The sequence below is a fragment of the Balearica regulorum genome, chromosome 2 (genome assembly GCF_011004875.1).
Source record: "Balearica regulorum gibbericeps isolate bBalReg1 chromosome 2, bBalReg1.pri, whole genome shotgun sequence".
Taxonomy (NCBI): domain Eukaryota; kingdom Metazoa; phylum Chordata; class Aves; order Gruiformes; family Gruidae; genus Balearica; species Balearica regulorum.
Window position 1 is genome coordinate 49,633,961 of NC_046185.1, and position 288,358 is coordinate 49,922,318.

The 288,358-nt window shown below is 41.1% G+C and overlaps 1 protein-coding gene across 1 annotated transcript; it reads left to right on the top strand.

Annotated features, from left to right (window-relative positions):
- The first annotated feature begins 51,734 nt into the window (after nucleotides 1-51,734).
- On the top strand, nucleotides 51,735-175,049 carry CDH2 (cadherin 2). Its single transcript, XM_075744197.1, has 16 exons — nucleotides 51,735-52,605; nucleotides 63,426-63,537; nucleotides 132,401-132,627; nucleotides 134,485-134,631; nucleotides 135,753-135,908; nucleotides 137,675-137,819; nucleotides 138,869-139,041; nucleotides 146,151-146,288; nucleotides 146,650-146,835; nucleotides 149,099-149,355; nucleotides 150,804-150,946; nucleotides 152,176-152,409; nucleotides 152,733-152,966; nucleotides 154,698-154,837; nucleotides 166,122-166,286; nucleotides 173,638-175,049. Exons 1-16 carry the CDS (start codon nucleotides 52,531-52,533, stop codon nucleotides 173,842-173,844), a joined length of 2,739 nt encoding a protein of 912 aa, XP_075600312.1. The 5' UTR covers nucleotides 51,735-52,530; the 3' UTR covers nucleotides 173,845-175,049.
- The last annotated feature ends 113,309 nt before the right edge of the window (nucleotides 175,050-288,358 follow it).

Consider the following 288,358-nt stretch of genomic DNA (forward strand, 5'->3'; position numbering starts at 1 on the left):
AAATGTTTTAACCCTGAAGTTTACAGCTGGGTTTCTGTTGTTTTTCTTCTTTGGATGGAAAAATATAAATGCCTAAAGAGAATATTTACCATTGTTTTTCAAAACAGTTGAGAGTTGTACATGAAAAGTGTACATTGGAAAGTGTACAATGAAAAGCATACATTGTGAACAATGATTTATATTCACCATTACACCAGGGTAAAAACAATTTTGACCGTGTTGAGTAGTCCGCAGAGAGCTTTATTAACTTCAACGGGACTAAAAATGGTGTCGGATTACTTCCCCAAATGACAATGTGAGAATTTAGTTGTAGTAAGTGAAACATACTATTAAGAATTGTACATTTGCAAATACACTCCAAGGCTGGGAACAATACTGAAAAATTCATGCATGTGGTTTCATAGTGACTGTATCTATTTTGGAATCCAAAGTTTATTGGAGTCCATAACGTCATAAGTCACTGTATCCTTGGTAAAATCTTGTGGCTGAAGTTCTCTTGTAAAATAATAAAGGCATTTCAAATAGGTTTCTCACAGAAGCTGTCATGACATTCATTTAGTGCAGATCAATCTGTCCTCATTATCTCTATTCACACATTCCAACCACCTCCATTGTGAGAGGTAAAAAAGCAAAGCCCAGAAAACATATAAACAAATAAATAAATCCCTTTTCCTGTGCTTTGACAAAAGCAGAACTATTTCCTTCCATAGAAGCCGCAGAGAAGTAGGTGGCTAATGGAAGAAGTCTATGTCAGCCAGGAGTCTCAAGGGTAACAAGGGTGACAAGTCGCTTCCTCAGAGGCAGGCAAAGCTATAATCCTGAAAATATCAGTGTCTCTAAAATGAGCATTTCTTCTATGCTTTCATCTGGGGGGGAGTGTTTTGCACAGAGACCCCCCTGGGTGCCCCAAGCCATCTCTCATTGAGCTCTGCCTAGGAAAGCAGCCCTCGGCTGTATTCTCTCTTGGCTGTTGCTCCTGGGTGTTCAGGTCCGTGCAAAAACATCCGCCCTGCAGCTCACAGCGTCACCGTGTCTATGCACCATGACTGGTTAGAGAGGAGGCCATTGTCAGCTGCCTCATGTTGTCAGGGCTGAGGCAGGCCAGAGGTTTACAACTCCTCACGTCTCCTGTTTCCTTGAATATTTGTCTCATCTCTCAGACGGGGCAATAGCATACTGAGAAATAAACCTCTTTACTCTGCCATATCCCTGTAAATGAGATATCCTTATTAGCGACTGCATGAGCCAGTCAGTCAAAGTTTTCCCAAATGCTTCTTAGCATCAGCTAAGTCGCATAATATTAATACCACCGGTGTCTGCTACATCTCTATGGGATTTTAGTAAAGAGCGAATGTTATTATAAGAGATAGTGTGGCTTTCCCTTCATTTGTTCTTACACTATACTCGTTAAACAAGCAGCAGTTCTTCAAGTCATGCCAATCAAGCACAGCTATCTAGGACCTAATGTTCACCATGAGATGCAGAAACCCAGTCCCTAAAAAGCCAGCTGGGTGCCTGAGGGTGGTGTAATGGTACCAGGAACCTTTCCAGGTCATCAGTTCCAAACCAGCCCTGGCTGGCGCTGGCCAAAAACGGTACTGTTGCCTCTATTAACTGAGTTGGCACTTTCTCTCCACTGTCCACAGCAGAAAAATCATTATCCCTGCTGGCACTCATTAGAGCCATTATTGCCCTCCTCATTGCGAAGTCCCAGGTTGTCCAGGTCCCATAAGACCCATACACTTCTCCAGAATGCCCTAGCTTCATTGGTGCAACCGGAGGGGATTTTTGGGTGGGAGAGGGGAAGCACAAAATAAGGCAACTCATCTCTGCATGAAAATAAATTTATTCCATTGCACGGGCAGGAGCGAGCTGACTCAAAGCTGCACGAGCAAAAGCCGAAGACTCCTCTAAGCTCCCTGTACTCCTCTACCTCCAACAGGATACAAAGTGATAATTTATCCAAACATTGAGACAGAGTCCCTGGGCTAGCGTAAACAGGAGTTTACCCATTGGCTCTGGCCCTCCTGAGAACAAACTCCCATTGACTGATAAGTGATCCTGAGGATAAGGCACTATTGTTGGGCTGTTTCTAAGAGCTGGCCTTCATAAACTAATCCTTTCATGGGTGCCATAGGCACCACATTCTAAAGCACTAAATTCACTTGAGAAATCCCACAATCAGTAAGGCAAATCGACTCACCAATTTCGGCTGTGAAGGTTTTATTTTATCAACCTATATTTAAGAGGGTGCAAATCTAGGCGATAAGATTAGCAGGGCACAAATAGGTGAAGTGGAGGCAGGGCTACCTCGATGTATTTTCAAATCAAATCTACAAAGAAATTCCATGTGCTCAAGGGCAATTATAGTCATGCAACTGTAGGTGACTGAAACCCATGACTAATAAAAATTAAATTGGCCCAAAATTAATCATATGCAGTGGGAATGATTTGATTCAACCAGATTAGCTGCTAAAATGCCTCTAGAGGGTTGGATTAGCAGAAGATATACCTTTCTATCTCAAGGCTCAGGGAGCAATATCTTACAAAGGCAAATTAACAATAGAATACATTAGCTAGTCCTCTCTTGATCTCCACAATGAAGAAGAAAGCCGGGGAAAACATGACTGTATGCGTCAGGCACTTCCTGCATTTTCGGTTCCTCCATCAAACTTTCTGCAGCAGATGCAGCAGTGCATGGTTGATTGCAGACTGGGCAATGTGCAAGAAATCCAGTGGTAAGTATAGCACCCCCAGTTTTGCATTATTTGACAGTAAAAAAATTGGATAGTCAGGATAGACTTCTAGTATTTACTACAAGGATGGTTAGATCGAGGAAATGGGCTAAAACTATCTGATCTTTTCAGATTCCCTCCAACCTTGTCTTCTGTTGTCTGAGCAAGCGGTGGCCTAACAGACCTGCTGGCTAGACCTGCCTGGTGGTGTGGGTGCTAAACCACTGGGCAGATCACTGGGCCAACTGGCACACTCAGGCTGACTGAATTTTGGGAAGGAAACGTCACCTGAGACCTCTCTTGCAGACTTGCTGTTCAGACAGACAGCCTGATCTTGAGGGTGGCTGCAGAGCATCCCTCAAAACACACCAGAAGGAGACGTGACCAGCACTGTGACGCTCTCCATTGCCAGCACCGGAGTTACACATGCCTCCTGCGGTGAGAAATGTTCTAGCTTTCCACAGTCCCCTATGTGCCCTTACTGCTTCTGAATGTAAGCAGCAAAGGAACTAGGGAATAATCAAGAAAGTGATGTGCAAAGATAAAATGCTGAAGACATAGCTCCTTCTCTGACTTTTTTTTTTTTTTACATAATGTTTTTCAGTTTATAGGGATAATTCAGCTTGAGTAGTTCAGCTTCACATTGTGTGATGTCCTTATTTCAGAGCTACAGACCCTCACTCAACTGGCTGCTGGAAACTTGCTCTAACAGCAGAACTTGGATGTCTGGGAACTTCTGTGTTCTTCCCAAGTGGTACGGAGCAGATGCAACAGACACCACAGTACTATTCCAGTGTATCCAGGAATGTTGCAGGTGGGCTAAGGATTGCATTTCGTGAACTGCTGCCCCATGAAATGGTCCCGTTCATTCTAGTTTAATTTACAGCAGACCAAGAGACACAATTGCAAAGAAAAACAGCTTAGATATCTTTACTGCCCCTTCTCATCTCTGAATTTAGGATTAGACATTCACAGGTTCTTGTTTTGGTTTTCCTTTCCATAAAGCTTTAATGGTTCATGAAATAGAATAAGTATAACCAAAGCATGAAGGATAAAAAAAAAAAGACTTCTCAGTTACTTCAAAAGTAGATAGGGCTAACTCTTGCATATCCAGGCCTAAGCATCAGCCCAACATATCTCCAATAGTACTTTAAAAGACTTTCTTCTCCATTCTCCCAGGCAAAGGTACACAGCTGGATTTCCATCAGAGTAAATGACACTGTCCCCGTGGCTAACTTTTAAACGTGGAAAAAGCATAATCCTGATCTCCCATGGTTTGCTCTGGATTTCTTGCGTTTATTTGTAGGGACCACCATTGCCACCCTGTATCTTGTAAATAAATAATTGCATAGAATAATTCCCTCCATCAGAAAACAGTGTGGTTTCGATAATTTTTTGAGTGGTCTGTACCCATCAGTCATTCAACAGTTCCATGGAGCTAATCGGCTAAAGAAAAAAAAACAAGAGAGAAAAAAAGACATATTTTCTTTAAGGCTGCACTAAGAGGAAAATTTTGCTTTAAATAAGCAAAATATGCATTTAGTTTTCTCAACAGTGGGACCTAGCACTGCATAGGAATTTCTCCAGTATCTGATATAGACTAGAACTAGGACACCACCCCAACTTCACAGCTCGCTCAAGTCTTTTAGTCCACTCACCCATACAGGAATGACATCAGTCCCATAACCCCTTCACTTCCCCTTCTAGGGCATATAATAAGAATCCTTGCAGTTCTCAAATGCTGGTTAGGAACTGTAACTCTAATGAAACTGTTTTGTAACTTAGCTGGCTAGGTTGCACAGTGGCTGGTCACTGTGCTGGAAGCTGTTTATAAATTTGATCCTAACATGGACTGACTGAATTCACCCAGAATATGGACAGGGCCTCATTTATCTGAACTCTGATTTATACTAAATAGAAAGAATTCAGATTTCATTTATATAACTCCCTGAAGATGCATATTATAAATAAATTCACTCACCTGTTCCTGTTCCTTTTTATAAACCTAGGCAAAGATTATGTCTCCAAGAATATTTATTGGAAAGCCTGGGGAAGAACATAGAAGAACTGATATGTACAGATGATTTTTTAATGTTGGGGAGGCATTTAGCTCAAGCAGTAAACACTTTTATTTTTATGAATAGTATTGTTAAGTAGATTTCATGACATTAAGAAATCTTCATTATTATAGCTTTCCTTGAAGTCACTATTGAGTCAAATATAGCTGCAAAACCTTCAGTGTGTTTGGCACTTACGCTTGAATCATCTTTTAAATTTTTCATAAGTCACAATCCAAAGAGAGTAAAAAAGATGAAGTCCCTATAAAAATTACCTCAAAGGCAGAAATCACTCTGCAATGAAAATAATCTCTTTTTTAATCATCTTCCTATGCAGATCAAAATATGTCCAGTGTGAGCATAAGCTCTGTCTTCTCACCTTACAGGAATTTTTAGACAAGATTTTAAGCCTTCGGTCACCACATCTGAAATACATTTACAGTGCTGATGGTGCCCAACACTATTTATGGTGAATCATAGGGAAATTTAAGTTGGAAGAGAGCTCTGGGCATGACCTAGTCCAACCCCTCACTCAGAGCAAGGCTACTTTCGAGCGTTCGTTGTGTTGCTCAGGATCTTGTCCAGTCGAGCTCTGGACAAGATTTCACAGCATCTCTGAGCTTCTGTTCCAGTGCCAAACCACTCTCTCAGTGAAGGATCCTTCCCCTTAAGCCTTGCTGCATGGTGCCTTAGATGCCTTAGCCTTTCGGCTTGCTAAGGGCCTTTTGCCTGCAGTGTTGTAGACCACCTCTTCACGCCCAGCTTTGCACCCTTTCACCCGAGCTGCCAGGGCAGTGTTTTCCAGAGCCTCTGCCATGGTATCTTTCCCTTGTTGCTCTTTGCTGTTTCTCTCATACACCTGCAAACACCGAAAGCATTGCTGTGGAGGGTTTTCATGGGAAGTGACTTCTGCTGGTGTGATAATCATCCTTTCTTTCTTCTCTTCTCCCCTTTTACCTTCAGCTGTAGCTTTTTGGGTTGCATGAGGGGACCAACAATGTGCACGCACAAAACTCAACCACCAAGCAGTGCACAGCACCTGCCCCTCATCAAAGCATGCTCCACTCAATACTAATGGCCTTCTTAGTGAGAACAACTGACCAACGAGGAGTTTGAGAAAGAGCTGGTGGAAACTATCAAGTTACTACTGGAGAATTGCTATGGGGGGAACCTGCTGTGGAGGAGAGGACCCACAGGGAGGATGCTCCTCTGAGGACCCTCATCAATTCCCTTCCCTGCTGGCCTGTGAGCAGTTTCCCCTCTAACTTCTTTCTGCCTGTCTTTCCTTCTTTACCTTTACATTTTCCCCCAAAAGTAGCTTTCATGATCAGAACTGATGCATGAGCCTCACTAATACTCCTTCATGCATGTGAACCTGTCTCTGTTGAGACAGCCTAGTAAGCATTTCCCTTTCTGCAACCTGTCACTGCTGTCTCTCATCCTCTTTTTGTGCACATCAGAGAAGAGTCAGGCTCTGTGGCTCTTGTAACCCTTCCTCAGGTAATGGAAGACTGCAATTAGACACATACACACAAAAACTTAGACTTCCCTTGTGGGTCACATCCTTTATTCTCCTCAGCATCTTAGCAGCCCTCCTCTGGACTCTTTCTAGTTTGTCAACAACTCTTTTTAGGCGCCCCTAAACTGGACACAGCAATCGAAGTGTGGCTTGTGAGTACTGAGCAGAGGGGAAAATCACTTTGTTTAACCCGCTGGATGTATTATTGCTAATGCAACCCAGGATGTGGTTAACTGTCTTCCCTGTAAGGACACACTGCTGGCACATTTAACTGACCATCAAGACTGCAAGGTCCCTTTCCAGAGAGTTGTTGCTTCCCCGGTTGACCCTAACTGGTGACCATGCATGGGGTTATTCTGTCCCAAGCACCTTAATTTACCTTCGCTTTTGCTGAACTTCGCAAGGTTCCTCTCTGCCAATTCCCCCAGCTTCTTGAGGTCCCTCCCCAGCAGCCCTGCCCTCCAGCATGCCATCTACATCCCCCAAACTGCCGCCATCCACAACTTTGCAGAGGTCTCATTCATGCCAACCCATCACCCAGGCTGTTGATGAAGATGACGAACAGGATCGGCTCCAGTGTCAGCCCCCCCAGGAACACCAGACTGCTGCCAATTAGACTTCTAGTCATTAACCACTACCACGCATCCAGTCCTTATTTCCTCTGTGAAGCTATGTGGGTACTCTGCAAGAGTATGTCAAAAGCTTTGCTAAATTTGAGGCAAACATCCACTGCTCTCCACTCAGCCACAGAGCCCAGCATTTCACCACAGAAAGCATTCTGGCTAGTCAAGCACAATTTGCCTTTGGTAAATCCCTTCTGGCTGTTCCCAACCTTCGGACCTCTCTCAGGGTTCCTTCAGCATGGCGTCCTTAACCCAACCACACTTTGCCAAAGACAGCTGAGATTCCTCATTTTCTACAGCTAATGTTCTAGCCTGAGCTAGCTTATTGATATTGTGAAAGCATATAAAGATCCTAAAAATTAACAACTTCATGTTTCTTAGATTTTTTAAACGAAGACTTTTTCAGAAGATGTATAGCACAGTGCTTCCAAAGGGGACACACTCATTTCCATCTTTTAAAACAGGAATACCTCCAAAGTAGGAATGTTCTTCTTTTAGTGGCTAAGACAATAAAAGAAATGAAATTTCAAGAGCCTTATCCTCACTTGTTTTCATCAACCAATGCCCTTCAGCTTCAGTGTAACTACTAGTTTATGCCAAAGGAGGATCTGGGCTCCAGTTTCTATTTCCAGCTCCGTTTTGCTCATGTGAATGTAGCAGTTCATTCGGAACATATGGAAGAGGTGGGGGAGGGAGTTCCTGCTCTCACAACTCATGCAGCTAGATTGATTTTTGCTAAAACTTTAAAAAAAACACAGCACGTATCATGTGTGACAGTCCCTGTCCTGCATTTCTGATACGCATTATATTGTATAAGAAAATTTGAGTGCTAAAATTTAGTAGCACGGCAGTTATGCTATGCAACACTTCACCTGCCTGGGAATACAGTTATTTCCATTTTCATAGTAATGGAATATTGTATCCCTAGATGCGCTGAGAGAAAACACACTAATGGGATTTTATGTGAACACCTGGAGGACCAATTTATACAATGGAACTGGACTGGAATTATTTGATTAAGTGCAAATCATTAATGTTGTAAACGATATAAATAGAGAATAAATAAAAACTGAATGTGAAATAATGAGAGAAAAATGGACTTTACAGTGTTTGAAACGCACAGGTCAGATCATGTGGCTTCCACAGTATCTGCTAAGGCAATTTTACAGTAGAAATGGGGGGGGTTTGTTATAGCAAAACCAACTTTCATCTGATTGGGAGAGATGTATTGCATTACTGACCATGGTCTCTAGGTCCAGGAAAGTATTCCTAACTCTTGTTTACCTCCCTAATTTCCCACTGAAATCAACTACAAGTATGAATACTGTACATTTTTTTTGTATCTATCTGAGCTATGGCAATTGAATCCCTTTCATAAGAGGTCTTGAGTTGGAAGCTTCTTCTCCAGAAATACAAAGAAAGAATATATCATAAGTGAAAAGGACAGAACAGTTTATATTTCACAATCCCTGCTTGGATGTGGCCCATTCCCATGCTCTCACAGAGAAGCTAGGATGTTTAGACAAGCAAGATGGCAGGAGCTAGAAGAGACAAAGTTCACAACATAAAGGCAAAACCACTGCAGATTAGGAACAAATACTGTAAGAACAGGAGTTAAGTGCTTAGAAATACCCATTTCCTATAGCAAAGCTGTAATCCAGATACAAAGCTTCTTGCTTGTGTCTTTTACTGAATTTTCATTGCACCTCCATGGGCAGGAAGGCAGGGAAGAGAGGTGCCAAAACGACACTATACCCTGAAATTTCTCTACAGCTCTGTGCTGGGTTGTCTCAAATGGAGCGCTTCAATTGTAAAGGTGCAAAACATGGTTGCCCTCAGGTACTGCTCACATTTGTAAGAACTGCAGAAATGTGACCACCTCAGGAGAGATTCCTTTTTTTTTTTTTTTTTTTTTTAAGCACCCACAATCTAGATTTAGGTGCCTAACTTTAGACACTAAACGAGTTTTAAGATGTCAGCTTTCATGCGCATTTTGAATGCTTTTTTTGCGATAATATATTTAGCTGGGTCAAACATATCCCTGAAGTAATCTGGTCTATTGTGCTTACAGTCTGCTTAACTTTTATTTTCTGATTATTTCTTCTTTGGTTTACCTTTGTTTTTCTACCCTGTGGCAAATAAACAATCCTTTTATTGAAGATAGCTGGAATTGAATGTGAAGACTCGTATGTATTACTCACTGAGGGTGCCTTAGAGCAAAGGGAACTACCTTTTTCTCTTCTCTCACCAACCACCCTTGTAATAGTGCAGAGCATTGTTATTATCATGGCATGACTCAGAGAAACAGCCAAAGAGACATTTTAGCAGACAGGATAAACAACTTCTGAGGAACTTGGGCCCTATTTCTGTCTTTTATGCATCCTTCTCTACCCCTTGCTGGGCTTTCACCAGATGCTCTTTTCAAATCTCATGAGTTATGGGGCTTCCCTACATAAGAGGCAGCTCAAAATTCACTGCTATCTTCTTTCTCCAGGGAACCCTGGAACAAATAAGATTCAAAGACAACATTCAGCCAGACACAAATTAGTTTGGGGTCGGTTTGAGATTTGGCTCAAGGGCTGAACGAATTCTTCCTGCATCCCCTGCTAAGCCAGGTTGTTCATCTCTCATTTTAAACTCTAGGTGCTTTACAGTAGTGTGGTATGCACTGCTTCCTGTCAGGCTGATATGAAAAGACTTTCATATCTGAAAAATATTCAGATACAAAATCACCAGGAAATTTGGAAGATGGAAAAATTCCAGCTTTACAAATATTCTCCCAGAAGGATCTGCTGTTAAATTGAGTTCTATTTGTTTATTGCTTTTTTAACTCTCTATGGGAGACACAGCACTGGGACAATGAGCCATACAGATAATAAGCTGGGAAGAAGAAATACTGTAAGAAATATCCCCAGCTTCAGGGGATGTAATCTCTCTCACCATATTTATTTTTCTTTTTAAAAACATACTTGTCATACCAAAGGCTGTCACTTAAAGAGCACTGGATTTCCAGCCATTAGGAGACATTATTATTATTATTATTATTATTATTATTATTATTATTATTATTCCATGGGCAGCAGAACTCATGAAGCCAGGTTTCCTCTAAGTTCCCCTCATATCCATCTCACTACAGATGCCCCCATGCAGTGTCTGTCTTTTACGATACCTCTGACTTGCAAAAGATGATACATGCTATGATCACTTTGGAACTAAAGTCAATCAAATAAGTTTTCTACACTCCTAAACAAATAAACACACAAACATGCATAATACATAGAAAAAAGCTCCAAAGAAAAGAAAAGCCTGAAGTCATGGACCCTTTATTGGGCTAAATCCTGCCATTCACCACCAGGACCTATCATACCTGCAAAAAGAACAAACTGCATAGGATAAAAATAAGTAATAAAAGCAGATTTATAAAGTCTAGATCTTCTTTGATAAGGCACTGTTGTATTTATTTATTGTCAGCTGCTAAGGCCCATACTGCAGCTCCATTGCTGGTGAAACCAAACAAATGCTGGAACAATGGCAGTAATACACAGGAAAAGTGCCGATTTAGGGGGACAAGACCACGTGGAATGAAGCAGCTTCATGAACAAAGGGATAAACCTCCATTCTTGTCAGCCTCAGAGCATAACCTCAGTCCCATCAGGACTAACTCCGTTAACCTTAATGCCTTTAATTTAGTAGGAACCATCAATGTTTAGCTAGGCCAATGCAAAAGATACCTGTATAAATTGTACTGAGCTGATAGAAATTTCCACTAGCCTAGATTTTACAGCCCTAGTAGTAAATCCCACTGTGGATATGCAGTATTTTTAGGAATCAGAATTTTGCCATGTTTTAATGGTGGGAGACGGGGTTCAACCATGGTTAAAAGTCACTGAGATCCAACACCAATTAAGAAAGTCAATGTGGAAAGTTAATAGCGTCCTACTTGGGTCTCTAAATTATTTCACAACTTAGACATAGGGCTCTCTGTCCTCCTTAAAAACACACATCAAACAGATTTCATAAACTTGTGATAGGGCTGGGAAAATCCCTACTCCCTATTCAAATTCCTTTTGGAAGTACTTTAATTTCTGTTTAGCTTCCAGTACCAGAATCTTGTGAAAGCACCCTGTAATAACCATATCTGTAATTCTCTTCTGACACTAATATTTGTATTAAAACCCTCAAGTTCTTTTCAAATTCAACAGTAGTAATCCTAAAATACATCTGAAGTTACAGAGGACAGCAGGTAGCTCAAAGCTCAGAAATATAGTGGTATTTCAAGTGGCATTATCATTACCTTGGGGAATGAAAACATCTCTCTCTTCAGAATCAGCAGTTTCTTATCTAACTGAGACTCCAGTGGGTAGTTTGTGGTCATCTTTTGGCATCCTTTGAATGCTTAACCTTACATGGGGAGGGGTATTTGAATGATCACTCAAGTCACTTTCATAAATACTGATTTTGTGCTTCTCCTCCATGGGACAGCATGCATAATACTGAAACAGAGAACTTCAGGAATCAGGACCTATGAGAAGAAAACAAGATATTACAGAACTAATCCTTTTTTTTTCTTTTTTTTTTTTTCATGAGAAATGTTTCATTGTCCAGTTGCGAAAGACTTTTCCCAGACCTTTCTAGATCGATTCCTTGGACTGCAGCTTTTTGCTCTGTGATAAGAGAAAACACTCTCCCACTACATCTGAGAAACTCTTCTCTCTTCATGTCATTATGAAAAAAACTGTAGTAAATCCCATTAATGTTAAACTTGGAGAGGGTTAGCAGACAAGCAGCACTGCTAGTGTATGTTTTCCCTTTTGTCAGATGATAAAACAGAAATACCCAAAATGGCAGAGAGTCCAAGATCCGATCACTGATCATGGCAGTTTCCTCTGAAGAGTCCAATATAAAAATAATGTCTCCTCTTCACAAACCTACTGTCCCATAATCATGGCACTCCTTGCAACTGGAAAGATGTCCATGCTGAGGTAACATGCCAGCTGAAGCTGGCTAAGGAAAGTGCAACTATTCCTAAGTAACTATTAACACACTCCAGAGTGTGCTTTTGTCAGCCAACATATACATATAATTTGTAGCTGAAAAGCATTCATGCTTAGAACATTTTTGAGTGCTTATGAATAAAACTACACAACTGTACTTGCCAGTGTAAATCCAGATGTGGGTTGGCTGCACTGTACACAGTGAGACTCAAGCAACCATCACCTGTGTGATGCAATACAGATGAAAGGAGCCCCACTGAAATGTCTGCTCTGTATTAAATCATCACACGTACATGAGTTCATACATGTAACTGTGCTGATACAGTTCGATCCTATCAGCATTTTTGAACCACATATGCACCGGGTTTGACTTTTCATCTGACTTTGGGGGACACTGCTTTCTCTGGGATATTCAGATATTTGATCCTTGGCACATTATGTGAATCCTAATAATATTATTATCTCATCCTTGGCTCATTTCCCAATTTACTATCTCCCTAACCAATCTAAAAATTGATAACTTTGTGATAACTACCTGCATACACTAGATTGTTTCCTTCAAATCACCCACCCCTGCATGGAGTGCCATTGGCGGCAGCAGAAGACATCACTCTAACGGAGACAGGTTTTTATCAGAGGAGGGCAGACTTCCTATTTACTTCATGTACAGCACTACTGTCTGTCCTAATGCTCCCACTTTTACTACTACCAAGAAAAGCTTAAGATTGACATGGAGCGTAATGAGTGACAGAACATGCCAAGTTAATACCAATAACTTAGCAGCAGGATGTAAGCAGACTGGCAGATTCTAACCTAAAAGGTACACAGCTCCTGCTACAAATGGTAATACTGTCTCCTATACAAGGGAGCTGTGGCCATCATTCTTATACTACATCTTTCTTGGTTTCTAACTGTACTGGCACTATACAATATTATTCCTTGGCCCAAGAAACAATATTTCAGATTCCCTAAACGTCTAGAATGAACTAGCCAGGAGGTGAATAGTCTGATATTCTCTTTCACTGCTTCCACAGCTTCACGAGAGAAGCCATAACAAAGCCATATACAAGCTGTGTTCCAGTCCCAGATCTTTCCATCCCATCCCCTTTCTCTCTGTTGTTTTAGCAAGACTGCAAAGTCTTTGGTGGCAGAACATCTCTTCCTATGTGCTTGTGCAATAAAGAGAAATGGGCTCCTATCCCAGCCGAAATCTCCGGATGCTGTTTTAGACCATGAAACGCTTTTGGATCTTGGCCCGAAACAGATAGCAGCGTACACAAGGCTGTAGTAGCCTAGCTCTGCCTTGTTCTTTTTCACACGTAGCAGTTTCCTTGACACTAAATCTGATAATTATTGAAGGAATGGCCTCTTTCACTTTCAGCCCCCAGCAACTATTATCTTCATTACAGTTAAGCTGGCATCAGTCACAAAAATCCCACAAAAATCAACAACATCAAGATAAACCTTCAGCACACGCACTTGCCACCACATACATTAGGTCTGAGGTGTTATGTAAATCACATCATCATATTTCACATGTGCTTCAGGTAAAGTCCACTCAACTTTGGTAAAAGCATGAAATGTATAAAACATGGTCATTTGAATGAGGTTACAGGCATGGTGAAACTGTAATCTTTTTGTGAGAGGCGGATTTTAAAACATCGCCAGGTGGAGTTTCTTTCACCAGTCAGTAAATAACATAGAGCCCATTAACTTCTGGTGACTTGTATCTAAAAGGAAAGTTACACGTGAAAAGTGAAGAGTACTGTTGTCTGGCGGATCTGGACTCAGAGATATTTCAATTTTCCAGCAAGCATAAGAAACTGGTTAGCACGTTGCATATTTATGCTTCCGTATTCCATATTTGCAGGAGCAGAACAGACCCAGATACAGCACTATTACATGGTTTATTCTGACAATACAATATGTAATGAATGAAAGAACCTGTTACCAAGGAGATAATTGGACTTGAACAGTGAGAATATCTCAATATGTGCCAATTTTCAGCATCAGTTTTTCTTTTGCCGTGGCTGTGAATTGTAGCTGGCCACAGTTTTATAATAGCAAACTAAGGTCTTTATCTTATTTTTGTGTGGCAGATTCCATAGTCTAATATATTAGTCTAACAGGGATTTTGTGCAAGGTTTGACTGGCTACATACTAATGATAATTTTATTATTATTATTATAAAAGATGATTAAAATACATTATCAGTAATAAAGGACAGTTTACCAACATGTCAAAAAAGACTAAGGACAACCTAATATTAGTCCAGACATCTTCATATGAAAAATTCAAAGAATGTATATAAAACCTTTTGGAGGAGACAGGAGTGGTACATATTCATACCATGTCGTGAAAGGACTCCTCATACCTGTCTGGCCAAATTTTATTATCATGTTAACCTCCAGTCTTATTACTTTAAACTCTATTAGCCTCTACTTACTAATATATTTTTCTAGGCCTCTCCAATAACCACTTTTAGCATATTATCTGGAGATGAAATCTCTTTGCCTTTTTTTTCTTCTCTTTTTCAAAAACAGCTTCAAAACAACAAACTTCTGAGACATGCATATCACATAGAGTATAACAAATTGATTAAATTGCCTTCTTCTCAGTCTATATCAAAGCACAAAGACAAAGTATATATGACAATTACTTTTAATCTTTAGTCGATGTTTGATATTTGGCTGTTCACCACGTGGAGGGATGTCCCCATTTGCCTTATTGTTTCCTGTCCTACTTGTTGAAGGTGAAGCAATCAAAACCAGATTTTTTCATTACCAGCTGCAGCCTGTATCCTATACTTCAGTGCTCGTAAGTTTATATATCAATGAATTCCTCACACATATGCGCAGGTTGGGAATAACTGAAGAGAACAGCCTAAAGGATTGTCTTTAGCTACTGCCTAAACATTTTCTTGTACCTTGCTAAAGTTTCTAGCAGTGTGTTTTTAAATGGTAGTTACAATTAAGATTATGCATGATCAACTTCTTCCAAATCTAGGAATGCCAGCTGATGACATTTCTCTCCTCAAAGGCTCCCACTGTCCCCTTGAAGACTGATGATCCTTCAGATCCAGTGGATAAATTCTTGTGCGAGTCCTCCTTAATCAGTTGCAGTCTGAATATGCCATGCTGTGAATGCTAGTAAAATGCGCAAGATAGCCCAGCTCTTTCTGGCTGCAGTGGGTAAGCAGTGCTCCCAGGAGTAGTTTGGTTGGTGGCAGCCCCCAGACTAACCTGGTACTTACAAGTAGGCATCAGAGGAACGAGCAGGGGATGGTAGGCTTGGCCAGTCCACCTCTGTCCACAGCCTGCACTGTGCTGCTTCTCCCCACGCTGGGGTCGTTCATTCAGACTTCTTTCCAGCCTCCAGGAGGTTGTTCTAAGTTTCAGAAGTCGAATGTTTTTTCTTCTTTTTTTTTTTTCTGAAGATTCGCTGGCAGTCATCCAGATGCATCCCACCTTTGGGGAGGAAGAAAGGCTCTCTTCATATTGCCGGAGTCAGCCAGCCACTTCGTCCAATGTGGGTGCCTCTTCATTCTTCCAGTCAATTACCGCCAGTGAGTTGGCGTATGATGATGGTGCACTTCGCACAAATTTTCACCACATGGGTCGGGTACAGTGGACTTCATCGGGGTCTGTGGGCAACTGTGCGTTGTCTGGATCGTAATAAACCATTTCCCGCACAGCTAATTCCCTCAGATATTGAATACCTCTCTCCATGGTGGTCCACTTGCCTGGCTGACATACGACATCTTCGCTGAAAGGATACCTTTCCCTCACACTTGACAGGAGTCGCCTCCAGAGGCTGAGGGCCTGCGCCTTCTTCCCAATTGCCTTGTCAATGCCCCCTTCCCTAGACAAGGATCCCAGCTGCTTGGCCTCCCTGCCCTCCAGTTCCAGGCTACTGGCCCCGTTATCCCAGCAGTGGAGCAGCCAGGTAATAATGTGCTCCCCTGGAAGACGGCTGAAATCTTTCCGCATATCTCGCAGCTCACTCAGGGACAGGGATCGAGTGATCACTTCTGGTTCTGGCTCTTCTTCTTGTTCTCATGATGGCCCTGGTTCATCATCATCTTTCACTAAGCGAACCGATTTCCTTGTGTATTTCTTTTTGTGTATAGGGGCGACTGATACCGGTATGGGTTGATCTTTTAGCTCGGCTACAGTGCCTGTTGCGGGGGTTTGGGCAGCTGCAGTGCCTGTTGCAGGGGCTTGGGCAGGGGCAGTGCCTGAGGGTCCACTCTCTCCCTCTGGATGGTGCTGTCTACTATCAAGCAGTGTTTGATAGATTGTGGCCAGGGCCCAGCACAGTGCAGTAAGTTGTGTCTCCTTAGAATCCCCACAGCATTTTCCTTTCAAATATTCTACCATTTTATCAGGGTCTTGCAGTTGTTCGGGAGTGAAGCTCCAAACCATTGGGGGTGAAAAGGTCTCTAGATACCCACCCATACTCTCCCACATGCCATGCCAGCCCTGACCATTCAGCCTTGGGGAAGATCCCTGGGTGGTACTCTTGAAAAAATTTTTGCTAACCCTGAACAGGAGTGGGAAAGCATTCAGGAGACCTAGCAATAGGAATATACTGGCCTGAACATTCCAAGGGTATTCAAAATTCTCAAAAATTGTTGTAACCAACCAAAAGGGAAAAGGGGAGGTGGAAGAGTAGGAGAAGGTATCCCCCCCCGTCTTCCCCATGGATTGGGTGCAATTATTAATCAATTCTGAAAGATATTGACCGAGGTACGGGCCTGACCGAAATGCTACATACACATACCAGCTCAGACCCATGACTGTCAATGATATCTTATCATAAGTCATTATCACACAATACAACAACATGAGAACACGAACCCCTCTCCCAGAGGTGATGAACAGCGCTGCAGGGATTGCATAGAGTAAACACGGGTTTACAAACCAGAGCCATGTAACCAAACAGAACATCATTATGACCAGTGACTGTTTCAATAACATTATAAATGCTTATAACAGCTTTGTTTTAACACACTTGGGTCACACTTGTCGTTACCACAACCCCTCGAGCCCCACGTTGGGCGCCAAAAAGGACTGACGTGGTTTAGACCCAGCCGGCAGCTGAGCACCACGCGCCGCTCGCTCACCCCTCCCCCGGCGGGCTGGGGAGGAGAACGGAAAAACAACGGCAAAGCCTCGAGGGTTGGGATAAGGGCAGTTTACTGGGACAGCAAGGGAGAGGGAAACAATCAACAACAGTGCTGATAACAGATATTAACAATGGGTGATAACAGAGAACAATTTACCGATCCTTTGACCGACCAGACGCTCAGCCCATCCCGGAGCCACGCTGCACCTGCCCCTGCCCGACTAGCCCCCTTTTATGATGAGCATGACGCCACATGGTATGGAATAGCCCCTGGCCAGCTTGGCTGACCTGTCCTGGCTCCTTGTGAAATTAACTCAATCCTTGCTAGAACCAGGACAAGGACAATGTCTCTTTTGTTCAGAGAAGAAACATCCATACCTTCTGCAAAGCCTTCCCTATAGCACTGTCATGATAGGAAAATACATGTAATGCCCACTTTTCCTGAATACTTGTTTCTTATCCAGTTTCTCTTCCCTCTCAAAGTTTCCTCCAATAAATATCACAGAATCATTTTCTAACTGTTGGTACACAGTTAATTATAGGAAATTTTCCTTGCAAGACATAAGAAAGCAGTAAATAGCTGTGGAATCCTGCACAGGGACTGGTCTGCCCTCCTCCCAAATGAGATAAGTAGGAAGCATCGTTAAGTTCACTCACCACAAAACCTGTATTCGTACGCGCTAACGGAAGAGCAGCATATAGCATATAAGTTTTCTCCTACAAAGAGATGTGATATCATATATACTTAGGCTTACTGGAGGCAGTGCTCCCTGCCCCATGTTTGAGAGTATGTCCTGTATGACAAGCAATGGATACAAAGCTGCTTAACCATTCGCTTTAGCTTGGCTTAAAAATTCCAAGTCATGCCCGTTAGTGGTGGGACATGTTTGGGGTGGTCTGAATGCAATAGAGGAACCGTAGCTAAGCAGAGCCCTCGAAGATTTTCTTGAGCCTCCTTAGCTCTGTGCAACTGCACCACTAACACTCAGGAGTGATGTCCACACCTCCCAAGACCTTGACAGCTTCTGCTTATTTTATTTTCAAGCTCGTTAAGGCAGATGGGAATAAGTTCCTTGCCAAGATAAAACCTGTTAACTGGGGTCATTCTATCACTGCTTTATTGTCTTGAGCACCCACTAATCTTCAAGCAGCTTCACAAATGTGCCCGGCTCCACAGCTATTGACACTTAACTAGCCAGTGAGTCTTCAAGTGATAAAGAGGGGGGGGGGACAATAAAGATCATATGACTTCATTTTTTTTCTCTCCAGATTCATAACAGTGAAACAGAGACAAGAATTTAAGTCAGTGGTGTCGTTTTCTTTTTAGATTTTTCTAATGCAGGAATTTTTCTTCCTCCTCATCAGTTAAATAGCTAAGAAAAATAGCTTGTTGATGTACTTACGAGAGTGCTGCACACAAAGTATATTCTGATATCATCTTTCAGTTTCACCAAAGAACATTTGTCATCACTTCGGATGAAATGGAATTAAATTGTGGTCTGCATCTAAGGCATCAGTTGAGAAATAAAAATGTGGAAATTCATGCAGAAAATACTAGTATCAACATTAGCATGCTGAAGAATGCAATGATGCAAAGGCTTTGTACAGGCAGAAATACGATATAGTCTCTGCAGAAATCTCTTATTGTCCCCATGCAAATTAAAAGGAGTGTGTGGTATGGAAGTAACAGTAAAATAAGGATAATGTACTAATTCTAATTCCAAAATGGAATTTGGGAAACTTGGTTTCTATTAAATTTAAATGTTCTATTTGATGAAATTAGACTATTCTGATTTTAGCTATTTTTAGGGATTTATACCAGTAGGGAAAAACAAACCTCAAAATTATTAAGTTGTGTTCAGTTCCTCCCTGATTGCACTATTAAAATATTGTGCAATCAACAAGTCTCTCTTCTCCCTTCCATTTCTGGCCTCCATTTTCCCCAAATCAGTAATTATGCTGTCAGTTGCGTCCCATTCCTCTCCTAGGTATTTTCTCAAGGCTTGTCCACACTACAGAAATTTATGACACAAAGAGCTGTGCCGGGCTTCTAAGGATGCTTGTAAAACACTTCACATCCATACGCCAAAGTGCTCCAAGTGGTTTGTATTTCTGCCAAAAAACACTTGGAATTTTTTTTTTTTTTTTTTTGTGTGCAGCAAGGGCTAAACTTGGCTGGAGGCCAGTAGGGACAGCACTAAAGGAGATGGGATGCAGCACTCGTGCTGCAGCCCTACAGAGGCACTCTGTACCGTCCCAGAATCCGCCCCCTGTCAGAGGGAGATGGCTGCCCAAAGGGCTCCGCAGCTGAAAAGGGTTGGGGATGCGAGCAGAAATGCTCCTGTTCGGAACAGCAGTCAGCAGAGTACTGCTGGATATAGCAAATAGTTTGCATGTAAACCAAGGAACCGGGATAAGCTTAATGAGAACCCTTCTAATTATCAGGGTATTAGTAAGGAAGTGAGAAAATGACACAGGTAATAGAAGAGATTGCTGCTGCTCACCCCTGCCTCTCCTCCTCAGCCTTGCATGCAGAGCTCTCCCTACCCTCCTTTCAGTCAGGATCCAGGAAAGCAACATGAAGAAAAGGGGGAGGAGAAGGGGGGGGGGGGGGGGGGGGCTCACTTTCAAAATAGCAGCAAAGAGCTCCTCTGCGAAGTGTGACTGGAGGTATAAAAGATACAGCTGGCAGCTTACACTGCTTTGCCGAAATAATGAGACTAGAGTTGTAGAAGCAGGCTATCTAAAATGGGCATTATTAGTTTTCTTTATTAGGGACTGGGTGGGAGAGCGAGGACGAGCAGCACTTCCCCGTGCTTTGTTCCTGTCACTTGACAGCTTTTTTGTCCTTGAGATATTCTCTCAAGGGGCCAGGAGTACACGAGGGCTCCAAGTCTCTCCAGGGTGGGGAGAGGAGAGTGAAGCTCAGCGTATTGAGGGAAGCGTGTCCACAGCAAATTTGATTGTTTAAAAAAAAAAATCTAGAATAATTTTGTCAGGAAAGGAAGATTCAATTGTAGAGAGGGATTTAAACTTAAATTAGAAGGGATTTTAAGCGTCATTACTAAATTCCCCACATAACGCATTAGGCATAGTACAGGGAATCCTGATTTAACCTAACGATGAGCAGACTGACCAGATTTTCAAAGTGAAATAATAGGATTCCTGCGGGGGAAGGAGCTGGGTTTGGTCAGAGAGATTTGGGGTGCAAAGCAGCGCAAAAAAGGAAAAGACAGCCAGTTTCCCTCCACCCCTGCTGTCTTGATCTACCTTTTCTCCACTCCATTTGTGAGAGGCACAAATTCCTCACTGGGTAAGCCCCGTGACAGCGAGTAACAAACCGTAATGTTGATAAGGGCAGTCAGCAATGCTGGGCTTGTACTGATGAGATTTGCTGGAGGAGAGGCAGAGCCAAGCAGGGATCCAGTTTGCCCATCACAAGAACTTGCTGTCTGAGAGCTGGTGGCTGCATGATTTGGGAACGAGATAGACTGCTCGATACCCTCACACACACATACCCACAGTGTACTCACATACAGAGTTAGACCCACATCCTCACTCTCTTGTACACGTCATTCCCCTATAAAAGGCTTATTTCACTGGCTAATAGATTCATCATAATCTTTCCATGATAACTATCAGAAAGTCTCAATCTCATGTGTGCTGACATTTTGCGTCAATCTCAAACACCTTGAGACTTTTCACAAAGTAAAACTGTTGGGTTTTGGCCAACCCTACTCAGCATCCCTGCCTGAGGGCACAGGACATCCTCACCTTACCAGCAGCTGGGACATAGTGAGGGGCTCTCCAGCTTTTTGTTCTTTCCCGCATCATTTGAAGCAATGCCTGCTGACCTAGCAGGTTGTGTGTTAGCTGAAAGAACCATCCCTCAAGGAAAACTTTCTTTTTCCTCTTTCTTATGTTCCCTTTCTCAGATGAGCGTCTCCTCCAAGGCTCTCAATGACCGTGAGCACTTTCATTTTCTCCAAAATGATTGCCCCTTTGTTCTCCTGCACAGGAGAGATCTGCCAAGGTCTGGTCGTGGTGAACACCTCCGTATGCTTTACATACCTTACACTATCTAACACTTGAGTTTGTTGCATAGAATATTTGTACATCTTAGATGATAAGCTTTTCCAAGCATAACACAATTTTTATGCATTTTTTTTTCCTCCTCTAAAATTCCTCCATTGCAAATAAATAATGAAAAACCTAAAGCCTCTACAGTGAACTGGAGCAATTTAATAGATAAAAAGAATAAGGCCAGGCCTGAAATAAGGCTTTCAGTTTCTACAACAGATGTAAAACACATGTGAGACTGATGGGACAAGCTGGAAATATGATATGATGGTGAGCTCACTAGTACATGGTGCCTCTGAGACTCATTTGGTATACAATAACATACTAATGCCATCCTAGAAAAAGACTATTGGGGTATTTTAAAATGTACATAGGCACTACATTTTGCTGCCTTGTCTCCTGTCTGTCAAATCCAAATCTTGTTATTCTGTTCCCCACAAACACAGTACCTGGTCATTTCTGTCTGTTCAGGCAAATAATAACAATAATTGTAATTGTCACAACAGTAACAGTAGTCTCAAGTAAGTTTCTCATTTCCAGGCTTAATTGCTGTAGCCATATCTCTTCTGATCTCACTGAAGTCCATGTTGCTTCTGTTTGCCTAGGATGATGTTACTGCTGAAATCATACTTGCTGAGCAGTGGTCTAAACATCCCTGTTTGAATGCATTTGCCTCCTGTTTCTTCGCTACACTGATCCCCAAGTCTGCTTCCCACTGTTTTATCTGACCTCAGTATTTGGCCACCACCTACTCTCAGTACATAATATCAGCTTCAGTGCACCAGACCTCCCATTATTTTCATTGTGCTTGCTGTAGTGCTCCAAACACATGCCAAGTCCGTGCAGGGCTCTCCTGGAGACCATCTCGTTCATCTAAGCTCTCCTAATGCTCCTTTTCTGCTGAGACATGGACTTAGGCAATGAAGATATCTACGCATGATGTACACAATGTAAACTACGAGTGCCACCAGCTCAACACGCCACGCACCAGTTTTACCACCTTTCTCCCCTTTCTCCTCTTTTGTTACTACTCAGGAACCACACTGTGCTCAGTATTTTCATAAGGTTTCTGAGGAATCTTCTCCCTTGTGTGAACTGGGTTGCATGCAGCACATCACCAACAGTCACTCAGCATAATAAATGATAATTTATGTTAAAAAGATAAAGCAACAAAGCTTCTCTGGACTGAAATGTTACTGTCCTGGAAAAATGCTGTTCTGCTTCAACAAGATGAAATGGAAAGCAAAAACAGAGGGAAGACCAATGTTTTTGCCTGCACCAGCTGCTGCTTGCCAGCAGGTAAGGCTCATTCAGGAGAACTGCTGATTTCTTCCATACTTTCGAAGCTGAAATATCTTCATGGAACCTCCAACAAAGGCCAAGCCTGTATTATTCCTTATTCAACCCAGCACTGTCACAGAAATGTCCCTGATGGATACAGAAGTGGTGAGCTGGAAGAAGTTTGTATTTTAAGCTGCATTTTGAACATCAGATGTCATTATACAAGTTGAAGATGATCAGTTAGACTACTTGCATTAAACATCCAGAAAACTTTGCTCAAAAGGTAAAAAAAGCCTTGAAATTAGGCATGTCTTCCTGGGGCAGTGAATGCCATGCAGAAAACATTTCTTCATATTTATCTAGAGACACAGATGAAAGAGAAGGAAACATAATCAAGACAGGACATTTCAATGTTCACAGTATCAAGGAATCTAGTTATGCAAATCTGGCCCAGGGATGCAAAAGCAGGAGCTCAGAAGGGAAATTAGACCAACCTTTCTGTGATGCAATGTAAAATGCTCATTTGTAACAACATTACTACAGTTCTTGAAATGCAAGAGCTTAGGTTCAGGATTCAGACATAAGTTGATCCTTTTCTCATCGTGAGCAAAGGGGATGTCAGGGAGGATAAAATTTTCTGTTCTCTTTCAAGAACTCTCCAAAGTCATATCATGAACAAAGCTGAACCAATTACAGAAATTTAGGAGTCTGATTTAAACTTCCTCAAAACAAATTATTCTTACAGAAGTAAGTACTTAAGAAAGAGCAAAGGGAGAAGAGAGCAGAGTGCTGATTATATATCTACACATATACAGCTAGTTATACCTTTAATAGCTAATCATCTACTACGTTGTCCTTTTATATCACTACTAGCCTGTAGGTAACTTCCAACAAGCATACTCAGAGAGCACCATTCTACAATGCCTGGAACTTGGCTTTGGTGCTAGGATGCCATATGTTCTTACACCAAAATTGTCTCGGAGATTAATGTCTTTTGCAAAATGTGGCACAGAATTCTTCCTGATAGGCCATCAGACTAACACCAGCTTATCCCAGCTAACTTCAAACTTGGCTGCTCCTTTTTACAAGGGAAACAATATGCTTCTCGGAAAACATTATGCTGTTTGTTAGAATATTGTTTCCCTAAAGACACTCGGAGGGTCACCATGAAGGATGCTGTATTGGTACGGCTGTCTTTGTAAATGTGTTTGAATCTCTGAGTGTCCCAGGCAAATTCAATATTTGATTAAAAAAGAGATACTCAGTTATCTGCAACATGGACCCACTGCCTCAGAAAAACAAAATGCCAAAACAATGTTGTCTCAATTACTGGAGGACTGCACAAATGTCTTCCAAGGACACAACAAAGAGCAGCAGTCCTCAGAGAAGCTAGAGGCATAGTTCGCATTTCAGGAGCTTTTTTTTTTTTAATTTCTCCCACATTTACTGCTGACATTAGAAATAAAGGGTTATTTCTTGCAAAATGAAATGTTTTATCCAACTTAAAAAGATGTGTTTCTCTTTGGTTTGGATGTTCTTACTTACTAACGCATTTTACGTTGCTATTTTTCATTAAATTTTAAAATTAAATATTTGAGGCAAACCCGATTATATTTACCAAACATTAAAAAATTGCAACCTTTATCGACTAAATTTGTACATCAAATTCTGCACAGCTTTCTGCAAACGTTTAGCTGTACACAAAAATGCCTTTTTCAACAAACACCATTTGACAACAAACATTCTCAACTCAACATATCTCCATTGTTGCTTCCTTAGCTATCATCACTGAGAACACCAATTCACACATTATCAGATATTATGAAACCAGAGACACCCAAAATATCAAGAGATTTGGTCAGTCTGTCTTGCTCTTCAGCTGGCAATAGAGGGAATCCAGCCATAGCGCCCTTGGGCTAACAATAGATTTTCAGCAGAGCAGGCTGCTGTGCCAAAGCCCTGGAGATCTTCCTGACCACCGACGCTGATCGTTCTGCGGAGGTACCAGGGGGAGGTCTGGGGTAAAGGTCCCCGCAGAAGAACACAGCTTGTCCCCTCATCTGTCGCAGGAACGAGCCTCCCTCCCCGCGGCTCCCATTCATCCCATCTCCGCCCATTCCAGTGACAGGAGAGGACGTTGGCCTGGCCCCACTTTTCCAGCCTTCTGGTCATATAACTCTTGTTTTTTTGCTATGCAGCTGAGAAGCTCTAAGTTGGCGCTGCGCCAGGCACGCTGTATTGCTATGCTTTGGAGGTTTTCACAAGGATGAAAGAAAGCATTTAGGGAGGTTCCAGAAACGATGCTGATGGCTGCCATGCTAATGCTTGTAATGAATTCTAAATTGGTAATGGGACCACTTATGGGTAACTAAAGGCTTATTCACTCCCCTGGATATCTGCTTTTTTCCTTTACCGCTTTTTGCTGGATTTAGTGCCAGTATTCACTTTGCACTTTCTTTTTCCCTCTTTTTCAGTTCTTTTACTTTCCTACTGTCATTTCTTGTGCTGTACTCTTCCTCTAAAAATTATCACCTCTCAGGCTCTCCCCTTATTGCAGTGGCCTTACTGCAGCAAATGCATGTCCTGCAAATCTCTAGGTACCGTTGCTAGCTCTCTTTTCCCATATGGGACTAATCAGTCAAGTTTGCATGATTTTGAAACAACACAGTGTGGCTAATTACACTTCTATGAGCATACAATTTCATTTTACATCTACCAGATAATGCAAACTGCATTCGTACCACCTAGAGATAGGTGGTATAATAACAAGTGGTAAAATAATAGGTGGTATAATAACGAAGGATTGCATTAATGGGCAGCAATCATAACTGACACAGACCTATAGTTTCTGGCTGATGCAGGTTTAAATGATGTTAGTGTTGATTGCAGTGTGTCTTATTGCCTTAGGAGATACGTGTTAAGTATAAAGGTTTGCAGTTAAAATTCTGCGAGGCACAAGGCTCCTCTGGAACATCTATCATGTCAGCAGAACTGCTAAAGTGTAACTCTGGTCAAAAAAAAATGACACTATAAAAATGACATCTATCATGTACTGTATTTATTTTCCCTTGGTGATTTCCAGATTAAATCTGCTCAGTTTACAAATCAAAAGAGACTTTTTTTAACTGCTTTTTTATCCAACAGTCTATGTTCCCTGTTCAGCCTCTGCCTGAAAAAAAAAAAATTAAACTATGTTCTTTCTGTTCCATACATCATTTTCCATCCACTCACAATAAAAATTCTCCAGCTAAAATACAGGTTGTATTTGTACTGACATGGAATGAATCAGAACAAACCACATCTCACTCACCTTTCCGATCAAAGTAAAATGTGTTTTTTCTCGCCAGTAAGCTACATACATATATAGATGACATGGAGTGATCAAATTGGCCATTTTTACTGTGGTATAGTGAACAATATTCCATACTAAATACATAGCTAACTATGTGCTACACATCTATAAATATAAATATACACACACTTATATATATATGTACATGTATGTATGCATAATACACACCTGTATATTACTACACATAATATTTTGATATGCTCACGAGCATCATCCTAATCAAAGGGTGTCAACAACATTATATAACCCTCAAACACTTGTGCCGATATCTCTCTCAAATGTCCTTCCACCTACAGGAGACACTGGGAAAAGGACAGTACCAGACTTTACTAGCACCAAATGACTGGAGCCCCACACTGTTTTACCCGTGTTGAAAAGCATTAGGATTATTTGCATAATTTCATAACCCTTTCCTCTGGCTCCTATTTGCTCACCTATATTTCATTAACTCTCCCTTTTGACATGGCTGAGCTGTGTCAAACTGTGAACCTTTTCAATTTATAATGGGTAACACAGTTACCTAGTTCTTGGTGTCTGTTCATAGCATAAAAATAATGATATTATACACAGTGTTACAGCACAGAATGGACATGTCTAGTTAGCAGGTATTTTTCCAATGGCAAAAGAAAATAATTTCAAACAAAAACCACTATAAGAAATTCTGCATTTAAAATATCAGGATTATGCAGAGATAAAGCTGATATTTTAAGTTAACATTTACCTCTACTTCATCTTCAGCATTAACCACTAGGATGGCAATCAGATCATCTCATCTCATGAATGAAGTATAGCCAAATGGAAGTGAATCAAAGCAAGGCAAAGGTCATGCAGGTAAATAGAATATACTTTGTGGAGAATCATACTTTTCCACGATTGAGTGCACTTTGGCTGAAAGCATATGTCAGCAGTTGGTCAACCTGACTTACAGTTTTGGAGCATTTGCTTGTACCAGGTTCCTCCACAACTTTTTTTTGTGAAGTCTCTTTTCTATTAAAAGTATTTCATAATGTAAATCCGGTGGTGATTCCTCCATCCATCATATTCCAGAGGAAAATGACATCATCATCTATCCTCTTGTCACATCAAAATTTTATTGCAGGAAGTTACCTGGATTGGGAATTATCAGCCCTTAGGAAAGCTAATTAAAACAAAACAAAACAAAGCAAAGCAAAGCAAAGAAAACAAAACAAAACAAAACAAAACCACCACCAAAAAACTGAAGCGCATGTCCTCAGTAACCTACCATGAGCACATCTAACCTATTTTCCACTCCTTGTGCTGGGCCACAGTCTTTATCTTCTAGACAACTCTTGGCATGGAGCCAAGGTAATGAAAAAAATCACCTAAAACTCTCAAATGATGACTAATGTGTGCTAGTACTATTCTTCAGAGACACAAGGGCGATTTTATGATAGAGGTAAAGCTTGTCTATGCAGGAGACACAACATTCTAGGGGTGTCTGCGAGACTATGAGGCAAGCTACCTCATGAAATAACAGCCTTTACAAATCTTGCTATTTTCTGCTACAACTGCATGTGATCAATGTTAATCATTTCATTTAATGAAGTGCTGGAAGGTGAAGGGGAGAACAGGAGCTGAGATAGAATTTAAGCCTCAATTTGTCTGTATCAGTGGTTGGCTTACAACATGGTCTCCTTTTAAGTCTTAATGTATTTATGTCAGTTAATAAATTTGCTATAGAAACCTACAATAAAACTCAGTTAAGGTTGACAGCGTGTATCTGAAATCTATACTAAAACATATTCTTATACTGTTAGAAATTAAAACTGTATGGGAAACAGTTTAATCATCATGAAAAAAGGTCAAGATGTTGTAATGTCTTCCCACCCCAAATCAAGAAAAAACTGAGATCTCAAGGATATTCAGTACAATCCAGCTCAATTTAAACAATTCAGTCAACAATGTAATCAATTTCAACCAAACAACTTATTCAAAAGATTTTATTTAATTAACTTAAATTTGCAATTGAAAAATTATTTTGATTCCTAAAATGATTGATTCTGTTGTTTTCTAGACAAAGAGCCTTGATCTGTAATTTTTGAAACTGTCAAGTTCTCCTCAAAACAAAATCTTCCACAAGAAGTGGTTCTGCTCAAAAATCCTGCTCAAAATTTGTTTGACCAACTCCACTGTATTTTTCTGCCCAAAACCATCATACACAATATAACCAAAATAGAGCTTAGAAGTACAGAATATAAATAAATAAAAAATGTTAGAAGTTATTTCTAAAAATTAAGCAGTGGCTATTGACAGCGGAGGAGCACAATCAACCCCATCTCTGATCTCCGCTGCCCAGTGCAATCATGCAATAGCCTCAGGTTACGATTCAGGCATTCGTCTGGATCCTCACCTTCCCAGGAATGTTGATTAAAAGGAACGACTCTCCTGGACACATGAAAGCACCTTTTTCTTTCTCTTTCTGGTGGCACAGGAGCCCACGCTGAGGTGTCCACGCTGGGCTTCCTCACACCTCCCTGCCCTCCCCTGCAGGACCATGCCCCCGACACATGCTCTCCTCTGCCGTACTCTGTTTGAACGCACACTCGCACACTCGCACACTCACCCTCTTTACCCCACCCTCCTCGCCTCTGCTCAGAATAGACGCAGTACAGTAGGCACAGGGGTAGCCTTCGAACTAACAATAAAAACACAGAACCAAAGCTTATGTTCATTAGAAGCTGGTGAAATTTATTTTTTTTTCCCAGCAAAAACACAAAGAATTGTTCCCTTTCAAAATGGCTGCTGTTCCCCACTGCCTTTGGCAACACTGATGCTAAGCCTTGTATAAAGACAGTGGCTTCCTACGCTGAAAAAGGAAAGGGTTTTTAGAATTATGTTTGTAAAAATGAATTAAATGTTGAAGTGTGTATCTGCTTGGTGCTGTGTAGTCACAGATTTATTTTGGCTGTACTCCAAGCTAGGAAGTTGTGAGTGTGCTTTGGCTCAGCAGCCAGAGAGGCAAATTAGCAGAGTGCTAATATACCCTGCCTTTCAGCCTACTGCTTCAGGTACAACTCTAGAGCAGGCTGACTCATGTTTGGGAAGCTCAGAAAGATGAGAGAACAGGAAAATCTGGCTACTGTTGACCCTCAGCTGTGAACTAAAAGAGGTCAAGAAATTCGTTCCAGAATAAAAAAAAACCCCACTGATCTGCTAATAAATTTACTGCAAATTTTACTGTAATGCAAATACTCATAAGTAGCAGCATGTTAATGTTCATAAGTGGTATCATTAATATTCATAAATAGCATCATGTCAACTTCAAGTAATTAAAGGAGTCTAAGTGGTGAAATTCTTAGAGTTTTAACATCTTAGGTGTTAGACAACTTAATGGATAGCAATAATTGTACCCCAGCTTTGATTGCTAAGTTGTGGGAGAGTGAAGATCTCATTGCACCTGCAGGTAGGAACGCTAGTAGGACACAAGTCCAAAGATAACAAAGAGCAGCCTCACAGTGACCAGCTCCCTCAACGTCCTCTGAGGTACCCCACACAGTCCCCTACAGCTTACCAAGGCAGTCCCTACCTTCATCATCCCCTCTTCTCCCAGTCCTTGCTATGAGACATGGAGACCTGGGAGACCTGAGAGCACTTCATTCCTTGCCTACTCCTTGCACGTTCTCCTTTCCAGTGCTACATTACTCCCCATGGACATAGAGAACAACAAGCAACTCTTCATATGTTTGAAGTTCATAAACATGTCCTTCCCCTGTCTCTTTCCCTTATGGAAAACATCTCATGATTTTGCAGTCTCCCTTGGAAAGTCAGGTTTTCCAAATTCTGGATTACACTCATTCTTCTACTTCTAGCTAGTCCACATCATTCTTGAAATTTAATATGTAGAACTCCACTCAGTCCACCATCTAATACCCTAGTTTCATTTAAAACATTGTAGTTTCCCTGCACACCAAATATGTGCACCGAAATTTCAGTCCTTTTTTTTTTTTTTACCCACTTTGTGTAATATTTTTAGATTTCATGGTATTTAAATGAGAAAAAGGCTGCACAGGACTTATTCTGTGCAGTGGAACTCCAATAACAGTTCTCACTGATTTAAAACTCAGGCTTGGGGTCTCTAGCAGTGGCTTTAGATGTCCTCCTGTGTTATTGCTAGTTGAGAACCTTAACCTACTTCCTACTTTTTCTAAGATTTAGAGGCAGTCAAATGCACATCCACTAACTGGATGAAACAGTATGATGAACAGCTATAAGTCTTGCTCAGTTTAATCCTTTTGACCTAAGGCTGAGACTGTATCACTGTGAAGTTACCACTAGCTCAGTAAAGCACACTGCAGAAGCATTGTTTATTTTTCTCAGACCAGAACTGGGTGAAAGTTGACTTACCAAGCATTGAAAGATGAAGATGTAGTTAAGAGGAAATATGGGTATATACCTAAACATTTATCTTTTTCCTGCTTTTCTATGTTCTTTGAATGAATGAATGAATGAATACCTCAATCTGAGTCATTTTTACCCAGTGTGCTGATCACAGACTCTTTGGCAGGAAGGATTTTGCTTTAGCCAGGTATGACTGGGTCCATAATGCTAACACAGCCAAGAATACAGAGCTATGGGACTGTAAGGCTTCATCTTTTGTGAAGGGTAAAGGAAACTAAGCCTGTCACTTGATAAATATCCTAGCAGGATCTGAAGCACAGTTTGTCATGCAACCATAACAACACACTTGGATTTTCTGTACCAGATACTTAAAAGAAACCTGGGCTAGTTTGTACCCAGTCCATAAAGTTCAAACCCATTCTTTTTATGCTTTGTGGGACTTACTTACATAAACATTTTTTTTCTGAGAGCTACTTGCTATTGTGTTTTGAAATAACAGAAATAATACAGGTGGGTGCATCAGAATGTAGATGCAAAGACCTTCATGGTGGAGAGATAATGATGTGCTATGATAGCAGTATCACTGCTGATTCAGAGCTGTATGCAGCATGCAGCATCACTGGATAGTCCACAGAAGCAGATTATTTGGTAGAGGAACCGTGCTCCCCTCTTTGGTTGATACGTACAATTGGGGCTGTTTAATGGAAGAAATAGAGCTCTTCCATCTCCTCAGTAATCTTCCCTAGAGCTCGTACATCTTGTGGTTCCCACTGAGAACAAATTACAGACCTCCTCAAGTCTCTTTCATTTGTATAATATTGTGTAACATTTCAGGGGATGTCGCCATATAAAAGCACCATCAAAAAAGAGATAGAAAAAGTTATTATGCACACCTACCTCATCTCCAAACACTAACAGTTTTGGTTTTGTGCTTTTCTTTTCTCAGACTAATACAAAATTCAGTTTTTACAGTTGCTTCTGTGGGTGGAAGGATGCAAAAGATGTGAGTAAAGCAGGCTTCCTAACAAATGTTCTTGAGATTGAGTATACTTTAATCTCTTTCAGGAGTTAGAAATTCTCCCTAATTTTACTTTGTTGTTTAGCAATTTATGTTTTCTTCAGTACAAGATGAAGTGATGGCGAAGTCTGAGAGTGACAGCAATGAAAAGAAAAAATAGTCTTTAAAGCTGAGTTTCATAGCCTCAGCCATCTCGAGGGCCATTGTTTTATTTGCCCTTCTAGTATATTAAGTCTTAAGGGGTTATTATTTCTAGTAACACTATAAATGTGGCAATTTCTCTATACTGTGGTTTTATTAGTGGAAAATGTGAAGACAGTTTTGGCAGTGGTTGAACAGCATGGGACTGGATAGACAGTACAGAGAAGTCTATGACACATCTGCAGCAGCCACAACAGCAAAATAGCCACTGAAGCAATGGTGATAAAAAACTCTGTAAGCAAATAAATCATCTAGGACTGAATTATTATTCAGTTCAAATATTAAAGAATCCACAAGTCAAGGAAAATGTCTGGATTTAATATTTTTGAAAGGAAATCTTACTGTTGCTGAGTTTAGAAATTAATTTCTGAATTGAAAAACATCAGAGTTGTGAAACTTGAAGGAATTCTGATCCCACTATGGACCCTGTGAAAGGATATTGGAAGTGGAAAGGAGAATAATTTTGCTGTTCATCCTGCCTCAACCTTAGAAGGAAAGAATCTCTATTTTTGATCCAATGTTTGCTGTTTACTCCTAATTTTTTTGTAAAGTCATACTGCATAACAGAAAAATACCTATCTAGAGGAGATTTGCAACTGTGTGCTTGTACAGAGGCACTATTGGTTTACTTTTTTAAGACAAATCCTGTGACTTAATTGCCTTTATAGCTTTACAAAATAACACGAACTGACAAAAATTTCTAGGCTCTACATCTATCTCCTTTAGAACATGCTTTCCACACCACAGCTACAGCTTAAATATTTCTTATGTTTGATGCATATATGCCAATAAAAATCCCTGACAAGTCAGGTGATGAGAAGGGAAGAATGATTCGAAGAGAGACTGTAGTGATTGGAAGTTGTTAATATTTACTGTTGGCTTCTCAATTAGAAAAAGGTAAATTTCAGTCAGATTGTGAGACTGAACTTAATTGCTTTGTCATTACACCAGTTCTTTCTCCCCTATGATGCAAACCTTTCCTCTATTCCAGCTTTGTGAACAGAGGGAAGTAGGAATTTAAAAATCTTTTATACCTGCAGTAAGTAGCAGGTATGTGAAGATGGAAGAGGAACAGAAGATCTGACACGCTTGTGTGTATCTTAAAGAGCTGAGATTAAAGTGGTTTATTTAACACAAATGTTACAACAAAGTAATACAAAATTGTAGCAGAGGTTTTAAACCTTCTTTATGGGTGTTCTGCTGTATTTATTCAGTTAGCTACCAAAAGCTTTTTATAAGGATGTATGTGCAACTTTTTTTTTAAGAAAACTTTATTTTGCAGTTCCAAGTTGTCTATTTTTATTAAAACCTCAGCAGAGTGTTCCAACCATAACTGTAATGTAAGTACTTATCAGAACTCTAGAAGCATAAGTCAATGTTTATTAAGTTTCAAGTACTATGTAATAGTGGATTGCTGAAAAGTCCTGTCTTAAATCTTGTTTTTTTCTCTAACTTTTCTGAAATTTGGGATTTTTAAAGTTCAGTAATACACAGGACAGCATCTACTCATTTTACAGAGCCTCCTTTTCTTGGTTGTCTTAAGAAGAGGTTCATTTAACTATAACATCTTCTGTAGTATTATTCTCACAAGTCAAGTTTTATCAGGCTAGAGATACTCTCAAGGATAGAGTGTACACAATCCCTCACAATGAAGATGAAGAATAACTTCCTACTTTCACTCCCTCTGCCAAATCTAAAACTAGCTTCATCAGCTCAGGAATTATTTTCCTTCTTTATTTACATAGTGCTCAGAACAAAAAGGCCCTAAACTCAGCAGGAGCCTGGTAAGCAGTCTCAATAACATAGGCATGTCAAAAGAGGTTTTGCTAAAAAGTTCATTATTGAGCTGCACTTATGTTCCACCTTCCATGGAAATTTTGAATAGCCTCTTATTACCGTCATTAATATCTTTTGGACATAAAGCAGAGCGGGATTGGGGAAAAACAGCCCACAATTTTAGTACTTGGTTTATCTAACACTGAGTTATTTTGATTTAAATACCTTGAAATTTCACTGCATTATGAATACAGCGTAAGAAATAGAATAAAACAGAGAAAAAAAACTATGCAGAGAAGAAAGCAAGTGATGAGACGGACTGAACACTGAGCATTTAATGAATACAAGCTTTTTTCGATTATCTTGTGACCAAGTGTTTTAGATTTGGATCAGAATTAAGACCCCATTTTTCTAGACATCATATGAACACATAGGCACACACAGAGAAGCATAAAGTGAGCTGGGGCTTCTTTCCTTGAAGAACATACAGGCTAATTAAAGTTCAGTTTGGTAACACTAGAACCACAAGGAAGCTTATTCTTTTCCTTTGAAGCATTAAGCAGTTCTAGAAAAGCCTCCAGGATGCCTGAAGAGACCATGACTCTGGGCAACAGAAGCAAAATCTTCGTTAATATTTCCATTTCCGTTCCTTGACCTATGAGGCAAAGTTGATGGAAAGAATGGAGGCTCAAAGCAGAGGAGCAACTTGTGGAGGAGAGAAGGCATGAGAAGAATATGTGGGAGTAGGACACTATTGCTGTTTCCTGTTTAAAGCATCTAGAACAAGAAGATATCATCTTCGGAAGTAGAAAAAAAAAAAGGAGACTTTGCCCTTCTGTTTCTTTTTTTTAACCTGTTAATAGACAGGATAATTATTTTTTTTTTCTTTAGCAATGAGATCTCAGCTTTGCATCACTGAGAATTATTGCTCAAATGTGAAGACGACCCCTTGAAAAAAACATTTTAGCTAAGCAGCTTTTGCAGTTTTGGTCCACACCTTACTTCTAATGCTACTTAACCTTTGTTTTAACACAAAGCTAGAATAGATTGCCCACTTTTATCAAAAGCCAAAAATAACACAGCGCTCAGTATTTTTTTGTGCAAATATTATTAAAGTTGGGAGAAGGAGGGAAATAAAACTGACCTGAGCAGAATGAAAAATTGTGCTGCAATTAAAGAGACTCAGCTGTGGTAGAGAGGGAAAATAAGAAAAGGAAAAATACAGCAGCATGTAAGAAATAAACAGCAATTAGTGAATGAGACTATTGCTGCTTAAAATTGGTATTTAAAACTTGGAAGAAGATCAAGCAACTTTCTTGTAGCTTTCCTATATTAACATGTACAATAAAACTGCCTATCAGCAAACTGCAGCATAAAGAAGTTAACATGTTATGCTACCACTAAAATAGCATGAAAAAGTCTTTGAGGGGAAAAGAAAGGAATCTGGGGGAGAAAGGTTTCTGCAGTTTCACAAAATTATTTATTTTGTCTCATGCGTATTTGGCAGTAAAGATTTAAAATTTAACGACGACGAGGACTGTTAGTATTGTAGTTAATGTTCTAAGGATAGGTGCTTATATTACTTAGGTTTCTGTTTATTAATGTTAGAACTCCATTATTACATATAGAGAGACAGACAAATCCTGCAGAGTGACAATATATCTTGTATAAAACTGTATTTCTGGTATAACAAAAATGCTTCTCAAAGCATACTTTATTCATTTTTAAAATGCTATAAATGCCCTCTGTTTCAGAGCTAGAAGTTATATTAATATTCATCTAAAATGTTCCTAACATTTCTTTTGCTTAAAACAACAAAAGTTGGAGGAGTTCAATTGCCATAATGCATAATAATGCACCTGTCCCCAAAATGCCTTTCAAAAAAATTTTTTTTTTGAGCTGGTGAAACCCCCACTCTCTCTTGAAATCGTTTCAAAGGCCATTCTATGGGAAGGCCTGCTTTAGTTGACATTTATGTGATTCTCTTAATGGACATTGTAGGGAGGTCACAGAGCAAATTCCAAGTGTTTGTTTTTCATTCCTAATAGCAGAGAGGTTTTAAACATGAAGCAATTGCTCACTCCTTCAAGAAAGATAATTTATCTCTTCCCTTAGCACAGTCAGATCCTGGAGCCTTGCCACTTCAATTCTCTGGGACTTTACAACCCACACTACAATATTCAAATAAAACCTTATTGTATTGTGGAAAGGGGAGAGGTGAAGAGAAACTACTAGCACCGATTAAAGTTGAAACTTCAGTTCTGTGAAGGTCAGGAAATTCAAAATAGCTTCTTATAATATCTTTACCCTGCTTCAGGATGTGATCATGTAAATGCTTCTTTGCAGACAGCTGTGTGTTCATGTGACAAAATACTCTTTTACATTGTTTGAAAATAAACTAATTTCAAGGTGATCAGGATCTCACTTTCAAGGAAAATCCTCGGATACATGGCTAACTCTTCCTTTTCTAATCAGCACAGTAAAGCTGTCTGAGTGTTCCTTGACTGTGTTGCTTGACATGGAAAGTTGGTGGCACCCAAAAGAACTGGCTCAAGAAAACTTAGACTTGTAACCAAAGATATTATCAGTATGATTTCCAATAAAGCCCATAGTAGCTGAGACTGTGAAATCCAGAGAACTTACTTAAAATGTACCCTTTGGCACTTCAGCCATCAATTTGAAAGGTAGCTAAACACAAAGTCCTCAAAGCCAATCATATGCCTACTGTCTTAGTATTTCCAGTGTTTTCCCTAAAATTAAACTTCTGTATTTTCTTTAAAGGCAACAGTAATCATGTCATTGCCTTTGGACATAATGTCCAAAGCTGAGCATGTTTTTAAAATTAATCCCATTATTCTGTCAGACATCTCTCCCCTTTTATCAGCTGAAAAAATAGCCTCCTGTAGAGCGTCAAATCTTTTATTTATCATTTCAGTGCTAGCTACAATTAACTTTGTTATTTTAAAGAAGTTATCCTCTTACTGAAGAGACCTGAAGAAAAAAAGAGTCTTCAGTTAAAAGGACACATACTGTTAGCACTGTTAGTCTTTGAAAATTGCCTTATATTGTGCTTTTTTTTTTTTCAGGAGTACAGTACGTAATTCATGCACATATGTAAGTGGCTGGTGTACTAAATAATAAATATTAGACTTTCTGTATCTTCCTCTGCAAACAAATTGATCGCCTATGCATTCTATCATCTAGCGATACATCGCTTCTAGATTGATTAAAAAAGATAACTGCAGGAATCTTTAAAACAAGAACTTCAACACCAGCCAGCTGTCGAAGTCTAATCACTTTGGCAGCATTTGTTTAATAATGTAGTAGCCAGTTCCTCATGCAACATTTGCTCAGAATCTAAGAGCGAACATCAATGGAGTTTAATGGAAATTAACGTGAAGCTAAATTCAAGGAATTAGGATAAATCTTGGACATATAGGATCAAGGCAAGTGAAGGAGCAGACGGGGTAAGTACAGCGCACTACAGGAGAGGGCACACTGCTCAGGCCCTGCAGTAGGAGCCAGAGGAATGGCAGGTTCTCAGACTGGGACATATTTCAAAGCAATTGCAGGTGCAGCCTCAGAAAGGTATATGTGAAGCATTTCTTCAGTTGATCTCACTCACTATTCTTTGTTCAAACCTGTACCAGAAAGTATTTTAAAAGTACTGAGAATGTCTGTTTTATTGGCTGCCATGGCTCTCCCCTAGCCCATTTTTGTCTAAAAACTGGGCAAAGCCCTGTAAACACACAGAAGTACAAAATTAAGATTGACTTTAACCTCAATGCAACTTAGCGAGACCATTTAAGCAGTCAGAGTCAGCATCGTTTTCCACCCATAAAGTATTGTTACAAGGCAAAATCCCATCAAATAGAATGATATCAGTGTTTAGTACAAAATAATGTACATTATCCTAGCTGTATGAAGTTATGATAGAGTACGGTGCCAATGCATGTTAAGAACTTTTTGCACAATCTGAGCAAAAATTTAGACACTGCCAGTGTCAACTGAAGGACAGTATGAATTTTGTTCATGTCATGCTGGGTCTGAAAAAAACTCCTAGTGCAAAATATTGAATATGATATCAATGAAAGATTTTGTTTGTTTCGAACTAAGAGGAAATGAAATAATAATAATTGTGTTACCACAAGGCTCTCCACCCAGATAATGATTCATCTAGATCCAAACTTTAAAACAAAAGATTAAAGAAAACTCACATTTAAAAATAAAATAAACAAACACCTTTATTCTATTTATGTTACACAGAGTGTTTGACAGAAAAATCAGAAATATAACTCCTGCCAGCGAATACATTCATCTATGTACACAACCATCATAGTTTTATAGGTCTCTAACCATCTAAGAAGTCTGTAATCTTTTGTTTGTGGAGAAGTGTACAGAAAAGATGTGGGGATATTTCCTTAGTTCTTACAGAGCAAATAAATCTTTATGCTGGTTTTGGCTGGGATACCTATGTAGTTGCGTGGGTGTTTCCACATCTCACTGTCATCAGGAAGCTCACTTACCTGCTGCTTGCTTCTCTTTAGTCAACTACTTGAGCAGATCACGGTGGAGCAATCATAGGGAAGATCGGAAGTACTGTAAGGAGCAGTGCTGTTGTGTCACATCAGTAACTTGGGCTGCTCAGAGAGGCCTGTGAATCGCGTTGTATGGTTGCATCCCTGATTCCATTAGGACTCATGAAAGGATGTACATGACTAACCTTCAGCAAGATTTCAAGCCAAAATCTTCATCTACAGGATAAGATATTTTTTCATGTTGCTGCAAGGCCTCATCAATTATTAAGGAAGGTTCAGTAATATTAATGTGGAAACATCAACGTTGCCAAGAACTGGGGTACATTTCCAGCAGTGCCCAAAGGAAAATCTGCTCTCTGGATAATCTGGATATTAATGGTGTTAAGATTTTACACCTTAGTAGGGAATATCTGGTTTATTTTCAGTTCCCCAGCATATGGTGCTTTCTCTGGTTTCCTCAGGTGGAAGAAAGAATAGCTTGGTTTCATTTTGATTAGTCTGAAAATTGAAAATGTTTTGGGGCCACTTGTGGATAAATGCTGAATTTCTCCCAAGGGTGCACAGAAAGGACTGTTTCATTCTGCAAGGAGGGAAGAAGGAGTGAGTGATTGCTGCAGGAAGGTCCTACAGCCATTGCTTGAAAGGGCGCTCCCCACAGTGACGGCAGCAGAGCTTGGGGCCGTGTTGCTCAGCCTTTTGCTGAAGATGTCCATTTGCATTGTTTTTCCTTTCATTTCCTTCATTCTGACCCCTTCCAGAGCCTTTTCCCACAGTTTGGTCCCTTGGCCCTAGCACAAGAAACTATTTGTTTCTCAGTTGTCTCTTCATGGCTTAAGTAAATTCAATAATCCCCCAAAGAAGAGTTTCTTTCTTTCTTTCTTTCTCTTTCTTTCTTTCTTTCTTTCTTTCTTTCTTTCTTTCTTTCTTTCTTTCTTTCTTTCTTTCTTTCTTTCTTTCTTTTCTCCTTCCCTGAGGAGATCTGTCCACTTCTCAATGGAGACCACCTACACCGTTTATACAAGCTGCAGCATGACAGAAATATCCCAGGCACTTAGTGACCCCTCTTCATAACATCAGTGCGAAGAACATCAATTAATCCTTTCCCCTTTTCCCATCTCCTCCACAGTTTTTGGGGAGCTATTCCAGCTATTCTTCTACCTTGGGCTTTCTTCTGATGTCCCTTGAGAGGCTGAGCTATATTTGAAATTATTTTCGCCTACTTAAAGTTTCTGTGACAGTAGCTGGGTGTTTGACCAGCAGTGTTGATTTTTGGTGGGTAGGTAGAAAAAAGAATAGTAATTAGGTGGTTGATAATAGCATTCTGCATTCATCAAAGCTGTTCCTACTTTCAAGGATGCTACCCAGAGGCAAGATTTTCCTGAGGTATAGAAGGATATTACTCAAAACAGCCAACAGGCAAACATGAAAGATGCACAAGGGTCCTCTTTATCATGATTTTTTCCTCATCTTACTCCCAACCATAGGTGCAGTCCAACTGCTGGAACAGTAAAGGGAAACACTAACTATATGAGCAGGCATAGGAGAGTTTTTCTTCCTTCTGTGCACCTTAGCTTTCAGTTCTTTTTTATTTATCATTATTACACCTACAAATAATTATAAAATACACTGTAAAATTAATAGCATTCTGCAGTAACTGTTTAAGGGCAAGTAGTTTGCAATGCTTTAAAAATCTCTACTCATGTTTGAATTGTCTCTGTAATGTGATTTTGGCCATTTTTTATATGAAATCTCAGTAGCAGGAAGAGCCAAGTGCACTAATGAAACCACGAACCAACACTCTTTTACTGTTTTTCATGCTGGATCTGTCACTACAATAAGCATCCTTGCTCTGCGAAGCATCACATGGTTGGTTGGTTTTCCACCAAAGTCCTGTTGTGTTGGTTTTGCGTGGCAAGGTTTTGGTAGCGGGGGGGCTACAGGGGTGGCTTCTGTGAGAAGCTGCTAGAAGCTTCCCCTGTGTCTGATAGAGCCAAGGCAAGCCGGCTCCAAGACGGACCCGCCACTGGCCAAGGCCAAGCCAATCAGCACCTCTGTGATAACATATTTAAGAAAGAGAAAAACAGTTAGAGAGAGCTTTTGCAGCCAGAGAGAGGAGTGAGAAGATGTAAGAAACTCTGCAGACACCAAGGTCAGTGCAGAAGGAGGGGGAGGAGGTGCTCCAGGCACCAGAGCAGAGATCCCCCTGCAGCCCGTGGTGAAGACCATGGTGAAGCAGGCTGTCCCCCTGCAGCCCATGGAGGAAGGATGAGGGGGTGTAGAGATTCCACCTGCAGCCCGTGGAGGACCCCACGCCAGAGCAGGTGGAGGCACCTGAAGGAGGCTGTGGCCCTGTGGGAAGCCCGTGCTGGAGCAAGCTCCTGGCAGGACCTGTGGATCCGTGGAGAGAGGAGCCCACGCCAGAGCAGGTTTGCTGACAGGACTTGTGACCCCGTGGGGGACCCACGCTGGAGCAGTCTGCTCCCGAAGGTCTGCACCCCGTGGAGGAGACTCACATTGGAGAAGGTCGTGAAGGACTGTCTCCCATGAGAGGGACCCCACGCTGGACCGGGGGAATGATGAGTCCTCCCCCTGAGGATGAAGAAGTGGCAGAAACACCGCGTGAGGAACTGACTGTAACCCCCACTCCCCGTCCCCCTGTGCCACTGAGGGCGGCAGAGGTTGAAGCCGGGAGTGAAGTTGAGCCCGGGAAGATGGGAGGGGTGGGGGGAAGTGTTTTTAAGATTTGGTTTTATTTCTCATTCCTCTACTCTGTTTTGCTTAGTAATAAATAAGATGAATTCCCTCTCTAAGTTCGGTCTGTTTTGCTCATGATGATAATTAGAGAATGATCTCTCCCTGTCCTTATCTTGACCCATAAGGTTTTTTTTCATTGTACCTTTTCTCCCCTGTCTAATGAAAGAGGGGAGTGATAGAGTGGCTCTGGTGGGCACCTGGCCCTCAGCCAGGGTCAACCCACCACACCTGTTTAGTCAGCTTTTTGGAGGAGAAGTGGAGAACTCACACACACTTTAAACTCCCCAGGTTCAGGTGTGACCTGTAGTCATATCCCATCTCCATACTGAAGTGACACCTGAGCATGTATAAATCCCATTTGCCTGTTCTCCACAAGAGAAATCATTACCAGGAGGCTGGGTCTCAGAAGCTTGCAACCTTTAAAAGATTCTCACAGGAATTAATTGAAGGAAATTGCTATTCCATAATGAGCCTCATGTTAAGGAATACTTACCAGTTTGGAAGGAGACACATTGAAATTACCTTATACAGGATTCTTTGGCTTTATAGGACATGTGATATCAGGAAGAAAATAAATTCAGAAATTATGTTTAATTTAAATATTATTTATGAACACCTCCTAAACGATATACCACTTGCTTCAGCAGGAATGTAAATATATTTTGGGGGAGATACTGTGAATGGATATTATACTTTTTACAGCCTTGTATTCAATCATACAACATGTTCACTGGAGTCGAAAGGGAGACGAGTATGAATGGCTCCTTACCTGCACCGCAAAGTTGCTGTCAAAGGAAAATAGAGCAGTTAAAATTCTCAAAATGTTTAAACTCTTTAGGAACATGGGATGGAGAAAGGCTCACCTCTGTATTTGTAAGGAATGGTCAGGAGTTTGCTTTTGGCCAGCACCCAGCAAAATACTGCCTTCAGCAGCAACAATTGCCAGATTTTTGTTTCCCTACCACTACTCAAGAAGAGCCAGTACTGTGATTTTGGTGGGGGCAGAATCATGATGTGGATACCTATGCAAAATGTGCAGAAGCCACTGAAAGAATGAACCCTTTCCAAAACTTAAATGTTGCTGAGTGGAGTCATCCAGCTTGGGCTGAAGTTTATGGAGCCTACAGAGCACCCTGACTCTAGGGAGGTAACAGCACCAGGAAGGAATAGATGTGAGGCAGAACAATATGCACGGACAAAACTCCAAGTCAACCCAAAGCCTGGCAGTTAGTGCAGGCAACGCAAAGGTACAGTAATGGATCATATCAGTTGTGGGTTGTATGGATAACTAAACACCACATAATTCTTTGGTTTGATGCAACCGTGATCCAGCTCCTCATAGCTGTGGCACGCCTGGTATCAGCAGTCTTGTTCTGGTCCCCTCACTCTTCAGCTTCTCTGCTGCCACTTCTTAGCCACTGACACGAGGCCCAGATTCGGAGGGATTTCTTCGCCACTTCTGAAAATCTCATATGTGTTTACAATTTACTGACTCATCTTCAGATGGGATTACACATGCTTCTCTTCAGAAGCCTCAGACATGTTCAAGCAGAATCAACGGGGACATGGCTGCTTTAATGGATGTGGAAACTTGCTATTACTTAGCAGTGGACTGGGGCACTCCTGGCTTCCCAAGGGCTTTTATTGGTAGAGGCAATCTGGTCATGATTACTCCAAATCAGTGGCGAGGAGAGGATACGGACAAATGCAAACTGATGAGTGTGGGATGGAAGCAGAAGACTGCCAGAAGTGGAGCTGCAGAGAACGTATTTACAAAAGCTTCAGCGTGAAGGAAAATGAGGATTCTTCCTGGAAAAGTCAGATGCCTGGGAACAAATACTGCAGAGTGTGTCCCAGAGCAAGGAATGCTATTTTGGGAAGCTATGGTTCTGGCTGGGGAGTTGACTGATAACCAAAACAACAGTGTACTGAAAGGGTTAATGTGATCATTGTATTTGTTAACATAGGAGCATTGAGTAGGAATCTGGTATGTGTATCACTGCTGTTTTTCCAATAAATACAGCCTGCAGTTCTAGGACCAATATTTCAAGCAGCATGTTAAAAATTAAAGGGTCAGGGAAGAACTGGAACATTTATTAAATGATTGGGGATTATGTGTTTTAATGAAATACTCAAGGACTTGATTTAGTTAGCTTAATGAGAAAAAGCTTTGACTTATCAAAGGTAACTGGTCTCTAGTTCCAATACAGGGAACAGGCATATGAAAAAGCAACTCTTCAGCTTAGTGCTGAAAGAAGTAACAAGAGTGTATGCCTGGAAATTAGACAAGTTAGATAAATGCAGCCTACTTCATGGCAGACTTTTTTCAAGAGAAGGGTAACCATCCACTGGAACAACTTAGTACAGGTGACATTAGACTCTCCATCACCAGTAATTTTTAAATGAAAATTGGATTATTTTTTTTTTTAAGAAATCTAGTTCAAGCAGCAACTACTTCAGCAGTGTTTCATAACCAGTATTACATCAAAGGTCAGCCTATAGTCTTTTGTTCATTTAATCTAGGATATATAATATTTCCAATCTAACAATTTTAAGGTAAATTACAAGCATGCATAAAGAATGCCTGACTATAAATCCTGTGACGCATATAAGCATTTTCAATGTTTACTTGTTTTTCTCCAAAAACTATTCTTGTCTGTGCAATAAGTGCTGTGCAATGTAGATACTACCATAGTAGCATCGGACCAGGTAGCAGCAGCACAAAGCTCAATACTGGATGCAAAATCCTTCTGCAAATCAAAGTGAATACTTGGGTGTTTAGCCCATGCTGAGCTCCCTGCTGCTGCCTGCAGCTCAGGAACTGTGAACAGACTGGGTTATAGCAGCAGCTGATATTGCATCCTCTCCAAAGTGGTTCAAAGAAAGGACTAGGTACAAAAAGTGTCTGTACCTGACTTGTGAAGTAAGACTTTCCACAGAAGAACCGTATTCACTGGGAAAATTTAACTGTAACAACACTTGTGGTGGATTCTGTCACTCTAAATCAGCTTCCATGTCTCCCTCAAAAACACCTCCTTGCTCTGCACAAGTTCTTGGCCTTGCTAGGAAAATTACTAGGTAATATTCTTAAGCCTGTTGGTTTTGATGAGGCCAAAATAAATGATTAAAACAGTCCCTTCTGACTTCAGAAAATGTAAAAAACAATGGATGTGATCCATTAGCAGTGGAGAAGAAGTAAGAGATTTTAATTTAAAGCCAAAGAACTAAAGTAATTTATCTATCTATCTATCTATCTATCTATCTATCTATCTATCTATCTATCTATTTATTTTCAGAATCTGCACGTGTACTGAATTGTGCTCCTTGACACAGAAACAAATGTGGGGCTATGATTTAAAAAATAAAAAAATCCTTAATTTCAACTCCCAAATAGTTCTGTTAAAACTCTGGGGGAAAAAAATGGACAAACTTTCAAACATGATGAGCACGCAGCAACTCCTATTGATCCTAATGTCAGAAGCAGAAAAATGGGGTTTATAAGGAGGAATGACCTAGATTTCAGGCTTCGACAAAGGAGCCCTGGCTCATCTTGCCATGGCAGTTGTTAACACCTTAATCCAAACAACCCTCTTGCCCCTTTGCCTCAGAGTCACCGTGCTTTCTTTTTTAATCCACTGCCCGGTAGCTACCTGGGGGCACTGCTCAGCTGTTTAGCTCACACTGTTGACGAAGATGAGTTCAAAACTAATATGTGGTGGACTGCAAAAAGGTGAAGAGGGATACAAGCATGTCTTCCCCTCAACTCTGGGGATGGAGACCTCTTGAGAAGAGACAAGGTGGGCAGCTATGAACAGTAGCAAAGCACAGTGCCACAGGAAAAAGCTTTTTTGTGTGTTTGAAGAGCTTAGTATCAGACACAGCTGTACCACAGAGATCAGCCTTTCCACAGGATGTTCCTGGCACTGTGAGGACAAAATCCCAAGTCTCCAAGCTGCCAGGGGTCTAATGTAATGAAAGGAGAGTATTCTTCCGTTGTGAATAGATTTTTAGAGGGTCCTGCACCTAGGGAAGAACAACCCCAGGCACCAGTACAGGTTAGGGGCTGACCTGCTGGGAAGCAGCACTGCAGAGAAGGACCCGGGAGTCCTGGTGGACAACAAGCTCTCCACGAGCCAGCAATGTGCCTTTGTGGCCAAGACGGCCAGTGGTATCCTGGGGTGCATTAAGAAGACCGTGGCCAGCAGGTCGAGGGAGGTTATCCTCCCCCTCTACTCTGCCCTGGTGAGGCCACATCTGGAAGACTGCGTCTAGTTCTGGGCTCCCCAGTTCAAGAAAGACAGGGAGCTACTGGAGGGAGTCCAGTGGAGGGCTACAAAGATGATGAGGGGACTGGAGCATCTCTCGTATGAGGAAAGGCTGAGAGAGCTGGGTCTGTTTAGCCTGCAGAAGAGAAGACTGAGAGGGGATCTCATTAATACTTATAAATATCTAAAAGGTGGGTGTCAAGAGGAAGGGGCCAGACTCTTCTCAGTGGTGCCCAGCAACAGGACAAGGGGCAACGGGCACAAACTGGAACACAGGAAGTTCCATCTGAACATGAGGAAAAACTTCTTCACTGTGAGGGTGACCGAGCACTGGAACAGGCTCTCCAGGGAGGTTGTGGAGTCTCCTGCTCTGGAGATATTCAAAACCTGCCTGGACGTGATCCTGTGCAACCTGCTCTAGTTGATCCTGCTTTAGCAGGGAGGTTGGACTGGATGATCTCCAGAGGTCCCTTCCAACCCCTACCATTCTGTGATTCTGTGATTCCTAAAGTTCAGGTTAATGATCCAGTCATGTAAATTCAGATAGCATCTGGGGATATTTTAGGCTTGCATTACTGGAAACCAGAAAGAAGACGTCTAAAATGTCATTTCAGATATGAAAGCCATTTTGAAGTCCTAATAATGTAAAAATGATTTAAAAAGGGGGAAGATTGTTTTTAATCATCAGATTTTCCTGAAAGTGTGTAATATATTTCTGCATGGCCACTTCACTGTATGTCAAATTTTAACTTGGACTGAATTTCTGCAGACAAATTGTAAATGCTTTTAATAAGAGCACTACTATTATTAATCTACTTGTCAATAAAAACAATTTTTCAGATGCTTGAATCCACAATTTCCTAACTTTACAAATGCTCTAAAGTTTTTTAATCTGCAATTTTTTGGGAACATTGACTGTGATCTAAAACTCAGTTTTTGTAATTGTGTTTTCTCTCCTTGAAGCAGAAAAGAGTATCAACAGCATATCAATTATATTATCATGCTGGGCTATTTTATATTCTACCTTCATGTTTCCTATGGAAAACATAATTATCACTATTATAATCCATGACAAAGGAAGGTATCTGTGAAGTGTAACTACAGCTTATATTGACAACAGTTTCTTCACTGGAGGAAGCCATATGTTTCTGTTGGTTCGTGACCAAGGAAATCTTAAAGCACTACAATATTTTTCCCAGTACTGCATCCAAGAGAAGTATTGTCTCAACCCTTTCCTTCAGCTTACCCTCTGATACATGTCAGACCCAGCTCCTCCTCCATGCTGTCGGGGCCTTTCAAGAGGAGCAACAAGCTCATAAAAACAGATGGTCTCTACTATCTCTCTGGTGCTTAATGCAACAGAAAGCATTGGAAACTCCGGAGCAGCTCTTACAGTCTCCAAACAGGGGATGTTGACTTGTTCTATGAAGATGGCTTGTTTGCAGAATTTTTGCAACACAGCAGTTGTTGGGGGAATAACAGGTATATTAGTTGCAGACAGATCCGTCAGGGGATAGAGCTGTGAAACTCGTCTGAACTATAACAACATCATTTTCAGATCTGTAACAATGCCAGATTTTGGTCAACTTTAACAGTGACTGAAAAAGGCACAACACCAACTTAAGAACCATGCTCTTCCCAAAATTAAAGTCTATGCTCCAGAGTCTGGAATAAAATCCCTCAGTGAGATGGCAGTAAGAATGTTATAACAAAAATAAAATGACATATATTCCTTGATCTCATTCTTCAAAAAGGACAAAGGAGTTTTCTGAAGTTTTCAAAAAGCACTTGGCTTGAAACAGCCAACCAGCCCAGAGAATTCAATCGGATTAACTAAAAAAAAAAAAGGGAAATATTATAGTAAATTAAAATAAGATTTGGGGATAGAAAACATTAGGCAAATCTAACTATAGGTATTAAAAAATCTGTTTAATAATGAAAGTAGCAATCCACATGACAGCTCTTATAATTTCATTAATTTATCACAATTTAATTGAAGTAAATTATTATCTATGCTGGTTTACCATAAACAATTAGGGTTCTTAATTTTTATTACCTAGAAGTCATGAGTAGGAAGATTGGTCTTCTAGAAATTTCCAGTGTTTCTTTTTTGTAGGTGTTACATACACACAGTTTTCAAGAAGGCAACAGGTTCATTCACACCAATGAATTCTGGCTATGGCTAAGGAGGGAGTCTGGGACTCCACAGACTACATGAGTTGGAAAAAAAGTGACACTTCTGATCCCAAGACATTAAAATGATTACTTGATTTCATTGGAAAGCCAATCAAGAAAAAGCAAATACTTCACTTCAAAAAAGTGAATTATCAGCAAATTTTTAAAAAATGATAATAATAAAAAAGATATATTTACAGAAGCTAGTTTTTTAAGAGGCAAGTCCACCTCTTTCTACTGGCTTATTCTGTATGAAGTAGTTCCATGAAACTGTAAAACTTTCTTTTGTGGTGATTAGAAATTATCATAGGCCCTTGTTACAAGTCATCATCCTTTCAGCCCTTTATGATTAAGGTCTTGTTCTGGAAAAGAATCTTTTTTTTTTTTTGTTAAAGATATCTGACTGAATAGAGATGCTATGCTGATCAGCAGATCTTTTTCACTATCTTGATTTTCAATAGAAACTCTCCAGGCCAAAGAGCTTGCAGGCACTGGGCAGTGATGCTGAATGAGATCCCCGGATGAATGAATTATAAGCACTAAGCTTGACTATGTTGATTTCTAAATCATTACACTGAGGGTATAGACATAAAGCCAATTATACAATATGCAAATATATTGTATCACATCTGGATTACATATGCTCAGCTTCTTCTCCACAGAGAAATCCTTTGCAAAAGTTACTAGCAATGAACAGAAATATAACTATGGTGACAGATACGATTTAGCTATCAGAAAAAGGAAAAAAAAAAAAAAATCCTCCTCCACCAAATCATATATATATATACACACACACATGTATATATACATACATAGCAATAGAAAGAGATTGATGTGGCTGAGCATCGCTAAAGCAGAAACAGAACTGCTGTAAACAACATTCTTCCATCCTAACCCAGCTGATTTTCAAATTTGAGGAGAACAGCCCACTAACTGCTGCAGCTGTAGTTACCTTTCCATGCCTTACATTGTCTTGATGTAAGAAACAGGCTGGAGAAACATGCATGTTAGGCTCTGCATGTTAGGTAATGACAGTACCAGAAAAGCCCACAAGGATAACGTGGTTAAGTTCTGTAACAAATTACGAGATACAGTCAAGTAAATATTACTTACTGCTGGGATTGCCTTTTTTAATTTTTTTGTCCTAAAGAAAAGGACAGTTAGAACTTACAGGTTTTTTAGTTCACATAGGTGATCAACACAAAAAAGGATATTTAGAAAAAATACTCAGACCAGGTAATTCAAAAGGTCATACTTACTTTACTTACTGAAGTACGAGAAGGACAGCAGCACTAACAACATTTTAATTATCCCAATTTTTAAAATATTTAAGCTGTTTTGGCATCTGTGCCTCTCAGTTTTTCTTTCCCACTTGGCGCAATGTACATAAAACTGCATTCTCCCTGGCCATGCATGATTATCTACTTCCTAAACTAGTCATTTTAAAGTGTTGCCAATGACTAACAATCTTACAATTCAGAAAAATCTCCCCTCCCCCCCTGAGGAATTTTACACATGTGAAGTTGCTATATAGAATATACAAATTTGCTTTTTCCCCATTGCCTGTCACAGACTACTCAGAATAAGTCTGGGGTCTCAAGGGGTCCATAGAGCTCAAGTTGAAAACCACTATCCTAAAAAGTTGCATTTTTTGTTTTGCTGGTGTTTCTTCCTCTTCTGTTAAAAAAATATCGCAAGGAATCTTGGTTAGCTGACAGTGTGTGCTGCCTTCATGTTGTAGTAAAAAACAACCAGTGTTTTTTCCACTGTTGTGATAAAGCTCAGTAATAAGCCCTTAGACCCATTAATTAGGTGGAGTTGTTTTTTTAACAAATAAAAATATTTCCTCATATGTAGAATACAGGGAAACTGGGTAAACTAATATGCTCGTAGTACTTTTGATCAGTACATTTATCCTTCCATCTTGTAAATACTTAGGCATAGTGGTATGCCTGTGTGCAGTGTGACTCAATTTGCTGAGATCACAAGTATAAATGTTTGTCAGATCAAGGCCTAAACTGTCAGTAAAGTGCTTAATTTGCATCATTTGAATTGAGGAGAGTAGTAGTGGCAGTACCTGGCAGACTAAATGTAAGAATAGACCCATAAGGGAAAAGGTCTTTTTTTTTCTTTTCTTTTTCCCAAAATGTTTGAAGCCATGAACAATCTAGTATGTTCCAAATTGAAAACATTAATTTTTTACAGAATTTTTATGAACCCTAGAAATGAAAATTAATTTGGACAAGTTGAAAGAGAGACTCAACTCCATGACTAACATGGGAATTACCCTAATCCTCTCTTCAACTTAATCATGGAATTTTAACAAGGTTTTTCTGGAAGCCCTTGAGATCTCCTAGGTTGAACATTAACGTATGTCCGTTACTTTTAAACTACTTAAAACACACTCATAAATGCAATCTGTGGCTGAGTTATGAGATTATCCCTTTGAGTTCTAAATCACTTGTTTGAATCTTGGCCAGAAATTGCCACCATTTGCTGGCTGTTGCATGATATATGTGAAAAGGGTTGATGATCTCAATCCAGTATCAGTTCTAACTCTGAATCTCCAGCTATGCCTACTTATGGCTAGATTATTTGGGAGGGGGGGAGGTGTCCTCTTGGGCTTATGCTAGAGATGAGTAGCGTAAGTCCTGAGGAGTCATCCATGTCCGGAAGCAATGCACAAGTTTATCCTCTGCTTTGCTCTCCCAAACATACGCCTCTCACCCACAAAGAGATGTGGTGCAGAGATTATACCTCAAAAAGTATAACCCATCCCTGTTCCCTTAGTTTTTCTTTATCACAGTACCCAGAACTAGGAAACTCCATGAGCCAGAGGAAACTTTTGGTTACAACTGTGTAAACGAGGGAAGCCAACTGCTTGATAGAAACTTGTTCAAGGCTAAAAGATTCAGTAAAACAGTGCTGGCGAGAGCAATTCTTCTGCCGGTGTTACTATTTCTGCTAAATAAATTTAAAGGCAGCAGCAGAATCGTAAGAAGCATCAGCCAGAGCTCAGATCTGGTAACCTTTCAGATATACTGCAGAGCCTTTTTTTTTTTTTTCAGGCCTTTAGGGATAGATGGGCTGAGGGATATGAGGGGCCAGGCTTAATTTAGATGATAGGTAATTACTCTCATTGGACAGTTGGTTGATGGAGTTGTTTATATTGTGAGCTTTGCATTTTGTATAACACTTGTAAGAGTGAATAAATGCTCAAATGCAGTAATTAGTAAATGTTACTATTATGTCTACCTAGCAGAAAATACAAATAGAAATATGTTACTCGGGAAAAATCACGATTTCATAAGCAAATCCAAGCAAAGACGTTAGAATTGCTCAAGAGACCGAACACATGCTCCGTCAGGTGCAAACTCGGGAAAGTCTTCTTTGTAACAGTATACAAACATCAGCTGTGCCCTTCTTGCTTCCTTTCCCTCGGTCCTAGGCTAAATTTTAATGCAGAAACTCATTACCAGGCGTTCTTTCCCTCATTTATTGTTCTTCACAACTGTTGGCTTCGCTACAATTTCATGGGCTACAACTTTAAAAAGGGTGCGGGGGGGTAGGTATGGGGAAGCTGTTTTTCTAGCCGGGGCCGCTTCCCCTCGCCTGAGTCTCGTTTGGCTTTCAGCGCTTGCAGGTGGTGCTTGGCTTGGCTCGGCTTGGCCGCTGCCCGGGCCCGGCCCGGCCCGGCCCGGCCCTGCCCCGCGGAGGCGGCGGGGCTCCGGCTGCGGCGGGCGCGCATCTTCCCCCGCCGCTGACTGGCCTTTTCTCCCTCTCCCCTGACTTGAATAAACAGCTGCATCGCAGCTCGCACGCTGACCCGTATTTTCAATTTCGAAGCTAATGAAATCAGCATCGTACAAGCATGTACTTACCCCGCCTTTCCCCGACAAAATATAAAAGCAAAGCCGCTGTTTCCTTTCAAAACATGAGCATGGCGTTTTGCGCTCTTTTCTAAAGCAGGGGAAGAAGGGGAAAAAAAAAAAGAGAAAAAAACTACAAAACACCCAGAGTATTTTTCTTGCAAGTTCAAGTGTAAAATAAGATGCTTTAAAATAAATAATACACCATTTTGAATCAACGCTTCATGAGATTGTCTAGGGGCCAATGCCTACAAATCCTCCCCTTATTATGTCCCAGGATGGGAGCTCTGATGCATGGACACAAAACAACTTTGCTCAGTGACCTGTGGGCGAAGGAAAATCCTTGCCAGCTCTGCAAATGACCCAGCACTGATACTTGCTTCTGTAACTGTTCACTCAGCAACACTCCCCAGTTCCGTTACGCACGCTGACATTTTTGGACCCGCGGACTGCGGCTCCGGCCAAACCTTTGGAAACATTTGCTGATAAAATTCAGCAGGTAGTTTGGGGAAAAAAACCCAAAAAACCAAAAACCCAAACAAACCAAAAACAAAACCAAAAACACGGAGACGAGGAGGGTGCGGGGGAGTAAAAACTGCGGGGGGCGGGGGGGGGGGGGAAGCTAACCCGCTAAGCAGTAACAGTTGAGGGAAACTTGCCGTGCCGCCAGCACCCGGGTGACGGGCAGGGACGTCCCGGGGCCCCCGGGCTGGGCACCGCCGGCGCCCCCGCAGCTTCTCGCTGCATCGACCGTCCGCTACCGAGCACGGCGGAGACGGGTCCTTCCGTCCTCTACAAGTTCTCCCCTGGCCCCCAAACAATCGCAGCACACCAAGTTGGTGGGTTGGGATTTTGCGGGTTTTTTTCCCCCCCTCTTAGCTGTCGGCGTTGCCGGGTGAATTGGCGTTGGCGCCTGGCCCGCTGCCCCCAGCGCCGGCTCTCTGGGGACCGAGGAGGGGCAGCACTATTCGCGGGCAGCAGCGATCCCCGGCGCTTGCCGCGCCGTGCCGTTCCCATTGGCCGTGCGGCCGACAGGGAGCGACGGGAGGCGGAGGGGGAGCTGCCAGCAGCAGGCAGGCAGGGAGGCAGGCAGGCACCAGGCGAGCGCATATACACACGAACGGCAGGCAGAGGCTGCTGGGGTATTGTTATCATTGTGCTTCAGCGGAGGGTTTTGCGTGCAGGGGGAGGGGTGGAGGGAGGAGAAGAAAGAGGGAGAGAGAAAGTGCGGGGAGAGCATGCAGTAGGGCTAGGGCCGGAGCGGCGGCTGTGCTGGCGCGCCCAGGCTGAGGCACTGAGAGGAGCCGCCTGCCCGAGCTCGCTGGGGGGCACCGGCGGGAGGAGCGAGGCGGGCACGATCCGGGCGTGGGGAAGGCAGCCAGCCGAGGGGAGCAGCCGCACCGGCCTCGCAGCAGTAGCAGCAGCAGCAGCGACTACTTCTTTCTTATCTCCCAGCCTTTTGTTCGCCCATCCTCCTCTTCCCTGCCCACCCTCTGCACCGCGGAGGGGGCTCGGCAGAGAGAAAAGCAGCCTGACCCAGAGCCGAGTTTCACCCATCCTCCGCCCCCCTCTCTCTCTCTCTCTGTCTCTCTCTTCCCCCGCTGCATCGTTGCCCATGAGCTAGAGCAGCAGTCGGCAGCCAGCGCCGCGGCAGCCGGCTCCGGCAGGCGGGGGCAGACGCCGTCCGCAGCCCCCGGCAGCTGCCGCTGCCCGACCCTCCCCGCTGCTCCCCTCGCCCCGCTCCGCGGGCTCCAGCCGCGCTCCGGGACTGCTGGGGGCCGCCCTGCCGCCGCCCCTCCTCGCCTCCATGTGCCGGGTAGCGGGAGCGCCGCCGCGGATCCTGCCGCCGCTGGCGCTGATGCTGCTGGCGGCCCTGCAGCAGGTAAGCACCGCCGGCGGGGAGCGGGGCCGGGCTGCGTCTCTTTGTTCCCCTGCGGGCGGAGGTGCCCGGGGAAGGCGGGAGAGCTGGGGGCGGGGGGCTGCGCCGCCGAGGTGTGGGTCTCGGCGGAGAGGGTGAGGGAAGGCAGCAGCCGACGCTGAACCCGCGGCCGGGGTACCCCGGGGTGGCTTGCGGCCGCTTGCGCGGAGTCACCTGCTCGGGGGCAGCCCCGCCGCCGGGCGCCGCGCTCCGAGGAGAGGGGAGCTTGTGCCCGGGGCCGGCTGAGAGGGAGAGTGGGGGTTCCCGGAACATGAGGAGTGGCGGCACCGCCGCTAAGGGGACGCGGATTTCCCCCCTCGCTCCTGGGAGAGCAGGTGCCGGGGCGGGGGGGGGGAAACGGGCTGTCCGGTATCCGCCCGGCCGGCAGGAACACGGGACCTCGGCCCTGCGGCGAGCGCGGAGGACAAAGTACCAGAGTGGAAGGACGGAGGGGATCTCTCCCCCTTCGCCTGCGTGGGGACGAGGGGGGGCGAGAGTGCCAGAGAGGTGCTGGGCGGGGGGCATCCCCCGCGCTCCCTCCTCGGGCGGCTGTGGGCCCCTGCGGGCCGCGCCTTGGCCACCCCTGGCTCCCGTGTCCGCTAATCCCTTCCCGGGAAGAATTTAATCAGCCTCCGCCTGGGCGCCGGGCTTCCCCACCCCCTGCCGTTAACGGGAATTTCCACTGGGACGGGCTCGGGCTCCGAAGTGTTTAATTTATTATTATCGAAGTCCTGCTGCCGCCTCCCCCGGGCGGCCTCGCCGGGGCGGCCCGGATGGGCTCCCCACCTTCCCCGAGCGGCGAGGTCCCGGGCTGGTAGCCCCGGGGCGTGGGGTCTGCGGGCCGGTGCCCCTGCGAGGGGGAGTCTGGGGCGAGATGGGACTGACGGGACGCTGGTGAGGGGGAGAGGACGGGGACGACAAAATGGATCCCGGTTGGGGCAGCGAGGGCAGTGCCTGCGGGGCGGTGGTTGGGCTGGGCTCCCCTCCGGCGGCGCGGGGTGTCCGGAACTAGCGAGGAGCCAGGGGGACCCCGAGCGGAGGCCGGGGGTAGGTGAGGAGGGTGGCGGTGGGTTCTCCCCTCGCTTTGTGCTCGCTGAACTCGTATCCGGCGCGGCGCCGGGGGTGGCGAGGGCGGTAAGTCTGAGGGACAGATGGCGCAGATCATCGCCTCTTAATGGTATTTACGGTTGGGGCATTTCTGGCGGGCCGGGGGAGCGGGTTGAGGCGAGGCCGGCGGCGGGGACGGGGTGCCGGGGCGGCCACGGCGCCCTCCCGCCGCGCCCGCAGCGGCTGGCGCAGGGCAGGGGGAGGTGGCGGCGGCAGCCACTGTCCATGGTGCAGCGCACCCGCTGCCCCCGCCCGCTCCGCCGCAACGGGGGCAGGAGGAGCCCGCTCGTCCTCCCGTTTCCTCTTCTCCCTGTCTCTGACTCCCCCGTCCTCTCACGGGGTCCTCGGGCGGTTGAGTCCTTCCCCGCAGTTGCTCAAGCCACTCTCGGGGGCTGATGACTTGCACCAGGCGAGCGAGGTGCTGAAACGCTGCTCCTCGACAGCCGGGGGTTTTCCCTTGAGTCCTAAGAGGACACGGGGCGGGCTGGCGTGACACAGGAGTGTCCGCTGGGCTTGAGTTGAGCCTCTTCCTCGTGAAAGCAGCCGCCCTGTTCAGAAACTTGTGATATGCCACTTCCAGACTGTTGTTGTGTTGGGGTGGGTTGTGTTGTTGCTGGTTTTGTACTGGTTGATTTTTGGTTGAGTTTGGTTTTTGACTTTTTTTTCCCCTCCTCTATAGCCTAGTATCTCGGCAGATCTGTACATGCATCTTTCTTCCTTTTTTTTTTTAATGTGCTGTTTATTGTATGTGCTTTCAGTTCTGTTTAGTCTTCCTATCTCAATAAATCTTAAAAGCTTACTGCAGAATTTGTGCTTTAATTCCATCTTTTTTTTTTTTCTACCCAGGGCAGGTTTGAAATAAAAGCACAAGCTATGAATTAAGGACAGGAACTAGCCATATTGCTTTTATGTATCACTCGGTGTCACTGGCACGTTACGGTTGGGGAATCCAATTTCCCCCTTGTTTGGGTATCCATTAAATCAGGTTAGGGTTGATTTTTAATAGTGTGTAACAAAATTGGAACTTGGGTATGAAATCAGATTTATAGACCTGTGTCTGTACAACACTTTCATTTAAAAAGCTTTACTTCCCTCCCCCCCCCCCCCCACTTTCATGCATACTGCAAAGAACCCTCACAAGCTAAATGCGGTGCTAACTTTTTTTTTTTCTGTCATCATACCTACTACTTTTGGTTTGTTTAAGGTTATATGTATGAGGTTCTTTTGAAATGTTGAACCTTTCTACTTTTTCCTCTGTTTTTTCCTCTACAATGCAAGAGCTATGTGCCTTTATTTTCTGGAATCATTGATCACTTCGTTGTTTGTCAGTGATGTAGAAAAGCTGTTATTATGGAATCACTTGAAAGATCGTAACTGGAAGCAGGTTTTAAGGCAGATCTCTGGGTGCTGTTTATGTTCAGGAAACAGGGCTTTAGATTTTAGGCAATATGTAACATGTATGGGACATAAGAGAATGAAAACTATGCTTTATTTCACTGGTTAACAGATCAGTATGAGTCTGGAAGTATTATGTGAAAAAAAAACCTGACAGAAGAGAGGAAAAAAGGAGCGAGGCTTACTCTTCTTGTCCAACAGTTCCAGTTTTTGGAACTGGGATAACAACAGGATTGAAGAAGGAATGGGAACGCTTTACAGGAATGAAACTACTGTTAGTTAGAAATGAACTGGAAAGGAGAGGAGAAATTACTCAAAACAGGAATATTTTTTTTTTAACGTATAAGGTGATTGGATCACTCTGAGGATGTTGTCCATTTCTAAATCAGAAACAAGTAAACAGTAAAGCAGTTTTGGAGCCTTTTGGCTTAGGTGACTGGTTTGAATTTGAATTGCGATGGCAGAGAATGTAAGTTATTACTCTCTGCAGGCACTTTTGGTCTTATTCCAGGTCTTGGTGAATGTATCCAGGTGATAAAGCTACTACCCTAAATGACACTCCTGTTAAGCTGCCTCCGCTGAGAATCTGTCGATGGCATTTCTTGCCAACTACACCCCTCTCATAATCACCCCCAGCAGCAGTTGCTGGCAGAATCAGGGGTGAGGCATATTAACGTGGGTTTGTGCAGAAGTGGCAGTGAGATCTCCTATTGTGGATGTATCTTCTGTCTTTCATAATACACCTGTGTCTTACATTATTATTTCTTTAAAATCAGTCTATTTTAAGTAATATAGTAAATAGGTGATTGTATAAGTACAAAAATGAGTTTCAGGATGTCTCTAACAAATCAGACTCCAACATGATTAACTCCTGTTAAAGTGAACGGAATGCATTTTATGATGCTTTTCATAAGCCCCGGAACAGGATAGTTATGCGAGTGGCTCAGCCTTTCTGCATGTGGATCCTTCTGTTCTGGTTTTGCTTTGTCTTCAAAGAATCTCTCTGAAAAGTTAAATGTGGGATATTGCAGCAGCGAGTTCTCTAATCCTTGTTTGTCTGGTGTAGGTGATAGTGATACCACTGACACATCCTCAAAATTCAGATAATCGCAGAACTGAAGAAAAAAAAAATTAGAAGTATCTCTTTGGATATTAAACTGGAGATATTATTTTAAAAATTATTTTGTGAAAATAAATGTTTTTAACTGCTTTTTACATCTATTATAAGACAGATAAGGTTGCGTAAGTCGACAATGAATTTTTGGAATCGAAATCATCGGTTGACAAAACAGATAATTTTGCGTATTAAACAAACTCTGATTATCTGAGCAGATACTGTAGCAAGCTCAGAAATATTTATGCTGCTGATGTAACAGAAGGTATATATTCTCTTGTATTGTCAATTTATGTATTTTTAATAAATGTTATGTGTTTTCTAGAAAGCCTTCTACTGCTCTCTCTCTTTGTAGGTAGTACTGCTACCCAGGCATGCAGCTTAATGTGCTAGAAGGATGAATGTATAGATTTTATGATACCAGTTTTTAAAATATTGCCCAAAGTGATATTTTTGAACTACATCTAGTCAAGAGCATGTAATTCAAAAACTTCCCATCTATTGCATTTCTTTCTGCTCCCAGAAATTGGAGGAACTCCCAGAAACATCACTGGAAAAGCCCTGTCATGTCCCATCTTAATTAGCTTCAATGATGCTTTTATGTCAATAATTTCATTTATTAGTTTGTTTTTTTTAATAACTGAACGCTGTAACGCATAAATCAGTTTAGTTGTGACAGAAGTGCATGTGTATATTTAAAAATAGCTTGAGGAAATTGTGAGTAAAGTTATTTTTACTCAATACAGTCTTGCGTAAGGGACTTTTTGTCATGTGGTAAGGAGCAGGAATTATTGAATGGCTTTTGTTGCCTAAGAGGATCATTTACCAGTTAAACTCTCTTTCTGTCTCTCGCTGTTTTTGTAAATGGTTTTTTTAGGTTAAAAAACAAAAAAAAAGTTTAGAAAACTTGCAGTAGTTTAAGTAGTTCACCAGCGCTCCCATTAGGATGAAAATTTAATGTATTTCAAACAATGTACACATACAAAACACGAGTCTGGTCCCCAAAGGCTATGTAACCTCTAATGTTCCCGGGCATTTTTATTTTAAATTGCTTTTTGTTATACAGTATAGGAGGAACTCATAGTTTCCTTACTGAATATCATGTGTACTTCTGCTAACCAACCCAGTGGCACTAGTTGTGCATAAGATCCGATGAGACGTATCGGGGTGGAGAGTGTTGAAAGCAGAAGGAATACTGAACATCTTTTGCAATAGCAATTATAATTCTAACAGCGCTGCTGCTCAACCACCACTGGACCGAGACTCACTGGTTGGCCGAATTAATACTGGCATATGTAGAGGTGAGTCTTGAGAGGAAAAAAGGTGTTGTACCTTATCGCAGGATGAGTTTAGGGAGGATTTGTGTTTTGCCAAAGCATGTTTGTAGTTCGTGAGCGATCTAAGAGGGATGTTTTTCACCTGGGTGTTGGGCCGCGCTGCTGTTCACCTTGAGAGGTATATAACCAACTCTGCGTGATCCGTCATTTGATTTGATCCTGCAGTTCTTACTGAAAGATCATGGGAGCGCTGTCTGAGTAAAGAAGGGAAATTAGGCTTTCTATTTTTAAATGGCTTATGAAAACAGATACAGGGTCAGCAACTTCCAAGATGGAAGGTGTATCACTGCCAAATCTTTTCAACGTTTCACTTAAGCTATTGGATTTTCGTCAGTATTCGTGTATTTAATTAAATAACACGTTTCCAAAAGGCGCATTTATCGTCTCCTCTAGGCACTCCTTGACATATTTAAAAATACATTTTTACCAACAGACTCCTCTAGGGACTCCTCCATTCCTTATAATTAGCATATAATTATCACCCAGCAGCTGAAGACATAGTTAAAATTTTGTGATCCCCCAAAAGAGTTCTTCCAGATAGGCCTTGCAAGGGCTCCCGCAAAGGTCGAGAAAACGTGGCATCCTCCTGTACGCATTAGCAGCCGTTTCCATGGGCAGAGATGTTCAGCATGAGCAATACAATGGCTATTATCAAAGCAGAGGGAGGTCGTTCCCTCTCTTAGAGAAGTGAGAATGTATAGTCAAGCAGATTTGAGGGTTTTTTTATGTTAAGAAATGTGACTTAGATTTACAGAAATTCCATTTGGTTTTGTAATTGCAGTTGGAACTTAAGGATGTCCTTCTTTGATAGGAGCTGTGGCTCATCTGGAGAACCACATGTCTTGGAAGATGTTCTCCTAGTTGGGGGAAGGGGAAAGTCCAAAGCGGGTTACGGCTTTGTGCTATGTCAGATAGGCCAATACATGTCTCTGTGTTTTGTAAAGCAAGTGAATAGAGTCCCTGTTGTCTCTCAGTTGCAGTTAACAGAAGAGGTTATGAACATGGTTTGTGAGACACTCTTAATTTGTAAAGCTACGGTAACCTGTGGTAACCAGTGATGGTTTAAGGCAACTCATTTGAAACCAGATGGTGGTGTAAAAGTTGCAGATCTTGCTATTTTGGGAAAGTGTTTGAGAACTTTAAGTGTTAGTTTAAGAAGCTGGATTTTCTGATCTGAAATCTCCTGGCTCATGAAGTAGAGCACTAATTAGAAGTGAAGATAGCATACCGAAAGCCCTTTCTGGTGTAAGTGAATGACCTCTGGGAGGACATGGCCTGGCACCCACTTTGGAAGCTTTTGGCTTCCAGAACAATTTGAATGAAAGGCACTTTTCTTCTTCTCCAGTTGCAGTCTATGGTTGAAAACAAGTTGTACTTGACTACATTTGCTGGAGTATTAAGTACCATGAGGGTATAAACTGTTGCAGCTCTTCTTTGCAGCAAGTCAGAAATTAAGAGGGAGTTGCTGAATGTTTTCAAGTTTAGCATCTAAAGCATTTCAGACATGTGTCTATTGTCCTGCAGAGTATCTTTCATATGCCTTATGGTAGTAAGTAGAAGCTCATCATAAAATAAGACCCACCTTGCACAGCATATCCGGCTGTGTCAGATGATGTATGTACACAAAAATGAATACAACGATCCCTAGAGTTACCGAAGCTGTGAATGAGTATTGGGTACCATCTTGGCCTTTAAATTAAGGAGGAAACACCCAGTCTTTAAACACAGTCAGAAGTGTTTCTGTGATCTGTGCTTAAGTTGAATATTACTGTCATAATTGCAAATTAATGTTGGTTATTAAGGAGGGAGAGCTCAAATACCCCGTTCCTGCTCTGTCATACATATAATTATGTCGGACATTGTTTTGAGCTTCGCACAATAATGCCCTGTGAATTGGCTGGACTTGGCAACTAGCAGCTGTACGATGTCCAATTATAACTGTATAGTATGATATTTTCTCAGATGCATACCCCTCCGTTTCTCATTTTACTACTTAGGCTTGTTTTCTTATAGGAGTAAGCTACACTGAGCATAAAAGAAAGCAGTTTTTCAAAACCAACTTGCCTTGCATTTTGCTACAATCATTATTAAGAAATCTAATGTTGTACATGGAGATGCAAACAGTGGAAAAACAGAGACTTTGATATTTCAGATTAATAGCTGCTAGTGAGCTCCAGTGGTGTATGGTGTATGCAGAGAGAACAAGATCAGCCCTGTTTGAAAGGTGTGTTTAAGAGCCTAATTCTGCAAATTTAGGATGAGCGTTGTGGTACCAAATTGCTTCTACAGTCGTGTCGTGAACTTGCATTTTAAAATAGATGTTTCTTTACAGATTTGCATTCTAAATGTGGTGACTTTCTAAAAAGTATGGAAATTGGAAAGAGGTGTTAGTCCAGAACTGTCAACACTAGTGAAGCAATCCTGTCTGGCTTTATTCTTGTTTTAATTTGCAATCTTTTCACAAGTGCAAGGCCTATATTGTTGGAAGACTCTTACTGGTGGTGTTTAGAAAAAGATGTAAACATGAATCCATTAGGATTGTGAAGTTGAGGTTGTCAACAGGTTTTTGTTTGGTTGTTTTGGTTTTGAGATTTTTTTTGTTGGTTTGTTTTTTAATTGAGCTGGAATACAACCTTGACATTAAACTGCAGTTTTCTAGATACTCAGATACGCAACTAAAGTAACTGAGGAGCCGGGTATGAAAACTGCAGGCTTAACTGCCGTAAGTATGTCGAAACGGCCAATTCTTTTAATTGATTGAATAATAACTTTGACAGAGGACTTCTAATTTACATCATGTTGCTTCATAATTGCACTTTGACTATTGCATTTAAACTCAGTACTGTAGATCTCAGATTATATGCATGATCTGACCCCATGTTTGACTAGGTGTTAGCTCTTTAGCATCTGGAGATAGTAATGCTTGTTACTCATTTTGCAGTTAAAAATGACTAAGTAAGCCATAAAGGAGGAGGAAAGCAGAATAGTTTTTCAGTAGTAACCCTATTTTGCTTTAGCAAAGTCTGTTAGTACTTGAGAGGAGAATTTTCCAAGAGCTGAGCTTGTTCAAAGCTTTGTAACTCCATTAAGTAGGTTTTATATGGGTACAAGCTAAGGTAATTGCTTTCCATCTTAAAAGATAGGTTTTTTAAGTAGTGTCCTTCTGTAGATGAATGTACAAGTAATATTATCTTATGTTTGAAATAGTCTTGGGAATTGTACTAATCACACAAAATCCTATAAATTACAATAATGTGCCCCATAATCTTCACTAGCTTTCCCCTTTTGCCCCAGATAAGGGGATAAAAATATTTCAGCATCCTCTTTTGCTTAGAGTTAAAATGGTTTAAGTCTTGCAGTACTCTCAGGCTGAACTTGATATGACCCAGTGCGTCTGAAGCTACAACTTCTTAATTCAAAACGCTCAACATAGGGTGATTAAGAATTGCTGAAAATTTGAATTCTTCCTTCCCTTGTGTTTTTATTCTCAAACAATCTTTACAAAGGGCTGTTTTTGGAGAGCAGAGTACAGTCTTTTGTTTCTGGATAAAATTGATGGCTGCAAATGAAAGAATAAAGAAGGCTCTCTATTCATGTCCCCCAGCCTTTGTTTCAGTGGGCATTGTTTCAGTTTATAAGAACTGTTTAGTACATATAGATTGCTGGAAAGGCTGAAAGATTCCCAGGCGCATCAGTGCAGACTTGTTAAAAATCCTGCTATCTCCTTAGCTGCCCACCCAGGACCTTTTTGTTTCAAAGATACCATGAAAGACTATTTTTTTCCTCCATCACATTTGAGGTCACCTTTTGTACAGTAGTTTAAATGAGTCTTACTATTTTTCTTTCAAATTATGGAAACCTTATCAAACCTGTGATTTGAGCTCTAAAGCTGAGGAAACTGGCAGTTGGAATTGTAATTATTTTTGATTTACCATTCTTTTATCTTAAAAACTCAATGTGTAAATGGACTGTTGGGGCTTAGCTACAGATCCAAGTTCCAGCTTTGCAGATAACATAGCCTTGGGGTAGCTTGAACTGTTGCTTTATGTTTGCTTTCTCTTTAGGGTCCCCATATAAACATTTTCAAGTACATGAGTAATTGTACACAGGTGAGATACCTGTGTAATACGTAAGTCACAAATAAATCCACACCACAGTTTAAGTTAACCTGACGCTTGATAATTACAACCTCTCCTACTGGTTGCTCACCTGGATAGCGCATTAGCTTGAGAGTTAGATAGTAAATTAAATTTTTTTTTTTTTTGCTAGCATCGGTGTTGAGCTGCTTAGGTAGGATCATCTTGGTGTAAGTGCAGCACAATGTGTTAGGAATGCCTCCTTATATTAGTGATAAAGTTATTCTAATAGGGGTTGGCATGCCAATCTTGGCCATGCATGTCACAGAAGCGATTACACTTCTGCCCCATCCCGCTTCCCTCAGGAAACCCTTGTGGTTTGAGATACTCCTGTCCCACCTCTGCTCTAATGCTCTCTTTCCCTGAGGTTACTGTCGTAACCGGGTACAGCACCATCGTCTCCTCTTTCTCCATCCCTTTTTTTTACTTCTTCCTGTAGGGCTTTCTTTGCCAAGTGTATGCAGACATGCTTACGTGGTCTTGAATAGGTCTACTTGATGGAAGCCCATCTGGGAAAGTAAAAAGGAAAATCTAATTTAAGTCTTGATCAGATTTAGGTATGATATAGCAGCACAGTTGCTCGTGCTGTCAAAGACCATATACTACATCTGGGCATGCACATGGGCAGCCTTTACTTGGCATGTAGGCATGTTTGAGATTTGTGTGAGGGCTCTCAATTTCTCGGATGTATCTATCTCAGCCCAGGTTGGCGTGGGAGCCGGCCTCTCTGTGTTGTGCAGCGTGAAAGGGGTTTTGCCGTGTATGGTCACTTAGCCACATGTAAGGTGGGCTGTTGTCTTGTGCATCGTTGAAATGAGACAAAACCAATCTACTGAAAAGAAATCTTTGTCCTTTGCCACAGAAAATTATTATTTTTTTTCCAACTAGGCAACAAACTGTCCTGGAAATGAGGTTAGCTATCAGAAGTATCTTCTGAACATGGAACGCTACAGAACAAACAAGTTTCCAAATGCTGTATTATATTTCTTAATAAAAAGGCATTTATGAAACTCTTTAAGAATGTGATTTGAGGGGAAACTTTCTTAACAAGTGAGAGAACAAACAGTTTCAGTGGCTGGCTCTTCCCTTGTTGTGCAAATTTAATAATGAGCTGCTCTCCTTTTAACTTAACGTCCCTTTGAAATAGAAGGAGATTGCATTGGAACCATTTGGCTTTATATGGTATCTGTTTGAATGCTAACGCAAATGTAAGTTCTGCAAAGTTACTGCAAATGTAGCATTTTATCTTAGTTTACTTGTTCTGGTGCAGCCTCATATAGAAATACTCTAAATAAAGCATTTTAAATCAGCGGTTGAAGTTGTTCCTCTCAAGTAATCTGGCTATGAAAAAGTTGCCGATGGGTTTTGTGCAACATTTATTTCCAGAGGAAGGAATGTTTTTGTTCCCCCTATGATTCCCCTCCAGTCTTGATGGCTGGTTTAGTGGAAATGTTCAGTTGTCAGAAGAGTCAAGATTGTGTATTATTTAGATCTTACCAGACAAGTGGGATTTGTTCCTTCCATTCCAGTTATCAGAGAGATTAACCCTTTGCCCTCGCAGTCCTAATTGCAGTCGTTCTGAAACAAAGACGCTGCTTGTACAAGACCGCAGCAAAATGGAGTATGTGCCAACTGGAATGTTTCTCTGGTGAATGAGGGTTGCGAGTATTACATAAATTTTGTCTTGCATTTCAGGCACCGATAAAAGCAACCTGTGAAGATATGTCATGCAAGACTGGATTTCCTGAAGATGTTCACAGTGCAGTGGTGTCAAGGAGTGTACATGGAGGACAGCCTCTTCTCAACGGTATGGTTAGAAAAGATGTGGTTTTTTGTTTTGGTTTGGTTTTGGTTTTTTGTTTTGTTTTTTTTTTACTTCCTCTAGTTGTAACCATAAATCATTCTGGAGCATTTTTATCCTTAAATAGGGCACAAACTCTCACAGGAAAGAACATCAGCTGCTCTGTGATTATTTTTTCATTACTGTCATAGGACTTGGAAAATCTGTTGGCATTAGTGGTAGCACATGTACCTCTGTTGACCGTGATTTGAAAATACTGAGCATTGCGAACCTTCCTGTGATTGTCCACTACTTCTCTTTCTCAGCACAGCATTCACACTGTTTCTTACTGCCACTGACAATACGTATGCCATCAGTCTATACTCAGAGCCCACATATGAATGACAAGATAATTTCCTGTTACATTTCCTGTAGACGTCCTGCACTTACACCCAGTCCCAGCGCTCACGTTAATGCAGAGATAGTTCCCTTACTGCTTTTTGTTGGTGACCTGAGGAGAGACACCTGTGGAAAGCAAGACAGGACAGGCAGCAACATGAGAGAGCAGTTGCCCGTGAGCCCTCGGTCGGTGATCAAGGGAGGCCAGTGCTGTCTCGTGGATGGCGTGCTGCTCTCACCCTGGCACATACCTGCATCAGAGTGGCATGGTGCCCAGGCTGAGGATGACCTTTTCCTGAGATCACGGCGTGCTCAGGTAGTGCAAGCCCTTGCCTCCGCTGGGGATGTGCTGCGGTCAGTACATCTGTCCATGCATCATCCTGGTTGGGAATTTGGTTTGCTGCTCTTCCTGGGCCTATTTGTCAGGGATGGAGTAATCATCTGTAGGACACAGAGGCATATGCTCTGAATCTTCCCTAGATTTTTCCAACTAGTTAAGTTTCAGTATACAAATTTGTAGAAGTAGAACATTTTCTAAAATGTGTATTAACTTGGCTGTTTTCTAAACTGCTAACATAGCCAGTTCCACAATTTCCAAATTAGAGGGGAAAAAAATTAAGAACATCAGTTTTAGACGGTTTCAAATACATCTTAAATAAAGACTAATTTAATTTGTTGTTTTTTTCACATATAAATATGGTTACACAGATCAAGACATTTGAATGAAAAAAATTCTAATGAGTCTGCAAAACAAATGAAGTGAAAGCTGTAGTCCTGATTTTACATGCTGTATGTAGCAGTCTCTCTTCTTAATTATATTTTTACAGACCTGGGTTTTTTTTTAGAAGTATAATGGAAACATGAATGCAGCATGAATTGATTAGCTTTAGTGTATTTAAAGTTGAGTTATTAAAGCTTTTTCTGTTCAGTTTCAAGGAAGTATATTCTGCTACCACAGACTTCTCTTTTATTAAAGAATAGCTTAGAAATTCACGTATTAAAGTAAATGTTCTGCCAATTGAGAAAATAATAAAAGAGGAAAGAGAATTTCTGTTGCTTTCCCACCAAATGGGAGTTAATAGATGAGTCTGTTGTAGACACCTGCAATAGCCGTCAGCACTGGGAACTCCTTTGGTAGGTGACGCGCAAACCTGGAGAGAGGGCCAGAGACAGAGAGCTCAGCAGGCAAGTGCTTTCCAAAAGTGCTGCCTTGAAACCACCAAATGTTTGTTACTGGTTAATTATCATTCTGTCAGTTCATCTTAAAAGAGAGATCACACAAGTTTTGAGATCTACCCTGCCCTGTGAAATTTCTCTTCACTCTTCATCGAATTTCTGTAATTTCTCCTTCTTTCCCCCCCAGCTAGGACTGCCCACTAATTCCGTGTCAGCATTGCTCATACGCGTCTGATGATGACTGACCATCCTTAACTGGTTGTGAACTAGTAACGTAGGATGGCAGACTGACTTCCTTTCTCATTACTCATCGCATTCACACAGTCCCGTCTCTTGCTTCTCAGGAATGAGTGAAGCGTGACTGTTGGTTTGCCCTTGAATGGTATTAAAATGCTTAGCATTTTAGGGAAGTAGGAATTGGAAAAACTGTACGAGGCATGCCGTATGGATCAAATTGTGTCAGCTGGTTGAGAAATGACCTGGGGCAGTTTTGTTTCCTACCACTTTTTCATTAGTTGAATTACTGCAATGGTTAATTCTTTTGAAAATTCTGACATGCTTAAAAGCATATAATTTGCTGGTTACACATAAACATACGGTCCGTCATTGCACAGCTTTGACTTAAATTTAATTACACTGTCATTTTGAAATACTATTGTTGTCAAAAGCCTATTTTCTGGTTATTAAACTAGATTCAGATGACGCTGCAATTTAAGTATAGTTGTGTGACATTTGCTTCTTAGGGATAACCATGGGCCTGATTCTGATCTCAGTTGCCTTGCCTGTCTAGCCGCATGCTTATATCAGTATGAATTCAGAAGTGAGACATATAACTGTAGGTTTTCTATATGGTTTAGAAGTGAAAGCTTTAATTTTCTTTGATTTTTGTGCATTGATACCACAAGCACAGAGGCTTTATAGTCCTCTCAGCCAGCTGCAGAATAATTTGAACCTGACTCAATGCTTTCTTGACAAGTTAGTTCTTAAAATACTGACCCAGAAAATGACCATATGTTTATTATCTGTCTTGTTCATTTGCTTTTATCTTGCATAGTGGGGGACAAACCTCTTAAGGTCTTCAGTTTCCATCTTACTCACCAAAAATTAAATAAAATTAGAGTTATCATATGACTTGTTGATCTGTGCCTTTCAGTTGTTACAGTAATACAGGATATCTGAGTTTTGAAGTATTATTATAAGACATATTTACCTTAGAGTATGGGGGAGGGTTCTGCCATGCGCTACAGGATACTCTCTTTTCTGGAGAGGTTTCTCTTTAATTTCTGTATTCAGGTGGTGCTTGTTTTTGAGGGAGGGTAGGACTTGTTCCTATGACATTAAAAGAAAAAAAGTCTTTACAGTCAATAATGGCTTTGTCTTTTCATTCATATGGCTAGGATAATACGTCAGCCTCCACTAATATCTCCTTCTGTACATGAGGGCATGAGAGGCCACTACATGTTCAGTTGTGAAAAATATGTGAAAAATTGGTGGAGCAATACATTCAGAGTAACATAAATTGGAAAAGGAGAAAAACCTCACCTTTATTAATGAGGGTAGAGGGAAGGAAAGAGAAAGATAGCCACCCTTGATTTCAGGATGAGGAAACAGGGACTCCTTTGTAGGGAAGAGATGCAGTTAGTTGGGAAGGCACAGCAAAAGAAGTTGGAAACTACTCCTTTAGTAGGTTAAGACTGAGCTGTGTAGGAGGTAGCCTGCGGTATAGGCTATGTCCTGTTGCCTCCTCCTGGCATAATGTCACCAGTGTCCCATGTTCCCTGGTACAGACTTCACCCATCGTAGCCTTGGAGACTCTTCAAAGCTGACGTCTTACACTTTGTCTTCCACAAAGTCTGGCAAGTCTGACATGAAGATGCAATACGTTCAGGTCACTAGACACATGTAAACTAAGTATTCTAGGTCTGATTTTGGATTTGTTTATAATGTTTTACATGTTGTTCCACTTAGTACCAGTCACTTCAGTGAAATTATGGTAATGTTTACCAAGGAACTAGGTGAGCTCAGAACTACTACCTTCATTCCTGTAAAGGGAGAAATAAGAAAGTAATAATCTCTGAAACTAAAAGAAACTTCATACAACTCTAAAAAGTGTCTTACTGATAAAACTGTGGAGTTATTTGGGCCTCCATATCCTTTAGAATTTAATAGACTTCTAAGTATTTTAGGACTACATGTTCCAACATTAAAAAAAACCCAAAATAAATCATATGCAAATAACTCACTGGCCATCACCTAGTAAAAGTAGATACCGAACCCAAATTTACAGGAACAGCTCTTCTGAATTGTTTCTGTAAAATAAAATGTGAGGACCATAACTGAGATGTAGTATTTGGAGAAGAAGAGGTTAAGTTGAAGAGGGAGTTATTTTTAATATCTTAAATGCCCTTGCTTGTGCTGGTTTTATCGCAGTTTTGTAGTTCATCCAGGAAAAAGTACTTGTGGCAGTTTGATATGTATGTCCAGCCTGTTTATCTAATCTTTGTTCTATATCCTGCAAATTTTAAGATACAAATAATGCATTTCTGCTAAAATCATTCACCTAGGAAGGTTACTTGAATGGTTATTTGCAGAATCATATCTTAAAATTAGAGATTCTTACTCCGATAATTTATTTTAGTGGTTTCTTATCTTTCAAAGACTTTAACATTGTCCTGTTACTAAATGCATATTAGTTCTGTGCTGAGCAAATTCATTGTCTAGACAAGATTCTTAAATGTATCCTTTGAGTGTTGTGTAGCTATAAAATACTTCTAAGTTTTTTGAGTTGCACAAGGATAAAGAAAAAAAAAATGTTTTGGTGTTGATCACCGAGATAAGCGGTGATTATGGATGAGTAACAGCGCAGTTTCATGAGCCATTTAAGCTGGAGCGAGCTGACAGCATTGCCAAAAGAGGCACGCTTACGCCTTCCCTCCTCTTTGAGCCTGGTACCAAGTGTTCATGAAACCATAAAATGAACGGGGTTAGCCAATTTATCTGGGGTAAACTCACACTCCTACTCCTTGGGTTTTTGCTGAAAGATGTATGCTTCAACAGAGCCACGGTGTCCCTGCTGCCTTTTCTCTTCTAGCAGTGAAATGCTTAGAAAATAATATTTGTTTTGATGCTTTCAAACTGAGTGACAAAACTTGATTTTGGCATTCCCACTGACTTATTTTGTAGTTTACCACTGAAAATACCAGTTGGTCTGAAACAATCTAGAAACGTGTTGCTGGGAATGTTGTGCTAGGGAATTGCCTGGCATTTAAAAGTAACCAATGTTTCTTCATGATGTAGGAGGTTACATGGGTGCTGCCTGTCCCACGTGAGGCTGCTCGGCTTTTTTCTTCGCTGCTAGTGGTGGTTTATCATTCTATGTATAAAAATGCCCATTGTCAGCTAAGAATAAAATTCCTTTTAAAAAAAGTCATCATGCTTAAAGCTGAAGTCAGCAGCGTATCTTTTAAGATTTATGTCTCGTTTCTTTCCATAAATAATTTTTATACAATTATATTCTTACTATGGTAGCTTTGATATTCCCTTACGCATTACCAGTAGAGCCAGGGAAAGTATTTTTAGCAGAATCATATTTTCCAAGAGGGAAATTTAGTCTTTCCCCATAAAAAAAGTTAGACTTTTTTTTTTTCCCTCCATGAAAAAAATGAAAATGGTAACCACTTTGTTTGAAGTCTCCTTGCCTGAAGCAAAAAGACGATTTGACAAGTTCCTTCCAGGCAGACAGCCAAAGAATCTCAGATAGATGGGGTCTCTCTATGAGCTGCTGGCAAGCTGGAAAAAAATGTTTCAATTCTTCCCAAATGTACTGTTTTCTGAAATTCTCTTCCTGCACCACCCCCCCCCCCCCCCCAAACCCAAACAAGAAACACCAAGAAAACAACCTGCCAACCCCTAAACACCATCTTTCTAGTTATTCTTTTAAGCCTTAGTGGGAGTGAGAATTATTTTTTTTTTTTTCCAAGAAGATTATGTTGGGAATATATTTACATTTTTGCCCCAGCCCTGCGTAACATTTAGTGGGTTTAGCTTTGCCCTGTTCTATGTGAAGCAGAGTAGATTTTAATGCCATTACTTGGTGATGCTGTGCCTTGTAGAGTTATTTTATGTTACAGTTGTATTCCAGTTCTCAGTGTCTTGCTTTTTTAATCCTTTTCCTCTTTTCTCAAACAGCTTTGCTGTTTGTCCTCTTTCCGTACCCCACTGCATCCTAAATTCTCCTGTGTCAGTATTGAGCTCACTATCCTGGATTGGAAGAGCTGCTTCTGTTTGCTTTTAACGACACCAGCACAGTGCCTGTTTTATGATGTCTGTTGTCTATTCACGTACCAAGCTCTTAATGTATTCTCAGATACTTGTCCCCTGAAAATTGGAGCTTTCTTTTGCTGAAGTAAGAGATTGCTTTTCTTGATGTGGTTTCCTTACTCCCTTTTCCCAATTCCTTAGTTAAACATAGAATATATCCTAGAGTATACATGACATATGTTCACCTTACTGAACCATGGTAAAATAATTATTTGAACGGTGACTCTTTTTTTCCCTCACTTTAATTTCTATAAAGTCCTATCTTGATCTGTATGTGATTTTACTTTTTAGTATTAAGATATGATTAATGTTGGTATTTTATCATTGCAAGCAAAACATTACATATATAAAACATTTCAGAAATGTAACTCCATTATGCCTTGGTAGACCCTCAATCTATTACGGAATGGTAGTATTTGGATCAAGTTGTATATCCAGTATAAAGGAATTTATCACTTGAGTTCTAGATAAGAAGCCATTCATTCTAAAAGAAACATGTTAACATCTGCTAAACTAAACGTTTTCCTTTTATGGAATATTTGGATTAGAGGTGGAAATCTATTTTGTAGTTAAAAAAATCCTAAATGTATTATTCTGTCAACTTTTTCCAGAGAAGAAACTTGACTTACTTGCATTTATTCCATGCAAAAGGAACACTGCTTCTGTTTCCGGTGTTGAGATAAAGAGAAAAATACACTTACCGGGAAATTATACAAATCCTGAATGGTTGCAGTGTTCTGGGATGTGTAAATTACTATCTTAGCTAATTAGTCCAGCTCTGCTAGTCATTTCTGTTTATGGTGCATTTACTTGGAATGCACTGAATTAATTAGTACTTATTCCCTTTTTCTGTATTCAGCTGGCTACTTACAAGGATCTCAAACGTAGTGTCCTTTTTCTGTGCAGAAATATGAATTACAAGAGCGGAGTTGTCAGCTGCCACCGTAAGCTCTGGGTATGGCTGAATGGGGAATGGCAAAGGAGATGTTTGTTTCTGCCTCTGAAGCCGGGTCTAGCTTTATACTGTTTCTAACACCATTTAGTGCAGCCTTAGCTCAGTTTTAAGCTATGCCATCTGGCCTTGATTCCCAAGGGGCCATTATTTCTCCTGGAATTGCTACGGTTAGAGCCTTCTCCAAGGCTGACCCCTTCTCTAGGGGAGTCTGGGAGGAATGGCAGTTGCAAAGCTGTGCGGAAAGCCTCCCCAGCAAAGGTGCCCTTAGGTATGGGAGATCTATTCAGTGATAGAAGAAATGTTGCTGTCGCTTTCAACAGCTCCATTAAAATATATATTAATATTTGTTTATGTGGGTAGATCAGTATATGGAATACATGGAGCAAAAACTCAGGTGAGGCCATCTGTGTTAGTAATAAGGTGAGACACATGGTATGTATAATTAAGCATTCAAATTCTCACTTAAGACCACAATACATCTTTTGTTGGCTTGTCATCTTTCTAACAATCCAGAAGACAAATTTACCAGAGCATCCTATTGAATTGATATTATAGGAGAATGCCCTTTATTACAGAACATATTACCATGTTAAATAGAGATAAATTCCAGTAGTATTTAAACACTTAATAACTACATTAAACCAAATACTGACTCAAATGAAGACTCAGATGTCAGTCAGCAAATCCAAGTACAGTTTGAACTGCTCTGATTTTGGTTGAGTGCAGTGAAGCAAATTCATCGCTTTTGGTTGAGCCTGTGACACTCAATATGGGGGCATTTTTTAATCTGGAAATGGTAACTTTTGGGAGAGTTCACTTCCATGCTTTCAGGGCATGTCCTAGGTAGGCATCAGAGGCAGTCCTGCTGAACTGAGAAGACAGGAGGGGCAGAATGAAGGTACAAGGGAACCGTGTCAGATTTTGGATGAAAGGGAAATGACTAGAGTTGCTATTATTTTTTAATTAGTCTGTAGAAGGAGTAACTGGCCTTTGGTACCCTTTAAATCTCTTTCCAGTTTAAGAAAGCACAGATGTTTTTTTCCACTCCTCTCCATATAGCCCAGCTGGGTGATTTGCCCTCCAGGGGGCAAGGAGAATAATGTTGGGAGATGAGTGGGTTGAAACTCTGGAGTGGACAATGGGGCTGAGGCTGGGGAGAGGATGGAAGCAGAAGAATCCGGGTCATGAAGGATGCTGGAATGGATGGAGGAATGAATAGAGACTCTGATGTAGTTCAAGGGGGAAAGGAAAGCACAGGTTCTCCACAGCTCTAGAAAGAACAGAGAAACTTGGCATTGGTTGAGAAAGAAGAAAGCAGAAGCGACCTAAGGTAGGAAGGAAAGTATCCTGGAGTACCCTCAGATTTCCTCATGACAACCAGTTGGAGCTAGTCAAGGGAAATGCCAGGGACACAGTGGAGCTCACCAAAGTGAATTAAGTGAGCGGATAGTGCTGAAAAGCTTTTCTAGAAGAAACTGCTAGGCCTTTTTGATGTCAGAATGACAACACGATGCCCACATCTCCCATTTTTTTGCAGTTTATACTAACGCCAAGAAAATTATCTGATCAGAACATGCACAAGGAAGAGCCGTTTGAAGATAAACTAATCTTACAGCCAGAGTATGGAGGTTCACTAAAGAAGTACCCATAGCTGCACATCATGGCTTGTCCACTGTTCTGGAGGCAGTGTTGGGTTTGAGTGCTCCAAGTCCATCAGTGTCTGTAGAGTGGTCTGGAAACCCACTGCTGCTTCTTGCTATGAGTGAATTGGTACCAGTAATGTTTTGGGGATTTTTTCATTGTTTCTCACCTTGACTATAGATGGACAGTTTAAGTGCATGTAAAAATACCAGCCTTAAGTACAGCTAGGAGAGTATGTACCAAAAATGCAACTTTATTTCCTCGAGTTATAAATACATCACAGTGATGTGGCTGCAGGATGAGTGAGTTATGTCAGCAAGCTGATCTGACACAAAACTGTGCAGGCTTTTTGTAGTGGGCTAGTTCTCAGCTGGGTCAGCTTGCTTTGTTGATTTACTGGGACCTGCTGTGGAAAAGGAGTTGATGAGAAAAGGAGTCTGTTAGGGGTGGTGGGAGAAAAGGAAGTCATAGCTGAATGACACTCCCTTGTGTTAGATAGTCTGTCAGGCATTTTGTTTCTTCCCTTTTCTCCCTGCAGTGCAACCGGGAGCTTTCTTCCTGCTGTTTCAATTTTTTCCAGGGTTGGGCAGCTGAGGATCAGGTCCCTGCCTGTTCCCTGCTGCTTGCTGCATCCCAGCCCCATCCAGGCATAGTAGCAAATTGCACTGGCGCTTCTTAGCTGGGTTGCAGATGACAGCGAGCAATCCCATTAACCCGCCAGCCCGGCTCCAGATAATCCCGGAGAACCAGGACACCCAGTGCTGCTGCCCACGGCTTCCGTTCCTCGCCCCGCTGCAGGCCCTGCCTGCCCATGGGCACTGATGCTCCGGGCAGAGGAGCAGCACAGTGCGGTTTGGGTCCATCTCCTCCTTCTCCGAGCTGCCCGCAGAGCTTCAGAAACTGGCCCATCTTGCATTTTTCCTCTTCCCTTTTTTACCGTCTGCTGCGTTTTGGCAGATCTGTGAGCAGTGGCAGATGATACGATCTTGTCTGCTTGCCTGCAGGAGTAAGCTCTTTCTTGTGCACTGTGCTGCCTTTTAAGAAGTAGTTTTTGTTTGGTTTTGAAAGTTAATGGCACATGCCTCTCAGGTTGTAGAGAAGAGGAATTATTTAAGACCTTCTGTGAGTTCCAGTTTAACATTCTCTTAAATAGGAAAGTTACGAATTCCTAAAAGCATAATTTGTTACATAAAAGCTATCAAAATAGCAGTGCAATCTGTTAAAGTGCTTAAAATTTTGATTCTCTGCAGTTTAAAATGTGAAATAAATGTACACTAATTGTTTTGAATGGAGATGAAGATGCTGTTTGAAGCCAGTCTTTAAAGGAATTAGTGAGATAGCACTGCAGTTAATGGTAGAGCACTATTTTTCTGTAATGGGCTCAGCAATGTTCTTTAATTAGCTTGCAAATTGATATTCAAATACAAGTAAACTGGCAATCAAATACAAGCAAAACATCTATGTAAATAGATTTTAGTTTCTGCATTTAGCATACCTGTATCAAAATTAAGTGTGGGTAGAGGGGTAGCTCTTAGTTGTTTTTCAGCATGGAGCTTTTATTAATGATGGCTCACTGGCTATATTAGGTCAATAGTTTGGTTCAAGCACATGGAGAGGAAAAAAAAATCCCATTTCTTCCACAAGTGAGTGGCTTTTAAGCATTAGTAACATAATACTGAGCATGTACGAGGTTTTTTCCCCCTGTCTTCATTTCTTTCAGGTTTTGTCAACTAATTGTACACATAGAATTTGATGCGTAGCTGACTCAGTGGAAATTATTCTGTTGGCTTTCCTAGATTTGGATCATGTTTATGTTCATTATTAAAATTATTGCTGTATGGTACAGCCATTGAACTTTCAAGCCTTGTGACAGAAACTGGATGCATAAAACGTTATTGGTGGTTGTGTTGTAGGTTTTTCTGCTGCATATAGAGTGCAGGTTCTTCAACTTAAATTTAACTTAATGCCTGGCTTAAGTAGTTTGTAAGCTTATTTTTCTACAAAGGAGAATCACATAGCTGCATAAGAACTGTTGTGAGGAAAGGTAAATAAAGATCATACATTTTAAATTTGGATTTCAGAGTCTTTTAAAACTCTATTTTCTAATCTATAAAACATCTCTCAGTCATTTACACACTGATAACTTGCTAACTACCCTCTCTAAGTGTATTGTTTCTTGACAGATGAAAGTGTGACTGCATCAGTGTGTCAGCTATGCATTTTTATCATCCCCCCATAGTATTTGTTGTTCAGCATCATCAAATTCTTATCGCTGTGTGTTCGTTGGTAGGTTATGCAAAAAGAGCCTTGGTTGGCTTGTTTCCTTCTGAAGGTGTTTATGTTGAAAAGGGTACCCATTGCATAAGAGCAGAAATACTGCTGAAATTAGTGGAAACTGGGGCAGCACACGCGGGCAAGGAGCATTCGTGTGTATGAAGGGAGCTGGAGAAGGTTGATATCGCAGTGTTTTCCAGGCTGTCTGGAGGAGAGTAGCAATGGAGTGAAATTTTCACCTCTTGGAGTGCATTTATGCAGAGCTGAGATATATTAGGGCAGGAGTTTTAACAGCTTGGAGCAAAAAGCACATCTAGCATTTCAGGTGTTGGAGGTGTTTTTGCTTACCTGTAATTGATTCAGCGTGTTTCCCAGAACCAGAATGAAGTCTGTATCACATTAACACTTCAAAAACAAACAACAACAAAAAAATACCCCTTCTCATTCTTACGCTGCATGTCACTATCTGCACTTCTGACTGTGTCAAGTCTCATTTAATTAAAAACGTGCCATTATGCTTGTATGCAAATTAAATATTTAAGAATGATATGTGTCATTATTTGTAAAAATGGATAATTTTCTCCTTTGAGAAGGTGACTTTATCAGTTGTTACAACTGCAAATGATCTGTTAGTTATTTCTTCCTCCTGATTTTTGCAACAAAGGCTCTGTAACTTACTAATGCTGAACAACAACAACAAAAACCCCAAAACCAAAGCAGTCACTACAATGGAAGATTTTGTTAGCCTTCAGTGGGTTTGTTATTTAAAGGAAACAAAGCATGGTGAAATCACAGGTGCGCCTGGCTTTGGGGCCCAGTTTTGTAAGAGAGAAATGTGTGTCGTGATCTCAGCAAAGCTTCGTGTGGCTACTCCAGCCTGCAGGTCATAGCGCAGGGATGAAGCGTGGCTTAAGGTGGCCACCATCTTGGAGTCTGTGGATTTTATATTCCAGATGATTTGATAACTTTGCTTTTCATTTGCAGTCATAATAATACTGTGTGTTCCTGTGAAACCATCAACAAGCTTTTTGTAGGGTAACCAAGAAAGATCTTGGAAAAAGCTGCTTTTGAAGACTGTCCGCTTGAAGGCAGGCGGTTGTGTGACTTCTCTTGTATACCGTAGGAGAATGCTCTGCCTGGTTCTGGCCAGGTAGGAAAACGTGTTGTGTCACTTGTCTTGTGGAGCTGCGCACCTTGCGCGGCCTGGCAAGCGGCGCGGGGCTCGGCCGGAGCCGGTTGATGGGCGCGGGCCCCGTTGTTTGGTAGATCAATATGCTGTAATGAACTTGGTGCTCCGGTGCCCTGGTAAGGATCGCTGGGGGGGATAGGAAGATGCCTGTTTTTCTGGAATGAATCAAAATGAAAATTATGTTTGAAGATATTTTTTTTTTCTTTCTCATGTAGGTATTGGATAACCTTCTTAATTTCCTCCACAAACTCTGAAAAATCCCTGTAATATGAACTCCTAGGTTATCTGTGAAGAGGAGGCTATGTGGTTTTTCACGATGACTTCTTTTTGTAAATACCATGAAATAAAATAATAAATGCTTCAGTGTTTAAAAGGAAAGAAATCTACAAGAGTTTTGGAATACTTTGTTGTCGATCTGTTTCCTAATTGTTGTTGTTGGAGGTGGTCTGTGTTTATTCCTCTAGGTCAGAGTTGATGTTTTTAATTTGCAAACAAGTAAAATGCTGTGGATGTAAGCCGAGCAGAGTCTGGCAAGGGTTTTATGTAGTTCCCTCTATGTAGTATTTTAATTGCAATAACTTCTTGTAAAGTGTAGCATTGTAGAAGGTGTAGAGATAGATAAACGGTTTGATAAGCTGTTACAGCTGTTACACAAGTGTTTTAATAATGTCTGTCAGCCACGTGTATTTATGATGCAGAGAATTTTCCAGGCTATACGTAGTGTCAGAATGTCACTGAAGGTCAAAACATGCTTTGTTTGCTTAGAGGTCTTTTGTTTTTTATTTGGCACTAGACTTCTCAAGTCTTGGTTTATATTATTGCTTTAGTAAGAATCTTACTGTCTTTAATTTTAAAATTTTTGCTAGCCATGCAGTGATCAGTGACAGGATGAATTGAATTCTCAGAGTACTGTGCCGTAAACTAAGAGAGGGAAAAGGTCACCTTTGTGTGATAAAGGCAAACTGTGTTGATACCATTATTCATCTTATATCACATACTTTGTTAACTTCACTAATTTTACCAGCAACAAAAGTTAAAATGTTTTATTAATGAAATGGTAGTATTAGACAAGTCTTCAGAAAGAGCTGGAGATGCCCAGAGGACAGTCAGGTCTGTTGTACTCCGTGACAGGCAAGTGATTTTGGGTTGTTTCAGAATGTACATGCCCAGTTTTGATAAAATGACCAGGGGTCAATACTAATTTATACGTGGTGTCTTTACTGCCTTCCGAAACTCCTGTGCATGCAGATGAACGTGATATTTCTCTTTTTTAATTGATGCTTCTACAAAACATTTGAAATAAATTTTCTTTAGTATAGTGAATATGAAAATTAAAGTTTAGCTTATAAAATGTTTTTTGCTGCAGGCTGCAGAATTTTTATTTGTTCCATGATTCGAATCATCAGGTGTCTGAAGCCCTCTGAGATGGATGTTGCAGGTTCCAGGCAGTAGCATGTTTTTTTAAAAAAGGCAGTTAACTTGTGTATGATTGAAAGACTTAAAAGATGCTGTCATGTGGGGTATTGACAAGGGCTGGGAAGATTAGGAGGACAATTTAGAAGATTGATTGCCCCAAGCTCCATCACAGTAAGAGTACAGTTCCCCCAATTTAGAGCATATAAGAATTGCAGAGCAGCAGCAGCAGCTCCCAAATAGCAAAGCGTATCTTGCTAGCGAGAGACTAACATAAAACAGACGTGCAGTAAAATAAGGTTTGCTGATACTAGTCCTGCTTGTGCCTCGCTCTCCCAGACCCAAACGCACCGCGAGGTTTGGTGCAGAGGCACTTGCATTGCTGTGGATGAGGTGGCTAAATTAAAGCTTGATCTCTGAAGCTTTGGTATTGTAAAAGGGAGTAGGACCAAAGGGTGGGGGACTGGGAGGTGGTGGGAAAGAGCTGTTTTGATGAGGGACTGAATGGCACTACTTTCCTGATGCAAGTCGCGCATCGAAGACGACGACCCAGTGCATCTTCACTGGTGACGGAGGAGCTTGAGCAGATTTGCCTTCCCATGTCTAAGGATGAAGTTTTGTATAACAAAATGATCGAAGGGTAAATTACCATTGGACAGGGCAGTTCCACATCTCTTCCTAGCCCTACCTGGCAGTCCAGGTGCTTCTTTTGCACTGGATATAGCAGTTGTGCAGCCTCAGTGTGAATCCATGCGTTGGGCTGATCAAATGGCAGGCTTTCCCTGGAGAAAAAGAGGAATGATATTCCCATGGATTGGCCGGATGAACCAACTTGTCCTGCGGCCGCACTGCAGCGGCTTCTGGGAGACGAGGGAGATGGGATCATGGGCTGTAAGACCACCTCCTTTGGCAGCATCTTCTGCCTAAATCATTTTAATTGTCATACCAGAAGTGCATCCTAGCTGTGTCTGTAAACATTCCTTATCCTCTACTGAGGTCTTCATCCTTCGTCTGGCCAACAGTATTGCTTTGCTGTCATTTTAGATCTGCAGAACCAGAGTGGTTGATTTTAGCATCTAGTATGCAAATGACATGACCTTTTCACTGTGATTACATTTTTTTTATGAATGTATAAATCATGGATATTTCACCATTAACTCAAGCCTTCTGTGAAATATGAGAATGATGTGCAGCATTTTAATCTTTTCTCCAGTCTGTCCAGTCTCTCTCCCTCCGCTGTGACAATCCAGCAGTAAACCCCTAAACAAACTAGTCTCTTGAGTCATACGTCTTACTGCAAATCTACAAGAGGAAACAAAGCAAGCAAAGCTGACTGCCGTTGTTGTAAGTCACTTTTGCATGCGCCCCTTCTTGAACTCTTTCTTTAGTCACCTGGGGTCATGTAAAACGACAGTCTACCCGAGCTGCCCCAGGGGCTTGAGCAGCACGCTCACTCCTCTAACTCTTCTGTGTGAAGAGCTTTAAGGGATGGCCCTGCTGGAGCCTCCTGCTGCAGCTGATGCTGCTGCTGCCTCCGTGCATCCGTGCTGGCTCTCTGCTGGAGGCTGCCATCCTGCAGCAAGCATGATCACGCAGGCTTCCTGCCTGGGCTTCGCCTCTGAGGGTCAAAGCCTCCTGTGAATTATCAATAAAGATGTGCTGATGCCAAGGCAGCCACAGAACTAGAGCGGCAAGACAAGGATGCATGTGTCCTTCTGTCAGGTCTTGCCAGGCGATCCTCAGCAGGGAGGCAGGGTCAGTGGCTGGGGATGGTAGTGTTGTGTGGAGGAAGGCAGAAGAACCCCAGGGCTCCACATTTGGTTACAGAGACTTTTGAGCTGTCTTCAAAAGTGGTCTACAAGCTGTTTTCTGCATTAAGTTCCTGTGGTGGCAGGGCTTGCTGTTCACCAGCTCAGGCTGAAGTGTTGTTCGAGGTGTTTTTCCTGTGGCAATTGGGGTTAAAAAAGAAAGAAACATTCCCTGTGACTTGGAATAATCAGTTTGATTAAGTTTGGGTTGAGTACAACAGGAATGCTTCCTTTTAAGCTGAAGACTGTGATTTGGTTTGGGCAGCCTTTTAAAGCTTCCCATTAAGGAGGAAAAAAAAAAAGCAAACAGCAGCCTTTTAAACTATCTACTCCAAAGATCTTTATATCTTTATATAGCACAATCTACTTCTCTTAAATTAGTGGTCAGGATAAAAGTAATTCATCAAAAGTGGTGGATTTACATAAGTATAAATGTGGTATAGGAAAGAGGAAAATTGGTTCCAGAGTTTCTGAGAATACTTGAAATTCAAGGCAAATCTGGCTAGTCTAAAATCAACCACGAACTTAGTATTTAGAGGTTTTGCTTTTTTGGAATATCTCAAATGGAAAAGGGAGAGTCTGTATAATCTTCGGTAGATCTTACATTCTGGAAAAGGTTTGCAAGTTATTTTTATGTATGGTATGTGAATGTTACAGGGAATGACACTTAGGCTGGTTTCCTGTTCAGGGATGAACGGGAATAAGGGTGTCTCCAGAGACTAATAATTAGTGCACTTTTGTGTATGATAAAGAACAGAATGTATCTGATGGCATAGGTGTGTTTCTTCAGTTAAAGATTTTTTGATATCTGATTTTATTTTAAGCTGAACCAGGAGTTTGCTTGCTTTTTATTATGACTTAAATGTTTTCTTAGTATGGGTTTTCACTTAAAGTTGAATGTTTGTTAGTACCTTTTTTTTTTTTTAAATTACTGATGTGCAACTGCATAACCTAAACATTTAAAGTTACATTAGTGTTTTGTAGTGGTTTATGTGGAATTTTTTTTTTTATTTGCCCTTGACTTCTAATGAGCCTATTAGCTACAAGCTATCTCTGTGCCCATGGGCAGATCTTGATTCTAAAAGTAAAAGCTGACAGCTGTGGCCAGAGGGGCCTTTTCAATGCAATACAGCGTGGCTTTGCCAATAATTTTAATTTCCTAAGCAGACTTTAAAAGGGAGGGGAGGACTTTCATTGTCGAGTCAAAAAATTAATGAAAGAGACATTTCTTTTTTATTATTTTTCTTTTACCTTCAAAATATTTCGTACTTTTATGAGAACGTTGTGAAAATAACTGTGCAGTATTTAGACAGGAGTATTACAGAATGATTTCCTCATCTGAATTCAAGAACTGCCTGCCTTGCATGGGTGAATACTTGTCGTGGTTCAAAATTTCAGAAGCAGACTGTAATACCAGAAAAAGTAGTGCCATTTCAAGGAGCAGCAGAAACTTCATAATGTTCAGGTTTTCTGGAATCCCGTATAAGACACTGAATGTGAATATTCAAAGATGACAAAAAGCAAAGCATACATTTTAAAAGAAACAGTTTTGATATACTTGCATCTGTGCACCTATTAAGCGGGGATCAGTAAATAGCTCATGATAGTTAACGTGTATCTCAGTCTTACTGTATTCTAGGGGAGGAAGGAGGAAAGCACAAGGAAAAACAGACTTGACGGACAGTTCTCAATGATTTGATTGATTCACCATGGGTTTTTCTTTTATTCCAAGTCACAAGTTGGAAAATATATGGTGAGACAAAATATGGAAATCTATAGTTTCCTGCATACTTACCATTACAAGTTAAGACTGATAATTAGACATTAGTTTTGGAAATTTTTTTGTACTTCTGTTGAACTGCAATAGATGTGAAAACAAGGGACATCTGTTTTTCTCATGTGATAAATGCAGTACCTCGATGGCAATTAAGTTATAAAGGCTCAGCTCTTGTTAGATAGATTGTTTTGTTTCTTCTTATTTACGTTCTTGAAGCAGCAGAAAATAGTAAAATGTCATCGTTTACAGTCAGAATGGAAGTTGCATTCAAAGCTTAAAATGAATTTTACTTTGTAGAAATTCATGGTTAACACTGAAGATGAATCTTACCACGCAGTGCTGAAGAGCAGAACATCTTGTCAGCTGATCCTAGTGTAGGACCTGCAGGGAACTACCTACAGGGAACATCACTCTACTTTTTGGGAATTTCTTCACTTCCCAGTAGCTGTTCTCATGCTGTTGTGTGGCATTAGAAATGCCAAAGGGCTGGAGGTGATTTGGAGGTAGAGTACTTGCTGCACTTGATGTAGGAGAGTTTGGCTGGGAGGCTGGCATCTGCCAAAAGGTCTCCTCCTTTGTTCAGCCACCCTGCTCCTTCAGGAGTGTTTCCTGCCTGCTTTCTCAATCTATCCAAAAAGGAGAGCCAAGAACTGCCTGGGTTGGTTTTTGGTTTTCCCTTCCTCTCTCTACTCCATTGCTTCATGCTTAGCCAGGTAAAGCCTTGTAGGAATGAGGAGAACGGGAAGCCAGGCTCTGATGATTTTAGCATCTCACCAAGTCTGTAAATGATCTGCGGGCTTTGCAGAGCGCGTATGCAGTGCTGTTGCTATCACGTACCTTTTCTTCTCAAGAGTTCCTTTGACGGTTAAGGTGTATGTCGTTCATAACTGTATAACAAAAAAAAGATAAACTAGTGCAAGTATTCATATTTTTCCCCTGTCGTACAAATTCAGCACAGGTATTAGTGTTGTCTGTCTTTATACTTAAATTCCTCACTACCTAGATTTCAAGAGCCAGTGATGGTTGGTATTTGGGAACGCTTTTAAAGCTATACGACATCGACTTACACGGTAAGCACAACTTTGGAGAACTTAGAGGAACAGGATTTCTAGTGTGGGATGCTAAGAATGATTTAAAAAAATGCAGAGTAGTGCTCACAGTTTAGAGCAGTTATGCCTGAAAACTTCCTAGTAAAAATGCTAAGATATGCAGATGGACTTTTCAATAATGCAATAAAGGTATTATGTACTAAAGGCTTTGATTTAAAAAAACAACCAACCAAAAACCCTAAAACCAAACAACCCTCCCCCAACAAAAAAAAACAACCCCCCCCCCAAAATAATCAACCAAAAAACCCTCCCCTTGGGTTTATATAATCTGTTGTGCAGCCTCTGTCTTTTGTTTCATGCTGTTCAGCAGCTTAGTATGTAACACTGGTTTTTGACACCTAGTCCAGCCTGCATTTCCCATGGTGCAGATTTTGCTCTTAAAAAGATACCATTGTGCATACAGGAGACTACCACGTGGACTTCTCATGGAAGACGGATTTCAGTAACTGCTGACCTTTTGCTGTCAATATTTTCAGTATGGAGAAAGCTGAGGATGATGGTTTAACCTTTTTTCTTTTTCCTCCTCTTTCTTTTTTTTGTCTCCTCTAGTTTTTTTAGCCTCTGTTTCTCTAGTGTTAAGCTTTGGAGAAGGAAGTTTTCCATTGCTACCAGTTAGTGTCTGTTCTTTAATACAGGTCTTATGTTTTTTAAGTCACGGAAAATAAAGACGAATAAAAAGGTAAAGACAAATTCAGAGTGAGACCAGACAGTGCACATGCATCAAACTTCTCTTTGAACACTGCAGATACCTAGGCTAATTAAAGCAAATGACATAAGAAACGTGGCAGTGAGTTGATGGCCCTTATCTCTAGTGGTCGCCTCGGCGTCAGATCCGATGGGGCTCGCGAAGCCCAGGCGCATGTGCCGTATGCCCGGCCGCCGTCCTGCCACAGCTGCACAGAGGTCAGGTGCTGGAGGCATCTCTGGTCATCTCCAGGCAGCTCCCGGGATGGTAACAGCGGAAAGCGGCTGTGATTTATTTTGATCCAGTGACTTTGTCTCTGGCCACAGAGCAGAGAGATGAAATAAAAAGGACTATGTGCCTCCAGGAGCCTGTAGTGAGTGTGATTTAAGAAGTTATCTGCAGGTGACAGTTTTCGATAAACTTCAGCATATGGGTATTGGCTGTCCTTTCTGCTAGATCTATTATTAGTTGGCAGTCATTGTTTTGTGTATTAAGCAAAGTTAAAATGTAAAAGTGAAATTTTCAGTCGAAAGTGAAGCAGAAATTAAGACACCAAGGGAAAAAAGCGGTGCAGATTTGAATGCTGAATACTTTTAATAGCACAGTGACTAGCTGAGCATGTTTCTGTGGACATCCTTTACAGCTAAAAGAGCAAGAATTGGGGTCAAATCCTGCCATGCTGGATGGCGAAGTCATTTGTTTCTCCGCTGGCACAGTCTGACAGTCAAACATGCAAAGGTCATACCAAAAAATACTGTTAAAAGAAATAACATAATCTTAAGGTGGACAAAAGAAAAAGAAATAACAATGTGAGCAAAAGTCTTGTGCTTCCCATTTGTCTGTCTGGTATGTAAAATCATGTAGATCTAGTAATGTAAAGTTACCAGGCAGTAATACGAAGAATCTTTGGTCCTTAAGTGGTCAGACCTGACATGTACTCTTTGCCTGCTAAATTAACCCAGCTTTTAAAATGCCCAAAGAAAATATCTAAGGGGAAGAAAGTACTACACTGAAGTACAGCACACTGGAAGTTATTTTTGATGTAGAAAGAGCAGAAAATAGAAATCGTGCCAGTTCTGGTAGGGGGATTGAACTTTTTAGCAGTTGGTGACAACTGAAGTTTTTGGTGGGTGCAGGGTTTTTTGGTTTATTGTTTTTACAGATCCAGGTTATTGGCTTGGAGGGGATGGGCTTTATCAAGTTGCTTCTTATACCAGCTGTGCAGTGCTAATTCTGTAGAGCCTGCTTTGATGTTCCCTGCCCTAAAAGAAGACTGAAACCCTCCATTTCCTTGTTAGACCTGTGAACCACTGGCAAGTGTGGTTCAGAGGTTTGATATAGAATTAATACATGAGAGAATTAATGTGCCATTGCATTAAATAAAGATGGTCTTCTGTCATCTTTTACACTCCCTGAGAGCAAAGAGAGTCGAGTTGGCATACTTATTTGCCAGCTGAAGTCTAAAGAGGGATGTGGTCAAGAAGCGAAGTTGGGAGGAAGATGTCAAGGTTTCAGGCAAAATTTTGTTAGGAAGGACCTTTGTGGTGATGGTTTTTTTTTGTTTGCAAAGCTCACTGACAATGAAAGCCCTGTGTAGCGCAGGCTATCATTTTCGTTATCCGTGGTCTAACCATTGCACATTATGCATATTTTGTGATGTCTATAATCTGACAGGACAGGGCTGTTGAAATGCCACGTAAAGTTCATTCCATTCTTTTTACTAGTTAGCTAAATTATCTTCAAAAAGCTGGTTTTGCTTTGTGGCGAACCTTGGAAGACTTTCTCTAGGGTTTTCTGTATGTAAGAACTAATGACAGTGTTACAAAAATAGCCCCAAACTCCTTTGATTGAATTGTCTTGCCTCTTCATTTTCAGAGTAGTTGCATGTAGGCTAAACTGACCTTTCTGACTTAAGTTTGCACCATGCAACAAGAGGCTCTGGAGTTATTTGAAGGACTGCCTAATCTGTCTTCTCTATATTCTCTCTGTATTGCCACTATATTCCTCCCTCCCTGAAAGCAGGACCCAGCCCTGCCCCTCTGCACGTTTTCATCCTGCTTTCCCAAATGCTGGTTCCTGGTGTTGTCCTCCTTCGCATCTCCAACCTGCCAAACCAGAAAGAACTAATCTTTTCAGTGCGTACCTCAAGAGCGAAATGCACCTTTGCTTCAGCATTGTAGCAGCTCCTACGGGAACAGGTTACTGTTGTCACTTAGCAGCTGACACCCTCCTTGTGCATATGTTGAAGTTGCGGCGCATCCAGAAGGTGGGAAACCAAAAGCTACCATCCATTGCTGGTGTATGCCAAAAACATTTGTAGGTGTAAGGTACATATTTCTAGTGATATTGGTTCTAACTAGATCATATTGCAAACCTACCTTTCCTTTCTTGTACAGCCTTCTCATCTCTTGTAGATAGCCCTATGAAGTGTGTGACATTGGGACATCAGGCCAACGTGAGGTTTGTGCGCTAAGAACTGATCATCTCATAAGGCTCACAGTGGAGTGGGGATTGGTTTTTGTTCTTCCTCAAGACTTATATGCAAATGATGTATTGAATAGTAGAATTATTATTAACAAGAGATGGCGTGCATTGTTGAGAGTGTCATGAAAGACCAGAAGTGGAGGGGTTACACAGCAAAGAGGCATAAATGGTTCTTCAGGAATAATGAGAAGTTATGCTGCAGTTGTCTCCTGCTCTCTTGGGATGTGATGCAAGACCAAAGTTAATTTATTTTGTCATAAACTCCATAATCTGTCAAATTACTTAAATGTTTGTGGTTTTGCTTTGTAGGAAGCCGTTCCACAAGATGCCGTACTCAAGGGGCTGTGTTCATGTTCCCAGTGAGATTACAGGGTGGGGAGGGGTGGTGTCAGCTTAAAAACAGGGAGGAAAATTCACTCCCCCTTTTAACTTTCTTTGTAGCAATGATAAGCCTAACTAGACTTTGAAGTCAGCCTACATTTTAAGTTATTGGTTTGCTGAGGGCAGAAAGTGTTGACTGGTTGATTTTACTACCGAGGTGACCGAGATGACCAGGATATTATAAGTTTTGAAAAGTTTTTAGATAAACACTGTACTTTTTAGAGTACAAACAAAGCGCAGGAGCTCAACCACTTTCCTGCTCAGAGCAAACACAATTTTTAGTAGCTCTGCATTTGGCTTTGTTGTTGAGGTATCTCCTAATGGGCTGGAAAGAGTTGGGCAGCAGCCGTGGGGTGAAACCCCAAGCACCAGCGCATCGGGGTGCACTGGCAGAGCCCCAAGCGTGGGCAATTGCATTTCGGCTGCTCGCTACCACAGCAGCTGGACCCGTTCAGCTGGGTATTTCCCCTCTGTTCTTCAGCACTGGCTGGAAAAAAAAATAAAAATCTACTGACTTAGATTGCAATTAGAAGAAAAAGTTAATGAGGGCATATGTTAAGAATGAATAAATGTCCAAAAGAAGTTTATAGTTACAGATGTTTTGAGCGGTCGGTAGCTTGCAGGGCTTTATTTCCTTGCCGGGAAGGGACCTTTTGGTCAAACGCCAAGACTAAAGTGTTAGAAAATGAGTCTGTTTATCTCTTCACCATTTGTCATGCTCACTGAACATCTAGATATTTTTTCTTTAATTAACTGGCTTGTAAGCCCCCTCTCCCCCCCATATTTCTCACTTCCCAACCTCCTCCCCCTTTCCCCCCGGTGCTCTCCCCGCCAGTTGCGAGTTACTGTTTTGTTCGTCAACCAAAACGGCCCTAGTGGATTTTTAAACAGTTTCAATTAAAAAAAAAAAAAAAAAAGGATAATTGGGTTTAATTCATGGAAGAATAATATCTGTATTGTAAACAAGGAGTTCTTTCAAGGTAAATCTTGCCAGTCACTACTGGAAGGATACTAAAGGAAAACCTCTCTGTTAGAGGTCCAGCATGGGAGGATTTTCTTTTGGTGGACAGTGAAGGGTGAGCTACAGAAGATGTTAACAGTCTGTCTTTCTCCCTGGTTTGCAAGCTGGCTAATTAAAATGTACGAAGAAAGTTTTTTGCTTAACCTTTTCAAGAAAACGTTGCCTCAGAATGAGGCATTTGCAATTTTCTCTTTTTTTTTCTCTGTGGAGGTGAGCTAAAGAAGCAAGTTGTAGGTTGTGTACAATTTTTGGAACATAAATTAATCAATGTACATACATAATTGTGAGGCACATTCTTAGATGCATACAGGAATTAGAAATGTACAACCAAACATGATTTCTAATGCTGTAAAAGATGATTTTCTTAAAACTAGTTTCTTTATACTCACTTGTAAAACATTAAATGACCAAAAAGCATTCTTGTTGCGTTTTTTTATAAATTATTTTGCACAAGTGTATTAATTTGAGAAAAGATAGAGGATTATAATTTCTTTAATGGCTTTGCAAGTATTTGCAAAACTATTCAAGAGGGTTTTTTTAATTGAAGTTTATTTGGATTCTGTGATGGTCACTTTAATACCAAACTGTGCTTTCTTCAATATCTGCGTCAGCTATTTTGGCATAGGTTACAGCTCCTTGCTTTCCATGAAGATTTGAGATGTTGATCGTTTTAAGGCAGAGACTTTGTAATCCAAAAAGCAGGTGGCCAAAATACTGTACTATGTGGTATTGCAACTACTGATTTTTATTTTCTTTTTCAAAAAGCAAACTTGAAATACATAATGTTAGTGAAGGAAAGCATGGGTCTATTTGATCAAAAAGACCCTCGATGCTTTCTTCCCTTTTCCATTGAGACTGAGATAATCTCGTTTCTGATGCTGCTCAGAGTTCCATAGCATAATTCTGAGTAGACTGAATATTCAGCTTCATCTAATGACTTCTGTGTACTTTTGAATTGACTGCATAAATTATATAGTAGAAGATTCATGCACAAAATATACAAATACCGAGCAGCAGTAAATGGAGTTTGTGGATGAAATTCACTCCATGCAGACAGCTCATTTAAGACACTTCTACTTGACCACCTCTGCTCTGCCAAAGGTACATTTGTGAAAGGGAGGGAGGGCAGTAAAAGGATGAAATGTAATCCTGGCACCGTCTAAAAGGACAAGCTGTAAGTAAGCATCGTGACAGCCTGTCCAGGATTTGGGGATCAGATAACTTGGGTGCAGTCCTTTCTCTTAGTTTTGTGTTTGTTTTGGAGACTGCAAACAAACATTACTTGAGTAATAGAAAAAAGAGTAAAATAACATGTTTTTTGCTCAAGAACTTCATTATTAAAGAGAGCAGCAGTCAAATTAAGGAGTGGTCACCTGGTAGTCTGAGTGCCATCCCTCAAACAGGGTAAAATCTAATTGCTATCTGGTGTGCAGAGCCAAGGGACGCTATATTGCATAAAGATTTAAAATTAGATTCCAAGAAGGGAAATGTAAATTCTGTAAACTGTGTCTTAGTTACGGGGGAAAAATCAGAGGGAGCAAAGACTCTGGGCAGGCTGACGGCAGGGCTGTGGGGGGTGCCCTTTGGGACAGCACCCTGTCCTAAAAGCAGTATGCAAAAATGATTATGTTGCGTTGTTAAAAAAAATTTACCTTAGAAATAAATATTTTAAAAATTTTTTAAATTTTTTTTAAGGAAAAAAGCATCATAAATCTGACATTATTTGAGGCCCTTATTTGTGTTTATCGATATTAACAGATAGCTATCACTTTTAGAGGGAAGTAATGATGCTTTTCTCCTTCTAAAAGACAATTACTGTAAGCAGCAGACATCAAAGGTCAGTGTTTCCAGCAAACTCTTGAAGATATTCAAACAAGCTGTTAACCATTTAGGAGGCTATATCCCATACCTAAGAGGTGTTTTTTTTTAATACCTGCCCTTACAGTGGAGGGAAACCTTGTAAAAGGTATTGTAATGTCCTTTTATCTAAAATCAGAGGCTCTTACAAGCATAGTCCATTCATAGAATGGGACTCATTCTAGAAGTTGAATTGAAAGCTGTGATATGTACAGGATTCAGAAAACAAACAACAAAAACTCATCTGAGGATGTGTGTTCTGGAAAGCGTGTCTATAAAAATGGCATTGTACTTCCCAGTGTGTTATTCATCAGTGAGATTTACATCAAATACGCTTACTGTACAAGTTTGTTTATGTTCCCTCTAATTGCTAGCCTTGCATTTTCAGTCTGGAACCTAAGTTTAAAGTGCATTTTTTTTCTTTATTGTCTTCAATATTAAAAAATCTGTGGATTCAGCTAAGACTTTATTTTTGTAGTTCTAGTTCTGGCAAGTTTGTGCAGTGATACTGGTGCAGCCATATTGTTCATATAGTTATAAATAAAAGAAACTGCTTTCTCTTGGTCCTTAGTCAAAGCACCTCATCACCCTCCAAAAGTAATTTTACTTACACTCTCATAGGCGTATCGGCTTTTTTGCATTTGGCTCACACTTTATAATCAATGCATTACTTTGTTCAGGAAAGCATCTTTCTAGAAAGGATGCTATAATGCCATTCTTTGTCTTTCCTTTTGTGTATATATGTCTCCTTCATCCCTGTGAAGTATGTATCCAGTGATGCATTGATGCATTTGTTTGTTTAGTTGTTTCAGGTTGGCTGTTTTTTCCTGGGCAATTAGGTAACTTTACTTATGGCCAGATATTTTTTGAAAGATTTATTTTTGCATCTTCCTTTCTAGTTTAATAAATTTGAGAACCACAGACCCTTTCAAAAACTAGATGTAAATTTGCTGTCCTGGAGCGTCGGTGTCGCTAACTTTGAACCTTAGCAGACATCTTGTCCTTGATCTTGCAGAATCGTGTACAGGCTTACATGAGTGAGACATAGCCAAAAAATTTGTCTTTTTCTTTTCCCATGATAGTTTTTCTAAACCGATGCCGGTTAGAAAGCCAACGCGAGGAAACTCCTACACAGAAGTACATGAACTGCTGGGATTTAAACCTTTCTCTCATCTGCTCCATCTTATGCTGGTTTGACTTGTGAATTGAATATGCAGGTTCAGCGACCTTACTGGTTTGCCTCTACCCTATTCGCTGCTGTCTCTGGAAAGTGGTTCATAAAATGGTTTTGTGGATGCTTTTCAGATGTTGATGTACCTGGAAAAAAAGATGGGCTAAGATTTAGTAAATCTTACTCAACACCTGAAAAAGGAAAAAGGGATGTGCTTATTAATTCTCTCATCCCTTTGTCTGTGCTAAGGTTTTCATCCGTGGAGCATGTCAGACTATTACCTCAAGATTCTTCTGGGGAGGGAAATAGGTGGAGGTTTTGGTGTTTTGCAGGTTTGATGGGATTTTTTTTTTTATTCAAAGGTTTGGGGTTTTTTAATGTTTGAGAAGGATTCTCTAAGGGCTTTCTTGTTTTGCTATTTCTGCATCCACTTTCCTTATCTAAGGAGGCTGGTGCTTTCACAGTACCCACATGAGTTATGGAGCCTTATAGAATTCTTCCTCCCTGCTCTGTGTCCTTCAAATACTTTGCAGATAATTATCATGACTCTCTCATTTGTTGCTTAGCCCATATATAGTATGTTCAGCTCTGTAATCTTCCAATATGAATCGCTTTTGCCAGGTTCATTCTTACATTTGTTGTTCAACTTCCTTTGGTTTGTCTTTCAAACTTGGAAAAAACAAAGGATTTGGAAGACTGGTAAGTGAAAATACTAGAGTAGACTGAGCCTTCATGACTAGCTATCCTGCCTCTAGGCTTCCTGGACAATGTAGCCACAAACCATGTATGCCATGTTCCTTTTCTCTTGTCTGTCATTAGAAGAGGAAAGGCATCTCTAGTATTACTGTATTGACTTAAAAGGGAGCATAAGTATGAAGTAGATGCAATGAATGTAAGGGTTTTTTGGTGGAGGGGAAAATGAATTAAAGTGGTGTAGCAACTTAGCCATACACCAGTTATGAGGGAGGCCGGAGGTTTTTAGTCCTTTTGTAGCTGTATTTTCTTGACCTGGTAACCCTTAGTCACTTTGTATGTTTGAATGGTATTTTTAAAACAAAGATCAAGGAGCAGTTGATAGAAAGGAGGAGGGGGTTGTTACAGACGTGTAAATGATGACAGCCTTTATTCTAGTGAGAACTAGTAGAATTTTTACAGCAAGTTACAGAAGAAATATGTATGACTTACTGCCAGACGTTTTATGTCAGACAATTAAAATTATTTAGGAAAGCTGGGTATCCAAAGCAGAATCGGAAAGCAGATCAGTCTAGGGAATTGTCCCATCTGGCAGCTCTCTGCAAGAGATCACTGCAAGCAAGAATGATCTTTTCTTTCCCACAAATAATACATGCTTTCCCAAATTTAACAGTAGCCTTTTAAGAAATATGTGTTTTGAGTTTCATTGCCCCCACTGGGTGCAACTAAGTACCAGTGAGAAAAGATGGATCTCCAAACTGAAGCAAATAAAAGGATCATTGCCCTCCAGAAGTGTTATCTAATAGGTAAAATCTCTCAATCTCAGATTTTTTCCTAGCCTAGCAGATTTTATTTTACTTTTTTTTTTTTTTTTTTTTTAGAAAACGTCTTATGGCAGAGTAAACCAACAAATGCCATAGGATTTGAAATGCATTGAGCAACCATAACTTCCTTGTCTCTGCAGCCAGCTGCCTTGTGTCAGTTCTAGATCTCACTTGTAATGAAGATAGCTATTTAATTACTGTGTTTTCTGTCTGTTGTTTGTAGATCTTGGAAGGTCTGCTAGAGCTGTAATAAGAAGTTCTGCTATCAGTAAGCTTAAGTTTGTTAGATGGAGATGTATGTCCAGTGGAAAATGTTTGGGCCTCCACAAAAGGGGGGAAAAAAAAAAAATCCAACAACTTCTTGCTTCCATGTGTTCCTAGCTCTTTTTTGATAGCTTGAGGAAAGAAATGATGACTCTGCCCATTTCCCCCCACCCCCCCGTGGAAACTTGCTTTTGGATTGGGGAGGGGAAAAGAAGACGGAAAAAAAAGTCATCATTCTGGATATTCTTTATGAATTTTTAACTTCCTTCCTGAAATTAGTGCCTCTCTCAAAATCCTGTGTTTCCTTTCTTGTGACTTGAAAGAGGTGTTTGAGAATGTATAATCATTGACAGGTAGTCTTACCTCTGACAAGCTTGAGTGGGTGGTGTAATACTTTACAACCCTATTGGTAGTACGATTTTAAGTGTTGTGTTCATCAGTAAAGAATTGTTGGGGGTTTTAAATGTAAATTGCCAGATACTACAGTTCTATCTGAAGTATTTTTCCTTGTGCTTGGAACAGACTGCCTGGCTGTTAGATGCTGGATATTTATTCATTACTGAAATAATCCTTATAGATACTATTTAGCAAAGGGTGTTCAGGACAGCAAAGACTTATTTGCAAGCACAACCATTTTCTTTACATGGGAAATATTTTTCATATACAACTCATTTGCCATGTTTCGGCTTTCTCCAGCTTGATTATTTCCTCTTGGAAGTCATCAACGTTTTATTGACTACCAGATGTAGAGTAGAATGATCACTTACAGTAAGAAGCTGACTGGTTAGATTTAGAATTATTTCAGCCGTAAACCTTGGCTCTGTATAAGTGTATATGATCACACCCAAAAGACTCAGTATTTAGGGAAATAATTTATATAATAGAGAACTATGGGGGGGGAAAAACCTCGCAAGCGGTGGACCAAGTAAATCGGTACACTTTCTCTGAAAGTTTGTAGTTTAAGTTCAGTATTTTCAAGATGACAGGTTTTCTTTACAATCATGGGCACATCACTTTTTCTCTGCTCTAACAGCACAGAGATGATGTCATACTGTTGTGGTTTAGCCACTGAAGAACTGCAAAGATAGAAACCCTCAGCAGAAGGTTAGGCTATTCTCTGCATTGCAAAGACCAAATTCTAGTATACATAACTAGTCTACCTAACAGCAAGACAAACTGGCTTACCTAATGAAATCAGCACTCTGAGATGCTTTAAAAAAACACAAACAAATAATAATGTAAGCTGGAGAATAATCTTCCTGGAATCCTTTTCCTATAAAATAGCAGTACAGTTTTAGTAGCAGTTTGTTGTATACTGTTCTTGTTCTCATACTGCTAGAAGTCATGCTAAATTTTGGCCAAAATGAAATACTTCCTTTTTTTGTCTTTTTTTTTTTCTTTTGAAACGAGCACCAGAGAGAACCATGTATTATGTAATGTATTTCTCCACCTCAGTCATTATACCCAATGTTTCTGCCCTAGCTGTCCCTTCAGCACATACTAATGCTGTACTGTGCTCAGTCACATGAGGAATTTTAGCTGTTGTTATGGAGCTATGGGACTCTTTAATTGTGACCTAGGATTTATGCTGTGGTCTGCAATACTATGAAAATGTTATTCAGTGGAGTCCAATACTCATAAAGAAATGTGTGCTGGGATGTGAATTCTGCTCTGAAGGGAACAATACCTTGCTTTTCTGAGAAGAGGTTTTGCTTGTCTCTGTTCATATAATTATTCAGAAATGAAAAAGAAAAGAAGAACAAAAAGGCAGCCCTTTAGTTCACCATGTCCCAAGGTATTGAAGTAATGTGGTTTTAAATGCCTTTAGTGTTATATTTCAGACTTTTTCCAATTTTAAGTTGGAGTCCCTTCCAAAGTAGAGGAGATTGGATGGCTCAGTGGTCACCATTATGACCTTAATAAAAACCTGAGATGAGCACCTTTAAAGCAATATTTGGTGTGGATATTAACAAAAAGTCCATATTTATTTAAAATATTTTAATAGTAACTGTGATGGTGAACTTCTTTTGATCAAAATTTATTACTGTTTAACTATCCTTGAACTGAGAGGTAATGTTTTAAAGTTGGATCTGATATCCAGCTCTTGGATATTGGCTCTTTATTTATTATGACTGTGTAAACAGCTGCAAGGTATTATCTTGCTGTGTATAGGAAAAGTGCGTATTTCCTTATTCCCAGAAATGGAAAAATGCATCTGCCACAGTTTCGCCCTTCAGAGCATTTGCACATTTTCTGCTGAAACCATATCATGCAAAGATAAACTCCTAATAACACAAAAAAACCCCCACCCAAACAGATAGCCTTTGTCAAACACTTAATTTAATTTACTTGAAATTTGTATTTCCTAAACAGAAGCCTTGTAAAGGCAAAAACTTAAGGAGTTGGGAAACAACGCTGATGTTTCATTGCTAATCCTGTCCTGTAATGTTGTAGTAATAGAAATGCACACGTTTTGTACTGCTGTAAAATGTTGCATCCATTATGTTGTGTGAGCTTGGCATCTGTGCAGCTGCATTGGTGCACGAACGCAAAAGAAAGGAAAAACCTGACTGAGCAATTAAAAAGACCCTCTGTAGAGATGAGGCCTAAAACTAGTTCTCTCCAGCCTGAATTTTTGTTGCTGTTATTGTTCCTGTTGGTCATTCTCTAAGAATAGGAACAAAAGGGCTTTTATATCCAAGTAAAGAATAGCATTTCTAACAAGGTGGAACCAATAACTGAGAATTAAGAACCTGGTATTTGGAAGAGCCAGAAGAAGGGGGGGCTTCCCATGGGAGGCATCTATTAACAAAACAAAACACGTGCAGTGCACACACACACACACGAGTTTAATAGCCGTGTTCCAGCCGTCTTTATCCCTGTCTCGAAATCGAATTTCCCATAGATTCACAAGTTTTGCTTTGGCAGGCTGTTAAATGGATGACTACATTGCCACATAAAATTAAACAAATTTGAGACTTAAATCGCAAAAATGAATCCTGTCTGGCATCTTTGTCTAGCATTAAAATTTCATTGACCACCACTGCTAAATTCTAGGAGTAAATTCTTATTATACCCACTTAAACTTTTACCTACAGGAGGAAGTAGGCTTTTACATTCAGTTTTCATAGTGGAGGAGAAGGTGAGATGCTCTCAGGTCTAGTACAGCACATGCTGAAGCAATCCAAGTTTAGCACAATAATGTCTTCCATACTGTCAGTCAATCATGGTTTTCTTCATAATTAAGTTTACTTAATTCCATAAGTATTTTCCGTAAATGGTGTTAAAAATTGCTAAAATGGAAATGTAGAAAAAAATGCTAATAAAATGAATGTTAAACCAAATTTTATATTATTGAAGACCTTTGCAAGCACTGAAGTAGAAAACTGTATAGCTTTGTTGGTCAGACTTTTTATTTGTTTTTTCAGGGAAAGATTCATGTAATACGTGATGCACCTTGCATTGTACTTTGTAGATAGAAATGCTGTGTATATTATTTCAAAAGTGTCTCTTCCAGGCAGTGGTGCTCTGGGAACTTCTGAGAAAACGTGGTACACGTCAGCCTGAACCTTATGCTTTTAGCAAACGAAGCAGTCTCATCAGCAGATCACTAATTCTATGCTCTAGTCGTGTGCTTATATGGATTATTGGGGGGAAAATGATTATGGAAATAGTTTTTCCTGTTTGGTGTATGTTTTTATTAGCAGTTGCCCCCCCCTTGTCTTTTTATCTGCCCTGTGTACTCCTCCAGTAAAAATGCATTTTACATGCAAATGATGATAATCAACCTTTGCAAATCTGTTTGACTCAGTTTTAAAGGAGCAGAACTGGATTAATTGAAGAAAAAGGAAGAGGATCCTTGACAAACTCATGATACACGGTTCTTGATATGTCACCTTTTTTCTATGCTTTCATATAAAGCAAAATAGTATGTGGGGGAAAATGGAAAACTACGTATCTTGCTTACTGTGTTTAGGTTTTAAAGAGACTATAGTAATTTTCTTAGAATATTCATGTTTGATTAACCAATTTTTTAATTGATTGAGAACTCTTACCGCTTCTGAAAGCGGTTCCACTTATGAGCTTACTTCATTACTAGTATTTTTTCAAATGAGGATTAGTTTTAATATAGTATGATGTACTTAAATTGTTTTCTTTATATGGGAAATTTCTTTGAAAACTATGTTTAATAAGCCGTTAACATGGAAGAATAGAATAGTACATTAACAAAATGAATGTTTGACAAGCATGATTTTTTAAACGTACATTGTTTTTTCTTCTCATATGATTGTAAAATTAAAAGTGCTTTTAGTGTAATTCAGTTTCAACAAATGGTGCTTTTAACCAATTGAAAAATAGTATTTTTTCTTTCTGTTAAGCAATTTAAATATTTTTATCAAGCAACTAGATTAATAGCTTGATATATATAAATTGTTTTGACCAACATGAGGGGGCAAAAAAAGAAGCTGTGTTGTTCTTACTTAACATACTCAATTTGTTGTAACCAAAAAACCCTGAAAGTTTATGCAGTAAATCACATTGCATTAATTTCCAAGTATAAAAACTACAATTTTGTCTTACTAGCACAAGTTTGCATAAAAAGAATGATGTAAAGGGAGTGTGGAGGTAAGTTAGAACCGTTGAAAACCAACTACCGTGCCTGTTTAAGCTGTTGTTTGCTCCATGACATTTTTGGAGGGTGGCTGCAAAATGAGAGGCAACAATATGTATGGAAATGCAGGTTGCTTCAAGTAAGGTGACCACGCTGTCACAAAGTGTAATCTCAGAATGTTTCCATACTAACGTGATTTCAATATTAATAACTTTAGTCTGAGGTTTTATTTTTGCTGTCACAACTTTGCACTTTTGGTGAACTACAGATAAAAATGAGTAGGTGGAATTATAACTATTTACATGTCAACTGACATCGGGCATGATAGTTTAAAGAAGATATTCTTCTTAAAATTCGTTTGGAAAAAAATGAGATTTCAAGCTCTTGCAACTAACACATAGAATTACTTTTATGAAGAACGATTAACAAGATCATTCTGAGTCTTTATTGCATTTGGTAGCCCACAAAATAGTCTTCTGATACAGAGAGTCTGTTATTTGTAATTTTCTGTTTCTCTCCGTAGTTGGGTGGATGTGGGGGGGTATCCGTGCTGTGCAGTTGGAAGGGCTGCTTCTGCTTGACTTCTTCTCTTCCAAAGTTCTGGTACCTCACACGGACATGGAAGAAGGAAACTGGCCAAGGTTGTGGGTTGGTCATCTTCCTGGTCCTGCTTAGTCTGGTTTTCATCTTCCTGCTTATAGTAACATATTAGTATTTGTGTAATATACGCACCATCAGCTTTATTTATATAACTTAAAACACAATGATGAAAATAGAGTAGTTCAGAAGAACAGCTTGGCCTGTCTTTTGGAATGACTGGTCAGTATCTTTAAATATTTTGTTCATTTGTTCTGTATTAATGTGGTTTGAGTCTACTAAATTGGCAACAGTTTCCTCTTTCCTGGCATGAAAAGCTCAGTTTCTTTTCTTGATATGTTTTTGTGCGTGCTTCTCTTTTTGTTTCCCCCTTTAGTTGGTTTCTTTGATAGCCTTGATTTACCTCTTGGTGGTTCATCTTGGATCAGCAGCAGAACTGCTTTACCACGCTTTTCTCTGGGCAGACACGCAGCCCTTTGTGTGCCTGCCTTCCAACTTTCATCCCCCTTTTTGTCTCCTGGTGTGGAAATTGATCCCTCCTGAAAAGCACTGTCAAATTCAGCCATTGTTAAAAGGATGCCATCTCAAAGCTGGAGGAGAAAATCGACAAGGTCCCAAAGGATGAGCCTGTCTCAACGTGGCCGCTTAGCTAAAATATTAAAGCTGGTGGCGGGCAGCGAAACCCCTCTGTGTGTGCCATCTTAAGAATTTGTCAGTGTAAATAACCCCCGACCCTCCAACTGTATGCAAAGCAAGGAGGCCTGAATAACAGCTTTGTGCTGCAGAAACTTAACACAGGGAGCCGGACTAAAAGCCGGGTTTCACTGGTTATTTTGGACATTTAACATTCAAGTCGAGTGAAAGAAAGAAGCTCCTTATGACTCAGTTCCGTTAATTACTGTCTTTAGTGCCTGAACGCAAAGGAAGGTAAGGGGGGGTTCTGCAGGACCAGAGGATATAGAAATTGCAATTAGAGGGGGGCATGGGCTGGGAAAGGGTGGCTGAGCACAAGGCCTCCCTGAACTCAGGGAGCTGACACTGAAGTCTGCGTGTGCAGAGGCTGAAGTCTCAATAATCACTTTTTAACTTCTGCCTAGATTGGTTGTGTTTTAGTCCAAGATGACCGGTGTGACTGACTCAAAATGATGTGATGAACAGATGTAGTTCATCTAGTAAAGATTTTTATCTACTGCGGAAAGCTTTAAGCAATCTCCCTTTTAAAAAGGAGATTAGCATTTAATTCTTAAAAGTTCAAAAGGGAGATCCAAAATATTTCCTGACTTCTCACGGTCCTGGGATAGCCCCGGGCTTCTCATAGTATTTAGAATCTCTTTATCTCATTATTATGCCTATCATATTGTCTAGCATACCTTGTCCTGAAAAAATTGTTTTAGAAGCAGGAATGTAAAAGCATTAAGGAAATAAATGAATATACTTGTATCTCTATTCCAGAAGAGATAATAATTTGAGTTGAAGCTAACAATCTGTACATTAAATGCTGGGGGTTTTTTCCATTGCTTGCAAAATTAACAATATATAAAATTTATGACTTGAAAGATGCTTTAATTCACTAAAAAGGATTTCTAAAAAGTGTTTTGCAGTTTTGCTTGTTGATTGCTTCACATTCAGAGCTGAAATGATTGTTTTCCATCGTGTAAACACGTGAATGTTCCTTGTCCATCTTAATAATGAATAACAATAGCCACAATCTTCCTTCTTCACTAGGATTTTGTCCAATGGTAGCACTAACAAGCCTCTGCCTTGTGCACTTAACAGTCATTGTAGTTTTGTCCCCCCCTCTTGAGCAGAATTCAGAAGTAACATATTAGTGTAATGTCTCAATGATCTGAGGCAAGACAAGCGAGCAGTTGTTTTGAGAGACTAAAAGAAATAAGAGTACTTAAAGCAGCATTGGATTTGTTTTTGAATGTTGATATCTAATGAGGAAAAGCTAGTTGTAGAGAAATAATATAAAATGATGGGGAAGACATCCCTAGAAGATGGACATGGTGAATATTTTTTTGTTGTTGTTATTGTGGTGTTACCTGTCTGACTGTTCAATGAATACTTTCTAGGGCCAAATGGTAAATCTATCTGTAACTTTTATGCTCTTTCTCGAAGAGTAGTTTTCTGTTCTTAGTATAATAATGTTGGTAAGTAACTAGGCTGGATATATGTAGAGAAACTGGGACTTGTGGTCTTGCCTCCTGATTTTTAGACTTTGTTCAGTATTCAATATTAAAAAAAGAAAACAGCAGGTTGCTTGGCACCACTCAGAAGCCAATATAGCGGGGGGAGGCAAGGGGAGGACACAGAACAACTTGTAAGTAAATATTAATGAAATGTAAAGTTTCAGGCTTCCGTGGGAAAAAAAATGGGAAAGAGTTTTAAAACCAATAATGAAATGGTCAGTTTGGGCAACTGACAGCTAATGTATTACAGAATACATAAAAAGCATTTACCATTTGGAATATTGTAGTTTGAAATGCAGGAGACATAAATGTTAAAGCAAAAGTATGATCTGCTCCACTCCTAAGAATTACTTTTGGGTTTATCTTTAATTGATACTCATTTTCCAATCCTTAAACTACCTTTGAAGTAACAACCTAAAAAGGACTAAAACAGTTTCACAAACTTTCATACTCAAGAGGCAAATCAAACCCTTGAGCCTATACTTATCTGCAGGCATATTTGCTACTGGAAGTGCTAAGGGTGACTGGGAGCATCTGTCTTGCAGCTCTGCTATTGCAGAACTGTAAAACCTTAACTTGTTCTGAAGTGTCCTAGAAAAAGCAAAGAAAGTTATTTCTTTGAAGAAAGTGAATTCTTTTGTTCTTATATCAAACTGTTAGGTTTGTAAATCCCATTTTAGCCTCATCAGTTACTTGAGCAAGTTGACAGGGAAACATTGTGTTCTTCAGTGTGGAATCTTAGTCGTTAAGTGTGGTCACTGTAAATCATCATCATAGTCATCATGTGTTAGTGACAGGATGGAAGATACCATGTTTGTCCATGCAGCTGGAAGGCCATAACTGTTACCACTAAAGGTCGTTTCTGAATGCAGAAGGAATAGTGGATATTTATTTTAATAACAATTTTTGCATGACCAGTGTTAAATGTTTCATATATCCAGACTGTAAGAATGTTTTCTACAGATAGAAAGCACAATTTTTTTTCTCATTGCAATGCTGCCAGCTGAGAGTAGCCTTATAGATGTTATTGATGTGATTCTTGTTTTATGCAGAACAGAATTCTGCACTGATACTTTCTGGTCAGTCAATTTACCATGTAGGCCATTTAGTGAACTGCTTATTAAATAAGAACTCTTACGAACTATATAAATCATTTGAGAAACAAATCTTGGAGCAGACCTAGGAGCCTTGCTGTAACAGCCTATGGCCCTCGTGTCCCACCTTCCGCATCATCTGATGCTAATCTAGTATACTGAAGTGCATAAAACATAAGCCTAGTTAAGTCTGTAGTTATCAGGTTTCTGTCTGTGGAAGGACCAGCCTGACACTTACTCCTGTGTCCTGGCACACGTTTTTCTCCCTCATGTTAGTCAGTGGAAGATTGACTTTTGAAGAGGTTGAGTCAAAGTAATTAAAATTAGGAATAGAATAAATGATGAAGTATTCAAACTTATGTGATTTCTTTCTTAATCTCAAAGCACAAGTAGCAGGGACACCTCTCATACATAACTTGAACGGACCTCCTTCTAAGCAATGGATCTTCTGCAGTTAGATATTTGTTAAGAATAAGTATGTGATCTCTTCTGCCAGCTTGTCTGAAGGGCTCAGCTTCCAGCTGCTAATTTTGCTCCCTTCTGTCTTTGTGCATTTCTTACCTCAAATCTCAGAAATTTTCAGAGAATAAAGGCTCCTTCTCTAAAGAAGGAAATGTCTTTCTTGAAGACTGGCTGTGGATGCATAGAGGGGTTTCTAGGAGTGCCAGTTAGTGTATCTTAATTAGCCAGTATTCAGCAGCTGGTACAGTCTAAACCTGCATGGGTCCTGATTGGGAAGTGCCTTGTCATGTTTGTCCAAATTCATGTTTTGGTTGACTGCTTGGGTATTTTGAGAGAAATGATGTGCTTGTGGTAGCTTCAATGGTTGTATAAGATCTTAGCAACAGGAAGGGAAGAAATATATTCAAAGGTCCAGACAATTCAAAAAAAGTGTACGGCATCTCTTCCACATCTTACTTGATTTCCCTCTGTATTCACAAATCGCTCTTTCCCATAAATGGTGAATCATATAATAGAATTTTTTTGGTTGGAAAAGACCTTTAAGATCACTAAGTCCAACCATTGACCTAGCACTGCCAAGTCCACCACTAAACCATGTCCCTAAGCACCACATCTATGCGTCTTTTAAATACCTCCAGGGATGGCGACTCAACCACTTCCCTGGGCAGCCTGTTCCAATGCTTGACAACCCTTTTGGTGAAGAAATTTTTCCTAATATGCAATCTAAACCTCCCCTGGAGCAACTTGAGGCCATTTCCTCTTGTTCCAGTGCTTCCTACTTGGGAGAAGAGACTAACCCCCACCTCACTACAACCTCCTTTCAGGGAGTTGTAGAGAGTGATAAGGTCTCCCCTCAGCCTCCTTTTCTCCAGGCTAAACAACCCCAGTTACCTCAGCTGCTCCTCGTAAGACTCGTGCTCTAGACCCTTCCGCAGCTTTGTTGCCCTTCTTTGGACATGCTCCAGCACCTCAATGTCTTTCTTGTAGTGAGGAGCCCAAAACTGAACACAGGACTCAAGGTGCGGCCTCACCAGTGCCAAGTACAGGGGGACAATCACTTCCCTAGTCGTGCTGGCCACACTGTTTCCGATACAAGCCAGGATGCTGTTGGCCTTCTTGGCCATGTGGGCACACTGCTGGCTCATATTCAGCTGGCTGTCAACCAACATCCCCAGGTCCTTTTCCACCAGGCAGCTTTCCAGCCACTCTTCCCCAAGCCTGTAGCGTTGCATGGGGTTCCTGTGACCCAAAGTGCAGGACCCAACATTGAGCCTTGTTGAACCTCGTACAGCTGGCCTCAGCCCACCAATCCAGCCTGTCCAGATCCCTCTGCAGAGAGCCTTCCTACCCTCAAGCAGATCAACACTGTGTTGTCTGCAAACTTACTGAAGGTGCACTCGATCCCCTCATCCAGATCCTTGATAAAGCTATTAAAGAGAACTGGCCCCAGTACTGAGCCCTGGGGAACACCACTTGTGACCGGCCACCAACTGGATGTAACTCCATTCACCACAACTCTTTGGGCTCAGCCATCCAGCCAGTTTTTTACCCAGCAAAGAGTACACCCATTCAAGCCATGAGCAGCCAGTTTCTCCAGGAGAATGCTGTAGGAAATGGTGTCCAAGGCTTTACTAATGTCTAGGTAGACAACATCCACAGCCTTTCCCTCATCCACCAAGTGGGTCACCTTGTCATAGGAGGAGATCAGGTCAGTCAAGCGGGACCTGCCTTTCACAAACCCATGCTGACTGGGCCTGATCATCAGGCTGTCCTGTTCATACTGCATGCTGGCGTTCCAGATGATCAGCTCCATAACCCTCCCTGACACTGAGGTCAGGCTGACAGGCCTATAGTTCCCCAATCCTCCTTCCAGCCCTTCTTGTAGATGAATGTCACATGGCTAACTTCTAGTCAACTGGCACCTCCCCAGTTAGCCAGGACTGTTGATAAGCAATGGAAAGTGGCTTGGTGAGCACTTCTGCCAGCTCCCTCTAACATATGAAGTGGAAACTTAGCACTGTTTTCCAATTGAGCTTAGTTCGATGTCCTTTAGTGTACCAGGAGTGAAGCAAAGCGTCTATGAAGTGTAGGCAGTGGTCTTTGTGAACATGTTGCTTCCCAGCCTGTTTGTAGTGCATGATGTCCAGTTCTTAAACCTCAGACTTAGGTTTTAGAGATGTATCTTACAGGTTATAGAAAGAGGAGGAAAAGATAAAGCAACCAGCAGTCTGTTTCTACGTGACCCTCTTCAAGTTTGAGCGTGGGTTTGTGGGGACCCTTTGTTGGGAGGGGAGCAGAAGACGGTGGCACAGTGTGCTGCCATCTGCTGAGAATGAGGCAAGGAGTATGTTGAAATGATGTGGCAGCATCCCTATGTATGCAGTGAAGCTAAATGCATCTCAGACTAAACATGATGGGAACCCGGTATTGTTATCTGATTCATTGCTCTAAGAATTGCGTTGTGGTCTCTTCTTTCCAGCGTTAGCTCTTTCCTGCTTCCAATTGGCACATCTTTTCAGATTAGGCCTTATGCCCTTGCTTTGCAATCTTCTACTATTATTTCTGTTGCTGTTTCACACTTAGCTCATCACAGTTTTCTTCAATGGCCTGTTAAAGCTTCCCTCTGGATTCTTCCTGCTCAGTTGGGTACCGCTCAACAATTTATGGGAAGCTTTTTGTTTGTGCCCATCAGCTGCAGTGCCAACTAGAGAAGTTGTTACTCCTTGTCAAGTGGCAGTGCTAATTGCGACCCACACCGGGAATATCGTCAAGGCTATTTCAGATCCGGTGGTAGAAGCCTTTGCCAGGCCAGCTGGTATCCATTCAAGGTCAGGACTTGTGTACGAGTCCCCGAGGGACAAGTACGCAGATATCTAGCTCACTGGAAGGGTTATATCAGATCAGAGATTTTTGAAAGACCAGTCACCCTCAGACACTAATTCTCATCTAGACTATTTACCTGTAGGCAGTCTCAACTTCAGAACAGTAAACAAATTTTTCAGCAATTTTCCCCTCTGGATATCTGTATGTATAAACCACTTCTGATCTGTACTGACTCACTCCTTTTCAGAAACACTGCTGAAAAACAGGCTCTTATTTCAGTCTGGTTAATCTTATTAAGAAAAAATCTGTTTCACTGTGAGGTTATAATTTTTTATTAAAAAAACCCCATGAACAAACAACAAAAAAAAACCCCAAAAGCCTTGTTCTGCCTTGCAGATGGCTATTCTTTGACTTTGTGGAAATACCTGCATAGGTGGATTAGACCATTTAAACATACACAGTGTTAGCAGGGCATGGGGTTTTCTTTTAACTTGAACTTGTTTATTTTATCGTCAGTAGCCAACGTATTCATTTGGTGGATGACACCAAAGTACCTTCATGATCTGAATATTCCTTGGAAAAACTCACTTAAGTAATTTTCACAAGTTTCTCTCTGTTCAGTGCATGAAGCATCATGCATGAAGCATCAGAGAAGTGATGTTAGCTGGGGAAGGAGCCCCCCAAATGTACATCCAGGACCACTTGATCTTTGATCTTAGTTTACTGGTGGTTTGCACAGCAGCCATGGGCAAATCTTTTGACTTTGTACATTCACCTTTCCTTAGCTCCAGAACAGGAATACTTGCCCAGCTGAGAATAACATTGTGAGGATTTTTGAAACAAAAAAGGGTTTATGCGCCTCAACTCTTGTGTCTTTTTTTTTTTTTAAACTATGTGAGTTGGCCTAATGAAAGTTACTTCTTCATATAAAACTTCTCCTTCGTTGGTAAGCATCTCATGTATGTTATCTGGCTTCTGGCCTCTCCAATGGAGAGGGAGTTATTTTTAGATGGCAGTTTGCCCAGCCTGTCTTAACCCTTTAGGAAAGCAATTTGTCTTTCAGTAGAGTACAGAAAGCATCCAGATGATGAGACGCTTGGACTCACTATGAAATGAATTCCACCATCTTCAGCCAGTCATTGCCATCTTGAAAATGTTTATATTTTATTTGATAAATTTAATAGAAAATGGGGTAAAAGATGTGCCAGATACTTTCTGGAAGTCTGGTTCTTTGGAGGATCAGCTGAAGATATGACCATTTACATGAACGCTAAAACGTGAGCAGTATCACCATATCAAGGATTTAAATATAGAGTTCACTTAGGGATGAGATAAATAGCACTCGGTGTCCTAAGGCATTGATATGCATCCATATATATTTATTAGTATGTGTGCTTAGAACATGTGTGTATATACAGACAATGCAAGTGTTCTAAAATACAGGAAAACCTGTTGCTTTACGTTCTGAGTACACTCTACATTTTTCTGTATCCCTGACTACTAACAGTATCAGTTTTGTTAGGTGTAAGCTGTAATTCTGAAAATAGGCTGGTTGACGGTCCTTTTAAATGTATGTAAGGTTCTCTTACATATCTAGTACTTATCTTTGGATAAAGGCCAAAGACAACATTTTTTAATGGAAACAGATTAATACAAAAAGTTTGAATTCACTCTTGGTCTTTTAGTCTTTTGTTCTGCTATCAAAATGGAAATGGAGCTTTTAATATCAATTACAGATACAGTCTTTGAAAAATCAAAGTTTTTCAGCAATGTTATGAGTAAACTTTGGCTCTTTACCAGAGAATTTCTAATGGAGGAATGTGACCACTTTGAAATAAGTGTAGCAATAACCCATATATTTTGAAGTCTTAAATGTTGAAATTATTTTAAAAATAAGATTCCTGTCCATCAGAAGCTTGAATGACTCTCCTGTGAGAACTGAAGTGGTTCTGAGTCTATTTAATAACTTCACAGGCAACCAGATCTCTTCTGTGAAGTGTACTTAGCTGTGTCTTTAGCTGAAAAGGAACTTGTCAGACTTGATGTTATGAATTTTGCATTAGAGGGGAAAAACATTTAATTGTTAATGTATAGTTTATTTGACATTACTGAATTTAAGCAATGATTTACCCCCAGCTCCATGAGTTATACACACCTATAATTTGGGAGCAAATTGGAAGACCGTTGATTATAGAGCTAGCACTCCTGTTGCTTCTGCTTAGCAAGCTGTTATGCACGCAGTCAGTATCTGAAATATTTATTATACACCATGATTCCCATTTTGCTTCTCTCCCCCATACATATTTTCTGTATGCTAGAGCTTTGCATCTCTTTTCCCTCCTGTACAGTAAGATTCTCCGTGAGCATCAGTGGGAGTAGAGCAGAGCTGACAGTATATAATTCTAGTGAACTTCCTTCTGCTTCAGTGACACAATCCCGCAGTAGGCATACAGGCTCATTTTGCCTTTTTTTTTTTTTTTTTTTCATCTGCACAATAGAAAAGGGATTTAGCTGGAGAAAATGGGGAAGGGATATAATAAATACACAGATTTAAAAAAGTAAGGGGAAAATGAGCTAGAGGAAATAATGTTAAAATATAGTATTAAGAGCCTGCTCTGATGGGCTTGAAGTGAATTTTTTTAAAAAAAAAAAACTTTTTTTTTTTTGCTATTTTCAAAGCAGATAACTAAATAAAGCAATCAGTCATAGATACCTTTTTACTCGCATCTCCTACCAAATTTTTTATCCTGCTAGTTTGTACCACAGGAACAGCATGGATGTAAATACCAGCTGGAGCTATAAAAGGGATCTTAGCAGCAGGAGTATAAAACTTGTACTTCAGCTGCTGTATGACTACAGAGGTGTGTTAACAGTCTAGGACTGCATCTCCACAGGGAATTTACATATGTCCAGTTTGAAGCATTTAAGTATCCTGTTGACTGAGGGTATTTATATTAATACAAAAAAGATTTTGCTGGTTCAGGCTTTGCTTTCCTGTCAATCAAGCAAATCCTACAAATGACCTCATGGTGTATGTATTAGCTAGGGCTGCAAAATACGCTTTTTGATTGTGTGGTATAATACTGTGTATGTTTACATTACGAACATGTCATTCCTTCATGATCACCCTTTGTCCTTGTGATTCTGACTGTGTCTGTTAAGATGGAGGTTTGGATTTGGAAAATTGGAAACAGACCTGGGTTTAGAATCATATCATAAACCATGCAAGCACTTAATGCTGAAGTCTAAATAAGGAACAGAATTCCCATAAAAGAGAGTAATGGAAGCAAGTGGCTCCTGCTGCAAAGAATGAGAAAACCTGTTCTACTTAGTAATAAAAGTTTCAGTATGTTGGTTTGCAAATACTTATTTTGGGCATCAAATCTTGTGAAAATTTAGTCCATTGGCTGATTATTGCTGATACAGAAAACATACAGAAGTTTATTACCCAACTAGTAGTAGGTGTGCAGAGTTTCATTCTCTCCTATGAGAAAAGGAAGGAAGAAAATACTCCAGGTTCTAGTTTTCACAGTTATGTTCCTTTTTGCTGGTTTTAGGTTTTGTTGTACCAGGACCTAGTAGGTGGGTCAGTGGTAACTTTGAAACTTGACAGTCCATGTACCTCAGCCACATGGAACACAGACCCTTACAAAAGGTCTGAGACACTGAGCTGCAATGATACTGTAGATTTTGAGCTGGGGCAGAGGGGAATGCTCTCTAAGGAACTAACCTCTAATTTGCTCTTTCCCAGCTTTGCTATGGTAAAATAATTTAAATAGATGTCTGATATGCTGAGGGCACAATGGAACAATTCAGCTATCAGTAAAAGTATGTTATCTTTTCAACTGTACCTAGCTATAAATAGATGTGGTAGATGATCTTAATTATAGTTTGTCTTAAATGTAGGATTAGAGCTTTCAGGTTTTTTTCTGGGAGTCAAGGGGAGAATTTTGTACGAGGTTTTGGTTTTTGAATTGGATGTAGGGAAATATAAAAGGACTTGCTAAAAGTCTCCTTACTATGGATGTACGTTATGGTCATGTAATTGTTTTAGCAAATGTCCATGGATTCGGTGCATAAAAACATCTTGTGTGCCTCAATTATGAGCTGCCTTTGAGATCATTCTCTGAGAGAATGAGGTAGGCCATGGACAGGCATCCAACCTGAAATGTGATTTTGATGCAAAAGTGCATGCAAGTGTCTAGCTTGTTCATTCTTCAGCTGGTCTGCCTGCCTGTTGGAATGTGTCTCTAGTGCAACATTTTGAAATAGATGCAATATGAATCTCCCGTAATATTTTTTTTTTCCCCTCCACAAAATGGAAGTAGATGGAGAAAGAATGTTGTATAGTGTATTCTGCCTCATGCATCATCCTCAAAATGTACTCCGGTGTTTCTAAGCCTAGTCTTTACTGTTGGGATCAACTCTGTGGTGGGTTGACCCTGGCTGAGGGCCAGGTGCCCACCAGAGCCGCTCTGTCACTCCCCTCCTTCTCTAGACCGGGGAGAAAAGGTATAACAAAATGCTTGTGGGGCAGATAAGGACAGGGAGAGATCACTCACTAATTGTCGTAATGAGCAAAACAGACTGAACTTAGGAAATTCATTTAATTTATTACCAAGCAAAACAGAGTAGAGGAATGAGAAACAAAATCAACTCTTAAAACACCTCCCCCCACCCCTCCCATCTTCCCGGGCTCAACTTCACTCCCGGCTTCAACCTCCTCCCCCCTCAGTGGCACAGGGGGACAGGGAATGGGGGTTACGGTCAGTTCATCACGCGGTGTTTCTGCCGCTTCTTCATCCTCAGGGGGAGGACTCCTCTCATCATTCCCCTGCTCCAACATGGAGTCCCTCTCATGGGAGACAGTCCTTCACAAACTGCTCCAATGTGAGTCTCCTCCACGGGTTGCAGACCTTCAGGAGCAGACTGCTCCAGCATGGATCCCCCACGGGGTCACAAGTCCTGCCAGCAAACCTGCTCTGGTGTGGGCTTCTCTCTCCATGGATCCACAGGTCCTGCCAGGAGCTTGCTCCAGTGTGGGCTTCCCACGGGGTCACAGCCTCCTTTGGGTGTCTCCACCTGCTCTGGCGTGGGGTCCTCCACGGGCTGCAGGTGGAATCTCTACACCCCCTCATCCTTCCTCCATGGGCTGCAGGGGGACAGCCTGCTTCACCATGGTCTTCACCACGGGCTGCAGGGGGATCTCTGCTCTGGTGCCTGGAGCACCTCCTGCCCCTCCTTCTGCACTGACCTTGGTGTCTGCAGAGTTTCTTACATCTTCTCACTCCTCTGTCTGGCTGCAAAAGTGCTCTCTAACTGTTTTTTTTCCCTTCTTAAACATGTTATCACAGAGGCGCTGATGGGCTTGGCCGTGGCCGGTGGTGGGTCCATCTTGGAGCCGGCTGGCATTGGCTCTATCAGACACAGGGGAAGCTTCCAGCAGCCTCTCGCAGAAGCCACCCCTGTAGACACACACACACACACCCCCCACCCCCACCCCCTGCTACCAAAACCTTGCCATGCAAACCCAACATAACTTCACAGCAGGAATCGTGATACCATGAACGTGGAATTCACCTGTGTCCATCTTAGAGGACCACTTTATGCGAGGCAGGATCTTTCACTCTACCACTGATGTTCTCTAATCATCTTGGATAGTTTGGGTTTGAAATTTAGTAATTGAGGGAATAGAATATTTTTTTCTTCATAAATCCTACTGAATTGTATTGTGAAGGATGCTTCAGGTACACAAGATAGCTAAACCAAGGAATAGGTCCTCTGTACATAGACTGTATTGATTTTACTCATTATCAAAGAATCTCTAAATGATGCATCAAAGAGGCATTTTTATTCTGCCAGGTTGGCCCAGTCTGGAAAACCAACACAGTTTTCAAATTTGTACTTGCACTGCTGAATTTTTTTTAAGGCAACAGTAGCAGATTTGCATTATACATAATAGGTGCACACAGTATGCACCCCTTTGACTTCAGGATGTTTGACAAATCAAAGACTGCACCTCAGAAAGAACAACCAAGCGCTGGTCATTAGGATGCTGCAGCCATACGTAGTCAATCCACATTCCTTGGATTTTTGGCTTGTACCCAAGAAAAAGCTGGGATGTTGGGTAGATCTTGTTTGTATCAAGTACGGACCCATGACATTACAGACATACAAAAAAGGGACTTGTCAGCGTCAACCAGTTAAGTAAGCTTCACGCTGTGGGTGCAAAGCAGCATAAGCAGTATGGATGGCAGTATGTCCTATTTGTGGCATGCCTCTGCAAGACGACATTGCTGCAGGATACTGAAGCCTTAGCAGAAAAGCGAGCACCGCAGGCTGAGCACTGGGAGGGGTACAGTCAAGTGGTGTCCTGAGTGGTGGTTGAGGTACGCTTTCCAGGGGGACAGGATTTCTGTTTGGTTTTGGGGGTTTTTTTTGTTGGGTTTGTTTGGTTTTTTAAACCCTGCTGAAATCACAGGCTCTCCAACTGAGAGGAATTCTACCTTGATAACGTTTGGCCTGGTCTGGATATGCCTGAGCTGTGATGCCTGAAATGAGATTCCAAAATCCATATTGTGGCATCTATAAATAGTTTGATTTTTAGCAGTACCAAAAAGTGCTGCTTTCAGCACTGCAGTTAATATACTGATTTGCATTTAGTGGCAAGTCAAATGGGCTGAAATTGAGAGAGATGGTGATCTTAACGCTGCGTTATTGCGTAGGCAGATCTGATTCAGAAAGACACCAGCAGCATCTGACCCCATCAGGTGCAGTGTCTTTTGCATCATTTGACCCAGGCTTTCTGCGTTGCCAATCATACTTCTGAGAGGACAGCAATCATCTACTACAGATGTGTACTTCTAGGTATAGATGTTGAGAGGTCTTCTAAGGTGTGATGGTGGTGGTGCTGATTATTCCAATATCCCTTTGTTAGGTACCTATTATCTTCCATTGTATAACCCTTCAGAACAGACTGGGAAGGCAAGGAGTTAACACCTATCTTTGTGTAGCCTCACTCCTTCCATCCTTTTCAATCGACTGTACTGACGAGAGGAGCAGCTCGAAGCAAAAGGAGGTTACGGTGTGGAAAATTATCAATTTTTCCCTGTTCGTCTCATCTTCACCCATCCTACTGTCAGTCAGAACTAAATGTTGATATATCATGCACAATTTTTGGTGTACTCACTGAATTTGAGAGTGGGCATATAAAAGTCAGCAGCCCGTGAAATCAGGAAATTTATAAACATTCATGCAAGCAGACGACCTGTGGCAGGGTGAGACCTTCCATCTTTTTTTTGGTGAGAAATAGCTACAAACCCTGTGCTCTCTTTGCAAATAACAGTCAGTATCACGCCTGTCCTACAAGAGGTTTAGATGTGGAGACAGGGAGCCAGAACCCTTGCAGCATATATATTTAGACTTGTGTTGTCACACTATCCAGCTAGACCTAATTCAAGGACTGATAGGTGCATGTGACAGCCTGTGTCTAAAGCCAGTAGTTACTATTGTTGTCATGGCATCCTCTGATGCAGATGTGGAGACAGGGAGCCAGAACCCTTGCAGCATATATATTTAGACTTGTGTTGTCACACTATCCAGCTAGACCTAATTCAAGGACTGATAGGTGCATGTGACAGCTTGTGTCTAAAGCCAGTAGTTACTATTGTTGTCATGGCATCCTCTGATGCAGATCTGAATTACATTATCAATGAAAAGTACTGCAAATTGCAAAGATCCTTGTACACAATGCACATATTACTGTGCAGCATAGAAGAGGTCCGTTCAGACTTAGTGCTGCTTCATGGTAATAGTGGTAATAGCCTTCCTCTCCAAGCAGGTTAAAGGGGAACAAAATTACATTCTTGGCCTATCTCTTCACGAAGCTAGGATCTGACAGAGTTTGGTATGGAAGTTACACATTACAAAGTTAGAAGTGTTCCTTGGTATTTGGAATAGGAAGGATTCACTATTCATGGCCTCTTTAAAAAATAAACTTCTGTGGAAATTCTTTTCTATGCATATCTCAATTGCAGTGAGACAGAAGTTGCTGTTCTCCTAAGTTACAGCCTAAATGCCACAAACTGTTCCTTGCTAGCTGCTGGAAACTTTCTGGTTTTGTTACCTCAAAGTATGTTGCCGGATTTCTGCCTATAGTTGGGGAGGAGCCTCACAGAAGACCACTCAGATAAATGGTGAGAGTCCCCAGGGCAGCACCAGAGCCCTTGCACAAACTAGGAGACGCTGCTTGCTTTATTTCTCTTAAAGATCTAAACCCTTAGGTGGAAGGGTTTAACACTCGTGCAGAGCTAAACCTTCAAGGTGAGCAAATATGAGTGTCGTTTGCTAGAGCTGCCGTGTTGGTGTTCCTAGGGATAAAGGGTGCTCTGGGGCTGCATGAAATGCTGTCCGAAGCAAGTGCGGATTTCTACCCCAATGAGCTGGTCCTGCTGCCAGCATTCTCCGCATACCCATCCCAGGGAGGCCCTCCTCCATAAACTCCACATGAAAGAGAGCAGACTAAAAAGCCTTAGAAAGTGCATCCAGCTTTTTGTTTCCTTTGTCATCAATACAGTGTGTTCTGGTGTCTCCAAGACAACCATGTCTAAAAGGCTGACTGCATCTTTCACTGCTGCTCTATAGTGAGCTTGCCGAGATGGGCTGTGAAGGCCAACCTCCAGACAGTTTTTATCCATGAGTTTTCTGGGTAGTACCTAAGTACTTTACATGCTTCCTTCGGTTTCAGTTTTATTGCAAGAATTAAGCTTTGGTTTGTTAGTTTTACAGATACTATTTTGGGATTGTCCCAGCTCATTTTTCTTTGAATAATTGTAACGAGCAGTTAGGATGTTCCCAGTAATGCCTGCAACAATGCTGGCTTTCTTTGCATTTCAGGCCCATTCTGCATCTGATAATAGATGCCTTCCTGCCACTGAATAGAGATGTACTGAATCTTGTGTTCTGCGTGGTCTTTGTTGCCCATGTGTGCCGCCTTCTTGAATGATTGCTGGTTTCAAATTTAAGTTTAGATAGTCAAAATACTTACAGTTCTAGGATTTCTGTGTAGTTGTCAGTCTGCAGATTTGCAAATCTGCAGAGTTTGGGGGCAGGGGGAGGGGATCGTTCATGGTATGTGTTCTCTGAGCAGCAACATTGCATGTCTTTTCCAGTGCTTGTCTGCCCCGCAACTGTGGCCTCTATATCCCTTCCTGTGTAAGGTACTTCTCTGCCACTTGCTTAGAGAAAACTGGTGATGAAATACGGTTTCAAGGGCAGCCCATGTTGTCTCCCATGAGGTTAGGGGCTTTGGGAGTTACGGTTGTTCTGTTTCCTTACGGTCGTCTAGGAAAAGCTGGATCCAAGACTGGTCTCTTGGCTAAAGTGAAGAGTAGTTACAGATAATGTAACTATTTGTGGTTTATAGCTGCGACAGTCAAGAGCACCACGCGATCCCTGCGATGGGCTGTGTCAGGGTAGTTAGCATGGGCATCTGTAGGAGTAAAGCAACTGTTTTTCCTACTGTCGCTTTCAGAAATGGCTGAGACCCATATGCTGAGACAAAAGGAAAAGAAAACTCTCTCATGGCAAATTCCAGCCTGAGCGGCTGCAGTTGTATTCTACTGGCAACCTGAATGTAATGTAAAAATATAGAGATAAACATCTAAATAGATAATACCTACGTATGTTGGGAAATTTTTATTAAGAATCTTTTGTCAATTCTGCTTGTGTTTATATATGCCTTCAAATCCACCTGAGTTCCTCAAGATGCTGCATCCAGTTAGTGTTTGTTGTAGACCATTAATTTATTTGTATGTCAGAATACAGTATCTTAAAGATAAAAATGATTTCTGCAAGCATTGTGTTGATACAGTTGAAAGGGTTGGTAAGGACTTGCCTGCAGACAGCAAGAAAGGACTGGGCATAAGCCAGTATTAGTGGAGCTGTAGTCTGCAGCAGAACAAGTGGGAGCAACCCGTGATGTGTATGACCAGGGCCATAACTAACTTGGCAGAAGCGTTTCCCCCTTGCTTGTGCGGTTTTTGAGACCAGTCGTGTATTCCCTTAGCACTGTCTGTTTAGAAACATTTCCTCTGGTTTTCTACCAGAGTCTCTGCAGAGCAGCCTAATTGAGGGGCATGGGGATATACTATCAAGGAGGGAGGGGGACTGGGACATGCTTCATGTTTTGTCAGCCTTAGGGGTTTTTGTGTTTGGGTTTTATTTTTGTTTGTTTGTTTTGTTTTGTGGGTTTTTGGTTTTTTTTCCCTGTGTTAGCCATGAGACATTTTAGGAGAAGCCACAGGAGCAAATCCTCCTTTCAGTGGAAAGATTCCAGGCATCAGAAACTGTGTCATAGCTCCTTTTCATTTCCCTGGGATGCAATCTTGAAGTTCTCACGCATACTAGACTTTCCCAAATCAACGGCAGTGTGTAGTACTGAGAGGTTTCTGGTATCGACTTGTTTCCCTTTAGCACTTTCTTTGCAAACACAATGACTTTACTCTGGAAAAGTTGGTCTTTGGTTGTTGATGTTTTACTTATTTATTAAATATCAATTTGAGATGGATGTTCAGGAAGGTTTTCTGTTTAACTTTCAAAAGAAATCGCAAGTGAACACTCAAGCATTTCTCTTTTATGTATCAGTCTCTTCATTTTTTCCTCTTTTGCCTCATTTAAAGCAAGTATAAATAATACCAAGATTACTTCAACGCTTTCAATCTTTGGGTTTTTTTGGAAAACATGAACTCAGATTTCAGTAGACACCAGCAATAATTTTAACAGAGCAGCGTAGTAAATAATGCTTAGAAGTTGGAGGTGGGAAGAGGAAAGGAGGCTTATTTAAATTTTTTTTATTTTTTTTTTATGGTTTTAGGGTTTTACATAGACTTTTAAGAACTTAAGTTTGATTTGATTAGACTTACTACAGTAACACACTATGGCTGGTTGGTTTAGGCTTTTCAGGTTCTGCTTAAATCCACCCTAATATTATGTCTACCCTCCTTTAGTTGTTCAGTTGCACCATAAATCATTTGTTTCATGTGTATGTAATGTTTTTAGTAAATTGACTGATGTGGGCATTGAGTTACGTAATGATGATGACCTTGAAACTATAATTAGTTTTAATCTACTGCGTGCTATCAAAATAACCTAAAAGACAAAGCACTTTTTTCTGAGTTATTGTTAGTAGTTGCATTTAATAATCACAATTTATAATCTGTTAAATTTTTAATCATTTCAATGTTTCATGTTAAATGAACATTCTCATTTTGAAAGGTGGATTGTTCCTCTCTGTAAATGAATCAGTATCAGCCAAAGTCACCTTCTTATTCTTCAAATGTAATATTTTACAGTTGACTTCAGTTTTAGTTTTGACAAAAATTGCACTCTTTCCTAGATAAAGGTTGGGGGAAAGATAAAATGATTGTTCAAGGTTATTACTGAAATTCCCAGTTGTCATCAGCTGTATTGTAATTTCTCATTTAACGTGTGATAGCGGTGCAGCGTAAACTACATAATGGTCCATAAATAAGCTTTTAAAATCCATATTTCTGTTTTTATCGTTGGTAATGCCTACTAGTGGGCACTGTCACTTAACTTCTGCCAAGCTGTAAATAAATTATTTTTCAGCCATTTTTTGCTTCCTTCAACTTGCCATGGGAATCTTTAGCCTGAGAGAGATTTTTCTCACGAGGAATCTGCATGGCATTGTGTTTTCCTATGAAGATGAGGGCAAATTCTTGTTCAAATTGTAAACCTTTGCAAAAGCAGTTTGCTAAATACTGAGTGTTGGAGGGATTTGTTTGCCTGCTTTGTGACTGGCATGCTTAATACTTTTTCTGGACACTTTACGTGGAATAATTGGGGTGGGCGGAAGAGAGAAATGAAGATATAAAAGTGTGCCACATGTAGCGTACCGCTTGGCAAACTTGATAAAGAGACCTGGGACTCGGCCTGATTTCCCTAGACACCAGTCAAGAACAAATGCTTTTATAGCTTTCACTGCCCACGGCAAGCTGGAAAGAATTACCGCCCCCCCTAGTCAAAAGCCACTTACGCAGTAAACAAAATAGTCACTAAACAATTTGCTGCCCTTGATATTTTGCCGACCTGCGTGACCCCTTGTCCTGGTTGCATGGCAGAGCTGCCCCTGCAGCGGCGTCACTGGAAAACTCAGGGCTACGGCATTTCTGTGTCGCTTGATGTTGTGTTCTCGAGCTGTGTGGTTTTGTGTGTCAGGGTGTTAATTCCTCGCGAGAGGAGGAGAGGCTGAGATGGATGGCTTCTCTTGTCTGGAAAGGAGAGTGTTATAGGAGGAGTAGAAGCTGCCTGTGGTTGGGCTCAGATGATGCTCGCCCTGCACCATGTGAAACTGCCCGGCTCAGCCCTGGCAGCGGTAGCAGTGGATCCTCCTCACCTCTCATCTCTTGACCTCCCTTTTGCTTCTGCAGGGAAACTCCTCTTTGACCAGGGAGAGATGTTCTTCAAGTTACCCGGTAAAACAGCATTGATAGGGGCAGGGGTAGATGTTATGCCCCATTCCTTGCCTCCTTTACTGCAGTTTTTATTTACCTTACATCATAGAATGGTTTGGGTTGGAAGGGACCTCAGAGATCTTCTATTTCCAACCCCCCTGCCATGGGCAGGGACACCCTCCACTAGACCAGGCTGCCCAAAGCCCCATCCAACCTGGTCTTGAACACTTCCAGGGATGGGGCCTCCACAACCTCTCTGGGCAACCTGTTCCAGTGCCTCACCACCAGCCTCACAATGAAGAATTTCTTCCTAATATCTAATCTAAATCTACCCTCCTTCAGCTTAAGGCCATTACCCCTTGTCCTGTCACTACATACCCTTGTAAACAGCCCCTCTCCAGCTTTCTTGTAGGGCCCCTTTAGGTACTGGAAGGCTGCTGTAAGGTCTCCCCAGAGCCTTCTCTTCTCCAGGCTGAACAATCCCAACTCTCTCAGCCTGTCTTCATAGGAGAGGTGCTCCAGCCCTATGATCAGCTTCATGGCCCTCCTCTGGACCCAATTTAACAGCTCCATGTCTCTCTTGTACTGGGGCCCCCAGAGCTGGACGCAGTACTCCAGGTGGTGTCTCATGAGAGCGCAGTAGAGGGGCAAGGATCACCTCCCTCGACCTGCTGGTCATGCTTCTTTTGATCATGTTCTGTATTTGATGCATTTGAAGCCACCAAGAAGTTTGTTGTTTCTTTTTCTTTGAATTTATCACCCATGGTAAGGAAAGGAAGTAGTCAAATCATTACTGCATGTGCACAATATGTTTCTGAGCAGATGAGAAATGTAGACTTCCCTATTGGTCCAGTATATGTAATAAAGTACTATGTTAGGAAACATAAATACACCTTTTAAAAACTTGGTAAATTTAATTTTTGAACGCAGCTATATTTTATAGCACAGCATTAAACAGTATCAAAACTGCATTTAGTTTTGATGAGCCAGTCCTCTAATTCAAAGTTATATAAATTTGTTGACTAGGCCTTCTAAATGTATTTCAGACTCAGGTGAAAAAAGTAGAGGACAAAGCCTTCATTCTTACATTAATGAAAAACCCCACATCTCAGCCTTCTACAGTTGATGACCACAACCAAGAAAAGTATCAAATATTATTAATAAATATTTTAAAAAACCCAACAACCTGCTACCTGACTGAAAAGACATTTAGGGAAAGATGGATCATTTCCATTTTCATCTAGACAAATGACAGGTTTTTTGTTCTTAACTATTCAGTTTTCCCTTCAGGTCAGCAAACACCACAGGCTCGACTACGCTTTTGACCTGCTGAGGCTACAGAGAGAGAATGATCCTATTTGACAAGAGAGGAAACATTTGCATGAATCAGTAATACTAATTTATTTTTTTTTAAATAAGAAGACAAAGATTTCTGTACATACCTTAAGTGGTGTCAGGTTTTCAGGACTGTGTTTTTAGAGTGGCGTTTTGTTTTTTCTTATTCATTTTTATGGTTACGCAGAATTACGTTCCAATTTTTCTTTACAGACCTTTGTGCAGATTTCTGATTCCTTTGTGGAAGTCTTCTGAATTCAGGTCTTGCCTGTTTGTTACAATAGCTTTAAGAATTGTTTCTGATAGCATGAGTTACATTTGCTCTTCATCTATCATTAGGTAAGAGCATCTCTAGTTGTGATGGAGAGAATGCATTTGATGGAATAGTGTAAAGAAGCGATATGTCCCATGTTGTTATCTCCTAAAATACCGTGTGGTTAGCTGTCCCAGATGAGGGAGATCCATTTCCTAAGGCATTGCTGTTTGTCTTGGCTCTGTCAACCTGCATCAAGATTTTGGGAAGACCATTGTGTCTACTACCTTTGAATGTGAGACTTTTTTATTCTCTCCCCATCCTTCCCATTTGGGAGAATAGTAGAAGAGATCTCACTGGCATCTAAGGGACAAGGATTTATGTAGCAGTAGTACTGCCTTAACAACATGGACTCATTTTATAGCAAGCACCTCATGGAGACATCTAGTTGAAAAACGTGAAGGCAGAGACTCAAGTTGTGTCATATGTAGAAAGCAGGTTAAGAAAAGACGTGGTTGAGTCAAGATATATTAAGGAAAGGGAGATTAATTAACACTAAACCAAGTTAACATTGCAGTACTTGGCAAAAGAAGCAGAAATCTTATCGAATCTGAAGGTAAGCTAAAGTAAAAAACAAAGCTATGCAGCTGTACATGAGACAGTTGAATGTGATTTGTAAATAGATTGAATGCAGTTACTGGTTTTTATCCTGAGGGCTTTTTGAGTACCGCAGATAAATCACAGTTGCATAACTAATATATCAGATGTCTTAAGTTATTTTGTTCCCTTGGTCTTCAAAGAAAAAGTTTAATTGTAGTATTGTACACATCCAGCAACAAAGGAGTTAAGGAAAAAGCATGTAGATTGGTGATACCAGATTTTTTGAAATGGGTACATTAGTCTATAATGGGCAAAATGCCAACAGTTGCACATTAAAAGTGACATCTCTGCATTTAAAAAAAAAAAAAAAAAGCACTGTAATGAGCTTTATAAAAATGTTAACTTCTAATGTAGAAGAACAGCAGCTATACTGTGTGCTTGTGATCTAAAAGTCTTTTTAATTTTACCCAAATGCCTTTCTCTATACCCGTTACTGTACGTAATTCATTTGTGGCATCACTTATACGTTCCTTGGTAATTTTTCTGATTTATGACATTACTAAGCATAAATCTGTTAAGACCTTTATATGAATATTCTTACTTTATGACATCACAGTCTGTTGTCTTTTGTAATATCCTTAAGTTATGTACACAGTATTACAAGGATTGTTGAAAAATGAACGTGACTTCTAAATGGAGTTCAATTTTCAATGGCTCTTTGCTTTCCCTTGGCAGCATATCAAAGTAAAGTAATAATGTCTCGGTGCCAGTATTTTAAAATGTAGCTCAGATGTTTAGTGTAAGGTCAGATCTGTTCCATTTCACTTGCTGCTTCTTCCTGCTGCTGAAGAGGCTGCTTTTAGTTTGCAGAAAACCCTTTCTGATGGGAAGGTGAGCTTTAGATAACGCTATCTGAGCCCTGAGAGGCAAATCAAAATAACGCATCATTCATTTACCATAGGTATTGCCTAAGTTAGTTATTCTGGACTCAGAGCACTCAACGGAGACGGCTGTTCAAATTGATTATATTCCTTGCTAACTTGTCCGATTACCTCATCAAAGTGTTTACGCACCAGCCATGTAGACTCTCTCTCCACTGGGCGGGAAGGTCTGCAGCACCATCCCTGTGAGCAGCCTGTCCAAACAAAACCGAAGACATAAGATGCCACATGTTCTGGGTAGTGCCTTTCCGACAACTGCTGAGCCTGTGTTTGCGGGCACTCAGGCTGTGTTTGTTGGGAGCCTCCTCAGGGCAACTGAATTCCTCACCTTTAATGTAAAATGAGGTATGGTGGTGGATATGGGTCCATTCTCCAATTACAGTGTGCACAATTTAATAGAAAGCAGATTGTAGTGGAGAACACCTGCACTGAAGTTACTTGAATAGAAAACATGGAGCCTTGGTTTTGGTTTTGGTTGATTTTCAGGGTGTACGTGTTTGAGGAGGGATTGTTTTGTGGGTTTTTTGTGTTGGGTTCGTTTGGGGTTTTGTTTGTGTTTTTTTGGGGGGGGTTGGTTTGTTACATGGGGTTTTTTTTGGTTTGGTGGTTTTTTGGTTTGTGTTTTTTTTTTTTTTTTTGTTAAACTTCCTAGAACACAGCCCTAAACCCTAGTGAAATAAATCCTAAACTGTGTTGCAGAGTTTGACTCCAGTCCTTGCCTGCAGGATGTAGACTGGCCAGACCTGCGTGCAGATGGCTGTCAATTCCCTCAGACATAGGTGGGAGGAGAGGGTGGTTTTAGCTGCCGCTGATGAACATCAGACTCCCAACATCTGATGACAGGTTGCTATTTCACGCTCTACGGTTTTGTTTCAACAGAAATTCAGTATGTTGTCTCACTGAATGATTTCGTCTTCTCTCGATAGGTGAAACTATTGCGTTTATGGACCGAAAGCATTTTCATATGCATACAAAGATATGTCTTGGTTATAGTAAGTGTCTGTGATTTATTGGAGAGGAACTGCACATCATGCACCAGGAAAGGAAAGAATTTTGCCATGAGTAACTTTCACTATCATTTAGATAGATCATGAATCTGCTTATATTAGCTATCAAAGTACAGTGTTTCGGTGATCTTTGTACAAGATGTTCATGATAATGCTTATCCTAAAAATATCTCTGCATCAGCAGTCATTACTGTAGGCCACACTGGGTAGTATTTTTCTGAAGTACATGGCAAGTGTAGCGTGGCATTCTTTATTCTCTTTGCAAACTGGCATTGTTTTTGGGGAGAGGAAGTAAAAAGAGATGTTTGTTCTCATGAGTGAATACCACAGGTGTCTTTTTGGGGAATTCAAACATTTGAGGAAAATTGAGAGGAATACAGATGGCAGTTGAAATAGCCATTGAAATATTTATTACAGTGGGAGTTTTCCGCTCAGATTCCTTTTGGAAACAAATATTTAGTGTTCTGGTAAGCAAAGCGAGGAATCCCTTCCTCTTGGAATAAGACACTACTTGGGTTTCCAAAGGCAAATTGAGTTTTGTTTTTGTGATGTGTTGATTCTGCAAGTTACCACTGAATGTTTCCGTTATCCAGGTGCTTGGACCTTGTTTGATTCATGTAAATGTTAGAAGTTCTTACTATTTTCATCTAGTACCTCGGACTCTTAGTCAAGGATCAGTCCCATTATACTGACTGCTGTAGGGATAATCCCCAGACACTTTTCAGTCTGGGAGCTTGGAGGATGATGCTGCGTAATCTTTAGTAAGAAACTTAGGATGTCATGACTAATAATTGAAAAACCAAGACTGCATGGAGTACAATACTTCACTGCTTCTCAGCAAAATAGTCTTGACTCAGACAGTAATAGGTTAATTGCCACATCCAGAAATGAATCCTAATGATTCCCTTTAGGAGCTATTAGCACATGTGGGGTTTTCATTGCGATATTTATAACTGTAATCTTTGGTCTCGAAGCTCATGTAACTGTTGAACGCAGCAAAAGGGTTCAGAAAGGTAATATCCTACTCTGTCCTTAGGCTTTGCTAAAAGTAGAATTTTCAGTTCCAGTTCAATCAGTCAAGCCCCTGCCATTTTCAGGCATTATTCCAATCTAACACAATTTGAATGTCAAGTGTCTTGTGTTTTGTGCTCACAAGGCCCACAGGAAAGTCTAGACACGCACACACAAAAAATAAAAATAAAAATGCTGCATTTATCATAGGAAGCATATCTTTAAATATATCAGAAGATCTGTTCTCTTTTTTTTTTCTGTTCTTCTGTGGCTGGACTGAATCACGATTGTTAAATGAGAGTCTGTTCAGCCAGTTCTGTCTCTTTCTCTTCCCACCTGGAATAAATTGCATAAATTTGCACAGCATTGTCTTGGCATAGGATCCTAAAGTATGTCTTAATTTTGCAGTGGCTGTATTGGAAGTTGCCTCTTGAATGCAGTCTGTCTGTATCGTTCTCATTTGTCTGCACATTGTATCTAAGGATACTTTTTTTCCCCTTCCTGTATTAACCCAGGTACCATGTTGTGCTGCTGTCACGCTTGCCTGAGTTTTGCAAAGAAAACAGGTTTTATCAGTGTTTTTCCCTAGCAAAACACCTTTTTTTATTCCTGTCAATTTTATTCCTGTCAATTTGAATTTAAGTGGATTATTTGAGCCTTGTAATTTTGTAATCCCAAGACAAGTGTGTTGGGTTTGCATGGCAAGGTTTTGGTAGCGGGGGGGGGCTACAGGGGTGGCTTCCATGAGAAGCTGCCAGAAGCTTCCCCTGTGTCTGACAGAGCCAATGCCAGCCGGCTCCAAGATGGACCCGCCGCTGGCCACGGCCGAACCCATCAGCGCCTCTGTGATAACATGTTTAAGAAGGGAAAAAAAACAGGGAGAGTTTTTGCAGCCAGAGAGAGGAGTGAGAAGACATAAGAAACTCTGCAGACACCAAGGTCAGTGCAGAAGGAGGGGCAGGAGGTGCTCCAGGCGCTGGAGCAGAGATCCCCCTGCAGCCCGTGGTGAAGACCATGGTGAAGCAGGCTGTCCCCCTGCAGCCCATGGAGGAAGGATGAGGGGGTGTAGCGATTCCACCTGCAGCCCGTGGAGGACCCCATGCCGGAGCAGGTGGAGACACCTGAAGGAGGCTGTGACCCCGTGGGAAGCCCACGCTGGAGCAAGCTCCTGGCAGGACCTGTGGACTGTGGAGAGAGGAGCCCACGCCAGAGCAGGTTTGCTGGCAGGACTTGTGACCCCGTGGGGGACCCACGCTGGAGCAGTCTGCTCCTGAAGGTCTGCAACCCGTGGAAGGGACCCGCGTTGGAGCAGTTCGTGAAGGACTGCAGCTCGTGGGAGAGACTCACATTGGAGAAGTTCGTGAAGGACTGTCTCCTGTGAGAGGGACTCCATGCTGTAGTTCAGTCTGTTTTGCTCGTGACGGTAATTAGTGAGTGATGTCTCCCTGTCCTTATCTCGACCCATAAGCCTTTTGTTATACCTTTTCTCCCCTGTCTAGTGAAGGAGGGGAGTGATAGAGCAGCTCTGGTGGGCACCTGGCCCCCAGCCAGGGTCAACCTACTCTCCCGCACCCGCCCCTGCCCGAGTAGCCTTCTTTTATGGTGAGCATGACGTCACATGGTATGGAATAGCCCCCGACCAGCTTGGCTCACCTGTCCTGGCTCCTTGTGAAATTAACTCTATCCTCACCAGAACCAGGACAACAAGATATGCAAAGAATGGTAAATGTTCTTAAATGAAATCAGCATCATTTGAATTTTGACTTAAACTGTGTCTGCTGTACACAAGTGACCTCATGTTGATCATTTTAAAGAGTTTGCACTGTGTAGTGCAGTCAGATGTGAAGCGACAATACTACTACTGCTTGCAGCTAGTGTTTCTCCAACTTACCTAGAGCCAGGTGGACCTTACATGAAATAAAACAGTAATTTGAAAAGACTCAAGTCTGAGGTCCTGAGTCCATAGCTCAGACCCAAAGCAGCCAGATTTCTCTTCCTGTTTTGTTTTTCCTTTTGTGCTGTTGAGATTTGGAAACGTTGCAATGATGGACAGTTTTCATCTCATTGAGAATATAGTTTAGGTAATCAGCCAAGAAGATGAAAGTAATTAATAATCATCTGTGAGCATTCACTAAGTGCCAGTCACTAAAATGTATTCCAGCACTGGATTTTTTTTTCCCGATGATTGTACTTATTTTAGCTCAAGAGGAAAAACATGTAAAATATGTACTAATAACTTTTTGCTGCTATGTGTAGGACTGAATACAACTTTGAGGTTTCACTATGGTGTTGCAATGTTTTAGGTGGACTTCCATGGTCAGTAGTGTCAAATGATTCCGTATTTATTTCTAATTCATTTAAACAGGGTGGCTAATATTAGTGGTCCTTTGTTTATTGTTAAGGTGTCCACACACATTTATTGCTTCTAGGAGGAATGAGAGATGCTATAACAAGCTACTGAATTGAACAACCCAGGTGATAGAGGTACCATCAAATATATGAAATCAGGCATTTTCCTGCCAGTTCTCTTGGTATTTCCTCTCTTTAATGATTAATTAATTACTGATTAATTAGCACATCACCTTTGCCATTTTGAATGATGGTAGCAATACACAGAGGAAGAAAACACCCATTTAAGATGTTACTTTCACCCACAGGTACTGCCTTATAATGAGACAGACATACTGACTTAGCTTTTTGAGTCCTCTGCTTTCTTAGAGGAAGTACTACCATGGCCTGGCTGTGAAATACACTGTACTAGCCTGCACCAGTCACCACGTGCTTTTTTGATTTTTAAGATCAGGTATCTGTGAACATTAATAATAATACAACCTGAGGTCTGACTAGATAACATTAAGCTGCCATGGCAACTAGTTTTTTCTGCCTGAGGCCTACTGGACATGATCCAGTGAGAGTATAATCCCCGGGATTTATGATTTTTATTGCTATCTAACACATCAGTGTAAGTACTGTGAGGCTGTCTCTGCTCTTCTTCCACCCCGTTCAGTACCTGGTAGGTTTCTTGCCCCCTTTTTTGATAGAAAAGCATGGTGTTCAAGCAAATAGGATATTTTTTTCACCATTATCCATTTGCTAAGGCAGTGAGCATCCCTGTATTATAGGGTCTTTCCGCTTTGAGATCGGCTGTGCCTGCTGTTTGCTGTGGGGACGGTGGTGCAGTTGTGTCCATGTGTCTGTGTCCGGCTCCGCTGGCTGGGAGGTTCTCCAGGTTGCCCCCAGAGGTAACGGAATTCATCATTTAGGAAAGAAGCGGCACGCAGAGCTGCCACGGTACCTTGAGGACAACTAGAGACCTTTTAAAAATCATTAAAAATAATTGCAGCTTTGGAAAACTAGACTGTAGTGTGCCCAGAGGAGTGACCTGTGGGGGAGTGACAAAAGCCACCAGTGCTGGATAGACTAGACAGAGGAAGGAAGGAGAAGAGAGAGGAAAAGCAGCGCTGATGTTTGTGGAGGGTCACCACACTCAAATGTACTCTGGTTTCTGAGGTTAAAGAGCAACTTTAAGGAAAACTGTCCCCTTTCCCCTTGCTGCATCTATAGCCAGTTGGGAGGGACCACAAAATGTGCTCCCAAGCGATGTGTGCTGGGTATCCTGGGGTATGCAGCAGAATACAGAATATTAAATGGTCCCCCATGTGTTTGAAGACACTTTTTTTTTTTTTAATGGGAAGCAGGGGTGTTGGCAAGATCGCTGCCATTTTGTAAGAGATTGGAATTTTTGTTTGTTGCAATCCAGTGCAAATACAACACTTGCTTCTGCCTGAGCAGTCCTGTAATTTAATAAGGGAAAATATTTTATTTGGGGTTTTTTTATTTCTTTTAATGGTTAGAAGTGACATATAGCCTAAACGTGATATATGCATACTTCTCCCCTATGTTCTGTTGTTGTTCCTAAACCCCTCTTAGTGTGAGAGCTTAAGTCACTGTGGAAAACTGCTGATGGGTTGAATTGGTGAAACAGATCATAAGCTCATTTGAAAGCACACACCCGTTTGGTATTTCAGCAAGTCCTGGTTCTTTACAGAAACTCCAGGAGCCTGCATTATTCTTTATTTAGTTAATTAGTTTATTTTTTTGAAGACAGCCTTCTAGTGACAGGGTCTTTCTGCCTAGGTGTGAGCTGCAGCTGTAACGCTTCCGCACCTCTGCACCTCCGACAGGAGCACAATTGAAAGAGGGGGCAGGAAAAATGAGAGCATCAGGGAATGAAGTAAGTTTAAAAACATCTAGAAAACGGAATACCTAGAGAGAGAGGGGAGGAGGAGGGATAAAGAAGAAAGAAGGAAGAGCTAGAAAAAAAAACGTGAAACCTGAAGTCTAGAAGGACTTTGGGCCAGGAACAGTTAGCAAAGAGAACATATAAAAGTGTCTATTCACTGTTCTTGCTCTCCTTATTGCTAACAAGGAGGGAGGGAGAAAAAAAGAAGCAGCTAACTTTTTTTTGCATTTTCTAAAGATAGACTAAAAGGTGAAGCTGCTTATCTAGGTTTTACTAGATATTTAAGTCATTACTGTAGCGATAAAACTGCCCTTTAATTGCTACACCATAATTGTAGGTATTTGTTTCTTACACTGCTTAAGGTCACATAAAAATGAATAGAGGTAAAAATAGGTTTGTGTTAAGTGCCTGAATTTTGAAACTGTTTTCTGCTAGCTATCTGCAAAGACAGTACTTTCCCTTTAGTCTCCTGGTTTGACTGTTCAGTAGATATATTTTTTAATTACCAAATTGGATTTTAGCAGGTGTAGTCAGTTGATGCATTATGGGTATAAGAGATTAGTGTTTAATCCTTCTTTTTATTACTGTGTAGCTTGGTATACTTGGGAAAGTATTAAAGGTGCATTGCGTACTCCAGAGTACAGAAATGACATTTATTACCGAGTTTTCTTTCCGCTAGTATCATTTAGAAAAAAGCCGGTGCAGAACTCTGCAGGGGCCTATAGACTCATCTATAGTGAAACTGCCTGATCAATACAGAGTAGAGGAAAAGGGAGAGAAACCTTTTTGTGTTTTAAAACAAAAGCAGTTGTCGAAATATAAGTACTTCCCCTTCTCGAAGATGCTTATTCTCTTTTTCTGCATTTTATTTTTTCTAAAACAAAGACAAAGGGGGTGTCAAAGCGCAGAAGATCTTTGTGTCAGTGAGTGGTAGAGGCAAGGACTGAAAAGGATCAGTGAATCAGATATAATTTGGACTCTGTTTGAGATACCAGTCCTGTGTTTTGCTGATGGCTGGTATTCCCGTTCTGAAAAGCTGCGGAGGCATTTCTATCGAATAGAAAGAACATTATCCTCATTTTCATTCTGGCATGCCTGTTACGACTTTGTTCTGTAAACAAAGAGGATTATGGGAACTGGAAACTAGATGGCATTTTATTAAAGACCTGTGAGTGCCTTTCACTATGAATGCAAGAATCGGACAGTCTGGTGATAGATACCTGTGAAAGAAAATACTTCAAAAATAAACCTTAGTGTTGCAGTTGGATTTATGAGGTTGCAGTCCTCTAATTTAGGACTGAGTATGCACTGGGCTTTAATATTCCCCATTTGCACCCTGCAACAAAATACTTGGAAAAAAATTTTCAAAATGCAATTGTACAAATTAAGAATGAAAAACATATGCTGCAGCAATAGGGAGGGGGAGGTCTATGTCCACTGGCCTGCTGTTGTGTAGACTGCCAGGTTGCTTCAAAAGTGTGTTATTATAGGAAATATTTATAGCCATCTATCTCGAGCTAGCAGGCTGGGATGTGGGGCAGGGAGGAGAATTGCATTGAATGAACGTCCGTTGCAGTAACCACCACAAATTATTTTTACCAGCATATCATATAACTTTACAGCTTTTCTGCAGTGGACTACTCACTTAGCATCTTAATTCCATAGAGTAAAGTCGTATGTTAGTACTAGGTTTTACCTAATGCCTGCTGCAGATCACTCTGGAACTGCTTTCAGTTAATGAAATAAGTGTACAATATGAATTAAACCATAACTCTTGGAAATCACTTTTCCTTTTAATTATTGTTTTCCTAACTGAATAGACAAATGATTAAGCAAACAGCACAGCATGGAAATGTGGAAAGTTAAGCTACAGTGAATCAGATCATGAAACACCGAAAGTTGGTAAATAGCTTGAATGAATCCCCACTTTTATCTCAGTTGAAACTTTTTGGTCTGACTGGGGTTTTTTTCCCTCTTGCGAGCTTCATAGTCTGGCTTCCACTTGGCACCAGGTTGTAAAGCTTGTGAAGTCAAGTGAAAATGGGAATTAGAAGCAAATGGCCATATTTGGCCCTTAGTGAGTGGCAAAACTCCAGTTGGTTTCGTGTCACCCACTGAAGTAGCCTTCTACTCGGCATGGGCTGGGGTGGCAGAACGCCGTGCTCGGCACAAAGGCAGAGGTTTTCAAAAGCAATTACTGAATTAGCAGGCTTGCTTTTCAGAAAGTGGTAAGCAGCTGCCTTTTGACAGCCGAGCTTTCTTTTTAAGTGTCACAGGTTGGTTACTCTAAAAAGGCTCAAATTGAGTAGTGCTTTGAGATTTTTCTGGATGGTCTGGAGTATAGGATAAACCACAGTGCGTGAATAGAAAAGTAGAAAAGAAAAGGGGATTAGAAAAAAGACTAGAAGAACCTATTAGAAAGAACACCGGTGTGCTGAAGTATCTCTAAAGGATATCACGACAAATTGAATTATAATACAGATAGGAAAATACCATTGTCTAAAATAACCTGATTACATTCCATATTTATTTTGCATCAGCAATTTCTGTAGCTAATTTTCGCAGCTTACGGGTGAGAACAAGACATTTTTCTGGCTCATGTAGACCACCCATGTATCAAAAAATCAAAAATTAAATAATATTTTTATGCTGGTCTCAGGAAGTTCTAAAATCAGACCCACTTCAAAAATGCTGCTGGTGATGGAAAAGACAAGTTAGAATGCAATTCCATTCTTTGCGATTATAATAGTCCACCATGATGTCAAAACCCCACTTCTCTTGAAGCCTATCTCTAATTGTAGTAAAGGATGTCTCATGGGCATTTCATATGCCACTCCAACAAGCCATGAGCTGAAATACGAGCATGTGCATGCTGTTAGTAGGACTAACAGATCATCTTACAGAAGTAACCAGTCTGAAAAAATGACTAATTCATAAAGTAGTTAATTTTTTTATGTGTGTTAGTGTACCTTTCTCCAGTTTCTCTCTCTGAAAAGTAGGAAGACTTGTTAAATAGTGAGTGTTCTTGGAGAAGGTAGTATGCAGATAGCTACACAGTTCAAGCAGAATGTTTCCATATTTTCTCATTCTGTCAAAGGTAAAAGTGGTATCTGGTAGGTAGTTGTATGTAAGCTACTTTCTTATTCTATTTATTTTATCTGCCACAGAGTGATCCTGAGTGGATTAAACGTACCTAGGTTTTCCATTTTATGATACACACTCTTAACTGGATTGCTGGAGTGCATATGTTGTTGGCACTTGGAATTTGTTGCAATTTCCATAATGTCCTCTAAATGAGTCTTAGCCTTGAGGTTGATGCCTAGGCATTGAGAATAGCATTCAAGAGGAGTAATACTGTTCCAGCAGATTTACAGGAGGAAGTACACTTTGTTTGTTTGTATGCATATGGATGTTATCTAGAACTGAATTGGATATTTTCAAAGTACAGAAATCCAGATGGCAAACTCAACGCAACTGTCTTGGGAGAAAAGCGAGTAATGAAAATTCTGTATTAATATTCTATATTGTACATGAATATTTTAATGAAAAATTGATGTTAATAATATAGCCCATTATATCAATGCTCAGTCCTTCAGTCAAGTAATTCTGGTGTTATTTGCCTAAGATAAAAAGAGCAGAAGCGGGTTGTCAAAGAGTGCAAACCAACATGAGTAGCTGAAAAAGGGTTTTTATTGTCTGAGAAATGGTTCTAGGTAATTGAAGATTACTAGTAAGGTACATGAGGTTAGACGTGTATTTTATAGATACTATGAATCATTCATCTTGTCAGACCTGAGTGTGAGTGATGTAGCTCTCTAGTGCACTCTAAATGAATTTGCATGTTTAGTTCTTAGCGTTTTGTACGCTACACATTATACATACATTGTAATTACTTCCATGCAAGAGCATTAACTTGCTTTAATACCACAGAGCTGTAGATTATTATTTTAGAATGTTGTAGTCACAGAGGTTCTCTCTTTTTCTTTTTTAAGCAATATTACACTTGTCTCAGTTTTATGACAAGAAAAGACTCCTAAATTAGGATACTAATGGTCTTTGGTCTTAGGGTCTGATGTTTAATAATATGCTAATACTAAATACAATTTTTATTCTGTTTAAAGACCTTATTTTTGTAAATACTTGTGCACAGCCTTATTTTGAGCATGTGAACTAGTTGCATTTACTCCCATGCACCAAAGCTGGTGTGCATATTATTGTTCTGAAAGGACCAAAGGTATGCTTTTTAAAACCAAAATAGTTATATTTCAGATTATGATTGAAGGACTTCCTAGGATTTTCAAATAACATACTTAGAAATCTTTTAAAAAGCAGATAGTTTTCAGAAGGTGCAGAAGATACTCAAAAGAGATACATTTAAAAATCAGCAAGTTATTTTTACAGATTGTGAGATACTCGTATCTGATCACTTTTGTGAAGAGTATTACTAAAAAGCAGTAGAATAAGATACTCGATTACTCTTTCTATTGCATATAAAGTGACTAGATGCTGTATAGTACATCTGGTTGACCCTTTTAAAAATGAAAAGAATCCATACGATTGATCTGTCAACAGAAAATGATTTTTGGGAAGCATGCCTCCTTTCCATGTGGTTGTTAGAAAGAGCATGGTTCATATAAACAGTCATTGTACTCAGTGGAGAAAAAATTTCCTGTTGCATTTTACAAAAAAACTTTGCCTAAAAAGCTACAGTCAAAAATCACTCTTTGTTCATACAATTGAACACTGAAAAATGAAGCAAAGTGATCTCAATCGAATTTACAAGACTGATAACCATGCAACTGGGGGGAGAGTAGCTACTGCACAACCTGTACTCTGTCAAGGTAATTTAATTATGGATGGTTATACTTGAGTATAATTTGTTAATGTGTGCTCTTTGCAAAGGGAGAATAACTCTCACAAAGCATTGACAATTTTATACATTTTTACCAGGATGCTGTCAAAGGAAAGGGATTTCCGTGGAATTTCTTAATATACAGTGGCCTGGAGGAGGAATATCAGTGAAGTGGCTAGCAGGGTGGTTTTGTCTTGGGTTTTTTTGTTTGGGGTTTTTTTTAATGGCTACTGGAGCCTATATGTAAGAAGATGGAGGGAAAGAAATCCTCTTTTTTATGAATTCAAATATCTAAAAAATGAATATATTATGTTACTGTGCAATAGTTGGAAATCAGTTTTTTTATAAAATATCGTTGTGGTATCTTAGTCTTTTGGACCATAATAACTGTAATAGTAATTTTAAATTTCACCTTTTTTAAAAACAGTAATGATCAAAGATTAGATTAATATTCATTCTCTTTCCTGCTCCCTGCTTTTCAGAAGTTATTCTGAGGAGAGCCAGAGGTGAACCTTGCTTGCTCTTTGTCCTTTCAGTCAAGACACTCTTTTGAAGAGCCGATTTACAGAGCAGCTGTAGCTGAGATGAGAGGTCAGCAGAGGCACAGAGCTATGGGATATATTGCTGGCTGGTTTTTTTCTTTGCTTAGTCTCTTAGTACGTGAACTGTTTCTAACGGAGAGTTTTGTTTGTGAACAGAGATGATGCTTGGAGGAGGCCCAGCTTTCTCCATGCCTGGGGTGTGGGTGGTCTGTGCCTCTGAACCCAGTATGAGCAGCACTGTTTGGTAGTCCAGTCATTAAGTTCTTAAATCATTAGATGTAGTCACTTCTGAGTAAACTCTGCTTGGACACCTCTTTATATTTGTGCTAAACAATACAAAATATCCAGCTCTGATGGTTGGCTGATGAGAATTATGGAATTAGGACTGTGGTAATGATTTCTGGGTACCGGTATAGTTGTTTTAACTGGTAGTTTTATATCCGTGGCTTAGAATCGTGCATTTTCTCAGTTGACTGTTGCGTTTCAGCATACTGTCATGGTAAGCTGACTCAAGCCACAAGGCTCAGTGTTGAAAAGAGCGGGATCAGTGGGATGGTCAACATCTGCGAGCTGGACCTTCTGCCTGTCAGTTTTTTCCTCCCATGTGAACAGCAGCCAGAGGTTCTGTCACCTTCTCCATATCTTGCAGACCTGTAGATCCATAGGAAGTGAAGCCAGTTACGGAGCAGGTAGGATGGACTTGAGGGGTGATAGGGATTACCTAGAGAGTAATATATATGGAAACTTATGCTAGAGGCTGAGTATTTATTAGCATTTCACTGAAGCACTCCACTGCTAATGAGGAAGACTTGAGGCAACATCTACAAGGACCACCACAGGAGGAGCTGTAGCAGTGAGGCTTCAGCATTTTACCCAGGTAGATTTGTGCTTCCTGGGTGTGCTCTTATCCCCAAGGTGAGGCTGGCGTTTCACAGAGGGAGACCTTCAAACTCCACGAGCTGGAGCTGCTTCAAACTCTACTGGAAAGAGCAGTATCCCTGCCCATTCTGACAAGAACAGTATTAAGAAGGTTGATGTTTTATCATCTGTTTTGAGGAGTGATGTACTTAGTCTCATTTTTGTACATGGTAGACCCTTTCGAAGAAGTACTTCGCACTGTCTTTTCTGTCAGGAGAGGGCAAATGGGGGACTCTGGATAACTGAAAGGGTGCAATAAGGAAACAAATTTTACATGTCATCTGAACATCGGTTCAGTCCTTGAAGTTCAAATAAAAAGTACAATTCTTCTTCTCAGTACCTTCCTGGAAACAGTGCATTACAGAAGAAAGCATATGATGCATGACATTTGGTAGTGATTTTTCTTGAGAGGGACCTTTAGGTTTTGAAGCTAAATAGTTTGTGCATGGTTTAGCACAATATAAAAAGTCCAATAACTGAAATGAGGCATAAAGCCTCATTTCATCTTCATCTTCGCTATGTGCATTTCAGCACAACCTTGATAATGATGTTTTGCACTTCTATTGCCCATACAATCGAAATATTTCATAATGCTTTGGAAACATTAAAGAACGATCATTGGTTATAAAAGCACACTTTCATTTTTTACCTACTATTATTTGCAGTAACCCAGAAGATAAGTGGTCATGAAAGCAATTGGGTAAAGAAAGCAGCAACCTGTTATCAGTTCTGTTTTGTGGATTTCACGTCATTATCTATACAGTTGGTTTTACGGAATTCTTGTTCCAATGTGTGTCTTTCAGATGGCACAAAATGAAGGAGAGGGGGTATTAAACAAGAATGGGTAACTCCTAAGTAGATGAATGGACACATGTGCTACATGAAATAGCTTTTAAAAAAAAAAAAAAAAGTGAAGTCTTTAACTTAGATTTTCTCTGTGAGGTAAGTATTTACTGCTGCCTCTGTCTTGTAGATGGGGGATGAGGAAACTGAGACCCAGAGCTCACAAGTGGCTTAGCTGGGCACAGAAGTTAATCTCTTAACAGACTTCGAGATTTCTGCCTTACCCCCATTGGCAGCGAAGGGTCTGGAAGCACAGTTATGTTTGTGATTATGGTTGCAATGTAATTAAATTTGTTGAATGTTTTTAATGAATTGACTTGACTGGATCTTTATGAGGCTTGAGGTGCAAATTGAGCCATTCCACTAGAAACCGACTGAAATGTAGTGTAGGACGTGGAGGGAAATGGTTTTCTTGCTGGGGGAGCAGGTCTATATAGGGTTAAAAACCACCTAGCAGTCCACAGAATGATACCGCTGTTATGTGGACTGACCCCTAAAGTACAAGTCTTTAACTCATAATTGCATGTGATAATAGCAGCAAGTTAAGTCCTTCTGCTTTTGAATATTTGTTCTTAATGTATTTTATGTCACACTGAGTTCAAGTGGGCTGCTTTTTCATTTTTTGGTCTTTATTTTGTGTTTTGTTTACAGTGAGGTTTCGAAGCTGTGATGGAAACAAAAAAATACACTTTGGAAGCAGCGAGCCAGAAGATTTCAGAGTAGGTGAAGATGGTGTGGTCTATGCAGAGAGAAGCTTTCAACTTTCAGCAGAGCCTACAGAGTTTGTTGTGTCTGCTCAAGACAAGGAAACCCAGGAAGAATGGCAAATGAGAGTGAAGCTAACTCCCAAACCAGCCTTCACAGGGGCTTCAGAAAAGGTAAGACAACAACTAAATGCTGCCTGTAGAAATGTATCTCTGCAAACAAGCCTAAAAATAGGGATTTGATTCTGTCATGTACCTCTCCGTGAGGCATTTTATTAATGGACAACTAGTGCATGTAAAGCAGGAGCCTCAGGAAAAATGTTTTTATAGCCTGTTATTCTGTAGCTTTGCTAAGGCATGGAAAGGCATGCTTGTTTAAGTATATAGGATTCATTTATGTTTGAGCTTTTTGTTTGTGTAGTTTGAGATTTATACCTGAATTCAAGTTGGACACGGTCATTTCTTTATTTTAAATTGCTTGAAAGTATTATGGTATTTATTCAAGCAGTTAAATATAACCACAAAATAAACAAATTTGTGCTAGAATGCATCAGTCACGTTTATTAGATGGAAGCTGTAGATTTACAGCAGGAGTAGGAAAGCATTTCTGGCAGGGAATATTGGCTTTGTCTTGTCCCTTCATAATCAAATTGGAGATTGTAAATTATTCATGATTCCAGAACTACTTGATAAAGAAGATAGTCTCCCTCTGCTGGAAGCTGCCATAGGATAAACCATGTACTATTAACAAAAATCAAACCTAGCAATATACAAATAACAACGCATTTACTTTAGGAAAACAGTATTAGGTCTACTACCTTTTTCTGTTATGTTACTTGCTGCCTGCTGTTTCTTATCTTCTCTTATAAAGTGCTTAGTTTACAAGTAAAGAAACAAAATTTATTCATAGATTTAACATAACTGTAATAGGTACACATTGCAGATTTAAGCGTAATGTCAAAATAGACAGTGTGGTTACACGCAAGACATTTTTCCTGAGAACGCGCTAGAGACCAAAGCTATGTAACCCTCAGGTTTTTGTTTGCTTACTTGCTGATTGTTTTAAATCTTCTAAGGCATGTTTTTTAACAAAGGAAATGGCTGTCATTTCATCTGTAAAAGTCTAGTAAAAATAGCAGATGCTTAGGTATGCCAGGGCATGTCCTGTTCTTTCCAAAGATCCAGTTCAGGCATCCTTGCCATCAGCAGAGTGTAGAGTAGTAGAATCTGGCCTTCGGTTGGGCATCTGTTTTTACTCTGTGGCATATTTGATTAGATTAAAAAAAAAAAAAAGTAAAAAAAAGTTTTTCTCTTAAAAGATTTGGAAAAAAAAGGATTTTGTCGCCCCATTTCCACCCTTAAGCAAGCTAGCATGGCTGTATGTGTGCTGGCATCCGAAGCCTGAATTGAGTGCAGATGTAGAAGGGAATAGGAAGGGAATGTTGACACCCAGCAGAGATTAATGCCCAATGTGTAAAGTGGGTCATCTACTGCATCCATCATGGCTGACATAGGTTTAAAATAATTACAGCATTAATTCTATGGGATTTAATAGGGTCATAAATATTTGAGACATTCCTTACCAGTATGTATTAAACTTCTCTTAGAACTCAAATTATATTTTAGCACACCCAGATCTAAATTTAATGTACAGTAGCACATTACCTGAACTGAAGTTCTAGCTAATGAGAAATACATAAAGGCATACTATTAAATTCTGCAAAATATTAACTACTTTTCAGAAAGTGCAGAATAGTTTACACAGTAGTGCCATGTTATAAATGGTTTATAATTCCATTTCTCCTCCAGCTTGAATAAGGAAAAAAGAAAAGGAGTTCTTTAAATTTTTGCAGTGCAGTTGTAAATAATACTGGTTATTTTCATACTGCACATTGAATGCAAATAAAACAGTTCTATGAACACAGAGGAAAGACAGCCTTTCTGTCAATTATGTAATTGTATCTGAGTTATAACTTCTACTAGTAATTCTCCTTCTAACATGTGCTTAATTTTATCTTGTACCTGGGAAAGAACCAAAAGAAAATTGAAGACATCATATTTCCATGGCAACATGACAAGCACAGCAGCCCTCTGAAGAGGCAGAAGAGAGATTGGGTTATTCCTCCAATCAACCTACCAGAAAATTCCAGAGGACCTTTTCCTCAGGAATTAGTTAGGGTAAGGAAGTTAATAGAAATGTGGTTTCAGTGTCCCTTGGAGACCTCTTGAAGGGATTTTGTGTGAGTGATGTCTTGTTCATAGTCTGAACGTTTATCAGAGTCTTTTGGGCTGTTTTCTGTTGCTACCTCTGTACATAGCAGACTGGTCTGCATTTACTGGTTTTTTTTAAGTTTTTTTTAAGTTTTTTTTAAGTCCCTATGCTCCTGTACTGGTGGAAGGTCACCTTGGTTTGGGTGGCAAGTGCTGTGATGACTTCTTGAAGTGGTTCAGGAGAACCTCCACCGGTTCAGGAGTTCTCCAGTCTTCTGCACTGGAGTTTTCCACCTAGACAAGGGTGCGGGGGTGATGGGGAGGAGCAGTGAACCAGGAGGCAGGAGGAAACAGGATGTTGAGGGGTGAGGACACCAGCTGTTCCGCAGGACTCTGCAGTACAGACGTGGCCGTTGCCAAGGAGTCCAGCACAGAAGAGGGCTTCCAACCATGGTACTATTTGGTCATGACCAACTTCTATGAGGATTTCTTGGAACTTGGTAGAGCATTAGCCCAAGTCGATAAGATAGCATTTTACACTGTTTTGTTGTTGTGCATGCTGGTGATTCACCTGCTCCTCACAGATGTACTGCCCTTGATTTTTTTCCTTGGGAGATGAGAGCAAAGTTCAATCTTTAAACAAAACCAGCCAGTTTCTAAAGGGCTACTGCCAGTAGTGGAAGACAGCCTGTAGCTTTGGTCTGGGAAGATATTGGGGGGGGCAGGAAACAACCCAGATTTTTTATTTCTTATGTATTTTTATGGTTGCATACATTTTTTTCCTAGAATCTTAACAATTCTGTTTAAGAATACTTGTTTTGGTTTAATACAATTTATCCTATTATGAGAAATAAGCAGGGATAGTTTTATGTTCCTAAAAATTCGCTGACCGGCTTTCTGACAAACAAAAGAGTGCAGCTGAAAACCTCAAAATTTATACTAACTTCCATTTCCATAAAAATTATTTTTACAAGTTTAGCTTAAAGATGGAAAAAAAAAAAAAAAAGAGCTGCTGCTTGTCTCAGCAGCAGCCCCATCCACTGGTTGTTTGTAGCTAATATGTAAACGTTCTCTTTTCTGACACATAGATTAGGTCTGATCGTGATAAAAGCCTCTCGCTACGGTACAGTGTGACTGGCCCAGGAGCTGACCAACCTCCAACAGGCATCTTCATCATCAACCCCATCTCAGGACAGCTGTCTGTAACAAAGCCTTTAGACCGGGAGCAGATTGCTTCTTTTCATGTAAGAGTTTAATTTACCATAAATCAGATAATCAAATTGAAGATTAACATCTGTTTCAAACATGACTTGAGCAGCCAGCATTTAGTTCTCTATGAGATATGATTTGAGGAGTTTGTAGCAGATTTGTATTTATTGTACTTACTAAGGCTAACTCTTACTATGTTTAAGCAGCTTAAATACATTAATGTATGTAAACAGTGATTAAATGTATTTAGATAAAGCAATTTTAAAAGATTGAAATATGGGTACTGTAGCTTATATTTCAAATACAGACCACTGATCACAGTCTCCACTGTATTGTATATTTTTCAAAAGTTTACTTTTAATTCAGCAACTTAAATTAGGACGTGACTGCTATTAGAATTGCAGCAGCTGTGATTTGAGAAATGGATGGGAAGAATAACCTACCAATTTTCAGTTTCGGGGCAAATCTAAGCATTTTAATGGAATTGTAAATTAGGTCTGTCAGCTTATGAAAATGATATTCTTTGCTCTAAAGAAACTGACAAAGTAGACCACGGATTCCAGTATTAGTGGAAAAGAAAGGTTTGAAGGAAGAGGGGAGACCTGGCTGTGACCTAAAAGTTGTCTCTGCTTTTGAGAGACCACGCTGAAATCGTTACAGAAGTCGCTCGGCTCCTAGAGAGAGTTTCCAGCGTGTTGTGGATTAAAACACTCCTTGCCTCACGCTCCAGGAAGCCCTTAGAGTGCTGCTCCCGAACAGAGGAGGCAGCAGGAGGCATTTGGGGGGTGTGAGGGGAACGTCTCTCACAGGAGCACAACAGCTCCAGCATCCACGAGATTTTTACTGAGAACTCAGCATTGGCAATTCAAGATTTACTGCCTTAGGAATTTACATTTGTATGAGTCATTTCCAGAGTGGTGAGTTAATATTGCCCTCTTGCTCCTTTATAGTAGGTTTGTAGCCAGAAGATATGCGTGTGTGTATATATTTAAAATGTGCTTCATCAGGACTGCTATAGGAGAGGGTTGCTCTTTTGCCTAGCAGTTAGCAGGCTCTGGCCTGGATACAAAGGTTTACATTTTCAGAAACTACTGTGTTCCCTTTTTTTTTTTTTTTTGACTGTCCAATTTAAGATGATTTAGGTAAACCTGACTGTCAAAGGTAGTTACTTGGTCCTTTTTGACAATCAGGGCATTAAATTTAAGTGTGTATTAAATTTAAGTAAGTATCTTTGAAACTCAGTCCATAAACTTTAGCTTAATTTTAACCTGGAATTTCAATGTGTTTACTGACAGTGATTTATCACAAACCTTACCTTGGTGTTCCAGGTAATACAAATCTATTCTGTACACTTTTCCTATGCATTCATATTTATTCAATATCCATAATATCAGTAAAGAATTTTTAAAAATTATGCCAGTGTTCATACCGTATGGATTGTTAAAAGTTGCTATCTGTTTAATATAAATCTGCATATTTCTAGAGTCTGTTTTCTAACAGTCATTATTAAAAACAGACTTACATATGACAGTAAGCATTGATATTAATTGAAATTAGATGATTCAAAATGATTTTCAGCAAATCAAGTCAAGTACTAAGTCTGCAACTTAGAATAGTTCAGAAGTCTGAACAGCAGTTCCATTAGCAGCCTGAAAACTCAAGTGGTCGATATGAGGGAGTAGTGGCAGATAACAAAATACATTGAGCTAAAAATGTCTGGCCCAAACTTCCTGTCACCATTACTGTATCTGTTTGTGCCTGTATGTCGTGCAAATTCTAATACTTCTAACGATTTTTGCAGCTGAGGGCGCACGCAGTGGATGTAAATGGAAACCAGGTGGAAAATCCTATTGACATTGTTATTAATGTCATTGATATGAATGACAATAGACCTGAATTCTTACACCAGGTTTGGAATGGGACGGTCCCTGAAGGATCAAAGCCAGGTAATACATGGGCTTTCAAAATGGGGGGGAAGGTATGCAGTAACATTTTGAAGGTGATGAAGGACGTGCCTTCAGACCTTGTAACACTTTCAAAGGTGTCTTATTAATGTGATGAGCACAATCTCAGGTACTGTCTTATTTTTTTCAGCTTGTTTTTAATTCATTTTTTAGCATGCTAGGATTAATTTCCAAAAGAAGAAAGTGTTATGTGCATAAACTAAAACAGAGAAGTCTTTAAGAATCTGACTTTTAAGTTCCTGGTTTTGAAAATCCTATTTATAGTGTCACAGTTCTTACAGTTATGTTCGTGATAGCCATTGACGTTCATTTAATTGACAGCTTAAGGTTATAAGAGACTTCTGAAATATCAGCAGATCCAGTTCTAGTTGTGAATCTCAAAGGCATTGGAAATACTGGGATTTGAAATCAAACAATTTCATATGAATTCTCAAGAAAACCCTACATGTTGGTCATATCTCATTAAAATTCTAATCTGCTTAGACTAGAGTTTGCACTATGGCTGAAACCACTTTCTTAATTTGTCAGTAGTGCAAAATGAATTTTTTAGAAAGGTTAGCACAAGAAATGTATTTTCTCACTTTGCGGCATTGACATCACGTTTGAGATGGAGAGAACATGTGTCTCAAAGACCTTTGAAAGAGTACTATTTACATTGATTTTCAATCACGATCAGTATGTGCACCAATTCTGAAAATTAAGTATATTTCCTTTGGCCCAATTAATAGCATTTTTATCTTAACGTGAGGAGTTCTGTTGTTACAGAAATGTTATTAATGGCAGAATTGTAGGATTTCATTCTTTATTATAAGCAAATCTGATATTTTATAAACACAAAGTATTTTTGTCTCCTCTGATGTATTTTAATTACTCTGTTGGTGAGTGTTGAGTTTAACCAGTTTGTTTTAAGTAAGAGAAGGAATGTGCAGAGTTTACCAAAAGAAATACATGCTTTGACCATTGCTTGTAAGTGATCTCGTGTAATCTGAGTAAACTGTATATATAACATCAATTATTTATCCTGCTGCTAGGAACCTACGTGATGACTGTTACTGCCATCGATGCTGATGATCCCAATGCGCAGAATGGGATGCTGAGATACAGAATCTTGTCACAGGCCCCGAGCAGCCCCTCTCCAAACATGTTTACAATCAACAACGAGACTGGTGACATTATCACCGTAGCAGCTGGACTTGACAGAGAGGTATGGCAGGTCTTAATCCTGTAGGCTGGGTTGTACTTAATATTGTGAAGAAGCACGTTTTTCGGTAGTAAATACAAATACTTCTCTCCCTCCCCAGTCTGAAGTTTCTCCCTGGAAAAGAGGAAATTAGCATGGGGTAAAAACTGGACCCACGTTTTCTGTATGTGTAGTCATTCTTGGTTCCATGGGATTGTGGAAAGGATCTTGTCTTAAAAGCCTGTTTGCTTTTAAGGAACAGGTACACACTAAAGCAGAGGGATGCAGATAAGGACCTCAAGGTGCTCAGCCTAGGTGCTGAGATGGGAGGTGTACCTCAGCTCCAGTGCTTTCTTTCCTTTTGCTGAGCTCCATAGGCAAAGAGTATATGGAAAATGGAATTGCCTATATGTTTTATTTATTTTGGAAGCTCCAGCAGAGCTTCTGTCCTCTTCCTTGCTTTTCACAGAGAGGTGGTAAATATTTGAAATCTTCTGGATGCTGTGTTGCTAAATTTGCAGTAATTCCCTGATCTGAATTTTGCTTATCAAAATAAATCAGGAAAAACATTACCAATTTTAAAGTTTTAAAAGCACATTTCTAAGAAATAAACCAGTCAGTATTGGAAACCGCATAGATAGAGACTTGTCTTGAGGCCTGGACACACATTCAAAAACTTAAAGAAATCTCTGTCAATAATTCATAAAATCATAGAGTGGTTTGGGTTGGAAGGGACCTTAAAGATCATCTCGTTCCAACCTCCTCCAGTCCTCTGAGCGTCATTGTGGCCCTCCTCAGGACTTGCTCCAATAACTCCATGCCCTTCTTGTACTAGGGAGCCAGAGCTGGATGCAGTACTCCAGGTGGGGTCTCACAAGAGCAGAGTAGAGGGGCAGGATCACCTCCCTCGACCTGCTGGTCACACCTCTTTTGATGCAGCCCAGGACACGGTTGGCTTTCTGGGCTGCAAGCGCACACTGCTGGCTCATGTTGAGCTTCTCATCCACCAACACCCCCAAGTCCTTCTCCTCAGGGCTGGTCTCAATCCATTTGCTGCCCAGCATGTATTGCCCCGACCCATGTGCAGGACCTTGCACTTGGCCTTGTTGAACTTCACGAGGTTCGCACAGGCCCACCTCTCAAACCTGCCAAGGTCCCTCTGGATGGCATCCCTTCCCTCCAGCGTGTCGACCACATCACACAGCTTGGTGTTGTTGGCAAACTTGCTGAGGGTGCACTCGATCCCACTGTCCACATCAGCAGCAAAGATGTTAAAACAGTGCCGGTCCCAGTACCAACCCCTCAGGATCACCGCTTGTCACTGTTCTCCACTTGGACATCGAGACATTGACTGCAACGCTTAGAGTGCAACCATCCAGCCAGTTTCTTATCCACCAAGTGGTCCATCCTTGAAATCCATGTCTCTTCAATTTAGAGACAGAGGTGGCATAGTGTCAAATGCTTTGCACAAGTCCAGGTAGATGACATCATTTGCACTTCCCTTATCCACCAATGCTGTAACCCCATCATAGGAGGGGTTAGCCATGTTGGTTGTCACCAATCACCTCCTTATTTTCCATGTGCCTAAGCATAATTTCCAGGAGGATCTGCCCCATGATCTTTGCTGGGCACCGAGGTGAAACTGACTGGCCTGTAGTTCCCCTGGGTCTTCTTTTTTTCCTTTTTTAAAAATGAGGGTTATGTTTTGCCTTTTCCAGTCTGCAGGAGCTTCACTGGACTGCCACAGCTTCTGAAACATGATAGATATTAGCCACTTCATCCACCAGTTCCCTCAGGACCCATGGATGCATCTCATTAGGTCCCATGGACTTGTGCACCTTCAGGTTCCCTGGATGGTCTCAAACCTGATTTTCCCCTACAGTGGGTGGTTCTTCCTTATCCTGCCTTTCCCTTCTGCAACTCTGGCTGTGTGGCTAGAGCACTTGGCAGCAAAGACTGAGGCAAAAAAGTCATTGAGTACCTCAGCCTTCTCCATATCCCAGGTTAACTAGGTCTCCCATTTCCTTCCAGAGAGGGCCCACATTTTCCCTCATCTTCCTTTGATCACTGACATACCTATAGAAGTTTTCCTTGGTGCCCTTGACGTCCCTGGCCAGATTTAATTCTATCAGAGCCTGAGCTTTCCTAACCTGATCCCTGGCTGATCAGACAATTTCTCTGTATTCCGCCCAGACTACCTGCCCTTGCTTCCACCCTCTGTAGGCTCCTTTCTGTGTTTTAGTTTGCCCAGGAGCTCCTTGTTCATCCATGCAAGCCTCTGGGCGTTTTTGCCTGACTTTTTCTTTGGTGGGATGCATCGCTGCTGAGCTTGGAGGAGGTGATCCTTGAATACTAACCAGCTGTCTTGGGCCCCTCTTCTCTCCAGAGCTTTGTCCCATGGTGTTCTACCAAGCAGGTCCCTGAAGAGGCCAAAGTCTGCTCTCCTGAAGTCCAGGGTAGTAATCTTGCTGTGCACCCTCTTCACTGCCCTGAGGATCTTGAACTCCACCATTTCGTGGTCAGTGTAGCCAAGGCTGCCCTCAAGCTTCACATTCTCCTCCAGTTACTCCTTATTGGTGAGAATAAGGTCCAGCATGGCACCTCTCCTTGTTGGCTCCTCTATGACTTGGAGGAGGAAGTTATCATCAAAGCATTCCAGGAACCTCCTGGATTGCTTGTGCCCTGCTGTGTTGTCCCTCCAATAGGTAACGGGGTGGTTGAGGTCCCCCATGAGGATGAGGGCTTGTGAACATGAGGCTGCTCCTATCTGTCTATAGAGGGCCTCACCCGCTTGGTCTTCCTGGTTGGGTAGGCTGTAACAAACTCCCATTATAGTGTCCCCTGTCCCTGCCCTCCCTTTAATTCTGACCCATAAGTTCTCGGTCATCTCCTCACCCATCCCCAGATGGAGCTCCATGTGCTCCAGCTGGTCGTTGACATAGAGGGTGACACCCCCTCCTTGTCTCCCCTGCCTGTCCTTCCTAAAGAGCCTGTATCCTTCCATCCCAACACTCCAGTCATAGGAGCCATCCCACCACATCTCCCTGATGCCGATGAGATCACAGCCCTGCAGGCGTGCAGATGTCTCCAACTCCTCTTGTTTATTCCCCATGTTACGTGTGTTTGCATAGAGGCGTTTAAGTTGAACCCTGATGAAGCTGAATTACATTCCTTCGTGCTGCACTTCAGGTGCTCTCCTGCTGACCTGTGATCCTTCTCCTGGCTCTGGGCATCTGTTGTTGGCACTGGCATCAAACTGGTAGGAGTGGGATGGATTGAGGTTCCCCTCCCGTGGCAACTTTAGTTTAAAAGTCCTTTTTGCCAGCTTGGCAAGCCTGCTACGTTGCATTCCCTGCTACATGCTGGGCAAGTCCCGTTCTGTCTAGACAGTTCTTCACTGTTCCCACCAGTAGAGGAGGAGGAGGATGCCAGATCCTCTGCTCTGGTTCACGCATCTGTGAAGTGGGAAATATTCCCCTCCCAACACCAGATCTGTCACATGGACTAACTGTACTTTTGAACCACTTGAAAACTTCAGAAGAGATAAACGTTATTTTATAAACAAACTATAAAATCCAAACAAACCTTATTTCAACACATCTTGTTTCAACTTCTGTTTTACTAACCTCATTTTAGCTCGTTAAATCTGAAGGTGTTTTTTAAACTGGATTTGCTGTTCAGCTTTTAGCTGTTTGCTTATACTTATTTAAAACGGAGAACAAAAATACTTTCTGATGTTCTGGGTTGGCTATTAATATTCTGATGCATTTCAGTTTGAAAGGGGCAAACAGAAGATTTGAAAAACTAAACAGACTGTTAGAGACTGCAATTAATTTTTAAAGTTTTATTAACGTTCATTCTATTTAAGTTGATTTTGAAGAGGATGGATTTGAGGAAAGGAAAACCCTGAACTTTACAATATTGCCCTGTTAAATCAAAAGAATGATGGGCAGCTTTGCCCTTGTTTTTAAAATCCCCTGATCATCTTTGACAGGTGAACTTTCAGAAGGACATAGTGACAACTTGTGAGTTTTATTACTTAGTGACTAGCTGTACTAGAGTGATTTAACTTGGAAGAAACCAGCTGTCTGTGGAACTTAGATCCTTGCATTAACAGTTGGAAAAGCCTTGTCATTTGCCATCAGTTTTCCTGATGGATCACTGGACTGATACCCAAATGAGTATTTATAAACATTTATTGCACGTGTTGAATATTAATAATTAATGTTAAATCATTCCGATATTAAATTAGACTAATATGAGACAAAATGGTTTCCTTCCCAAGCCATTGCTCTGCTTCCTTCATTTCCTGAGTCATTTCATGGAAGTCAATTAAATTAAAATGACCAGGAGTCTAGAAAGCCAGATCTGAATCAAGCAGTGGACTGGAGAGTGCCTTGTTGCACAAGGTTCCTTCTTGTCCAGGAACCTCAGCAGGGCTGCCCGCTTCTGCCGTTCTGCCCTTTCCTCCAAGTCTTGGCTCTCTAATTAGGCTCATAAAATACTACACAAAATTTTAAATTCTTAAATTATGTGACCCATTATTTATGGGAGCATGCTGTACGCGTTCCAAAAAAAAAAAAAAAAAAGAGTGGTTCCTCTGATAGCATTCCTCATCTGCTAATATTTTAGGTTAACATGCACAATGTGTTATCTGTGCTAAAATACACAGGAGGAGAGTTGCTTAGGCAGGGGACTCGGCTAAAGGCAGAAGAAATCTTTCACTTGCTATCACGAAAGTTGCTTTTTCATGAGATCCAGCTGTTCTTACTTATTCTGCTGTTGCTGTGGAATTCACTTCAGCATTAAAACATCTGCCTTACTGCTGGAGGTGCCGAAGAAGTCAGGCAGGGTACTTAAATTTACACCCTGACATTCCTGTCTCACGTGAGGTTAATTCAGTGAAGTGCTATTTTATTTGGCCTGTGTTGAAGTGGAAAGATGTGACCTGGTGAGGTCTGCGTTCTTTCTTGAAGCTGCCGGTTCGTTTTCGGATGTGTTGCTGCAAAGTCTCTGTGCAGGCTGCTGACACGCGCTCCGTGGCTTATTCCTGGCTCCTTCTCAACCCGCAGTAAAAAGAGGAGAGCCACCTCCCCCCAGGTCCCCTATGCTTGGAAAGCTGTGTGCTTGTTAATTTCTGAAATTTCATTCCCAGCAGTTGATCTTCTGTATGTGAGTGCTGGGAAGGGGGAAAACCAACCAACCAAACCTACATATATGCTGTCTTTTGGGGCACTTTTTGGGGCACTTCCTAGTGCGCTGCTTCTGTTGGAATTAAATAAGAAGATTGTACAGAAGTTGAGTCTCCGTGTAATAATGACGGAGTTTCCTTAATGAAATTGGCTTCTTGGGATCAATGTGTTAAGACCCAGATGAATCAGAAGCACCTGCTCTTTCAATAACGTGGAATCATCTGGCCGCAAGATTTGTTTCAATAGTGCTGTAGATTTTATTGCTTCACAATAAGTAAAGTGTATTTTTTTCCTGGATGAAAGTTGTAAAAGTATTTCTTTGATTCCCTTGTGACTGCTTCTCTCATTGGTGTCATGAAGGAAACCTTTAGGTTGTTTATTTAAGCCTTTTGAAGGTCACTTCTGCAAGTATATTTTCCAAGCCAGAATTTGTATGCATATTTATGTATTATTAAACATATATATTGCAATTTTTTATAAATAATATTAGTCTTCCTTTTTTAAAGATCTATATATAGTAATACATATTTGGAGTGTGTTGTAAGGGTTCCTTTGTGAAAGAGGACATGAGCATCAGCGGGAGATAGAGTCATACGGCTTATTTTAAAAACTTTTTTTATTCAATAGCTCATATTTGCTGCTTGGAAGTGTGCATAACCATTAAATATCTAATGTCTGCTGTAGTGTCTGGCCAAAGTTTGAAAGAAAGTTTGACATCATCAGTGCAATTGTCCTTGCTTATTTTTGGTATTGATATCCATAGTCCCTTTTTGTAAACAGTTTCTACGAGTAGCCATCTGTCATATACCCCAGTCTTTTCTCCTACAACCCCTTTCCCAGGTTGTAGGAGAAAATAAGGTACTGAGTGAAAAGAAAGTATGCTTTTCTTTAAGTATTTTTATTTTGCCAAAAGGTTTTTGCCAGCGTTACTAAACCGTTCATGAAAGTGAAATTTCAAAGTAATAGCAACTCCTTACGTTTGTGCATAAGAAAGAAAGAATGGAATGACAACACCTAGCTCTCTCTAAGCTGGGAAACCGAACTGGGAAATGAAACGGCATGCACAATATTTACATTTCACAGTAGAAACTGCGGATGAATGAAAATCAACTTCTCAGCAACTCTACACAAAAAACAGTGTTGGGGTTTTTTTTTGGGGGGGTGGGGTGGTGGTTTGTTTTTTGTTTTTTTTTTTTTTTAATACAACCTTGTTAACTTTGTTTTAAACAGCTAACTGGTTTGAGGTCAGGTCTCCATTGGGCATTTCTCGTGCATGAGGCAGCCCTGGCCCCGCTCCAGCCCTGAGCAGGGGGGAGGCAGTGGCTGCCATCTTCAGCCGGGGTGTTTAACATTTATGGAAATGGCCCGTGTGGCTGCTCCCTCCCCCTTTCTCCCAGTGCCCTTACTCGTTGCTGTTAGCCTTGACATCTTCGGTTTCCATAGCGATTGCAAGAAGTTGCAACAGCGGTTTTATCCTTGGGCTCGGCTGAAACAAAACCTTGGCAGTTGCAGCCGTTTGGCCAACAAACCTACCTTGGCTCAGTTCTCTTAAACGCTTTTGAGAACTTGCCCTGTTTGAGGATAAACTGCACTCCTGTGTTGTTCCCCCCCCCCCCCCCCATTTGAAAAGCGTTGTTAAATCTGTGATACTAGCATTAACTGTATAATGTGGTTTTGATTTTGAGAGTAGAAAACAGGCAGTCTGTCCTCGTCTCAGTGATACTCGAAGAAAATTGAGCAGTAGTTCAATACAGCGAGATGCAACCTGGTGCTGTATTCCTGCGGCACAAACTTTGCTCCTGTCATTTCGGGTGATGCTAACTAGAATAAACAGTGTGATAGGCTCCGTTGCTTAGCGAAGTGCAATTTCGGAAACACCTGCTGTCCTACAGTAATGTTAGTTTTGTCTAAAACTTATGTTGATGTCATTTTGTGTTTTAGAAAGTACAACAATATACATTAATAATTCAAGCTACGGACATGGAAGGAAACCCAACATATGGTCTTTCAAACACAGCAACTGCTGTCATCACTGTGACAGATGTCAATGACAATCCTCCAGAGTTCACCGCCATGACTGTAAGTACAGGGTAGGAGTAACTGAAGGATGTGCATATTTATAACCATTCCACGCTTTTCTCATTATATTCACAGACGGTAAATATTTATTACTTATTAAATAGCATACTGGCAGGCAGGATTGAAATACGAGCAGAATGTATATCCCTTAGATAATGCTATTCTGCTTAGGCCAACAGGCAAAAGCTGACAAAGGAATCAAACCATCAGTTTTCTGGGTGGCCTGAGGTAAACTTCGTTAGATAAATTGTCAGAGCTCCAGTGAAGAGAGATGCGTTCCCTAATGTTGATGAACGTTCAGTATGGCATAGCTCTCGTGTGCTTCCGCAGCCAAGGTAAAAGGTTTTCTTCTCTTTTGCAGTTCTATGGGGAAGTACCGGAAAACAGGGTGGATGTGATCGTAGCGAATCTGACGGTAACGGATAAAGATCAGCCCCACACGCCTGCGTGGAATGCGATGTACCGAATGACCGGAGGAGACCCAACAGGTCGATTTACCATCCTGACCGATCCCAATAGCAACGATGGGCTGGTGACTGTTGTGAAGGTAAGAGGTGCTTGCTCTTCAGAGAATTAAGCAGAGATGGAAGAAGTGGAAGAACATTGGGGGGGGGGGGCGGAAATGTGAACTCGTTGAGGCCAACACAAGGCTAGAAAGGAAAATGGATGAGCACTGTCTGTCATGTAGAAGCAAGCCATCCATCTCTTGGAGCGTTTCCTTGCTTACGCTATCAGTAGTATTCCAACTGATCAGTTTTAAAAATCAGGTTACGTTGTTGAAAATGACAGGTTTTGAAGCTTTATTTGCCAAAAGATAGGGATTAGTCTGTGAAAAAGCATTTGCTTTGTATTTATTGCTGATGTAAAGGAACAGCTTCCTACCTCCTGGCCTCCATTAGTAGTCACGCTTGTTGTGTGAAGGTTTTATGTCAACATGTTCCCATTCAGAACAGATACAGGCAGTCAAGGCACAATCAGAGAGGAAGAAATGGTAGGTGGGAGGCTACTTCTACAAGAGGCTTTTAAAGATTGGCTATTTTTAAAACCTCACTTACATGCCTTTTATGGAATAACCTGTCTGTCTTCGCTCTCTAGCCAACACAGCTCTGTGTTGAGGGGTGACTTATTTCAAGTGATAATAACAATGTGGTTCTATAATTAAACCTGCCAGGCACCTTTCCTCACGGCCCTCTGATAAGTGTCTCGTCTCTGAGTTGGCCTGTTCTGGTTTTGGCTGATCTACTTACAAAGTCGAGTGTAGATGCCAATGTTCTCTTTTAGAAATTAGTACATTAACTTCACCCTCCACCACATTCTGCTCCTTTTTTTTTTGTTTTTTAATCTTCTTAGCATCTAGGTGAGAAAAAGATACAATTTTTGTACAGCTATGGTGGTAATTCACACTAGGAGGTTTTTTTAAGAACAGTCTCTGTTTTATAACTGCACTTCCCCAGAGGTACCAATTATTATATTGCAGTCTTGCAGCAAGAATTATGTGAATGTCTGTGCTTTGTAATTAGGCACATCATAAGCATTTTTTTTCACATCTAGGAATGGTATCAAACTAAAAATGCCTGGAAAAGTTAACTTAACAAATGCAGAGATTAAACTATGGTATTATAAAGAGAAGCAAGTCTAAGATTCCACATCTCTAACCTGTGTGATATAGCTTTGCTCACTTACAAATTTATTTTTTTACAAATTCTATCCCATCTGCTGCTAGAGTATCTCAGTGTTTTGCTACATCTGACCTGGTTTAACAACAGAGTAGCAGCGTGTGGGAGCCTCATTGGAACTCTTTCCTACAAATACAAGGGAACGACGGGCCTGTTCAGAAGGGGCCAACTATACTGTCTGAAATCAGAGTCTCTCAAACAGTATAGGAAAATCAGCCTGAGGTGGTAAATGGCAGTTCTGCGGTCTGGCCAGCAGCACTTCTGTAAGCACCCAGACATAGGAAGAGTTGGAATCCTGCCTGCGGTGCACTGCCTGGCACTGCAATGAGTTGATCTGTCAACCTGTAATGAAGATTGTACTGTCTCTTGTCCCTGACTTCATCCTGTCATGTGCCAGCTACCCCTGGAAGGTACAGGGTTCCTTCGAGTATAGAGTCAGTGCAAGTAGTACAGTGCATACCACTAGGACAAGGCAGATCTCAGGGAATGTCTCACCCCTATGCAGCACGACAGAGGAACTCTAGCCTCAAACGGTTTTTACTCCTCTTTAAATTGGACTTCTGACTCAGTGAGGAAGTCCCCAAACTGAAGGTTGTCTGTCCCATGAAGATGGGAGCTATAGGTATGCCAGCAGTGGGGATTAGCTGGGACTACAAAGAGCCTTTTTCCTGAAACATGTAAGGGCACGGGAATCTCTGATCTGCGGGGGTAGGTGTGGTCATGATCTTGTTTGAAGGAAACCTTTGTCCTCATGACGGAGAGAGGCAGTTACATTTCTCTCCCCAGGAGAGCTCCTCAGGAGGCACATCTGCTCATGTGAGTGCCTGGCACAAAGCTGTGAGTTTCTACATCACTTTCTGATGAAACTACTTGTTTCCTCAGTTACTGCTAGTGGCAGTATTGGAGTAAGTTAAATACAAGAATGACAAGGTTTCTAGCTGCTCTGACTTCCGAACTGCTGCTGGTCTCATGTTGAGGTGTTACATTGATTGTGTTCTCTTCAGGCTCTGTGCTCATTTTTGAGAAAAGCAGTACAAGTAACATTTTAAAATGTGCTTTAAAGTAAAAATATTACTGTGTGTCTATCACTATTGTGAGTAAACGTTAACACTTCCTGCTCTTATCTTTTCCCAGCCTATTGACTTCGAGACCAACAGGATGTTTGTACTTACTGTAGCCGCGGAAAATCAAGTGCCTTTGGCTAAGGGGATTCAGCATCCTCCTCAGTCAACAGCAACCGTGTCCATTACAGTCATTGATGTGAATGAGAGCCCATATTTTGTTCCAAACCCTAAGCTTGTACGTCAAGAAGAAGGGCTACTTGCTGGCAGCATATTGACAACTTTCACTGCTCAGGACCCAGATCGTTACATGCAGCAAACCTCTCTAAGGTCTATATAAACATTTTGCAGTTATTTGACTATTGGAATGCCATATCTGTGTTACAGAGTGGGTGGGGAGCAAAGAGACTGCATATGAAATGACTGCATTTACCGTAGCACACAGCTATGCCAATACTTCCTGTAGCTTTTGTGCAGCTTTCTCTAAAGGGATTTTTGGCTGTAACCAAGAAAGTGACCTGACCAGCATTCATAGATCTGTAAACTGGGTCATCTTCTAATGCTAAGTCCCACTTCATCAAGGTAGACTTGACATCAAGAAGTTATGCACCTGTGCTAAAGTATAAGTGGCATCCCAACAAATTCAGTCAAAGCAGACACATTGCTTGGGTGAACTAAGATGATTTGCGATTTAAGTTAACCAATAATTTTGATATGGCAGCAAAACCATGTCAGATCATTGACCACATCTTAAGGATTTTCTTCTCATTTTTTACCCAGCAATGCAAAATGCTGCCACTGTGCATCTGTGAACTTTTGTACTGATGGCTGTGATCATAATTCGCCTAATGTCTAAAACTATACTAAATGAAAAAAGTGAAGAGGATAAAACATGGAAATCTTAAAGCATGCTTTTGCATACTTCATTTAAAACATAGTTATTGACTTGCAAGACTAAGGCACAGTGACTACGCTTGGGACAGGAATCAGGTTCCTAGCTTATCCAACTCATTTTAGCTCATTTTTAGCTCATGCAGAGGAAACTCCAGAACTTACTTTCTGTCTTCCCTTCCAAAGTCAAGGTTCTTACAATTTTATTTTCTCTTTCTTTTGCTTAGCTGTTGCTGACATTTTGCTGGTTTCTGGATATAACCATCATAGACATGATAGCATGAGGACTTAAGGATGTATGCATTTTTAATGACCTAAAGTAGCTTGCACTTGATTAATGTCAAAGGGCAAATTTATCAGATAGAAGGATGGTTTTGAAAGACACTCCTCTTTCAAATTAAGATGAGGAGCATGCAGTAAAACCAGGGCCTCTAAAAAATTTTTAAATGATATTGGAAGTACTAGAATAATGCAAGTTAGCACTCTAGCACTCTATTGTTACCTCTCTCCTGCTCTCAGTGCCCTGATAAGGTAAAAGTTAGTATGAACAGCTCTGTAGGTACAGGACAAGCAAGATGGATCCTTAATGAAATATGTTAATTGAATCTGAATATGAATGTTATATAGTTTATAGTAATTGCATGATTTACTCCAGTTACATGATAACTTCTGTGGCAGGGCACTTCAAGAATCTAAATGTAGGACTGTTTTTAATAAGTGTTTTCAAGATTTTTAGCAACAAGGCTTAATAAATGGAAACTTGTGAAATTCTGTCTCCAAATTTCCACAGCTGTGTTCAGAATACAAGTTAAAATACTAATATTGCCTTTATTGTCAATAAAATATGTTGGCAGATAAATAACATATATTTGTGATCAACTACACAGGTACTCAAAACTTTCAGATCCTGCAAACTGGCTGAAAATTGACCCTGTTAGTGGACAAATAACTACTACAGCTGTTTTGGACAGAGAATCAATATATGTGCAAAACAATATGTATAATGCAACATTTCTTGCCTCTGATAATGGTATGTATCAACATTGTATTTGTTTACAAAAACCTTTCTTCTCTGTGGTTCAATGGCATTCGATTTTACTGGGGCAGAAACCAAGATATGCTTAGAATACATCCAGCTGGAATTCTGTATTAGTATCAGACTTTGTACATTTCCCAGCTACTTGGGAAATGGGCTGAAAAATAATTCTACGAGTTTGGAGAAAGGCAGTGGCTTAGTTACAATAGTCAAGTTTGCAGAAAACTGAAAAAGCCTGCAGAGGCGTGCAGTAGGCTGAGTGAATGCACAGCGTGAGTAGACTTTATGGAGAGTAACGTGTTGGGGGAGGGATATTGTATTTTTCCACATTCTGGCTACATCAGTGTAGAGGGAAAAGTGTCTTTTCATTGTCAGTTTAATAATGAAGATCTCTGCTCAGAAATGAGTCCTTTGACTTTGGCTGGAGTGCTGTACTGCTCATTGCTGATACCGGAAAGATGGGCAGGTATAGTTAGGAACATCCTCGCATTAGGGCAGAAAACTGAAACATCGGGGCTATTTACCTCAGTGAGAAGACAAATGGTAAAATTTTGTGAACTGATAGAGTATAACAAATCTAGAACAACTATTCCTATTCTTTTGGCTCTATTCTGGAGAACAAAATTAAATGGAACTGGAAGATTGTGAGAGGGAGTGGAATGAGAACTATTGCTGATTATACTGAGAAATTCAGTGCCACATGCTCACATAAATGTGTGACTTTAACAGGGTTTACGGAGGCATCACACATTCAGTATGGATAGCAAGAATGTCTAGAAGTAGTATGCTGAAAATCAGTATTAGAAAGAATTTAAATAGCACACTTGTGGTAAAGGGTGATCATAAGTCTTCAAAGTTACAAAATAATTTCTCCAGAAGATAAACTACCCAAATGTTGCACCTTTCTTTCTGAAGCATTTGATGTGGACTGTCTCTGGAGAGGAACTGGCTTGTCTGGTCAGTAAAGTAGCTGAGTCCCTTATCTGTGGATCTGCAGTTATTTGATGAGTTTTGCTGACTATGGCAATTTTTCTGAGGACAGACTACATAAGAATTTGTGTGTTAGCAAGAGCAGTGACAGTGTTAGATTGGCTTGGTAAAGGCAGAATCCCAAAACTGAGGTGAACATATGTACATGGTAATTGAAAAGTGTTGGTATAGCTTCATTTAAGTAACATCCTAATTGGAAACAGGCTCAATACCGTATTTTTTTTTTTTTTAAGGAATCCCCCCAATGAGCGGAACTGGCACACTTCAGATATACCTGCTGGACATCAATGATAATGCCCCCCAAGTGAATCCGAAAGAAGCCACAACTTGTGAAACACTGCAGCCTAACGCTATTAACATCACTGCTGTAGACCCTGACATAGATCCAAATGCAGGCCCATTTGCCTTTGAGCTGCCTGACATGCCTGCTAGTATTAAGAGGAATTGGACTATTGTTCGAATTAGTGGTAATTAACATTATAGAAATCTTAATCATTTTAAAGAAACTGTTCAATGTGCTTTTGTGTACTTTACTTTGGTGTTATTTTGCAATGTACATGGATTTGGTTAATGTGAATAGGAAAACACCTTAGAGTAAGTCCTCTAAAGAACAAAAATTTTAAGAAAAGATGTTCACAGTAATAAAGCAGTTTGTTATCCTGAGTGTCATGTAGTGGGTTGAACAACAGGTTAACGCAGAGCTCAAAAATGAGCCATTTTTGCCAATGCTATTTTAAACCCATATGAGCGGTACATTACTTTTTAACAAGTGCCTTGTTTTCACACACAGGTGATCACGCCCAGCTCTCTTTAAGGATCAGGTTCCTGGAGGCTGGTATCTACGATGTGCCCATAGTAATTACAGATTCTGGAAATCCACATGCATCTAGCACTTCAGTGCTGAAAGTGAAAGTTTGCCAATGTGACATAAACGGAGACTGCACTGATGTTGACCGGATCGTTGGTGCAGGGCTGGGCACTGGTGCCATCATTGCAATTCTGCTTTGTATCATCATCTTGCTCAGTGAGTAGACAGATCTCTCAATCCTAACTCTTTTATTCTTGTTAAGTACCATCTTAGGTTTTAGTCCTGTGTACTTTGACAAAGGCGGGGGAACAGTTAAAGACTCAAGTGCAGAATTGTTGCTGCTTAGTTTAACGTCTTGGACAAGTATGAAACCTTTCTGATGGTAGAGGATTAGGAGTCTGTGAGACAGATCATTACTAGCACTTGCACGGCAGTCAAGCACCACAGTGGGTTTGTGGAAGAGTTTTTTTCCATCTATGCCCACGGGCACTTGTTATGTTACATCTGAGTGACTGGGTTGAAGATGTGATTAGCCCCCGGACATCTAGTCTCTCTTGTGCTGCTGGTACTGTGTGATTTGACGCCACCCACAGCAGGTAACAGTGCCTTTAAGGAGCACTCCAGTGTTACTACTCTTGTGTTTCAGGTTAATGTAAATAGGCTATTTGATGATTTTGGAAAGTAATAGATCACAGCCCTTCATGTAAGGCCCGACAAGCAGGCAGCCATGCAAGAACAGAGATGTGTGTGTTTGTTTAAGTACTACATAAAGCTGTGCTAGTATTTCATTTTTGTGTCAAGTGCATTCAGTAAGGGAAATGACTAAACATCATGACTAAGTGTCTGTCCAGTGTAGTAAATTAAATGCTAGCTCCTACACATTATGGTTAACTGATTTCTGATTGTGGTGGAACACAAGGAAGGGATTAACCTGTTCAGAGTATACTGTGCACCAGTGCAGAACATAGAAAATGATGGAAAGGAGTAATTTAAAAAAATAATAAAGTATTTGAGTCTGGCTAAGCCATGGCTCTACACAAGCACAGTACAATTACTTCCCTGACATAAGATACTCTTAAAATTTTACGTATTGAATTAACAGAGCCTTATTGAAACTATCAAATCCTTTACGATATTCTTCATATATTGACATTCTAGATACACTGGAATTTCTTTGCTTGAAGGTGGTTGTAGTTGGAAACACGCCTATTGTATTAGAAATTAATTTACTCACATATATTCTGTTTTATTTCTCATTCAGTTTTCTTTAACAACTTTAGTTTGTAAACAAACAGTATAACATGAAATTGTTGCAATTAAAGATTAAAAATATATAGCTCTAAATGCCACTGCATTTTCCTCAACCATGGTTCAGGTCCTGTTGCTTCTAAACATAAATTTAAACTTAGACAACAGTATGGTCTGTTCTCGTGGACTGTTGAGACATATGCCAAAATGCCCTAAACTTGGTGATGTTCAAACATCAGAACTACCTAAACTATATAAATTGCTATATATTCTTGAGACATAGCAGAAAAAAAATTATAAATAATATAATCTTTTAGAGTTCTTGCCACTACTGGACAGGTTCCCTTCTGATTCCAGTGGTTTATGAAGCTTGGTCTTTCTTACTTCTTTTCATGACAAGTTTATTTTGCAGATGTGGAATGGATTTGTGGCTTATGACCTTGAATATGTGATTGATTTCCAAATCAAATTGCCTATGGTAGCCTGAGTTTAAATATCTCTTGCTTATGCTGCCTTCCATAAATTTTTTTATTTAAAAAAAAAAAAGAACCAAAAGCTCATCCAGAACAGTCAAAGAAAACTTTTTGGGCTTTTTTCTCTTTTCCTTTTTTTAAATCCTGGTGTTAAATTTGTACAATTTTCCATGGCTGTACTTCAGAATCAAGATGCGGGTTTGTGTCTTCCCTTTTTGCCATGTAGTTTTAGTTTTAATGTTCGTGGTGTGGATGAAACGCCGTGATAAAGAGCGTCAGGCAAAGCAGCTCTTGATTGATCCAGAAGATGATGTGAGGGACAACATTCTGAAATATGATGAAGAAGGTGGTGGAGAAGAAGATCAGGTGAGGAATGATTAATGTTTTTTATATAGAGATTTATACTTCACTCTGCACTTTATCTATTTTGTTTCCATTGACATACTATGATAGGTAGCTAATTTTTTTATTAAATACTGAAGGCAATAAGTAATGTTCTAAAAACCTGAAATACAACATTATTTTCTTGTGTTGTTTTGCAGTTCCAGAGATAGCAGTTGCTTGCCTTTTGGATGAGATGTAAAACAAATATCTTGTCCACTTACAATCACAGCGTTCTGACCACGTTCCAACTAAGGCTGTTATATTTAAATGAAAATTAACATCCACTCTCATTGCAGTCTGTACACATTCTTCACTCCTTGTCTGAGATCCTGTTGTACAGAATCACCAATGCAGAGTGCCTAAATAGTCTATTCCGAATATGACACTTTTTTTAGTGGTGGGTGAATGCCTTTCTAGATGTACAGTAATGTTGGCTATTGACAGATTGGCCACTACTGGGATTTCAGCTTGGAAAGTATTTATGTTTCAAGTAGCTGTCAGGGCACATCTGTGTTTATTCAAATACCTTTCCAGGCAGGTGCCATATGCATTTACTCTCACGTCACCTCTGGTTGAACCACTGCTGATATGTCAGAGGACTAGGAGTGATGTGTATATGCTAAGAATAACTTCTTGCTCCTCTCTGTCTCTCCAAGTTAGTGAATTTCCAAGCAGTGTGATTTGCTTCAGAGGACGTTTATTAAGTGCTTTATGAACATGACAAACAGTAGATTTATGCACATTATTAGTGGTAAAAGTAAGTGTAATACTTACAAAGGGAACAGTGCATATAATGGAGCCTAAGAAATTTTCCAGTAAAAAGCCTTGAAAATTAAGTGTAATTCTTCCACATATCCCCAGTCACATTTATCCAGTGCTCGAGTTATCTGAAAAGTGTCTCCCTTCACTGGTACAGACATTTATAGCTTCCCTCTGCTCATCTGTTTGTTTATCTGAAATTTGTGTTCCCCTTAGTAGTTTGCATGCTTCCTGCATTTCCCCAAGTACTGTTCCTACTTCCTGGCTTTTCTGCATAACTTCCTTTTTAAGCAATTTGCAAAGGAAACTTCAGTTTATGCAGTTTTGGAAAATTGCTTATGTCACTAAATAAATGGAAGACCGTCCTTTGAGTTTGTATGTATTACAGCTGTTTGTACATAGTGTACAAGAATTGCATCTAGTTTGTGCAGCTGTTATTGCACAGAAGAGTTACAGGCTTAAAAAAAAATCAAGAAAACTCAGTCCTGTGAGAACTAATTTTCCTGTTCACACATCCGCAGCTCTTGTTCACCCACAATTCTGTGGAGGATCTGTTCAGCAATTTTCATGTGATTTTGCTTTTGTCCACACAACCCTCAGAACAGAGTCAGTAAGACTCTTGGAGTACGTACTGTTCAGTGGGAAATCATAGGTGATGCTACAGTAGTTGGGAGAGGTTGTGCCGCAGATCAGAAACTTTAAGCATTGTTGTAACAGCATACAATGAGAGTAAAATACCTAATAGTTCAGAAATGGTGCTGAAGTCTTTCCTCTGTCCATCTGGTACTGTGCTCCTCTCCAGTGAAAGTGCTGTCTTTGTGAGAGGTATAACCAGGGTAGTGCAGCAGGAGGTAACATTGTGGGAATGCCGTAGAGATTAGCAGGATGTAAACCATCCATAAATGCAGCCTTTCACCAGCAGTGAATGAGCGCAGTGCACGCAATGAAAGGAAAAACTGTCAATGGGTGGAGTAGCAGTAAAGTGGTAAGAAATGTGAAATTAGGATCATTTCCTCTCACAGTGAGCAGAGGAAGCACCCAGATACAGAGAGGTTTAAGGGTTTTATAGAAAATTGAATGATTTTTAGCCACAAAAACCCTGCTTCCTTTCTAAAGACAAATTTTAAGGCCACTGTTGCAAATTAATTATCTTAGCTGCTAGCCACATAGTTCAGGTACACTACTGCCTTCCCTGATCCATTGAGCAGTAGACCATAGTGTCTGAGGGTCTAAAAGGTCTTTATACACTCCAAACATAACAAACATTGCAGGAAAATGAAAATAAAAGCTCCTAAGAAGTTTAGGAAGCTTTTATAACTGACCATTTCTGTAGGAAGAGTTTTGGGCCACTGTGTAGGCAAAAAGGGGGTAGGTTCTCCCAGAGCTCCAAAGTTAGGCATTTGTTCTGTCCAGAGTGGCTAAATAGAGCACAGACTTTTCACGTAGGCACTTTAGATTTTCTGTCTACAATGGATGATGGAAATAAGTTCTGTCTTCCTTTTCAGGGAGATTGTTTTGCTTTATTTTGCTTTGATGTTTTCTAAAATCTAATTTCTGTCTGTGCTTAACTAGATGATGATACTTCCTAGGTTCATTTGTTCTTGGTTCCCTCCTTGCCCCCCCTCACCTCCTGTGCCCAGAGGAAAGAGGGAGGATTATATTTGGCTGGGTTTTATTTGGTTTTGCACGCATTTTATGTGAGATTTAAGAATGTGGAATGCTAAGCTTTTGAAATGTCCCAACAAGTTCCCTACAAGTAGTAATCTCATTTTCGCAAACCGTGGCTTACCAAAATACTGTACAAGCAAAGCTGTGCACAGAATGTTGTGGGCAGAAGGCATTGGCCATAAAGATCTTTGCATTTTTGTCAAAGTTAAAGTAAGCGTTAAAGTGTCAAAGTGTTCTAAAAAAGCATGAGACTGCCATCAAAAATCTATTTTCAGAATGAGACCTCATAGGGCAAAACTGCCACTGTTCTATTAAAATCAAGAAAAATTATTTCATGTCAACTTTGCATCCACAAGTCATCAGCAAATGACAGAGGAAAATGCTCTAGGTCAATATTAACTTTTCCTGGTGCACTCTCCCCAAAACTATCAGGATTGATTGAACAAGCAGCTTCGGTAGAAGGCAGTGCACAAAGTGACTCAAACACAGAACCATCCAACCCAGGGTGCATCTCATGCAGTAGAATAGAAAAGAATGCTTACAGTTTCATGTGAATCTCAATGAAAACAATTTTTTAAAAGCTTTAGATATTTCATCATCTGTACCTTTTAAAATTACTTACTTCCATTTATAGCAAGCAAATTACTTAGGCCTTTTTAAAATCACCTGCTTTTCTAGATGAATACTTGAAGATTTACCCTGCGTGGCCTCATATTTTTCTTCTTTATCCCAGATATGTAGGTGACTTGAAGATGCAGTTGGTAGAGCTTGAAGATAAGTGATAGAACATAGGACTCTCTACATCCTGAGCCAAACTACTTTTAGCCTTGTGGTTTTGCTCTTGGAGTAATGTATTTATTTAAGAGGCTTTATTTATTTATTTGGAAACTATGCAGTTGGGTTTCTTAGCTGTCATGGCAGACCCAGAAACTCCTAAAGCATGTTTGGCATGTTCCTTTCAAACTCTTTGTCCATGCTACCAGAGTAATGCCTCCTGCAACAAATGATGAGTTCCAAATTCCATCTAGTTCCTCTGAGTCATAGCAACTGTCAACAACAAGGTGGAATTCTGCTTGTTTTTTTTTTTTTTTTCTCCTCCTGTGCTAACATTTCCAAGGAATTATGTGAAGTCTGTCATAAAAGAGCATTTTATTCCATTGTGAAGGTCTCGTGTTCATCCCATCTGAGGCCATCTTGGCCTGCTTTGTTTCCTCTGACAGACTGAATGATTGTAAAATAAATCGAGGTTCTTGAATGATTCATAGTCTTCCTGTAGCCTGGCATGATGTACACAGGGTTGTGTGATCTCCACAGCAGTTGGGAAAACTATTTTTAATTCCCTAAGCCAGAAGAGCTCTCTAGCTGTGGGGCATAACTGAAGTCAGCCTGCTCCCCACTGAAGAGCTTTGTCAACACTGGAAATGTTCAGGACTTTCTTCACCTAAACTTCCATTTCTCAGAAACGTGGGCTGAAAACTTGGCTCTGAAAGCTGTACAGCACTCCTGTCATTCTAGGCAGAAACTTTTTTCCTGGCATCAGGAAAGATGACTGTACTAGCAGAAGTTGGGGACGAGGGAGGAAGGAGAGGAGGCAGAGGTGTTCCACACAGAAAGTCTGTGATTCTTCTCAGGATTTTGTTTAATATTTTCTGGTTTTTGACTACCTGACTTACAGGAGGTTGGCCACGAGAGGCTTTGAGTCAGCATCATGCCACCACAGAAGTCAGTGGGACTAATCTGATTACTGGTTTGGGGAGGGGGAAAGTGTTGTGGGATTACTTGTTTTGGTTTGTTGTTTTTGTATTTTTTTAATTCCATCTGAATGTTTAACCCAGCAATTGGGGGGGGGGTGGGTAACACAACAGTTTGCTATATTTTGAAATAGATTGTAGTGACCGTCTTGGTTATTAAACGGACGGCATGATCTAGAGCTTGTAGTTGTTTAGCAAATGGGAGGTGTGAGATACAAATGACGAATATTCTCCCCTGACATGATGTGCTCTCAACTGGTAAGACTATTGTCAGTTCTAAATACCAAAACCTCATGTTGGCTGAGTGTTAAAGCACTTAGCACATGTCTGCAGCATAGTTCACGCACATAGCAGATCACAACCCATAAGCATCACTAATTCGTTTTCATCGCATATCTCAGGCCATTCGTGTAATTTACATCAAGGCAGAGGGTGCTCAACTGGGATACGTGCAGCATATGTCAGCCTCATAACTGTGATACATTTTTTCCATTTAATTGCTTTTGTATACATCTCATTGCACAAGATGATCCTCTCATGTCCTTTGAGCGCATTTCTATAGTGTTTTCTGAATTTTAGTGGTACTTTCTCATGCAGGTGGTCCAGTTGAAGCAAGTTGCCGAAACAGCTGTGGGTGGTAGGCTTTGAAAGTGTTGCAGATCAGCTGTTTTGAACCTGTATTTTAATTTGCCCTCAATTCTCTTCAGCACAAGAGTTTCTAATGCAATGATTTTACTATTATTCAAAGTATTATTCTTTGTAAGGATTCTGCTTGTTTCCTCCTCCATCACTTTTTTTACAAGTGTATTCAGACATTAGTCAATCTCTTACTTTTTGTCATGTTTTATTACATGTTTATATAGAGAAAGAAAACAGTAGCATTTATTTTAAAGGTGATAATAGCATTAAAAATAAAACCATAATGGTTTATTTTTATGTGTATAGGATCTAAAATTCTAAACAGAAATGGCTCCTTTATAGAAAGGGTAGCTTTGTTCCAGCATTTGTATGTCATTGATAAAAATGAATTGAGTAATCCTTTGGATTTTTTGTTTGTTTGTTTTTTTTCTTACTGTCATAACTTTCTGTATGCCTGCATTTTAAGATTACATTGGTCTTGTGTGCTAGATCTTGTCATAACCTCTGTTGTAAACATGACAATGGTCCTTGTCTACTGGATGAGCTTTATACATCCATTTGATTATATTTTCGCCACCCTATCTGAGTGTTATTCAGATCATTTACTCTCACTTTCTAACCTTTATTTTGCGTTACATTAAGATTGGAACATACTTTATGTTTAGAAATTTTAATGATAATGAAATAACTGTTGCTGAGATATCCCTAGGAATATACAATATTATAATTGGAAGGTAGTTATTTTGGGGATTGTGTTTGCTTACTAAGACATTAACTTCATTTTTTTGAATGAGTGACTCATGCAGTGCTCCTGTGGAGGGAATTACTGTCATTTCTTGGTGAATCTTTATCTCATCATACGAAAAGTAATGTTTCCATAATTCCATTACAAAATTGTTTTGTGTTTTATTTTATCCTATCTAGAACCTACGCCTGTTACTGTGTTTTATCTGCAACTGGAGTTTAACTTTCACCTTTTTTATTATTAAAAAAAGATAAGCTAGCTTCTTGGTTATTTCAAAAATGATTACCTTGTAATACTCCAGATGCATCTATAAGAGAAACAAATGGGAAAAGCAATATGGCATAAAGTAATCGAAAAGTGAGTGGCAAATAAAGAGCAACTGTTAGTGCAGGCATTTTAACTAGCCTCCCACCTGCAGCCTACATCTAGTCAGTCCTCTGTGCTTTGCTTTTTTTGGAGTCCCATTATTTCAGCAGATGTACGATTTAGGGTGGGTTGGAGTGTTTTGCAGAACTCAAGCAATATTTTATGTGCAAAATTCTCATAGTTTTTTAGGGTGTTTGGTGGGTTTGGGGGTAGAATGGTAAGATGTAGCAGGATTGATTTTTCACTTCCTTTTTCTTTGTTTTTAAAAAAACCTTGGCAAATGGGAACATTCAACCGTGGAAAATATTTCTTCCCTTGCTTCTGCATCCCATTTTTCTATTGGAGTAGACAGGAATTGTCTTTGGAACACAAAGGCAAAGCAGAACATGTGTTTTATCCATAGGTATTTTAAGTCATAGTTTGCTCTATTCTCTTAAGCAAACATTAAAATTGGGTTTACTCTTAAGGCACCACCCTGCAAAAGGGGTGGGTGAAATGCAATCTTCATCCTATGTTGCTTTACATGCCCTTAGGCCACTGCAGCTGATTTTGTAGAGTGATTGACACTTATAGCACTCACCATCAAATTAAGTGATCTGGTGATAATTAAATTGGTTATTTCTTGCATGGGGATAGATGTGAATGTTCATATTTCTTTGCAAAGGCTGCATCCTTTGAAAATGAGAAATGGGTATAGTGTTTTTGTTATATTATTCATATGTCCAGGCCTGTATTCATGCCTAGCCAAAGCTTTAGTTCTGTACAAGGTAAAAAACCAAGTCATCCCTAAAAGTGTATAGCACAGTCTAATGAATGGCCAGGAAATATGCTGAGAGCTCTGAGATAACAGAAAAACCAGATTCATAAATCATTAATGAGTATGTCAGTCAGGTTGCGTGTACTAGGATATATCACTGTTAGTGTTAGAGAAAACTTGTTAGTAGTGGAAAGCTCAATTTAGATGTAATATATTCCAATATTTTCAGAGTTTTCCTACCTAGAAAAAAGTCAATCCTCTCTATGCATAGCAATTTATAGTTTCAGTAAGTCGTGGTTTGATTCTGTTGTTTGCAGTTCTGCTTTATAATATTCCAGCATGCATTCATAGAAAGCAGTTCCAGTTACTGTGAAAATTTTTACTTTGTTAAATTTTTGGCAAGAACATAAGTAAATCTTCTAAAATGCAAACACAACCAGAACAGCTAATCCAGGAGAAAAAAAGTTAACTTTATAAAACTAGAAGCTTCTGAGAAACTCTATTTCCTGGCCTATCCCCTAATTCTTATTTTTTTGTCAGGGATTGTAGAATGTGCTAACTGTCAGTCAGAATGCAAGGTACTTTTTTAAAAAAAAAAAAGGTCTCCTGCTGTAACTGATGACTGCTCTGTGAGGGATAACTACTCAAGTGCTGTTAAATGAATGGCCGCCTTGCACAAGAGGAAGTTGTTTAAGGGAAGAGATTTTGAAGGCTGCATTATCTTGTTTCTCTGTAAATCGGTGATTACTGGGGAATATAAAATGGCCTTTTCTTCTGTTCTGGACATTTCTTCTGTTCAAGTTGAGATACTTGGACTGTACTTCCAACTACTGTGTAGATGTTCTTAAGTGCTTTTTGGGGTTTTGGACCCTTCTGCCTACACATCTGGTAAGGTGGTTAATTTGGCTAGCTGGTTTTGACATTTATCACTGTCTTGCTGGGATCTCATGTTTCAGGAATGGGAACTACTAATGGTGTAAGTCTTTGCTTAAAGCTGTCTAGAACTGAGTGAGTAGCTAATAAGGTCGATGTTTGTAATCAGTTTGGAGGGGAGAGGGTTGGTGGGATTTTGTGGGGTGTTTTTGAGATTGCTTAATTTCACAAGATGCAGCTTTTGATAAAATGCCCTTTTAGTACATCATGACTTTATTTTCTTTCTTAAAAGCAAATCAAAACCAGAAGTTTTTGTGCTTTAGTAGCGATGTTGGGGCTTTTTTTTTTTTTCTTCAGCAAGAGCAAAGAGTGATGCCAGAGATGCTAACCAAAGAGACAGAAGTACTGGTGGTTACTTCAAGAGAATTATATTGATAAAGCATTAAGGTTGTCAACTTTTTAACCACCAGTTATCTAGAAGGTAGCTGTATTGTCTCATCCAGTGATATCAGATCCCTTTATAAATAAGGGGAAAGACAAGGCATCATTCAACTTGCTTCACTTAAATCCCTGTCATAGAATGGGAGGTTTCTGTTTCCCTGTTGACTTGGACAATCAGAGTAGTCTAAATTTCTGGTTTCTAAAGGCCTGAGATGCAAAATGGGAGCAAACTAATATGTTTTAGTGACCTTCCGATAGAGAAAAACTAATACTAGGTTCTCCCTTCCTTCAACAATCTAGCCTTGTCCAGAAGTTTGAGGAGAAAAACTCAAACCCTCTGTTTGGATTTGCTTAAATCCAAAGTGAAGAAAGGGAAAGAGGTATTTGTTCTAAAATTGCTGGAATTAGAGCTAAAATAGCGTAAATAAGTAAATAAATACCCCTGACAAAAATTCACAACCATACAAATTAGATGCTTACAACTTTTGCTCAAGTATGTTTCCAATGGAGGGCCTGGTCTTGTTCCTCATGGATCCGTCAGCATATTGTAATTATGAATAGGTTATATGGAAAAAGACCAGAGTAAAGACAAAACATCACTGACTTGCAGTCCTAAAATTAAGAGTGAAAATAATGACCCACAATGTTGTTCCAAGTTGGTTGTCCCAACCTACCCCAGCATGTCTTGTTCTGTTTCTGATGTGCCACTGTTTTCCATTTGGCTGTCACTTCTGCAGTTAACTATCTTGACAAACTCTGCCTGACACTAACTTTAAAGTCTGTTCAGGAGCTTTAGGTAATATATGAAAAATTTTCCCACTTTTCTAGCTGTGAATGCAGCATTGAAGGAAGAGAGAGATTTCAGCAGCTGTAAACAGCTTATACTCTGGCTCTTTAAAATATTTTTCCTTCTTTTACTTTGCAATAATTGAGTTGACTTTAGACAGAATGTCAAAACAGCTGGAGTCATTGCATGATGCGGCACTAAGCCAGTTTGGGGAGATGGTGGATGACTTGCCATACCTAACTGATGTACAGTTAGTATTGATTTTAATGATACGAGAAATTTGAGTCTGTGGTAATAAGCACAATGGATTTTCTATTCCTGTCCAGACACTAATAGACCTGCAAAATAAATTTTCTTTGATAGAAGGCTAGATGGCAGTGCTGTAAATTACCCTAGAAAAGAAGGCCAAAGTGGGAGTCCACATAAGGACACATTCTGCACTACTGTTGCCTTGCAGATGGCAACCTTTGCTGTCTTTTTGGTGTAGAGCCTGGAGATGTCTCAAACTGTACGTACACACAAGAGGATGGTGATGGCCTTAGATATGAAGGTACTAGACTGACTGACTTGGTTCATATTGCATTTCTGTATGACCACTAATCAGAAAGAAGTGTATGCATATGCAAGTGGGTGGAAAAACATTTTATCTTTATAAAACTGAAATGACCAGAGAGGCTCTCCTGGTTTCAATATAATGTTATTTAACCATACTTGCTTGAATTTCTCCATAATGAAATGCTTAGTATAAAAAAAACACAGTATTGTTCATTTCTCCCTGTTGGTATTTTCCACCTTTATCTTTTGGGTGGGTATGAAAAGTGCTGTTGTGTTACATGTTTATAAATTCGAAAAAGTACATTCTTCTCTGTTTAATAGGATTTTCTGATAGCATGTCTCTAAACTGTTTTGATTTATTTTACGTAATAAAAAGGGAAAGGATAAAAAGTTCTCTTCTGTTTACTTCTCTCCAATTCATACCACTTCATGGAGATCACTTATTATTCTGTTTGGTACATGAAGAACCAAAGGATAAAAGTTACAGCTCTGCCCCAAGGAACTTGTAATCTAATTAAAGCATATGAAACTGCATTCTCAGATCTCAGTGGAGCTGTTCCACCTTTTTTGACTATATATTTGTGTGCAGTCAGCTGAGGACCTGAGTAACAAATTAGAAGGTATAGTGGATTTGATAGTCAGTTACAATTCTCCCAACAAACTGCCTTCACTGCTGTCAACAGACCTCTCCTCCTGTCAAAAAGTCTGGTTTTGGGGTCACAGTAGGTCATACTCTCAAAAAGGACCTTCATCTTGTGAGGTGACAACAGAAGTAAATGCTTGCATTGCTTCCTTTAGGAGCTAGTTAGGAACCAATGAAAATGTAATTGTCTGCACAGATAGCTTCCAGCAATTTGAGATTATAAATAAGATTTTTACCAGAACAACACTGTTCAAAAATAAAGACTGATGACAAATGAGCTTGTTTAACTATCTGTTAGCTACATTTGGCTAGCTATCTATCTTTTTAGCAATCAACTACTTGGATTATTTGTGGGGCAGGATATCTGGCATACAGTAGAGTTGGCATGAGCCCCAGTCTACTGGTAGTTTGTGAATGGCTTTAGTTTAAGCCTTTGAAGCCCAGTTCTTTATTCTGCTTTTTTACCAGTGCCTTGTGCAAAGGCATCCTAGAGCATGTCTACCTTCTAGACATGACGACAGTGAGGTGAATGACAATGCTGCAATGTATCACACTGTGCAAATAGTATTCAGGCATATCTATCTTAAATGCATAAACATTCATCTAATTAAAATTTTTATATACATACATATTGCTTATTGGAATTCATAGTGCTATGCTAGCTTCATCAGTCTGCCAGAATTTGAAACTGCCGCATCGAGTACTTTTAATGAACGGATCCACAAGTAATCTTTAGAAAGTGCTTAGAATTAAGGCCAAATCTGAGGAGCTTTGTACTACTTATGACATTTTTCCCCTTTGGCTTTCATATTATGGAACCCACATGAAATCAGCAAGGAGTCTTGAATTCATTCTTTGAAGGTATTATAAAACACTGCAGAGGAGTGCACTTGCCTCTTAGAATGAGAAAGTCTGGAATTTATTTGCTTAGAAAAATAAGAGTTGGATTTGGCATCTTTGCTCTATGCAGTAAATCATTATTACTAAGCAAAGTGTTTAGTCTCTTAATAGTACTACTCAAATCCTTGCTTCTCAATAGAAAACTTATGAGAAGCTCTACAAATCTGATGGAAGAGAATCAAACCAGTAGATTGAGGGAGCATCCTATTGGTATGCAAATAACAATGTTAATGAGTTATTCTCAGTAAGCATTACAGTCCTGAAAATAGGACTTCTGGTGAAATGATGTTTGCATTTTTCCTTTTTACCTCCTCGTGTTTTCCCCCTGACAGATATTGTTTGAAATTCTCCTAACATGCTGTCTTTGTTTCATATTTTGCAGGATTATGACTTGAGCCAGCTCCAGCAGCCTGACACTGTGGAGCCAGATGCCATCAAACCTGTTGGAATCAGACGTCTTGATGAAAGGCCAATCCATGCAGAACCTCAGTATCCAGTCAGATCAGCTGCTCCTCATCCTGGGGACATTGGGGACTTCATTAATGAGGTAAAGGAGAGAAAAAGAGTTAACTCCTAAGATCTGATAAGCTTTTATATTTTGTTTATTATACTTTGCATGAGTAGCTGTTATGCTTGAACATAATAACTTTTTAAAACTTACTTAAACAATTAAAATTGGCTTGCTAGATAGAAGTAAATATGTTCTTTTAAAGCGCAAATTTAATTAACTCATTCAAACAGAAAGTGAAGATATATCAATTAACTTCTGTACGTTTGTATTAATTACATTCATAAAACGTTATCAGCTGCAACCACAGTATCTCCAAGCAGGATTATTCTATGGGTTCCAAGTAATAAATAGACTAACAAAATTATAGTTTAGCCTAAACTCATTTATTAATTCACAGTAATTCAATAATGGAAGAAGTTCGTTTTCATTTTCCTCATACATTACACTTTGAATCCAGATAATAGTAGAAATTCAGTACCTTCAGTAAGACCAAAAGGATTCCATCAAATACGATTAGTGAGCAGGGCAGCTAAATTAAATGTTACGTAAGTGCTTTTAATACGTGTCTTGTCATAGAGCTTTAAACATCTTTGCATTATCTTTGATTCTTCAATCTAATAAAGATAAATGTAAGTAAGATTCAGACTATACCAGATTACTCACAGTTCTGAAAGAAACGCCTCTACAATTATTTGTTTCATTATGTCTGTCACTGGTCAGTCTTAAATCACTGTTTTGTGGTACTTAAGTTAGAATGTGTTTCTTGTGCTTGCTGGTTGTAGGAAAACAAATACTATCTCAAAATTTGCCACTTAAAAGCAAGCTATATTCTGTAGATGAACAATAGTAGTTAATTATTTCCTCTTAATTTTCACATATCTTCCTTGACAGCTAGAGCTGGACAAGTATTACAGTATTGCAGAACCATTTTTGCGAACATGTTTATTCTTGTTTGCTTTAAAGAAAAGTCAGGTTAATACACTAAAGGCTTTTGTGTTAGCAAGCTGCAGAAAATTGAGTTTGCTCCTTGTAAGGTATACAATACAATAGTAAAAAAAGGTACAGGGAGGTGACTAACAGGAACTGTACAAATATTCTCATAAGACATTGTATATTAAGAGACTCCAGGTTTGGGGAGATACAGATGTCTCAATGGAGAGGATTTTTGCATGCCTTGCACTTCTAAATATTACAATTATAATCAGCTTCTTGAAAATAGTGGAGACATGGGACAATAGAAGGCCTACATTGTTGGCCAAGGCAGCGTGCACACAAGAACTTCCCCATGCTTCCTCGTCTTCTTCCAAATAATCAGTTTCCTATCCTACTCTCACACAGCTGTGACCAGACACTGCCCACCTGGCAGGCGGTCAGGAAGAAACCATAATCCTCAATACCCTGATTTTTCTAGTCCTCAAAACAGCTCTCAAGCTCTCTTACAGAGCCGAGACAAAGAATGAGTGTGATTCTCCTGGAAAGCCAGAGAGGGGCCAGAGTTTGTCCAGCCTCCTACAGTTTTTAGATTACTTAGCAAGCTGTTCTTGCAATACTATTTTTCAGTAGGTTATCACTCTTGAAGATTATAGCATCAGTGTGCACACATGGAACTGTAGAAACAGTACATGCTGTCTTGATTTAACCCAATATGTTTGTATCTCAGTATAGATGAGTACAGTCATTTTCTTACTGCTGTCTGTTGTGTTAAATCAATACATCCCTTTATGCTTCCCCTTGCCATCCACTGAAAGAGAAAGCTTCTCCCAGTTATTCTTACACAGTAAAATAATGTCAATAATGTCATTGACTCTAAAATACAATTAACCTCAGAAATATATATGAAATTAAAGAAAACAGGGCAATTTTCTTGTCTGCAGTTTAGCTCAGATTAATTATATCCTCTGATTGAAGGGAACTATATGAGGTAGTTTCTGTGTTTCAAGCATTATATATTTAGCTTCTTTTTTCGTAAAGTATTTCTTTCTTAGGATTTCACAGCAATGTATCATTTTACTATGGGGCATTCCACCTAACCCTCTCTCTAGCAGACAGTAGTTGTCTGTGCTCTGTTTTGCCGGAAGTCTGAGCAAAATGGAGATTTTGTTTCTCCGAACCAGTTTCACCTTAATTTGTGTTTTATGTTAAAACTTCCCACAGCAAATGTGATTCTAAAAAGTCTATTGGGAAAAAAATTTAGTCTCTCACAGTAGTACTTACTATTACAGTTAAATTTCCAAATTATCAGTGCCTACAGTATAAAAATGCAGGCTGCACAGGTGTTTAGACTCTCTTCAGAGAATTGCACCTGCAGTCCTGGCAATATTATACCCAAACAAACTGTTAAGTTCCTCTCAGGTTTACTTGGAGTAAGTGGAAGAAATATCTTGAGTAAAACCCATACTGGACATTTCTTAGGGTGGTTCATACAGAAGATATGCTGAGCTGTGAAAACAACATAAGCAGATCAGAAAGGGCAAAGTTCATATCTCTTTGCGTCCAGCTTCGACATCATTAGGCAAAGCACTTTCTCCCACTGTAACTACAAGTCACACCGTTAACTTTTCCCTTGGGCAGCGCTAATCCAAACCGCCTGCAAAGCTAGCCCGATGGCTAGCTGAGCAGGGAGAGGCTGCCTTTCAGTTGTCAGTACCTCGATAGCAAAGTCTGCATTACCCCCTTGGTTTGAAAAGATGCAACGCTTTTAGAGATCAGTCTGGTCTTTTGGAGGACTTGGCGCTATTCCCAGAGATGCTGATGAGCATAATCCTTTGGGATGCTGGCCCATGTGCGGGAATTAATTTAGTCTGCTGAATGCTCACCAGCACCTCAGAGGCACAGCTAGCATTGTTCAGATTAGCCTCTGAATTACTCCAACTTTGACAAAGAAGAACTATAGGTCATTGATTTCAGATAGTGGAGGATTTAGCTGCCATCGCTGAGCAAGCATGGGTGGTGTTTTTTTCCTTTCTTTTATTACAGAGCCATAGAAACAAAACGTGAAAAATATCTAGTGGGTCATTGTGTTTCTTTCATTTTGACAGTAGTCTGTTTCTTCTGATATATTATTTTCTAGCTGTCACCAGTTGTATTAAATCTACTTAACTCAATGAGACGTACGTAAGTGTGAGTACTTTGTAGTGTTCTAATGACTTCTCCCTTGAAAAACAAGTTACAAGTGTGGTAAAAACTTCAAATATGTTTATAACACTTACAAAGTTAAGATAACACATACAGAGCTATGAACTTTCTAAAATAAGAAGGTTCCAGAGGTGCCTTATAATCAAAATATGTTTTGCAGGCATAAACAATATGACCTCGGGGACTTTCTTGTTTTGTCTGTTTCAATGGATAGATGAATCTCTAATTTAAGGAGGGAAGGAAAAAACCTCCTTTTCTTCCAGTCCAATGTACAAAACATGTCAGTGATATAAGTCATGTGTTATTAAGAATCCTCTGTAGACCTTGTTTTCCAGTTTGAGCCTTTTAAAACATAACCTGCAGAGTGTGAAGCATAATTAACACTTAGAATAGTCAGGATTTGCAGGACAGTATAAATTAAGAATGTTTGAAGTAGCTTTGTTAATCCTGTTTTCAAGAACCACCTATGTTGTCCCTAGAAATCTTAAACAAATTATATTGTGGTGGAGAGTTTGTGGCTAAGAATATATTTCTAATCAATAGAGGACATAGCCTGAGGTAAATTAAATTTAAATTACAAACTAAAGGTCTCATCCCATGAGGACATGGAGGACCCTCAATTCATTTTTAGTAAATGGTTATTGATACAGTGGACCTCCAAGCAGAATAGGGTCCCTCAGTGTTTTCTGTTCTCTCTTGTCAAGTAAAAAACGATTCTGGATTTAAACAATTTTTTTTATATCCCTGTAGGGCTCTGTTCTTCCTTTCCTTCTCATCAAAAGTCTGCTGAATCTGATTAAGTAGTAGGATTACTGAAAATAAAAGCATTAGATTTTGTAACGTGTTGTGTTAGTACAAGATTTTCAGGGGTTTGCTTTCCCTTGATTTGAGACAAATTGAGAATGCCACACGTACTAAGGAAAGTGTAACTTACGGTTACCATTGTTCCTCTGTCAAGGCACCGTAGTTTGTCCTCTCTGCTCCTTATCTCCTCCTTAGTGAAAGTTGCCACGACATACGTAAAAGAGGAAGAGAAAAGAAGTGAGATTGCTACTCAGGCTGTCCTAGGTATTAAGCTGACCTTTGTATTGCCATGGCTCTTCATTACTGCTGTTGTGAATTGGGGTACAGCAAACGCAAGGAAATGTGACTTAGTTCACTGTCTCCCAGCAATCGCCTGGTCCCAAGTGTGTGCCCCAGAAATTCTGTTGTTGAATGAGCTTCTCTGTCTAGTAAAAACTTTGGGGTTTCAGATCAAGGAACCAAATAACTGTATCAATCAACTCTGCTGCTCTGTGATTCTTGAACTTACTGGGAAAAAATGAGAGATGTCTTCAGAAGCAGTTGTCAATACCATGCCAGCAAAATCAGTAGAAGCAGTTCTTGTCAGCTATTTGTTGCCTTTTCAGTTGTGCCAATACAGTAGATTGTGGTCCCACCCACTGAAAAAGGATGGCACAATAAGCAAAAAAGGTAGCAATACCGAAACCAAAGGGAGCTTCATGGCAATTTCACTGCCAAAGCTGACATCCAGTAACTCCAGCTTCAGACATGCTATAGAACCCAACAGCAAAGCTGAGCAGTGCACTGGGTAGGTTCAGAGTATATGCTTAGCAGAGGAAAAGTGAAAAAATTGCAGTATTTCTTTGTCATTTTAGTATGTAACTTGCCACACAAATATAGCAGAAAACTTGGTTGTCATTTGAAGAGTTAGATACTAAGTTCAGTCATTATACTATGGATCTGAGGAATTTTTAACCAGAAGATAGGTGCAAATGTCAGTGTAACTTGGGCTGTGCAGTTGAATCAATATGTCCATAACATGGCCCATAGCTACGTTCTCTGAAGTGGATTACACAGTGAGCACAACCTTTGAAACAGTGAATTTGTTAGTGAGATACTATCTTGTAAGTCAGTAGCTCAAAACCATTTTTCTTTTTAAATGCTGTCATTATACCAGCAGCAAATTCAAAAAAAAAAAAAAACCAACAAAAAAAACCCACAACCCAAAACAAACAAAAAAAACCCCACCACCCCCCCCCCCCCCAACTTTCCCTTTGGAAAAAAAAATGGAAAGAGGCTGCCTCTGCCTTCTTGCCATGGATGGCTGATAGGTATTGGAATTTCTGCAGTCTCGTAGGAAAATGTTTTGTTCACTGATTTTTAATAAATTAGTATCCCATGGTTGGCTGGCTGTTACTAGGCCGCACTACATGGAAATAGCATTCCTTCTTCAAGCTGGCTTTCTAAAATGACTTTTACACACTGATACCTGGGGTTCATACTTCAGCACTCCTTAAGCTCAAGTGGTATTTATTCTCCTTCTCTGTCACCTGTGTTCAAAAAGCATGGGTGTCTGTCATCCCAAGCAGGCTTAAGGGGAGACATAAACACTGTAAGGCCAGTTACTGCCAAAGAAGTAAAGTTGTGTTTCTGCTTCAGCAGCAGAAATTGAGAGAATGCCTTAGAACTATTACCAGCTTTGAAGCTGGATAAGGGGAGTTTTCTAGCTCTTGCTATGGCCTTTTCAGAATCTCAAATCTTTTGTCCTTATTATGGCCATCAGGATGGAAAACTCCAAAGAGAAAGATAACAAGCAGCACCAGTTATTCTTATCAGATAATTCAAAATTGTGCTTCTAATGCAGACTATTAATAACCTGATTGATGTTGTTGTACTACATGAAACGATTATTTTAAATCCAAAATGTGTTCTTGATTAGAGGTCATTAGTTTGATAAATATGCTGGGTCTTTCCACCACTTACTTGCAAAATTATTTTAGGTACATTTTGCACACTTCTGAAGGATTTTAGATAGGCTATAAAGAACCAGGATTCTCTTCTACCTTATCAGTGTCATATGCTTTAATTAATGGGTTTTGCTGTATACATATTTCTAGAAGAAAAATCAACATCTGTTTCCATTATGTCACATTTAGACTAAACACAATTGAGAGTAAAACATACTTTTCTAAAACCAGAATATGTTAAATAATTCAAAGGAGGCACACTCAATCCTTCAAATAACTGGGAGTATAATAAAGCCATTCTTTAAATAAATAAATATTAAAAATTAAAAATAAAATCAGCACAAAGGCACTTGTGAAAATTAACAGTGAGCAATTTAAAATCTTAGCTCAGCCTTATCGAATTCTGGAAGATACATTACCCCTTGTCAGTGGCAGCCAGAGTAGGTCCTTCAGAGCGGAAGATCTTGAAAAAGCATTGCTAATCCTGTGGAAGAAACTATGAGGTTGAAAAATCCAAAACACAGGAGAGCTTTTTAACTTCAAGCTCCAGAGCCTTTTATATTCAACTTGTAAATCTTCCCAGGATAAGCACAGAGCAATCGTATTCTAAAATTAAACTTACCGTTTAGGTTTGGACCTGGGTGAGAAAACAGGGAGGGAAGAGACTTTTCTCTGGAAGAAGTGTGGTTCTTTCCCTACTTTTCTCTTGTTCAATATGTGTTTGTTTTTATTTTGGGTTATTCAGTTCTTAAAAGTGGAAATTTAAAACTCCTGAAGACCGAATATTTGTGTGTTGATAACTTGAATACTTTGAAATGAGGAAACAAAAATGTTTGTGATCTTGTATTTAGCTTTGATGACATTGTGCGAGTTTGTGTGTGTTTTCTGAAGAGCAGGTGGAATCTTATGTGTGGTCATGGCAAAGCACATAAGGCTTAAGCCAACATATTGTATCTTTTCCCACAGCAGCCTTCAGAGGTAAATGAATCTTATGGAACTAACTAAATACGGCTTTTGGCTCACGCAGATGGACTGCAGGCCAGCAATGTCAGTGGATATGTTATTGGCCATGTGAGATGGCTGTTGCAGTGAATCTTTGCAAACATGCCTATTTCTCCGTCCCCATCTGTCTGTGTAACCAGTCCTGTATTGCTCGTGCCAGAGGTTGTGAGCTGTGTAGCTCTGAAACTGGTATATGTATTAGCATCGGTCCTAGCGCCGTGCTGTTCTCTTAAGGTTTTGTCAGAGCTGTATTTGAAGCTACATTCAAAATGTCCAGTTCTCTAATGCTGGAAACCTGGCCATTCTAAAAGGAATTGAAGTAAGTTCTTACTTCAGTTAGAAAAACATGAATCCTGTTTTGACTTGGTATTGCAGAACAACAAGAACTTGGTTTTCTCAAGTAGTGATTGATAAATATCTGCACTGCGATATTCCAATTATGTTTTGTCTCTCTCTCCACTACAGAACTTCATCTTTTTTTCTCCCTCTCCTTCTTGCAGGGACTTAAAGCAGCCGACAATGACCCTACAGCCCCACCGTATGACTCCCTCTTAGTCTTTGACTACGAAGGAAGTGGCTCCACTGCTGGATCCTTGAGTTCTCTTAACTCCTCAAGTAGTGGTGGTGAGCAAGACTATGACTACCTAAATGACTGGGGCCCACGTTTCAAGAAACTTGCTGATATGTATGGTGGAGGTGATGACTGAACGTCAAAGTGAACTTTGGTTTTGGACAAGTACAAACATTTCAACTGATATTCCCCAAAAGCATACAGAAGCTAGGCTTTAACTTTGTAGTCTACTAGCACAAGTGCTTGCTGAAGGCTTTGGCTTAGGCTGCAAACCAATTTGGGCTCCGTGGAATATCAGTGATCCAATGCTGTTTGGAAAAAAATATTGAGCTCAGTTACACTTGAATTTTACAGTACAGAAGCACTGGGATTTTATGTGCCTTTTTGTACCTTTTTCAGATCGGAATTAGTTTTATGTTTAAGGCTTTAATGGTACTGATTTATGAAATGATGCATTAAAGAGACAAAATATGTTGGGGTGGGGAGGAGTAAGGTGAAACACAATATGCTTCAACATGCTTTTGTTACATTGCATTGCTTTTATTAAAATAAGGAGATTGAAAAGAAAAAAATCCTCATGGAGCAATTTTATTATCTGGGAGAGAAGACCATGAGGTGGAACAATGTACATTACTTCTAGTTTTAGATGTTAGGGGATTTTTTTCACTAAAATTCTAAAACTTATGCAGCTGGTTGCAAATAAAGGGAGTTTTCATATCACCAGTTTGTAGCAGAATTGATTTTTTTTTTTTTCCTTATGCTAGAATGTTAGACACATTTTGGTCTTAATCCATGTACACTTTTTTCTTTTTTTTTTAATTTCTAGTATTTTTTTCCCACTTCACTGTAAAAAAACGGTATGTGTACATAATGTTTTATTGGCATAGTCTGTGGAGAAGTGAAGAAACTTCAGAACACGTGTATGTATTATTTGGACTATGGATTCAGGTTTTTGCATGTTTATATCTTTCGTTATGGATAAAGTATTTACAAAACAGGTTGCAAACAAGTGACATTGATTCAATTGTTGAACTGTAGTTAGAATACTCAATTTTTTTTTATTTTTATTTTTATTATTTTTTTTGTTTGGGGAGGGAGAAAAGTTCTTAGCACAAAAGTTTTACATAATTTGTACCAAAAAATGGGGGGAGGGGGAGGGGAGTTGGCCTGATACTGGTGGCACGAGTAAATATACAACATGTTTTGGGGGTGGGGAGGGAAGGGGGAAGGAACTTTCAAACTTGAGAGACTTCTGAGAACAGCTTTGCCTCTGTATTGTGTACCAGAATATGAATGATACACCTCTGACCCCAACGTTCTGAATAAAATGCTAATTTTGGATCTGGTGCTTGGTTTGGCTTTTTTTCTCCTACCTGGGCAGCCCTGACTATAGTAAATAAAAAGGACATAAAGTGCATTAGAGTTTCATGAGAAGTTGTGTGCGCTTCCTTAGCATTCGATGCTGCTGAACTGAAAATAAGCTGCATATAGAAGAAAATTTGGCACAAATTTGGAAGGCAAGTTCCCAGGTAAAAGCAAAGTGATCTCTGCCGTTTCTGGGAATTCAAAATTTTCAGTGCCACATCGATGGCTAGCTCTTGGGTTTAATGTACATTATCTAAATAACAGAGCTTACATCATTTTTGGCTCATTTCTAGACTGACAGTTTAATGATTGTGTGATTATGCCACGGGTTACATAAAAGAAATTGCAGATCGTGGCAGTCATCTGCCGCCTGAACTTTCTTACGCTGAAGTAAAGATGAGCCCGTGTTAACTTCAGTGCGCATCAGATCGTGTCCTTCAAGGAGGTGCTTACGGTCACGGAGCTTTATCAAAAAGTCCCGTTAGGACATCACTCATCACTAAACGCGTTTCCAAGCTGGTCACAATGATCCATTTGCAAACATGGCAAAGACAGTAGGCACAGCAGTTCTCCCTTCTTTCACTTGCAACTGTCTGCTCAGGTCTAATGTCTACATTTACACTCATTAAGGACCTAATTGCGAGCAGTGCGAAGCTCAAACTCCACAGAAGCGGCGCAGTGCCGCAGTCTGCTGAGAGAACTGGAGCAGCGGGGAGGGGATCGGGGCGCTGGGACTGGCGCAGCAGCCTCCTGCGCTGGGACGGCTGGTGCCAGGGATCGGTCTGTGGGCAACGCTCTTCAGCACGGTGCCACTTCAGCACTGCCTCAGCACTCGAACCGTCATTGACATCACTTGACTGTGGCTTCCAGAGGGGAATGCTGAAATCTGAGTTGGGGAGCGTAGAACGCTGCATGTGAGGTATCCCTTTTTATGGGCACGTCGCCTTTCTTCCTCTTGTTCCTGGTGATGCCTGTGAACGTTGAGAGGTAGCGATCCCCTCAGACTGGCGTATAGCATTTCAGTATCTGCGTACCTGGCTGTTACTTATCTTGTGCATTCGTAACGATCACTTGATACTGTAAACAAAGCCTTGTTTTTCCAGTAATGTGTCAAAATTACCAATGACCTTTTTCAAGCTATTTCCATATTAATTAGCGGTGTGGGGAAAAAATGAAAATCTGCCTATGCATAGTTAAGTAAGGCAAACTCTTGGAAAGAGTAGGACTTAAACTGGAAATGCATGTTAAATAAGCAGAAGGCCACTTTTAGCACATTGATTTTTCTGTCTTCCACAATTTATGCAAAAATGTGTTTTAAACATAATAATTCTATTATTGTTATTTGGCCAACAAACTGGAAATGCCAGCTGATTTTTATTTAATGGACATTGAATATTAAAAGATACAGAGGGGGAAAGACTTGCGAAAGATTTCCAGTTTTGGCTATAGCACATTTTTTTGTTAAAATGGAGCAGAGGTCATCTTTTATGAGCACTCAGGTCTTTTGGACAGCAATAGGAGCTTTATCTTGATCAGACAATCTTCCAGCTCTATCTACAGCTGCTTTGAAATTGTAGCAACGATTCTCAAACCTAGTGTTAGGTCAGCATTAGGTCTACTGAACAGAACAAAGGGTAAATCATTTTTATGCATCTCAAATGCTTTTGCAAGAAAAAAAGATACTTGAACTGATCCTCTTTGATCCAGCTTCAGGTTGGTTCTTATTCCAGAAATGCGTGACCAGGTTTTGTACTCATGATAGATACTTAAAATCCCCGTCAGAGGACAGCATTGAGAGGAAGAGGATGGCTGACCCTTCAACCCTACAGTTGTCTTGGGAAATTCTGGCAGCCTGTTTTGGAAATGGGAGTTGGCAGTGATTTATATTATTTCTGCCCTGCAGACATTGTATCTAAGGGAAGTCAGTGGCAAGAAGTACAGCCTTAAGAACTTTCCCATCTCAGCCTTTCTACAATTTTTTTTTTCTTCCAATGACGGTCCTTCATAGCCTATGTCCTTCTGAACTTCGGGACAAAAAAAGGTGGAGAAGGGTGGGTTTGGGGAATAAATGTCTCAAATGGGTACACAAAGCCTTACATATGGGTGGATATCTTCCTGTGTTTCCTCTGGGATTGCCAAGTATTGGTGAAGGATGTTAATACTCATCCCGTAACAGTCTAAAACGTACTTACGCTCCCTCCAAGTAGTTGGTTCTCACCTGGTGATTTTACTGGTGGTGATGTGCTCTTGGCTGTGCTGTAGCACTGTTGCAACCTGGCTATAATGCTCACTGTGATCTTTCTGAATACAAAAAAACTCACATAAATCAGTTTGATAAGGCAGACAATGAGCACTGGCTTCTTACCCTTATTCCAGGTTAGTCTCTGTTGGTTGACTCTTACAAAATGTTCATAAATTCTTGTAAATTTTAAATGGAAGATGTTTGTGTCTGGGTTGCACTGGTTTGCAGACAGAACATGTTTCTCAGTTGTGAACAAGAGTATTTTAGCCACTTACTTTCTTCTGATACCAAAGTAGCAAAGTCACTCTGATGCTAACAGCCACATGAAGTCTGCTTCTTGGGAGTTCTGTTTTTTGGTACGTAGTATTTTTTAGAACCCTACCAAGTTCTTTACCATAAAGAACATTTATATCTACTCTGCCATGGCCCCATTCACCTTAACACACAAGCGAAGATGTCTTCTGGCAGGTGATGGGACACACATCCCCAAAAGAGTCTCTCAAACCTGCTGTAGTCATTCAACATGTCTGAGGTAAGCCACTGCCAATTCTTCCCTCACGCAACTACTCCCACCTTCCTAAGGAGCTTTCTTCCTAGCAGGAGTAGCATGGTTTGGGCAGATTTACCTTTCTGGATCAGGAATGTGAAAGCAAAGTCCTCGCTTTTACTTCAGTCAATATTAATTATTCCAATAAAATGCAGAAAATTCACTCAAATGCCTTAAAACCTAATCCACCAAGGCATATTTTATACACGGTTTCCCTCATTCAGCCAGAGGTGATCTAGATTTGTATGACACCCTTTTTTCATTTTCTTTACATTTCTTTACATAAGCTTTACTTTTGACTCATACTGTAGGCAAGGATCTTTCCTAGGAGTTTCTCTAAGGAAAACTTGCTTGTCCCCAAAACTAACTTGCAGGATAGTTGCCCTTTACTTAATATATGTCACAGGAATAATGAAAAATTTTCCCCTTAGCAACAAAGCCCAGCTGGGAAATCGGAAAAGAATGGCTAAGGAAAAAAAAAAGCTAAGTGCTTCCCACAGGAACTTACGGTGCCTTCCATCATACGGGTAGGGAAAGAGCATCCCATTTGTTAGGGACCCTTTGATCAATCAATGCAAGGCACTCCCCAGTGAATCTGCTGCTTCTGTACTGGCCAAACTGCTCCTTTGGTGTAATGGAGAACTCGGAGATGCCTCTTCTCTGGAGCTCCTGGTGTAATGTGGCTGCCTTTCCTGCTGGGGTACATTCCACCACCGAGCTTTCCCAATTTTCCCCCTCAATTTACCTAGATAGTTGACAGTGCCAAATCTCAACTCAGGGTCTACATGTTCTTCTTTTTACAGCCTCAAAGAATCAAGCTCTTAGTCTTGGTTTGGTTTGGTTGTTTTGATGTAGACTTGAGGATGTATTCTCAACATAGCAATAGCTGCGAAGACTTGTCTTCCTTTTCCAAGTTTAGTGTCCAAAACAGTATTTTTCCCCTGCAACCTCTGTGGATTTATGGAACATCTAAAAATACAGCAATTGCCAGTAATACTCTAGCTGCTTATAATCATATCTCATATTTGTATGCTCTTTTGATTTTTCTGTCACAGAAGGGCATACACCAGCGCAGTGACAACGTGAAGTTGCAACCCTCATAGAGCCCTTTGGAAAGATCAGTCAGGGTGAGGTGGTGGGCATCTGCTCTCTGCACTGCTCTCCCTGTAGCTCTGGCTGCAGAGAATGCCTCTATGTGTGCGTAACAAACTGTTGGCGCTCAGAGGATTTAAGTGTGGTCGCAGTTCTCTTGCCCCTCTCTGAGCACACAAAAGCCACCCATGTATGATGCTGGAACGCAAAACCTGGAGCTCCTGGGCACCCACACGTCTCATCTCATTCCTCCCCACTGTTCCCTCATCACCTTTACAATCAGCCACTACCTGGACAAGGCGGTCATTATTTTCTCTTTGCTTTCATCTTTCTTCTCCTCCCCTCCACCTTGTGAGAGACTAACTTTTAGAAAGTATTTAGGACCATTTATCTCTTATTAACAAAAGGAATGCTCCCTGGTTTATGAAATACTGTTGTTGCTTGCTGCATTTCCCACTTCTAGTATACATTTTTAAAATCCTTTTGGTTTGCATTAACAAATTCTACTTACCTAGTTCTCTTGGTAAGACTGAAAGAATGTTTCTGGTTTCCCCTTCCCCATTTTCAGTGTCTGTAACCAGCTCTTTTGCTGGTGTTTTCAGCCCTTTGATCAGTCTCCTGTAACTGAACTAAATGGGCAACCTCTTCTTCCCTGAAGTGGCTGATGGGTTTTTTTTTCCTTCTAGTGCTCTAGGGGAGCATTCTTGTTGACTTGGTATTTTCCTTTGTGGCACCCAGAAAAAAATAGATTTTTTTCATTGTTTGATATATTTATTACTATTTCTTATTTTTTTTATTTTTCTGTACATACAGCAATGCATTTGTAAACCTCATGGTGGTACACATTTATGTAATTTCATGAAACTACCTTCAGGTGGTTCACCCCCTCCCACAGAGCCTAAATACTGATTCTGAAACCAACATATTTTGCTCTGGTATGAATAATGAATAGTAGCATTGAGCAAATTACTTTTATACTCCTGCTTCTGAAGATAAAATTTGTTGATGTGGTATGGGTATATATAGATAGACAGATCTGTGGGCCCACCCCTTCTGTGTTCCATGTTACAGAAGTTTGATTATTACATTACATTTGTTATCTGCAGTACTGCAGGGCGAGCTTATAAAAACCCAGCTGTCTCTGTGCTCCATAAATCAAAAGTAATGGACAGATAATCAAAATTATGTTCCAATTCTAGAACATTCATTACTGGTAGCATTGTATAAAGCAGATATAAAAGCAAGCAGAGGTTTTGTGCTAGGATGATAGAGGGAATTACACTAAAAACGTAGAATCATTACTGGTATGTTTTGACTTGAAGTTAATAAAGAGCAGTTTGCTCAGCGAGGTTATTTTAAGATAAACTGAGAAATAAACAAAAATGAATCTTTTAGCCTGACTAGTCAGGAAGCAATATTCAGTGCCCTATCTTTCTGAGAAATGATTTTTCCTCATTTGGGCAGAATGAAGGCAACCAAGAAAAATGGCCAAAAAAAGTAAACCCAACCCTTAAAAAACTGCTCATGGATTGGGAGAGGCAACTTCAAAGACCTGCTCTGCTGTTGTGTCTTAATAACAGAAGAATTACAGGCTACTGCAGAGTTTTTTGATCTTCCCATTTTTTGTGCAGCAAGAATTCACACTGACTAGAGCCCAAGTAATCTGACTGCAGAGCATCTAAGTCCAAGCTCTAACTTTGAGTTAGTTGCTTTGGTGTTTCCTGTTGTTCCCTGTTGGTATGACTAAATATTTGCTGTTCCCGAGAAAAGGCTTTAAAGCCTAAACTACTGTTTGGGCTGTAAAAAGTTCCAGTCCATGCTCAGGAACAGGGAATTGTGCCTTGGTATCTTATATGCTGAGTCAATGCCCTAACCATTATTTTGAAAACAGTCTCTTCAATTTTGCCATGAAAATCTCTGGAAAGCTCTAGATTTTATCCTGAAGGAAACCTATCGCAAATCCTTTGCATTTATTTGCAAAATAAATTGTTTTCTGGACATTCCCATTCAGCCTGCAGCTCTTTGAACGCAAGACTCAAATGGCCATAAAGTTTTCCTATGGGGTGAGGACCACAAAGAAACGTTTGGAGCATAAGCCTTCAGGCTTGTCCTTCAGAGACTGGAAGGCAATCCTTTGCTGAACAGCAGTCCATCAGGTCAAGTTCTCATGAAAAATCTTGCCGCTTTGAAGCTCAGTAGTGTCAACATGTCTACTGGAGCAATGAATTAGAGATCGTAAGTAAGATTAGCAGAATATAGCCCTTCAAAAATGAGTTCAGATGCAAAGCTCCTGAGTCAATTGAGATGCTTCTGTTGAGGATGCCCTCAAAGCAGCATTCAGCGCAGAGAAAACATTTATACCTGTAGTATTCTTGCAGCTATAGTATATGATAGTGTATGAAGCTAAACAACCTTGAATAACCAGTAATATAAGCATGAATATGTTTATTTCAGAAAATAGAGACTGACATAACAATTCCAAGTCGTTATGGATTGTCAGTTGACTTCTTTTTGAAAAAATGTCCTTTAATGACCTTATGTTTATTACAACTCATTGTGTTCACTAAGGTGCTATGTTTGCTGAACTCTGGACCATGCTGTGATGACAGGTGACTCTGTTTAAATGAGCTTTTACAGAAATCTATTTCAGAACTGAGTATTTGGAAGAGAATTTTGATGGCGATTTTGTTGGTTGCTGGTCTCAAACACCACTAGGCACTCAGACCTTTAGTAGCTGTCACAGGAATATGAGATCAGCTACCATTCTACAGGAGAGGGAAAAGATCACTCTGTGAAATTAGGTTTCAACACTGCTCCAGTCATACATACAGTAGTAAAAAAGTATATAGTAAAGTGCTGGGTCATGAGCTATATGCTATATACATATTTATTGTAGTTCTGTGGGCCACAGTCCCTGATCATTGAATACACCTACACAGTCATTGTGATTTTACAAGGACAAGATTCATAATCAGTGTCCTATAAAACATATCAGGCTTCCTTGAGGACCATCGCAAGGTTATTGGTCCCTCCCAACTCACATGAATATGCCTTACCTATGCATATTTGTGCATCTCTACTGCAGAGGACATTTTTCCATTGAAAATCTTTGCGAGTCTTAAGAGTGCTAATTTTTGTTACTTGAATATAACACTGTGTGGGATCCCACACACAAAAAAAAGTGTTTGTGAATGTCTATTTAATAGAGAGTATAATGAAATTAAAGTAGAAAAGGGCAGATATTACCTCATTGACAACAGTATATAAATTTGCCAATTTGCCCATTGCAGACAATTAAAGACGTGATTCGTGATGGCAACATCTTGTTGTGACCTTTTTTAATTCTAAAGAAAAGAGGTATTATTTTAGAACCAGAGAAGTAGGGAAGGAATGGCCACTTATTCTGCGGTCATGAAGATTTGGGACTTGTGACCCCCCTCAGTGAAAATGAAATTGCTAATGTCAACCCATCTCTGGCAGACAGCACTTCGCATTGATTTTATACATAATTCAGTGCAATTGACAGCCTTTCGAGGACATGCTGGAGACTGATATGTTATGGAAGCTAAATTGCTTCTCCCTTCTGGAAAAGAGAGTCCTTTGAGGCCACAATTTATGTTTAATGGTGTGACAGTTGGGACTGTGAAGAAGCAGGACTACATTATGGCTGATGTGAAGATACTCACAGTACAGTACTGGCACAGTAAAAAAACTGCCTCCACTGAAATTGTTATTGCCATAAGATATCCAAAAACCCCTTTTCCTCCATCTGTCTTGCCCCCAACTGTAGTAAAAGCAATTAGAGCACCTTACTCATGTTTAGTTTTGCATATGGAGTACCAGATGTATTGTCTGTGCAATCAGCTGGCAGGCCAGCCATGGTGAACAGAATCAGCAGAAAAGAAAAGCTGACAGGAAAATAGTGCAGCTTCCTTGCTGATGCTCTTCTGCCTTTTTCACTGGTTGTGTTGCTCAGACAAATGAGCAGCTGTGGGATAATCTAAGAAGCATGACCAGCAGGTCAAGGGAGGTGATGGTCCCCCTCTACTCTGCTCTGGTGAGACCCCACCTGGAGTACTGCATCCAGGTCTGGGGTCTCCAACATAAGAAGGACATGGAGCTGTTGGAGCAAGTCCAGAGGAGGGTCACAAAGATGATCAGAGGGCTGGAGCACCTCTCCTATGAGGACAGGCTGAGAGAGTTGGGATTGTTCAGCCTGGAGAAGAGAAGGCGCCAGGGAGACCTTATAGCAGCCTTCCAGTACCTGAAGGGGCCCTACAAGAAAGCTGGAGAGTGATTGTTTACAAGGGCATGGAGTGATAGGGCAAGGGGTAATGGCCTTAAGCTGAAGAAGGGCAGATTTAGATTAGATATTAGGAAGAAATTCTCTGTGAGGGTGGTGTGGCACTGGAACAGGTTGCCCAGAGAAGCTGTGGATGCCCCATCCCTGGAAGTGTTCAAGGCCAGGTTGGATGGGGCTTTGGGCAACCTGGTCTAGTGGAGGGTGTCCCTGCCCATGGCAGGGGGTTGGAACTAGATGATCTTTGAGGTCCCTTCTAACCCAAACCATTCTATGATTCCATGATTCTATGGTTCTATGATAAACCTCAGCATAAAACTGGCATGTGTCTATTTTCTTTAACTGTCTGGGTCTAAGCTTCCACCACAGCTCCCGTGTGGTTATGCTGGGATTTCTCCAGGGTAAGACCAAATGCACAAGCATTTCTCATGAACCAGCTGCTAATCTCCACCCTTGTTCACACCACATGAATTTGTGTATTGGCCCCACAATGCCAGGAGCAGGCAAATCTGAAATAATAAGCCTAAGAATGCATTTTATTTTCTTCATCCTCTCATAGAAAATCTTTTTACTCCAAGAAGCACTACCTCTGCCAAACAGCCAGTGCACAGCTCTCATCATGGTGCCCTGGTTTTGGCCATGCAGACGGCCAGTCTCTGGCCACCACAAACCTTGTGCAGGGTCAGAGTTGAAACAGAACAAACTTCTATTCCTGAGCTGGATGTACCCAGAATTCCCACTTTTCTGGAGAGGTTTGTTATTTCAAAGTTCTAGCAAAAATATCTCTGCTGTTTGGAAACAATAGTAGCTGAAAACCATTGTTCTATCTTATTTTCCTTTTTTTTTTTTTTTGTTTATGTGAGTGAGTGATGAACACAGTCTGATGTGTTCATACCACATTCGTTGATGGTATGCAAAATTCAGTACATGTAAGAAACTATTCTTACAGCATAATCAGATAATTAGATGTTTTGTCACTGTCTTGAACTGTTCAGTATAAAAAGTACTTTGAATGAAAATATGGCAGCTCTTTCCAGTAAACTTTACAGGCTGCTTGTTGCAAGCTGCAAGTTAACTGTAATTGGGTGTCCTGAGATTTACTACAAGGCAGGTAATAACCTCCATACAATAGCAAGAAGCTACATCCTTTCACTGTTGACAGTGTTGTAAATAAAAGCTAATTTTCCAATGGACTCACTCTTTCTCCAGTGATCAGGTTTACGGAAAGAGGTATAACCCGATCCCACAATTTCTGCAGGCTCTGTAATATGCAAACACATCAGTGTTCCAAGTGGCACTGTGTATGAATGGGGGCGGGGCAAAGAGGGGGGGCTGACAAAGAAGAACCACGTTTTGAAATAACAACATGAATTTTATTGAAACAGCAATGAGTTGTTTGCCCTTTTATTTAGCCTTTATGATAGCAAATATAAATGATTTGGCTTGCCAGTCAGACCTAGAAATGGGGGGGGGGGAAACAACCCAAAACCTCAGTGTAATTTTGAGTCAAATGATGCTTGGATCAAACTCAGTGCAATTTATTTTTATATACTGTCCTCCATACAGAGTATTACAAAGCAGTTTACAGGGAGAGTCAATCATCAGAAGCTAAAGGGAAAAGGAAGGTTTTTAAAAGCAAGAATAATTTGGTAGCTGGGAGGAATCATGGGTTTTTTTATTGGAGTTCTGGGAGAAATGAGAAAAGTTCTAGGTAAAATACTTTTTTTTTTCTTTTGGTACGCAAAGTATTGTATTCAGTTGTGTCAGAAAATGGCACATTCTTTTTAATGACACCACCTCTGAATGACTCACCTGGTCAGAAGCATGTCGGTGTGACCCAATCTCAGATCTGTTCCAGTCCAGCTCTGAGTAGTAGCTGCATGGACTTCTTGCCAAAATTAAGAAGCAGTATTGCTGAGATAGAGCTTCATGCATTACAAGGTTTTTTCCCTTTTGTTTTTTGTTTGGGTTGTTAGGGGTTTTTTTTTATAAAACCTGGTATCCTCAAAATATGATCAACTTGGTCCATTTTGAAGTTGACTTTACAAAGAGTTAGAAGAGTGCCGTGATAGTATTCTGGTTATATGGATGTGAAGACACACACACACACACGTGTGTGCACGCGCACACACATATGTAATATATTCTACTATTACTATTTTGGATATTGGGGTAGATTCCCCTATCTCTTGTTTCAGTTTTGCATAGCTACTGACACCATTCAGGCTAGGCTAATTTGCACTAGCTGAGAATTTTATTAATTTAACTTGCTTTATATTTACAGATATCAATCAACTAGTAGTTCTGAGTGTGTGGTTTTAGTGACGCTGGGTGTAGAAGGGCCATCATGGTAACTGAGCCAGCCCTAGGATGATGGGTACCCATGCAGCCAGCATTCCCAAGGCTGACTGCCCCTCCAGACTCTCATGGGCACCCCAACACACAAAGCGTTTTCCAGACCTTCAAAATGCCCCAGGCAAAACAGAATTTTCACCTGATGGCTCTTCTTCTTTAGCTGAGAAAGTCCTTCCCCAAAAAAGCAAAGTAATGCCTACTGTGCTGTGTTACATTCACTGAGAGGTCTTCATCTTAGTCTCTTACACTGACAGCTCAGCCTGGAATATACCTCAAGAAACAAGAGGGAATTGGATGTGGGGTTTTTTTGGTTTGATTTTTTTTTTTTTTTTTTTTTTTTTTTTTTGGCTAGCACTGGGGGTGTGATAGCCCCAAAGCCCCCAAGCAGCACATTAGTGGACTATAATTCTCAGCTTACAAGCTTAACCAAGCCAATCATTTGTTGCCGGTCAAATTCTTCAAATTCTTCCAACAGTTGTGTGTATTAAGTGTTCTGTCGAAGAATTTGAGGCATGAGTGTCAGCCTGGCAGGGAGACAGGGTCCTACCATAGCCTGGAAGCTGTTCAGCCACTTTCGGGAAGGAAAAGGAGGTGTGAAGTAGTAGGGGTCAATTACAGCCCCACTGTAAACAGAGAAAAGGAAAGGGAAGAAGTGTAAAGCTAGACACACTGATGGGTGTATAGCAAGGCAGGGTGCTGCCTGTTAGATAGCAGCTGTCAGGAGAGGAAGCAGCTCTCCTCGCTGCACCCCGGTGAGCTGCTTTATTTCAACGTGAGAGTTGGAATGTGCTTTCTTCTCACCGACTGGAAGTATGTGGTAGGATATTGTGATAGAAAACTATTAGTCTAGCTCACGGAAGAGGCAAGAAGATGCAAAAGTTTTTTCTTTAACGTGGGTGATATGAAATGCTTTTGTCATGCATTCATTAACTGTCATTTTAGGGAGTGCTGACTCTAGGAGATGCTATGCCTCAAGCTCCCTTCAAGAGTACTTTTAAGGATTATTGTGATTCCATTCATCACTTTACTGAATGACAACCTCTATCCACACAGTTTTTACACAAGCGTAACTTCACAGACCTTGATATTCATGCTCACTACTGCAAGGCAGAACTTGAGCCCATGATTGTCCGTGTAAAAGAATGATGGTGACCCAAGACACATGTGGTATGTGATACTGTGTAACAACACTTGTGGGTTATTATAACACCAGCTTCTGGATATTAAATCTCTTCCTAGTTCAAACATTTTTTTCTGCTAAAACCAATGCTCACCTCACCCTCCAAATTGCCCTTCAGCCTGAAGGCGCTAAGATTTTTTTTTCATTCACATGTTTTCACTTAAAAATATAGGTGTTTATTGCAAAAGTTTGCAGCATTTGGGAAACAAAAATGTTTGACCATAAAAATCAAATAAGAGTATGCTTAGGATCAACTTCCTAGTTCAGAAACTTCAGAAATTTACCGTTGCCTCATATGTGCTCTGTGGCCACCAAGATCTTCTTGTAAGGCCAAAGATGCACAAATAAACACAGGATACCTCCATTCACTTCTGCCGCCTATTTACTCTTCTGATGTTTCAGCCCTCACTTCTCTGTCTCCTGTAATTCCTTTGTTTTTCATACTTGTGAACTTCCAGCTGTATCTGATGTATTCAGTACAAACTGGTTGTTAGGAAGGTGGTAGGGCTGTGAATTACTTCTTCAGGAGGCCAATCCTTCTTGGTTTAACAAGAAAACAAGACACTCATGAACTGGCTTTTATTGTCAGCCTGTTACTTTTAAGATTCAGCACACAGTATTTTGATACCAATGACAAAAATCAGATTTCTAAGATTTTCAAAGGTGTCCTTGATGGCTACTACATTCCAATATAAATATTCTTTTGAAGTTTGAAAAATAAAACAATTTATTTGGTTTACGTGGCACGGTTTTGTACCTGCGGGGGGGAGGGGGGGGCTGGAGGAGGGGCTTCTGTGAGAAGAGGCCAGGAGTTGCCCCTCTGTCAGAGGCATTTGCAGCTGGCTCCAAAATGGACCCACTACTGCTCAAAGCTGAGCTCCTCAGCAACACTGGTGGTGCCTCAGTGATAACACATTTAAGAAGAGTAAAAAAACACTGCGCAGCAGCTATGAGAGAGGGAGAAGTGTGAAAAACACAAAAGAAACAGCCCTGCAGACACCAAGGTCAGTGCAGAAGGAGGGGCAGGAGGTGCTCCAGGCACCAGAGCAGAGATCTCCCTGCAGCCTGTGGAGAAGACCATGGTGAAGCAGATTTTCCCCCTGCAGCCCATAAAGGACCATGTTGGATCAGGTGAACATGTCCTGAAGGAAGCTGCAGTCCATGGAGAGGAGTCCTCAGAGGATCATGTTTTGTGGGAGGAGCTGTGGCCCATGGGGCACCCATGCTGCAGCAGTTCTGGAAGAACCACAGCCCGTGGGAGGGACCCTGTGCTGGAGGATGAAAAGTGTGCAGAGGAAGGAGCAGCAGAGATGAAATGTTACGGACCTGCCACAACCCCCAATCTCCATTCCTCCCTCCTTCCCTCCTCCCCTCCTCCACTAGAAGAGCCAGAAGTGAAGGAGTGAAATTGAGTCTAGGAAGAAGGGGGGATCGGGGGAAGGTGTTTTAGTTTTGTCTTTGTTTCTCATTATCCTACTCTATTTTTAATTGGCAATAAATTAAATTAATTTTCCCCAAGTTGAGTTTGTTTTGCCCATGACAGTAATTGGTGAGTGACCTTCCTGTCTGTATCTCGACCCTATCTTATTTTCTCCCCTACCTGTTGAGGAGGGGGAGTGAAAGAGCAGCTGGGTGGGCACCTGGTGGCCAGCCAAGGATAACCGACCACAAAAGCATATAACCAATAATATAGAATCATAGAATCATAGAATCATGGAATCATTAAGGTTGGACAAGACCTTTAAATCATCAAGTCCAACTGCTAACCTAGCGCTTCCAAGTCCAACCACTAAACCATGTACCTAAGCACCACATCTACGCGTCTTTTAAATACCTCCAGGGATGGTGACTCCACCACTTCCCTGGGCAGCCCCGCTCCAATGATGGACAACCCTTTTGGTGAAAAATTTTTTCCTAATATCCAGTCTAAACCTCCCCTGGCCCAACTCGAGGCCATTTCCTCTTGTACTATTGCTTGCTACTTGGGAGAAGAGACCAACACCCACCTGGCTACAGCCTCCTTTCAGGTAGTTGTAGAGAGCAATAAGGTCTCCCCTCAGCCTCCTTTTCTCCAGGCTAAACAACCCCAGTTCCCTCAGCTGCTCCTCATAAGGCTCATGCTCTAGACCCTTCACCAGCTTCGTTGCCCTTCTTTGGACACGCTCCAGCACCTCAATATCTTTCTTGAAGTGACGGGCCCAAAACTGAACACAGTATTCATAGAATCATAGAATTGTTTAGGTTGGAAAAGACCTTTAAGATCATCAAGTCCAACCATTAACGTAGCACTGCCAAGTCCACCACTAAGCCATGTCCCTAAACCATGCCCCTCTAGAGACAGTATCACTGCACCACTAAGTTTTCAAAGCATATATAGAAACACATACACTCGCTCCTCAGTTTTCTTAGCTCTATGCAGCACAAAGAGTGAAATACCCTAGGAATTTTGCAACCTCAAGGCTTTGAGACAGGAGAGGCTAAAAAACAACAAAAAACCTCTGAAGAGAAGCTGATGAAACAGAACCAGGGCATTGAATACGTTTAAAAAAACAGCAAGTGGTTTAGAGCTTTAATGAGGAAAACAAGTCTGGTTCAAAAGCAACTACTTTCTTGTCCATTTACAGGATAATCAATATCTCATCCTAAAACATCTGTGAGCAGATATAAAAAAGAAAGAATGCTTTATTCTAGAAAAGATTTGCTGACCAAGCCCAAGCTCCATCAGAAATGGAAGCATAAATAACTACAGAATATTGATAATGATTCTTAGGGAAAAAGAGCTGAATAAACATCACTGAATAAAGTGTAAAATTGCATTTTATCTGTCTGTTTTCTTGTAAACCTCTGTGCTAGCAGACATGAACAGTGTCTGCCTCTAGCATTTGATCAGAATTCTTTCTCAGTCAGCCTTTTTTTGTTTCCCTCCCTTATTTTAAGCATAATTATCAGATTGAGAAATATGTACGTCAGGCATAACATTAGCAGAGCCTGTGTTCTGAATTACTGTGGGATTGGTGCTTTTAGGGAGCAGAAACAATTTAGGACCAGAAAATGAACATGTTTCACTGAACAGATTATCTTTTTCAGCTAATAATAGTTCATATCAAATACCATTTTGTGAAAGATAGAGACCAACTTGCACACTCTCTGTAAAAAAGAGTGGAAAATGTTCCCTACAGTACTCACATATTATGAAATCAATTTTGCCTTAAAGAACACTTTTCAGAGTAGTTTCAATCCTGAAGTAGGTCTGTATGTTGCTGTGCTCCTTATATATTTATATCTCAGTGAGCAGTACAAGGACTCAACAGTGCTCCCACTTCAGGCCCTGTGTTAAATTAGGCTTAAACTCACAGTTATGATAATGGAGAGTGAATTGTTCAGATCCAGAGAATTTTTGTCTTGAAAGTTCCAGTTAAACCCTATAATACATGCACTGGCTTAAGCCAAGCATCTAACTCTTTCAGTAGGTCAAGGTACTCTTTCTCTGCTGCTGCATTATAGAGTGCTGGTCAATCTTCTTTCCTGCTCCAAAAATCAAGGCTTGCTTTCCATACTCCTAAAAAATATCTTCTCCTTATTACCACAGACTTTCCCAAGGGCAAGCTTAGCTTTGGCACTTTTAGGAAGAGTTTGGCCTGCTACTTGCAAGCGTCTCAGGGAATGACAACTTTATTGCCAAGAGAAAAAGATGAGCTATCATCTGAAACAACATGCTTCATTCAATGAGCTCAAATCCTGAGTGCAGCCTGATGCTGGACACCACGATGGGATATCAGGGTGGCAATCAGCCAAGCAGCGGCTAGTTCCATCTTTCTCATGTAGTGCTGCTTCCCTCCGTTTTTTAATCACATCACATTGGCAGTGACAACAGCTGCTCAACGGTGCCTTCCAACCCCTTTGGTTCCTGCAGCATAGAGCTGGCTGATGTTGCCTGGTGCTGGGGAGGAGCTGCTCTTAGGTGGTGAGAACACTGAGCTGAAGGCTACCTAACAAACATGAGAACAACAAGTTTCTGAAAGGGATCTGTGTTGGCTACTCACAGGTCCCTTTTGGGTCTCAAACCCAGCTGGTCTTAAGCTGCTTGCTCTAAGGAGTACAGCATTTTCAATCTAAGCCTTTCATGGGGCCATTATTACACTCACATACTGTTTCTAGAGGCTTTAAATGGTCCAGCTGCAAAGTCATGGACAGGCCTGAGTTGCAAGACTGGAAAAAACCCAAAACCCAAAAACCAAAACAAAACCCCAATATTTTGGATTTGCTAAAGTCACATATAGGACTATCTTTTGGAAGGTTTTGGCTTCTCCCTTGGGTGGGCAAGGAGATGAGGGATTTTAGCAAAGAGATACTGTGTGTTCTCAACCGCTGGGAAACCGTCCGCAAGATTGTATACCTGATTTAAAGCATTGTCGTGTGTTACAAAACAAGGAGAATATACAGCAATGTTGTCCCTGCTCCAGAAGTTTTTTTTTTTCAATCTATGTAGGTTACATTCAGAAGCTGTACACACTTCTGTTGCCTGTGCAACCATACAGACTATGTTACTGTGTGTGTTTTCCAATTATCCAACTTCTGTGGGAACAGAAGGTCAGCAGACCATTCTAGATAAATATTTTTGTCACCTTGTGCGTGAAAACTAAGCTTGCTAAAGGGTAAACAGCTATGATTTCATCATCAATCTTGGAATGGCAAGGTTCTCAAGTGCATGGAGCTCATGGCATGCTGCTTCAATGATAGGGGCAGAAGATGAGCATTGACAAATGGAGCAGGGGGTGATATTTTGATTGATCATTTGCACAGGATCTTATTGGTGAGGCCTGAGAACCTTGGTGTGATGCAAAGATGATGATATAGAATTTGAACTCAGAAACTTACATTTCTGTTGCATCTCCAGGGAGATATGTGGACAGAAGAGAGTTTTGAACAGTACAAAAAGACTTTCAAGTCTCTAAGAAAGGAGTAATTCCAAATGCAATAATAAACTAATTAAGCACTATTAGAAATACAGTGAGACTAGCACTGAGCACTGCCTCCCACAGGCAACCCACTGTCTTAAATAAGCACTTAAATAATCCCCATGTGTATTTCAGTACAATTTTGTCTGACCTTTATTTAAAGACCACCAACAGGGCAATTGATTATGGTTGGTCAACCTGTGTGAATTGGCTCTAACCTAGAGTCCTTTCTCTTTATTTCTTCGCCTACTTTCATCCTCCTTATTTTCAAATACAGTTATCCTTTTAGTTGTGGTTTGTTGCTTGTTTTTGTTTTTTTCTTTATCAAAATCTATTGCATTTTTCTATCCTCCTATGGCTATTTGTCTCTTGTTTTGTTCTCCCCAAAGCTTTTGTAACCAGCTCCTGATATTTAGAGGTTTTTTCTTTGTGTGAATCAGCTTTTAAAACCAAAACCTTTGCTGGCTCTCCTAAAAATTGGTCTAATACCTACTAAAAAAATGCAGGATTGAATTCACTCTCTGTATAGCCACAGTCACATTCCATGTATCTTGGGGAAGGAATTTTTTTTATACTCTTAAGTGTGGTCCCCCAGCACTGCCACCGTATCTGGGCCAAGAGTTGAGTATCTGTACCGAGATCGATAGAGATAAGGGATTTCATCCTTGAATGCACCACTCTGCCTTTTAGAGCCTGCAAGATCTGTACTGTTGAACAAGGACTGCAAGATCAGATGAGTCAAACTGAAAATGGAGGCACAGCTGTGCACGGCCAGTTCAGTCGGTCTCTTCCTGGGTTTCCCCCTCTTTAAAAGAAAAAAAAAGATAGTCCTTCCTTCCATTATCAAATATTCTGAGATCCTTAACAAACTGCTGCTGACAACCATAGCCACCACACACAAAAAAGATCTGTCAAAAGGTAAGAGATTTTGGAGTAATAGTTCTTCGGTTCTAATTCGTACCTTTAAAGAAGAGGGATACATACAGCTGCTTTGCTGTCAAAGACACGAAGATTTGGAAGGTACTTTTTTTTCCTCCCACATTTAGCATATGCTTTAACCATGCATAAGACTTTTCCAGGGTGGAGGGAACAAGAGAGGAGGAGGAGCAGGGAGGAGGCAAAATTGTCTTCCTTTCTAAGATGCAATCTGAAGTGATTATAGAAATACTAGTGTTAGCTCTACATATTTTTGAAGATAAGACTTGTTCATATCAATCAAAACAGAGCGGCAGCAGCAGAGTGACTGTGTTTCAAGTAGTTCTGCTTTGCAGAATCTGATGCAGCCCTTTGATATGTTTGTTCAGTTGTAGAGGGGCCCTAATGTCACAGGCACAGCTGGTTTCCCACTCAGCTATCACACACAACAGTGGGGGGCTGTCCTCCACTGCTGGTGCCTCTAACATCAGTACTACTGGTCTTCCAAAGGCCACAGCTGTGGGCCCATGGCCTCTCCCATTCTACCTCTGTCTTACTGAGCTGGTAAAGAAACTGTTCTTAAGGTTTCTTTTTTAAACCTAGTGACTAACTTCCAGCAGCTGATGATTCCAAACAAATAACACCTTGGAAACTAGCTCTTTTGAAGGAAGACCATGCAAATCTACTAATGGTAGGGGTAAATAAAGAGTGGTGGTTGAACCGGGAGATTCCTGGCCAAAGAGGTGAAGGCACTGAACGACATCCAGGTGGAAAGTGCTGCAGAGTTAGTCATCTGCAGAAGTAGAGCGGTGGAAGAGGCATGGGAAATTCCAATCTTCTGCTTTCTGAGCTGATCTTAACCTGTTATATCCAGTGCAGCAACTGCTAAACCATTTCCACTGACAGCAGTGCCAACCATTCCATTGCTTCCAGCGAGAATATCAGCTGGGCTGATACTGAGTACCCTTACCCTAGAAAGTAACATTTTAAGGCACTTAATTTTTATTTTAAAAAGCATATTTTGTGGATGAACAGTCTTTATTTGCATCTCTCTGGGTTGCAGCTGTCTAAAACTGAAGCACTGCTAGTTTTCTGATAAGAGGTCCATGACTACCTTCTTTTTAGTTAACTGTAAAAGATCAGAAGAATTTTGGTATCATTTTTCTGTCTTGAATAAAACAGAAAACACAGAAACAAATATTTTAAAAGCTGCCTTTTTTATTTAAAAATCATGGTTACTGCAGGTTTGGTGGCAAAATTTTTGGCAAGTTGGGACAGTATATGAATTGTTTTGCACCTCCTTGTGTAGTATAAGACAAATGAAGAGATGGCTAGATATAGTTTTTATCTATAGCTGGTCATGGTGGACAGTCAATAGAAGATAGTTTGTTCATATTTCTGTGACAAATGTTAACTCTTCTCCTGGAAACAATTTCTCTATATCCACCATAAGCAGTGCTGGTTATCCTCCAAGGTCTGAATATTTAATAGTTTGGTAATGGGACTGATGCAGAGCCATACTATACTAGATTGACTTTTTCTTGACTTGGAGATCATAGAATGGTTTGGGTTAGAAAGGACCTCAAAGATCATCTAGTTCCAATCTTCCTGCCATGGGCAGGGATACCCTCCACTAGACCAGGCTGCCCAAAGCCCCATCCAACCTGGCCTTGAACACTTGCATGGATGGGGCCTCCACAGCTTCTCTGGGCAACCTGTTCCAGTGCCTTACCACCCTCACAGAATTTCTTTCTTGCATCTAATCTAAATATACTCTCTATCAGTTTAAAGCCATTATCCTTTGTCCTACACTACATGCGCTTTTGAATAGTCCCTCTCCAGCCTTGCAATGAAGAACCCATCTTCTCTTGAGCATAGCTAAAATTCCACAAAGAAGGAGTTAGGGACCACTATCACTTGTGATAGAGAGTGGCAAGCTCAGGTGGCCAAGTAAGTACAGCATGTAGAAATAGGGGCATAGAGTCTGTCAGCTGATAGGGGGCTCTGAAGCACTTTCAGATACTGTGTGCAAATTAGCCCCGAACCATATAAAGCCAGAAATCAAGGACTAACTTTGGAGAGAGCCTGGGACATGCTCAAAACAGGACTTTCAGGCATAGGAAGGACAACAGGGTCTCTGTTGGGAAAAGTATTGTAAATTCTTTAGGCATAGTGTGGCATCATCATCAACTAGGTACATCTAAGTGTGTGTTCAACACCAAATTTAGCAAGAGAAGCTTCTGCATGCCATGCAGCCACACTTTCACAGACTGCTTATACCTTCCCACCTGAAAGCTGCTCTTTGGAGTGTTGTTTTATCACTTCCTCCCAGAAGCTGTGTAAATCCTACAGCCTGGTGTTCCTGCACAGGAGAAAGGACTAGAAGAAGAGGCCATTTGGAGCATACTAGTCATTCAGTGGATAAATGTGTCAGCAGTGGAGTGCATTGAAAATTATCTGTCTGGAAACGGTCCTAAGAAAAATAGAGATACTCAGGTGGTCTGCAGCTCCTCACAAAGTTCTTCCCTCCCCTCCTCAAGATGCTGCAAAACAAAGAAGTTGCATCCTTGGGAATGAAGTATGGTCAGGAGAAAAGGTTACAGAAGCCAGTGCAGTTGTTTCCAGGTCGAACATGATATACAGCATGTGGTTTTAGCAGGCAGACAGACGGACAGAGCTAGTTTGTATCCAGCCTTTCTTGGCAGTCAGAGGCAGACCCCCGATTGTGACTGCCATTCTAAAATGCTGCAACACATAATAATAAATCTTAAGTACAGAAAAGCTGCAGTAATCCATATTACTTGTGTCATCCATACAATGGCTGCTTAGAAGGCCAGAGAAATTGTAGTAAAAATAACAGGCTTGCCAAGTTTTTCAGAATTAATGTCCACATAGCCTTAACTCTCAGACATAGACAAAAACTTCATATATGGCAAAAAGTAAATAGATACATTGCACTAAGAAGTGGTCATCAGCCTCTCTAGGAACCATCCAGGCTAAATCCAAGATGCAGATGGCATAATCTTCACTAAGGCCAGTAGCCAAATTCACATATAGGACTGAAGCTAGATATAGCAAACCTTTTCTGTGTACTCCTAACTAATGTTTATAGGCATTGTTATTACAGTAACAGAAGGATCAAACTGTAACAAAGAGATGTGTTTCAGCTTAAAATTCGCCTATGATTTGTGGTGATCTCCAAGCTAATTACCTGACAGTTGGGATGGGAATCCATAGGCAAAGTAGATAATTTGTTCAAAGTAGACAGCTAGAAAGGTTTGGAGTGGTGGTGGTGGTGGTGGTGGGAGGGACGTACTTTGCTGACTGTCCTTGCTTTTGTTAAGTTTAAAGCAAGAGAGATGCATCAGGTCATAGGACTGATCATACGCTATCAACGTCATTGTAACAAAAATGGAGTCAGAAGGAAAGGCAGGCTTCACATGACTTTCTCAGCCACCTACCCAATTAAAACTGGGCTAGTTAAAAAATCATCAGACATTCACTCTAACAGCTGTAGACACTTGGAAAAAAATTCAGCGTGATCCTAGTACTTTAATCATACTATTGATCTCCCTTTATCTATGTCATCATTGTATTTTGGATTCACTTTTTTTCTGTGGTTTTTTTACACAACCTGCTAAGTTACTACATTCAGCCTTTGCATGAAATACAGAAGGCCATGTCTGTGCCCTTTTGTACAGCTACAGGCAGCCCACGCAGCATTAAAACGGCCATCATTTTGCTGGTCATGTCATGTGTGGGTGGTAAGATGTAGAAATATCCCTTAAAGGGTATTCTCCCTAAGTTACCACAGGATGGAAGAGCAGACCAAAATAAATAGATAAGTTCTATCTAACATTTCTGAGAAAAAATCCCAAACAACAAACCTATAATAAATGACAGAAATTACATTACAAGTGTGAAGATGGCAAGTGAATAACTGAAAGAAACTGTTTTAGTCCAACTGATTTATGTTTCTGAGGACTATTTCACTTTTTTTTTGGCACAAAGAAGTTTAACAAAAACTTCTAGATCACCTACTTCTTCAATTAAAATCTGAGATTTAGCAGTACATATTTTGTGGCATTTTTAATAAAACTTTTAGCAGACCACAAAAGATCAAAACCAACAATTAAGATAGTTTTATGAGTAGAATATTTTGGCATTTATACATCACGTGGAAGACATCAAAACCAAAGCCAATTGTTTTGAACAGTTTTCCTCCTCCTAATGCACCAAACAGGGTCTGAAATTATTCACTTTAAATTCAGTAAAAAAGCCCCATTACCTTTAATGAGTTGCATCAAGTTCCCACTGTGGTAGTCACTAAAATGTCAATATTTACAGTTGCCACCAAGAAACATCAAACTGTCACAGCGCTCCCTTTTTGATAATGCAAAACTAGCTCTCCTTGGTTAACACCGCATGGTAAGTACAGGGAATAGCAGTCACAGTAGGGATAACAAAACGTTTGATGAAATCCAGGCACTGAAATCCACAGTGTCTTTCTCTTCAGGGGCACTCAAAATGCAATAGGTCTACAGTGGCACAGTAAGTAACTCCCACATCAACCGCCATTAGATAAAATAATTAAGTCTACATCAATGATTTGGAATAACAGGCCATTGTCACAGGATCAGTGTTGTGCGCTTTGAAGAAGAAAGAACCTGAGCTGCACCATGCCATTTATTTTCCATAAATGCTTTGGCTTTGCCGTGCTATTCTTGCATCTGCAGGAGCCCATTATCCTGGAGAATACTCTGTTCCATTGACAATTATCTCCTAATTATTTCTGTCCTGTAAGTAGCCACTACTTTGAGGTTTTTTCATTGTGCGATGCAATTTTCCTCACTGAAGTGCCTTTAACTTTCACTGACAGGAGAGCATTTTTTTATTAACCCTTGCAAGTACCCAGCAATACCACCTAGGAGTCAACAATCTGGTAGAGTTTCGATGGCTGCAATAGGACGATCACTGTACAGAGCCACTGCTTGGGAACCAAGTGATTTGTATTTAAGCAGTCAGCAGGGAGAATAGAAATCCCAAGACTCCGAAGAAATGAGTAGATTTAGGCTTTCCCCACATGCTGTGTTCTCAATAATACAAGCTTTCACTAAAAGAAAAAAAAAACACCACGAAACTTCTAGTCCTTCCAATTGCAAAAATAGTCTTCGCTATGTAAATCCCATCACTGCTGTTTTGTTGAGTCTGCAGCCAGCCAGACTGAAACAATGGCACCCAAAGAGCCCACAGCTCCCCGGTTGCATCTTAATGGGCTGTTTGTTAACTTCAAAGCTGACCATTTAAATGCTAACATTATTAGGCAAGTAATCCAAAACATAAGCACCCAGCTTGAATCATTAGCATTTAATTATCTAACATTTTCTCTTGCTTAATCTACAAAGCTGTGCAAACTGGTCTTAATTTTTTTGAACAGTGGAGCACTCACGTTTATGTCTCCCTATGTGGAGAGCCATAGTCACGTGAAGAAAAAAAAAATATTTGAGCCTGCAAATACATGGGTCTTTTAACGCCACGAACAATGCAATTTAACTGTAAACTTTTCTCAGAATTTATTTGATTTCTTTAGGTTATTTCTATTGACTGGGATTGTTACCTGCTCTGGACAAGGACTGTTTTTAAGAAGTAAGTGAAGATTTAGGGGCTAATGAAAGAATTCAGAGTAGTTTCCCTCTTCTTTCTTTGAGCAAATTGGGGGGGGGGGGGGGGGGGGGGGAAGGAGTTTCTGTTGGTTTTTTCAAGGAAGTGTAAAGGTCACTGACAATAGCTCCCCTATAGATGCCAATGTGTGACATTTCGCCTGAATACAACAGAAACATGATAAGCTACAAAAAAATTCAAATTCCTTTCTAGATAAAGCTGTTTCTCAAACGTGACTTGTTCCTTAAAATAAAGTACAGCATTTAACTCTTATCTTATGATCTTACCCGAAGCTTAGAGCATGTCCCCTGGACGTTAAAGACTAAAAAAAAAAAAAAAAAGTAACACTATTCATGTAAAATACAATGAGACCTGGACAAAGACAATCTAATGTCTATAAACTGCTTATTAAAGTGAACAGATGATTCAAAGTTGCAGTTTTTAACAGCTGATTCCAAGTCTGGAGTATGAGGCTGGGTATTCCATCCAAATCCACAGATAGATACCCCCTCACCAAAGAATAATCCCCAAATTCCTTTTTTATTACTGAGGGACTCCTTGTTGTGGATGTGGGAAGTGGTGGTAATCCCCAGCACCGCTGAAAGTGCCTACGCTAATGCCAGGCACAGCGGCACCTGCAGTCAATAGTCAAGGCTTGCCCCAAAGAATAATTCAATTTTTCCTGGGCAAAGATTCACATTCAAGGCACTACTACCAAAAAGTGTTCTTATTTATGTCGTTGTTAGAAACACAGAAGCTGTGGGTCTTTAATTCTGTTGTATTTCAGAGACTAAAACCTGGATAATTATTGCCAGAAACCTAAGCAATTACCAGTTTTGTGAACAAAAAAGAGGTGGTGATAGCAGAAGATGAGAAAGGTGACAAAACCAAGCAATTGTGGTGTATTTTTGACATTTTGTCCTCTCAAATTTCTGTTCTGCTATTCATTTATTTTTTTTCAGTGCTTCTCTGAGGTCTGGTCTTCATTGTTAAACAAGCAGTGCTTTTTACCTTGATCTAAGAAGTATTGTCTATCCCAAAAAAAAGCATAAGAAAACATCATGCCAAAGTTTCACTTCAAGGTAAATTCACCTAGAACAACCCCATTCCCCACTTGAAGTTAAGCTTGGAGTAAATTTACCTGGAAGAAAATATAATACAACTTGTCCTCGCTGTATTTTTTTACCTCAGGGTGGCCCATTTGTATTCATTTCCCTGCAGTTAGAAGTACAACTTTTTTGTCTAGGAAGAGAAGCTCTGAAATATATGGACTTATCAAATCTCTGTATTCAGGAGAACAAAGCTGCCATGAGGTGCTTCTACATATATCTTTTACATAATATTTTCATACAGAGACTAATTTATGGAAGATGATTTTATATAAAGCCTGTAAAACTCCATGCATTCACCATTATACAATGTTACCGTGTGAGCACTGAACTGATCCATGGTGAAGAGCTGGATATAGGACTACTCTCATCTCTGGACAAAGAAAGCACTACTAGTCAGATTTACCATCCAAAAGAGTTATGAGGTGGAGCTGCCAGCTAACCTTCAAGATGACCCCAAAAAGTTGAAGAAGATCACTGTAAAAAAATTGGAAAAAGACATTGAAATTTGTGACTGGAGGACTGGAGTTTGGACAAGAACTCAGACAGGCAGAAGTAAAGCAAAAAGGATGGGGAGGCACAAGCTAGGATCCTAATGACAGGGCAGCAAACTGATTAAAGTGCTACTTCGTCCCTGGCTGCCTGCAGACCTTTTCCTTCCTCTCTTTCATAACAAGTAATCAGACAAATCATAGAATCACAGAATGGTTTGGATTGGAGAGACCTTAAAGATCATCTAGTTCCAGCCCCCCTGCCATGGGCAGGGACACCCTCCACTAGACCAGGTTCCCCAAAGCCCCATCCAACCTGGCCTTGAACACTTCCAGGGATGGGACATCCACAGCCTCTCTGGGCAAGAGTCTCACCACCCTCATAGTGAATCCCTCAATCATTCTGTAGCAAGTTACTCTGGGTGGCAGTCCATTTCCCCATTCCCAGGCACGCCTTTCTAAAATCTCTTGTGTGGTTCTCCAGGCAAAAATATGGGCTGAACCTTGCAAACTTATCTCAAGCTCTGGTGGTTTCACACGGATTTGGCCATTTCCATTACAATGACATCTTCAATCCACTCTTTTCTAAACACAGTCATGGGAATTTTATGAATCATCTTGTTGAAGTTATAGAGTAACATAATATTGCAATGCAGTAATGGAGGGTACCAGCAGATGGTGACATATGTAAATTACTATAAGGCTTATGTGCAACAAAAGTCTTTAGAAGTTGCAGACACTCTATGTAGTTCTGCTCCCATTTCTCATAATGCTCAGGGAAAAAAAAAAAATCTTCCTTTCATTATTTCTAACTTGGCCTGCTACAGCTGGTGGCAGCTGTTTGGGGACTTTTTTCTACCATTTAGATAATTTTGTTTGGCATTGATGCCTGAGTAGCTGCTGCAAACCATCTTGGAAACTCCTACAGAGTGTGTCTACATTATGCTTTTTTGTTGAGGGTTGGTTTGTTTGGGTGTTTTTTTTTTTCCTTTGGAAAAGTTATTACCAAGTGCACTGTTTACTGTTTATTGTCGATATCACAGGGGAACCAGAATGCAAAATAGATGGCTGTAATAGCCACGGGGTAGCATACTGGGGGCTAGCAGAGGAGAAATGCTAATTCCCATTGCCATTTCCTGGCCCAGATGGTCAGGACTTCAGTACACGATGGTTTGAAATGCTATTATGAGTACAAGCTAATATCGATTCTGCAGAGAAGACTTTGGCAAATCTATTACCAGTTCTTTTAAATTGCACCTCACTAACAATTTAGGGTAGCCGTTCATCCAGAGAAAAGAAATACAGCTCTGGGCTTGCTGAACTCTTCTCTGAGCTGACCTTAGGAGGGAAAAACTTTGCAAAGTCACATTAGTGCTTTTTCTTGGCAAGAATAAACCGCGGATCTGTTCTGCAGAAATCACTTGCTCAAGTAGCAACCCCGTCCATGTGCCCCATACAGACCTAGCTTGCTCATTTAGTGAGAAAACACTTGCAGCCACTCCACCAACTGTTTATTATAGCCCATCCACTGGAGGCTGTCACCTCAAAATAGAAGGAGCCATAGTTTGCCACTCCACATCTTGCCAGGAGTCCAACCCTTCCTCTCTGGTGGATCAGATGAACATGTAGGACTGTGAAGTGGGTGCCACTGAGGCACAGGAATGTTCTCTGAGGCCTTGGGTTGGACAGCTGGAGGGCAGAGCAGGCAATTGGAGGCACCAATTACATCCCTCTTGCAAAACAGGTCTCAGCTCATCTATTGGAGTTTTGCCAGGCTATAGTGGTGTTGCCCATGGAGTTGTTCTTTTTATGTTAGCACCAACTGGTGCCATTCAGAAACAGTGAAGAAAATGGAGCAACTGTGAGACTGTGGTAGTTGAGGGACTGTCCTGGTTTTTGGCTGGGATAGAGTTAATTTCCACAAGAAGCTGGGAGGGGACACAGCCAGGATAGTTGACCCGAACTAGCCAAAGGGATATTCGATGCCATATGACGTCATGCTCAGTATATAAGGCAGGGGAGTTGACTGGGGAGGAGGGGTTGCTGCTCAGGGATAGGATGGGGATCAGGCTCTGGGCAGTGACCAAATTGCTTTGTGTATCATCCACTTTGTATATTCTTTTATTAGTCTTTGCTGTCCTATTAAACTGTCCTTATCCCAACCCACAAGTTTTACCTTTTTCTTCTGATTCTCCTCCCCATCCCACCGGGGGAGAGGAGGAGTGAATGAGTGGCCGCATGATGCTCAGCTGCCAGCTGGGGCTGAACCATGACAGGAATCAATAAGATTTGCTGAACTAAAGGAAGGTTTGTATTCCTACCAAGCGTTATCCCACATATTCAGACCAGGGAGAAGACAACTAGTAAATAATGGAAGAAGTCTAAGGCAATATACAACACTAAAGCAACCAGAATGGAGACAATTTTGCTCTCAGACATGGTCAGAGTCATCAGCGCATCCAACCCCTGCACAGCCCTAATGTGATTCAGGCTGTTTTGAATTTGCTTCTCCCTAGCCAGGCCAGCTTTCGCTGCCCCAAAAGGTGGTCCTTTTCCGGTACTAAGCTATACTGGCCTCACAGCTGCCAGATATAATCAAGAGGTATTCTCAAAGCTCCTCTTCTTTCTCCTTAAGGTTCCTCAATCATGCAGTCTCCTTCAGGCTGCACTTCATTTGATCAGACTATGCGAACATCAGGTGTCCTCTATTTCCAGGTAGCCCTAGAAGCTCCATGTGTTTCTCCAGTCAAGAGCTGGGATAAGCCAACCACTGCTGCCAATTTAGCACAGATTTAACTGTAACCATTTTATTGTAGAGGAGATCCAGTTTAAAAACGTGGTGTTAAACAGGTGTAAACTGTGAGGAAGTTCAAATTTAGAAGCAATCACTGTGATCTAAAGCCATCTCTTTTCTTTTGGAATAAGTAATTTTCAGTTCTTTGTGACTGAATTTTCCTTAATCATACAAAAAGTGTACTTACAGCTCTGGGATTATTCTGTCTGGGATGATGTTTCTTTCAAACCAGTCACTTGTTATGGCTTACAGTCTTTGTATCTCTAGTTTGACTGTCCCTAAATGCCATTCACTCATGAGGCCATTGCTGCATACCACGTGTTCTGCCTAGCAAGCTCTGTGTCCATTATCACTGATATTTTTGTACCACTCATCATGATTTCAGCAGCTCTAGATTATCCTGAGCTTTTGCCTGAGTGTATAATTTTCCTGCGTCAAAGGCTTGTTGTTTTCCATTTATGACCCTTATAATGCATTTTGGGGTTGGGGGTTTTTTGCTGCATAGCCTTGGGAACAAAGACACATACATACAAAGTTGTTTGCCTGCAACAGGCAGGTCATTGAAGAGAGACATATCCTGTTATGAGGTTATGGAGCACTGCACTATGGTCATCATGTTGCCCCATTCAGAATACATCGAGAGGAAAGTGTATAACTAGGAGCCTTGTGTGTATTCAGATGACTGTGTATAGATACTGATGCTGGAAAGCCTTGCAAAATTTGTAGTGTGAGTAGGAGCACACTCTCCTCTTCAGATTTACTCTTCTTACTTGGTAGGAATTGATTTGGTAACAGGGCTGGCTTCAGGCAAAAAAACGAAGCAGGCAACTGCCTGTATGGGCAGGAAAGCAGGCCTCAGAAGGGGCTGAGCATTGCCCTGCTGGGTGAAAGCAGCATCGCTGGCTGGACCCAGGGGTGTGAAAGTAAATGCATCTCTGGTGAGAAGTAATAGGCAATGACAGGCAGGCTGGCTTTGTTAGCTGGGCCAGGCAAGAAAGAAGGCAGCAGAGAAGTAAGGGTGGCAACTGCGTTTGCTTCTCCCATGCCAACACCTGCCTGTTCCGCACGGCCTCACCCGTCTGTCGTGCGCTGCCCTGCCATTGAAGTTTGCCTCTGCTGCTGACAAGCTGTGAGCCTGCTCTGTCCCGCAGGCACAGAGCTGTCCTTTCCTTGAATGTAAAGCTCTGGCTCTCCTCCATCCTCGCACGTAACTCTATGTCTGTGTTGTAAAGGATCAAGCCCCTCAGACCATATTTTCTCTACCATTCTCATTTTCCAGACCTCTCCTTCACCATGTTACAGTGCCATCATGACAGCATACAGTGCATGAGAGCATTGACTTTTTCTATGCTGCGTAAGGCTTTGTCACAGAATCACAGAATCACAGAACAGTAGAGGCTGGAAGAAACCACTGGAGATCATCTAGTACAAACCCCCTGCTAGAGCAAGATCACCTAGAGCAGGTTGCACAGGACTGTGTCCAGGCAAGTTTTGAATATCTCCAGAGCAGGAGACTCCACAACCTCCCTGGGCAGCCTGTGCCAGTGCTCTGTCTGTCACTCTCACAGTGAAGAAGTTTTTCATCATATTCAGATGGAACTTCCTGTGTTCCAGTTTGTGCCCGTTGCCCCTAGTCCTGCTGCTGGGCACCATTGACAAGAATCTGGGCCCAACCTTTTGACACCCACCCTTTAGATATTTATAAGCATTGATGAGATCCCCTCTCAGTCTTCTCTTCTCTAGGCTAACCAGACCCAGCTCTCTCAGCCTTTCCTCATACAAGAGATGCTCCAGTCCCCTCATCATCCTCGTAGCTCTCTGCTGGACTCTCTCCAGTAGTTCCCGTCTTTCATGAACTGGGGAGCCCAGGACTGGACACAGTCCTCCAGATGTGGCCTCACCAGGGCAGAGTAGAGAGGGAGGATAACCTCCCTCGACCTGCTGGCCACACTCTTCTAAATGCAGCCCAGGACACCATTGGCCTTCTTGGCCACAAGGGCACATTGCTGGCTCATGGAGAGCTTGTTGTCCACCAGGACTCCCAGGTCCCTCTCTGCAGACCTGCTTCCCAGCAGGTCAGCCCCTAACCTGTACTGGTGCCTGGGGTCATTCCTCCCTAGGTGCAGCACCTGACACTTGCCTTTGTTGAATTTCATTGGGTTCCTCTCCACCCAACTCTCTAGCCTGTCCAGGTCACTACTACTTAATTCCTGAGTTCAGAGTTCTACTGAGGACCAAAAGCCTCTCCCCTTTCCACTTTCCATCCCGATTCCTTTACAATGGCTCAACTGATCTCAAGTGAAACTGCTTCATCTTTTTGCCGTCTGATTGGGCTGGTGTGGCTTGCTGTGTGACTTACACAAGTATGAGAGTCACTTCAAAGTGAGTGGTGGGAGGGCATGGCTAGGAGCAGGAGTGATGGAGATATTTGGGAGTGGAGCTGGACCTGTTCCTAAGGCATATCTCAAGCCATATCATAAGGTAAGACCCTAATTGTGCCCATGTGCTGGACAAAATTATGTCATTAATTCTGTTTATTCTTTAGTCTGAGCATTTCATAAAACAATGGAGTCACTGAATCAGATGGGTTGGAACGTACCTCAGGATGTCTTTCATTTTGCTCAGAGCAGGGTCAAAGGGACCATTAAAGGTCCCTTTGGTTGAATGTATGCCAATGGACTTCAAGACACCCCATTTTGGTTGTAAGGTTTACCTACTGAAAATCTGTAGAGCATAAAACTACCTAGACTGACATGAAAGGAAACAAGTGGATTCAGCCTCCCTGCCATCCCATGAAAGATGTCCTCTGTGTAAGTGGCATTCATGGCCTCGTATTCTCCTTCTGAATCTGCAGGTTTTCAGAACGGTTCTCTTGGTACACACTTTCTTCTGTAAGATGTCCCTGGAATGCTGTTTTCCACAGTAACTCCTGGCAGGTTCAGCTGAGAGTAAATGCGAAGATGTACTTGCCTTATAACTAGATAAGGCAAAGGATGTCAGGGAAGGGAAATATTATCTCCATTTTATAAAGGAAAGCTTTGCTGAATCTTTTTTCCCCCCCAGAGTCCCAGAGACCATGTGCAGCAGTGTAGCAATGGGGACACCAATCTCCTGAGGCTCAGCCCAGTGCCTTAGCTGTAAAACTATTTTTCTTCAAAGCTGTCATCTATGAGGATTTTGTTAGCTGCTCACAGCTCTGAGATTTGTTGGGGACTTTTGCCTAAGCTCATTCTCTTTCTTGAATACAAGAGTGCATTTGTTTCCTTGATCTGCTATCATGCAATTTCTTTTTAAACAGAACTTACTGTGCAATTTTGTGTCAGCCTTTGCATTTGTTCTTGTGCCATGCACAGAATTTTCTTTGCCTGGTGTGCTTCCACGCACTTTATGGAGATTATAGCTGCTCTAATTTGTGCTATCACTGCCTTACCCACCTCGCTTTTAAAACCATCTGTAATTCCATTAAAAATTAGTCCTTCTACAGGATGTTCCAACATTGATATGAAAGATATTTGAAAGGCTGTTACCAAACAATCAGATGCCTTGCCTTCCTTTGCCAACTGTTGGGAACACATGGTGACCAAATGCAGAGTTTTCATATGGGTGCAACAATCTTCAAATATTTTGGTTGGAACATTCATTTTGTTCACTCTCTGCAAGTTCAAAGGTGAATGAATTATGTTAATCCCATTCTCCTGCACAGTATAAGTTCAGCTTTTCAGCTTTTCTCTGCTGCAGTCTCTTTTTCTCTCGTGCTGGTGTGCACTGAAATATTCTGTCTGGCTTGTTCAGTATTTCCCTAGATGTCCTTCTAGTCTTAGCTGCTTGGGTGGATAATTTCACCCATTCACTGTTACTACTCTCACTTACCATTTGAAATCTGATGTCCTTTGCCTATCATCATTTACATTTTCTTTGCAACTGGTATATGAAGAGACTGTTTTGACCTCTGGTGTTTGCCAAAGTTCGTGGGCCTCAGAGCTCTGTATTACGAGTAAAAATGGATGACAGAGCTGGGAATCTTTGAGGTAATCCGTTTCTACTCATGTGGCCCTTAATGTGTGTGGTGGGTTGACCCTGGCTGGAGGCCAGGTGCCCACCAGAGCTGCTCCATCACTCCCCTCCTTCACTAGACAGGGGAGAAAAGGTATAACGAAATGCTTGTGGGTCGAGATAAGGACAGGAAGAGATCCCTCACTAATTGTCGTCACAGGCAAAACAGACTGAACTTAAGAGAAAAAAATCATCTAATTTATTACCAAGCAAAACAGAGTAGAGGAATGAGAAACAAAATCAAATCTTAAAACACCTCCCCCCACCCCTCCCATCTTCCCGGGCTCAACTTCACTCCCGGCTTCAGCCTCCACCCCCCCCAGCGGCACAGGGGGACAGGGAATGGGGGTTACGGTCAGTTCATCACGCGGTGTTTCTGCTGCTTCTTCATCCTCAGGGGGAGGACTCCTCTCATCGTTCCCCTGCTCCAGCATGGAGTCCCTCTCACGGGAGACAGTCCTTCACCAACTTCTCCAACGTGAGTCCTTCCCATGGGCTACAGTCCTTCACAAACTGCTCCAACGTGGGTCTCTCCCATGGGGTGCAGACCTTCAGGAACAGACTGCTCCAGCGTGGGTCCCCCACGGGGTCACAAGTCCTGTCAGCAAACCTGCTCTGGCGTGGGCTCCTCTCTCCTCGGATCCACAGGTCCTGCCAGGAGCTTGCTCCAGCGTGGGCTTCCCACGGGGTCACAGCCTCCTTCAGGCAGCTCCACGCTGCCCTCCAGCGTGGGGTCCTCCACGGGCTGCAGGTGGAATCTCTACACCCCCTCATCCTCCCTCCATGGGCTGCAGGAGGACAGCCTGCTTCACCATGGTCTTCACCACGGGCTGCAGGGGGATCTCTGCTCTGGCGCCTGGAGCACCTCCTGCCCCTCCTTCTGCACTGACCTTGGTGTGTGCAGAGTTTCTGACATCTTCTCACTCCTCTGTCCGGCTGCAAAAGCTCCCTCTCCCTGTTTTTTTCCCCTTCTTAAATATGTTATCACAGAGGTGCTGATTGGCTCGGCCTTGGCCAGTGGTGGGTCTGTCTTGGAGCTGGCTGGCATTGGCTCTATCAGACACAGGGGAAGCTTCTTGCAGAAGCCACCCCTGTAGCCCCCACCCCCGCTACCAAAACCTTGCCACACAAACCCAATACAATGTGGTAAGAATTAAACACTGGGAGGTAATGTATTTGCTCACAGCTCAAAGTGGGTTTCAGTCAACATTCAGTTTCAAGCTCTTGATTTTTTTCTCAGGGCGGTATTTCTGTTGAAAAAAGAAGTGGATGTATGTTTCTCCTGTTGTTTCACAGATACCTCCACTCAAAACCAGCCACACTCACCCATGTAAAATTTCTGAGTGGCTCCATCTTGCTGTCTCTGTGGGGAGGCAGAGGTCTGTGTTATGGTTGGAAAGCAAGATGAGTTTTATCCGAGAGGTGTATGGGTTTACTACCACAAAGAAAGAGCAGCAACTGAATTCATCAGTGCACATGATATTTCACCACCCTGTGCCTATACTGTTGGTGCACCTAGAGTGTCCTTATTGGAAAACACCTACAGTGCCAACTCTAAACCACTGAATTGCTGATTATCTTCCAGTAACTGGTCCAGTATTTCACTGAGGAATCAGTTGGAGCAGCTCCATTTTCTGCAGCCTTAAGAAACAGTGATATATGATCCAGGAATAATAATACAAATGCATCACCAGTAGAGACAGTGACATGATCTGGCTTTTCAACCTGGCTGCTTTTTCTGCTCATCTTTCCTGATGCTAATTCCCCAAATTAACTTTGCAGTGAACATATTACCACTCTGGTAATATGGCTGCATCTGCACTCCTAATTATCAGAAGGTGTGGCCAAAACATTTCCTGAATCATTGCCTGGTCTCTGTGCTAAGGATGTGTGAAAGGATTTTGGAAGGTCAGACACTTCCTATGTAAACAACATCAAATGTCCTAAAATACACTGGCTCTACTGTGAATTTTTAAACTTTTCTTGAGCACTTATGACAGCAAAATTTACTTAGAGGCATGGGAAAGACACAAAGTGGGTTAGAACTTGGCTAGACCTAATTCAATTTTGTATTTAAATTATTATCCTCAGGAATTTTTTACTTAGTACTATGAATTTTAAATCCAATTTCTTAGGAAAGAGGTAGAAAAAAAAGAAAGAAAGGAATTTATATAGAAAATATTTTAACACCTACTCAAGAACTACTGTGATACTGGGATGGAGCAATGTCAGTAGATAGATAGGCAGTGCAAAGATGTCTGAGCACCTTCTTTAGTGCTTGCAAGTAGGCGGAACCCTAACTCCTCATGCTTCTGTTTAAATGGGCTATTCCACAGGTCATATTTCTCATTTTCTGCAGCCAGCTTGTCACCTGGTTAATATTGCAAAGATTTACACTAAATTCACGAATGCCAGTTTGAAGTGTCAAAGCTCCTTTAAAAGAAAAATAAAGTTAACCTGGGCAAAATGAATTATACATATTTTATAGCCAAAAAATGAGTTTCTTTTAAGCTTCAGAAGAACTGCTAGTTCCTACAGCCTGTGATTGCAACAATATTTTTTCCTAAAGAACAGAAAGCATTTATACTTTGATATCCAATTCCTTAAGGTATGCCTACACTTATAAATTTAAGTATATTTCTTCTCTGTTCATTGTGTACTCGGATAGAAATTGGGAAAGATGTAAATTTTTGCTTTATACATGCCAAAGCAACAGCAAACAGTGTCACCCCTAACAGTTCCTGTGAAGCAACAGTCCTCGATTTTTTCTCCAAAATTAAACAGAAAAAAGAAGAAACACTTTTAAATTGGTGCCCCAAACTTTGCCAGAGTTGCTTTTCACAAGAAAACAGTACCTCACTGCTGCAGTCCCTAAAGTCCATGCTGGATTACAAACAGTGTCATACATGATGTTTGTATGCTGAAGTTCCTGGAATGCAATGTAAATCTCATTTCCAGATTTTAATTAGTGAGAAAATATTGTAGCAACTGTTAAGGAAGACTGCAAAGGGTCTAAAGATTGCCGTTCAGTTATTTCCAATAGATGAAAGACAGGTAGAAGCTCCTATCAAACCAGGTCATACAATGCCACTCATGGACTGAAATAATAAAAATTTTCAGTGATTTGGAAGATATGCGACCCTGTTGTCCTGGGATAACATGACTATGATTCACTGCCTCAAAAGCAATCACAGATCAGCAACTACTTTCTGCCCCCAGCCACTCTATCCCATGTCAGAGTGAAGGTCATAACAATTTTCAGCAGGCTGGTGAATGCCTGGGGATTTTGTGGCTTGTGTTTGTCAGGAGTATGTGAACACAAGTTTGTCATCTAGTTTACAAGTGCACAGGGCTTACATCCGCAGCTATTATAGGTTAAAAGTAGTTAGGGAAAGCTAAGGCATGGAGGATAAGAATGCATCCCCTGTCTTTGTCTATATACACTGGAATTTGTAAGCTGGAGGTCCCCTGGGCAGAGTGAGTTGTGAGGGTGTCCTGAGCAAAGCTGTCTCAAGTGAGGAAATTTTACTTAATTCATTGCCAATAAACAATAAATATAAGTGTCTTACTCCGTTTTTGTGAAGTTGTGCTAGGCCTTTGGCTAAGATGCCTGCATAGCTCTGGTGTCCCTTTAGGTTGTCCTGTGGGGATGGATCCACTAACCTGGGGCATTTAAAACAGCAATCTGCTCCCACGTGTCCTAGAGGCCACGGAACACTTACCTTGGTGTATATTACATCCCCTTGTACCTTGAGATACATTAGATACTCCCACTTAATCTGCTCTTAAATTTGTAGTTTTAATTAGCCAAGTTTTCTGCTTTTCATTTCCCCCTTCCCCCCCCCCCCCCCCCCCCCCCCCCCCCCCCCCCCCCCCCCCCCCCCCCCCCCCCCCCCCCCCCCCCCCCCAAGAAGTGCTGTGTAATACTACTGCTGCAGAAAGTCAGTGGGTGTCCCAGGTCTAGAGCTATCTGTACCTGAAAGAGGTCAGGGACTCATGCTTAGGAAACCTCTTTGATCTGAATTGCCCTAAAATTCAACTGAACTGCAAAAAATTCCTTGATTATGAAAGAAGTAATTGGAAACTTTGCCAGAACTTTGCCAAAACTTTACTGGTCTCCCATAGGGCTGCTGGTTCTCTTCTGTAAAACAAAAAGTAAAAAATAAGTGCTTTTCCCTATGTATTCAGGCATTTTTTGTGGCAGAACATACATCCGTGCACATCCTTTGGTGTAAAATTGGTTTAAAATTTTTCCAGTGACTGCTTTGAGGTAAATGCTACTATGTACACTTGCTTCCCTCATGAATGTCAACATCCTCTAGGAACCATATTTTTGTGTTTATTGTGATGATGTAAAGTGAGTGTCATTGTGATGAGTAAAAAAATACAAGAATACAGGTAAAAGAAGAAGGTTCTAGTAGAAAGAAGTCAAAACCAGAAAAGAAGCAGTAGGAATGACCAACTCTGAGCAGAGGGAAGTTCCAGAAAAGCTGACTACAGAAGGGGGGCAGAAAGGGAATATCATTTTGTCCCCAATAAACTCTGCAAAGATGGTAGAGGAAGGAAGCAGAGGGGCCTCCATTTGGATAGCAAACACAACACCCGTATTTTCTGCTGTGCCATCTGTTTCTACCTCTTGCAGTGCATTGCCACATACAGCTGCTGCCACCAAATGCCCAGCTAATTTTAGGGTACTTATCTGTGCTTGAGCTTGGGTAAGTAGTCTCTCATCCTTCATTTGCAGGAGATGACACACGAGCCCTCCCACCTGCTGTAGATTTCCTGACAATGTCCCTTGGGAGACCATAAAGGCAGCTATGCAGTTGTGGGATAAGAAAGAAGGGTCATATAATTAGTTAGAAACTGCTAAGTTGTCATCAGGATTGGCTATAGCAAGCAGTTTGTTTTCAGCCTGGGGAGGGTTTGACTTGCAAAATAAATTAAAAAAACCCTTTGACTGGAAGGGTGCAGCATATTTATCAATGTTTGTGTAAAGAAGCGAAGGAGGATACGGCAAAGCTTGAGAACAATACAAAATAGCACTGTTACAGTAAAAAAGGAAAGAACTGTTTTAAGAACATAGAAGGTGCCACGTGTCTGGACAATGGAGCCCCTTACTCCTGGGTAGGGGAACTTACTGCAGCAGCAACAACAAGTTGCATCCTGGGGATGTGAAGATCTGTATGTGTAGGACTTCTGTTTGTTTTCTTGCTTATCCGCATGTAGGGGATGGAAGGGGAAGGAAGTTACCTACCTATGTTTTCAATGGGCCTGTCACCTCAACTGGATGTGTGTGTGTGGAGAATGACCTAAGCTGTACCAGGAAACAGGTGAAGGAAGGATAAATTAAATGGTAATGCAGCCATGATTTCGTGTGTGGACGAATACCAGCGTTTCTCCAGGTTTGAACCTTTGGGTTGAGAAGGGCCTGGAAAGGACACATTTAAACCCAAGACAAAATGCTGGTAGCCAAAGAATTTGAAGGGAAGCAAACTGACAGCGAAATACTGAACTGTCTATAGACTGATAAGTTCTAACTAAAAATAGAAGGCTTCACCATAGTCTCCTTGATAAAAACCACCTGTTGATGGAAGCAGATATTCATGTTAAATAAACAAGAGTCTGTATTAAGAAAGAAAAAGAATTCTACTAATAACCTATCTAAGGTAAACTGAGAGCATACATTCACCTTGAATACTGTTTACAATTCTGGGCACAACACATCGAAAAGGGTAACACTAGAAAGCAAACGGGTCCAGAGAAGGGCAAGAAAAAAGTATCAGAGGAATAGCAAGATGTCTGCTGTGTGCATGGTGATTATAAAGGTGAATGCTTTAGAGAGAAACAAATAAATTATGACACAGCAGAAATATATCCCATACTGACTAGAACAGAGAAGGTCAGAGGCACCTGTTTGCTTCTGTAGCAGAAAAATAGAGGGTCACCATAAGGTGAAAAGGAAACCAACTTAAAACTGTTAAAAGGATGTTTTTGGAAGCATAAATAGCATGCAGCTGTGTATGAACTGCTGTAAAATAGACTGAAAAAAAGGGATTAGTAAGATTCCAAGGAGGAGACTTAAGACCAGATCTCCAATGGTATTTAGGTGGCTAACTCCTACTGAAGCGCATATAGTAACTTCAATAAGCTATGAGCTCAATTTTGGGAGCTGACTATAATCTAGCAAGACGCATGCTTTGTTCTCAGCAGGTAAATGGTGTCCCTGATGAGTGCAGCAGAAATTATACTCCTGAAGTTAAGCACACGCTTATATTCTTTACTGGACTGGTATAAGCATGTTCAGTACTGAGCTTTCCATAAATAAAATACCCACAATTATTTATCCAGGGGGAAAAATTGCTTCATTGAGGAAACAAATACCCAGCGATCTGCATACTTTTAACAGTAATAATAGCACTCATATAGTAATGTACAAGGGCTGACTCAGATATGAGGAAGAATTGAGCACCAGCTGGAAATACATGTTGGTTGTTTATTGCACTGACAAGAAAGATGTTACATTAAAAAAAAATTCTTTTAGCTTAAAGCCACATTTCACTGTCTGACACTCTATTTTGGAAGAAATGAATAGTGTCTTGTCAGTATGCCTTAGTGAAGGGAAAAAAAAAAAGAAAGCATTTTTAAAAAAATACACCCACACCTAGAATATTTAGCGAGTGAAATACATGAATCAAGTACAGTAAATAGTTTAGAAGACTTGAAGTTCTGGTTCATTGTTGTGGAGAGCTGTTAGGATTAGTTATATGGTATGTATTTCTTGGTGGTGAAATGAGCTGCCCTTCCTCCACTGCCCTTCAGCCCTTTATGCCTGCTCCCACTCTCATTTTGATGTGCCAGTACAACTGCTTGTGGGATCATTTTGTGGACCAGATTAGGGAGATCTGCGTTAAAAAAGCCAACAAACAAACAAAACCAAGGACAAAAGCCTTTTTTTCTGGAGGTTTTCTTTTTGCCCTGGACTGTCTCAAGGGTCTGGGACACAGAGTGTTCCACAAACAATTGCATTGCCTCTGTCAAGGAGACGGCAAACTGCTGCAGAGGGACAGCAGCTGGGTCAGGGCAGTGCAAAGAAACTTCCCAATGCAGTTTTGTCAGCAAAAATAACATTTAACTGCCCCACAAGTCTCTCTCTGGAGTCAGAGTTACAGCATGATTTAATTCCAAAGTTGATATTCATCTCATCGCTCTGTCATTGCACTTTTATACATGTGTATATATGTATATAAATATATTAAAAATATTATATGTATGTGTGTATCTCTGCATTTGAAAAATATCAAGTTAGTATCTCATTAAGATGTGAGATTTGTTTCCTTTGAGAAAAACAATACAAAGCCACACAGGCAAACTGATGTGTTTGGAGACAGATTTAGAAATGCCTGGGAAACCACGCTGCAATGTTTGTAAAGACCTATACAATAGAGCCCTAGCTGCCTGCCACACAAACATTCCTCTCATGTGAATGGGCACTGAAGTATGGAGCAACAGCCCATAAGCATGGGCAGAGAAGCAGATGGCAGGTCACTCTATTAATATGGAGAATTCAAGCAATCCCAAACATTTTGTTGTGCTTTTAGCCCCATGATCTGCAACTGTATAACAATGACGTGCTGGTGGCTCCATTTAAGGGATGAGGAATCTGCAGATAGACCTAATCAGGTATTACCCATTTTCTGCTGGCTCCTATGTACTTGCACCGAACCACTCATTCTTCCCTGCTTGCTGAAGTGTGTTCTGTGTCTGTCAGCAAGGTGCTTTGCAGAGCTTCTGCATGCTGAGGTGGAGGAGCATTTATCCCCAGGATAAATGCAAAACAGCCTGCCCGAGATGATGACACAATTGATGGATCTAGAAAGGGGACCTGGGTCTCCAGGCTCCAAGATAGCACAGTATGTGCTATCCTGTGCCAGTGACTGGAATGTCTCAGGAGTAAAGTTTTCCTTAGGCCTGATGAGAATTGTGTCCTCCTTTAAACTATTAGATGCCCTGCACTTTAATGTGGTTAAGGGGGTTCGGGTTTGGGTGGATTTTTTCACATTTTAAATCTTCTTAATGTTTTGTTACCTGGGGAGCTTCATTAACATTCACCTGTCTGAAAATGATTGGGGTAATGCAAATTACTTCCAGACAATGCAAATACGTGGCATTTTGCAAATGAACCTTGCAAGACTTATCCACATGTAAGAGCATATTCCTGACACAGCCGCTATAGTCAATTAAGCTGGTGATGACTATAATATGTTATATTGTATGTCAGAGGTTAATTGTTCTTGTCGTTTTTGCCCTCATCTCAGCAGGTGCTCATATGCGCCACCTTCTCCTTTCCTCTCCTCTCCTGGCCAGTGACACCACCAGTTGGAAGCTGCTGGCTAGTTAGCTATCTTGTGTCAGATGTGTTAAATGCTGGGTTGCTGAAGGTAGCAGCTCTATTCACTCCAGGGGAATATGTTGAATATCCAGAGACTGGTTTTGGCCTCTAGAGTTCTGTGCTGTGAGGTATCTAGCTTTGCTTTTTTCTTACTTCTTCATGCAAGTGAAGTAGTGTGAACTTTATGATATAGGAGATGTCCCAAGGTTTCCTGCCTTCAGCTTGCCTTTTGGTCTGCACTCACACCTCTGAATTAAAATTGTGGTGCTTCAGTGCTTCAAATATGATAGTCATTCCACAGACAAAGGAATGAACAGCTGTTCCCTGGAAAAACTTCAAAACCCCAGGTAGGTTTCCAGTCCACACCAAAAGGCCGATCTTCAAACATAATTGTGCATTAATATATGAAAGCAAGGAATGTACTGCTTTTATCTGTCAATATGATTTACTTTCAGCCACAGGTCTATCTGACCACTATTACATACACTCATTGTATTCTGCACTGTACAGCAGAAATGGGACAGGGGGATAATGAATGGATAAATGAAGGTTTACACAATCACAGAGGCTGTGGATACGATGAATGCAGAACTGTTACTGACCAAATTTGCAATATTTGAACTAAGGAGCACTCACGGAATGTTAGTAGGAGATGGACTTAAGACAGATAAAAGACAGTACTTTTTAGAGAGTGATAATGACCTTCTGGAATTTGTGGCCACAGAATTTGTAGAGGCAGATATTTTCAATAGGTTCAAAAAGGGGTGAGACATTAATGGACCACAGGTCCATAAACAGATGCTAAGAGAGCAGGCAGGGATGCTCCCTCTGACACCTGATGCACCAGCTGTGGAAGGTAAGGAGTAGGATAGGAGGGAATGCACTGCAGATAGTGGTGTGGCTTGGGTGTGCTCCCTAAACTACACTAACACTAGATTTTTTTTCTGACAGATCTATGGGAACAGTTCACTCCTCGCTCCCTCCTGCTTTGGCCCCCTTGAAGGGCCAACCCTTCACAGTTGGCTTTGATGTTCTTCTCATATTCTGAGATAACACAGGGTTTTCCTACTTCTTTCTCTCTATAAACATTCCTGACTGATATAACTGATCCATTATCTGAGTTGCCACCTTGAGTTCCTCAGTCTCACTTCTTAAGTACATAAGAGTACCCTTAAAAGACTGGTGGGTGTCCACCGGTATAGCTTGAGCAGTGCTCCCTCAGTTTCTGCAAAATGGGTTGCAGAATCTCTGTGTACTTGTTGCATCTCCAGGGACTGAAAGAGATTATGCATCAAGACCTTAGAAATAATGCATGTAAATACCACTTTCCAGATTCTTCATTTCTGCTTTTCAACCACTACCATCCTCAACAAACTCATGAAAACTTTCCACACACTGATACTTAATAAACGGACCCAAATCTTCCAGGATCATCTAATGTATACATCTAGAATGTCCCCATAAGTAAACCCATCAAAATACTTTGATTTTACACATACTCTTCTTGAAAAGTGATATCCTATGCAGTGCTGTCATTTTGAAACTGAATAATCAGTGTGCAGAAACAAGAACTTTTGCAGATAATCAATAAAGGGTAGAAATCTTAAGTTCTAGTATTTTTCACAAAGCATCTCTGACTTCTCAGTAGCAAACCTCAAGGGGGACCAACAAATCCTTTAAAATAATAAGTCTAGAATTAAAATTTGTAACTCCTCTGGATACTAAAAAGGGAGATAACGAAGATATTACATTATGTGCCATTACAATTTGCCATCCAACTCTATTTTTATGGACGTGAATGGTTTCTTTTTTGTGTCTGTTCCATAAGATCTGTCAACTCTGTCCCTGCTAATGTGTGTCACATCTCTGTCAGTGCTTTCCTCTAAAGTGATCTAATCAATTAGCAAAATTAGATTAAGCTATGAGCAAATATATTTAACTTGGTTTTAGCTTTCTTTTTGATGTGATGCTTCTTAACAGACCTCGTCAAAGAACTCCAAAGTCTGTACTTATTTTTTTCTCTAGTTGTTTTGTAAATCTAATAAAAGAGAAAGCTTCTTTCAGCCCTACATCTTAACAAAATGCTGGAAAGATAGTCGGTCTTATATTTTGAAGATTGTCAGTGTGGAGATGTAGGAAACAGGGAACAAAAGAGGGTTTTTTCAGATTACATTGATGTGGAATATTTGATGGTGCTTCAGCATCAAGAAAATACATTTCCATGTTTAGCTTTTTCATAAGAGTAGGAAGATGACTTACTTTGCCTGCTGATTTGTCATCTCTGCTGGGACTGCCAGGTATAGTGATTCTCCATTGGCACAAGCAATTCAGTTAAAGGCTGTTACAAATGTCTGTTAACCAGTAACAGGTTTTGGTAACTAATAATTGCCTATGCTGAAATATATAGCAGAAAAGAAATTATTTTCTAGTGGAGTTCCCACCTTCTATGCTATATTTTGTAGATAAGGTTTCTGTGACTTAGAATTTAGAACTCCAAGTGATGTATAAAATAGCGTAAATAAAATCTTCATGCAGAATATGTTGAAGTTGAAAGATGCCGTTTGACCTTTTGACTTCACTAGGCTTTGCATCAGCTTTGGTTGTCATTTAAGAAATAACGCCCCACCTTTTAGATATATGCACATATGAATTGGGTCCTTATATAGCCACTGCTTCTTGGTCTTTCCATCTGAAAAAGCAGAATGGACTGGGGAAAAGACAGGGAGTTTTTTACACCACAGAAATAACTTCCAGTGTTTCTTAGATCCCTCTACTAATATAAGCAATATGGGAAGAGATTTCATTATTAAAATGGTCACAGATCACTGGTTTTAAGTGGAAGACTACCTTGGAAATGTAGTACGCATATTTCACTGAGATATGTTTCTAAAGAATGTATTTAAGGAGTGATGAAAACACTCTACTCTTGCCCAAACTGTGAAGGCAGCTGCTTTGGGAAAGGGAATGGTAACAAGTGAGAGGGAGGAAGAGGGAAAAAAACACACTATACCAAACAACTTAGTATCATTATCTCTTTGTTTTTTCTCATTGTTTTTATGCATTTACTTTGAAACTAGTGTGCTTGGTGGACTTCCCTGGCTGTGTCTGAGCTGAATATCACATCAAGCAGCCCAGTCCAGCAGTGGTTTCACAACCCTGTCTGATATTCCCTTTGTGCGGCAGGCAGGGAGAGATCTTGTTTCATGCATCATTCATAAACTCACTGCTGGGATTCTACAAGTCGCTACATCTCGCAGTCCTATTGCAAAGACTTAAAACAAAAAGAGATGACTGTACAATCTTCTTTCGTGGAAATTGGTCACAGGTGCCACATCATAAGCTGTTGCTGATGGCAAAGACAACACTTATTTTGAACACAAGGTAAAAAAGTAGCTATTTACTGTTGGGGCCATGTCTTGAAAGTTTTGCTCAGTCATATTGTGTGCTGTCTTGCGGTATTATTTCACATGCTGACAGAGAAGTCACCTGTATCCCCAGCACAAAGAACAGGAGAAAACAAAACCTATCCTTTCTGTGGAAAGCTTCTGCTTGAGAACTTCTGCGCATCACTTAATCTTCCAGTCAATCAAAACTTTTTCTCTTAACCAGCTATGCCACAGTCAGACCTCCAGCCCCTTGAATTCAGCCTATTCTTTGCATCTATTGGACGTCTTTCCTCTCTTTTTTCCTCCTATATTGCTCCACAGTGGGTGGTAGATCCTTTCCTCCTGTTCTTTCCACCATCTGGAACAACTGTTCAGTGACTGATCGAGTTAGGCTCATTTCATATCTGGTCTCATGGGACATCTATTTTCACTGTCCTATGCCTCCTTTCCCAACTAAAAAAATAATAAAAAACCCATAAAACTTTCATTCCTGAACTTCTTTGCATTCCCTGTATGAAAGCATCTGAAAAACAAAGATGTGGCAGCAATCACCCTTACTTCCAGCCTAGACCAGGTGTAAAATTCATTGTAACAAAGGATATTATTTATTTGTGCTGATAAATGTAGCCCACAGAGATGTTCTCAGATGTTTCTGGTAATGGCATATATAATCCATCACAGTGAATTTTGGAGCAGGGCCTCAGGATGGGTGATGAATCCTGGGCTGAATCAGTTTATAGCAAAGCAAATGTGTGCTCCTATCTGTTGCCCAGAAATTGTTCCCTACAGATGGCTAGTCACATCTTTCACTGTGTTTTCACCTGATTAGGCAGGAATATAGGAAGTCCCTGATGCAGATCCCATTCAATCAAGCGAAACAGAACAGGAATTTGATGGCACCCAGGAGAAAAATCCCATATTCAAATATCTGACTTCACTTTCCTCAAAGTTCGCAACTGATGAAGGGACATTAGCTTTGATCTTGCAATGGTCCTTGCTGCCTACCCCCATGATCACCCCCTCATCGTAACCTTATGATTGCTCTTGTTTATCACACCCAATTTGTGCATAAATGTTGAAGGATTCAGGACCACAGCAGAACCCTGAAACATGCCATACTTTTCATACCATCCTTCAAATCTTTTTAATAATGTCTTCCTCTGCTGACCTCCATAGAGCTTGAAATAGATACACTTTTCAATACACTACAATACAGTATAATATAACACATAGTTTGCCCCAAAAGCTAGCTGAAGTGTCTTGGTGCCCAGTGTAGTATGACTAAAGGAGTCTTCGGAAATAAACCAAAATGATGAATGTGTTAGGGACCACAGGCTCAGAAAAATGCCCTGCTCCTCTCCTGCTTTTCATTGAGGCTGAGGTAGCAGTTTCCTCCTGTTAGGGAGCTAATAAGGACAAAAATAATAATAGAACCAGTATTAGCTTTGTGCTGCCCTGACCTTTCTGCACTTTTCGCTTGATGACCACTGAAGGAATTTAAAACCAACATGTTCACACCACTGATATCACGTTACCAGGAAACCCAGACAGACATTCAAGAGCACAATTGCATAGTCTTTTCCTTTTTCTCTCTCGCTCGCTTTTATCTCAGGTCTGTTTGGGGAAGGAATAGCAAGGGTGTTGAATAATGAAGAGACAAGTCCAGCTGAACCTTCAGGCAGTTATCTTTCAGGTCAGATTGAAGGATGCTGTGACTGAATATTACTTACATGGTGCTGAAGATTAAGTTTTGAAGTGCACTATTTTAAGTATTTTTCTAATTAGGCTTCTATTACATTTGGGGATAGATGAGATATTACTTGGATATTGGTTGTCTGTAGCACCACATAGCTTCTGAACTTAATTCTGTTTTCTTTACATGCAAACTCCCTCTTAGACTGTGGATGAATTAATGGTTTTTGACAAAACTAATGAAAATAAAATAAGAGTGGGGACATGCATGGGGGGGGGGTGTTATGCTGACAGATATCATGTTTCCCAACACACAGTGGAAGTTGCTATGTGCTTTAGTTTGTGCACAACAAGCTTTTTCTTGCTGCCACAATCAGCCAAGGGTGATAATCCTCTGGGCAAACTGGTACAGAAGAATTCATGTCTATCAACTGGAGACATCTCCACTTATATCATATTAAAGGTATGAGAATTTTTGTGTGATGGTAGAAGGATATCTTCTGCTATCATATAGTTCTTGCAAATGTCTGTGCAATATCTTTAAAGGTTTATGTGAAGGCTGTGTTTTGCTCTAAGTGACGGCCTTGCTCCTGAGTGTCCCTCCACATGCTGAAAATGAGACATTTAGCCCTTTGCCCTATGAATTACCAGCAGCCTTTCACTCAGTTTGCATTTAATTACTGTGCAAGTCTTTCTTTTTCTGTGGGTCTCTGCACCTCATTCTGTGCTTGTATTACCCCTTGTGGAACAATTTGCATAACATAAATTATCAAAAAGTGTCATTTTGATTTAGTCTGCTTCTGTTGAAGTGTAAATAGCCACTCACAATGTAAGGCACAGGGTATTCTCTGTTCCTTCCTTGTGTTGATTTAGAACCTCAGTAGCTCTTCAGGCAGATGGATCGACATTTTTCATGAGGGAAAGTGAAGGGCAAGAAACACTACAAATGCCTCCTTAAGGCTTGTATGGTATGTGAAGCAATTGGAGTTTTTCATAAAGCAGTAATTAAACTGAAGCACGTACTCAGTATAAGCAAAATCTCCGTAGAGGAATTTTAGCCCAATCTATTCTCTCTTCGGTATTTGTTACTTCTATTTGCCACATCCAAAAACAGAAACTGGGGGTCTTTTGTGCAAAACTCGTTTGCTCTGGGAAAGGTTGCTGTAAAATTAATTAATTTTAGGTCTGTTTTTATTAGTTGTCAAGGGGACATAATAATCCGTTTTAAATTTTGTAAAGGACAGGCAGGGAAAGGAATTACTGAGGACTCAATTTCTGTCACCATAGCTCAATTGACTTGCTTTCTCAGGTAGCTACACCGCATCAGCTGCTTGCCAAAGAGCCTGTCTTCCCTTCATTACAATTTTCTAAATCTGCTCCTTACCTCCTGAACTCTCTGGCATTTTATCTGGAGGACATATCAGTTCAAGGCAAGGGACAGGACTGTAGAGCTTTCTCTCCCTGAAGAAATTTAACCTTTGTGCTGGATTGACACATCTGTTCTCTTAAAACCATTTTATACCTAAATCATGTCCAATTCAAATCCCCCACCCTTCAGTATTTCAGTTCTGAGGGAAGGGGGGCAAGTTACATCTACTTTTTTTTGAGGGGAAGGGGGGAGGGGGGAGGGGAGGAATGGTGCCAAGAAAGATGCCAATTATGAAGAGGACAAGCTGTTTTTCACCTACTTGTTGAGGCATATGCATAGGCAAATCCTTAGCTGCTGTAAATTAGAGTAATTCCACTCACATCCAGAGAACTATCTCCATTTTCATTATCTGGATCTTTATTTTCAGGTACTGAGTGCATTAGACAATTTCCTGTGTGAGGTAATTTGCATTCAGGCGTGCTCCAGCTGCACGGTTCTATAATGTTTATATGCCTGTCATTATAAAATGCTGAGTGAACAATAACAGGGACTAAACAGGAGCATATGAAGAGGAGAAAAGACTCGGAATGAAGTGTGTGCCTCGCACAGACATTCAATGCGTTAAACTGCTTTATTAGTATTTTCAGTTAGTTCTTAGCTAGACATAGTCAGTCCGCTGTAGTGGAAAAGAAATAGTCTCTCCAACAACTGTAAGAAATTTAAAAAATAAAGCCATGGCACAGCTGTTTTTTTCCTGCTGCAAGGGCTGAGAGAAAAATGCACTTTGAGGCTAAGCTTTTCAGTGCAGAGAAAATAATAAAAAAAAAGGATCCAAGGACAGTATAGGAAAACCTCATTGTGTGCAACGAGGTTAACCCTGAAGAAAAAAGATGTTCACTGAAGTCCACGAAATGTCTCCTTGCCACCTGGTCTACGTGTTTTACTTAAAAAGCGGAACAACTGACGAGAGAGGAACTGGGAGGCAAAAGTGCAACTGTCAGAAAGACCAAGCGAAAGTAGCCCTTGAGATGAGAATGGGAAAGAAACAAAGGGAGAGAGAAGCAGCACTAGGAAACCTTCCATTCCTTTATGCAGACAGTCGCTTGCAGTCTCCCTCTCTGCGAGGGTCCGAGGCATGCTGAATTCTGGCCGTCAAAGCAGCCTAACCGAAACCTTTCAGAGACATCAGATGATCTACCCCGCTGGCTGCTGGTCTTAGGTGAGATTTTATGAAGCTGTCATTTGAAAGCCACTGATGATGACACATAATATGTTAACAAGAGTCATCATTTAGAGCTCCAAGTGGTTTTAACACCTGGGTTATGAAGTTTACTAGAGAAAAGAATTATTAACCGTTCAAGCACTGTCACACTGTCTTTTCTCCTTCAGTGAGAAGTTTAGCTTTCTGATGAAGGGCTAGTAGCTGTTAGTACAGCCTCTAATACAAGTAAAGTTGAATTTCAGAAATAAAATATTAGGCAGCACTCATACTTTGTTAAAAAGTGTTAACCTTGAAAAACAGATCAGTCCTTCAGAGTGTTAAGGACTCAAGCATAAATAATGTTAGGTATCAAAAGAGTTCCTTTACTCTTTCCTGTTCAGATTGCAACATCGCTGCCCTCCGATGAGGGAGTAGAAGCAGGCTCTGCCATTCAGTTAACCGGTTGCAGAGCTCAAGTAACCGGGAGCACGTTGCTTCAGAACAGCCCACATTCTGGGAATTACTCATACAAGATGCTCAATGGATATTTATGGACAACAAATGTTGCAAAACAAAGCCAGGTTACTAAATTAAAAAACATGTATTTCTGTAGGAAAATATAAGTATATGCAAAAATTCAAAATGGTTGAGAACTACTGAATTCTGATTTTGAATTACTACCATTGAGAATCAATCTAGAAAAACTTAGGAAGGCAGAAGATTTTAAAGAAAGAGAGTGCATATTCTTTAAATAAACATTTAAAACCCAGTTCCAGCTGACCCTAGGGAGCATGCCTTTGAGCAGAGGGGTTGCAACCAGAGTCAGCCAAATAGACATTAAACAGTAATAAACATTACACATTGCTGATGGTCTATGACGGATTTGGACATGGTGAAGAGATGAACACAGTGCGCCCAAATAAATGGGTTACAGAGTATAATAGGTCTATGTCTGAGCTCAGAGACATTTTATTCAGGCTTAGCTCAAGCTAGCACCAGAACTGGAAGCAATGATCCTGCATCGAAATGTCACTGAATGCAGAAAAATAGATGCTGTGTATTTATGCAGCCATACAGCTCTCAGATCCCAGCTAGCGTCCTCCCACGGAGTGACACTGCACCCTGTGAACGTGCCACCTTGAATCAACAATAGTTGAAGGGGTAGGAGTGCAGCACAGCAGAGCAATAGCAAGGGAGGCCACTGTACCTTGCAGCACCTCTGGGTTCACCCTTCATCTGCCCAGCACACTGATGTCACTGAAAAAAGTCCACAATTTTTTTCACACTTGCACAGTATTGCAATGAGGCTTACTGGTTCTTTTCCCCCCACCTTAGGAAAATAGGAACTAAATTCTAAATTCTAAACACAGAGAGGACCAATAATTTACCTCTCTAAAGGAAAGAAAATAGATATAAAACGGGTTTTCTATTCATTACAAAAATCTCTTCAGTGAAAGTCATGTTGCAAAGTCCCGGTTGAGATGCACTTTGGTCTTCCTTCATTTTCAGCCATCTAAATGAGTCTCACAGCTTTCAGAAGATCAAGAGAGGGTGCCATTTCTTATCTAAAACTGGGGCTTTTACAGTGGGATGATTCTACTCAAGTCATTTTATTTCTGAAGACATGAGAATTGACCAAAAATCAGAAACCTTAGCCCGAGCAACTCCAAACATGCTTTATGTTGTGGAGGGAAAATAAAGTTTGAAACCCTAACCTCATAAGTGCCTCAATTTCTAATGAACCAACCAAAAAACTGAGACATTCCAGATGTTCTAAGACTTTGGGATTCAGATACAAATTCCACAGTATCAAGCCACTTTTAAAAATAAATATGAAATGTGGTACAGATTTAGACAATTTAATCCACTGAATTCTACTCATATCCTGTATAGACAAGTTGTTTTGCTATTCCATCAGTAATGACTTTTGTAATTGGATATGCTGTGAAATTCAGCTCTTCTTCATAGCTCCATCTACTACCAGTTTCTCTGTTCTCTTTTTGATGCTCAAATTATCTCATATTCATCTGGACTTTGTCAATGCAAAGCTGCTCTTATTACTAGCCTTTGTTGTTTCCTGACTTGATTTCAAGTCAAATTCCTTTCTTGTAAATATGTATCATTAACATACTTGATTAACTTATTAAACATTGCAGCACAAGCTCATTATGTGTTTGTCTGATGTGATTTAACTTTCATTTTTAGTGAGTTCATTGCAACGGAAAAGCTGTATGATGCAGAGGGAGTGCAGGGTACTGCATAATGCTTTCTCCCTGTCAAGCAGTGGTTCAAATCCAGTCTCCTCAATAGCAGCTGTAATTATCACTGTCTGACAGTTTTGGAGAAGGATTGTTTGGTTGCTGCTTCATAAAACTAGGAGTTGTTTGTGTAAAGACTTTGTTGCAAAAAGTGAAGAATCACAGAAAAGGTGCTTTCTTCTAATATTGAATAAGGGACTTTAACAAAGAAAACTGTTATTCCCCTTGGTTTTTCTTATATCTTCTCTTTTTACTGCACTGTAGAATTTCTGCTATGAACTTTTTCCTGCCTTCCCTGTGCTTATCTTCTGCTTATTAACTAAAGCAACTGTAAGTCTGTTTATGCCATAGTCTGACCCTGGGCAAGTGTGAGCACCTAGCCTTTTTCCAGCTGCAGCAGTGCCAGCTGAAAAGGTTACCAGCCCGACCTAGCTACCCATCCTTGCCCGAGGCAATCCAGCCTGAGCCGCTTTCGGTAATGTACTTGAATTCAGCTGGGTTAGCAGAGATTTACTCACTGCCCTCTTAAGCAAGGCCTGCTTGTTTAGGCTGAAATGGGTTGGGGAGCTTTGCCATGAGCAGCTGAGGTAGCCTGGAGGAGTGGTAGCTTCTGCTGGGAGAGTGGTGATTAGCCCCGGGCGCTGGGTAAGCTGCAGTAGCTCCTTCTGTCAGCTTAGGTGTAGATAAAAGATGACACATGTCCACGCTCTTTTAGTCAGCGTACTTTGCCTCTCCCTTCTGTAATATGGGGTTGATACTCTTTCCTGCATTTCATGAAAGGTAGAGTTCATCAACACATGCAGACTACTACAAGAATAAGGGTGGAAAGCACAAAGAAAAGTCAAAGCATGATTATGAATTGGTATGTCAGATCCTAACAGAGAAGTGACGGTGGGCATAGCTACTGCATTTTAGCCATGAAACTAAGTAAATGGTTTATTACCATGCTAGCTATTCATGGCAGATAAGAATTGCATCTCCCAGTGTCCCTGGAGGAAAGGTCTCACGTGGCTGTCCAGCTCTGTGTGCTAAGTGCATGCCAGACTATAGGTCACAGCAACCCCTTCCACCCCCCACTCCCAGACTAGAGAGGAGATGATAGGTCATTTTTGCCTCTTCTGTTTTCTTGTCTGTACAAGCTCAGTTGGGTTTGCTACTACATTAGGGACAAGAGGAATGGGCACTTTCATGTCTGCCTGTTTACTGCACGAGACATAGATTGCTGGTCTCCTGTAACAAGAGAAATCCCTGGAGCAACAAGAGATTTCTCTACCTCCCCACCATGCTTACCTACATGGATGGACAGGCCAGGTCAAAATGCGATTCTTCATGGTCAGTGTATCTTTCTGTTGGTGCCTCATCTGTGAAGCAGCCCCAGGGCTCCTGAATGCGCTTGGCCATCAAACCACCCTATAGACAGACAACACTGGTGCACAATTCCTGGCATGTCAGTTGTTCCCTGCCTGCATTTGAAAAAGTGTTTCATTGCAATGCAGAGGGTGTCCTCCAAGCAGACTAAAGTAGGTCTATTAGATCAGGTCTCTAATGTGGGAATTTGCAATTAAGTCAAAAGTGTGATTTATCTACAGTGTCTGTGTATTGAGAAAAGCACTAATATTCCTGGGAATAAAGTCAGTCTCTGTGATATTCTCAGGAAGACAGCAGAAAAGGTATGTCTGTTTTAGGAGGGCTGGGACACACTGTCTGTATTAATTAAGAACTGAAATTTATGCTCTCCAGTAGAGATCCCTGTTTCAAGATTTACTCAGCTCCAGTTCACACAATCCATAAAAAATCTAAGAATTACTTTTGTAAAGAAACTATTCAGATATTGTTTCAGAAAAAAATGAGGCAATACGGTAGAAGGTGACACTGTCCCTTTGCTATCTCATAGATAAAATAGCTCTCATGGTTCAGGAAGAAAAATTCTCTCCTCTGGAAGAATTAGTAAGGGAACGTACATGGTCTGTATTGTGTGGGAAATCAGTCTCAATGATTGCCACTATCTCTGCTGGCTTTAAACTTGTCAATCTCTGCAGCTGATAGTCTGGGATCTTGCACAAGTACTAAACTAGTCTTTAAAAATTGTAGAGCAGTTGTATATGATATGCACCACAGGACAACCTGACTGTGTCAGTGGCAGACTTTCAATTTGCAATATGTCCTTTATAAAGAATCACACTTTTTTTTAGAACAGGGGGAAAAATATTCTTGCGTTCATCAAACTGTTGGAGCTACATGACAACAAGCAAGAAGTCCGGAAACCATGGAAAAGAGGGCATCATAATCCATAACACTGCATAATTAATCATTTTTGCAAAAACACAATCTTAAAAGCCTTGAAGTGTTTATAAGCTTCCAGTGGCCTATTAATAAAACACAGTCAAAATGGAAATTAACTCTTTAAAATATGATGGTAGGTAAAATGAAATTTTCCACAGGATAAAATTAGTCTGAGGGCATATATCTCTTTGTCTCCTATTGCTTTAGAAAGAATCACTGAATAAATCTAACTTTTGATTTAGACTGAAGGTATGTACGATAGTGTATGGGATGATAATTTGTTCTACAGAGCAGGAAAAATGTTAGCACAGGAGCCATATAATCTAAAAATAAAACCGTTCCAATGGTTTAGCAGATTGGCTAAACAGCACAGTTTCTGAAGGCAGGAATTATCAAGAAATTCAAGCATTTCTCAGTGCTTCATGATATTTTTCCATTGCCTATCACAATTTTTTTTTAAATAAAGCCTAATTGGTTTACAATACACACTCATCATTTCACATGCCAAAAATACCATCTATTAGAGGAACATTAAGGCGATAAAATAATCCCACAGAAGCAAGAAAAACTGTAGTTGCAGATTAAACCTCTATGGTTTAATATAAAGGGCACCACAGGAAGACATAAATGTGGAACCTAATTTTGGAAACGTAATGATAATGATTACTCTCCAACAGCTAATAAGAATAATCAGCATTTATACTAGTGTCTTGCCTCCTGTATGATCTGGATGAGTTTGGTACTACTGAAGTGAAGCTACCTTTTGGGTGAATGAGGAAAGTGGGGGAAAAGCAGGTCTGTGGCATGCTGTAGAGGAGCATTTCACACAGGGTCCCTCCACTTGCCATGAAAAGGCCAGGGATGTTTATGTGGGTGGGTTCTGAGCTTGGGGAGCTAAGCTAGAGCAGTACTGAGTGCTTTAGAAAACCTCAGGCTAATGTCTACCTCAAGTGAAAGGAGCTGGGAGTATGGAGTCTTTATAGTCTATTAATTCCATTTGTGCTTGGGGATTTTTTTTCATTTTGCTTTTAGCATAATAAAACAAAAAAAATTAACTAAGTATATACTGAAAATAGATCGTATTATTTATTTGGTAGTAATATAATAACAAAGCTAATGTAAATTTAGATAAAATTGTATAATAATGATGTGAAAGCTCTGTGGTGGGTTGACCCTGGCTGGAGGCCAGGTGCCCACCAAAGCCGCTCCATCACTGCCCTCCTCAGCTGCACAGGGGAGAGAAAATACAGTGAAAAACTTGTGGGTCGAGATAAGGGCAGGGAGAGATCACTCACCAAATACCATCACGGGCAAAACAGACTCAGGTCAGGAAAATTAATTTAACTTATTACCAATCAAATCAGAGTAGGAGAATGAGAAATAAAAACTAAATCTTAAAACACCTCCTCCCACTCCTCCTTTCTTCCCTGTCTCAACTTTAGTCCTGAATTCTCTCCCTCCTCCTCCAAGCAGGGGGGATGGGGAATGGGGGTTACGGTCAGTTCGTCACACGTATCTGCCGCTCCTTCATCCTCAGGGCAAGGACTCCTTTCACTCTGCCCCTGCTCCAGCCTGGGGTCCCTCCCCCAGGAGACAGTCGTCCACCAACTTCTCCAATGTGAGCCCTTCCCACGGGCCGCAGTTCTTCACAAACTGCTCCAGCGTGGGTCTCTTCCATGGGGTGCAGACCTTCGGGAGCAGACTGCTCCAGCGTGGGTCCCCCACGGGGTCACAAGTCCTGTCAGCAAACCTGCTCTGGCGTGGGCTTCTCTCTCCACAGGTCCACAGGTCCTGCCAGGAGCTTGCTCCAGCGCAGGCTTCCCACGGGGTCACAGCCTCCTTCGGGTGTCTCCACCTGCTCCGGTGTGGGGTCCTCCATGGGCTGCAGGTGGATATCTGCTCCACCATTGACCTCCATGGGCTGCAGGGAGACAGCCTGCCTCACCATGGTCTTTTCCAGGGGCTGCAGGGGGGATCTCTGCTCCGGCGCCTGAAGCACCTCCTCCCCCTCCTCCTTCACTGACCTTGGTGTCTGCAGGGTTGTTCCTCTCACATATTCTCACTCCTCTTTCTGGCTGCAGCTGCTGTTAGTGGAGCTTTTTTTCCCTTTCTTAACTCTGTTATCCCAGAGGCACTACCACCGTCGCTGATGGGCTCTGCCTTGGCCAGCGGCGGGTCTGTCTTGGAGCCGGCTGGCATTGGCTCTGTCAGACATGGGGGAAGCTTCTGGCAGCTTCTCACAGAAGCCACCCTTGTAAGCCCCTTGTTACTAAAACCTTGCCATGCCAACCCAATACAAGCTCTTGTTAAGCTTCAGAGAAAAAAAAGTGTATACATGTTGAGCTAGTCCAAAGGTTCAGGAAGTTAGTCATGTCTAATGCTGCTATTTCCTCAAAATTACAAAAGCTGTTATTTATTGATCATAGACTGAGTCAAAAACTGAGTTCTCAAAACAGACACAATGGATTAAGGAGCGATGCTGGCCATCACTAAATCACTGTGCCTGAACTTTCAAGCTGCAGTTCCCCATACACTTTAAATTGCCATCAGTGCTGTTACAGCAAGTTACCCTGCACTCTCCACAGCTCCCACACTCTCGTCACTCCCCCATTGCACTGGCATCAGCTTTTGCTTGTGGATGAGGCCATACGTGTTCATACAGTGGAGGGGAATAAGATTGGGAACCCAATCGGGTTAAAACTAGCTGGTTTCTTTCTTTTTTTCCCCGCTCTGGGTTAGTTTTACCCAGGATCGGTACCCCACTCCGTACCACTGTGTGCCTTCACTAGCACCCATTCTCTCTGCACAGAGAGGAAAGAGCTGTTCAGCCACCAGCTGCCGGACCTGGGGGAGAGCAGGACTGTGTCCTTTGGCAGCGGTGTTCAAAGCGTGTGCAACACTCTGGCTGCCACCGCAGGACATTTGGTCTTCCCCTGGGAGCTGAGCTGACTGCAGGTGGCACAGTCACAGTGGTGACCTAGTTAACCAGGATCTTGGCCCAGATACAAGCTCAGCTTTCTGTCCCTAGGGAGCCTGGTTTCAATACGAGGCAGGTAAAAATGGAAATGGGATTGCTCATCTCAATGTAACCCTTCTAACAGGTCATGGGCCACAGTTTGGCCCAGAAAGCAGTTTCTCCTCAGGTGCTGTCTACGCTATCACATATAGATGGTCACAAACCACCTTCTCCTGTCCTCTGCGCTAATCAGATACGAGCCAGCTCTGGCCCCGCAAAGGTTAGCTGCCTATGGTTGTGCTCAAGCCAGTAAGTTGTACTGACAAGAGCTTTGCAGTATGTGCTAACGCAGCTAAACATCGTGCGCTCCAAGGGGGAACACAGGCAGAGTTAGGCCATAAATAATGACATCTGTCTGGTCAACATGTAAGGCAGGTTATGAATCAACTGGTTTGATAGACACTGGCACAAGAAAACTCCTCCAGTACCCGCTGACTAAATGATGGGCTCAAAGCTGTCTAATGCCATGGGAATTAGATTGAGTTATTGCACATGTGAGCATTAATCTTGGGCTCAGATGAGTTGTGTAAGATCATAACTGAGGGCTTGGAAACTTCCAGCTTACTCTTTATCCTTCTCTGCTATAAAATGGCTGAATGATTTTTGGGAATTAAAAACAAAACAAACTAAGAAAATTACTGCTGTGCTAAGATCTGTATTCCAGATTATAGTACAGAGCATATTTTTATTGCAGAGTTTAAAATACAAATGAAGGTAGAAACTTAATCAAAAGATTGCTATAGGACTCATATTATTAGTTGCCAATAACTGTCATACTGTATATGGTTAAATATCATCTTCTAGGCCTGCATTTAGTAATGTCGCCAACATGCAATGTTTCTTTTTCATAAGTACAACAAAACCCGACTTTAATACGTAAACTGCATATAACCATATTAATATGTTTACTATGCTATTCTGATTCAGTTTCTTCATTCTTCAGATAAGGTCTGTGGAGAGAAAGGAGATGATCCCAGGGTATTTTACATACACAATATAATATCAACAAGGTATCAGAGAGTACACTGCAGCCCAAGTTACTTAAATGTTCCTTTATTGTTTGCATGTGAAATCAGAATCCTGTGTGTGGATGTGAAATTGCCCCAAAATGGGGTTAGGACATAAAAAAAACCTGGGGAGAATTCAGAAGCGTGATGTTACTGAGTTTTATTCTAGTGCAATGCCACATGTTTAAGAGGATGTAGTTGGGTGAACAGAACACAGTCTGTAATGGGAATATATTGGTTAATGAAGGCTCGTAGCACATGGGGCCAGACTCATCAAAGGCCTAATTGGACACAACAGCACCGATCTCAGTGGTGTTGTACCCACATATGCTGGCAGCAAATCTGGCCCCATGCCTGTAGGCAATGAACAGTAATGTTAGAGCAAATATGAAAAAGAACAACTCTACTAATGATTTTGAACTGAGATCACTGGTGACATAGTTCAATTACAGCATTAGTTCCTGGTGTCAGAGAGGGGTTAAAATGGAATGTAATGACTCTTTAGCAGATAGATTTGGAGCAATTAGAAGTCTGAAAATGTCTCTCCGTGTAACTAAAAATATAATTGCTTTTGAATAGCTAGGCTATAGAATCTTTTTTCTTCTTTTTTCTTTCTTTTTCTGCACTGAAAACTGTGAGTTTTACTCCTATTACTCATCTACATGGACTTAATTGACTGAGGTTCTAAACCCCAACCCTCTAGTGAGTACTGATGAGGTTTTAAATTACTCTGAATTGCAAGCACTTTAAAATACAGGCAAGGAAGTGTGCTAAGGCAATATGGCATACAGAGTGAAGTGGTAGGTTTAGATTATCTCGGTTTCACATCTCTGCATGGAATCCCACTAAGGCCACCTTGGAAAGGGCAGCATTGCCCACTGTTAATCACTGTGTTGTTCCTATGCTCTGTTGTCTGCAGCAATTTCGAACCAGTCACCAGAAATGTGTAGACCTTGTGTTTATTATCCCTGGCCACAGCAGTAAGATGACTGAGGCTGAAATATTTTCACTGGAGGATGACCTTGCTATCACTTCTACACTTTAGCTGAAAACATGCATGTCAGGAAGGAATGGGTGGGAGTGGGAGAGAACCAGTTTCATGGAGGAGCCTGACACTTCCCCACCAGGCTCTTCCCTATTTTTCTGGCTACCTTCTACATCACAAGTCCAGACCTACACAGCATACACCACAGCAACCCTTTGGTAGATATCCTTCTGTTTTCATTTCCTTAATTCTGGAGCTTCTGGGAGTGACTGGGTTTCTGGGATCTTATGTTCACAAATGGTCCAGCTTATGACAATCATAGCACCTGCAGCAGGAGTTCCTGAATGCTGAATAGAGACATTTGCACTGTGCTGAAATGAACAGGAGTGCTAATGGGATACAAAGCAGTCACACTGTGTAGATGGACCATGCTGTACATGTATTTCAGGCAGCTTTTCATCCAGCACCACTCTTCTGCAGTGCTCCCCTGCCTCAAAGGGAGGGGAAGCTCCTCTAAGTTCTGCACTAAAGACACTCTGAACAGCAGCGTTGCCATATGACAAGGAGCTGGAGAGCCAGATCTTGCACTTCCCTCCTTCCACACCTCAGATGTGTCAGACTTCAGGAGGGATGCAAAGCCAGAAAGCAATGTCTTTCAGCTGTTAGTGTGTCATCATAACCCACTGATGCAAAATAGACCCAGAACTACTCTTAGCAGGGTTGGAATCAGGCAAAAAACCAAAGGCGGAGTAAATTCCACTTGTGTGCCTCGAATGACCTCCAAAGAGTCTGAAAGGCACACTGCAAAGCCACTGGGGCAGAAACTCATCAGAGGGCAGCAGCAGAGGAACACAGAAATTGTCATGCTGCCAAGCACCCACTCTTCTTCCAGTTTTGTAACTCACTTTCATTGTGGTGAGCAAATTTCATCGACAGACATGACGACAGAGGAATACTGATAGCTCTCCAATAAACAGCTACTTCCCACGTGTCAGACACATGAGAAAATGCATATCAGATTGGGTAAGCCATCTTTGCCTGAAATCCTATAGGGCTGGCAAGCAGCAAGAGATGCCAATCTCAGTATCTCCATGATTTTGTTTTGGACATTGGGAATTGCAGAGACCAAGAAATCCTTCCAACTAAACCTTAAACACTGAGACTCTAGCAGTTCTTCAGAACATTGACCCAAAATGGGAGCACAGGCTCAATGTTGGCATGAAGAGCTAAAGCAAATATACATACATTTTTATCATTTTTATGGCACTACCAGATGTTCTGCCTCATCTTCTACAGTGCTAATGTGGGTAATGAGGCTGCCTGAAAACATCAGGTCACTTGACCTTGAGTGGATTTTTCCTCATTCCTATGAGCAGCAAGGTTGCATTTGTTAGCTAGGGAGGCAATAAATGTTTACGCCCAATTTAAGCAATTGCAGACAATACCTATTATGTGTGGAGTAGTGGTTTTTAACAGCAAAGATGAATTGAAAAAAGAAAGTATAACTGCCGTTTTATTAAGACATAAATCCATGGAGGTTTAATTGGACGGAGACAGGTGAAGGAGAGCAGTACTGCACCGCCTTCCAGAATTTGTCCCACATAACATTCCCAGCAGAGCACTAAGTGCCAGCAAATTCCACCAAGGAAACAAAAGGAAGAAAGTCTTTACCACAAACAGTCTTCACTGGGTATTCAGTGATCTACAGGTAAGATGTTATGACTGACACTTGCCACTTCTGAGAGTTGATTAATTTTTCTGGGGGTATCAAATATATCTCAGCAGAGTCCAGTCTGTTTGTTTAGTAATTGATCAGTGTTGGATGCTTGTTAGTGATTCCCAATAACTCAATTTTTTTCTCCTGACCACATTTTTAATTTTCACCTATGCAACCCTTACATCAATTTTCAAGTGATATTATAGCACTCCAGAATTGCAGGAGACAACACAGTCAATTGCAGCAAAAGTCTAATAACTAGAAGTTCCTGGATTCAAACTGTGATTAGCCATTAACCTATTGTGTGACCTCAGACAACGTCTCTTAATTCTCTTGTCCCTCAGTTTAGCTATCTAATTTGTTTTCAAACAATTACAACACCTAGCCAAAAGATTAAGAGCCTCCTGTGAACAAGCTATCCTGAGAACACGGAATTAGAAAACAATGACAAAAGGAGCACAAAAGCAAAGTAAGAGGGCAATGGGTGCTAAAACAGTTACCAAAAAGGAAGTAAAAAGGTTCATCTCCATTCATACGAGTGCCTTGTTGCACTGCCTGCTCTTTAATACTAAACAAACCTTTTCTAATCAATCTCATCAGCTTATGCTTCTTGGGAATTTATTTTTCTTCTTCCAGATTTGTGGATTAATAAATCTGTCATCCAGGTTCCTTTTAGAATTAATGTAATCTTATGGCTAGAGCAGATGAGAACAAGAAGCTCACTCAAAGCTGTGATGGCAACTTCAACTCCCATCAGTGATTTCCCATCCATGTAAAGTAAATCTGCATAGTATTTAAAAATGTGGAAGACACTGTTTTGCAAACAATGTGACCCCAGTTCTGAAACCCTTTTACACTGTTCTAGACACAAGAAGAAATTTCTGACACAAGGAATTTCAAACACAACTAGATGCAAGACCTACTTGCAGTGATGTAAACAGTGAGACCTCCAAGTACAGACACAGTTGCAAGGTGCTCACAAATTCAGTTGTTCTGCTCATTTTGGGTGAAAAGTAGAGCTGAGGGTGATCCAGGGACATCCCAGCTGGCCACAGAAAAGTCACTTGGAGCTTGGATGTGCTCTATTGCCACACCCCAGCAGAGTCCTCACTCCAGTTTCACCACATCCGGAGTTAAACACATAATTTTGATACAGTATGGGTTACACCACATTAACCATAATGCTTGGATCATCATTTCCTTAGACATCTTTCTGCCAGGGTCTGTTTTGCGTTGTCTGGGCTTAGTCCCGTCAGTGCCATTTCTACTTCATTCCCTGCACTTTATCATCGTGGCAGACCAGTAGCCACAGACCTGCCTTTGTACAGACTTTTATGCCTATTGCCACATGTAAATTCATCTCCAAAGAAAAAAAAAAAACAAAACAACCCACCAAAAACCAAACTCACAATTAAAATATTCTGTATCTGGACTGATTGCATCTTCTCCCTTAATTACTACTGTTCTCCTATTCCCTATGGCTAAGATCCCTGAAGGAGGGCTGTTGCTGGTCACACATGCATTCCCATGTGCTACAAGCCATACGATGAGTTGGTACTTTACCCTTCCACCTTTCTGGCCAGTCCATGGCACTGACACTCCTCCATCATCACCGCTTGAGTCTTGTTAGTACCCTTCAGCACTCCTAGCTGAAGCGCTGCTGAATCACTTTGCTGCGTTTGTCTCCTGTCCCTCCTTGGCAGAAAGGAATTCCTAAACATGTATTTTCTTTCCTTAACATGTGTTTTCTTTTTCCAGAACCACCTCTTACTATGTGCCTGGAGAGAGCTTGCCTGTGACAATCTGAGGACACAGTCAAGGCAAGATTTGTTGGTACTAGCATTTAATAACCCCATTGGTATATTCTAACAAACAAGCTCTTGGGCACACAAGTCCTTTTCCAGGCCAGCCCATACATGATGCTTTTCATGTAAGCCTCAAAGTGCTTGACAAATGAAAGGACTGTAATTTTGCAGATGGGGAAAAGAGGTGTGGAGCAGGAGCCTAGCACAAGAAGGGCATGATCTCATGGCTTTTAGGAAGCACTGAAATGTAAATAATGAAGTGAAAGGCAGAAGGCTGCACACCTAACCCCTTCACCTTGGCATTATGCACTAGGATCTCCCCTGCCTGACACTGCGAATGCAGCGTTATCTTCCATGAACCGGGTGGTAATTTGAGATACAACATTTTAATTATTAATAAAAGGCACTTGGAGACATCATGCCCTATTAGAGAAACCTCTTACAGTGAAACTCTGCAGATGGGGCAGAATGTCAGCTTAAACGATACAATTAATATTTATGCAGCTTGATAAGCTAGTTTAGATCCTGGCCCTCACTGGGTTCCTGTGGACATGTTTCCCTGCTTGCATGCCTTCCCTCCGTCCTCTTCCTCCTCCTGCCCCCACCCTGGCAGTAATTGTGTGGCTGCTGCTGCTGCTGCCATAGCTCTCAGACTCCAAGGTCAAGTTTTGAAGCTAGAAGGGGGCTGAATGCTGCTGAGCCTTAAACTGGAGCTCCTGCCCACCCCCTCTTTTCTGCACCTCTTCGCAAGGAAGAAGAGGAGGGGGATCTGCTGGCATCTATTTAAGTACAAAACAGGATATATGAAAGCACAAAGCTCAGACGGTCAATCTTGGATTAGGATAGAGGTTTTAAGTTTTGACAGGGTTTTAGGTGATGCAGAAGGAGAACAATAAGAAACTCAGGGTAGGGAAGCACCTGAAAAAGATTAAGTGATCCTGTGAAAAGGTTCTGCAAGATATAATAGACCAGGGAGCAACATTTTTATATGCTTTAAAATTTAAAGGAACAGGAACCTAACACGTCTATCATGATTTTGTTCAAGAAAAGTTCCCCTATTTTTTCCAGTTGTGCTGACTTGCCTTATTCTACCTCCCAGTGACAGTATCAGCCTAGGGCCTATCAATACATCACTGTGGGACAATTCACTCATGGCACACTTTAAATGAAATATCCACAAATTGGATTACAGCCCCAAAGCGCTCAGTAATTCATGCTTTCACTGCGTAATAACAAGTGTGCTTGCATAGGAAAAGCGACACTACATTTAGCATAAAGCCTTGCTTTTCCAATTTTATATGATGAGAGCAGACGAAAAAGCGGTGTTTTGCCCATTCAGCGGCACTAACCTTAAACCTCCCCATCCGTGAGTGAATGCAAGGCTGTGAGCATTAGAGGGCAGCACAGTAACACTTTCCCACCCGCAAGGAAAAGGATTTTAGGATGCCATCACTTCCAAGTGGTCCAGTTCAGACAGTTCTGACAGACCTCCAGGAGTTTCAGGTATCCCCCATTAAGAGATCTCTCATCTTAAAGGGCTGAATAACAGAGGATGGGGACAGTGTTGGTCACAGGAATAGGCAAAAGAACAGTAACTTTTACATTCTGGCTGCTGATAAAGCTCCTGACCTTACAGTGTCTCTGTTGGCAAAGGCTTATTTGTCCATTTGTGGCTTGCTTTCTTTGTTCTCACTTCATAAAGCTTTTAATGCTGTTTTCTGGGAGAGGGCAGAATCAATCCAGCGCAATGACTAACATACCAGTTGAGTTGCGATTGAAGCATATTGTATCTTCCAGAGACCCAAAAAAAGTCTGTCTTTGGAAAGGGCAAGTTTAAACATGAAAAGAACTAATGATCTGTAATAATGACAAATCACCCTGTGTGTTATCTAATTTACTAGCGCCAGGCACCTTGGCAATTTTTGTGCTCTGAGTAGGAGACTGGATCTTGGTAAATAATCCATAATTACACTACCGTCAGATGAAGATTGATTCAAGAAGGCCATTTTTATCCTGCAGGATCTGAAGGATTTATTCTTTTCCTTTCTTCATATGTGACTAAGTCACTTTAGTTGTGACAAGATAAGTACATACAGTATCAGAATACACATGAAAATGCTACAGAACTCCTCCATTGCCCAGACAAGCCAGAAGACTGATCCAATTATAACAGGATGAGACAGCCCCAGCTCCTGACTAGGTGTCACGACGAGCCCAGCTAGAGATCCAGACCAGCAAGTGACCCCCAGACTGTCATTCTGCAGGCCAGTGGGCTGGAAACACGGCTAATGAGGAGATGATCGGCTCCATCCCCGAGCAGCCAGAGCTCCCGTCCCTGCCTCATGCCCACCCCATCCTCCCCACGGCACAGCAGCCAGCTCACAGAGGACCAGCGCTGATCAGAGGCAAACACTGAGCATCTCATGACTTGCTGTACCAGGCTGTGAGTGTCCTGAGGCGATGTAGCTGGGGTTTAGGAGGCATGAGCGACACAAAAAAAGGCATGCCCAGAACCAAAGGGAAGCAAGAAAACTCTTTCACAACTAATTAGAATGGCACTGCATCCTAACTCCATCTTTCAGGCAGGTGAGAAGCTTTTTCTCTGTGGTAAGAAAGAGAAAGCCTGTGAACAGATGCCTGAGGCCTGCAACACACATTCAAAAGACAGGAAGGAAAAAAGAAAAAGAAAAAAAAAAGTCTGCTTGCATACTTTCAGCAAACCAGCTGAGTGAAGGCTTGTATCATTGAATTAGCTTTTAAATCAACCAGACCTTCCGTAGTCAAGGCCAATGCTTTCATTCTTGTACACTCAGTCTGACATCCTTTACCCACTCATTCAAACACTACCCGCTATCACTGAACTGTGCTGCAGGGTGCTTGACAAAACAGTGAAAAAACAAAAACATACATAAATAAAACTTGGCATGATATGTCTTTCTGCCTATGTAGATCAACAGCCTTGCCTTTGCCGTGAATTTCTTCAAAACAGCTTTCCTTTCCAATAGACAGTAATTTAGCATTGTCCAGGGAAAACTCTCTTTATGTCATGCATTTAATTGTACCACAGATGACTGGAATCTGAATAAGGAAACAGCCACTTATGTGAATAAACTGATTATGAATCTAAAACGTGGAGAAAAAAAGATACAATGGTTGCTTCTTCATTGCTTCTTGGAGCAAGCTCTGGCTCCTGTTTGTCCCACGCATGTGCTTTTCTTTTATGTAGAGACCAGATTATCTGGAGGGAAAGAGCATGTCAGGCTGGTTATCACCATACATGGAACTGGGATATAACCAAATACACATATGGATTTTATATATATATATAAAAATACATATAATTAATCCATATATATATATGTGACTGAACTTCCCTTATTCATTTGACCCTCTTGCATCGACAGACCAGTTGTTCACAGACAATATCAGCACTATCTATTGCATGGGGCTTTCTCCAACAGGCTCCACCCCTCCATGGTAAAATCATTGGAAATACTAATAGAAAACTAACTAAAACCCAAACATGGATGCAAACTATTACAAGATGCTGCTGCAGTTACAGTGACAGTGCAGGACAGGAATGCAAGGAGACTTAAGATGGCCTTAAACTAACTAGCCCAGCTACCAGCAGCTGTGTAGCTGCCCAAATATTTACCCATCTCCTTAGTTTGCTTTTTACTTTGAGCAAGTGCACAGATTCAAGGTATTTTGAGTGTAGATACAAGCTGCATTCACAGAAATAGAGGCAGATATATTGTTAAGGGGAGAAAAATGGAGAAGAAAGAAATCTGAAGAGAGAAAAAGGAGAAGGAAAGAAAAAACATGGCATCTGGGGCCAAAAGAAGAAATCACTGTCATGATGGGCTCTAACAAGCTCCTTCACTCTTGGTCAAAAATTCAGCAGCACTATATCTTATTTGATATTTCCACTCCCCCTTCCCTGTTTCACTCACTGTCCCATTCATTTCGGTTCTGTATGGAGTCCTGCAGTCTCCTACAAGACTTTCAAGAGCAAGTGGTGAAAAAACGTAGGCCATGAGGGAGCTGAGGTGTGACAAGAAAAAGTTCAGGGCCACAAAGTGTCTTATTCCCAAGCCCGTAAGAATTAGCCTCAAAACTCTTGAGGATCATCTAAATATTTGCTAAGGCCAAACCATGGCTGTCAGTCAACACTCCTAAGATTGACCTGTGTCACAGGCCACCTTGCAGATAGCTTCGACCCAACCTATCAAGCGTACAAAAAAAATCAAAGCAGGAGCTTCAGCTGTTATCTGGCAGGACTGTGGACCCTCTCCCAGCTTTTCTTGCTCAATTGGATTGCTGAACATTGCCCAGTGGGACTACAGAAGTTTCATTTACATTCCTTTTCATTTAGGTCTACAAAAAGCTTCAAAGTACAAAATAGTACAGCAATAAAAGAAGTGAGCCCCAGCAAATGGCCTGTCAGCTATTAAAAGTCTACTGCTTCTTTTTAGAAGGTGAAGACCTAGCCATCTGCCTGTCTGCACCATCCAGCCAGGTGGGCTTGGCCAGGCAAATGCAAGGTAATCTTTGACGTGTCATCTGCCTGTGGGTCCTTTCTGAGGCACTGGAAGGGGTGATGGAATGTCAGACATACCATCTTTTATATGGGACCAGATAACTAAATGACAAAACCCCAAGTCCACAAAATGACTTTTGTTCCAAAGACTAGAAAAAAGTCTTGCCTAAAGCCTGTCTTATTCTGCATATGAAAAATTGTAGTCAATTTTGGTTTCTTGTGTAAAGTTCTCCAGTGCTGCATTCAAATTTAACATCATAACCCTAGGATACAGTTCCCTGATTGTCCCGATAATTCATTATTTTGCAGCTGTTTGCTGGTATGTTTCTGTGGTTGGAAGGCACTCTGGGCCTGTACCCTGACCTGGAATTTGAGAACTCAAATGCAGCTTCAGTGATGAAACTTGCTCTGCACACTCTCAGAGTTTCTGCTATATTGACAGCTCCACTTCAGCAGCTGTGTCTCACACCTAAATCTGGTCATGAGCTAAAAATGTGGCAGTTTTGTGGCCAGCCTCCCTGATGTACCTGCTTTTCACATTTGCTAGCAGTGTTGTGTTCTGTGCAAAACACAGGGACTCTGGCAAACCCTTCTAAAAAGTGTCAAGGCTTTGAATGCTGCCTCAATTTTACACAGTTGCATAGTTGTGATAGCATCCACCCAGGAGATCAGATGCCTGGGTGTAGTGCATTTTTGAAGAGTTAGTGATTTCAAATGCCTGCCTCTTGCAACAGCACCTCAACAAACAGACTGTTTTGGGGATAATATTTTGTCTCTCTTGTTGAAGAAAGAAATAAGATTTCTTGCGCAAGTGTGACTCCTTACGCAGAGAAGGCGGCACATGACTGGGAAAGGAGCTTCCTGGGCTCCTGATTGTAAGAATACAGTAGATATGCTTTAGGCAATGATTTAATAGTACAAATGGCACTGACAGTCTGCTTTTCTTCTCAGTGTGGTCATAAATAATTGTAACACAGTCATTTTCTTGCTATTTCTTTCATTTCTAACTTTAACCTAGCTTGAGGAGTGCTTTGATAGAAGAGCTCCTCGCTCTGGTTTTTGGTTCTCTGATTGGCATGGACCAGTCCACACAGTTGGAAGAAGCAGCAGAAGATACGCTTATTCCCCTTCTCCTGGGGTGTCGTTGTGGTCTGCATGATTTGCCTGAGGGTGAGTTAATAAAGCAGTGCTTAGGAGTGGAGCTGCTTGTTACCGCGGTGCCTGTGGAGTTGCTTGGAGGAATGTATGGATGCACGATTTGAAGTGCCCTTTGTCTATAGACCTCAGTAGCTTTGTATGTGCATTTTGCCATCTGCATGGAGCACTCTACAAGTCTGGGATGAACTTTTGGATGAGTTTGCCCTTTATGTGAGATGTAGCTGAAGTGGGTGCTATTGATTGTGTAGGTTTTCAAACTGACAACATTTGTCCTTGTTTATGTTGGAATATACTCCCCCCCCCCCCCCCCCCCCGCCTTGAGTATCATCCAAATGTAGAGGTATTAAAAATAGGTATAGTTGCCCCACTGTAGCTACTGAGTAGCAAAGCATCCCTCCACTAGTTTTTGGTAAAATTACACAGAGTTTTGATGCATGGCGTGTTTCATGACTTGTAAAGGCACATGGGTTGTGTATTTTGGTGATTAGATTCTGGTATACTGAGGTCTCACAAACCTTTCCTACTCCACTGGAGGTACATGTTCTGCATAAAGCATTTATGTACTACAGGCAGGGGGAACGGGCTAAAGCTTTTTCTTCTTTTAAGAAAAACACATACACCCCTCATAATTACGGAGGCAAAATCACCTGACAAAGACATACTACAATGAACTCTGCTGCAGAACTGCACTAAATAGTTTTGGGGAAAAGATATGCACCATTTATAAACCTTCAGTTTTAAGGTGAAACTTCTCTCCGGAGTATTGAATATATTTTTTTCCTTGAGAACATGACTGAAAATATCTTCAGCATAGTATAATCTATCTCGCTACAAAGGCAGAGAGCTCATCAGAAATATATGAGCTCCAAGTATAAAAGCTTCCTCAGAGAGGGACAATATGACAGCTGGCAGACAAGCAGCAGACTCCGTCAGAAGCGAAGAAAGCTACTCAACTGTTCTTTAAATTGAGTAGTAGGACTTTTAACGAGCGAGGCCTCCAATCCTCATGACAATATGTTTGGTACACATAGCTCTGCCGTCACCTGTCCTTGTTTGAATAGTACATTACTGTGATCAGTCCTATTTTGGATGAACACGCAGTCCTCTTCTAATCACTCTCTTGCAGAATATCATGTTTAATTCCTGGATTTCACGGTTCTGCGTGATGCAGTTGGGTGTCGCTCTGCAGAAAGACGACTGCTGTGCGTGTGAAGTATTTGAGTGATTGGAGCGGCAGGGCATAGTTGTGCAGGCTGCAGGAGGTGGGGAAAGGTGTGAACACAGCGTGAGCTGAAGCAGCCACTGTTCAGGAAGGGTGAAGCCAATCAGTTGGAGCAAGACGTTTAGAGGACAGAGAGGAGAGGCTGGGAGTGATTGATGAGGAAAGACCGCATTGGGAAGGAAAAAGACCCTTAGGAACGTGTCCTCTCATGACAGAACTACAGTGACGTTGGAGATCATGGAATGAGAAAGAAAAGGAGGAATTTCCTTTAATGAATCTTAATTCTTAAATATGCTTAAATGATTCTATTCAGATCAGCTCTCCACTCATCACTCTTAAGGCAAACTCTTGACCTTATAACTCCTCAGTCAAGGCCTTTGTACTATTACGATGAAATTCTCTTATTCCCTGGACAGTTGTCTCCTCCATGGGAGGTAAGAAAAAAGAGTGTGAGCAGATCACGGTGTTACAGATGTTTCATTTCTGTTGTAATTTTCTCTGTATTAGTCCTTTTTGCCACTCCTCAGCTGCTTCTTTCTACAAAGAAAGATGGCCCACTGCCTGATTAGAGGAAAGCAGCTTGAAATGCAGTTCCTTTGTGTCAGGGACCTACCTCAAATCCCAGCTTGTGCTGAGCATCGAAACAGAAGTGGTTCCCTTGGAATTTGCCAGCCCTCTCCCTTCAGGTTCCTTTTGAAGAGGAGGTGATGCTCCAGACTCCTCTGCTTTGTCTTGGTTCAGTGTTTCTCTTAGTGTTATGATCCCCACACTCTTCTCATCATTTTATTTCACTCCCTTGTGGTTGATTCTTCTCTAGGCCTGTGGCAGCTTCTCAGTGAGGAGATGGGCTGTTAATCTCAGGTGGACCATCTCTAGCCTTTGAATATGGCCTGGGGAACTTTGATATTGGCTGGAAATAAACCAGCATGGGAATCTTGATGACACAAGGCCAGGCTGTGCTTTGTCTTATTTTTCAGCTCTATGTTTTCATTCCCTTTGATAGTTCTCCCCCAACTTTCCTTTTTCCTGTTTTCTTGTTGGTTTGGGTTGGGTTGGGTTTTTTTGAGAAAGACCTTGCCTAGAGATGCCACTAGGAGGACGGGGAGGGAAAACCACAGCATGAAAAGATCAAACAAACAGATATCTTACTAGGAGCATAGCATATAAACATATAGGAGTGCAGCTAGGAGCCCCTTGGCCAGGGAGGTCAAGCTGAAGGAAGGCAGAGCAAGTTAGGGCAGAAGGTCCTATTGCATTCCTTGCGTGAGAGACCGTGGCATCTACATTCACATCTCTCTACATTTCAGTGAGAAAGATCTCTGTTGCCTCAAGAAGTTAGATTGCATTTGCTGTGCTGAAAGCAAGGAGGTAGTTTTGAGGAATGAATTGCTATCATCTTTTACATGGAGACTCATTAATTTCTGTGACATGCTAAATCTGATCACTTGGTTGATGGTTAGTGCAGGCATTTTCTAATTGCTACCCATAATGCACTTCTAACCCCAGAGAAGCTGATTTTGCAGCCTTTATTTTTGTCCCCTTGCATTTTGCTAGGTGGGATTATGTTGATATTGTGTAAATTTACAGAAGAAAATCTCTTCTGCTCTATAAAATTACTGTCTGGACATCCACAGTTGAGGTGAGGGCTTCAAATGCATATGAATGAAAGCAGGCAATGGCAGCAAAGCGAATACATTGTAATTTTAGTATAAAGTCTTCTGCATCTTCGACGTTGACAATATATTATCTTCTTTCAGATGCTATTTTGTTGTGTTGTCCAACAAAGATATTTATAGTTCTAAGTTAAATATATATCTCAGAACCTTTCAAAAATGACTGTTTCCCCTCCCTCCCCCTTGATGCTTTCATTATTGAGGTAACTATCCAGAGAAATCCAGAAGGAAGTCAGGTTTTTTAGAAAGGTGGAACATTTGTCCTTGTTTATAGAAAAGCAAAAATAAGCTGGGAAACATAATGTCACATCTGCTTTCCACTAAAAGAAGTAATCTAGCAGCAGTGGCCATGCATGAAGAACTGGAATTTATGGAAGTACCACCCCAGTGTCTCATTTGGTGAGAGAGGTCTTCCACGTCCGGGACAGTTGGCTTCTCCACTGGCTTCACACATGGCTGTTAGCGTAGGCACAGAAGTCTGAGTCTTCCAGATGGCATTTACTTTGAAGAGGAGACTCTGACTATGATTTGAGTCAAAAAGGAATTAAGCCTGCAGCCTAAACTAAGCTTGTATTAGTTAGTTGTGGTCTATGCCGTTGAAGAACTTCCTGACGTATTTCCCCTCTTGCGACAGCCTGCTGTGGGGTCAGATGAATAACCAGAGCTGATGCAAGGGGAGAGATTGCAAGAAGGTAGGGAAAGCCAGGGACTGCATTTTCAGTATCTGTTTGATCGGTTTACCTGTAACATGAAACTTCGTTTTCTACGCGTCTCACTGAGCAGCTAAACTTCAGCCAGATTGCTCCATAGGTATGTTATGTTCGAGATCTGAAGGTCCTTCTATTTTCACATGTCCCATTACACACAAGCACATTGCTGTTAGGCTTGTTGGCAGCAAGTAACTCTTCCAAAGAGTGCAGTGTATCGCCTCAGTTATGGCCCAGAAAAAGGAGCAATGAATCAGAAGCCAGAAAAAACCTCAAGCACTAGGTATAGGAAAATAGGCTTGAACATGGACTGCCAAATGTACTGCCCTGCGCTGCAGCAGCCTTCAGAGTGGCCTTTGGGGAAGGATTGGTCAGGAAACACTGGACATGAGTTTATAGTATCTTTTGTTCACAAAAGGACATTTCACTTTGGAAGAGAGAAGTGACTCAGATGCTGGGTATCCTCACCTGATTTTAAGGGCTGCAGGCAAATGTCTGCACCTTTGGCTGGGTCCTGCCCTGCTGTTAAGCCAAACGAGCGGGATGTTCAGCGGAAAAGGATGGGACATGACATGAGAAATTGCTGGATGTGACAGATAACCGCGTGAGAAGCTGACAGAAGTTAGAGATAGTGCCATGAGGCATGGCTGGACTGCAGAGGTGGTTAAGAGGGAGTTACATGAGAAACAGCCAGGCTTCACAGAAAACTGAGCGGGGGAGCGCTGGGGACCTTCCTGGCTGTAGTCTTGTAAGGCCACCAGCGCCTCGGTAACCGTATCAGTAATACTTTATTCGGGTATAGATGTAGCAAAACTGGCACCCATGGGAAAAAAAGGGCTGCTGTTTATTTGGGAAGAGGCTGCGGTAGACAGAAGGTGGTTTGAGAGTGGCAGAAAGGAAGATCAAAAACAGGACAGGGGACAATAAGGTGCGCAAATCCTGTCAGCAGTGCTGCCTGGGGGGGGGGGTACCTGATGGTCAACCCTGCTCAAATAAACCAAATCTGTTCTTCTGACCATACCACAGGGGTCCAAGCTGTGGCTGGGAGGTCCAGGATGGGAGACGGGGTGCTCTGCTGGTCCCACAAGGGGATGCCCGGGTGAACCGATGGGGCATCCCGGCATCACGCTGTCCGTGCCCATTCCAGTTGTGATGGTGCTGGCAGCTGCCACCACTTCTAACACTGACAGGCACAGTCCTGGGGCACCTTACCTAGGACAGGAACAAATAAAACCCCTGGCCCAAATTATGGACTGGCATTTTGTCCCAAGAATATCTAAGAATAAAAAGATAATCATCTTCTTTCAAGTAAAAACATAGTTGAGAATGTTCTGTAAAACTAACAAGAATATATCAGAAAAGGAAAAATAACCCATAAAAGGTTTGTTGGGAAAAAATATTTCTTATTTTAGTGGGGTGCAGGGGGTTACGTAGGGACAAGAGTACAGGGGGTTAATTTCTCAGTGTTCTTATGCTGATCAAGTGGAAATTCTTGGAGGACTAATCATAAATAATCATAATCATATCCTGCCTAGATGGATACGGGTTTAAACATAGATGCAGTTCCCTGCAAACTGTTCTATAAAGATACTGAAGGCAAAGAGGGGATATGTGAAATTAAGAGCAGAATGGGCTAATTAAGATCTTCAGATAGGTGCTTAAAACTGAGTTATTATGTAGAATGTTGCTTACTTGACGGTGCCTTCTAAAAATGCTGTTTGCTTGAATGTTGGGTGGGGTTTTTTTGTGGCGGTGGGGTTTTTTTTAATTTAAATTCCCCCAACACTTCTGTTTTGACCTTTCAGGGACACACAGGTGTACAGGGGAGAGCCTGATCTAATGAACTGCAGCTGGAGAACACTGAGCCCACCCTGCAGTTTCTCAGTCCTGCTGCCTCCGATGTCTTGCCCGAGAAGCCTCTGGGAACACACTGGCACTGAATAACATTGAAGAAAAAAAAACTTTTGAAGCAGCACTTTTTTTGTTGTCTTAAGGGTTACTGAGCAAGTCTCCGTCCACACATGCTGAACATTGCCTTCTGAGTGGGTCTTGTGGTTGGTTTAAAACTCCTTATATTTTGTCCTGAAATACTCACTGTCTCTGCTGCAGTTTTCCATTTCACCCAAGGGCCTCTTCGGTAACTCATGAATTCATTTAGTAGAAGCAACAGGAAGGCTGGAAGAAAGTGGACATGACAGAGCTGTTAAAAAAAACCATTGGCTGTGGCAAAGGAAAGGAAATGCGTCTCTGCATCAGCACTTCCACATGAAAGGATAAAAGGTACAAAGCTAACCAGAATTCATCGGTTGCTTCTTTCCCATAAATAATTTAAGTTGTTCTCATTTTTTCAGAAAATAAAAATTTTCTTAAGATCTAGAAGAGTTCTACACTCATGCCAAAATTGTTGAACCTTTCCAAACTTTGTGGCAGATAAGCAGCAGTTTTGATTCCTAGGGAACTGCAGGTACCGTGTTGGCACAAATAGTTGAAAAGTACTTGTCTGGGACACTACTCTGGGAAGCAAATGTTCACATCTCTCCATATGGTGAGGATCAAGTCTGATCTCCAAAGGGCAGCCATCAGCATTAGAGGGAATATATCTTCTCACCTGCTTTACTACCACTGCTTTTAGTGTGGAAATGCTTTGCAATACCCCTAAAACACAAGCACATGAATTCGCACACTTTGCTTTCAGAGCAGATGTATTTTTTTATTTTTTTTGTCAGCTGTGCCCCTAATGACAATTGATGGTTCAGGTCGAATGCATGTTGTTGTGCTATTTTTATGTGTGGTTATTGGAATTGCTTCTTGTTCACGTGATGGTAGTTGCCTGCCAGCTGGTGGCTAGATTCTGCTGGACAATTAGCAATTTTCCCCATCTGGTGAATAGATTTACTCCACATGCATTTTGTATGTGATAATGTCTGAGGTTCAAACAGAGATGTTTTGGTAGAAGGCTGTTCTTCACTGTCCAGAGCAAGGGTTTCTCCTGTGTGTTTTGCATATTTTCAGGGAACTATTGCTTTTGAGAGTGATGGAAGTGCTGTTTAAGTGGTTTGTGATGTTCCAATTAGACCCTGGTGCTTGCAGTTCTCCTAGAAATGAAGCAAAACTACAGAAATGGCGTTCCTAATTTGGCAAATAATCAAGAATTTTTTTCTGGTTTGCACAAACTTTGTTCATAATTAAGTGTCGAGGTCTTTTGGTGACCTGCTTTGTTTCCACCTCCTGCACAGCTCCAGATTAACAGATACCTTGTAAAACCAATCACTGCAGGACGAAATTGTTTCAGAGTCCACTTCACTACACCTCATCCTGCCAAATTCCAGCTGATCGTAGAAGTCATGCTGTGCACCCATTCAAATTGAAAAGCTCACAGGCTTGGTTAGGCCATTTCAAAGTTTGCAGAGATTTAGCTCTAATCCTCTTAAAATATTAGGCCATGTGACCTTGCATACCATATTGTCAGTGGGATAAAGATCCCTTTGATTTTTATTTACACTTCTTCACATGGGAGGAGGCAGGTTAATTCATTACATCTCAGTGCCACCTTTGGCTCCCCATCCCCTCCCTTAGGTCACTCATGTGGATGCAGGAATGCTTCAGCAAGTAGAGTTTGCATTTTTCTGCAGTTCTGTGTTCCAGTTTATTCTCTAGAGGCATGCTTACAAGATGTCAGCTTTGCAGGCAAATAAATTCTTTTATTTTTGCATAAGAGATGTCCTTCCACCTATCTTTATGGAATGGAGTTTTTCACTATAAATGTTTCATGAAGACAATTTCAACAATTCATGTACTTGCTTTTACTTTATAACTTTTCAATTAAACAATGTTTTTTGAAAGCTGGCAGTAGTTCCAACCCGTTGTTGTTATGAATTTTGCCTTCAAGTATTTTTTTTTATGTTTACAGTGTAGAAAAGGAAGGCATAAGGAGTGTAGAGAAGAAAAATGCTGTAACCATGGAGGATAATGGGCTTGAAAAAAACAGAGTACACAGAAGTCCCACAGCCCCTATCTTCATCACTACTTTGCATAGTTACATACACACATGCAAAAAGTAGTAAAAACATTTGATTTACCAGTCGGCTTGGCTAGGAAAACTAGGTTCCATGCAAGGAAAAATATGGGGCTTTTCTGTTTAGGAGAGGAGGGAAGGGAAAGGAATAGTTTCAGAGATAAATTGAGATATTTTTGGTGCTGTCCAAGCATTCGGTATTTTGACAATGAAAAAAAAAAATGCAAGAGGCTGGGCACTTTCTGTGAAAATATCATTTTAACTGAAATCTTATTTTTCTATCCAGTACTGCATTCAAATTTAGTCTAGTGTTGTTTCCCTATAGTCTTCCATAAGTCAAACTAAGTAAGAGTAAAACAGGGATGATTTCAGGCCCAGTGCTAAAAATACACTGCTTGCCCATAAAGTTCATGAGTTTAAAGTAAAAATATTAACCTGTCCTGCCACCTGCTAGTAACCAAGCTATGCTTACACCATACCAATATTACAAAGGTCAGATTTTGTCCATTGTCTCTTCCAACATATCCTTCCTTCTGAAAGAAGTAACTCTTGTTACTTGTCTCCATACTTTACAAAGCTTCATCAGGCAACAGGGTAGTTTGTAAATGATTTAAAAACATAAAAGCCTGTTAATGTCCTTCTATGACAAAGTAACCTGCCCAGTTGATGGGGGGCGAGCAGTGGACATTGTCTACCTGGATTTCTCCAAGGCTTTCGATACGATTCCCCACAGCCTCCTCCTAGAGAAACGATGCGTTATGGTCTAGACAAGTGGTCTGTGTGGTGGGTGGGGAACTGGCTGGCAGGCCGCACCCGGAGGGTGGTGGGAAATAGCTCCTTTTCAAACTGGCAACCTGTCACAAGTGGGGTCCCCCAGGGATCGATACTGGGCCCAATGCTGTTTAATATCTTCATCAGTGATCTGGATGATGGGATCAAGTGCACCCTGATGAAGTTTGTGGATGATAGCAAACTGAGTGGGGAAGTGGACACTTCAGAAGGGAGAGCCACCCTGCAGGAAGATCTAGATAGGGTGGAAGAGTGGGCTAACAAGAACCTTATCAAGTTCAACAAGGACAAGTGTAAGGTCCTGCACCTGGGAAAACATGATCCAGGAGTGCAGCACAGGCTGGGATCCACCTGGCTGGAGAGCAGCTCTGTGGAAAGGGACCTGGCGTTCCTGGTGGACGACAAGTTCAGTATGAGTGAACAGTGTGCTGCAGTGGCAAAGCAAGCCAACAGGATTCTGGGCTGCATCAACAAGGGCATCACCAGCAGACATGATGAGGTCATGATCCCACTCAGTGCTTGTCAGGCCATATCTGGAATACTGTGTTCAGTTTTGGTCCCCGCTACACAAAAAAGATGTGGACAGGCTGGAGATGGTCCAGAGGAGGGCCAGTAGGACAATCAAAGGACTGTGAAACCTGCCAGATAAGGAAAGGATGAGAACTGGGTTTGTTCAGCCTTGAGAAAAGAAGGTTTAGGGGAGCCCTCATCACATTATTGCAGTACTTAAAGGGTGCTACAAAGAATATAGAAACTCCCTTTTTACAAGGAGCGACATGGAAAAGACGAGGGGTAATGGGTGCAAGTTACTCCTGGAGAGATTCCGATTGTACACTAGAGAAAATTTTTTCACAATCAGCCATCGGAATAATCTCCCCAGGAAAGTGGTGGATTCCCCAACATTGGACACTTTTAAGATTTAGCTGGAGAAGGTGCTGGGCCATCTCATTTAGGCACTGCTTTTGTTTAGACAGAGCTTTTGCCTAGAAAGATTAGACCAGATGATCCTTGAGGTCCCTTCCAATCTGGTATTCTATTATTCTATAATCAAAGCAAATTTACCAGGTGATCTAATACAATGCAACCCCAATCCAAACTTTATCTGTTCAGCTGCATTTCCAAACAAAATGCCTGTTCCTACAAGAAGCTGTACATCCACAGCCTTTCCCACTGGCAACAATGCATGAGGATTTCTATGGGATTTAATAGCTCTTCAAATGTGTAAAACTCTACAGAGGTAAGTTTAAGGGACATCTTCTAATTTAAATATCACCTTGATCTAAGAATTTTCCAGCTCTTATTATTGCAAGTAGTACCTACATGCTCAAAATGACAAAGATGAAAAAAAACCCCTGTTTTATTTTTGGTTTTTTTGGTATTGTACTGTTTATTTTACACATTCAGGCGCATTTTCTATTTCCAGGTGAATCTACAGTACATAAAAGCTTTAGAAGAAATACTTCCATTTTTGGGGTCAGGGGCAGGAGAATGAGACTAGGCAGATAGCTATAGCAATTTGGAGGCCTGGCTCAGTTTCTGACTGAAAAGGAAGAGGTCATACTTAAAACATGTGGAAGAGTTGGCTCTGCTTTACTTTTCTTTATATACAGCTGCAGCTAAACCGATTATCTTCTCCCTAACACATCTACTCCCAAAAGCAGGAGTGAGGGTTGTAACAAGGGCAGCTAACTCCAGGATAGATGATGAGTCAGAGGCTTCAGCTGTGATTTGTGCAGCCTGGCATATTAATGTAAACTGATAGCAGCTTATAATGAGCATCTGCTATTGCCTCCTGTTAAAGACGGGGTACTGGACTTGCTGGACCTTTGATGTGACCCAAGTACAGCTGCTCTGGTGTTTTTTGTAAGGGCTCAAACCATTAGTGCAGCCACTCAGGAGCAGAAAAAAACATGCAAGAGCTGACCATTGCAAGTTCTTTGGATGCTTCTGTGTAAATCAACAGAGCTTGGGAGGCCAAGGTGAGAAAAGTTAGGATTAGTCTTTTGGGGAGGAGGGGAGGACATATGCACTAAGAGATTCAAAGCTATAGATGGACTGCACCCCTGGAGCAGGCTTACATTTTTTAAGCTAGGTTGGAGTTTGGTTTCTGTTTGGACCCTGAAGGCTTAAAATGTACCAGACATGGTGAGGTGAGCCCCAAATAATATCGTGGGGGCTGTTCCCCATCACAAGGAAGGCACGTTGGTGTCAGGTATGTGTGAGAATGATCGCTCACATGGTTTCTCCCTGAATAGTCAGTTTTAATTTGTTATCTTGCATCTCTTGTACTGCAAGAAAGGTGATATGTGTGAGAAGGAAAAAAAAAATGTGTCTAAAGAAAACTGAGGTTGCAAATTTGCAAGGAGATTTGGGAGCAGATGTGAAAATTGTGGCCGCTTTTAATTCATTTTAAATAGCTGGATGGCAAGTCAATGGTATTTCTCTAAATGCATGGTTATATGCTGAACAGGTATATAGCACATATCAGAGTGTTAGATCTATAGATCGCTACTCTGGAATGGTATATAACCTGTGCTGAAAATTAAATGTCATCCCACATTTAGTATTTGATACAGTGAAATATGACTTTTGAGACCTGGGTAGAGAAATGAGAACTAAGCGAATACTTTGAAATCCTGCTGCTGCCACGTGAAGGAGGAAGACAAAAGGTTCATGCTGGAGCGGGTGGGGGGTGCCACAGCCTGTTCCTTGTGATGAAGTGACTGGATTAGACAGTTTCCACATAAACAGATGCGGGGAAGGTTATTACTATCTTAAAGCTCTAGCGGCAGGCAGCAGCGATGTGAGAGAAGCACCAGGTTATAAACAGAGACTTTTTCTCAGGATTCAGGCTGTTGCTTTTCTAGCTTTCCATCCTTTCCCCCTTCTGAGTGATCTGATGAAATTATTAGTTGCTGTATAGGTGGTAAGTGGAGGGGGATGGGAATGGCACTGTCTAGAAATTAGGAGCAGGCTTTATTTTTTTTATTTCCTTCCAAAACTACCTCTTGCTCTTAAATCCTTCCTCACTCTTCCTCTCTGCAGAGGTTGCCTCTTCTCTCTCTTCTCTCTGCTTACGCACTTACCACCAAAACTTAGTCCTCCTCTCCCTTTGCCCGCAGGCAGGCAGAGCCCCGTCGTCCCACCTGCGCAGGGCTGCATGCCCAGCTGCTGCCTGCACGGCAAACCGCATGCCCAGAAACGCGCCGGGGGTCCTGCCGTGCTGCCGGTGCAGCTGGCCGGGGAGCAGCTGGGGACAGAGAGGGAACGGGCTGGTTTATGGGGTGAAAAGAAACTGTGGGCAAAGGGAAGGTAATTACCTCATTGGGAGCTCTGGCTTATTTTGGGAAGCTCGATAGCTGCATGTTTTAATTTTGAGTGATGCAGTGCAGGGGGTTGTCTCACGTTAGCAGTATGGTAATTTGTTTTTTTTTTTTTTTTTTGGTGGGTTTTTTTCCATTTGAAAAAGAAAACAAATTCAAAATTGAGAAATATGAAAATGTGCCCAAACATTCATATTAGGAGTACAGGAAGTTAAAAGGAAGAGGAAGAAAGCAACACTACGTGACAAATTCACTACATGCTGGACAGAATGACCTGGGGAGCAACCCCGTGGAGAGGGAGCAGGCAGCGGCCCCTCTGCTGCGCACGAACAGGCAATGAAACCTGGGAACAGGGGCGTGGAAATGGGTGGAAAGCTTGAGATTAGCTCGCAGGGACTGAGAGGACAAAATTCATTAGAGATGGGAGAGGAACGGTAGAAAGGAAAGAGCTGTCAGATCACACACGTTGCGGTAAGAACCAGTTGAGTCCTGTGGTAAACACCGCCAAAGAAAGATTATTACAGTGAGTCCCCACTCCAGCATAAACATCACCTGACAGGCTCTCAGGAAAAGGAGCAGATCTTAAAAAAAAAAGTACCTTTTGCTTTTTGATTGAGAGTGGAGAGAACTATGGGTATAACAAGAACAAGCTGTTTTAATTCGGTGCTATTTAAGAGGTGATCGATTTAGGTATAGCAATACCTCCTGGCTGTACAGGAGTCCCTGAAATCTCAGAGGCTTGAGAATGCAAGGTGGCTGTTGTTCCATGCAAGGAGTCCTCCCTAAAGTCTCTGTCTGACTGTGGCAAGGAAGCAATATGATGGCTGAATCAAAATGTTCCAGTAAACACAGCCACCCAGGGAGTGAATCCCTGTCGGCAGCAAATATAGCACCCAGAATGCTATCTTGGAAGGTGAAAGCAGGTTAGATTATAAATGCAACAATAATTACAGTATCATTGAAGACAATTTCACTGTAAATGAAAAATTCAGATGATACAAAGGAGTCAGTGAGGCTATGAGAGACTGCTTTGAGATCTGAGGATAAAATGAAAAAGACCGACTCTGGAAGAACACCGGGTCCAGGAAAACTAATGTGACAAACTGACTGGTCAGCACTTTCAGGGAGGAGACGCAAGCAGACAAAACAAAAAATGAATAAAGGATATTCAAAGATCTGAAAGGAAAGAAGGCTCTTCCAAGTCCTTGGCTGAACAAAATAAACATTGTGAGACAGGCGTACTAATGAAAGGCCTGGGAAATGCGTAAAAAGTTCCACTCTGAGTAACTAAACAGATGCTTTTTATTTCTGCTACAGCTAGAAAAAAGAGACAGCATGGGGAAGAGCCAGACTCAGGCTTCATTGGACGGGATACCATCGAAAGGGGTGAGCCCTGGGAGGGCAAAGAGGAGTGCTCATGGCTATCAGGACACACGGGAAGGGGATCCTTGCTTGGCAGGGCATCCACAGTTCTAGCTTTGCCATGCCTCAGACAGCAGCAAACAGCTACAAATCCTCCGGAGGAGGAGGTGGGTGTTTGCTGCTGCTGATCTAGTTACTGAATGGCCAAGTCATTTCTGAGAGTTGTTTGCTGTGAACTGAGGTGCTGTTGGTGGTTGTCTGGACTCCAGAGCACTGATAACCTGTGCTGCTGTGGCTACGGAGCTGCTTGCAGGGATTTACGTCTTGCTGTGATATGGCTGCAGGGTCCTTCTGCGCAAGCGTGCAAACCCTCTCCTTTGGGAGAATGATGGACCTATTACTCTTACTGGCTGTGCTGAAGGCTCCAAGTCGCTTAGAAGTGTCTGTCCCACTCTAAAGATCCTGTATTTTATGTGTGGATACTCCTCTGTTTGGAAAAATGCTGGATTAAATATAGCAGTAGACAAACTGTAGCAGCACAGGCTTTGACTGTGATCCTTAGTTCTCTGACTGGAGGTCTTGGAGATTTTACAACCCCAAGCCAAAACGCTGAGCAGATATGGTTGCACATAAGATCAAGGGTGGCCATAGTTGACACTGGTGAAGTAAAAGTCCTTGAAAAATCTGGGACCTGTTTGTGTGACTCTTGAGAAATATCTGCTGGCTTTTTAATTTCATCTTACTGGTTAATGCATAAACCAGGAGCGTATGGTAGTGGTGGCTGCACGTGCTGTGTTGCAGCCCCACGTTGGAGAGATGCGGTGGCAGTGCCTGCCTCCCTTCTCACAGCCCCGTTTCTGGGGGCAGACACCCACTCCTGCGTGCAGACCTTAAGACAAGTCTGCGCTCCAGGCTGGGTGTCTGGATGGACGACGGGAGGAAACGGGGTGCGAGGACACATTTTGGTGGATTACTGTGCAGCCTCGCTTCATCAGCTTGCCATCTTTAAAATGGAGAGAATATAAACTCCTCTCTAATTTAAAGATAAATTAACTTCTGCTTCTGAAGCATTCAAGTGGCATATTGAGGAGCACCACAGGAGAGTCCATGAAGAGATAAATTATTTTATACAGAGGGAAGGGATTTGGTTAGTGTACAGTTAAGCAGAGCCTGGAACTAGATGGTAGGTGAAGGGAATGAAACAATATATTGCACAGCTGTGCATTGGCACCATCTATTGCACTGAGGCACAGGGTTTCATCAGAAAAAATAGCATGTGGCCTTATAATTAAAGGCTGTATTGTAAGCTGAAGGGGGCAGAAAATCTTAAACCTGCCATTTCCTAACCTTTGAACAGTTGATTTTGCACCCACAATGGTCTTTTACTGGGGTTTTTTTTTGTTTCGTTTTGGTTTGGTTGGGGTTTTTTTGCATGTAGCACAATACAAAACAGAAAGGGCTTTTATCTAACGAGAAGCGACAACAGGATGGGTATCTGTGGCACCAGGCTGCACAGGAATGTAGTGGAGTCAGCAGTCCAGTCCATGATTGTTTAATCCAGGATTTAGGCATTCTCCAGGAAGTAATACAACACACTGCAATTGCTGTTCATCAGCCTGCAGGTTAGAGAGAAGGTAAGGGCCGCATCTCTGTATTTCCCCCCCAATAATTTTGTTTCCCACGTAGATGCTTGTACCACTGCAAATCAGGTTAATGCATGAAACAACACAACGTTTTGCTTGTACCTCACACACTGTCCAAGAGGCTTCAGCATATACTCCTTGCTCCCACCACGTGTTTTGTGCTGTCTTGCAGAACTCTTTTGTGTTAAACAAACGTGAAACGTTAACACAAGGATAGTGGAGAAGCAAGTTGGCTTTTGGTGCTTAGAAGTAATAATAAATGCTTGCCTCTCTATGAACTTTGTGTCACTCAAGCTTGACCTTTACATGCTTGTGTAGGATAAGAGATAGATTAGGTTTGCAGGAGGACTGAAGGTTAAAAAACAGAAAAAGACCTTAAATCCCAAAGGCATGGAGGAGAAGCCAGAGGTCTGATTGCATTGTGTCAGATGGTAGTTGTTCTCCTCCTCTTTGAAGCAGCTCTGATACACAGAGGATAGTGTAATGCCATGGTGTTACAGCCTCCTCTATTCTGTGAACCCTTAGACAATGTTTTCAGAGGAGCAGGAGATCCTCAGACAGCAAATTTAAGCCTACAGCAATATGCCCTGTTGCTTAGGCTATTATTTCATGTTCGCCTTCAGACAATGAAAGACCAGTACCACAGTTAGATGAAGCTGTGCCATGCTCAGCCACTTGGTCCTGCTCCTCCATCACCTCCTTTCTTGTGCCCCATGCAAAAGAAGAAATGACGTGGGGATGGATAAGAAGCCCAAGTGGCCAGATCTGCTGCCTTAGTAATTACCTGGTGGCAAGACAAGTTTATGCTGACTTAAGCCCTAGAGACACAATTGTCTTGTGGACTATCATTAAGTGTTTCAGATTGCCAGGTTTCGGCAGATCATGGGATCCAAATTGCTCTAATGGATGGGTCAGTAAATGTAATTGAGAGAATTTATAAATAAATTCTAACAGGAATTAAGTATCCCCAGGATGGTAGGTATATGCAAGTAAGGAGAACTGCAGACTAGGGGTGCACAGGCAAAAACAGTGCAGATGCCTTTCTGTATCACCCACTACACCTCTCCTCCTGGACTGGGGGCACCAACTGCCACAAAGCCCTTCACTCTTCTCAGTGTTACCAGAAGCCTGGTTCTGCAGTCCAAGTCAGACCATTCCCTCAGGGGTGCACATTTGTTGACATCTGGAGGCATGAGGGGCCCTGATGTGGTGAGGTGTGGGGATTCTGGTGTATGCTGAAGTCTCTTTGCCCCCCAAAAGCAGTGTAAGTGAACACCCTGAAGTGAGTGAGAATGTGATATTATGCAGCATAAGCTAGTTTAAAACAGAGCTGCTCTGACTCCTCCATCCCTTCTGACCCCAATTTTATGTTCCCACCCTTCCTTTCTTTGCTGCTGCCTGTAAGGTCATGGTAGGAGGTCTGAACCAACTGAATGCTCCTGAAGCTTTTTTTTTTTTTTTTTCAGTTTTACACAGTTAGTTTCAGCTCCTCAAACAAGCTCCTCATGCAGCTGTGTGGGTATCAGTCCTGGTGCGAAGGAGGGGGCAAGGGCACAGCTGGGGGCAGAGCCACTGGATGCAATGCCGCCTGGGGCACAGCTGACTTGGATCAACCTCACCTACTAAGGAATCATTAAATATTCTGAGTACTTCATGTTGCTTCTGGCCCTGCAGAAGTAAGCTATATATAGCCCTTGATTACAGACTATGCCTAAACAATTGTCTAGCCCAAAGACATGCCTAGAAATCTCTATTACTCCCATTGATCCAGAACAAAAAGCCCACTAGACCTTACCTCCACCTTCCAAAGCAGTCCTCCGCAGTGTTTGTTGTTGCTTGCATGCATTAATGTTTATAACAACTTGGAGCCTTTTATATTCATCATGTGGGGTGGTAACAGGCTGTGGTATAAATATATGACATATTTGTACTACAGGGATTGTGCAAATTAAAACTAATTCTAGGGAGGTGAGGAGAGTAGCAGAAAAAGGAGGCGATGAAGAACTAGTAGAGGAAATGATACAAAAATATAACCCAAGCCATCTTTATAGATCAGCCAGTATATTTACAGCTACTGTTGAGAGATGAGTTATTGAATTATACCTATTTTCACCCTGGCCATAGATTTCAGAAATGCATGCAAGTACAATTATCTTCACCCAAGCGGTGAACATTTGGACAGTTATCAAATCTAAACATTGTTTATGAATCGATTTTTTGCCTCCTTAAGTTCAGCTTGGCTATCCTTGCAGCATACCAAGCGCTGTAACCAGCCTGATGGATTACACAGGGGTTACGTTTTGCATCTGGAATCCTGCATGCAGCCCTCGTTCTGCAGAGATGCTTTCAGATACCTGCACTTGGGGTGGGAAGGAAAAGGCAACCATGGGAAGATGTACCCTTCTTCCCTCTAAATGTAATTCTAAAGGCACTGTTCTTTAAGGACAGTCCTTTGTTATTGTGCAGATAACTCTAGTTATACCTTTGTTTTTTCATTGTTTATTAGTAGCATAAGCTCTGAGTGTAACGAGGGTTTGACATTTTCTGCTAGGCCAAATCCTATGGTCAGCTCTCAGCTTTAACTCGTGCAAACTCCTAATGTAAAAACTGCAGGGATTTGTCTGCATGCAGGCTTTTAGAATTTTATTAGCTGTAAAATTGTCTATAATGAGGACTTCACTCCAGTCTCTGAAGAACCTGTGCTGGCTGCTGTCAGGGACAGAAAGTGGAGCTGGATGGATTAGTGGAGTAATCTGGTAATGCAAATTCTTTATATTTAATCAAGGGAGCATCTACTCTGCAGTCCCAAATGCTTCTTGGCAAAACAGACTGGCAGCGCTGAGTTCTGGCAAGATGGCAATACTGTTATTTCTCCAACCACCTCCCTTTCCCTCTGGGAAAGGCTATAAATAGAGGTCTACCGGGAGCCTGATCTCACGTTCGCAGAGGCAGCTGCCGGCTGGGATTGCAGTTGACTGACCCTCTATCCCTTCTTCATCGGCGCTCTTCCCTTTCTTGATGGTATTTGTGGGATTTTGAGGTGAGCTGGTCCAGGGAATTAAACCAGCTGAAAACTAATCATAGGAACAGAAGAGTCTGATGCTTGCATATATTGCATGTTGCTTCCTCCACGTTCCTGGCTACCTCCAGGGAAGCTGACTCTACCTTCCACACAACTTTCTGACATGCTGGGCAACGAAGTAAACAGTGCACAAGACAGCTTAGGGATTTAAGTTAATTCCATGTCTACGTAGTAAACTGCCAGAGAAAGGCACGTATTATTCACAAATAGAGGGTGAAACTGGAAAACGTCAATCACATGCTATTTACTAACTGCAGTAACAGTTGCTATTTCTGTTCCTGCATACCACAAAAAGAATGAAACCTTATAGGTTAAATTAATGGAAACCAAGACAGACAGCAAAACAATTTGCTCGGAACTACGGAGTGCACAAGATGTAGTTAACTCACAAGTCACTCTGAACTCGTGAGCCCCTGCCGTGTGCCTGCTTCCTTGAGAAAGAGCCGTGTTTCTGAGCAGGGGGGAGTGAGTCCTCAGGGAAGGGCACAACCTAAGTGAGAGCAGGAACACCAGCTAGGGAAAGCAGCACTGCAACAGATTTAGTCAGCTATGAAGATGTATCCGTTGTATGAATTTTCCCCCTAAATGTTTAGCCTGTTAAGAGCTACTGCCTAATAAAACCGCAGGAGGAGGGGGATATTTTTTAACTGACCAGTATTACATGTACCTTTACTAAAGATGCTCCTGGTGCCATGGATTTTGCTGGAGGGACCAAGTGACATCTGCTTTATCAAGATGCAGGAAATGCCATTTCCCGTCTAGTCGGGGGCATCAAGCCAAATACTGGTCTCAGTTGTCAGCCAGTCAATTATTTGATTACTGATGTACAGCCAGCTTGTGTTTGTGGATCGTCCTCCAGCTAGACTGCAATGATTACATATATATTTGACAGTCAGTCTCAGGCTTATTTTCAAGCTTAAAACCATTACTTATCAACACAGAGGGCTGGCCCCATTGAAGTGAATTGTTCCCAACTCCCCTGTTGTTCAAAAATTTGATGTGCAGTGATGAGTTTCCTCAGGTCCTCGTTCTTTTTGTGCAGTGAAAAGAATCAGTTTCTTCTTCTCAGTAAGATGAAAGAATTAGTATTTTTTGCCTTTATATCCTGAAATAAATTAAGCAAGGTTTTCTGGCAATGGTGTTCATTTCACCCCTCGGTTTTGGGAAACGCTATTCATCCCGAGAAAACAACTCTCTGTCTGTTGGCTTGAGGATCCAGCTGCTTGTCATGTTAGACCATGTGGAGACTGCATCTGAGTCCAGCTGTATTGCCAGGATCAGTGCCCTAGGGACTCAGCACAAAAAACACTTTGATCCCTCCCAGCGACAGGGTTTTTGCTAACAAGCCTCCAGACATTTCAGTTGGTATGTCATCACCCTTGCTAAACTAGAGCAGAAGGATGAAACAAAAGTATCTCCAAAGACCTTTAATAACATCAGTGGAAGGGGAACAAGTAAAACATCCCAGGTGAGACACTTCTGTAAAAAGCGTTAGCATCAGCCACATGACCGTACAGAGGACAGAGAGGCTTTTTTCCCCCCCTCTTTTTTTCTTTTTTTCTTGTCTTTCTCTTCAGAGATGAAAGAAAGGATAGGAGCTATGGACTGTGAATTGCAATGAACAAAGCACTTAACATCCTTTAAATAGCTAGATAGGGTCAAAATAAGGCAAAAAGTCTAAAATGCATAGAAGAGAGTATGAACCTGAAAAATCCTAACACGTTTTATACTGAGTGGCCTCTCTGCAAATTGTACCTTTCAGTAATGGCCTGATTAGTTAAAATTTTCCACACATATAACAGGGACTAAGTTAATAGCTCCTGTACCCGGTGATAGGATGTATGCTTTTAATTCCCACTGTTATAAAGCTGCAAATATAACCTATTGCTTTTACCTTATAAAATCCAGACTGTGTATGCAGTGGGCATGTGAGTTGTGCAGCCAGGATTTGAGATGAGTGCCCCAAAAGAGCAATCACCTGATGCTCTTGTGCTAGGACAGTAAGAAAGAAGTTAACTAATATCTTGCAGCGGCAGAGTGCTCTGGTTAGTGAACAACTTGCAGATAGTGTTGAATTTTGTGCTAGACACCTGAAATCCAGGGTTTTTACAATCCAAGTGCATCACTTGAGCAGAAATCAGATTAGCCGCATTGTCAACAAGGCGGTATGTGATTAGCATTAGCAGAGCGACTTTCAATAGATCATGTAAATGAAGCAGGGAGGGCAGCAAGGCCAAAATCATTGTTTTAATGAATAGAAAACATGTTTTGTAGATGATTTGGTTGCTTAAAGAAAAAGAACTGTGAAGGAGAGAAAGAGCATTAAAATGCAAGGCTTTTTCTAACATGCCCAGCCGCGCTCTTCCCACTTCTGCAGAACAATTTTGCAGAAGGCAGGCAATTTGATCTGAAAGCCTGACTCTGCATCCAAGGGCGTGGGACGTTGTACCACTTGGACAATGAAACTTTGTGCAGTCAGATAACGATCCAGCATAACCTAGTGAAGCACAAACATTTAAGCAGGTGTTTAACATGTAAATACATCAGCTGGGCTATACTGCTTAAAACATATAATCCTTAGAAGAGTATATTTCTGAAAGAAAGAGCTACCTTGATGGTTTTGTAGCTAAAAGTCTAGGAAATCAAGGCACAGATAACTTTTCAACAGTCTGATAGGGTTTATGAGTTCATCTTGTCAAGCACCATTCAGTAGTTTCCTTGACTACTTATTATCATTAATAATGTTGTTCCAGATTATGAGCATTAGTGAAAAATGTCCAGGCATTAGGATCTATGCAAACCAAGGAGTAGATTATTTGTCTCTAAAAAGCTGATGTTTCTGGAAATGCACCTTTTGTCTTGTTTCTAAGATATTTGTTTCAAAAGATTTATTTTTTAAAAACAGCAAGGAAGCAAAGCTCCTCTTTCCTCCTCACCTTCACCAAAATATTTCTGTCTTCCTTTTTGCTACAATTTGGAACTGTAGAATGAAGAAAGCTTCTTGAAGCAGTAAGTCAGCTTTGCCATGCAGGACAAAAGGGACATATTTTTCTCCTGAGATTCACTGGTTTTGGCTCCCCTTTGGTCTCATGAAAATTCTGTTTTCCATCCAGAGCATCTCGGTGTTTTCAAGCTGGATAGTGTTTGCATTATGGTTGAAACAACACAGAAAAGCTGGATTGCTTGTTTCATGTATTTCTTATTGAATGGCACCCTAAGAAACATTTTCCTGCCAGAGCTCCCAGCTGTCCTCTTGACAGAAACTTTTGTGGCAGTGAGTGCAAATAGCTCGGTAAGTGGTTCTAGGGTAAATGTGAAAAATCTCCCCCATGCCAAAGGGAGATTTCTCAGGAGCATTTCACAATGTCACTCTCCACAAACATCAAGCCATGCCTGGTGGCAACCAGACTGACATTGCCTCAATATTTCTCTTCTCTTCATAGTACTTTGACAGACTGTTTAGTTGTGGGTGGGGTTTTTTTATTTTATTTTTTTATTTAATGGCAGTGTTTGCAGGGTTTGTTTGTGCTAGCTAGGTAGCAGCGTGCCCACTAGTGTATTAGCCAATCTTTCCTGCCTTCACAAAGCAGGGATGCAATCAGCTCTACTATTGTGCTTACAGTACACCCTGATCAGAGCTTACTTCGTGGTAGTTTTATTTTGCACAATTACACTTGGGAATATGGGCACATATCAATCATGTCAAGATTCCTGAAGGCATTGTATCATCCTTGCCTGTCTGCTCTAGCTGTAAAGCAAAACAGCATCATTATATACTGCCCTCCTACATGAGGCAGGTGATTCAACTTCACTGGCAAGAAACCAGTTCAGGGAACATCTGAGATATATTGGTCACGTCACTGAGCTGTCCGATATTGTTATACAGCTAAAGAAGAAGGAAAAAATCATGCCTGAGAAGCCAGACTCATGGCTTAAATGACCTTGAAAAAGATCCTGGTGATGTGCAGTGTAGAGAAGAGACAAATAGTTAATTTTTCCTTGCACGTGCACCTCATCCTTTGGCATGAACCAAACAGTACCCCTTCACTGGAAGACTCCTAAGCTCATATTCAATGAATATGGATGGATTTGTTAGCTCCCTCCTGCTTGTTCTAGCCCAGTGTCACAGCCATCAAACAGCACTGACACAAGGAGAAGGCTTAGCAAGAGCAGTGGGGATTCCTGTCCTTTGTGTCTCTACTACATGTAGATTGATGCCCTTTACCTCTTGGGTTGTACCCTGAAGAGACACCTTGGAGCTTGCTCAGTGTTAGCTGAGAAACTCTTGCCTATTGTCCTATTCTTCAAATTGTGTAATATACATCAGATTTCCTTCTTTCAGTCAATGGAGCGGTGCTTGGTAGCTTACTGTCTATCTGTGAAGTCTTTCGGCACTAAGTCACTGCTTTATTTCCTCTCTTAGGTTCTGTTAAATGCTGCTGTGTTTCTGATCATGCTTTTGCAAGACTCCAGCTTTTTGTTAAATTGACAGTTCTGGAGGCTGAGCATCCTTTGGTAACAGTTGTGTTTACAGGCAATAGCTGAGTCAGCTGAAATACTAGACAATAATAATTGCAGAGAATTTGTATTTAACTAAAAAGTTCAATTTTATGTGAGCTTAAAAAGCTTTTTTTCTTCTTTCCTCTGAGGTACTGTTCATGTTCTCATTCTACGTCTGTCCCTGAGAGACTCTAAATTTACTCTTTCCTGGCTTTTGAGGAATAGACAGCAAGACATCAGGGCTTGATGGAGGAGAAAGCTCTGAAAGGAGGGAAGAGAGAGAAGCTTACAAAAGAAAGTTACTCGTCTGTGTTTACTTGTTTATAATAATAGTCTGCAGTGTCTCTGAGGGTACATTGACAAAGCTAAGTGCAGGAAGCATGCTGTGCTGTGAGTAAGCTGGGTGTGAGTCAGCTCTCACATGAAACCCATGTAATTCATCACATTTTTGTTAGTCTGACTGTGGTGTCACGCAAATGGTGCTGCTGCGTGACTTTTTAACGGGAATGCAGTCATGGCTGCCCAGCAAAGCACGGGCTCAGCAGGCTGCGTGCCATGTGTATGTGTGGACATGCACAAGAGGAACAAACGCCTTGCGCGTGATTTTTGCTATCCCTGTGGCCTTTGCAAGGAGCTTTAAAACCAGCATGCACCAACTTCTGCTTTGAGGCTCCTTTCTTCTGCCGCAGTTGTGCGAGGGCAGACTCTCATTTATGCAGAGGCCTCTGCGAGCAGCAGGCCCTAACTTTTTTAATGAAAGTACAAAAAAAGGAGTTCTGCTTTTATGTTTTTGTGTCATCTAGGCTTTATTCCTCAAAGGCGTTTTCCTGCCAGTAAGAACAAAACCATACACGCAAATGTCTATTTCTGTCAGCATCCCTTGAGGTGACGTCCCCTCTGTCCCCTCCTGGCTCTGGATGCAGTGACAACCGCGAGCAAGCCATCAGGAGGAGCACAAAAGCTCTCCTGACCTGTCCTGCCTGTTACCTGGCTGGAAGGACGCACTGATGAGGAATCTGTTTGGAAGAGAGATTCTGAATGTCAGACTTTTTCCTCTTTGGTAATGGCTCCATCTAACTGAAGTGCTGTAATTTTTCAAGATTTTGCAAGCATCACTGTGCCTTTATAAAGTTGTGGCAAGTTGCTTTTTTTTTTTTTCCCTTTCTGTTTTTTTTCTTTGAGGAAGAACTGACTGAGTCCTTCTTACCCTTCAGGTCAATAGCACATTAGGAGAGCAGTGGAAAATTCAAACCCCTCCTTTTTCTTCCTTGAATGCAGTTGACCCAAATCTTTTGTTTTACGGACTGTAAAGCCATATTCCTTTACTCTGCTTTAACTCTGCTGGTATAAGGGCTCAAGGCCGTAGCAACTCCAAGCATAGTTGTGTAACAGGGGTTTGATACGCTGCTGAGCTGCAGCAGCTGTCCATGAGGACACCATTGGTTGTTCCCAACAGCACAGCGACGCTTACCTTAAATATCAGTGATAGCATTGGACACAGCGTCAAGTTAATAAGTGCATGTGGAGTCAGTTGTGGAGAAATACTGATGTCAATTTATAAATGAAGTTTGATCAAAATACAGAAGCTATTCATATATACTGAAAATACCAATCACATTACAATTATAAATAAATGAAAGAGGTCTCTGTTGTTGGTGGCACAGGTGCAGACATGGATAAGATATAAAACCAATTTACACTCTTCCTCCTGTGGGAACAGCTCTATTGGTATGAAAGATTTAACTGCATTCACATTAGAGAAGCTGTGCTGGTTTTAGTCCAGTGTAGCTACAGAGACTGTTATACTAGTGTAGATGAAGACTTGAGGTTAAGGCTTGATGAGGGACAGAATATCACTTGTATTTTCTCTGTAGTTAACATAAAATATACATAGAAATGAAATGCTGTGTATTAATAATTTCCACTAATTTATTATGTCAAGTGTAGAATAAAAAGTCTGCTGCTGATCATAACATTTCCACTGTACATCACTCTCTAACATAAAAAGTTCATAAGCCATTAGGATAATGATTTCTACCATTAGTTGTCAGTAAAGTGTGAAAATATTTTTTATTATCCATTTACATTAATTTCAGCATGCATGCATTGAGTCAGAAACATGGACTTTTTGAAGTGATTGCTCCCCATTGATTAATGTGGCTAGAAGCTTCCTGATTTACCAAATGACACAGAACAACATTTCATTAATGGTGTCTGTTTTGTGTATAAAGCTTTGCATCTGAAGAGGATTCATCTATTAAATAGCAAGGCTTAGAAATACTCAGAGTTAAAGGAGAAAATGTATTTGTAGTGTGGCTGCTGTGTGGAGGACTTCATTCCTAGTGCGTACCAGTACTGAACTTTTGCCTTTGGGTGAACAGTAAGTTTGAGTCTAGAGAGGCTGAATTGATGTAGTCTCTAAGGTGAAGAACCACAGTGATATAATGAGCCACCTGTATGCAATGCAATTTTAAAATGCTGTTTGTCCTCCTCTGAGAAGGAGCTTTCCCTGCCACGCTTACATTCATTCAGGATTGGATGGCAAAATCCACTGGTAAACTTGAGGTTGGGAATAACGAGAGGATCTTCACATAACTCACCATCTCTTCCCTTTAAAATAGTACCTATCTATCTGACAAAACTGTCTTGTGCTGGGAATTTTTGATTCTTCTGGACCAAAATTTTTAAAGGCAATAAGGAGTTTCTGCAAAGAACAAGGCATGTGTCCCAGGATAAGCAATAACCCTATGCTAGAACAAGGACCAGAGGCATAAAGTTTCTGGATTTGAATCACTAATTCAAATCAGTAACATAAACCTCTGCCACCAGCTGTGCTGTGACAGGAGCGACTCAGCTCTTTCTGTAGTAGTTCTGTTTTGTAGAGCTAACAAACTGGTAACTAAGACTCAACCTGATTCCCCCATTACCAGAGACCCTCACCGCCATGTGTTGAGGCCTCTTTTTCATCCTAGTTTGAAATGTCTTCTTTCCCTCCTAATCCAGAAAGAGGAAATATTTGAAATCTTGGATTTGAGACAGTAAAAGCATTTTCTATTTACTTACTGTAATGTAGAGCTGGGTTAAAAGCAGCAATGTTTGCCTCTATTCCTTTTGTTTTCTCTTTCTGTGAACATTCAAGTGAAAAGGATTTTGTCCTCCGCATTTGTAGAAAAGCAATTTTAGCAATTTATTTAAAAGTGTCCTTGGAAACCAAATATTATATTTTGCCCAGGCAAGCACTGTTGCTCAAGGAGCTTGAATATGCACTCAGCTGGGTAATAGGAACAACACCATGTGACTAATAAAATCAATGTCTGCTAAGTAATGCGGTTCAAACTGGAAATGTTCTCGATCCAGGGGTAATTTTTTTTTTTCCGGACTGAAGAATAAAATGGAACTAGTCTAACAGCAGATATTTTCCTATAGAAAATGTTAGTTTATATAAAGCGGGATATTAATAGATCTGATTAGTTCTACTTGAAGATAGCATCTCTGATTTAATGCTATCTTAGTCAAAGTAGCATTAGACCTTTTCTTCATATAAAGTGTTCCACGTGATTAAACCAATTTCTACCCATAGTCCTGACATGCTTTGTTGTTACAATGCACTTTGAGTACTGAAACGTAGGCTTACCTATCATTAAACATAGCTGGGAAGAAATCTGGCATAATGTTATACTTTCTTATTGCTGAACTAGCTGCTACATATTAGCACTATAAATCGCCAACAAACTGCATCAGGAGGGACACCGCAAATGTGGAAAGGGAACTTGAGGGAGTAACACTGGTAGAAGTAAACACTGCAGAAAGAGCTCAGGAGCTTCTTCAAAGTCAGGCAAGGGTATTTCACACCCAGGTTTAGATGTCACCAGATGCAGTCTGGCTGAAGAACAGGCCTGTCCCAAGGCAAGAATGAGAAAAACCATGGCTCACAGCATTCATCTTTCACTCATTGAGAATCATTGAGAATAACTCTCCTTTGGGATGTGTCTTTTCATTTCTACTCAGCCCTCATGCTAGTAAAATACACCAGTTTCAGTCCAAGCCCTCTGTTTAAGGACTGAAGTTTTGATTCCCATGAAAGCAGATGGAGGGAAAATCTCTAGTCTGTAGAGAATAAAGCAAGCTCCCCAACTATGTCACCATACCGATTCCCAATTCCACTGTGGCCCATCTGAGAAGGCCATTAGGAACCAAAAAAAAATCGAGGAACATTTCGCTGGAACTTCACACCCCTGTGGAAGGTATCTGCAGGCAGCCAGGCATACGGCGTGCCTGGAAAATCAGGAGATACTCAGGAAACTGAAGTTGTGTGGCGTTCGGTGCAACATTGCAAGGAAAAAGAGAAATGTTTGAACAAGGTAAGTAATCCTAAGCAGGGACCGCTATGATCAAGGCAAGAACTGAGTTTCACAGCACAGGGAAGAGGCTCGGTGTCAGAGCCACCACCTCTTTGGCACTTGTCACTTGCACAGGGCTGCAGGATGCCCAGCTGGCAGGCAGGCGGCCGTGGGGCACAGGCAGGCGGCCGTGGGGCACAGGCAGGAGGCCGTGGGGCACAGGCAGGCAGCCGTGGGGCACAGGCAGGCTGCCGTGGGGCACAGGCAGGAGGCTGTGGGGCACAAGTAGGCAGCCATGGGGTGCAGGCAGGCTGTCTGTAGTAGGCTAATGAAACAGCGTGTTCTTTGGTAACTGCATCGAAGAGGGGAAGATAGTATTTACTTACCCAAATGCCACCTGCAGTAAATGTCTTTAATACATAATGTTAAACAGGCAATTAATAGACAAATGTTTCTATATCTAGAACTATGGCAGTATTCAAGTTAATCCCTAATGGTACAGAGCAATCACACTAAGCTTATTAAACTTCATATCCAAAGGCAGTATATTTACTGCAGGGCTTTCATATCTACTGGTGAAATTCCAGGCAGTTATATCTTTTAATTTGAAGGTAAACACTGATAGATCCATCACTTGGAAACAGCCGGTTGTTAACTGAAAATGAAGAGACAAAATGCTGTGGATTAAATGTATTGCCTGTATGATGCTTTCTATCACCATATACCAGGACACTGCTTCAGTATCAATGAGATTTGGCAACAAAAAGGAAGAATATGGAGGAACACATTTGTTTTACAGAGCGATGCACTACTAGGGCTGTGTATGGAGTACAAAGCCAAGCCAGTGTATTTTTGCACCAAAGTCAACAAATAAGCTGATCAGCAGTGTTTGCTGATAACAACCACAGTCTCTCTTTTACACCCAGCCAAAGCAATCAAAACTCAGTAAGCATGAAGGGACAGTATGAGCAAGACCTACAGTTAATGGATGAACAACAGCAGCCGCTCAAGCTTGGAGAGAGCTTGCTCACCAGAATTTGAATCTCCTTGCTACTTGTGGCAGCAACAGAAGCTGTTTCTTCATGCAGCATTAAAGATAACCCTCAGAATAACTGGTAAGAAGTGAATGTTAGTCCTGGGGCTGTTATACTGTGTTTCAGCTTGTTTTCCTGGCAGTGTTACAGGGGACTGTAATTCTGTGAATCATGAATATGATTCATACTAGCCAAACTGACCTTTGAAAATTGGGAGTAGGCAAACATATCAGAAAGAGATTCAAGCTCTAACAAATAAGCTGATAAAATGAATGAATGATATTTATAGATCCTGCCAGTCTATTAAGAGGTCACTTTGACAGCCCTGTGGGTCCAAATGTGAGAGTTTCCACTCTCTCCTGCATACCTGAGCAGCCATTCATACATACCCAATAATAAGGTGTATTCCCATCATTTTTGGCTATTCACATAGATGGCTCTGCGATAAACCTGTGTGCAGACTGCAGTGTGTGGTACAGAAGACCATGCATGTGTTTTTGCAGGTCTGAGTGTTCATGAAGTTCCTGACAACCTTAGAAGCCCAGTTGAGACAGAGGGAGAGAGGTGAAGAAAGGAAAATTATGGCAGCTGTATAAAAACTTTGCGTTACACCTACATCTGACCTTGACCTAGGGTTGGACAAGGACCATGCTCTGAGCAGGCAGTATTGTTAGATGACCTCCAGAGATCTCTTCCAGCCAACACATCCCTGGCTCTGTGCACACATACAGGAGGAATCTACCTGAGCAGATGCGGTGGTGAGCAGGGTAGGTGCAGGAGATGGCCGTCAGCTTATTGCAAAGTAAATGTCCACCAAGAGTCACTAGAAAGTCATCATTTTTAAAGACTTAATCAGTTAGTGGCTGTAGACAGTTTCAGTAATGTGGTTTGCAAGACCTACACCCTAGCTCAGGTTTGCTTTGCGTGAAATTGTAGACATCAGAAATGCTGAAGGAAATTTAAATGATCTCTTAGCTGGACTATTTTCTTAATCAAAGGAGCCTTGACACGAGCTGAGAACATGACCTGCCATAGCCCTGGAGCCCATAGCTTCGTGCCTTAGTAACAGAATGTTCTTCCAGGCACCCCTGTGATAACCTGTGCCATTACTGAGTTTATAACTTCAGTTTTCAGTTAAGCATTTAGAAAAATTGGCACAGTTTGTGCATTTCTGAAACTGTGGCTTCGCTCCATAGCTGTATTTGATTGCTGTATATTAGCCCTTAAAGCATTTTGGAATCTCTCTAAAATAGAGAAGCTGTTTAATATAAAAATCTGTTTCTTTTTTTTAGTCCTAACAGCAAGGTAAATAAGAAGTGTCAAGAATTGCATGTGACTGGAAGATTTGAGGTTTGCTTAGAGCCATTTCAGTGGTTATTTTGAACCTTTATAGCAAAACAATATAATTTCCTTTTTTTTCACATTCATAACTTACTAACATGTTTACATTTTCAGCTGAACATTTCCATTCTTGGCTCTGCTGAAAGGTGATACTCTGTTTACTGAATGTAACACTGAGCAAAATCCCTTCAACCTTTTGAATTACCTCAGGCTGAAAAGCATAATCCATTATCCAAATATTCTCCCTATGTTTTTCTAGTACAATAATATTGCACAACAAGCAGAAGATGAAAGCTTGGCCTCGATATAGCAATCGGTAAGGATTTCTTTGGCTGGAGATGAAGGAAGAAGGTTTAAAATAAGACCACCTCTGTGTGTGCTCAAGGAGTGTTTTGCTTAGATTGTAACTCAGTGCAAAGAACCATTTGCAGCCGTCTCTATAAAAATTTCCTCTGGCTGTGTGGATGAGAGGCTGGTACTGGGACCATCACACTCAGACTGGGATTAGCTGCTTAAAAACACTGTGAAGATGTAAAGTCAGAGTTCTTTAATATCATTTAAAAGAAAAACAAACAAACAAAAACCCCAGAAACAAAACCCAAACAAAATAAAGCATAAGTGTGATACAATGTGAATGTAGCCGTGAATTGGTATGTATATAGAAACACTACATGTATTTGCAGGCAAACACACACACACAAACACGCCCCTTCTCTATCTGGGGGAAAAAAAAAAAAAAGTGAAGAAAATCATTATTTAAGTTCTTTCAGCACTTTGTCCTCCATTATTCTTCATATAACATTGACTTTCTTTTATTGTGACGCTATAGCCATGTGCACAGATAATTTGTCTCTATGCAAACATTAGCAGTCAAAGAGGGGACATAGCTTATTTCCTGGAAGATATGAGCTTTAGTACACAGCTGGAGTCATTTAAATGCTAACATCTCATTATGCATGAGACTTTTTTTTTTCCTTTAAATAATAACAGTTTAAAAAAAGTTGTAGAAGGCTAAACATCTAAAACTCTTCCTTTTTTCTTTTTAACTGCATGTCGTGGTTTAACCCCAGCTGGTAACTAAGCACCATGCAGCAGCTTGCTCACTCCTCCCCCTCCCCAGAGGGACTAGGAGGAAAATGGAGAAAAAAATCTCATGGGTTGAGACAAAGACAGTTTAATAGGATAACAAAGGATACTAATAATAATAATAAATAAATAATACAAGTGATGCACAAATGCAATTGCTCACCACCTGCAGAGAAACAAAACCCCAGATACCCAGTCTGTTTCCGAGCAGCCTAGCTTCCCCAGTTATACATGGAGCATGACGTCATATGGTATGGAATATCCCTTTGGTCAGTTGGGGTCAGCTGTCCTGGCTGTGTCCCCTCCCAACTCCTTGTGCACCCCCAGCCTGCTCACTGGTGGGGTGGGGTGAGGAGCAGCAAAGGCCTTGGCTCTGTGTGAGCACTGCTCAGCAGTAACAAAAGCATCCCTGTGTTATCAACACTGTTGTCAACACAAATCCAAAACACAGCCCCATATCAGCTACTGTGAAGAAAATTAACTCTATCTCAGCCAAAACCAGCACACTGCAGTTTAAGCTATACGATGTAACACGATCATTAGAAGCCAGTAGCATTTTTTCTTTTGCTTAAATGTATATTTAATACTGTGTGTTGTCAAAAATTAGAGAATTAAGAGATCATCCCATCCATCCTTTTACCCACAGCAGGATCAACTATACTTACATCATTAGCTGACAGATGCCAACCTATTTTGGGAGGCTTCCCAGGCAATCTATTCCCGTGCCTTGCTATACTTACCACTAGAAAGTTTTTCCCTGATGTCCGTGCCAAATCTCTTGTGTTGCAAGTCGGGTCTAATAGTATTCACTTTTATTCTTTTTTCTCCCCCCCCTCCCCCCACCCCTTTCTAACATGATACCTAAAAATGAACACAGTATTTCACCTGAATCTTTACAATTGAAAGAAAAGAAAAATGTTCTTTTCTTGCAGGTTTTTCTACTGTTTGTATAGTGCAATATGCTGGCTACTTTTTTTTTCTTTTCTTTTGACAACAGCCTGATATTGTTTACTCATGTGACACATAGCCCAAGTTCTTTTCTGCAGAATTCCTACCTGTCCAGATGTTCACCAGCTGTGTTCATGCAGGTGATTGTGTCTGCCTAATTTAGAAACTTCTACTTGTCCTTAATAAAGTGGACCTCATTTTTTCAGTTTGTGTTTCCAGTTTGTCAGAATTTTCCTTCTTTCTTCACTTTCTCACTTTCCATGTTGGTGTAACCTGTAGATTTAGGAAACATTATCTTTTCCATCATACAGCCCATGAACAATAATACTGAAAGGTGGTATGTCATTAGTAATTCCCCTGAATATAGGGTTTTTTCAGCCCGTTTTGTACTCACTGCCCTATTTACAACCTTATCCACATGTTGTGCAAAGAGCTTAATATTTGCAAGCCTACATCTCACCCTGCTGGTTATCTTCTGTGGGTGCACAACATGGACCCCCATCTGAGGCTGGGATTGGAAATTCCCATGTACAGACTGACATTACTGCTACCATGGCTATACGAATTGCTGCAGAAAGGGACCGGAGGAGTCAGGTAGCCCTCACCAGTTACCCATTCTGAATTAATACTTACAGATTCATCACAAGAGGAAGTTGAACACTAGTAGTTTCCATGGAAGTCTGAGTTTTAACTGAGGAGTTTTAATCCAGTCTGTGTTGCTATGCCAAGATAGTGCAGTTAGAATTTTTCATGCACGTATCTACGCTTTTGGATGAGGGTGGTATGAAACGTCCCTCCCCTGCATGGGGTGGTTTGTCACCATTTCTGGGGAGCTGGGCATGGTTGGACAAGGGATTCAGCTGCCAGAAAAGCCCCAGAGTCTGGGTGGAGAGAGACACTGCTGGGATATCTACCTTCTCACAGGTGGAGCGTGTGCTCTCAACCTGCCAGATACACAGAATCGCTTCATTGCAGCTTCACAGATGTGAAGGACACAGAGGCTTGTTTGCTTCCTTGCTTGTTTAAAAAAGAGATAGTAGAGTGGTTCTGTTTATTTTTTCATGGCAGAGCTGTATTAAAGTTCATGTACTCCCTGAAGGTCAGAAAGACTCGCTTGAATCCAGAGTGCTCTGGGTCTTGTCTTGCGTGCACATGCCATGTGATTAGGCTGAACATAACACAAAGGGTCACGGACTCAGCAAAAACTGCAAGTCTGCTGGCCTGCCAGTCAGTTGTGACAGCCATCTGTGAGAGAGACCACTCCAAAATCCACTCCTCCCTTTGCTAACAGAAAGCTTACACAGATCTACCTTGCTCTCTTTCTTCAGCCCTTACTGCCTCATGGTTCTACAATGTACACGCAGAGGACTGGGATACAGAGCTTCTCCTAGCAGCTTTCCAGCCTGGAAATACCTTATTTGCTCTCCTTGGTTGGGGCAGGGCTGCTTGCAGCTTGGGAAGTGCCGAGGGAGACTGATGTGTCCTTGCCCTACGTCTGTCACTGCTTAGCCTCCAGTTGGGTAGGCAGGTACATAGGATTGATTCAGGGCATTTTTATGCTGGTTTCATGATCTTAGTATAATCTAATGCAGTCCCCCTGTTAGGTTTTTGCAAATGCAGCCTGACTTTGAGATTATTTACAGCCTGGCTAGCTGGATGTTATCCTTCCTGTCTTCCTTCTTGTAATTCCCAACAGTCATCTCTTATCTCAGTATTATACAATGAAAACCCACTAGATTGGTAACAATAAAGTGAATATCAAGTTATTGACAGTAATTATTCTGCAATTTATCTGGAGTCTCCTGCCTTACTTTATCTGATGTTTATTTTTTGTGATCCAACTTTTTGCTCACTTGTTTTCTTGCTTGAGCAAAAACACCCTTAATGACTTTTTCTTGTCCAGAAAAGAAATTTCTTTAGCAGAAAAAGAAAGGCTGATCGAAGAACAGCTTTCACTGGCATATTTGTTGTGACTACTTTATAGTCTGTAACATATGTGGGAATAATATGTAAAGCAATGCCACTAATAATAAGGTCTCCTACAAAAGCAAGGTAGGGAAGGTCTATGACACATTGAACAGACATGAAAAATAAATAGGCAATGCATTGTAGAATAACAATTTGCCACAGAGTATCAGGGTAAGCTCAATAAAACAGCTGGGACAAATCTAACAGTTGGTATTGGGTACTGCTGATATATCAGGGAATGAAGCCCAGTAGGAAGAGATCTGTGGTATGAAACAGCTGAACTAAATTACTAATGTAGACACTCACCATGACCAAAGAGAGGAAGCAGAGCAACAAAAAATGAGGAAATATATTAAGTCTAAAAATAAATAGCTGAGCTTAAATTATTGCAGCATGTAATGAGGCTTTTGCTGTTCTGGATGACAGAACGTCACGTTGCACTGACTTCATTAAAAGCATGCGGCAAATGCGCAGTAGCCCAGTGGTACTTCAGGGTGTCTTAGAATCATCTCAGGCTATTTAGTTTAAATTTTTTGGCACCTCAAATCAGGAAATCAAAATAATGCCATACCAATAGAGTTTCAGGTGTGTAGTCAACACAAGTGAAGTGAAAAATGAAGCCACTTAATGCATTAAATATTGGGAACATGATTCCAGTTTCCTGAAAAAAAAACACCCAAACACCCCATAACAATCAACTTCTAAATCTATTTTCTGTTCTGCAGAGACTTATATTTCATTTACAACCGTGGCCTCTAGGCACCTTCCCGTATTGTCTAAGTGCTGTGTCTACCATCTGTCATGTATTTGTTTTGTTCTTCTGAGGAGAGGCATGGACAGTGATGTCTCTTCTTTTTGTTTGGTTACTAAGGAATTTTAGTTTCATCTTTTACATACAAGTTACTACGCACATCTTAGGGGAGAACTGAAGGTGTCAGGATTCATAGTTGTCTGTAGTTCCTTGGGAAACCTATTCAGATAGGCTCCTGAGAAAGTTCTGACCTTTGGGGGGAAAAAAACAAACCACCACCACCAAGAATTACTGTTGGGTATTTTATCAAGCTGCATTAGCAAAAAGCTTATGCTTTTGTGGGTGGTTGGGTATCTGTGTATACATTACCTGGGAGCAGGGGGAGAGAATTGCAGAGCTTTCTGGGAGATTAGGGTCTTAAGGGAGTTTGCAGTCCAGCAGTGACCACTTTTCCCCTCCCTCCTCATTCTGCTTGTGCTTTTCTTCGCAGGTTGCTGCTACCTCAGGGCTGAAAATAGTTATAATGACACTGCAGTGAAATTCTCATATCTGTCTTAAAGAAGACTCATTTAGCTTGTCTCTATTTGCTAATCTTCTTCTGCAGCCACGCTAGACAATCAGAGCAGCAGTGAAGTAGTGGGGAAGGTGCAGAAGGGAAATGAGAATAACCAGGTGCTTGAGGCACTCGCTGACCAGCTGCATGCAACCAGCATTTCCAGCCCATGAAACGAGGAGTGAGAGGTGGGTCTGGGCCGTGTTGTGAATCTGCAATGAGCAATAACTGCTGCTGAGCTTTTAGATGGAAAAGGGCATGCTCTGGGAGCTTGTGTGCTGAAATCACTCCAGCTTTCCAGCTTGCAAATGCTAAAACAAGAGCTCCCTCAGTGGACCAGTGAGTGACGTTCAGCCTAGCTGCCTTGGAGAACCGGATAACTACAAACCTCTGGAGCTTCTCCCTCATGCAGAATGCCGTAAAGTTGAACACGCTTGCTAAGCTTTACCACATCTTTATGTTGTACTCCCCCTTCTCTGAGCCACGCTGTTTTGTTTTGAGCTGGCAGAAAATGGAAAATCTGTGTAGGCTTCTTATATGTTTCCACAGCTGCCTAGGCACAAATATGACAAACCGTAATAGAGTTTTCATAAGAACTAATCCTTGCCGTGACAATACTGCAGTAGCCAACTCACATTTGTTCTGCAGTTGCCACTGCTGTCATTTATTTCTCTCTGAAAAGCTGCCCTTCTGAGGATATTATATGAGCACCTGTTTCATCAGGGCTACGTGTTGCATTTACTCACCTATCAAACACACATAAGGGAAGAGTAACACGGTAAAAGAAACCAGTTGCACGTGCTCTGAAGGAGAGAGTCTAAACTCAATATTAAACAATGCTGAGCCAGGCTGGTTCGAATCCCATTTTCATATTTACACTTAGTATTTAGCAATAAAATAACATGGCTTGTGACTGGCTGTGCTGGCACCATTTAGGAGTCCTGCTATTAATAGCTTATGTGACAGGCATTAAAAGTAACTGTGGAAGTATTTTTAAGGAAGCATGAGCTCATGTCTTAAAAAGCACATGATGGAGGACCTAATCAGCTGGAATGCGCTTTGCTTGTGGTGTGCGAGTCTCACCTAGAGTTGCATGTTTGGAAGAGCAGGCATTCTGCATCAGAAAGTTTACTGTGGGCTCACAGTGTCTTTCGAAAGGGTGTAATTTTTGCTTTCTAACTTTCAAAACTAAAAGTGAACGTTACTGTGAGCTCACACAGACAGCAAAATGTTTTAAAATTCTTGCCTTAGCCACACAGACTGCTGCTGTTGTTATTATCAAGTTTCACACGGCTTTTGTCATGTCACTTTTCTGTCTGTCCTCAAAGGAAGTGCGAGTTTTGCTTCTGTTTATCAGCAAATGTGGATGCTAGATCTTAGCTGTGATTTAGAAAAGGTCTTGTTCTTCCTTTTGCAAGTAAAAATTCCTGCCAACACGTGAGCCAAGTTTTTAAATTTAGAGGAAATAATTAATACTGGAAGGTAATAAAAAAGAAAGGACAAATTAGTTAGTTTAAAGGTCTGGTAGCAACTGATTTTTCATGCAATACTTACTATAGCGCCCTTTTCCTCCCCACAAGATTTACTTCCTTAATCTGAAGAACATCAATGTGCAAAATTGTCCTGGTGTCACGAACCGTTCTTGTCCTCCCCTGTTGCATTTCTACCTCTTTGTGCTCTGTCCCAATACGTCTCCTGGTTATGTTGCTATGGCAGGAGCGGTCTAATAAGTGGTAGCCAAAGCACTGGTGGGAAGGAAAACAGCAACAGCAAAAGCTTGCAGCCATGCTGTAATGGTTTCCCCTAGTAGCTGGTTTTGTACATTTTCCTCTGCTAGATGTTGACTGGAAGAAAGCTTCGTAGCAGCATGACTTAGCAGTTCCTTTCTGGGTTTTGCTTCCCTCCCTCCCCCCTCCCCCCATCTATTAGTCATCTTTTCATACATGCACAATAATTTTGTCCTAGGAAACCTGCCTGTTGATAACAGCATCTAGGCAAAACCTGGAAAATTATTTTCCCTCTCTTTAAAAGAAACACCTAGCTCATGGGGAGCTGTGCATATACAAGGGTTTGTCAGTTATTCTGATGCAATTCCTCCATTACAAGGGTATAAATTTCAAGGCTATTGTTATTGTTGGCCAGTTCTCTGAATCTTTTGAACAAACAAGTAGATCCTTCCACCTAAATCCTTGAAGTTGAATTTTGAAACTGGTGACCAGTCCTGCAAGGGAAACATCTTTTAATACCCTTTTTCTTTAGTTATGACAGTCTTGATGCGTTTGCTTTTTTCTTATTGGATTACTTTTACAAATATAATATGTTGTTGTCATCAGTATAGAAAGGCTGTGAATAGATTTGAGATTTGCTACTAGCTTGAGAAAAGAGACAGATTGTATATCCCTGTTTCTGTAAAACCAGGTTTCAGTTGTCCTGATCACCTGCACTAACACCCAAAGGGACACCTTTATTGGTACGGTGGAGGTCACAGTCAATCAAACCCAAGCCCATCTGGAATGGAGAGCAGGGTTTACTGCTAATACCTGCAGGGTTGTGGGTGGATGTGAAGGGAGTTGCAACACCTGTGATTTATAAGGAAAGCAAGAGAAATGCAATCTGCCTTCAGATTCAGGAAGGCACTGATCCTCACTTGGCAGTGTAGGGGTCCTTCTGTCTCAAAAGCTATCTAGAGACTAAATGCTGGGAGATCTCTTGTGCGTTTAATCCAGTTCTGGTAAACAGGGCTTTCACTTCATGAAATGTAGGACAGCTCTTAGAAACATAGACCAGAGGCTTCTGCATTTTAAATAATTAATTTGCTACCTGTTTATTTTCTAAACTCATTGCAAAGTGGCCTCAGTGAAGCATCGTGGCAAAATTCTTGCAGTTTGTTTGTGTACCCCTAACATAGGAGTGATTTATGGGCGAGTATAGAAACCGAGGAGGGACAAAGAAGGCAAAATGAGCCTTTGACACTTAAGAAGTGATGGCAGGTATGTAATGAGTGGCACAGTGCATGCTGAATCCTAAGGAACGCCTGTGAGCATCGTAAATTGAGTGGAAGAGCTACGTGTTGGGTTGAGCCGGTGCATAATTGGAACCCTGGAATGTATTTGTGCAGTCTGCAGCAGACGTACGGAAATATGTGGACTTGGCAAAAGCAGTCAGTAGCATCAAATAATTATGAAATACTTGAAAGCCCCAGGTAAATAAACTCTTCAGAATTGGCAGGCGTCAATGGGTCATTAATTATTTTGTTATTTCCTTCTTTATACAGTGAGCTGTTGTAAATCCCTGGTGGAAAATCCAGTGAGGCAGACAGGGGAGAATGCAATCAGTAATCCAAGCAGTAAGAACAAAAAGAAGAATGGCACTTACAAATTTTCCTACAAACTCCACAGTCCTTTACAATTCCAATCTGGTAGAAAGGATTTAGCTGAGTAGCTTGGCTGGGTGAAGTGTAGTTTTTACAAGTCTAGCACAAAGGACCAATACATTTGATTTGGTGGATGTTTAAGCTCTAACAGTAATATTCAGCAAATTCAATTCTTTAATCATTGTGACCATAAGAACCAAGTGTTTGTAATGTTCTCAGGATGTGTAGAGAGTAATTACATTGGATTTTAATAAGACTTGCTGTGAATTGTTGACCAATGATTCACTATGGGGGAAAAATTAATTAAATTTTAATGTGAAAAGTTATTGTTAATTAAAAGTTGTATGAAAAACAGCCATAAAAAGTAGGGAAGGTGGACAGGTTTTGAAATTACTAAGAGGGCAAATAAAAGAAGGGAATAAGATATGCTTTTGGCCTGAATTTTACCCTATAGGACATATACCTGAAAAGACATATCCATGTGCAGATTCTCTTCTCCAGCCATGAAAAATCTGTCCCAGGAAGATGCACATAGTTTGCACCCATGGATGTAGAGGTAGGAGCAGGCTGTGGGATCAGTGGATGGGTCAGACGCAGGAAGGACATTTACTTTCACACTCTTCTGTATGTTTGCCTCTGCAGAGCTTACAAAGAAAAAGACCGTGCCAGCTGAGCAACTGGTGGGGGAACAGAGGCCTGGAAATAATGCCACTGCTGCCTCAAGGTGCGTTCCAGCCCAAGCCCCCACCAGTTACGCCTCTGCCTTCATCCATGTTTCCCATCCCCTGGGCAGCCTCTGCTTTCTGCCCCCCACAGTGGCCTTTTTACAGGGCCTGTAAAAAGTCCTCCAGTTATGTGGAAGCTGGAGAGAAAATGCCAGAAATAAATTTAGGCACAGATCCCAAAAGTGACTGAAGTATAGTTTATGGTTCTCAATGAAAAATTGTAATCCTCAGGACTGCAGCTGAGCTGCCACCCAGCTCCACTGTACCGGGGCTGCTGCAGGCTCCCTGCACATAGAGATCTGCTTTTGAGCGTGACAAGAACACGTAGGTGATGTGGTTAAGCAGACCAGAGCCCAGTTCATGCCCAAGCCTGATTAGGATCTACATTTTCTTCCTCCTCTGAGAGATTTGGACAGAGCCTGGTACACTCTTGCAACAGCTACCTGATCAATATTAGCGGACAAGAGAGAAATAACTTGGTTTTTTTCTGGATTTTTAGGGAGAGGATTTCATGAGGCAAGTTGTATCTCAGTGGGAGGCTTTTTGTGAACGTCATTCTTAGGCACCTGGTTTCCCTGCACATTGTGTTGTCGCTTTAGTCAGGACCAGGCTTGGAGGACCAAGCACTGTAAGTTAAATAAGGTAATTAACACCACCACTATGGCAATGAAGTCCTCTTTAGACTCCAGACCTTAGCATTTTCCTCTGCAACAAATCTATGAGGGATCAGCAGGTCTCAGGTTGGGGGGTGGGGTGTCTCCTCACCAGGCTCTTTTTACAGATTGCTTTCTCCTTTTACAGTCCAGAGATCCGCGGATCTTAAGTTACTTCATCATACGTGTCTCATTCAGATCATTATAATGAAAGCAGCAGGGTTAAATCACGCATTACAAAGTGCTTTTCTTTAATCATCAGTTTATCCAAAGGGCTGACAAGTGAGCTATTGCACTGGATAATCCAATGCCCATTTTTCCCTCAAGGATTAGGATTTATTTACTTGTAACTGACAAGCATCTACTAGCTCATTTTGATGGTATTTGTGCAAATGAAAATTTAAAGTCTTCCCCATTATATGGTAAACTCCTATGAAAACATCTTCTTAAATTTTCAAATAAATGCAGCTGTATATCTATAGAGTCGGTTTTAAAAAATCTCAGTTCAGTGGTCTGAAATATATTGGAATATAACACATTATTTGTGGTGTAAATGCTTTACAGTAAAATATTACTCACTTAACTCTATCAGGAGGTCAGTGACCGAAAATGGAACTATAATTGTAGCCTAACTACTGAGATTCATTTTTCCAAACAAAAATGAGCTTGAATTTCTTCCTAATGCTCAATATTTCTTAAAGGGCAAATACATAATTAGAATCAAATCACAATTTTAATTTAGCTTTGTGAACACTGTACTCACAGTTCTAAAAGAAACCCATGTGGAGCTTTTAAAAGATGCTTGCAGAATCCTGTACCTCTTGATTGCTGAAAGCATCTCTAAATATTAAATCAATACACACATATGTATGACCTTTCAAAGAGCAGTTTGTATGTCATTCTCAGTAGCCCCACGAAAATGTTCCAGATAAAATGTCAATAGTGGGATCTTTTTTTGCATATCCACTGATCAAAAGTTATGCTTGCTACACAGTGCTGTGAATACGGTGACCTGAGCTACACAAGCATAGCTGCACCAACAAATTATAACATTAACCAAAAGTAACAATTTATTTCATCGTTATTCTATTGCCTAAATCACAACATTGCGTGACTATTAATAAGCACAATTGAACATTAAAATTAGCTGGAAAGGTTGTCTTGCAAATAAAGATCGTGACTACCAATATACAGCCCAAAATACAGAGAACATGGCCTTTGATAGAAAGGAAACTTTTGAAGGAAAATTATTTCTAATACTATAATTCCCTCATATATAATTAAAATAATATGACAAGCACTTGCACAAAAATTAATGATTGATCCCTAATCAGTGTACACTGGCCTACAGCTACGCCATTGCATCCGATCTACTCATCAGAGCACTGCAGTGCCAAAATAAAGCTTCGGAGCAGGTGGCCACCCAAGCTGTGCCTTCTCCTGCCATCCCTTGCCAGCTTGCTGTGTGAACGCAAGAAGGTCTGTACCAGCACAGGGCCGGCCACCCTGGGGACTCGTTGGGAATGGGGCCTTTCTCCCAGAAATAGGAAGATAGGGGTGGGGGTGGTGTATCTTTTTGGTAGTGTTTTGACTTTAGCCTTTGAGACGCTTTTGTTCCTGAATCATGCAGGACCCTGAACCAAATTCTTTCTCATTTTGCCCGATTCTGTATAATGCCTTCAAACCATTTGTACCTATTCTTCGCTGGCAATGAACTGTCAGCCACTGCACCCATTTTTGTTGTAATTCTGCATTTGATTGTAATCATACTTCTTAATTTGACAAGTACCTAAACATCTACAGTCTATTCACTCATTCTCTGCCTATAATCAATAATTCATTCTCTGAATAACTCCATAAAAATGGCAAGGATGATGAATATTTTCTTTCTCTCTCAGTTTAAAATAAAATCCATATTAGTTTCATCAACTGGCAATTATTAATGTACCTTACTTAACCAAGAATTGATTTGATTCTGACAAGTTCTTAATGTCTTTAAATTGTGGTAAATAATTGCTATCCATTTTCAGCAGTTTAGTATACGAACATAAACTGATCTTATTTTAATGGAAGACATAGTTGTAAAACCTTGCAGAATATTGGGTAAAAGCCTTCAATTGCTAACAGTAATTTCTTTTGCTTTAATGCTTGTGCTGGACTGGGTGTATGGGCAGCTACAGCAATAAATGGAGGCTAAATAAAGCTTGGGGCTCAAAAATCAGAAGGAAAATCAAGATGCAGATGCTTAGGTTGAGACTCAGACTTAATATATATATGAAACATGTCTCATCCCGATTTCAATTTTTATTTCCTAATAATCTGAACATTCTTATATAAATGCCTACCTTTTAGAAGTCCTCCCGGGTTTGGCAAAACTATTAATAATTCAGGAGTCTGAAAGGATAGCCTGTCAGTGACATTAGCTTGTCATAAAATTGGTACATTTTATCTTATGGATATGGCTATATTACATATATCTCGTACACACAGTATAACTTCTGTGGTAGATATTTAGCTCAGCTGTTTAGGCTTCTTTGTTTAGTGCCTTCCCTCTGTAAAAGCCTGTGAAGCAAAGGGGAAAATACTGATGATAACTACGAACTAAGGGACTGTGGGTAGGATAGGTCTTACCTGAAATGTAAAATGACTGTGGAATAATTTAAGGAATGTGGCTTGTTTGGAAAATGCAGTCAGTTTAAAGATCTCATGTCTTTTAATTTCATTATTCTCTTCCATTTTTGGCTGATGTACAGCTCCATTTGGCTGTCCAGTGATGGACTTCTGAGAAAAGGACTTTGAGCCTAGGTATTTCAGGTTAAGTTTGAGCTGTACTTGTACAGGAGCTGATTGAGGGTTCCTAAATCAAATCGGGGCTCCTATATCAAATGTGACCTTGCCCAACAGCCTGTCCCAGGTCTTATTCAAAGGCACTTGTCCCTTCCTGTTAGAAGAAAGGTCTGTCTTTCATTGCTCAATATCCCAGCAATGAGACTTAATTGTAAAGAGCTGAGCTTGTAGGCATAAGATGAAAAACTTTGGAATGAGGAAACTAGAACTTGTTAATGTTTTCTGTTTGTATGGATGGCATTAAGCTGCCCAGACCTCAGGAAAATAACAATGATTAAAAAAAAAATAAAAATCCTGTTTCAAATTCACAGAATGCAGGTAGAGAAGTGCTGCATGGATTTAGTAATTTGTTTATTTAAAATGGCACTGCAAGCATGAATTTCAGCCATCCTGCTGGAGTAAATTGTACTAAAGTGGGCTACAAGTGTTGTTTAGGCCCCAGACATAAGCCTCTTCCCAGTAGGACACCTTACACAAGCCTGCTTGAAAAATGCTTGTATTCAACAACATATCTAAATTCACGTTGAGTAGTAAACCTTGGTATAGTCTGAAATGACGAACAAACAGTCACTTGCAAAGCACATATTATAGAAATATCCCATATACAGGAGCTCAGATTAATCATGTGAGCTAGGACAATGGGTGACCTTTTCTAATAAGAAATGAAGCATCTAAAGCAACCATTAAATTTTGCAGCAGCCCTATTTACTGTACGTCTGTGGAATTCATCATCGCACAATGTAAATGTCCTCAGACTGCAGACGTTTGCCAATCATCCTTCACTGAGAGGAAAATTGGTCTGAAGCTTTTAGAGCACTGCTCCCCAAATTCTGGCAACACCAAGGCCATTATAGCTCCTTTTCAGCCTTAAAATGAACAGAGAGCAGCTGTTGAGCAAGCAAGGTTAACAAACCTTGGAAAAGCATTAGTGCTAATTTGTTTTTAGCACTTTTCGAAGCACAAAAGTTGAAAATTACTGTCTGACATGGGGCCACCACTTTTCCAGGAGTCAAATCTACAAAGTCATTGGTAAGCTATCTAGGCTTTGGCTTTCAATAAAATTCTCGTGCTTGCAGATCTAATTCATTAAGGGTTTTTAATAAACAGAGGCTGATATATATTGAGATGTAATCACTGCTTTAAGCTTTGCAGTTTAGTTTCAAACTCTGGAAAGAGATGATAATTAGAAATCATGTTGAATAAAGATACTGTAATTCGGTGGCTGGGGAATGTGTTCTGTTGTTGAGTTTGTGAACTCTCACTGTCACTTCGAAAACTTGGACGTCTGGAACTCCTTCAAGACCTTGTTTCACTGGCACATTTCTTTTAGCTACCCTAATAGGGTTTTCTGCTTTTGAAATTAGCCTCAGGCCTTCTCAGCTTCACAGAAAAAATGATGTTAAAACAGCAGCTAGACTTCTACAGATCAGGCAGCGGCTTTGAAACCATCCGTGGGTTTTCTTGTTGTTTTCCTTGTTGATCTGCCCAGTTCTTAACCGATAGCCCACGCTTCTGACTAAGAAGCCATCAGTTTGACATCAGTGCCCTCCATAGCCCCAGACGTGTCTTGTTTGACATCGGCACTGAGGAGCTGGTAGCAAGCCAGGTTTTGCAACGTTAGGCTTCACTGAGTGCCGGAGAAGTTTCATGCTGGTTTAGGTGTAGAGAGAGAGTCCTTTGCTACTGATAGATGATCTGCTTATGGCTACTAGCAGGTGAGCCCTTGGTGCTGTTACTGGTTTGGTTTACATGGTGTTTGATGCAGCTGACTTGCCTGAGAGATTTGGGAGACTGGGGAGATCTTGTCCCTTTCAAAACCCTTCTTCCTTTTCTCTCTGACAAGTCTGAGGCTGTTTATTAGAAACTTCCTGTACCTCCTCCCCCAACAGCTCTCACCTGGAAAACTTCTTTTAAATGCCACATTTCTTTGGTTTGGTGAGCATATATGTCATACTGTGTCACAGAAGATAACGTCCATTTATAGTGTCTTAAATGTCAAACATGAATGATCCTCTAATTTAGTGCAAAATGGGATTTGAGATGAAAAGGACCTGGTTCAAGGCAAAGAAACGAGAGTTATAACTTCTTTAAAAGGGGACACCACTTTGATGAGAGGAAAAGCTGCGTGCATAGCCTCATAGGTGGACTGCTGTTATCCCTTGTTTGGGTTATAGCATTGGATTCAGTCTCAGGTTTTCCTCCATTCTTGGGTGCTTATTATAGTCACTGAAAGGAATGCTTGTGGATAGCAAAGAAACCCAGCTTTGGAGGGGAACCAAGTCTCTGTAAGCCAAGTTCGGTTTTCTGTGATATGGATTATTGCAATCCTTTCTCTTTGGATATACCAAAATAACCTCTGTGAAAGCTTAGCTGGTCTATGATGCAGCTGCACATCTTCCAAACCAGACAGCTAAGAGAGCTATCAGTCCAGTTGTACTTTGCTTTTCTTGGCATCTACATGCAGTTCCTGCTTGGACTGAAAGTGGTTTTCTTCAGTTTTAAATCCTTGAACAGAATAGGTCCTGGTTATGGTAGCATCCACCTGTTTGCCTGGGGATTGTGGTGCCAGTGACCAGCAGCCAGACTGTATTCACTGATTTTCAGTGTCTGTGGACAAAATTGAGTTTGCCTTTAAAGACCAAAGTTGACCCTGTGAACACTGGGCAAGACGTAACTTTCATCTCTTTATGTCAGCCTCTCTAGCAGATTGCCAACATTTATGCCAATGGCTTTAAATTAAAATCTCCACCTATTTAACACTATGTAAGGTAGTATGAAATAATGAAAAGAGTTCAATGAGCTTGTAAGTTTAGAGCAAAGGTGGACAGTTTGTGAGTTATGCATAGAACTTGAGCAGCTCGAATGCCGCCTGTATGCCTTGTCCTGTGGCAAGCAACAAGCTGTTTTGGTCCAGGAGCTGCTGGAAAATCCAGACATCTAGTTATGAAGGAAGCAAGCCACTAGTGAGTATCAGGTCACCTGCATCATCCCAGCCCTCCCCATCCTGGAAGGGCACTGCAGGACCGCAGGCAGCCACCACGATTTTCTTGCCTGGGAACCACTGCTGATGCTTCCCCACCCTACTGGTCTGCAAGTCCTTGCACCTTAAGAGAGACTGCAGGGTAAGATGCAAGAACACTGTCATCCCACTACACGTTTATAAAGCCAGAGTCCTCCATCAGGAGAACCCTGAGAGAGGTCGGCAGATGCTTTCCGTCAACGCCACCTTTAATAACATTTCCAACAGTGGTAATAAGAATTAATTGAAATGAATGTGTGCAAATACTGACTGCAGTCTGCAAAAATTTATAATTAATTGACTGAAATGTTTGCTTTTGGCCAAATCTGAAGAATTGGATTCAGATTTTTATTTTTTTTTTTTTTTTTTATAGTGTGCTTGCATTTTCCTCTGTGGTTCAGAAATCCTGACTGAACATCCTCTGTTACAACTCCCCAGAGGCAGGGATTTCACAGAGGAAAATATGGCATATGATCATTGGTATAGATCCAGTAAGAAGTTGGTTTTGTAAAGGAAAGCAGCTAGCTGCCTCCAGCTATGAAGCTTCATTGCAACACTTCTGAATAAAAATGTTTGAGTTCGGTATGACCTTTTTTACACCAAAACCTGACTTGCTGGCAGATCATGAATCATAAGCACTTTTTGCTAAGAGGTGGGAAAACATTTTCCGGACAGTTAACGTTTTCCAGACCTCTGCTGCTTTGGGTGAAGAGTGACAAATAACACTACACATCAAAAGACTATTTTCATTTCAGTCGCCATTCTTTCTGGCTTTTCTCTCTCTCTCTGTCCAAAATACAAAAAACCAACAAGCACTGTCCCAAACATGAGACAGCGGAGGAAGAAAGGCTATGAAACAAAGTCTTTATTAGGAGAAAGTTGCAGAGGCAGGCTATAACAGTGATATAGAAAATACCATTCCTTATGAAAGATTCAGCCATTGCATCCATGCACTCCTCACTGCATCAGCCACGGTCCCTGCCTGTCCTCAAGCATTAATGAGTGCTGTGAAGTTCTCAGAAGCTCAGACCTTGAACCACATGCAGAAAGCAAGTCCTATGTCCATATGCAGGATCCATCAGTGCCATTCTTCACTATGAACACGAATGTGTTCAGTTTCTACCTGATTAGCCCACAGAGGGATACTATTACTATGCACAGAATTTCCTTATTTTGTAAGAAAATAGTGGGAATTTTCCACATGTGAGTAACAGTATGTTTTGTTGTGCAGTCTTCTAGTCCATCCAGAAAGCACCTCTCCTTTAAATACCATTCTGCAATATTGGTATTGTAAGTGTTCCTTATGCAAGGAAATACTAAATTTGAAAACACAGTATTTTAAAGTGAGATAGGAGAGAAACTTCTTTGTGTTGTTCCTTTTGTTTTGGTTTGTTTTAAATGCACATTTTAAAGATGTTCATTTTAGCATGATTTCTTTTTTAGCACTTGAAGGAGCTAACCTAAGCCATCAGTTTCATTGTAAAGAGACCATTTTTCTTCTGACAAGCTTGTGAGCATCCTAACCTATAATTCACCCAAATTTGTGAGGCATTAATTCTCTCTGGCAGCTCAATCCATTAAAGACAGTAAAGAATTTGGATCAATTAATACATTCTTTTGACAGACGCAGTAATGAAATTGCTCCTTCCATTCTGTTTGCCCTTTGACGTACAAGCCCAGATCAATCCCAAGCTGTTATGAGGGACCGTTTTTATGTCTGCTATCCAGCAGTGACTAGCTATTCTCTGTGCATTCTTGAATTATGTCCCTGGGACTATTTATATAATATATATCACAGTAGCATATTAATATTTCAAGAATTGTTCCT

What these genes read in the sequence shown, in the direction of transcription:
- CDH2 (XM_075744197.1), top strand. Translation starts at nt 52,531, where the DNA reads ATGTGCCGGGTAGCGGGAGCGCCGCCGCGGATCCTGCCGCCGCTGGCG. An exon ending in CAGAGTTCACCGCCATGACT is followed by an intron (nt 146,289 to 146,649) that starts GTAAGTACAGGG and finishes TCTCTTTTGCAG; the next exon opens with TTCTATGGGGAAGTACCGGA. An exon ending in GTGGTGGAGAAGAAGATCAG is followed by an intron (nt 154,838 to 166,121) that starts GTGAGGAATGAT and finishes CATATTTTGCAG; the next exon opens with GATTATGACTTGAGCCAGCT.